Source organism: Tenrec ecaudatus, chromosome 8 (genome assembly GCF_050624435.1).
Source record: "Tenrec ecaudatus isolate mTenEca1 chromosome 8, mTenEca1.hap1, whole genome shotgun sequence".
In the NCBI taxonomy this organism is placed as follows: Eukaryota; Metazoa; Chordata; class Mammalia; order Afrosoricida; family Tenrecidae; genus Tenrec; species Tenrec ecaudatus.
Genome location: NC_134537.1, coordinates 66,925,464 through 67,213,821, shown reverse-complemented (window position 1 = coordinate 67,213,821; position 288,358 = coordinate 66,925,464). Strand labels below are relative to the sequence as shown.

General features: G+C 40.2%; 1 protein-coding gene and 1 pseudogene across 1 annotated transcript; one reads left to right on the top strand and one right to left on the bottom strand.

The window, feature by feature from the left end:
• Positions 1-100,903: 100,903 nt before the first annotated feature.
• Positions 100,904-101,080, bottom strand: LOC142454350 (ATP synthase F(0) complex subunit k, mitochondrial pseudogene; annotated as a pseudogene).
• A 36,786-nt stretch (positions 101,081-137,866) lies between these two features.
• Positions 137,867-262,282, top strand: ERICH1 (glutamate rich 1). Its single transcript, XM_075556410.1, has 6 exons — positions 137,867-137,993; positions 168,664-168,810; positions 196,591-196,725; positions 254,256-254,708; positions 256,728-256,922; positions 261,798-262,282. The coding sequence occupies exons 1-6, from the start codon at positions 137,972-137,974 to the stop codon at positions 261,869-261,871; spliced, it is 1,026 nt and encodes a 341-aa protein (XP_075412525.1). The 5' UTR covers positions 137,867-137,971; the 3' UTR covers positions 261,872-262,282.
• The last annotated feature ends 26,076 nt before the right edge of the window (positions 262,283-288,358 follow it).

Below are 288,358 nucleotides of genomic sequence, written 5' to 3'. Positions count from 1 at the left end.
AGGAATCATGTTTTTAAAAATTCCTATTACACATTGGTTTAACCTGTATAATTTCTTTAAAAACAATTTGTGGAAACTCTTGTGAGTTTATTTTCTTCATTTTTCTTTACTAGCCTTTATCTAATCCCCTCCCACCTTTGCTGGCCCTTCAAACAAATTTCTGGTTATAATTATATAATCACTATACACACCGCTGAAGAAAATGGACTTTTTTCTAATACTGGATTTGACATATAAGCATGTGCATATCAAGTATTTGGTATGGTTATAGTGTTCCCTAATATTTACAGGAGTATTTTGTTGTTCTTTTTCATTTCCTATAAAAACAAATAAAAAACAAACTCATTGACATCAAATCGATGCTGGTTCATAGCGTACATATCAGGCAGGATAGAACTGCCCCGGTGGGTTTTGAAAACTTGTAACTGTTTATGAGACTTAGAAAGCCCCATCTTTCCCCTGAAACATGGCCCGTGGCTTCGAATTGCTGACCTTAAGAATTGCAGGCCAATGCTTAACCATCAGGGCCTCTTAGGTCTTATTAATTTTCATTTATCTCAAAATATTTTATGGATTTTTTGTCTATGCCTTTTACTATATTGCACACAGTAGAACTAATGATTCTTATTTACTAATCTTGTATCTATTTCACATATTCAATATTACTACTTATCTAAAAGATTTTGCATGGACTGTTCCATTTTCTACTTGTACAATTATAACTACTATGTTCGTTATGTTTGGTTGTCTAGTAAAACAAAACCAGTAACACTCATAGACACAGAAGAAAGAGCTTTATATCAAGAAGTAATTTTAGATGAAGAAGGTGTCTCCGTCCAGTACAACTCAAGTGTATGGGTCCAGTGCTACCTGGAGCCCTCCAGGGTCACTAGCTTCAGGCCAATGAAATGGAAAGGTGAAAAGAGAAGCAGAGAGACCACAGGTCAATGAGTGCAGAGTTGTGTGGATCCAAGGCCTATGGGAATGTATCAGGGAACCTTGGCTCATGTTGGGCTGCCACTGGGGGCAGACACATAATTCAATAAAGTAGGAGGGCAAAGGGAGAGAGAAAGAGAGACGTTCTCTCGGTGACAATAAAAATGACATACCCCCAAAGAGGCATCACCAGATACCAACTGAAGGAGAAGATGGACTTCACCTCTACCTGCACATAGGTATCATCAAGTTAACATAAAATATAACCACACAACCACGGACAGTAAATCACTTGATTTTGAATATTTTATCATAAAGTTTCCTATTACGACATTAGTAGTTAAAAAACGCAATTATACAGACTGAAATAACAACCTTAACATTACTACTTTGTTATACTTAACAAGTTTTAGAGGCAGCCATAAAAAGGAGCCTGGCTTTTACTGCTCTGATACAGTTTCAAGGAAACCTGGTGGCACCATGGTTAAGCATCGGGCTGCTAACTGAAAGGTCACAATTGGAACCCCCAAGCCACTCCCTGAGAGCAAACTATGGCAACATGCTTCTGTAGAGACTTATAACCAAAATGATCCTATGGGGAAGTGCTCCTCTATCTGTAGAGAGACTATCATTTGTAATCTACTCAATGGCAACCTCTGCTTTGTTCACCACCATCAGTCAATGTCAAGTTGGTTCTTATGAATGGAAACCTCTAAAGTGTCACAGTAGTTTGCGTTTCATAGGTTTTTCCATGTTTGATTTCAGAAGTATGTCACCAAACATTTTTAAACAATGCTTCTGAGTGGAATCAAACCAGCCAATGAATTAGTAACCACCATGCGAGATATGTCTACCATCCAGTACAAAATAACTTCCTTCTATGTGTCTGAAAATCTATTTATTTTGTCTTCAGTATTAAATGATAGCTAAAATAGGTATAAAGTTCAATACACTAAATACATATTTTCAGGAGTCATTGTTACTGTTGAGACTTCTATTATCAACTTATACTAAGTCTTATATGTTTGTATTTCTCTCCACGGACTTTTAGGAATTTCTCATTACTCTACATTGTGCAGTTTCACAATGATGTGTCATTATGTGGCTTTGGCTTTGTTGCTATTCCTGTTTTGCAGATAGTTCAACTGAAAACATATTTCTTTAGTTTTGGGAAACTAATTCATTTTATCTCACATATTGATTCTATTAGATGCACTGTGTTGATTTGGGGGATTTAGTCATTAGATCTTATAACTTTTATGCTTACATCTATTTTCTATCTTTTAATGTTGGATACTAGGAAATTTTCTTCTGCTTCATTTTTGAGCTTAGTATTTTTCTTTCAGCTATGTTTAGAAATAGATAATATACTGACATGATTATATACAGTTCTTATGTCAAGAGCTATAATTTTTATAATCCCTCGAAGTATTCCTTTTGCAATTCTTGTTTTATGGAATCTGACCACAGGCTCCAACCTGTACAGTGTAACGAAGTCTCTGAAACTCAAGTGACATACAGAACTTCTTTGTTAACATGAAGCATGGAGATAATGGTACTTACCTCACATAGTATCTATGAACATGTTATGAATTCAGGTGCGTTCCTCTGAACAATGTTAAAAATACACTAACTAGTCAACAAATGTTATAAATGGGGTCTCTGGAGCCATAGACTTCTACCGAAATACCATGGACTGTGCATTCTTATAAATTCAATTGTACTTATTCAGGCTTCAGTTATGTCCATTCCGTTTTTTACTGTCTCTGTTGATTTTTTTTCTTTCTGCATTTTTTTAAAAATTTATTTTTAACAATTTATTGGGGCTCATACAATTAGTATCACAGTTCATACATATACATACATCAATTGTATAAAGCACATCCATACATTCCCTGCCCCAATCATTCTCAAGGCATTTGCTCTCCACTTAAGCCCCTCGCATCAGGTCCTCTTTTTTTTCCCCCTCCCTCCCCTTTCCCCACTCCCTCATGTGCCCTTGGTAATTTATACATCGTTATTTTGTCATATCTTGCCCTATCCGGAGTCTCCCTTCCCCCCTTCTCTGCTGTCCCTCTCCCAGGGAAGAGGTCACATGTGGATCCTTGTAATCAGTTCCCCCTTTCCAGCCCACTCACCCTCCACTCTCCCAGCATCGTCCCTCACACCCTTGGTCCTGAAGGTATCATCCACCCTGAATTCCCTGTACCTCCAGCCCTCATATGTACCAGTGTACAGCCTCTGTCCTATCCAGCCTTGCAAGGTAGAATTCGGATCATGGTAGTTGGGGGGAGGAAGCATCCAGGATCTGGGGGAAAGCTGTGTTCTTCATCGGTACTACCTCGCACCCTAATTAACCCATCTCCTCTCCTAAACCCCTCTATGAGGGGATCTCCATTGGCCGACACTTGGGCCTTGGGTCTCCACTCTGCACTTCCCCCTTCATTTAATATGGTATATATATATATATATATACATATACACATACATACACACACTTATATCGTGTGTGTGTGTTTTTTTTTTTTTGCATGATGCCTTATACCTGGTCCCTTGGCACCTCGTGATCGCACTGGCCGGTGTGCTTCTTCCATGTGGGCTTATTTGTTTCTGAGCGAGATGGCTACTTGTTCACCTTCCAGCCTTTAAGACCCCAGACACTATCTCTTTTGATAGCCGGGCACCATCAGATTTCTTCACCACATTTGCTTATACACCCATTTGTCTTCAGTGATCCTATCATGGAGGTGTGCAGTCAATGATATGATTTTTTGTTCTCTGTTGATTTTAAGGAAAGGTTTGTTTTGTTTTCTGTTCTTTTGTTTTATTTAATTAATAAAACTAAATTGTTTTCCTAAAATTATTCTTTGGCACCCTGGGATTGTTTTATAAGAGAATTTTGAAATTTTTAAGCACGAATTTTATTTTTTATGTTGCCTTCTAGCTTTTCCTTTACGTATTTTAATAGAAGGTTCATTTTTTATATGATTGTTCCTTATGTGTTTTCTTCTTCTAGGAGATTACTTCCTTTAAAGGACAGCAAATATTTTATAATTGTCTGATCATTCTTATCCCTGCATGCTCAAAGCAAACATAAGTTTTACTTATGGGACTGCCAGAAGTTGCTTTGTGAGTAGGATGGAAGCCCTCTCATCCTTAATCAGCTTGGAAAAGTAGACCATTTAAGAGTGTAAGGAGAAGGAATCCAAGACTCTCAGTTTCTTCTGTGTAATAGAGGTGGATGCCCATCTATTTCATAGAAAAATGATCACTAGGGAAGGCCCTTTAGAAAACTCCAAGTCAATATTTTCAATACGGTGCTTAGGTCAGCAATCTTCTTTAAAGCTAACCTGCGTACTATGTAATATAAATATTGTTTAATTTTCAAAAATAATAGATTTAATAAATCAACAAATATGCATATACACTGATTTAAGAATATAAATAAAACCATGAATCACATTTGCATCGTATATTGAGTATTTTCACCAATTAAAAAAATTACAGGACTCTATTTCCCAATTCTAAAAATATTATTTTTAATTGTATCATCTGTACATAGCATAGCAGCAATTGTGAGGATGGCACAGTACTGAGTAGTGTATATTCTGTGGTACATGAAACCATTATGTGTCAACACTGACTCAATTGACACCTGTGGTGGTCACATAATTTCATGTCACTTGGAAAATACAAAAGTGTAGGGGTGGAGTCTAGCCTGTAAATCAGGTCATACCTTGTGGGTATGGCTTCTCATAAGGAGGGCCATGGGACCCCACCCTACCCTCATCCCATCCCCACCTTCACCTTCCTGCTGGCAAGCCACTCTGAGACCTGCCAGAGCCCTGGAAATGTGAACACTGCCATTGACTCCACAAGACTTTGCACCCATGGCCTGTGATCTTCCTACATTCTGCATCAGTGTATGTGGCTGCACGAGTCTAAAGAGGGACTTATGGACTAGTATCAGACTGATGAACTTGAACTGGATGGGGCTCCGATATTTTATTGACGCTTAATTCCTTTGTGTCATAAAGCTCTTTCTTACACGTGTGAGTGTTACTGAATTTGTTTCTCTAGTCAACCCAGCCTAAAACTACCTAACAAAAAGAATAAATATAAATACCAAACCACCTATTTCTTAATATATTTAATAATATTTCTTAATATAGAGTAATACAATTAGAACATTTATATTACACCTAAGAAGCAGTTTTAGGAAAGCCATAACTGAGAATTACCCCCAAAAAACACACAGGCTTTTATTCCACTCACTGCTTCAAGGAAAAAAGACATGGCAGTCTATTTCCATGAAGATTCATATCTTTTAGAATCTTATGAGTAAGACTGACTTTGTCCTATAGGATCACTCTAAGTCAAGACTTAGTTTAACAGCAGTGGGGTTTTATTCTATCTAACACTTTACTTGTATGACAAACAATAATTAAGCATTGCTTACTGGGTCTTTATAGTTTATATCATCATTATCTTTAACAGCCCTTCCAAGACGGAAAAGAAAAATCAGAAACTATAGTGTAATCAGTCTACACCTCAAACACAAGTTGAAAGCCAGCACTAAGGAAGTATGAGCAAGGAAGAGAAAACTGAGACGGCAGCCAAGTGAGACACTCCACACCATCCCTCTACAGCACAAAGCTGACAAATCAAGTAAAACAGATATAGATGATCATCCTGGACAGCAAGTGAAAGGATAAACAATTAGATTAAGCACTGGAAGAAGAAACTGAACAAAAACTGGGAATAAGTGACACAGAGAGAAGAGCTGCTTTGCCAGCCACTCCAACATGGGGTGGCCATCTTGGGACATTGCAGGCCGAGTTCCTGAGTAAGAGGCACAAGAAGGAGCTTTATAAAATTCAAAACAGGATAGAGAAACTCTGTAGATAAGTTCTTAGTGAATATGAACAAAAGACGGGGGTAGTTCTAAGGAAGAAAAGTGCAGTAAGCAGACTATGACTAAAGACACTCAGTAATCCACAGAGCAGGGAGTGGCCGGTAAATAAGTGTATCAACCATCACATCAGTAGTGGTCCTTGTCGTATGTAGATTAGAGATGCACGAAGAGGGGAAGATTGGAAGCTGGAAATGCTGGATGAAGGAAGCACCCCTGTTTATGTTGAATGAGAGCAGGAATCAGAAAACTAGCTGAACTTGCCCACCGTAGAGTGAATTGCACTTGCCCCTTTCTAGCTTTAGTCTTACTCACAAGCAATAGTGTGGCCCCTTCCTTGCCTCCACATACCCAGCTTGTGTTCTTCCCTGCTGTCCCTCCCACAGGCAGTATTATACCCAGCATGCCTCCCTCCCATACCTCTGTGTCACCCAACTCTCTGCTCCTGCAGCCACCTTCAGCATGCTTCCCACAGATCACATCCCATGCACATGCTACCTCTACATCGCACCAATTCCTTAGCAACTTGGATGATGGGGTTGCTCTTACAGACCACACACAGCATGCTCATTGCCTCTGCAGCTGGAGACACATTCTCAGGCCTACTGCTAATCCACTTTCTTTTTTCTTTCTCTTCCTCTCCCTGTCCCATTTTCCTCCCCTCCCCTTTCCTCCTCTGCCTTCTTCTTCTTCTTCTTCTTCTTCTTCTTCTTCTTCTTCTTCTTCTTCTTCTTCTTCTTCTTCTTCTTCTTCTTCTTCTTCTTCTTTCTCTCTCTCTCTCTCTCTCTCTCTCTCTCTCTCTCTCTCTCTCTCTCTCTCTCTCTCTCTCCATTCATCCACAGAAAGTAGTGACTGTATCCTCACTAGCCAAGCACACTGATCACACTTGCCACTTGCTGTCTCACCAATGGATCAACAAGAAAGGTGCTGAACACCTGCTGAGACCACTCTTACCTGCTCTATATCACCAGAAAACAGAGGGGCCATGCCTGGACCCTCTGCTATTCCACCCACTTGAATACAGTTAGTAAGCATCCTAGAACAACCAAACTAATGACTAAAGTACCAGCCATTTGGAAACAAAATTAAACAAAAATCAGCAGAGAGAAAACCAACAGGAAATCAACAAATAAATATGACTTGTCTTTAATAGACTTAAAAGGAAAAAATTCACTATATTTGATGTTATTTTTTCCATTAATTTTTGAAGTCCCCTTGTATATGACCATTGTAATGTCTTGGAGACAACGGACAACATCAAATCACATGAAAAATAGGACAAGATGACACAAGCACATGATCAAAATAAAAATCCAGAAACTTATCTAAACAAGAAAAGGATATGTAGCTAGCAGATAAGAATTTCAAAAGGTTATATAAAGAACTCTCCAAGAGATCAAAGGAAATAAAACAAAGTCAAGGGAAATAAAGACAGAATTTTTGAAGGACTCTGGAAAAACACTGCAAGAACAAAGTGAATTGAAAATTAGAAATTTTAAAAACACAAGAACTAGTAGTCCAAGAGGATAGAACTAAAATTTTGGAATAAATAAAGCACTGGAAGAACAAATGGGCAGTTTTACATTAATGAAAGACAGAGTGAACACAATTATAGACTAGTCTCTAAATATTAACTTTTTCAGAGGAATAATCAGAGAAATAAAAAGGATACAAGGGAAGCCTAAGAATTATATGGAATCTCATCCAGAGCTATAATGTATATATAAGTGGAAATCTAGAAAAGGAACCGAGCAACCCCCCCCCCAAAGTTAAAGATTTACTGGGGGGAGGTGGAAACTTCTCTAGTATCATAGAAACAAGAAGATGCACATTCAAAATTCTTACTAAACCCCAAACAAGATGTACCGCATAATAGGAATAGACGGGAAGCTCCTCAACACAATCAGGAGTTGTTGTTACGTCCCATCAAGTCAACTCCAACCCACAGTGACTCAACATAGAGCCGAATGAAACACTGCCCAGCCCTCTGCCATCTTCACAATGTCCTTATTTTTGAGCCCATTATTGCAGCCTCTGGGTCAGTACATCACATCAATGGTCTTCCTCTTCCTCGGTGCCTCTGCACTTTCCTAGGCAGATGTCTTCTGCTTAGGATGGGTCTCGCCTGATTTACTGTCCAAAGTACTTGAGACCAAGTCTCGCATCCTTTCTCCCAAGGAGCAACATGACTGTACTTCATGCATAACAGATTTATTTATTCTTTTGATAGTTCATGGTACTTTCAATATTCTTTGCCAAAACCACAGTTAAAATGCATTGTATTTTTCTTTGGTCTTCTTTATTCAGCATCCAATTTTCACATGTATATGAGGCAATTGAAAAATCCATGACTTGTGTCAGGCATAGCTGAGTAATATCCTTACTTTTTCAACACTGTGTAGCAGACTTCCTCAACTCAATGTGTCACCTCTTGGCTATTTAGCTTCTATGAGCATTGATTGTGGATCCAAGCAAGAATTACGCGCCACAGAAAGAGGCTGAAACCATTCCTCTTATAAATGGGACTCAGACAATAATGCCCTTTATCACAATTCCTACTGAATATTGTATTGGGAGTTCTACCGAGAGCAAAAAGGCAAGAATGGGAAATAGAAAGCATCCAAGTTGCTAAAAAGGAAACAAAACTACATATACTTGCAAGTGATATAGACCTATACTTAGAAAAAACAATAGACTCAACAAGAAAGCTTCTGGAGCAAACAGATGGATGCAGCAAAGTAGCAGGGTAAAAAGTGGCCATAGGTACAATGTAATAAAGTACTGCAATGATAAGGAAGCTTCTGAGAAGAAAATCAGGCAAACAGTACCCTTCACAAAAGCTATCAAAAAGACGAAATATTTAAGAATATATAAAGCCAAACTTATACAAAGAAAACAAAGTAAAAGCCAGTGACTACTGCCAGAAACAAAAATAAATCCACATAAATAGGAAAACATAACATACTCAAGGAAAGGAAGATTTAACTATATAAAAATGTCAATACAAACCAAAGCAATACAGAAATAATCGTGCAATCCTGATACAGCTTCCACCAACATTTTTCAGATCAGTATTCCCAAAGTGGGCAATTCGACCCCTTGCAGGTACTGGAGCAATCCACAGGGGGCTATCAAAGCTTAAACCTACACTTAAACCACCTGGATGGTGGGCATTAGTACAGAAGTTTCACATTTCCAGAAGAGTGCTGGGTAAGTTCTTTTCTTAAAAGGGGATGATAATCTAAACACGTTTGTCAACCTATGCTTAGAAAGATGATAAAAAGTAATCACCAATTTTATATGCAAAGAAAATAGACCCAGGTAAGCACGCAGTAGATGAAGAACAAAATTACAATTTTACTTAAAATTACCAAACTCAAAAAGCACTACACAGCCAAGTAGTCAAACCACCCTCTCCTGGTACTACTACAGACCCACAGACCCATGGAGTGGAACTGAGAAGTCAGCCAGCCATTCATTCACAGATGGACAACTGCTCTTTGACAAAGAGCTAAACTCCTTTCGATGGGGATGAAGGAGCCTAGCAAGACTGAATGTGAATTTGCATAAAACTGAAGCAAGCAGCAAACCTCAAACCATATACAAAGGGGTTTCAAAGAACTCTTAGAAGTGCCCTCATAAAAGATCTAACTAAGAATGATCAAAGGCCTAAATTTAAAGCCTACAATTATAAAGATAAGAGAAAAATTGAAGCAAATGTAGGAGTCCTAGTCTATAATACTAGAAGATTATCAAACATAATTAAAATATACAAACAAAACAAGATATGTTAGAAAACTAGGCATTCCTAAAAATTTATCACTTATGCTCAAAAGACTTTACCAAAAGTTTCTAAATAGAATCTATAGATTGGAGGGAAACTTGATGAGACTCATCTCTAAAACTTACAGAAAGCACTTGAACAACACTTGAACAACAAAAAGACCAAAAAATAAATAAAAATGATCAGAGGACCTTAACAGACACTTCCCCAAAGAAGATATTAGGGTGGTCAGAAAACACATTTAAAAACACTCCTGATCATTAGCCTCTAGAAATATGCAAATTTTAAAAACCCAATGCAATATCACCCCAGCATTAACACCACAGTTCAAGAAGAAGAAGAAATAATAAAACAGAAAAGAACAAATGCTAGAAGCGATGTGGAGAAATTGGAACCTTTATACACTGCAAATTGGAACGTAAAGTGGCACAATGCCTGCAGAAAACAATATGGGGCTTCCCTAAAGAGCTGAAAGGAGACCTGGCATATGATCCAGCAATCCCCTCCCCTTGCCATCTAGTCCTTTCCCAAGCAGTGTGAGCCCATACCACTGTCTTTATGGGCGCAGATAGCTTTGTTTCTGCTGTGAATTAGCTCTCTGGGGTTGGAATTGCTGACCTTATGGCTAGTAGCCCAAAGCCTAACCCACAAGACCACTAGGGTTCCTTAGGGATTAAGGAGCTGTGGCATCAATAGATCAGTGCACACCCCTGCCCATCATATTATTCACAGTAGCAAAAAGATGAATATTATCTAAGTGTCCATTAAGAGATGGCTGATAAACAAACTGCAGTACACACAATGGAACAGTGTGCTATGCTGAAAAAGAATAGTAAATCCATGACACATCGCATAACTGACTTAATTTAGAAACCCACAAAAAGGCAAACATTATATAAGACCTCTATTATAAAAAAAAATCGAGAAAGGTTTACATGCAGAAAGGAAAACCTTTTGAAGACTACCACAGATAAAAGAAGTGACAGAAAATCACTACCAAGAGCAAACATTCCTAAACTGTGTAACAAAGAAAGAGTCGTGGTAAATCTGGCCACAGCAACAGGTTTCTGACTGCTCCATGGCCAAATCTCCTTCAGACACTAATGGCTAATGAATGTGAGGACTTTCTGGCAGTTTATGGCCATGCTGTAAGTTTCCTGGGTGAAAGGGGTCATGAGTGGAGAAAGTTGAAGAAGCTCTGATCTAGAGAATCAGGATGTGCTAACGTGGATGACAGGACAGGCAATCCGCAATAAAGGGGAAGTCAGAACAATAGAAGCACAGCACAGGCACACAGTGGGGGTTTGAACCAGAGTCAAAGGCACAAATGTAAGCACTACTACAAATACAATGCTACAATAACGATAACAACACACAACAATCTACAATGGATACATCATAGAGAGACCAACCGAAGAAGCATGGAAGTGTGAATGGGAACACACTCATGAGCAGCAAAAGGTTTTGCAAAAGATAGATGCTAAAAGTAAATCCAGTAATCCTGTCTTTCTAAGACCGCAAAGCAGACAAGAATGCTTATTCTTCTTCCTGTATGCCACCTTATACTGGAGGTCCTAGCCCAGACGAGACAAAACACTGGAGGTCCTAGCCAGTATAAGACCAATTATTGAAGTGATCATATGCTTCTCACTTTATACTATTAATATGGTAAAGTGTATTCATATCATTTCAGCTATTAAATGGACTTTATTTAAGACCAAAAAGTGAAATAAGTCAATCAAGAGTTAAAAGGAAATATATATTATATATTTATACAAGATATAGTTATATGTTTATATAATACACATGATACATTTGTAAATAGATCTCTATATCTCCAGTGGGTAAAGTTATGAAAACTTCTTAGCTATAATCAAACACTTTGAGGGCATGAGTCACTGAGCTTGGTGACTTAGAACTATTGTCTGGGGGAACATCTAGGCCAATTGACATAACACAAAAACACAAAGACAATGCTCTACATCTTATTTTGGTCAGTAGTAATTGGCATTTTGAAAGCTTGTAAGCTGCTATCGAAGATGCAACTACTGTTCTCTCCCCATATGGAGAAAAGAAAATGAAAGACTCAACTAAATAGTTCAAAGGACAATTGAAAACCATAAACCTCAGGCTCCAATACACTAAGATCAATAGAACTAGATGGTACCCAGATACCACAACCAACTGCTTTGATGGTGATCACCAAAGAAGTTTCCAGATAGTGAGAGAAAATGTGAGCTGAAATTCAAAATCGTTACACACAAACACACACACCAAAATCACCCTAGGTTTGCTAATCTGAAAGTAACTAGACTCACTAATCTGAAAGTGAGGAGGACTTGAAGCACTTGCTGATGAAGATCACGGCTTGCAGCCGGCAGTATGAATTACAACTCAATGTCAAGCAAACAAAAACCCTCACCATGAGACCAGCAGACAGGAGAAAAGGCTGCAGTTGTCAAGGATCCACAACCAACGCCAATGGAAGCAGCAGCCAAGAGATCCAAGGACACAGGACACCGAGTAAATCTGCTCCACAAGACCCCTTGGAAGTGTTGAAAACAAGAGCTTTACTTTGAGAACTAAGGTGCCCCTGACCCAGGCCATGCTATTTTCAATAGCCTCATTTGCATGTGAAAGTTGGAAATTGAATAGGAAGATTGACACATTTGAATTATAGTATTGGTTAAGAATATTGAAAGTATCAACAAAAAAATCTGTCTTGGAAGAACAGCTAGCATGCTCCTTAGAGGCAAAAGCGATGAGACTTTGTGTTGTGTACTTTGGACCTGTTGGCAGAAGAGACCAGTCCCTGTTGAAAGGCATCATGCCTTGTAAAGTGGAGGGGAGACCCTCAACAAGATGGACCGACGCCATGGCTACAACAATGGGCCCCAACGCAACAACAACTTGAGGCTGGGGCAGGGCAGGACGGGTTTTGTTCTGTTGCACACAGGGTCGCTGAGTGGGAGCGGATGCAGGGGCACCAAACAACAAGGCTAGTCTGAGAAAGACCGGTAGAAACCGCAGGACTCTGATGCTTGGGCACTCTTCAAGTGTGAGACGGACTGGACCCTCAAAAAGAAGCAGCTTTCAGGCAAATAATCGGCCTATCAAGTAACCAATAACACCCTTGAGGATCACACTCCTCAAAGAAATGGATCACAAGAGACCAACAAGTGAGCATTTAACCAATCACAAAGCCCAGAAAGCAAGAAAGAAGGGCAAATAAACGAGGAACCCAGAGAAGTTGGAAGAGTGCTGTTACTTTGAGGGAACTGCAATTATTTTGTCATGAAACAAAAAATATGATTGTTTAACAGAAAACTAACTTTCTCTGTAAACTTACATCCAAACCTTTACACACAAACAAAGAGACCATGTTCTGTGACTTCAGTCGCACCTTATACTACAAGCATACTAGGGATGCACATGCTTTAATTGGGGGCTAATGCTCTTGGAAGGGGTGTGAGACTGACTTGTGCAGTAACACTGACTTGGCCATTTACCATTAGTAAGATCTCGGACAGTATTTAACTGTCCTTCACCTGTAAACTGATTATACTACATTTCAACTAAGGTAAGATGCTGTTCCTTATAAGTAGCATTTGTGTTATGTACAATCACAAAGGAAAAAATACCACTTACTATGGTAATACCTGCCTATTGACTACTGCACTGCATGTAGAGGCAGCTCCTCTGTGAACCCGGGTCTCATATTTGTCCTTTTCCTTATGCTTCATTTTCTACAGTCCCCCTCACTCTCAGACACAAAGGGTATTCCTCTGTTTTTGATGCAGAAACACTGGCCATCTCTTTTGCTAGCTGGTACTTATGGATGCCCATGACCTGAAGGTCTCCTTTGCTGCTACAGGAAGCTAATTGATATGTTTTTCTAAGAGAAATTCTGGTAAGAATTAGGATAATACATTTCTCACCATGGCTTCACTAGCAGAAACAAATCATCAAGCCCCCGTTTCTGACCTCTTTCACAAATCTTCATCTCCCATTCTGTTAAAATTTTGGTATAAAAGATCCATTTTATTAGAAGAATTTTAACTGTCAGCAAACTAAAGACCTTGTTATAGTTAACATCAGTGTGAAATTTCATAATAAAAATATTTAAATTCAATGAAAATAAAATTATAATAAATTTAAAAGAAAGTATGAACAGAAACTATAGATAATTTGAAAATAATTTATCCAAAACATATCAGAGAGGCACTACTATTTTTTCTGTGAACAAGTCAACCACATTTAACATCAAGTTCTTATATTCTGAGACTTCAAGATTATCTAGTAAAGTTTTAAAATATATAAGCATATATTCCAAAGCAATCAAACTTATGTAATATACTTTAAATAGGAATTTCTACTGTAGGCATATTAGTAGAATCACTGCTATAACTAGAATTCAGGATTTTCTCATAGTACAAAGCCGAATGTCATAATTTAGATCTGATTCAGCCTGAGTGGCAGAATGGTTTAAGTGCTCATCTGCTAATCAAAATGTTGGTGATTCAAGCCCATCAGTGCTCACAAGAGAGAGATGCAGCAGCCTGCTTCTGTAAGGTTTTAAGCCTTGGCAACCTAAGGTGACAGTTCTGCTTTGTCCGGTAGTTGGTATGAAGAGGAATCAACTTGACAGCAATGGATTTGATTGGTTTAACCCTATTCTTAAAAAAGTTTGGAAGAAATCTCCATAGCACACAATACACAAATATACAGATTTAATGCCATCTGTTTTATCCAGTTTGTTCATATTACCCTCTAATTAGAACTTTAACAGAAATTCCAGGGTCATATCACTATTGACAAAAGAAAGTGAAAAATAAATAAAAGAAAATTAAATTTAAACTGTCTTCTCAAATGACTTCAGCCTCCTCCTACCACGAATGAATTTTTCCTTGTTTTTCATGCATCTCGTTGCATCTATCAGTTCAGTTACCTTTTCTGCAAATCGCTATTCCTCTGTGGGAACCATAACTGAGTGCCTAATACATGTGAGAGAGTGAAGCAGGTCGAGTTCAAGATAGGAAAGAGTCAGCATGAAAGAAACTAAGACAGTTGCTTTTCTGTGACTAAGTATAACCAAAAATCTCCCTCTATTCTCCACAGCCGATCACCAATTTGAAATGACAAAATATAGAACAAGTGTGCAGTTGCCATTTGACACAAAGTCATATACAAGAAGGTAATTCTTGAAACACTTTTTGTCCATTGAGAATCCTGCTTACCTTGTTCAATTATACTGTGTGTGGATGTAAGTAATGGAAATACCACTCAAAGTTGCTTAACAATGAAAATGATTTATTGAATCACATAAACACAAAGTCCAAAGCTTCAGAATTGGCTCGATTCCCTGGTTGATTCCTTGTTTCAATGAGTCACACCCTTATCGTATTGCTGCATTTCCATCCTATATTCTGTGACTTCAGCCTCATCTTAAAACTGGTGACCAATCATGATGGCAAAGGGACAATCAACTACTCCCAGGGATTCCTTGCACCTTTCCAGAGAAACCTTTCTAGAAGCTGTCTTAGAAGAAAGATAAAATTCCATCCCCATAAATCCCTTCTTCTCATTTTTTTTAACAAAAAAGGTTGAGTCAAATCACTTGCCTACACCAAACCATAAACCATGGCCAGATGAGGAAGCAATGTAGGCTTCTTCCAAAGTATCTGGGCTAAATAGGAGCAGGAACAGTGGCGGTGGTAGTGTAAATTGTAGAACAAAATTTAGGAGCAACTCCAAAGAAACAGAGATTAAAGTTTGAGAGAAAACCAAAAAGTCTTGGACACTGTTACTTCCCAAAGCTTATAGCTTCAAATTAACCTCTTCTATAAATGTCAATAGCCAAAAATACTAAACCAGAAGACCTCATCTATCTCTAGATGCCATCTAGAGATGTAAATATTAACAAAAGATTGCTTAATGATGCTCTGTTACATTATTGAAATATGTGCCCTCAAGTTACACAACTGGATTCCTTAACATTGGAAATGTTTCCAATGGGAATTGAGTTTTGACCATTGAGCTGGCATACTGAGAAAGCCTACTGCATGACATTCAGAAATTAATTCACAATTCAAAATAAAATAATTTTCTTTTCCCATATCCTAGATTAAAAAAAAATAGACAAGAAGATTCTATTATACTTTAGTAGAGTTGATTGTCATATTGAAAACAGCAATAGAATGTGTTTAGTAAATAAAGATTATGAAAAATTGCAAAATGGCATGTGTCATAAATAAGGATTAGAAGAAAACTATTTACAGCATAATGAGGTTTCATTTATAGAATGTACTTGGTTTATAAACAATAGGTGGCAAAGAGCTATGTGTAAAATCCAATTATGAGAGTATTAAGCACTTAAAACTTCATATTTGTAATTCTTTTATAATCATTGTATTGCCATTAGCATAAGATGTGTAATGGTGTGTACCAGATAAGTTGCTCTATATTTTGCTTAATGTTTTCATTAATGGATAAAAATATAATAAACAGCACTTCAGTAAAGACTGTATTTTCAACAATAGTCAATTACCAAGTGTTACATGCAGCTATAAAATTGGAGGAATTAGAAATCAGAGGATGGTTACAGATATTAGTAGCAGAGACACAAAACAACATTAAATTCATGACAGAAAATCTGCATATTGCATAGAAGAAATATAGAAAGAGCTTTATGGATACATAAAACATTCTATGGATGATAAATAGACACATTTAAAAGAACAGATCAAGCAAAAACTCCTATATGACTGGTCCCTAGTGAGGGGGAAAGTTTTAGTGCAAATTACAGAGCTGGTCACAAAATTAAAATCTCCTGATTCCCAGTCCAGTGCTTTTTTAGAATATTATACAAAAAAAATCAAGGAATAGCTGGTGGTTTTGAACTCCTCACCTGGCAATTAGCAGCCTAAAACATATAAACCACTACGTAACCATGGCTCCAACCAGTTATGGCTTAGAAAATTTCAATACAGAAGATGAACTATTGTTGACTTAAAGGGTTAAGGTATCTTTTGAAATCTATAAAAATGCACAGAGTGCATTGTCCCTTAGCTTTCTTTGAACATACATAAAAGTCTGAAAACTGGATACAATCTATTTTTAAAAGTAAACAGTTTCTTCTCAGATCCCAGAATCATAGAGCTAAAATACTTCAAGGAAGCACACCAGCCTGTACGATCACGAGATGTTGAAGGGATCAGGTATAAGGCATCATCAGGAAAAAAAAAAATCTTACCATAGTGAATGAAGGGGGAAGTGCAGACTGGAGACCCAAGGCCCATTTGTCGGCCACTGGAGATGCCCTTGCAGAGGGGTCTAGGGGAGGGGATGAGTCAGTCAAGGTGAGATGTCGCACCGATTAAGAATACAGCTTTCCTCCAGTTCCTAAATGCTTACTCCACATCCCAACTATCATGATCTGAATTCTACATTGCAAGTCTGGATAGAGCAGAGGATGTACACTGGTGCGGATAGGAGCTAGAGGCACAGGAATCCAGGGTGGATGATACCTTCAGGAGGGGCGTGAGGGGCGATACTGAGAGGGTAGAGGGTGAGTTGGTTGGAAAGAGGGAACCGATTACAAGGATCTACATGTGACCTCCTCCCTGGGGGACGGACAACAGAAAACGGGTGAAGGGAGATGTCGGACAGGACAAGATATGAAAAAATAATATTTATAAATTATCAAGGGCTCATAAGGGAGGGGGCAGCGGGGATGGAGGGAGAAAAAAGAGGACCTGATGCAAAGGGCTTAAGTGGAGAGCAAATGCTTTGAAAATGATGAGGGCAAAGAATGTACAGATGTGCTTTACACAATTGATGTATGTATGGATTATGATAAGAGTTGTATGAGTCTCTAATAAAATGTTTAAAATAAATAAATAAAATATTTCAAGGAACCATCTCAAATTGCTCTATTTCCCAGAAGCAAACATAATCTTTTTTTTTTTTAAGTAAGATTCCCTATCTTCGTGTTAAAGACGTCTGCAGTAAGTGCTCTATACAGTCATGTGTAGCATATCACCTGTAACACTGAGTTGCATTTTCTCAGTTTAAACCAATATTCCTCTTGCTGTCACTTAAGTTCACTGGATGTACCCATTTGTAACCTAATAAGATAAAGACAACTTGAAGTTTATATTAGAGCTTAAAGTGTTTAACAGATATATCCTTTTTTAAAAAAGTGACTTCAAATTTTGCTTGAAAGCCCGAAGTGCTTGAATTATACTTCCTTCTGAGTGTTAGCAAAATGTTTACTTTTAATCAATAGTATACTATAATGTGTTCATTCACTGTGCTCATAATTTTCAGCTTAAATATTATAAATTGTTAATATAAAACACAAGGAAATTATGTTTCTCTGACCGAAACAGAAAGAAAAAAAAAACCCTTTGTGTTCGTCTGGGGACTTTAGAGAAACAAATCCAAAGAAACTCATGCATAAGAGAGAGTTTTATATATAGGCTAAGTGCGCATCAGGAAAACACCCCAACCCAGTGCTGCCCAAGTCCACAAGTCCAACATCAACCCATATGTCTGACACCAATCCACAAAGTCCTCCTGCATCTCACAAAACAGATGCAATGATGCGACTGCAGGAGGAAAGCTGAGTCAGTGAATGTGTAAACATCTCAGTGCTGGCAGGGGTCTCCACATGACTGCTCCAGCACCCAGGCTGCATCGGGGTAGGTCCATGTGGCTTCTCCTCAGGGATGTCTTGCAGGAAGCCAGCCTTGCAAGCTGAAGCAGGGAACTGCTAAAGCAGCTGAACTCTGGTGCAACCATCAGAAAGCAAGAGACAAGAGAACTAGAAAGGCGAGGCTCACCAAGCCATTTATCCCTGTGCCCTTCAATTAATCCCCTCATGTGCTTATCAGCCAGCTTGGCACAATAAACTACCTACCTCACCCTTAAACCTAACTCTTTATATTTTATACCCTTAATGATAACTCTGTCTTGTGGTTTGAGTTTTATGAAAGGAAAGATTGACAACTAATTCAATAAAGTAGTTCTGAATGTACATACCAGGTAATCATTCAGGCATCCTACTTGCTATATTAGAATCAGCTCTCAGAGAACTTTCTTGGGCTTCTGTGCTTCTTGTTGATGATGAATTGACTGAAGAGAGGATGACCCCAGAGGGATCTTTCATTTTTAATCAATAAATAGTAAAATATCGTACCTATAAAAACACAATTTAGATACAAATGCTACCCTTACAGAGTTTACATTCTACAGAGCAGAAAGACTAAGTATATAAAAGTGAGTATGCTCTTGTTGTTCTTCCTTGTCTTTGAATAGCCTCTTGTGTACAGAATAGAGCTAACTACTCCAAAGAGTTTTCCAGGCTGTGGCCTGTCTATGTAACTTGCGAGGCTGGTCTCCCAAGGTGACTCTAGGTTAATTTGAACCCCCAACATTTCACTAGTAGTTAGGCACATAACCATGTACAAAACCCAGGAACTCCTAAAAATATCTACAATGTAATAAAATTTCTAGAATTCTGAAAAGAAAGGTAGAGGTAAAATATAATGTGAATTCTAAGTTGGAAAAAAGTATTCTCTGCTGGAGAAATAGAGAAAGGGCTTTTTAAGGAGGAGATGGTACCTGGGAGAAACCATGTAGGATTTGAACAAGTACTATGGGGGTGAGTGCTCCAGGAGGAGCAATAAAAGTGTGAGGTGGACGTGAGGAACAGCAAGTAATTGTTTGGCTACAGCATATGGTGCATGAAAATGAACACACACCAAAAAAAAGGAACAGATGATAGATTTGCCAAATTATCATAAAGCTACTTGAATTGTAGCCTAAGAAATTTGGACTTCATTTATAAAGCAATGGGAACCATTGAGGATTTTCTGAGTAGTGAAAGGAAAAATCAGACCTGTATTCTAGGAAAGTTATCTGAGGTTCTTTTATATAATATAGAGATTAAACAATTAAACCAGGAAATTGTGTGTGTGTGTGTGTGTATGTGTGTTTCCTGAATCTTCTGTCATTTAAACAGTGGCCTAGCAATGGACCACTATTCTGGCATGGCAATTGGAAAACAAGCAACTATACAAGTAAAGGCAGGCTCACAGAAGCTTTCACCTAATTCTTATTAAACCATCTTAGAAAGAACTTTTACCTGAGCTGTTCTAATTTCAACTTTGTCTTATTCCCTCTTATGTCTTCTCACATTAACTTAAACCCTAAAAATTACCGCAGGCCTCAACAAATCCCTACAGTTTCTTTGCTTGACCTAATAGGTTTCTGTTTAATCTGCACTGTCTGTACTTGAAATTATAGCCATACCTAGATATAACCCTTTAGTTATATTTTGTTTCCACACACTGATCGTGTTTGTTGTGCTCCCGTATCTCAATGGGGCAATATTAGTTCTGAATATGGTAAAACTTTATTCTTGGGTAATTAAAACCCTTTAGCTATTATAATGGTCTGTGATCTTCCAAAATGTCATAATCAACAGATACACAATATCTATTTAGGGAGGTATTTATTGGGGGGGGTCTCTAAAAGGACTCTTTAGCTAGGCAGAAATGAGAGAAACGTTGCATGTACTGAGTTCTGAGATGGCTGTCTGACCCTCCTACTATCGGTGGCGTGCTTAACGCAGACTTGCAAGTGTGACGTGTCAATCAACTTTTCTACATCAAGTACTATTACACAACCAAGAGAAAGAGATGAGGAAAATATAGTCCTGAAGTGGATATCCTAGCCAACACAATTCCAGAATATCAACAGAGAAACACAGCATCATTCATTTGGACACCAGATTCCTGACCTTTAACTGAAGGCTGTGTTCAGACCAAAAGAACAGATGTCTTGAGGGATGGAGAGAACTTGAAAGATATGGAGAAATCTGATTTCCAAGGGGCTTCTTATAAGAAGCCCTGAACAAAGAGGAGACCGTCCGCCAATGGTCACTGATTGTGTCTAAATACAGGTGTATTTTCATTCACATAAAATTGAATTTAAAAGAACTTGGCTCCCAGATGAATTTTAATCAAGCAAACCAGTATAGTCAAGGGACAAGAACAAAGAATCCTCACCAGTATAACATGGTGATGAGAAACCACAGAAAGAATATTATTTGTATTTGTACTCATGAAATATAAGGCTAATTACTTTCAATTTTATGTTGAATAAAAATCAATTCAGAATCACATACTTAGACAGTGGACGACACAGTGGGCTAACAACAGCTATCTAAGAAGACAAACCAGTTTTAGAATAGAGATAGATGTTTCAGAAACCCGCTAAAATAATGCCAGCACAGGCAGACCCCGGGTTAGGAGTGAAATCCTTTACAAAGTGTGTCTTTAGGTTTTATTTATAGGCGAGCCATCAGAACAGTGTATGAAAAGCCTGGACCCTTCCATGAGGGAAGGTGCATGTGCATCAAGTGACGGTGATTGCGATGAAGTTGCTGTGAGTGAGAGTTGGTTCCATCATTTAAAAATGAGGGCAAAGTTACATAACATTCAAGGTCAAGTACCAAACCAAACACAAACCCACTATCATCCAGTTGATTCTGACTCGTAGTGACCCTCTAGAGCAGTGGTTCTCAACCTTCCTAATGCTGCAACCCTTCACACAGTTCCTCATGTTGTGGTGACCATAACACGAAACCATAAAATTATTTTCGTTGCTACTTCATAACTGTAATTTGGCTACTGTTATGAATCAGGTGACCCCAGTGAAAGGGTCATTGAACACCCAAAGGGGTTGTGACCCACAGGTTGCGAACTATTGCTCTATAGGGTTTATAAGACTATACATCTTTCTGGAATCAGACAGCTTCATCATTCTGTGGAACCAATGATGAGTTGGAGCGGTTGACTTCATGATTAACAACCTAAAATCTAACCCCTACAATAAATAGAATCCATAAATCAGATACTCAACATGAGAAATTCTTTCCATTCACGACATCAAAATTCAAACCCACTGCCATGGGTTGACCTGACTCATAGCAACTGTAGAAGACAGAATAGAATCATTTCTTACAGCTTCTAAGGATACAAATCTTTAAATAAGTATGTAGCCACATCGAGCTCATCAGATGATTGGTTCATACTACTGATCCTGCAGTTAGTACGCCAACATGTAGCCCATTATGCCACCTCTCTAAACTATTCAATGCTATCCTTACATCCAAGAGGAACATATTCTACCAGCATCTTGGAATTTCTACTACTCGTATTCCTTCATCTAAGGTATGTAAATTTTCTGACATATAAATATTCTGAGATATAATTATGGAACTCTAACAGAAAAAGCAAATATTGCATGCTTTGAAATAAGGAAGGTGTGTGTCAGGGTTAGAACATTTCACCATATGGATTCAACCTGCATGTAGAACAAATAATTCTAGAAGCTAGAATATATGAAAAGAAACACATCAGGTTGGAGGAAGACTCATTAACAACCTGTGATATGCAGATAACACAACCTTATGTGCTTTAAGCCAAGAAGATTTGAAGCACTCATTGATAAAGATACAGGACGAAAGCCCTCAGGGTGGATTACAGCTCAATATAAAGAAGCAAAGTCTTCAAAAATGATCCTAAGCAATATTATAATAAACAAAGAAATGAATGAAATCGTCCAGAATTTCAGTTTACTTGTATTCATAGTCAATCAATGCTCATGAGAACAGTAGTCAAGAGAAGAAGTTAGAGGGAAAAATATTCAGAAGACATGGTATGCAAGTTCTTTCCATTTACCGGGCCATCCCCAACCTGCCAAGAAGGTAGACCCACCCCAATCTCTTAGCCAGGAAGAACCCACAATTAGTGTCCCCCTCATCCAGCTCCCACCCTCACTATAAAGAAGTCTATGGCCATCCCCAGGACCCAGAAGAAAAGTGGCTCTGGTTGTCCCACACCATCATCGAGGAAGGACCCAGCCATGCCCCAAAGGCCAAAACTTGACAAGGAAGTAAGTGACCATGACAGCAACCCTATATGGAAGACTCCAGCCATTCCCAAGACTGGGAAGAAAGATCCCCAGTTATTCCCACTCCCAGCAAGAAAGGCCCCAGCAATCCCAGCAACCCTGCAAATAAGTATGGCCCCAGCCTGAGAGCCAGCAAAGATCTTTGTCATCTCCAGAACTGAAAGGAGTAAGCTGTCCATACAAGACCCAGCAGCCCGCCTACGACGACTAGCTACACCATAATGCTACATAACAGTCAATCCCAATACACATAAATTATCAGGGTAAACATGGACAAACAACTGAGCAACAAAGAGACTCAAAGGATTCGTCTGAAGAAGAGGTCCTGGAATCACCAGAAATGGAATTCAAGAGAATGACATTTAGAAAAGATTTGGAAAACTAGGAACCCCACACCAAGCAGAATGCCATTAGGCAGTGGTTCCTAATGCCATGACCTTTTAATATAATTCTTCATGTTGTGGAGACCCCTAACCATAAAATTATTTTTGTTGCTACTTCATAACTGTAATTTTGCTACTGTATGAATTGGAAAACCCGTGTAAAAGGGTCATTTGACCCCCAAAGGGGTCAAGGCCCACAGGTTGAGAACCACTGCCATAAGGTAAATAATGAGATAACAGAATTATAAAATATAATAAAAGAGAATAGTGATAAAATTGAAGGAAAAAAAGACCACTTTAGCAACCCAAAAGACAGCTCTTTCAACTACAACCAATGACAGAATCAAGACTATCAGCAAGAGAAGCAACGGAACCTGAAGACAGTCTCAGAATGATGTGAAATACAATTTAAAGAAATAACCTACCCTACACACTCGCATATACGCCGAGTTTTTCAGTGCACTTTTAATTCAGTTTTTGTGGTAAAACTAGGTGCCTCAGCTGATATTCAGATCGGTTTATCCTGGAGTATATATGGTATGTTTCACTGAGATCCTGGAGCAAGAGAAAACAAACAAAATCTACAGAGAAAATCATACAAGAAACTAAGGAAAAGAACTTCCTCAACACCATAAATAAGGAGAAAATAACTGTTCCCAATGATGAGAGAATACTGATCAGGCTGAACCCAAACAGAAAAAGATTGCACCATTTCCTCATCAAATTCTCCTGGAAAGCAGCTAGGGAAACGAGCAGTGGCCAACAAAGGAAATCTAGAAGAGTAAGTTCAAACCACTCAGTGGAAACCAAGCAGCGAAGTCAGTGAGTGTAGTGGCAGATGTAAAATTGTGAAAGATAAAAAAGTTCTTGCCAACCAAGAATATTTTTGCAGCAAAACGAACCCTCAAATATAAGAAAGAAATAAGGGTATTTCCATACAAGGGCAAATTAAAAGAATTTGTAAAAAAATAAGATGAGCATTACAAAACACCCGAATGGGAACACCTTGGACAGAGCAGCAACATCTCCAGTTTACCTGGGTAGTATAGCACGTAGACAAGAAATTAAACGATGGAGTGCATTGGACAAGTCTGCTACCCAAGATCTACTTAAAATGCTAAAGAGCTAAAGTGTCGCTTTGAGGATTAAGTGGACGTGACCCAGTCGTGGTAGGTTCAGTCTCCTCAAATGTATGTAAAAGCTGGACAGTAATTAAGAAGACTATAGAAGAATTCGTGCATATGCGTTATGGTGCTGGTCAAGGATATTAAAAGTTCCATGAACTGCTAAAGAACAAACAAATCTGACGTGGAAGAAAATACATAAGAATGGTCTTTAGAGACAATGGGCAACTTTGCCTGACATAACATGGACATGTTATCCAGAGAGATCAGTCTCACGGACATCATGCTCGGCACAATAGAGCATCAGTGAGAACAAGAGGAAGACCCTCAACAAGATGGGCTGACCCAGCGGCTGATGCGGTGGTCTCAAACATAACAGCAAGTGTGTGGGTAATGTCACCCCAGGCACTGTGTTATTCCGCCATGCAGTAAGTCACTATGAGTCTGAGCTGACTCGACTGCACCCAGCAACAAAAACTTTAGGGAAAGAGTTGTGGCATGTGACAATCTTCCTCAGTCTCACATTGCAGAGTAATAATGCATACTTAGAAATCAGTGTTATAAAAATTTGTATTACATGCTTCGAAGTATTGCATATGGCAATGTCTTTTTCAATATTATTTCCTTAAACTGCTTCATTTATTCAATAAAATCAAAGTAATCATGATTACTATTGAATGGTTGCCGCTTACTGTGGGCCAAAACTACATGGTTAACAACTAAGCATTCTGTCCAGAATTCAGCGAAAAAAGAAAATATCCAGAAGACATGATGTGCACTTCTGTTCCGATTTATCTGGCTAGTATACCATACCATACAAGTATGCACAAAATTCAAATAAATGTTGGCAGAGGGGTTAAACTGGAAACGATTCATGAAAGTCATGATCTATCTTTGTTAGAAGATTATGCTTCAGAGGGGTGGTATGGATATGGGAGGGTGTGCCATGCAGCATAAACAAAGCAAGAATAGAGGGGAAGCAGTACACAAGCAGGTGGAAAGGGCAAGGATACAGCCTTTGTTAAGCAACAGAAGAAAAGAGCATCATGCAAGAAAGGCAAGGTCAATGGGTTTCACCTCCACTCTCAAAACATATACTAACACACACACACACACACATTTCTCTTTGTGACCATCAGACTACGATTTTGTCGAATCTATCTCCATCACCCTACGTACAAGAACTGTGTGCCATGTATATTCAGGCTGTTTATGATCTTGATCCTAGGCTTATGTAGGTTGCTCTACCAATGAGAGCTAGCACCACAGTCCTTCAGAGCAGTGAAAACGATTCCAAGATCTAGCCGATTCCCACTTCCTACTCAATATTAACCAAACATTATATACTTCTTTGCTAAACCTCTTAATTAAACAGTCTCTTTGTCTTAAAAAAAGACACACTTTTCCAGACATCTTTATAACAAGCGTGAACAAACCAGTAATTTTACCAAATTCTGCTACCCCAAAATCTTCACACAGGTCCATGTGTCTTTTTAATCTCTCAAGATGAGGACAACATAATTCATTTTTTAGGAGATCAATTTAGCAATGTTGTATAGATTAGATTAGAGGAAACAAACACAGAGTACAACGTGAGATAGTTTTCTTTTAAAAGTAAAAATATGTTATAAAAATTGCAAAACTGTAATCCAAAATGTTATTTTACTCATTGTGCTTCTCCTGTTTAAGTATCACAGCAGCTCTAATTAAGATAAGTAGAAATGTTTTTCCAATTACTGTAATTACATTATTCCAAAATATCTGTCCTTTTAATAATACAAAGTGAGTTCCAGTTAATATCAATTATTTGATGTGCATCATTAGCTAAATGTATTTTTGAAAATATGCTCTGTCATCCTGTGGGCTCTCTTATCTTGTATACAGCCAAGCTAAACAAAATGGGAAGTAACCTGCAATTGCCAATGTCCTTCCTACTTTCCAACTCCTTGCTCAGCCATTGTTAAGATATATCTAATACTATGGTGATGCCTCCAAGCCCAATGCCTAACATCTTGTTGTTCACCAACTATTCAAAATCCTTGATTTTCCATGCCACTTCCCTTTACCTGCTGCCCACCCCCAAGTCAAGCCCATGTATGAAATCAAATTTTCACCCACAAATACGTAATACATAAACAAGCATTCAGAAAACTCAGACTGAAAGCACTCATCTCACTTGCTTTGAGAAGAATAATCAGAAATGAGCCCAAGCTAAGGGTTAAACATTGAGAAAGGGTTCAATGTGTCAGCTGCCTAAAGGACAATTGAATTCTGAGAGAGGAAACTTGTTGTGAAGTATGATCGAGAGGGCCGACCCTCTGTAAAGCAGAACGACACCCTGCGCAGTCCTGTGTAGCCATGGAGTTGCTCCATCTTAGGAAGGCCCTTCTCTTTTCCTGCCTCATTGCATACCAAGCATGACATGCTTCTTCAGGGACGAGCTCTCCTGACAGCATGTCCAAGGACGGGAGATGATGTCTAGCCATACTGACTGGGTTTCTTCCAAGACAGATGGGCTTGTTCTTTGGGCGGTGCATGGCTCTTTCATTATGACAGTCCTTGGCCCACGGTCCTCTTCTGAATCTGGTCTGAATCTCTAGCAACTTCTTGTCATGGTACTCCTCAAACAGTTGTTGGGTGATCTTCTGCAATATTTTGCTTACATGGGAGATCGATGATACTGTTCTATAATTTGAGCATTTTATCGGGTCACCTTTCTTCAAATTGGGTGTAAATACAGATCTAATCCTGTCGGTTGGTCAAGTAGCCGTCTTCTGAATTTTCTGGCATAAATGAGTTAGTGCTTCTAGTACTTCATCGGTTTGTTGAAAAATTTCATTTGGTATCCATCAATTCCTGGAGCCTTATATTTGGCTAATGCTTTCAGTGCATCTTAAACTTCTTCCTTCAGTACCAATGGTTCTTGCTCGTATGTTACTTCTTGGAATGGCTGACTTTTGATTAGTTTTTTTTAATCATTTTATTAGGGGCTCATACAACTCTTATTGCAATCCATAAATACATTAATTGTGTAAAGCACATCTGTGCATTCATTGCCCTCATCATTTGCAAAACATTTGCTCTCTACTTAAGCCCCTAGCATTAGCTCCTTTTTTCCCCCCTCCCTTCCTGTGCCCACTCTCTCATGAACCCTGGATAATTTATAAATTATTATTTTTTCATATCTTTCCCTGTCTGATGTCTCCCTTTACCCACTTTTCTGCTGTCCATCCCCCAGGGAGGAGGTCACATGTAGATCCTTGTAATCAGTTCCCCCTTTCCACTCAACCCTTCCTATACATTCCCAGTATGGCCACTCACACCACTGGTTCTGAAGGGATCATCCGCCCTGGACTCCCTGTGTTTCTGGTTCCTATCTGTACCAGTGGACATCGTCTGGTGTAGCCAGACTTGCAAGGTAGAATTGGGATCATGATAGTGAGGATATATGAGGGGGAGGAAGTATTTAGGAACTAGAGGAAAGTTGTATGTTTCATCGTTGCTACATCACACCCTATCTGGTTCATCTCCTCCCTGAGACCCCACTTCAAGGGAATCTCCAGTGGCCAACAAATGGGCTTTGGGTCTCCACTCCGCACTCCCCCCTCATTCACTATGGTAAGATTTTTTTGTTCTGATGATGCCTGATTCCTGATCCCTTCAACACCTCGTGATCACACAGGCTGGTGTGCTTTTTCTGTGTGAGCTTTGTTGCTTTTGAGCTAGATGGCCACTTGTTTACCTTCAAGCCTTTAAGAATCCCGACGCTATATCTTATGATAGCCGGGCACCATCAGCTTTCTTTGCCACATTTGCTTATGCACCCATTTGTCTTCAGTGATTGTATCATGGAGGTGAGCAACAATGATATGATTTTTTTGTTCTTTGATGCCTGATAACTGATTCGGCACCTCGTGATCACACAGGTTGCTGTGCTTCTTTTAGTACAATGACTCTGGAGTATGTCTATCTTCATTGATGCCTTCTGCACTGCTCAATATTTTCCCATAGAATTTTTCAATATTGCACTAGAGGTTTTAATTTTTCTTGAGTGCTCTTAGTTGAAGATACGCTGAGTGTTCCTGTTTCATTCTCTAACTTTAGGTCTCCTCAAACTTCTTTATGCTATTTTATTTTGTCTTTTCAAACTTCCCTTTGAAAATTTTATTCTCAATTTTTTATTTCATCATTTCTTCCATGTGCCTTAGCTACTATCAAAATAAGAGCAACTTACAGAGTCTCTTCTGACACCCACTTTGATATTATCTTTCTTTTAAAAAAATCATTTTACTGGGGGCTCTTATAACTCTTATCACAATCCATCCATCCATGCATTGTGTCAAGAATATTTGTACATATGTTGCCATCATCATTCTCAAAAACATTTGCTTTCTATGTGAGCTTTCTACCTGAGCCCTTGGTATCAGTTACTCATTTTCCCCTCCCTCCCCGCTATCCCCTCTCCCATTAACCCTTGATAATTTATAAATTATTATTAGTTTGTCATATCTTACAACATCTGATATCTCCCTTCACCCACTTCTCCGCTCTCCGTTCCCCAGGGAGGATGTTATATGTAGATCCTTGTAATCTGTTTCCCCTTTCTCCCTCACATTCCCTCCACCTTTTTTTGCTTTCTTTTATGAATGATGTTCTTGATGTCCTCCCACAGCTCATCAGGTCTTCTGTCATTAGCTTCCAAGGTGTCAAATCTGTTCTTGAGATGTTCTCAAAATTGAGATGGGACAGACTCAAAACTGTATTTTTGCTCTCATGGCCTTGTTTTATTCAGCCTCAACCTGAGCTTACATACAAGAAACTGACGGTTTGTTGCACCCTGTGTTCAACCAGGTTGACTAGAGAAACAAATCCAGTGACACTCATATGTGTAAGAAAGAGCTTTATATCAAGTAGTTATGCATCAATAAAACATCCCGGCCCAGTTCAACTCAAGTCCATAAGTCTGAAACTAGTCCATAAGTCCTTCTTCTGACTCACGCAGCTATATACAAGGATGCAGAATGCAGAAAGGTTACAGGCCAGTGATACAGTCTGGAGATCCAATGGCAGTGGATGCATCTCCAGAGCTCCAGCATGTCTCAGAGTGGATCTCCAGCAGGCAAGTAAAGACAGAGAGAGAAAGAGGGAAGCTCCCAGAACCCTCCTTATGAGAAGGTCATGCCCACAAGGAGTCACTGTCAGGTTGTGACCTGAATGACACACTAGACTCCAGGTCTACAATTTTATATATCTTCAAGATGACATGAAATTATGTAACTACCACACACTATCAGCCTCTGGCCCAGTTTTGGCAGTTGATATTGAGCTTCTTGATGGCCCTTTGCCCACAGATGTAGACAATTTGATGTCTGTGTATTTCAGCTGGAGATGTACACCAATTGTGCTATTTCAAAAAGGTTTTTGCAATGAAGAAGTCCTTGGTCTTGCTAATTTCTATCATGTGATCTCCAGTTTTGTTTCTGTCAACAAGACCATAAGGCCATGTTTTCCAACTACTGTTCCTTCCTCTCTATTTGCAACTTTTGAAATTATCAATGCATCTTGATTACATTTTAATCAATTTCTGACTGAAATATGTAGAATTTATCAATTTCTTCATCACTAGCTTTGGTGGCTCATGCACAAAGTTGAATAATAGTTGTATTTATTGAATATCCTTGAATGCAGATAGATATGGTGCTATCACAGTTAACATGGTACTTCAAAATCAATCTTGAAATGTAGGTTTTTGACAATGAATGGCAAACCATTCCTCTTTTTTTCTATTCCTTGTGCTTCTTATTTTTTTAATCATTTTATTAGGGTCTCATACAACTCTTATCGCAATCCATACATACATCAATTGTGTAAAGCACATTTGTACATTCATTGCCCTCATCATTCGCAAAACATTTGCTCTCCACCTAAGCCCCTGGTATAAGCTCCTCATTTTTCACTCCCTCCTTCCTCCCCACTCCCTCATGAACCCTGGATAATTTATAAATTATTATTTTGTCCTATCTTGCCCTGTCCGATGTCTCCCTTCACCCACTTTTCTGTTGTCTGTCCCCCAGGGAGGAGGTCACATGTAGATCCTTGTAATCGGTTCCCCCTTTCCAACACACCCTCTCTCCACACTCCCACAAACCATTCCTCTTGATTATGTCATCCCCAACATACTAAACCATATGATTTTCAGATTCAAATTGGCCTATACCAGTCCAATTTTCTGAAATGATCTGGATTTTCATATGTTCTAGTTCAGTTTTTACAAAGTCCAATTTTCCTAGAATCAAACTTGATGAATTCCAAATTCGCACCATTAACTGATCTGTGCAGCTGTTTCTCTCATTTTGAGCTGTGCCACATCCGCAGATGAAGGTGTAGAGTGCGTTTGTCTCTTTATGCCATCCCTACCATCATGCTGACGCTACGTTGAGAAGGAAGCTCCCCTCAGTCCTATTTTGAGTAGCTTTCAGTATGAAGGGCTGAGCTTTTGGCACTATCGCCAACAAGTTCTGCTTCTTTCCATAAGGTTTGGAAGTAGATGAATATGTTTTAATTTTGGACAAAACAGTTTCCGTAGCTAATTCCTCAAAAGTAGACAAACGTTATCTTCTTCGTAGTTGGTTCATAGTTTGGAAGCTCCACTGAAATCTGTTCACCTGGGGTGACCCTTCTGGCATTTGAAGCACTGGTGACATACCTTCCAGAATCACATGAACAAGCAAGCCACCACAGTCTGACAAATAATTGTGGAGGAAACCAGTTAACTCAAAAGAAATGATTGGTGAGCATTAGGATTTGTGTTGGTAGGATGCCTAGAGTGAATGATTTTTCAAGAATTCCTTAATCTCAATATATATATCCAGCTAACCTCCAGTCACTAAAAATTCCAAATAGGAATTCATGAAAAATCTAAGAGTCTGGAAAATATCTGGAGAAAACAGTTAATAAATGCGGTCAGTGCCTAGAGAAACACAAAACCAAACTTACTACCGCTGAGTCAATTTCAACTCAGAGCAATCCTTTAGGACAGAGTCGAACTGCTTCTGTGGGTTTCCAAGACTGTAATTCTTTATAAGAGTAGAAAGCCTGTCTTTCTCCCTCAAAGCTGCTAATGTTTCAAACTGCTGACCTTGCACTTATCAGTCTAAATGGAATTAAATAAAAATGGATTTTTTCCTAAAAATTTCCAAAGCTGTCTTGTGTATGTCTACCATGTGTTCCAGCACATTTGATATATACTTTTGAAAATCTGGTAGGCTCGTGGGGGAAAGTTGTAGTAATTTCCTTCCATTCAGATTACAACACTGTAAGCCTCAGGGGTCAAATCTACTCTGTTCCACAGAATCACCAATTCAGAAATGACTCAGTGGCAAAGGGTTTGTCACCTGTTTTATTTTCTGGCTGAAGGCTAATAGGCAAGATATTGACATAAAAAGCAAAATTAAACCAAACCCACTGCTTTCAAGTTGGTTTTGAGCATAGTAACAATGCTGTAAAAGAAACCATGGTGACAATTCAAACAGACTCTGTGCAGAGTTTACAGGAGTCAATAACCAGACTGTCTCCCAAGGAGCAGCTGGTGCATTTGAACTGCTGACCTCATGGTTAGCAGTCCAACGTTTACCAGACAGTGGCACCAGGGCTCCTCATAGGGTTCCTTAGTGTGGCAAAAATAAGAAGGACTGAACTATTAAATGCTGGTGAAAAATCGATGCACTTAAACATTATTAGCAGTAATATAAAATAATATAGCTGCTTTAGAGGACGATATGGCAATTTCTGAAAATGTTAATTCTACATCTGTGGTGTAGCAATTTTAATCCTAGAGAAATGAAAACAATACATGGCCACAAAAAAAGAGACATACAAAAATGTTCATAGTACCTTTACTCATAATAGCAACTATATATATTTATATATAAACAACACAGAAGAATTGGTAAACAAATTGCCATGGTTATTTGTATAAAATGAATTGCTGATCATCAAAAAAAGGAAACAATATACTAATGCATGTGACAGCATTAATAAATATCAATAACATATAAATGAAAGAAGCCAAATTCAGAGAAATACTTACTATGAAAATGATTTTTCTTTTCAATAACAGGTGAAAACAATAGATGCTGACAGAAGTCAGTAAGAGGTTGCACTTGGGGATATGTGGAATGGGAACAAAGAAACTTCTGGAGTGACACAATTATTTTGTCTTATGTTGAATGATAATTACGTGGTTATAGACAATTTCCAAAACTCATTAAATTGAATACTTACTATCAATTTTAATGTATGTAAAATATTCCTTGCAAAAATGTGTAAAAGAAGAAAGTAATATTGGGTGCTTTGAATGAAGTATATGTAAACTGAAAGATACAATCTGCAGACAGAGCTCAGATGTGGGTGTTAAGGAAGCTTCCCAGAGTGATGTTCGATAAAAGTTTTGAAAAACAGGTAGATATTTGCCAGACAGAAGGGTGGGGAGTAGAATGAAAAGTCAGCCTTCATTACTGGGAAGCTTTTGAAAAACAGAAGGGAGTCCCACTTGCATATCAACAAGAGTGCAGAGAGTAAGTGATGGTTGGTGCTAGGAGCGGAGGATAGTTTTAGTGAGAGATAAAGCTGCAGCACTAGGCAGATGTCAGATTGTGGAGAGCTCAAGATAGCATGTAAAGGAGTCGGAACTACTCTATTGGCCACTGCAGCTGGTAAAGGATGCATGTTTTTCATCAGAGCATTCTGGTGGGAACACGAAGGATAAATTGGATGACCGGAAGTGGTGCAATGATTATACATTGGACTGCCGGCCACTTTGAAACCACCAGCTGTTCTCTGGGAGAAAGAGAAGGCTTTCTACACTTGAAGAGTTACAATCTCAGAAACCCACAGGGAAAAGTCTACCCTGGCCTACAGGGTCGCTATGAATTGCCACCGACTGGAAGGCAGTGAGTTCGGTTTGGTTGGGTGTGGGGAGGAAACTATACAGAGAGATGTCTGCTCTGTAGAGATTGACATTCACCAAAACCCTACATAGGGCTCCTGCGTGTCCGGGTGGACGGGACGACAGTGGGCTTTATGGCTTTCGAAAGGGAAACACTTATGCAGATTAAATAATCAAAGAAAAATAATGAGTATTTGAACTAAGGTTGTTGCTATGGAAACGAAGAAGCTGTGACAGAAATAGACAGCTCCCTCTACTTTTTCGCCCTTCCCAGATATCTGGAAATTACAATAATTTTTTTTTCAAAAGCAGCAGTACAAATTAATAAATCATACAAAAATTTTAGGAAACGTCTGCAAAGCCGAGCACAATGAGGACAAATGAGGCAGTCATGTTCTGAAAGGCTCGTTGGAGTGGGAAGATGAGGACATAAGAACGGTCCTGAGCAGACGCAATTTCACAAACCGTGAATCCAAGGACCAACAGAAGGTCTTCGGGAAATAGGCGGGTCAAGGAGAAAATACAATTTAAGGTTGCTACATAATTGAACCTTACATTTCTACCTTATTGGACCCTGTAATGTATATGCTAAGGTATAGGTAAAGTTGCTTTTCTTTAATAGACTAAGTCAGAGGAATTTGGTACAGAGAAACAGCAAGGTTGTCGCATTAGCTAATGTCACAGAAGCTGGGGGGGGGAAATCTATATCCATAAATAGGTTCCTGGCATAATATGCATGGCAAATCACTCAGACCCCACTGAAATCACTGGATACTAACTGTTGTCATCAAAAGGTTCCGCACCAAGCCAACAGGATTTCAAGAAACAAAAAGCTGGCAAATAATCAAGAATCATTTAGCACCTGAGGAAAGCTAACACCATGAAAGATGAGCAGCAAACCTAACAACCAATAAAGTGACCGAGAACACAGACCCAGTACACCACATTAAAATGAGATTATCTTCAACTCAGTGAAAAGAGTCCAATAGAGAGGTAGGAAATCTTCAACGTATTCATAAGGATCAAATAGAAAAAGCTGCCTACTCTTTAAAAAACAAACAACCAAACAAACGAAGCAAACTGTAGAACAAATTAGTGAGCCAAAACACCTAGCCAAGAGAACGCTATTAGAACACATACACACACAGTGCAAAAATGAAAAGTGCAAAGATACAACAAATATGAAAGCGAAAATGTATGAGGATAAATCTACAAAATATCTATGTTTACCTAATAGGAATTTCATAAAGAAAGTTTGATTTCAGAGAGAATAGAACAACAGGGGAAGAGCCAAGGAGGATGTAAGGAGAAAAACACAACGAAAATTCCCCAAACTGAATAGAGATATGAAGTTTAGCTCAAAAGAGGCCACTGAGTGCCAAGCAGCATAATGAGAAAAACAAAGCCAAAACCAAGCTGACTAACCTCACACCACGGCACATCTTGGTGGCATTTTTTTAAAGAACAGATGAGATTAGGGTGGGAGCAAGGGGAGTACTTAGAAAAAAAGGCAAGTAGATTGTAAGTAAACTTTCCAATGATGACACTGAATTGTAGCTGGCAATGGTTTTGAATAAAATTATTAGTGGATTTAGATAGATTCCTATTCCAAGTAAAAGTTGATTTTTGTGGGAATAAGTATATCATTAGACACAAAACAACTCTTAAGAGTTTTCTCCACCCACAGGTGATAACAAAGATACCCTTTAGAAGAAATACATCACTAAAAACTGGAAAGAAACCTTTAAAATGTGCAAAGAAAGAATAAGAGAAGAGCAGGAGAGTGAAGTAAAAGTTGAAGAAAGGAAAGCAAAATAATAATGTAAATCATTTTACCTGGAATATAAAATTAAACAATAATCTGGACCTGAAGACAATATTTTCTCTACATAAGAGGCAGTGGGGTGAGAAGACAGTGATAATACAGCTTTTGTTATTTTGATAAAATGGTAGAAATATATAAATTTAACACTGCACCCTACTATATCAATAAAAATTTTAAATCTATACAAAATATTAGCAAATTGTATCCTGCCATGTACTAAAATAATGCTGTATCATTTAACTATGAAATGAAAGGATATTTCAATATAGAGTATTTCATTCACAAATAATTAATTAAAGGGAAGTGGACCTATTCAATTACTGAATAATAAATGGGTAACATTATTAATCTTTCTGGTTTTTTACTTTGTTAACAAAATAATTTTCTCTAATCTGAGTAAAGGTGGCATAAAGAGTCATGATATGATGAAGCATTAGACTAAGTTATCTAGAGATTAAATGTCCAATTCCTGTGATCAATTTTGGAATTCAATACTGTAGTAGACATCCTACACCATGAAAGAAGAAAAACAAATATAGCACTCACTGGAAATTTTATTATATCCCCTTGAAAAAATCAAAGGTTCTCCACTAAGAATCAACTGGAACTATGAGAACTTTTTAAATAAAAAAAACATTGCAACACCACAATTGGAAAATGAGCAAAGAATATGAAAAGGTAATTTATGCAGTAATAGCCAATAATCATATAAAGTTATATATAACTAGTAAAATTATTTAAATATGGTAAGCTACACTAGTAATCTTACACATTTAAGACAAAATAACAGTACAGTCCTTCACCCATCAAGTGGAAAACAAAAAACTGGTAAAACATAAAAAGTTAAGTACCCATTTAGGGTCAGTGGGCCTGAATCAACTCTATATCTTAAACGTCAAAACATACACATGGCTCAGGGATTCTAAATATTCAACAGTTACTGTGTTCAAAAAAATAAACATGAAAGATTATTCATGGAAGGAAAAAAAACTCCAAACTTTTCCACATCTAGTAAAGAGTTTGAAAGACCCCCCCCTACAAAAATGTATCATAACTCACCAAATTTCTACAATGTGCCTATATAAATTTTGAAAACCCAAAAGAAATAAGTAAAATATTAGTATAACAAATATATATATAAATATTTATATATATTTAACAAATCCAATGTTAACCAAAATAAAAATGATTTCAAAAATATATAAAATGAAGGCTAAAAGTTATTGAAAGCAAGTGGGTTTTATTTCCACAAGGAAATAAAAAAGCATGGAAATGAAATGTCAGCATGAGCCAAATGCTAGTATGTTACAATAGATATTCACTCCAATTTTAAATTGGGAATCTATAAATCCATCATCCAAACCTACTAAACCATTCTTCTCCAAAATTAACAACACATCCTAATCATTTTGCTTCTGTATTTATACGGATTATACATGAAAACCCATAAAAGAGGATGAAAAACAATAAAGGGCCAAAAGTTGGAAACAAATTCAAGATATATAGACCTAACAAATTTCTTTTCCCTTCAGCTGCCTTATTACTAACCATCACATTTAGCTGAATCTGTTTTAGGTTCTGTCCTCGACAATTCTAGGAAAATCTTTTTATGTATTGTCCTCGAAATGCATCTTGCATTGTTCAACCTACACCATTTTGCCTACAAGAGTTCCTTTGCCTGAGGCATCCCTTCACTGTCCTCTTACTATTTATTCTTTAAGGTCCTGAGCAAATCCCAACTCTTTCCATCTTTGATGATCATTTCTTCTCCTTCAAATGTTTACATTTTTACTGACATCCCACCGTGAAGAAGAGAGAAAATGCATCATCTTCACAACTGTCCTGAAGTACAGAGAGATAGTAGAAAGTAAACACACCTTTGCAGGAGTGGGAAGAGACCTGGTGGCTCAGCAGGCTAAGCACCGGGCTGCTAACCACAAGGTCCGCCATTTAAAACCTCCAGCGACTCACAGTCTACCTTCATAAAGGTGTATCGTCTCGGAAACCCTACATAGGGGAGCTATGGGTCCGAATCATTGGATGGCAGTGGATTTGGTTTGGGGTTTTCAGGGGTGAAAGTAACATTCTTACTTTTTGACTAACCTTTTTATTCCAGAAACTATGATTCTGGATGATAAAACATTCATTTATAGCTATTAATTTGAGAAAGAGATACATGATCATACTCTGTGTGATAGGTCTCGAAAACTATATTGAAGTCTTCATCAAAGGAGATCTGTGTCAAACCCACGTTTATATGTAACAGAATACCTTCAAAGAATTTAGACATACAAGGGGAGCTCCCAAAAGTTGGTGGAAAAATAGAATTTTAAAATAATAGAAATTTTCCTTAAACTATTTTAAAACCCCTCATGCTATAAATAAAGTCTTTTAAAAATGAAATAGTTTTAATTTTGGAGACACGTAAAATATGGAATCGTATACTAACTAAAAAGAAAGAGTAATTGTTTAACCAAATATCTCAATGATTAATTTTAGTGTATCTTTTCACAAAAGGCCCATTAACAGAATGAAAAGACAAGAGTAGAGTGCAAGAAAACATTTGAAAATTTCATATCTAACAAAGATTTTGTATCACAATATTTTTTCATCACAAAAAAGGCAAATGTTTTGAGAATGATGATGACAACAAATGTACATATATTCTTGACACAATGGATGTATGTATTGATTGTGATAAGAATTGTAGGAGCCCCCAATAAAATGATTAAAAAAACAAAACAGGCAAGTTACTTTGAGGACTAAAGTGTGTTTGATCCAAGCCATGCTATTTTCATTTGCTTCATATACATATGAAACTTGGATAATGAATAACTAAAATCATTAATCAATGCATTTGAATAATGGTGTGTGATAAGAGTATTTGAAGTAACATGGACTATGAAAGAGCAAATTTACATGAACCATGGCCAGAATGTTCCTTACAAGACAGTGTGGGAAGATGTAGTCTCACACACTTTGGAAACCCAAGAGACAAATGCCTTCAGTTCAGCCAGAATGTAATAAATAAGTTTATAATATTTTCATTGTAAATATTATCTTCTCAAACTGCAAAAAAATAACACAAAAAGCCCTAAGGAAAAATGGGCAAAAGTATTAATAATCACATCACAAAAAAAAATACATGGATAGCAAATAAAGTCAATTTAATACTTTGGTCTGCTTTAGTAAAATCAAAGCTGCTCAGGGTTGATGCTGCGGACACTTCTAAGAAGTCAGGGAATATCCCCTGATATTCTGATTTATTCCTTATGTGTTCTGCACCATCATTGTTTTTTCTCAAGTTGAAACAGTTCACCGTAAGAAAGGGAGATGTATTTTATCAAAAGTCTGAGTTATTTCTTTAAAAAGCTCGATCTCCCCTATAAGATAAAAATGTCATCAAGACCTCTGGGACTGTCAAAGCACACCACCAAGGTTTCAAGCAATCCCCGAGAGGTCATGTGAAGCCACAGGGGTCCTCGAAGTGCCAATTCAGCTACAGAAGAACAGCAAGCTGCTGTGGGAAAAATATAAAATTTGATTCAAAGGTTGGGAAACATTTCTTAAAGTATGAAGTTTCACAAACGGCCATGTGTTAATTGGTCACCAAAGGGTGTGTTTCTAATAAATCAGTGCAACCATGAAAAGAACTTACATAGAAGTTGCTCTGGAAAGCCAGGCAGGCAGGAATGGGATGAAAGCATGACAGGACCAGGCCCACCTGGACGCCATCTCCCTGCGGTACCAAGTCATGCCTCTTCACTGTCTACACTGCTGACTCACCAAATGCCATTGTGGCTGCTTCCATAACAAAGCAAGACAAGAAAAAAAACGAAGAGAAAATTATACCCCAGCTATAAGATTAGTATAAGATTAGTAAATCTTACAGAGTACAAATTCTGTCTTCCTCCTTCACTTGAAAAATATCAAACAGCAAAAAGATCTTTTGGTTTATAACAAGGCATCTTATCCTGGCAATTAAATAGGTTCATTATTTATTATACCTAGCAATTCTTCTCCTGGAATCTATTTTAAATAAACCTCACTGAAATTGTATCTTAAAAAATCATATCATTGACTGCACACCTCCATGATAGGATCGCTGAAGAAAATTGGGTGCATAAGCAAATGTGGTGAAGAAAGCTTATGGTGCCCGGCTATCAAAAGAGATAGTGTCTGGGGTCTTAAAGGCTTGAAGGTGAACAAGCGGCCATCTAGCTCAGAAGCAAAAAAGCCCACATGGAAGAAGCACACCGGCCAGTGCGATCACGAGGTGCCAAGGGACCAGGTATAAGGCATCATGCAAAAAAACAACAATGATATAAGTGTGTGTATATATGTGTATATGTATATGTATATATATACCATATTGAATGAAGGGGGAAGTGCAGAGTGGAGACCCAAGGCCCAAGTGTCGGCCAATGGAGATCCCCTCATAGAGGCGTTTAGGAGAGGAGATGGGTTAATTAGGGTGCGAGGTAGTACCGATAAAGAACACAGCTTTCCCCCAGATCCTGGATGCTTCCTCCCCCCAACTACCATGATCCGAATTCTACCTTGCAGGGCTGGATAGGACAGAGGCTGTACACTGGTACATATGAGGGCTGGAGGTACAGGGAATCCAGGGTGGATGATACCTTCAGGACCAAGGGTGTGAGGGACAATGCTGGGAGAGTGGAGGGTGAGTGGGTTGGAAAGGGGGAACTGATTACAAGGATCCACATGTGACCTCTTCCCTGGGAGAGGGACAGCAGAGAAGGGGGGAAGGGAGACTCCGGATAGGGCAAGATATGACAAAATAACGAGGTATAAATTACCAAGGGCACATGAGGGAGGGGGGAAAGGGGAGGGAGGGGAAAAAAAAGAGGACCTGATGCAAGGGGCTTAAGTGGAGAGCAAATGCTTTGAGAATGATTGGGGTAGGGAATGTATGGATGTGCTTTATACAATTGATGTATGTATATGTATGGATGGTGATAAGAGTTGTATGGGTCCCTAATAAAATGTAAAAAAAGAAAAGAGGAGAAAAAAATGATTAGGGCAAAGACCGTACAGATGTGCTTTATACAATTGATGTATGTATATGTATGAACTGTGATAAGAATTGTATGAGCCCCTAATAAATTGTTAAAATTAAAAAAAAATGAAGAGAAGCTTAATATTTTTCATTGTATAATTTTAAGATATTTGAAGTGTATAATTGGAGATGAGTGATACTAAGGGCAATCTCTCTGTCCACAAAAATCTTCAGTGCCCTACCCCATTTTCTCTGCTCCTTCTACTTCACAGCATGTCACCTTCCCTTGAAATCCTTAGCGTTTACTGTATGTAACATTAATAAGAATATTTTTAATTGTTCTGTGTCTATTATCTCTTTGGGACCTCACACTAATATGTAAGTACAAGGTATGGATTCAACACCTATAACAAATGGGGCTGTTTATTATTTGACATTTAAGTGAGGACGGGAAGAAAACACCTTGGCAATATTATACAAGCTACCAAATCCTCCCTGCCCTCTCCTTCCATATCATTCTTCAACAGTCGGGTGAAAACAATGGCTCTCCTGAGGCAAATAAACCCGCGCGGGCACTTCAATTCACGAGAGGGGCGTGGCGCCCTGAGTTGTGGAATTTTCTGATTTCTGGAGTGTCGATACTTCCATGTTGGCCGATTTCATGCTTCCACAGTGAAATTACAGAACTGTGGAAGTGGGAAACATTCCCACGTGGATCTCCCCAGAGCTTTTATGAGGAGGCTCCAATACAGCAGCAAGCACTGAATTAACTGTGCGCTGTAAAGAGAACAGGAATCAAATATATGCAGGGTTGCAAACAACAACAACAACAACAACAACAACAACAACAACAACAACCATTGTCCCCTCGTGTGGTCATGGCTCTCAAACAGATTTTGATCGAAGTTTGGCAGTGGAAGCACATTCTGTTCACCTTTTGATGAAAAGCTCTTTCCAAAGGAGGATCGCAGGCTGTGGTGAATCCTCACAACTGCCATCAAGAGTGGTCCAGCCTCTGTATAACCCCACGGGAGGGGAACAACGAACAGAATTGTAGGCTAACAGATACACTGGATGGTGCAAGATATGACAAAAATAATAACAACAATAATAATATAAATGTAATAATAAGGGTCACTGGGGAGTAGGGTGGGGGAGGGAGGGTATAAAGGGGAGCTGATATTGAAGAGTTCAAGAACAAAGACAATGTCTTGAAAGTGATGGTGGCAGCAATTGTGCAATTATGCTTGATCTCACTGAATTATAGATTGCTATAATCTCTATAAGAGCTCCCAATAAAATAATTTTAAAAACTAAAACAATGGTGTAGCTTCCCATTCTTTCACTCTCTTATTAATGTATTCCCTCATTCAAGAGATACTTCCTGAACCAATGAAGAAGCATATTCCAGGGAGAGGTGCATGAGGAGACAAGTCTAGAGAATGGAAATACAGTAAGAAATTAGGTCATAGTGCTGAGGGAGTGGGGGGGTAGTGGTGGGGTGGGGTTGTAGGCAGAACACCATATTGAATACGTGACCCCTACTAGTCGGTATTAGGACTTTGACTTTTAGCCAGAGGAAAATGGGAGACCATCCTCCATTTTCTAAAAAGAGGTAAATGTCATGGATAAGTTCTACTTAATCACGCAAGGTGTTTGCAATCAAGCACTTCAGCTTCCTTTCTGTTTCATCTTTATGGCACATTTCCAAGCTCAAAGAAGTTCTATGGTTCCACGTTTTTTTGTATCTTTACCCACAGGAACAGTGCAAGGACCTGAGTTTGCACACCCATGTTTAAGATCAAGCAAGGAAACAAAGGACTTTCCGGCTAGAAATGTCAAGTCTAGATCTGTCGTTTGCATCAAGCTTTTAAAATTCAGAAAACATTCATAAATGATACCTCCCTAAGTAGACAAAATTTAGCATTACTTCAAAAATGTTACATAAAATAGACTAAACCAATGTAAATGAAAGAAGTGTTAGTGTGCATTTCAGTTTATATAATCTTGTTCTAAAACAAGTTCCCTAGAAAAACAGAGTAGAGGCCAACCATTTTCCAAAGGAGTTTTGAAGATCAAAAGCTTGTTTTTAACACTCTTACTTATCAACCCAGAGACATGTTTATTAATATTTCTGGTATTTCATTTGTTGACATAGTCTAATTATTATAAATCTCATGCTGTCTACTTTCTAAGATAAGTTACCATCAACTACAATTTCACCTATAATGTGCTTGGGGTGAGTAACTTACCTCTTCTCATATAATAACTGGCAACACAAAAGCTGGGGAACAAACAGGAGAAAGGAGCTCAAAGTATGTCCTTCAGAATACCAGGGGGAGTAGGAGAGGGGGTGGCGGGAACCTCACTGCCATTGAGTCATAGCAACAGGGTAGAAGTGCCCCGTGGGTGTCTGAGACAGTAACTCTTTATGGGAGTAGAGAGCCTTGTTTTCCTCCTGAGAAGCAGCTGGTGGTTTCAAAGAGCTGGTCTTGTGGTTAGCAGCCAGCCAATAACCAGCGCAAGGTCTAAATAGGTTTCCATCTTAAAATGTGCAATGGCAAATGAATGTTGGGCAATAAATTCTATGAATCAATACAGTGTAAATAAGACAAGTAACACAGAATTCATAAAACTTTAACAAAATTTAATAAATTAGTACTAAGTTGGTATCAAGTGCTCAATTACTTTAACATATAAAATGTAATTTTAATTCCAGCCATGTATGGGTGTGAATTTTCCTTAATAGTTTAACCCAAGTTTTTTTTTCAATTCTTATGTTATCAAGAATTAAAATATTCTGGGACTAAGAGGGAGCTGATATCAAGGAATTCAAGGAAGAACATGTTTTGAACCTGATCGTGCTAGTGATTGTATAACATTGAACTATGAATGTTGAACACTGAACTATGGAATGGTATGATGTCTGGATAAGCTCCTAATAAAATGGACTGAAAAAAAGCCTAATAGAAAGAGGAAAAAACTCTTAGATAGCAAAGGTACCAAGTACACTGAACATTTATTGTCAACCAAGAAGAAATGAAAGTTATTTATAGAGTAAAAATATTTAAATATCCTACAGTATTTAAGTTGAATGAAACATAGAAATATTAAGAGAGAAATTCTCAGTGACAACTAACAACAACCACATTAGAATAATGATTCTTATAAAATAACAGAAAACACTTTAATACTTATGTCTATATAGTATAATATTAATATTATAATAATATTTAGGTATTTATAAATAATTGACCATCTAATGAGATAGGGTATTCATTAATATAAAATGTCAGGCAGTTTTTAAAAGTTAGCATCAATTCCAGAATCTAAAGCTTTATGATTTCAAATAATTCAAATTAATATTTTACCAAGATACATAGAGTTGAAAAAATATATAAACACCAGTACCAGTTATGGAATTATTGGGAGGAGCATGGAAGTTATGGAATTAATGAAAGGAGTTAAAGCACTCTCCTGCATGGCAAATAGCTCCTGTACACACTATGGGGAGTGAGATGGGGCAGTCTGCTTTTGGAAAGATTCCAGCCTCAGAAACCCTATTGAGTAGTTGTACTTTCTCTTGTAATGTCACTAGGAGTCAGAATCAACTCAATGGCAGCAAGTTTACTAGTTACTGGAAATTACTGTGGCTATCTCAATAAGCAGGAAGAAGTACATCATCCATTCTTTTAAACAATGGAAGTATTTCCTTTCTTAAATAATTTTATGAGGGCCTAATATAACTCTTATCACAATCCATACATACATCAATTGTGTAATGTGCATTTGTACATTCATTCCCCTCATCATTCTCAAAGCATTTGCTCTTCACCTAAGTACCTGGCATCAGCTCCTCATTTTTCCTCTCCCTCGCTGCTCCCCCCTCCCTTATGAACCCTTGACAATTTATAAATTATTTTGTCATATCTTGCCCCATCTGACATCTCCCTTCATCCACTTTTCTGTTGTCCGTCCCCCAGGGAGGAGGTCACATGTAGATACTTATAATCAGTTCCCCCTTTCCAACCTACCCTCCCTCTACTCTCCCAGTATCTCCACTTCCCCACTGGTCCTGAAGGGATCATCCTCCCTGGATTCCCTGTGTTTCCAGTTCCTATCTGTACCACTGTACATCCTCTGGTCAAGCCATACTTTCAAGGTAGAATTGGGACCATGATAGGGGGGTGAGGGGGAAGGAAGTACTTAGGAACTAGAGGAAAGTTGTATTTTTCAATGTTGTTACATCGCACCCTGACTGTCTCATCTCCTCCCTGAGACCCTTCTGTAAGAGGGTGTCCAGTGACCTACAAATGGGCTTTGGGTCTCCACTCCACACCCCCCCTCCTCATTCACTATGGTCAGATTTTTCGTTCTGATAGTGCCTGATACCTGATCCCTTCGACACCTCGTGATCACACTTCACACTGGCTGGTGTGCTTCTTCCATGTGGGCTTTGTTGCTTCTGAACTAGATGGATGCTTTTTTCCTTTCAAGCCTTTAAGACCCCAGATGCTATATCTTTTGATAGCCGGCCACCATCAGCTTTCTTCACCACATTTGCTTATGCACTAATTTTTCTTCAGCGATCATATTTGGAAGGTGAGCACACAATGATATGATTTTGTGTTCTTTGATGGCTGATAACTGATCCCTTCAGCATCTCGTGATCACACAGGCTGGTGTGCTTCTTCCATGTGGGTTTTGTTGCTTCTGAGCTAGATGGCCACTTGTTTACCTTCATGCCTTTAAGACCCCAGATGTTATATCTTTTGATAGCCAGGCACCATCAGTTTTTTCAACACATTTGCTTATGCACTCTCTTTGTCTTCAGCGGTTGTGTCAGGAAGGTGAGCATCATAGAATGCCAGTTTAATAGAAGAAAGTATTCTTGCATTGAGGGAGCCCAATGTCCTTCTCCTGCTTTAATGCTAAACCTATAAATATATGCACAAGATCTATTTCCCCATTCTTGCGTATAAATATATTTGCATATGCACATGTATTTATCTAGACCTCTATAAATGCACTTTGCCTCCCAGCTCTTTCCTCTATTTCCTTTGACTTTCCTCCTGTCCCACTATCATGCTCAGTCCCCACCAGGGTTTCAGCAATTCCTCTTAATTACATTACCCTTGACCATGCCCTACCAGGCCTCCCACACGCTCCTCACCACTGATTTGTGTCATTGGTTTTCCCTTGCCCCTGAATTTTTTAACACCACTACCTTCCCCCTACCTTCCCCTTTCCCAATTAGCAGTATTTCCTAAATACATTCCACCTTTTGCAACCAAAGAAACAAAAATTATCACACAAAGAATAAGTTAAATAATTCTTTCAGTAGGAAATTTGAACAAACACAAGTGAAGTTGTAATTATAGCAACAATCATGAAACTTTACATGATTATGATTTTATGGCTCTAAATATGTATAAAGGGATATAAAATGATAGTTATAAGGGAAGTAACTTAATTTCTTATTGTAACTTAAATATGGAACCAAACATTGTGTCACCATTATTCCCCTTCATGTATTAATGGTCTTACACTTCCCCATTATTGTTGTAATTTTCACTCATTCATAGATTTAACGTAGTACTTTGGTAACACTTAATTTGTGTTTATTTTTTAAATCATTTTATTGGGGACTCGTACAACTCAGTAAAATCCATACATACATCCACTGTGTCAAGTCACTTTTGTACATTTGTTGCCCTCATCATTCTCAAAACATCTGCTTTCTACTTGAGCCATTGGTATCAGCTCATTTTTCCCCTCCCTCCCCGCTTCCTCCTCCCTCATGAACCCTTGGTAATTTATAAATTATTATTTTGTCATATCTTACACTCTCCAACATCTCCCTTCACCCACTTTTCTGTTATTTGTACCCTAGGGAGGAGGTTATATGTACATCCTTGTAATCGATTCCCCCTTTCTACATCACCTTCCCTCCACCCTCCAGGTATCACCACTCTCACAGCTGGTCCTGGAGGGATCACTGTCCTGGATTCCCTGTGTTTCCATTTCCTATCTGTGCCAGTGTACATCCTCCCTTCTAGCCAGATTTGTAAGGTAGAATTGGGATCATGATAGAGGGGGGAAGGAAGCATTTATGAACTAGAGGAAAGTTGTTTCATCGTTGCTACACTGCATCCTGACTGGCTTGTCTCCTCCCCATGACCCTTCTGTAAGAAGGTGTCTATTTGCCTACTGATGGACTTTGGGTCTCCACTCTGCACTCCCCCTCATTCACAATGATATGATTTGTTTTGGTCTTTGATGGTAACACTTAATTTTTAAGAGGGCTGTAAACAACAAAAAATTAATTACAGCATTTTATCAATATTTGTAGTGAGTCTCAAAATGCTTTCATATTTTCATACATTGCATTTTGTTACTAAATTTTAAAAAATATTTAATATCACTTAATTTCTTTGATGTTCTCTACCCCTCCTAAGTACCATTAGGAATCAAGCCTCTTTACCAATAAGTTTTAAGAAATAAAGAGAAAAATGTTTAACAGTATATAAGCAATAAAAACAATCCTTCAAACAATGCTTAACAACTAATCAACTTAGTACACTTATAAGCTTGTTATGATTCATGTACCAGGAATCTAAGAACCACTTACTAACAATAAATATGAAACATTAATATAAAAATGCTAGTTGAAATATTTAAACAGATGAGTTATTTTATTTGAATAAAGATGACTGAGTAATAAAAGTTGTTATATATACATATGTTCATACCTGGGCTAAGACAAAGCTACCCAATGCTTTCTGAAAAATCATAAAGCACTATGATATAATTTCTTATAAATTATTAGGCCTATAATTTCTTCCCAAATGCTAAGTTTGGTTTCCATTGTGAAAAATTCTAATACAAATGAATTTATCTTGGGGAGTTACAATATTGTAAACTCACGGGTGCAGTTCTCTCCCCTGCCCTAGAGGGTTGCTATAAGGTGAAGCTACTCTACGACAGTACACTGCACCAGTGGCTCAAGCATAACCACCGTGTAGACGGTACAGCACTGGGCAGTGTTTTGCTGCGTTGTACATACCATTGCTATGAGTAAAAACTGACTCAATGGCATCCAGCAACTTATTTGATGCCTCAAATAATTTCAATTCTAATACAAAGGAACTGACAGATTTCTTCTGATAATTAGAAAAGTTGAGAGATGGGGTTTAGGAATAAATAGAGAGTGTTGCAGTGAACTTTGCAAAAGATAAAAATGAAATACAAGTATCCTTGGGTAAGAGTCCCTGTGAATAAACAATGGAGGTTTGTGTGTACAAGGCAGTTGGTACATTGGTCGAGTGGAACAATGGAAAGCATTGAACAAAACAAAAGAGGTCCTAGAAACTAGGAAAAATAAAATCAAACATTATTTTTATTTTCTTAGGATGCTTTTTATTTTTAATTTTGTTTTTGAGAATGCATATAACAAAACACATCAATCCAAGTTGATACATGTACAATTCAGTGAAATCCAAAAATTTCATTTCTGAAATTTCTGTATTTGTGTGCAATTCTTAATCCATTTTCACGTAGATATGAGTAAAGCAAACAAACAAACAAAAAAACCCAAACAAAACGGATGATGAAATCTTTAGGGCTCATGGAATTGTAAGCCATCGCAAACACAATTAAACATTTTATGATTGCTGCTCAATTATGACAGCAGCCAAGAGAAGGTCATAGGCAGCAGCTCGGCGACAAAATGAGCGAAGAACTAGATCAAAGCCAGGGCAGAGGTAAAGAAGTAAAAGAACAGCACAATTAGCTTGCATATTCATATGCTCGGTACATCGTGTCCTTTCGTTTCTCCTCTAACAATACTTTTATTTACCTTTGTAATCTCGATATAAAAGATTTTCTAAAGGTCATACATCTTAAAAATGACCACATTCAGTCTAAGATCAGGTACACATAGCTTACAGAAAACTGACCGAATTGTAATTCGGGTGTGAGAGCTCTTACCTAAGCATTCATGAAATCTGTGCTTTTTTAATAAAAGTATACTTTCTAGTTCAAAATTAGGCCAGTGACTTAAATGTTATATTCTACCATGGACAAGAAAACTACAAACTGTTATATAATTGTATGCTACCCAACTCAGTAACTAAAAGCTATCCCGTTCTAGGAACAGATTTTACAGTGCATATGCTACAATGCATACAAATGCAATTAATTTGTCAAAAGTTTTGGTGTTCAACATAGCCAACTTAGTAATTAAATCTTGCAGCCAATATAAAAATGCCAATGTGAGGGGAAGGGGACATCATCGAGTCTTTATCATCAAAACGAACACAGAGCTGCACACTTGGAAAATTTTTTCAGCCAACAGAAATTGCTAAGGGAAACGCCAAGTGAATTACAGAAACCGACTGAGGAAGGGAAGATAATGTCAGGTTTTGGCAGCCATATGAAATTGAAGAACATATGGCTTTCTCCAGTGAACAACATACATCTTCAGTCTCAAAATCCAATTTCTCCAAGGGGAAAAACCACTTGGTCATCAGTCAAAAGGTCTTAAGTCATGGACAAATTGACATAATTTAAAATCATAATTAAATAAGTCAGAAGTGTGACCTACTCCCCAAGGGCATCGAGGCAAAAAAACACTGAAGAAAGAGTGATTCTAATGTACCCTACCTTTGCTTTATATGTGCACAAGGGTTCTCAGCATACACTATGCGAGTGTTAATTCAACTCAAGACAGGAATTGAATTAACCACCTTGAACTGTCTGACTGGAGAAGGCTTTTCAACAACCCTTCGTATTGGAAATTAATTCAAATAAGTAGGAAATTCATGCTTCTCTTCAAGAGCAAAGAAAATATGTAATGACATAAGTTAGATACAGTCTTGAAGGTTCCAGTAGGAAACTAATAAGCAATATTGCTATTATTCCACATACTAACAAACACCTCTCATTGTTTTACTATTTTAAGCACTGAGAAAAAGTTCCCTGTGCAGAACTGCATTAATGACTATGAGTGACAGGATATCTGCTGGTGATGAAGCAGCTGTCAGTGCAGCTGCCTAGCATTTATAAGGTGTTTGAATATGTCCACCGTATTTTTTGTAATGTAGGCAAGGAAGCTGCCAGTGAGACCTGTTGACACATTGGATATGGCTTCTCCTACCATTTAGTTGTCATTTTGGATGAGAAGAATCGAGCGATTATAACAAGTTTGGGTTCCTAGAAGGATATGGAGTGAAAGCAAAAGTAGTTTTGCTGTCCCCAATATGAACTGCTTTTCCAATGCACGATGGCTGTGCAAGTGTGGCTCGCAGAGCTGGAATGCAAAGCGTCATTTAAATCGTGTCAAGCATAACACATCCCCCCTTTTAAAAATATTGGAATTAGCAAGAACCCACATGTTTTCATCTGTTTTCTCCCAAGCTGCATGAAAAATTCAAGAAAGTTGCCTGGGTATGCTATTATTAAGGACTTACCATAATAATTGCCCCCCAAAGCCACATACTATCTGGTTTAAACTAAAAGTGGGGATCCTAGTAATTATGACTCAATGCTGCAGGGTCAAATTGCTGCTGCAAACATATACAGGGGTTATGTACTGTTTCATTTCATTAATAAATTATGCGTCATGTTTCCTCCACTTTAAGGTTAATGACGATATTTCCGGAGTCACCCAAAGTTTTCCTTGTGGTAAGCCATCTGATTAATGACTGATGACAGTAATGGTGGAAGCTAAACCAGCTCCTTTAGCATTTTTCTACTGAATATAAAAACATAAACTCAAGAAGCCAATATGTCTTCACATAGCCAACATAAGAAATCTTTGTTACTTTCTTAGCTTTCCATTTATTCGGGGTGAAATTTTTCTATTTGTCATTATTTATTAACCTTAAAATTGTTTTACTAAATTCTTTCTCCGGGGAATCTAGCTCCTAACAGTGGACATCACCACTACTATTTCCTGAACATTTTTCCCCTAGATGCCTCACCTACCCATCATGTATCACCACCTCACTAAGAATTCAAAACAATCCTTTTCTATTACCTGCATTTCACAAATGGGGATGCTGAAGCAGCGAGAAATTAAGCAGCCTCAATGTTACACTGCTCTAAGTGGAAGCATCGACATTAAAATCTGAGTCTATATCACTGGGACCTGGTGCCTTTATCGCCATAAAAACCATTTCCCTACCATTCTAAAGCTGTGATACAATTTACATTTAACTGAAGTTTACATTCTTAGATCACCCAATTTTATTTATTTTCTTATTTATTTTTAATCATTTTATTAGGGGTTCATACAACTGTTATCACAATCCATACATACATCAATTGTATAAAGCACATTTATACATTCATTGCCCTCATGATTCTCAAAACATTTGCTCTCCACATAAGCCCCTGGCATCAGCTCATTGTTTCTCCACCCTTCCTGCTCCCCCCTCCCCAATGAACCCTCGATAATTTACAAATTATTATTTTGTCATATCTTACACTGTCCAACATCCCCCTTCACCCCCTTTTCTGTTGTCTGTCCCTCAGGTAGGAGGCTACATGTAGATCCTTGTAATCAGTTCCCTCTTTCCACCCTACCCTCCCTTCACCCTCCCAGTATTGTCACACTTACCTGCTGGTCCTGAAGGGATCATCCGCCCTGGATTCCCTGTGTTTCCAGTTCCTATCTGTACCTGTGTACATCCTCTGGTCTAGCCAGATTAGTAAGGTAAAATTGAGATCATGATAGTGGGGGTAGAAGCAGCTTTTAAGAACTAGAGGAAAGTTGTATGTTTCATCATTGCTACAATGCACCCTGACTGGCTCGTCTCCTCCCTGTGACCCTTCCGTAAGGGCATGTCCAATTGCCTACAGATGGGCTTTGGGTCTCCATTCCACACTCCCCCTCATTCACAATGATTTTTTGTTCTTTGATGCCTGATACCTGATCCTTCGACACATTGTGACCACACAGGCTGCTGTGCTTCTTCCATGTGGACTGGGTTGCTTCTGAGCTAGATGGCCGCTTGTTTACCTTCAAGCCTTTAAGACCCCAGATGCTATATCTTTTGATAGCCAGACACCATCAGCATTCTTCACCACATTTGCTTATGCAACTGCTTTGTCTTCAGCGATTGTGTTGGAAAGGTGAACACCGTGAAATGCCAGTTTAATAGAACAAAGTATTCTTGCATGGAGGGAGTACTTGAGTGGAGGCCCAATGTCTATCTGCTACCGTAATACTAAACCTATACATATATGCATATAGATCTATTTCCATATCCTCATATATAAATATATTTACGTATGTACATGCCTTTATTTAGACCTCTATAAGTGCCCTTTGCCTCCTAGCTCTTTCCTCTCTTTCCTTTTACTTTCTTTTTGTCCCACTATCATGTTCAGCCTTCATTTGAGTTTCAGTAATTCATCTCAGTTACATTACTCTTGGTCACATCCTACTCAGGCATCCTACACCCTCCTCACCACCAATTTGGATCACTTGTTGTTTCCTTCTCCCTGGGTTTGTTAACCCCACTTCCTTTCCCCCCACCTCCCCTTCTCCCATGTCCCACCAGAACTGTCGCTCCCATGGTTTTCTCCTCCAGCCTATCTTATTTGGACAGACCTGCAAATAAAATAACATGCACAAAAACAAGACAGAGCAAGAGATCACCCAATTTTAAGTTGTAGGTTTCCAAACAGCTCCAGCTTTTCAGCATTTAGTGGTATTAGAATTTAGGATAATGTATTGGCTTAATACAAGATTACACCAAAATTATCTAAATATTTCCTTCCTTGCTTCATGGCTAAGTTTCTATAATTGAACAAGATAAGTATAAACATGAAAAAATAAGTGGTAACAAAGACATTCAAGCTCATTGGCTTATTTTAATTCAACTGGTCAGTAAGTGACAAGGTATTATATCTTCAATTCTTCCATTATGTTCCCAAAGCAGGAAAAAAAACCAACCTAGGAGGTGTGAATGGAGCTCTAAATGGGAGTTTGCATCCTTTTTTTTCATTTCTAGCAAATCAATTTTGGATCATTTTATTTATAAATCAGACAAGTGTGATTTTTCCAAATCAGTATTTCATTTTTCCTTAATTTGTAAAAAACTTATAGATAGATAGATCCTTATAAGGAGGTGACTTTTCATAGAGCACAAACAAAACATTCTACTATAATAAGTATCTTTCAGTTAATCCACAGTTTCTGGAATTTGATTAAAACAACAACTTATTAGTGGAAACTAATATAAAAGAACACCAACTTAAAAGAAGAACTACTCATCAAAAAGCCCACACTAAAATTATATTTTAGCTATAGCTATAGCTATTTGAAGTATTGCCACATATTAAATATATCCTTTGAAAATAGATGTAATGTGCCCCTTTCCTTTCAGGATTAATGTATAAACTCATCGTACACTGAGCATTAACTGACTTATGAGTTGTGTCTTTATATTTCATCAGTCCTTAAACTATGTTGCCTTATGTCCAAAACCATGCTGCAATATGCTGGCATTTCCCTCATATTCTTGCCAATAATAAAATGGCTTATAAAGAAGAACCATGAAGAATCGTGTCATATGTAGAGAGTAGAGAGATATCAGGAGTAGACGAGTGTACTAGTTGTTGACAGGAATAAAGAAGTCACATGTGAACATCAACAAAAGACAAAGACATGCAATTACCAATGACTGATTAAGCTACTTAAAAGTAAGTTCTCTGTCTTACAGGCTAAAATGTTGCAGATCTTTATGACTTAAAATCTCAGACCCAGAATTTCCCTTTTCATTGGCACATGATATACTGCTAGTCATGAAGAAGGAAGATGTGCATCAACTGACTCACTTACATCTGAGTGTTCCTTAGTTATTGTCTACCCCATTTGCACACTTAAAATGCCATGCCGTTTCCTTTACTTTGGGTACTAAATAATACCACTCTTTAATAAAAGGTTCTCTCTGCTTTAGGTGGAAAGGTATCTACTCTAGATTACACATTTTTTAAAAAAATCTGAAAGTTAGCACCAGTTTTTAGGATGACAAGCCTCTTTGTAATTTGACTTTGGGAGGACTGAATTTGGCCTTACAAAGAATGAAAGTGGATACTGTTCCCTGCAAGACTTCCAGGTCTCCCCCAGCCACTTGAAATGACTGCTCCCAAATGCCATTCAAGTTACTAACCCCTCATCCAAGGGGAATGTGCCTCTGAATAAGCGTCATCTCATTCCAACGACTAATACGCTTGAAATATACGGATAAAAGACTATGATACAAGGTGATAATGAATCCATTATCAAAGTATATTTGCTGCACTAATTCAGGTCACCCAAGAGTTTAATTCTGTGTATCTTTAAAAGATTGATTAGACTGATCTCAATAAATAGTACAGCTTAGCTAGAAAATGGTCTCCAGCAGAATCCTAACTTCCACATGACTGAGTGTTCATAAACGACAGGCGTCAAGCCCACACTGCAGCCCAATTAGTTAACTGGGAAAGGCGTTAGCAGATGATGTTAAATATCCTTAATCTCAGGTGTAGGAGGGAGTGTGTGTGTGTGTGTGTGTGTGTATGTGTGTGTGTGTGACATTCACACACGTGCCATAGCAGAGAAGCAAAACGTGTGGAATGTATCTTCTCTTATGTTTCCCTTCTAAGTTTCTTGGGAGACCCTGATGGCAAAGTGGTTATGTATTGGACTGAGAGCCACAAAGTCAGCAGTTCAAAACCACCAGCTGCTCCCCGAGGGAAAGTCGAGTATTTCTACTCCCGTGCACAATGGCAGTCTCAGAAATCCCTTAAGGGTCACCACGAGTCAGAATTGACTTGATGGCAGTGAGTTTGGTGTCATTTCTAAGTTTCTCAGATTCTTCAGCTGTCACTAATATGGCACAAGGTGTGAATAAAAACTAGCCAATAAACCCACTGCCATTTAGTCCATTCCAGCCCACAGTAACTGTAGGTCAGCACAGAACTGCTTCCTAGAATTTCTGAGACTGTGAGTCCTTATGGGAGCAGACTGCTTCATCTTTCTCCCTCAGAGTGGCCAGTGGGTTTGACCACCAATTTCTAGTTTGGAAAAGCATTAGACAACACCATCGGAGTTAAAACAAAAATTAATATTAAGACAACACCACCAGAGCTCAAAATTTCTTAATGTTCATTCAAAAATCCCAAGGTGCTTAAAATTATGTGTGCTACCAATGAATGCAAAAATGGATACTGGCTCTTCTGCCACTGTCAATGACAGGCAAACTGTGATTTATTTTGTTAAGAAATCATTTAATCTCTCTTTTGGTTCAACCTAATGTAAATATTCATGTTTCACTTGACAAATTCCCATGTGATTGATAAGAAGGTATCACTCGTTAGGTATAATACTATAGGACGTAAAGTAGGATATAGTATTAGACATAATGCACACAGTATGTCCATACTAGATATAATATACACATATTTTATAAACATAAAGACAAGTCACATTTGGGAGGATAATTTCAGGTTTTCTTAGCCAATATTTTAGAAATAGCAGCCAATGTACTCTTTTGAACTATTTTCCTGAGTCTTATTTCTTTGTAAGACCTACCCCTGGTAATATTATCCAATATATTAATTTGTTTATGTGCCTGAATCTTCCACCAGAATATAAACTCCACAGCAACAAAAAGTCTATTATGTTGTAGACTGAATTCTCAGTATTCATTGTCATGAACACAGCAACACTTAAGGAATATCTATTGGTTAAATTTAGGCGAGTGATGAAAAATTATAATCTTGTAACAATGGCTATCAAAAGAGAAGATAAGATAACTATAATATTCCCATAAAATGTATTATTTTGAGTAAGAAAAATTGCATTTGTGTTCTGATTCTAACAATTGCACCTGTGTGTCCCTGAGAATATCCCATGTTGTCCTTGATCCTTAGTTTATTTATGTGCAAAATGGAAGTAACAGTTTACATCACACAATTGGGAAAAACAAAGGAAACAAGACAACTAGATATTATTTTGAGCTCTAAAGCAACATTAGTGTAACCTAAAGCAATTTTACTCTAGTGTTTCATGTGTGTGAGAGTTGTAGTTTGACCATAACATCAGCTTCTCAGAGTCTAGGATGTTTACTTTTCAAAAAGAACTGAATCATTTCTAGCAGCTCTTCCTAATACTACAGCCCACAAGTTTATGAGTTCATGACAGTACAACCCATCATTGCTTAAGTGAAAGTCAACCACATGAATTGGGGAGAAGCTATGAGACAGAAACCTGAGATCCTGAGTAGGAGAAGATAGGCTCAGGGCTGCCTCACAATGGTGTGAGTGATAAAGGGAAGAAAGCAGGGCACACAAGGCTGACATGCTCAGGTATGCCTCTCAGCAAAACAAAGCTTGGTTCAGCAACAAGAGCATGTTACTCCAACACTCCACTCCTTTGCTCACACAGAAATTCCATTCCATTGTTTAGCAAAAACCCATGAGAAAATAGTATTTAATTTATATAATCTGCTTAATGCTCTCTCTGATAAAATATGCATATTCATATAAGAAAGGATAACTTTGAATATTTATAACTTTCCAAAAAAAGCAAAGGTATAAATCACTATGATAAAAATACACTTGTTCAAACAAACACACACACACACACAATCCATCAATCAAAACAAAAAAAATCTGAATTAGAGGCTTGTGTAAACCATTATTTACAGTCATTTCCCTACTGACTAATCAAATATGTAAAATAGCAAAAGAAATATAAAATCATTGAAAGGCTCTGGAATGTAAAATTGCGTCTTCTTACTAGCAAAGTCCTCAGTGAATATTAATCAACCATTCAGTAAAAAGCAAAGATAAAAGAACCAAGCAAAAAATTAGAAAAGGAGTACGGTGAACATCCTAGTGGGTTAATGCAATTGCCAGGCCAGTGAGTTACTTAATGTGGGTCTTCTAAGTAAAGGCTCTAACTTGCACCAAAGGACGTTTCCCTGCACGAGTCCGGCAAAAAGGTGGGGTACAGGAGTCCTGGAGTGCCATCTGAGAAGTCCTCTGAGAAGCAGGAAGAAGGGCCTCATTACCAGCAAGAGCCAGAAGTGGAACACACACTCTGACCTCGAGACCCCTGCACAGAAAGCCTTCTGCATCCAGAAGAGAGCTCCACCATCACAGGAGCAGCAGCTGAAGCAGGAGCCCAAACGTGAAAGGGTGATGGACTTCCCCGCCCACAGAACAAGTAAAGCTGAGTATCTTCATGCAGGAGGCTGGCTTGGGGAGTGGGGTGCCTCTGCGCCCTTAATTGGGAAAGCTTGATGACCCCGAGAGCTTGAGCTGAAAGCCTGCAGCTGAAATTGATGGCAGAGTCGTGTCCCTTTGGAGCATTAATAGCAGACCTGAAAACTTTAATATGTCCTGATAAAACAACTCAATTATGATCATTTCTCACTAGCATTAAAACTCCTTATCTTCCTTAATAAACCTTTTAATCATGAAGTGAGTATGTGAGTTCTGTGTAGCCATTGCAATGAATATTCGAACCCAGAGAGGTAAAACAGAGACCATTTATTAGGACAACGCAGCAATCACCTCAATAGTCATGACGTGACAGGAAGTTTAGTATAACTGGAGAGTCTGCATTAACCACCTAGAGAGTGTTCTCTCCTAAGTGTCTACTAAAGTAATAGGAAACACATACACGGATTTGTGTACCTGAAGTACTTAGCATATATGATAATAGTCTCATGGAAGTGTTGAACCTACCTGATTTTATAAAACTCTACAGACTACAAAACATAAATTACAGACTAAAGCTGTTCTTAAGATGCAGGTGAAAATACAAATTTTAGCCAGCATTCAATTGCGTGATGATATGAGTTTGGCAACAGTAGGTTAAACAAACTTTTAAAGGACTATTTAATCCAGGACTTTGCAGAGAGTTTAATTTACCAAAGTCTACTACACATTCCAAGAGGTGAATCCGTACAAGTCAGTTCCTAAATGTATTCAAGAACAACAGAGTAAAAAATGACAGAAAGAATTTTATTTTCAAACTGAGATCTTAACAGGCACTCACACGCACCAGGTCCCACGAAACAGCTCCCTGCAAAAACAACCCAAAATCTGCAAAGGGGCAGAAAAGAGTTTGATGTCAGCAACTCACCAATTCTTGTACTAAGAATTCCATGACACTGGAAAATAATTGTCCTCATACTTTTAGTAATTCTCCAGATAGTGATGAGATCTCTTGTACTCTTGAGAGAAGGGGTGTGTAAGTGATAACACAAGATACTCTTCAAACTTAGTCTTCTGCGGATGGATCAATATCTCCTCAAGTGGAGAAGGGGTTGAGGTAGGTGTAATGCGCAATTTCACATGAAAGCTATGTCTAGAGTTTTGGTAGTCAAAGAACAATACAAGGCTGATCTATTTGTGATAGAACTGCTTAAAGGTGCTACCTTTCATTTAGGGATGCGATGATTTTTTTTAAATTTTAAGTAAATAAAAGGGAGAGAGAAAAAATACACCAGCGCTCTTGAATCAATTTCTAGTCTTCTGAGGTAGAAGTAAATGAACACAGCGAAGCATTTTGCCTCAGCTTATGGAGAAAAATCAAGGATTGTCACCACAGCAATGTGAGAGTCAGGAAGTTCTATGAAAAATGAGAAAACATACAATTGGTGAGACTTCTTGAAATAAGAAAGAATGTCTTACAAAGATGTGTTTATGGCATCAAGAATGCCACTTGCTTTGGTTTGTTATATATTATTTGCTTTAGAAACTATATGAGAAAAGGTCAGAAGAATACCTACTGCCAATGAGCAAGGTCATCCAACACAGATGACGTGCTTTCTGGAGAAAACAGCCCCTTCTGCCTCTAATCCCGAAGAAAGGAAAAAGGAAGAGAGATAAGATAGGAAGTAAACCAGTCCTGTTGTTAGCTGCTGTCAAGTCAGCCTCCGCTCACAGGGATGCACATACAATGGCCGCAGGACTTTCTTTCTAGTCTGTCTTAATCAGGAAGCTGGACTTTGCCAAATACGACTTACCTTTTCAGGAGCTGGTCCATGTTGATAGCATGTCTAAAGTACACTTAAGACAAATTATCACCATCAAAGACAGATTTGTTCAGCGTCTGACAGTCTATGCTATATTCAGTATTTTTCCAAAACAGCCCAATTCAAACCAGTCAATTCAGTCTTCATCATTATATTGTGCATATGATCACATGTCCCATGTACACGAGGCAATGGAAAATATCATGACTTGTTAAGGCTCACATTAGTCTTCAAAGGAACATCTGTGTTTGTCAATGTTTTAAAGAGGTCTGAATCCCAGTGGTTTCATGGTTACTCATTTGGCTTCATTTCCCAAGGTACGCAGTTTGAAACCACAAGCCGCTCAGGGGAAGAAAGCAGGGCCCTTTCTACTCCTGTGAACAGTTACAGTCTCAGAAAATGACCAGGACAGTTAGGCCCTGTTCTAGAGAGTCGCTATGAGTCAGCATTGATTATACGGCAGTGAGTTTCACAGGAGATTTTCTCAATGCAATGTCTCATTTGATTGCTTATTCCACTTCCATGAACACTGATCAAGGAGCTAAGTACAATAAAATCCTTGACAATATAAATCTTTTCTCCATTTAGCATGACCTGGTCTGGCTCAAATATTTTACTTTCTTTACATTGAGGTATAATCCATACTTTCAATTTCAGCAGTAAATGCTTCAAGTCTTCCTAGCTTCCAGCAACCAGATTTTGTGTTACCTGAATATTACAGGTTGTTACTGAGTCTTCCTCTAATCCCTAAACCATTTCCTCTTCATATAGCCCACCTCAGATTATGTGCTCACAGTACAGGCTGAATAAATGTGCTAAAAGGCTGCAACAGTGAGACATGTCTTTCCTAATATTAAACCATTGCTATCACCTTGTTCTCTTAGAACAACTGCCCACTTGTCCTCATGAACACATTAGTCATTAATTATCATATTATTAATTATATTTTCATTATTAATTATATTGTTGATATTTTATGGGATGATATTTCCCTAGAATAGGAAAAAATAATGGCTCTCTTCCCATCACTGGTCTGGTAACTGGCTTTCAAATTTCTTGCCATGGATAAGTGTTTCCAGAATTGTATATCCCATTAGTTCCTGAAATGATGTTTTCCACCAGTGCCTTCACACAGCTTAGGTCTCATCTTTCAATACCGTAGACCCTTTATCAATTGCTGCATCCTGAAACATATGAACCTTGACCAATGCTTTTTGGTAAAAATAGATTCATGTCACCTATTTTTGCTGTCTTTTGCATCATTCAGTAGTTCTCCCATACAATATTTTGCTTGCGGAACCCTGCAATATTGCATCTGGAAGCCTTTTTTTCTTTAGTTCTTTTAGCTTGAGAAGTTCCAAGTGCGTTATTTCTTTTTGGTTTTCTAACTCAGTGATTACATACATCCAAAGAAACACCACCCTGTTGACATCATGGCTTTAGCCTATGGTAATCCATTTAACATGTGAAATGAATGGTAACGTGATAACATTTGATTTACTATAATACTGAGGTAATTTGTTAACACAGAAACATAAAATACAACTAGTAAAGATAAGCATGTAAATTATAAAAGCAGAATAAATATATATTATTATCTCTTTCTCCTCCTAACTGATTTAAATAGAAACATGTTTAATGTTACATAATTATGATGTGGGGCTATTATATATAGAAAAATAACATATTTCTGCTAACCACGGGGAAGACGGGTGGAACAAAGGTGTACTGGACTAAGGAAATGATATCAGCTGGTCGTGCAGTGGTTTACACATTGAGCTGCCAAACACAAGATCAGCAATTCAAACTCCTCAGTTGCCCCACAAGAGAAAGATGAGGCTGTCTACTCCTATAGCTTCAGAAACCCAAAAGGGCAGTTCTACTCTGTCTTATAGGATTGTTGTGAGTTGGAATTTTTTGATGGCAGTGAGTTTGAGTCTTGAGAGTTTGACAAATGGAATTACACTACCAAGTGAAGGTGAGAAAAAAGATTAAATAAGTTAATGTAAAAATTTCTCTCAAAATATACTCCAAGAATATAAAGTAGGTCTACCAGTGATATCATTAAAATGTAAAAAGAGAATAGAAATATGTAGAGATATGTAAGTTAACATAAATATGAAGTAGAAAATGATAAACTAAGATATATGTGGCAAACTAGAGCATTCATAAGAAAATTATTTTAAAATATGCAGTTCCAATATTACTTTAAAAATAAAATGCTATTCAAGAAAATAACCCATTTTGAAAACCAAAGCAATAAAAATATAAAAAATAAGAAACCACGAGTATATATAATAAAAAGCAAAAAGGTGTATGTAAATACAATCATATTAATATTATCAATAAATTTGACAGGACTAAATAACCCAATAAGAAATCAGATTTTTCAATGAGGCGCTGATGCCAGGGGCTTGTGTGGAGAGTAAATGTTCTGAGAATGATGTGGGCAATGAATGTACAAATTTTCTTTACACAATTGATGTATGGATGGATTGTGATAAGAGTTGTATGAGCTCCTAATAAAATGATTTAAAAAAGAAATCAGATTTTTCAGCGTATATTTACAAAGATTCAATGTATGTTTTTTAAGGCACACATTTTATATTAAAAGTCATAAATGATAGAAAGCAAAAGGAATGATGAAGATATAGCATGCACGGAAGAAAATATAGCATGCACAGAGCAACAGAAAGAAACCAGATATGACAAGGCTAATATGAAGGATTTTGTCTTGCTTGAATCCACAGTCAGTGCTCTTTGAAGAAACAATAAAGAGAGCAAAAGAAGCATTAAGCATTAAGTAAATCTGCTGCACAAGACCTCTTTAGAGTAGGAAAATCAAGGCTGTCACTTTGAGAAGTAAGATGGCCTGACACAAGCCCTGGTATTTTGTGTTGCTTTATGCACATGTGAAAGTTGAACACTGAATATTTTTATTGCTTCTCAGGCATGTGAAACTTGAAACTTTAATTAGAAAGGCCTGAGAAGAATCGATGCATTTGCGTTGTGGTGCTGGTGAGGAATATGGAAAGTACCTTGGACTGCCAAAGCATAAGAGGATCTGCCTTAGAAGGAAAAAAGGCCAGAGCACTCTTTAGAGGCAAGGATGGCAAAACTTTGTCTTACAGACTCAGTGCATGTTATCAGAAGAGACCAATCCCGGATCAGATATCATGCTTGCTAAAGTAGAGGTGCAGTTAAACAGGGAAAGGTCCTCAAGGCGGCGGATGGACACCACGGTGTATTCTATCAAATACTGAAAAAAGACTCAATAACAATTCTTCACAAATCATTCAAAAAATAAATCAGAAGAATCTACTTCCAAACTTATTCTATCAGACCAGTATTGTCCTGATACAAAACCCATGCAAAACTAATATAACTTTAATAGAAGTAAAATTCTTCAGCAACATAGTAGTAAACTAGTATATGATTCATGTACCCTATCAGTGAGATTATCATCGGAATACAAGAAAGGCTTAACATGAAAATCAAGTCAATACACAATGTAAATAGAAGACAAAAACCTCAGGAACATCGTAAGTAGTATGGGGAAAGAATTTGACAATACCCCTTCGTGATAAAAGCACTCAGAAAACTAAGAAGAGAAGAGAATGTCCTCAATATGTATTGGTCATCTCAGAAGTCAGAGGGGAAAAACATGGCAAAATGCTGTCCCTTGTCTCAGTTACCTAGTGTTACTATAACAGAAATGCCACAGGTGGATAATTTAGCAAACCCAAATCTAATCTCTAATAGTGAAGTTCAAGTTCAGAGGGCAGTTCTAGGAAAAATGATTTTTGATTTTGTGGCTATTTTTTCCTGTTGACTCTTAGCAAAAGTTCTTCCCTCCATGAAGCATCTGCAGGTCTATAATTCCTTAGAAATCTCCATGTTTTTGCCATCAGTCTTGCCCCAGAACCTAGGAGCCTCACAGTGCAGAGAAGACAGGTCAAAGGAATGTACTTCACTCTTGTTCTTTCTTGGTGGTAATAGGTCCCCTTGGCCTCTGCTCATTTCTTTCTCTATTTATTGCTCTTAAAATGAAAGGTGTTGCAGGTAGCAACCCAAGGAAACTCCTTTATATTAGACCAGGGATGTGCCAGGATGAAGAGTGTTGTATTCACCCTTAATCCTCTTATCATGTATCAAAACAGATCCTGTCATGGAGGAGCATCACATAGTTGCCATGTTACATAACTGCCAGCCCACTGAGCCTCATGAGTCAAACCATCTGAAACATACTTGAGGACACAATTCATTCCATGACACCCCTTCATTATAAAATATTCAACAAATGGAATAGAAAAGAATTTTCTCAGATAGTCTCTACAAAAACTTCAACAACTAATGCCAGACTTAATAGTGAAACAACAAAGGTTTTGAAGCAAGAATTGGGAACTGAATGAAAATGTCTACTATAACAACATCTATCTACCAACAGACTGGAGTGTCTAATCAGAGAAAATATGTAAGAAAAATAAATAAAGATCACCAAGTATAGAATATGAAAATGTTTTGAGATGGTATGATCTTTAGTGTAGAAAGCTCTACAGAATCCAATAAAAAAAGTTATTAGAAGTAACAAACAAGTAAAACAAGTAGAGTAAAATTGCAGACTACAAGATCAATATATAAAATAAATCAATTTTATTTCTGTATACTTTCAAGAACCAATTAAGAAAACAATTGAATCTACAATACTCACTAAGCTCATTTCGCTCAAATCAATTATGAACCATAATGACCTCGTAGGACAGGGTAGATTGGCCCCTGTGGGTTTCCAAACCTGTGAAAGGCCCATCCTTCTCCTGCAGAGTGGGTGGTGGTATTGGACCATAGCCCAGTGCATAACCATATACCACTGGGCACCATGCATTTACAATAGCATCAAAAACAGTCATTTAACAAAGTAAGGGACAACTTATACCATGGAGACCACAAAACATTGCTGAAAGAAGTTCTAATCATTTAGAAAGGCATGACAAATTTACGGATTGTAAGAATTACATTTTAAATTAATAATAATTCCAGAAATTGTTCTACAGATTTTAACATAATGCTTACTAAAATCCCATTTAAATTCTGTGCTGGCAAAAATTCAGAGATAAAGGCATCCAAAGAAGTATCTCAATATATAGATTAGAAATAGGAAGAAATAATTGTTGTTGTTGTCGTCATTGAAATACCTGTAGAGTTGGTCACATTGAACCAAATGTATGAAAAATGGCTTTTTTTTTTCAAAACAGGTTACCTACCCTGTATCACCCAACTCATACCTGTATAAAATTCTTTGTCTTACTCCTGAGCTTAAGATTTTCTTCCTTGGCATCTTTGGTGCCACAACTGAAATCCAAAGCCCCAAATCCACTGCTGTTGGGCCAATTCCTACTTCTAAGGACCCTTTATGAGGTTACCCATCACCTGTCTGTCAGTTTATCATACTTTGGTGGCCTGTGTGTTGCTGCGATGATGGAAGCTATGTAACCAGTATTCGAAATGACATTACGGTCACCAAAGTGAACAGGTCTCACCAGAGCTTCCAGACTAAGAGTAGACAATGATGAAAGACTCAGGTCCCCCCTTCAAAGGAAGGAGCCACTGAAAACTTATGTGTTGTTTGGAAGCATGGCCAGATACTGAACTCCTAATGAAGAGAAGTTGATCATTGTGAGAGACAGTGCTAGGCTGGGCCCCTCGGGTCAGATCCATCTCCAAATTCATTGCCATAAAGTCAATGCCAACTCATAGGACACTCGAAATGTGACCGTGAAGGAACTGGTTTCTTGGGTGGATTCGGCCATGGTGATGTGAGTTGGATGAAGCCTGTCGGAGGGGAGTCTTCAAGATCTTCATTTGCTGATGGGGCACAATTCAATATGAAGAGAAACCATTCAAAACTCTGCTAATCATAGGAAATTGGATTGTGTGAAATATGAATATAGGAAAAGTGGAAGTTAACAAAAATAAAATGGAATACATAAATATCAATGCCCTAGGGATTTGTGAGCTTAAAAGGGACTGGTATTGGCCATTTGGAATGAGAAAATCTTATGATTTTTCTATGCCAGGAATGATACAATCAAGAGAAATGGTATGGAATTCATTGTAAAAAAGGACATTCCAAAATCAATCATGAAACGCAATGCTGTCTGTGATAGGACTACATCTATCTGCCTTCAAGGAAATCCAAGCAACACACGTATTAGTCAAATTCATGCACCAACCACAAAATCTAGTGAAAAATTGAAGAATTTTACTAATGACTTAAGTCAACAATAGACCAAGCATTTGATCAGCAATTAATCAAGATGCATTAATTCTTTAGTGATTGGAATGTAATAGTTGGAAACAAAGAGGATTAAATAGTAATTGGAAAATATGGAGTTGGTAATAGAAACGAAGCTGGAGATCACATGATAGAATTTTGCATGACCAATGACTTGTTCATAGAAAATACCTTTTTGCAACTACACAAAAGGCCACATGGACTTGGACATACACATGGACTTATCCAGATGGAATAAACAGAAATCAAATGGACTACATCTGTGAGAAGAGATCATAGTGGAGTTCGATATCAGCAGCTAAAACAGACCAGGGGCGAGCTATGAAACAGCCCATCATTTGCTCTTGTGTAAGTTCACGTCAAAGCTAACAAAAATTAAAACAAGTCCACAATAGCCAAAATATGGCTTTAAGTGTATTGCACCTGAACTTCAGAAACATCTCAAGAACAGATTTGACATTGAACACGAATGACAGAACACTCGATGAGCTATAGGAGGACATTAAGAACATCATACTTGAATAAACAAAAGGTTATTAAAAAGAGAAAGGAAAAATCAGAGGATGTCATAAGACACTTTGAAACTTGTAGAGTAGCTAAACCAAATGGAAAAAATGAAGTGAACGGACTGAATAGAAAATTTCAAAGGTCAGCTCCAGAAGAGAAAGTCAAATATTAAAATGAAATGTGCAAAAACTGAAGACTTAGAAAACCAAAAAGGAAGAACATGTCAAGCATATGTTAAACTGAAAGAACTCAGGGAAAATAAATTGAAGCTTCAAGTTGCAATCTCGTAAGTTTCTATAAGCAAAGAATCTTTCTATAGCAAAGAATATTGAATGATGTAAGAAGCATTAAAAGAAGATTAAATAAATACACAGAGTCATCGTACCAAAAAGAGCTAGTCTACATTTCACCATTTCAGGAGGCAGCATGTGAGCAAGAATCCCTGGTACTGAGGGAAAAAGTTCAAGTCGCATAGAAAACAGAAGCTAAAAGCAAGGATCCAGGAATTCATAGAATAGCAATTGAAATGCCTCAACAAGCTCATGAAGCACCAGAAGAGTTCACTCCTCTACGCCACAAACTTTGGAAGACAGTTACTTGGCCAACCGACAAGAAGACAGCAGTATTTGTGCTGATTCCAAAGAAAGGTGACGCCACAACAGAATGCTCACACTATAGAACAATATCATTTACACTACATACATGCTGGATCATCCAACATTGATTGTTACATCATCGAACTGCCAGAGATTCACGCCAGCTTCAGAAGAGGTCTTGGAAAAAGGGATATCATTGCTGATGTCAGGCAGATCTGCCCGAGCAGAGAACACCAGAAAGATGTTTCCTTGTGTTTTCTTGTCCTTCAATTAATCCTGCCTGCGTTTATCAGCCAGGTTGGCACAATAAACTCACTACCTCAAAGACCAAAATCCTTAGAACTGAACCAGCAGCTAACATCATGATAAATGGAGATAAGGTTGAAGTTGTCAAGGATGTTATCCTGCTTGAATGACAATCAATGCTCATGGAAGTAGCAGTCAAGAGATAAAAAAGATGCACTGAATTAGATAAATATGCATCACAAGACCTCTTTGTAGTGTTGTAAAGCAAGGATGCTACCTTGAGGACTAAGCCATTGCATTTTCAATTACCTCATATGCATGTGACTGCTGAGATGTGGGAGATGGAAGAAGAATGGATTCATTGTCATCGTGGAGCTGGAGAAGGCTATTTAAAGCACCATGGACTTCTAAAAGGATGAATGAGTGCATCAGAAGAAACAAGACGAGAGTGTTCATGAGAGGCAAGGATGGCAACACTTGGTCTTACAAACTTTGGACATGTTATCAAGAGAAATCAGCCCCTGGAGAAAGACATCATGCCTGGTAAAGTAGACGGGCAGAGAACAAGAGGAAGGCCTTCAAGGAGATGGGTTGACACAGTGGCTGCAACAATGGGTTCAGACATGGGATGGTGATGTGTGATGGTGAAGGACCATGCGGTGTTTCGTTCTGTTGTGCACAGGGTCATTACAGGTTGGGCCAGACTCCATGGCATCTAGGAACAACAACAGCAACAACAATGGGGGTTTCAGAAAATGCAAATCTTAATGAGAGCAAGTAGCTTCACCTTTCTTCCTGGGGGATTTGAACAGCTGATGAATGCTTACTTAACAGTGCCATCAAGTCTGTACACATGAATGGCCTCTAATACCCTTACAGTGGGAAGGACTATAGTTGGGGTACCAGCCAAGCTGCTTGAACTCTCCCTTTCCATGAACTATCAGGAGTTACTTCAATTTAAATAAACACTGGAATCCCAGCTCTGCTTCTTTGCTTTGTGTACTTCAAATGTTTATTGACATATTCAACTTTTTACATGTTTACTATATTTCAGGAGAAAAAAGGGGAAATTGCCTTTTCTAGAATGAATCATAGGCATGCTACAAAACTCCAACCTATCACCCATGCAGGCATTTAGGTCCCTTAACATGCTCATTCTTGTCTCTTTGACAAAATCATACTAAAGATACTTTTGAGAGTTGGTGCCCATTTTGTTCTTTCTAAAGAGGTTCTTCTATACAATAAATTAAAATATAGGGTCCAGCCCAACCAAATGAAACAAGTCCAATTAATTCGAATTTTCATTGGAATTTAGAGACCTCCAAAATAGAGCATGATTTTTTCCCCTGCAGGATACTGTTTCCAAATTAAGAAGCTCCTAATCCATCTACTCCCTTGCTAGCAGTTTCTTCTTTATAACTTGCTTGGCCCTCCTGTTCTTCATATCACAACATTTCTGAACCTCTTGGCTGTTTTGCTTTGTTTACCCTGGGAGGTGGGCGGGGGAGGGGGCAACGAAGAGAGAGGGAGAGAGACTCTCAGGTCTATCTTACAGACATTTAGGAGTCTTTCCACATTATATTTACTCTTTGGGTGTGCTTCAAGTTACATCATATTCTGATGGTTTTACAAAGTTACATAAAAACCCTCTGCAAGTTTAATTAGAAATCTTAAATTTTTATTATTTCCCTTAATCTCTATAGTAACTGTGTCTAGAGATGCTCAGCTATGACTAGAACATGCTGAATGGAAACATCCAATCTAGAGTTTAGCTTTAATCCTAAAACAACCACTGAGCTGCTTGAGAATGCCTGAGCCATGGGTAAGAGACTGCTTGAGGCTAATCCCAGGCCCCTCCTCCAACAATCCATTAATCAAAAATGTGTTGTCATACTCACACACACAAAAATAATATTATCAAAGAAAGAGATTGAAGATGAATTCTCTATGAGTATTAATACAGAAAGTTACCAAAGCATTCCAAATACTCTGGTCTAGATTATTGAACTGTGTCTTCTGAAAGTGTGTGTCAATGTAGCTACTGTTGTGTGTCTTCTGAAAGTGTGTGTCAATGTAGCTACTGTTGTGTGTCTTCTGAAAGTGTGTGTCAATGTAGCTACTGCTGTGTAATTATCTTCCATTTTGTGATCTAATATAATTATCCTATGCATTGTAAATCCTATCATCTATGTGGTTTATGAATAAATATTACAAGCAGTTATACTAGTTAAGCCAGATACAATCTACAGGATTTGATTGTATTTTGAGTCCATCTGCTTTGAAATATAAAAGCAATTAAACATGTGAGCAAATACCAAAGGGAATTGATTAATAGCCAGAAAGAAGAATCAGGTAGAAGGCGTCCTCTGAGCCAGGTTGAGAACCTCTATAATTCAGGAGAAAATTCAGGCCAAGGCACATGTAGCTCTTCAACTGATGGTGGGCCTATAGATGCTGAAAGAATATAAGAACCTCCTCTCAGAGCCAGCAGAGAAAGAAATCCTTCATCTTGTGCTGGCACCCTGGATTTAGGGTTCCAGCTTTGTAAAATGTGAGGGAATATGTTTCTGTTTGTTAAAGACATCTAGTCTGCTACAGTAGCACAAGATTACTAAAGTACTTTACCTACACTGGATGCAACTAAAGTTTTACATGATTTCTTCAAACCTGGATTTAAAACTGAAATTTCAGTCTTGATTATTGGTATTGGTTGGGCTGAAAAATCACACCTGTTGTGGAAATTATGTGAATTATCTGGGCTTAAAATCTTTCCCAGATTCTTGAGGCTGGGAGACAAAAAAAATGAGCACGAATTTATGGGACTTTTGTTGCAGATTTTACAGACCCCAAATACAAAGAAAAGTATCAAGTTTCTGAAGACCTTGACGCTGCCACCTGCCACTGCCGAATGAAATCTAGCCACTAGAAAGAAAACTCCCCCCAAACATGACCTTCAACCTGACACAGAATGACGGGGCTCCAGGAACATAACACCATCTTTTCCTTTGGTGTATCACTTAACATCTGAGAGGAAACTGTGGTAGACATTAATAGAGACTCTTGATAACTATCGAGGGATATTAGAGCACCTGCCTGTTATTATCTCCACTTCTTTTACAAGATGCCCTGTGCCAGAGTACAAAACCCTCAAGGTAGTGAGGCTTATCCTAATTCACTGTTCCAATGGCCTTCTGAACCCTGCCTATTTAAAGTGGCGATTTATTTTTCAGTATTCCTGTAAATTCTGAAAGCCAGTCTTTGTTTACTTTCACTCAGGAAAATCAACAATTTTCTGGAATGCAATGCCATAAAAGCATCATAGAATCCTCTACCTCTTTTCCCCCAGGGCAGACTGGCAGCTATTGTAGTCTTTGAACAACCCCAAAGTGTTACAAGATGTCAATCATGTATTAGTCTGCCCAACTTCCCAGCAGGCTTATATTTAAAATAGTATAGTTTTTTTAAGTTGGGATGTAATATCAGTTCATATTTCAATCACATCAAGTGGAATTGTACATTTGCTATCACAATCATTGTTCAACCATTTGCTGGACAACAACATTTCCAAGGCAACCTATAAGTGATCCAATCTTCTCTCCTGTGTTTGGACCACATAATCTCAGCAGAAATTATCTTTATTGGCCCTGCACCAAATAGGCTGTTCTTTCCACATATATCCCTAGAACACATAACAAGGATGTTTAAGGCTTTGTGGTTATTGTGGAAATTTGATTCTCAATGTGCCTTCGTTGGACCAACCCTTATATAAGTACTGAACAGCCTTTGAAGTAAAATTCATTTTAAGTTATACAGAAGTCCCAGAGGCTATAGATAAGACGGGCCTTAAGAGAAGCATATGCCATAGGCTGTCGTCACTACCCCCTACATTCTGTCTTGTTTCGTACTTGAGGTGTCTGGAAATGCACTGAGCATTCTAAATCAGGAGCATGGAGGGCATCAGATCCCCATCAGCAAGTACAATCTAGTTTGGCCGTGTAATGACAGGGGTGTTACTCTTACATCCTAACTAGTGGAAACACCTCCGATTGGGTGCTGGAAACTGTTCAAGATGTTTACGTGTCTCATGCCATATTTGCTATACTTAATTTTTCTTCGACTCAACACCTTCCTTCGCCAGTCATCTCACTCCTTATGAAGAAGCTCTGGAACAGCTAATGGTAGACCACGTGCTATGGCTTGTTTCAACCCAACGACCCTATGCATAACTTCCGGGACTTGTGTTTTCATAACTTCCTGGATTTAAATTGTACAGTCTTTGACTACTCACTAAAGATTTGAGAAAGGCCCCTTTAACTAATCCTGATTGAGTTTTGCCTATGGACTTCTCCTACTTAAAACCAAATCCTACTCGCTGGATATGCCATTCTATACCTGGCTAGCTAGCCCCTCAAACTTGTATTGGACACTTTGGCCTCAAACTGTCATTGAAAGAACTTCCAAGTAAGGTGAATTTCATTGTCCTTACTAAAGTTTGTAATCTTGCTTCAGAAAAAAATGTATGCATATTGGTATTAATGCTATGTATTATTTTTGATAGTATATAATTTGTACATATTATGGAAACAAAGAGGATTCTTTATCCTCTTCGAGAACTACTATTAAAAAAGTTCTTTCAGTGGCATACATTTTTTAATTGTTTATTAGGCAAAAGATTATAGAGCAGATGATTAGTTTTGCATTCAACAAGCCATACACTGTTTGGTTCAACCCTTCCATTGCAATCTCCTCAATATGGCATCATTTAACAAAATTCCCTGTGTGTCTCATGTTTCCAGTCCTTCTTTCCGAACTTGATGATATCTGTTCTCAAAGCAAAGGTTGCCCTTATCATTTTCAATAGGTGATTATTCTAAGGTTATTATGAGGGTTATTAAGGGCCATGGTCTTGGGAGATCTCAACAGACTATTCAATCCATGAGAGCCTGCTCTATTTTATGATTCTGAGTGTTTCACATTTTTTTCCCACTCTGCTCTGTGTTTTTTACTGTGATCCCTTTCGGAGCAATTGGAAATGGTAGACAGGGGTCATGTACCTTCTTGGTACTCTTCTGGTCTCAGAGCTGTGGAGATTAATGTTAAAAGGCCCATGAGTCCACTGGGCTAATTGATTTCCTCTAATTTTACATTTTTATCACTTGTCTTGCTTCCATATGAGGAAAAACTAATAGTTGCACCTTAGGGGGCTGCTCACAAACTTTAATGATACCAGTCATTCCTCATCAAAGTCTGATTTATAACATTGCCTCTATAAACTATGTAATGAGTGGCAGACCTTCTAGATATTGTTGCTCCCCTCGAAAAAGGCTGTAATAAAAATACAAGGTTCCCAGACAAAAGGACTACTCCAAACCGAATGGATTAGAGCAGTGGTTCTCAACCTTCCTAATGCCGTGACCCTTTCATACACTTCCTCATGTTGTGCAGACCCCCAACCATAAGATTATTTCCGTTGCTACTTCAGAACTGTAATTTTGCTACTCTTACGAATCATCAGGTAAATATCTGATATGCAGGACATATTTTCATTGTTACAAATTGACCATAATTAAAGCATAGTGATTAATCACAAAACAATCTGTAATTATATATTGTGAAACATTAATTTCTAATTACAAATAAATGAAATTTTGTCTTGAAGCATGGTGTAGCTTGGGTAACAGTCTCAACATAACAACAGTAAACTACAGTGCTACATTTTGTGACAGTATTCATAAAAAGCCAGCCTCAGTGGGAAGGTTGATATAGCTTCTTTCTCACCAGATCAGAAATTCCCAGGGCAGTCTTTGCAAGAGCACAACAGAGATTATCTTCCACAACAAGTCTACTTCTGTGTTTCTACTTGATAACCAACAAGCTGGAAAACCCTATTTCACAAAGATATGTTGTTGGAAATGGCAGAAGAAGGCACAACACAGTCTCAGACAGAACTGGATGTGACTGCAAACACTTGATTCAGAATTTTGTAACTGGCATTGTGGAGAAATCAGTTCTCGCTGCCTCATTGTTAATAAGTTCAATGAACTCCTCTTGTGCTGTCTCAGGAACGTCTTCACCTTTACCGTGAATGGGCTTCTGGCAAGTGCAAATAGGGTATCAGATAGATTTAGAAAGAATGGGAATTTTGTCTACTAACCTGTGCAAGAGCTCTTTCACAGAAATCATCAACATAATCATTTTGTCTGGTTCAATGTCATGTTCCTCAAAGAAAGCGGATAAGGTAGGCAACATATAAATTTTATTTTCATCCAATTTTTTTTTTTGCCAAGGCGGAAGTTTCATTTGGAATGATCAGATCTTTTTAGACAAATTGAGGCATATTGCATTTGGTCCTTTCCAGTGATCAATTGAACTCATTCAAAATGACAAAGATGTCAACCAAGTAAACTGTGTTCTGAAGTTCACTTTTATTGCTTAAAAATGCTTTGAACAGTGGTCTTGCTTTCTGATTTTAAAAAATGTTTTGAGTTCATCACAAAACTCAAAAACACGTTTTAAATCTTTTCCTCTCAAAACCATCTCACTTCAGTGTGAAGTAGCAGAGCATTATTTAGTGCATCCAACCCTTGCACAGTTGCACAGTTGCAAAAACAGTCGACTGCTTAAATTGGCAGAACTGGCATCCTAGCACAGCTGGAGCATCATCTATGCAAATAAAACAAACCTTTCCCCAAGAGATCTTATGCTCTTTTAGAAATGAACCAACTGTGCCGAATGCATCATGTGCAGTATTTGTCATTCCAAGTGGTTTTCAAAAAAAGAAACTCATCTTTAAAGTTGCCATCATTAATATACTTCATGTAAACCAGTAACTGTGAACGATTTGCAATGTCTGTAGATTCATCAAGCTGGATGCTAAATATTGGAAGTGGAGCATATTTAATTTCCTGGATTACCTGATCAAGAATATCAGCAGACAGTCATTTATTCTCCTGCAGACTGTGTCATTAGATAAGGAAATTGCACTCAATTTCATAACAAATTCATCTCTGATCATAACTTGAACAATGCCTTTGGCTGCTGGCAACAGTAAATTCTTAGCAATGGTTTAAAGTTTCATAGTTCTGGCAATTATGAGTGCCACCAATATAAAGCTGCAATGGCTGCTACGTTTTGTTTGTGGTAATTACCACCAGGGTCAAGTCTGGCTTTCTTGAGTCCATCCGTTTTCCTTCTAAAATAGTTGGTATCCTTGCCAGCAAAGCTCAGATGCTTGCTATCAAAATGGCGTTTTAGTTTGTTCGGCTTCATAGATTTAGCTCATAGAACTTCACAACAAATAACACACGGGGGTTTCTCAATTCCTGCTGTAATTATTGAGGTAAAAGCATACTGTAAAAAATCCTCACTATATTTTCTTTTCTTTTTTTTTTAGGCAAAAGGGAAAAATTTATTGGAGCCCATACGGAAAACCCTAGAGGGGTTCAGCATACCCTACTGTGTAGGCATGCCCAGCAAAGGTCACACTGTTCACTGTGCCCCCATATCCCAGAGGGATTCTCCTTGAGCCGAGCCTCCAAGCCCCAGGACTGACTGGGGTGGGGATGTATATTTTCTTTTCTTAACATTCTTCTCTACATGATCCATTGTCATGGATAGTTTGCTAATGAAAATTATATATAGCAATAGATTAATAATACAAAAGATGACATGTTCAGTCAATACAGTTCATTAAAGTTTCCCATGATTTACCATTCTCTGTTGTTTTTTTTCACATACCTGTTACTATCACAAGGGGGCAGTATTTACATCAACCACAGCTGAATATAAAAAGATTAATCAGCATCCAGATTAAGTTCCCATGGTACAGATATATATATATATATATATATATTTGCACTAGTTGATGCTTTTACAGTACATGATTTTACATTGACCCACTAATTATAATTCACAAAGTGTCATTTTACCTCCAATACTGATGCTTTCAACACAATAGCTGCTTTCAACACAGCAGCTGTTTTCTAAACAGTAGCTACTCTCTACACATACGTGACTGGTCTGCATAAGTACATTATGGTGCCAACCCTGTCACACACACCTGTATTTGAATGGGGTGTATGTGATGGGGTTGGCATGATGATATCATCACACCAGGTACTTTTATGTGGGCATATCTGCATGTGGGCAGACCCACCTGTACATGGGTACACAAGAGGAGTCTCGGTTCCTAAGACCATTGGAAATATGTGTTTTCAGATGATCTTAGGGGACCCCTGTGAAAGGGTTGTTCGACCCCCAAAGGGGTCGTGACCCACAGGTTGTAACTTTCTAAAAGCATGACCCCTCAGACAAGTTCATTGGGAGTTCCAGTCTCCAGAACTGCGAGAACAAATTCCTGTTCCCCTTAGCCAAGCTCTTTCTGGTGTCTTGTTATGTATCCCTATGAAAGTAACAGACTATTATCTCAGTGGAGTAAGCAAATGTTCTACATTATCCTTTAAGAAACTACAAACATAAAGCCACAGTTGGATTTTAGATTCAGAGTCAATAATTGTCAAAAGGCCGTAAGTGGCTCAGCTCTTTTAGGATACTTACTATTTCTTTCATATAGTTCATTTTGTAAGGGCTCAGTCTGTCCTTGTTCTTTTGTTTCTCAGTTCTTCTGCTGCCAGCCTTCCTATTAATGGGGTGATTTCTGAATTCCCCTCTGAAGAATGCCTTCATTTGGTTGTTTCTTTCTTGATAGGGATCTAAGTAAATATAGCTACCTCCTGTTTTCCTGAAGCTTGTTCACATTCAAATATGTTCACTAGCTTCAGTTCCTAAGTTCTCAGGGGAACCTATGTTCTTAGACATCTTCCACCACAGGACATGAACATCACTGGCTGTGACCAGATGTTCTTTCTGAATGCATTTTAGGGCTCTGAAGTGAGACAGAACTTAGATTTTGCCTGACTGGTAGCTTAATTCTCTCTGGGTGTATTTACCCCCTAGATTCTTCTTTGAATAGGCAATAACAGCTTATTTCCACTGTTGTCTTATCAAAAACCAGTTGCTTCTTTTAATGAACCTCAAAACCCCACATTCCCCAGAGAATCCTCTAAGGAAGTAATATAATGTCTTCACATTACATAATTAATTTGGACCCTATGGTAACTTATCATCCTTAGATGATGCAAAAGATTTGTTCTCAAATGCTAGCTAAAAGATTAGCTATGCAAGGCTACCTACCTGTAAGTACTCCAGAAGAAAAGGCTTGATGAATTGTTTCAGTTAGATCACTTTAAAAAAAATAACCTATGCAGCAATTATATTCCAGATGAGTGATAAAATTAAGAGCAGGAGAATGAAGAATTTAGATAATAGGAGGCATGGCCATACCAAAGACATAAAGACAGAGGCACAATGCAAGTGGTGGAGGGAGGAGAGGGCCACTGGAGACCAATGCCTGGAAGATATGGAGCTAATAACAAGGGTCTTGCAAACTTCACTTGTTTAACTCATCAAATATCCTATTGGGAGTACACAAATAATAAATTTGATGATTTTAAATTTTGACGTAGTATTCATTTTTAATGTAAGACTTGAAAGGTATTGAGAGTTCACCTTTGGACTCAAACACCACTTTTATTAAGTATTAACCAAAACATTCCCTGATTAAAGCCTTGTCATACCAATGCACTGTTCTTTAGGTAGATGGATGATGCTCCTAGCCTCTCAGTGAGACATGCCCTTGGGTTGTTTTCTAGGAACACCACAAAATCTCCAGTCATATACATTCTCTTATCTAATGTCCTGGAAAACAATGACTTGGAGAATCTTCTGGAACACCACTAACGCCCCTTTCCTTGACACCCAGAAAGGAGGTACAAACAGAACAAATCTATACATAAAGGTATAGGGCAAGACATGACAAAATAAGGATGTATAAATTATCAAGGGCTCATGAGGGAGGGGGAAGCGGGGAGGGAGGGAGGGGGAAAAAAAAGAGGACCTGATGCAAAGGGCTTAAGTGGAGAGCAAATGCTTTGAAAATGATTAGGGCAGAGAATGTACAGATGAGCTTTATACAATTGATGTATGTATATGTATGGATTGTGATAAGAGTTGTATGAGCCCCTAATAAAATGTAAAAAAAAAAAAGGAAAATGGTGGGGTGGAACCAAGAAGCAGAGGGAGGAACTGGGCTAAGTGATGGTACTTTGGGGCTATTAAATGGATGCGCTGACACAAAATGTGTATAACTGCTGGAAATACACAGAGGGCTTGCTCTGTAAACCTTTGCCTAATTCTCAATAAAATGTTTTTAAATAATAAAAAATGGTTTTCCAATTAAAAAAAGGTATATACACAAAGGTAGCATATCATAAATACATTTACATAATTGTTATTAAGAATTCTCACATCTATAACAGCATTTGTACTACTAATTTCAGGGTCTTTAAATTGGGTCTTATGCCAAAAGCTTTTAAAACAGACCCAGTCTCAAATAAAGGAATCTCCTCTGTATGGTCTTAAATCTCTAAAATCAGGTTTTTCCTCTGTAAAACATGTTTTTTGGTTTATTTGCTTTTTATTAATAATTAAATCATTTTATTGGGGACTTGTAAAACTCTTATCACAATCCACACATACATCCATGGTGTCAAGCACTTTTGTACATTTGTTTCCCTCATCATTCCCAAAACATTTGCTTTCTACTTGAGCCCTTGCTATCAAGTCCTCAATCCCCCCACTTCCTGCTCCCCTCTCCCCCATGAACCCTTGATAATTTATAAATTATTATTATTTTGTCATGTCCAACATCTCCCTTCACCCACTTCTCCACTGTCTGTGACCCAGGAAGTAGGTTATATGTAGATCCTTGTAATCTGTTTCTCTTTTCTCTCTCATTTTCCCTCCACCCTCCAGGCATCACCACTCTCACCACTGGTCCTGAGGGGCTCATTTGTCCTGGATTCCCTGTGTTTCCAGTTCCCATCTGTGGCAGTGTACATTCTCCAGTCCAGCCGGAATTGTAAGGTAGAATTGGAATCATGATGGGGGGGAGCATTCAAGAACTAGAGGAAAATTGTATGTTTTATCATTGCTACACTGTGCCCTGACTGGCTCGTCTCCTTCCCATGGCCCTTCTACAAGGGGATGTCCAATTACCCACAGAGAGACCCTGGGTCCCCACTCTGCCCTCCTCCTCATTCACAATGCTATGATATTTTTGGTCTTTGATGTGTGATACCTGATCCCTCCGATGCCTCATGATCTCACAGGCTGATGTGCTTCTACCATGTGGGCTTTGCTGTTTCTCAGTTAGATGGCCCTTGTTTATCTTCAAGCCTATATGATCCTATACTGTATATTTTTTGATAGTTGGGCACCATCAACTTTCTTCACCACATTTGCTTATGTACCCACATTGTCTTCAGCAATTGTGTGGGGACAGGCTGGTGTGCTTCTTCCAAGTGGGTTTTGTTGTTTTCAGCTAAATGGCCGCTTGTTTATCTTTCGGCCTTTAAGACCCCAGATGCTACATCTTTTGATAGCCAGGCACCATCAGTTCTCTTCACCACCTTTGCTTGTGCACCCATTATCTTCAGCAATCATGCCAGGAAGGTGAGCACCTCAGACTGCCAAATTGTTAGAACAAAGTGTTCTTATTTTCAGGGAGTACTTGAGCAGGGGCCCACTATCCATCTGTTTCCTTAATACTAAACCTACAACAGATCGTTTTCATACACATCTTCTTTTCATGGTGTGTGGCATATTGTATCTACTCCATACATGTAGCTATTATTGAGATTTGACTGTGGGCTGTCACTTGATATTATAGTTGTGAACTGAGCATATGTCAAGGACTGCAGAGGCTGAATCTGTGGTTTTCCAACATATTTTCTCAGAGAAATTAACCTGTCTTTGGCAATGAAACTGCTGATATTTTAATCATTTGCATCACATTCAACACTCCTAGACTAATTTGTGTAAACAACACCTTTAAATAATTTTAATTCACTATTTCTTTTTAACTTGGTTATACTTTCATTAAAAAGAAGAAAGAAAAAAAGCCTTCAAACTTTTGTCACTGTTCCAAACATTGTTCAAAACAACATAATGCCAACATTAAAAACTGGGTATTAGCTTATATCTATACCAACAAAAGAAAGGAAAACAAAAATAACAATAACAAACAGATAGCTAATTACTGTTGCGGGCTTGGGACAAATGAAGACCCCTATAATGTCCAAGTCAAATTAGGTGAAGTCTTTATTATGTCAGGCTAGCCAGAGCGTCCACCATGCTGCAGCCCAATGTTTCCTTAGCCAAGTCTTTTATATCATTCTGGAAGCAAGCGGGATACAGAAAGCAGGAAAAAGCAAGTTAAAATTCATATGTCACTAAATAAGTAGTATTGACAGAAGCAGAAATAGAGCAGACTTAAGTAAAGTTCTCTGGTGCCTTGTTTTATGACTCTTCCCTGGATTTTGTCTTTAGCTAAGCCTCCCTGGTAAGGGAAGAATAAACACAACTGCCCTGGGGACAATGACTTACTGGTCCTTCCTGAGGAGATGGGGGTAAAACAAGATTTTTCCCTACGGACAGTTACCAGCCAGCATTCTATTTCAGTGATGATAAAACACAGATTGCCTTGGACAAGACCAAGGCCATCAGAACAAGATTCCTCCAGGAGGCTTTTGAAGAGAAGAAGAGGGGGTTGGGGAAGGGCTTCCTGAGGGAGAAGGAATTCTGTGGCAGTTTCAACTGATTCTGAGCTTGTCTGATTCATTACCACTCATCTTAAAAGAAAAATTGAATTTAGCAGAGCTTTGAAAGTGAATAACATGGCAACAATCAGCAGCACCTAAAAAGCAGTAGCTCCACCCCCTTAGAAAGAGGCTGAAGCCTCCAATCCTCAGGAGTCCCTCTAATGCTAGTGAAGTGAAATTACTTGCTATGCTCTTTTATCCATAGCCTTTGAACCTTCCATGCAAATAATGTGACGTTTGTTGTAGTTGTTGTTGTTGCTGTTGGGTGCCATGGAGTCCATTCTAACCCCTAACAATCCTATACATGCTTGACTTTTGCTTCACTGGGCTCATCATGGAAAAGATGTGGAATTGAATTCTCCTTCCCCTGTGTCTAGGCAGAGTTCAAACACGGCCCCCACAACTAAAAACTACAGCGATAGTGTTAGGTTTCTCTCTCCGGCCTAAATCTCAGCCTCGGTCCTTCGCTCCGCGCGAGAAAGATGTCATGCCGAAGCCGGGCTCGTGATTCAAGTGAATTTAATGAAAGTTCAAAGAAACATCAGGTTTTATGCGGCACCCATAGGATTCCTCTGACCATGCGGCCTGGCAGAGACTGCTCTGGGACACGCAAGGATCTCTCCCCTCCCACGAAGACGACCAGACCACCCAAGCAAGACAAGACCAAGAGACCAAGAGCTCAAGAGCTCCTCTCCCTTCAGGTCCCTGCCTTTTAAGGGTTCCCGGGGGAGGTGTGGTGAACGACCCCAGGTCGATCCCATTGGCTGAATTGCAATCACCCGGACCAGGTGAGCTGCTCCAGGTGTAACACATATCCAAGCCCACCGGCGGGAAAATCCAGCTTTTGTCTTTTGCTGGCTCTCCTGGGCATGCGTAAATGGACTTCCCAATTCCCTAGGCTAAGCTACCTAACAATAGTAATCACAAATTAAATGTATTTTAAGGCACAATAACACTTTAAAACCAGAGAAAATATTTTCATTATATGTGATATATATATATATATATATATATATATATAACCATGTTTGTTGGAGATCATGGAAATAACTCCACTGGGGGCACAAATAATTAAGTGCTCAAATCCACTCAGTGACACTGCAAAGAAAGACAATCTGCTTCTGTAAAGATGACAGCCATGAAAATTTTGTGGGATGGCTCTCCTCTCTCATATGGGGTTCCTATGAAGTCAAAATCAACTCAAAGATACCTAACAAATAGCACTAGTATTACAACTAAGGGCCAGCAGACAGGCAGGTAAGTCACCAACAGTCACTGAGCATCCATATTGGACTGCTACATTGATGAATGGCTAAGATATAAAAGATGAAAGAAATATTTTAGGCCACCGACTTCACTCCAAGAACCATGGCAAGCATTTATCACATTTATCATGCTTTCTGTTTATCTGCTCAGCAGCTTTGTGAGGTAGCTACAGCTGGCATCCCTTTTCATGAAAAAAAAAAAAGATTATAACTTACCCCAAACTCCTAAGATTGTAGGTGGTGAGATAAGAATTTGAATTCAATTTTATGTGGTCTCAAAACAATACCCATCCCTTCTTTTGTTAAAGATTAGTGCCACACAAATACACTTCAGTGTACATATGAACAGAAAAAAGGACTTACAAACAAAATTCAAAGGGGGGAAAATGAGAGTTGGTAAAATGTGTAGGAACACAAAGACAGTATGTTGGAAGAGGTCATTTTAGAACATGGATCCTTTATAAGATCTGTTTTACCTTTTAATGTAACAAGAAAACTCTACTATGAGGAAAACTAGTACCTTCTATGTGCTTCAAATGACATTCCATTTTTGTACTCCATGTTTATCATGTTATCCTCTGTTTGCCCTAGTGAACATACTTACTATTGCCACTGGTTGACATGGTGTTTTAAGGTTTACTATAGATTATTTTACTCTTAATAACTTTGGTGTTTTAAGGTGTATTACCCATTATTTTAGTCTTAATAAGTTAATCAATTTTTAATAAAAAAATAGATGTCTTGTGGGAATCAGAAAGATTTCTCCCAAATTGTCTCCCCCAAATATATTTCAAACTTAGCTGTTTGCTATATGTGGCAAATGACTATACACTTGGAGGTCAAGAAGTAGATCAGGGGTTATTCTTCCTAAGGTTTATGCGCCATCTAAAGCAAGCAGACACCACTGTTTATCCCACAAGTAGGGCCCACTCCCTTCTGATAAGGATAGTAGAAAATTGTTTCCCTGAAGGAGAGTCCAGGGAGGTCAAGGTCACACAAGGGTGACCAAGGTTAGGCCTCCATCATGAATCTAGGGGCCACCCTTCTTGTCACATGTACACCTCTAGTTCCACCCCTTCCTATCATGTGTTCACCCCTAGCTTATCCCCATCCTGTTACGCCTATGCCCATTATATATCCCCCTCCTATTGCTTATATGGCCTATTGTGCAGCCCCTTCCTGTGATGTGTGTGGTTACCTGTAATCACGCCCCCTAAGTAGATATAAGCCTTGGTTAGCAACAAATGGCCCACCTCTCTCCTGCTCTCTCCCCTGCACTCTCAGCCCACACTGTGCACGGACCTGGCTGGTAAGATCATGGCCATCCAGGAGGTGAGCATGCTACCATGAAAATGTGTTTGATGGGCGATGCTGGGAGAGTGGAGGGTGAGTGGGTTGGAAAGGGGGAACTGATTACAAGGATCCACATGTGACCTCCTCCCTGGGAGATGGACGACAGAGAAGGGGGAAAAGGGAGACTCCGGATAGGGAAAGATGTGACAAAATAACAATGTATAAATTACCAAGGGCACATGAGGGAGGGGAGAGCAGGGAGGGAGGGGGAAAAAAAAGAGGACCTGATCCAAGGGGCTTGGGTGGAGTGCAAATGCTTTGAGAATGATTGGGGCAGGGAATGTGCAGATGTGCTTTATACAATTGATGTATGTATATGTATGGATTGTGATTAGAGTTGTATGAGCCCCTAATAAAATGTTTTAAAAAAAAGGAAAAAGAAAATGTGTCTGACTTCTTTATCTTACTCTCTCTCCTATCTCTCTCATTCGCTCTGACTTTATTATAATCTTTATATATCTTAACCGTACAATTGCGCTTACTGAACCTGTGGTTAGTTGTGGGGGGCTGGCCTTTCCCCCACAATTTCTTGTCTTGAAAAATCCAGACAAGGAGTTATAATTTTTATTGTAAATTAGTTAGGTGTTTGCATTTCATATCATTAATTTTGTTTTCAATGATTTAAGCTACTTATCCAAGCCCTATTAGATTAATCTACCCTGCTCCTTTTATTTCTCTGCCCTCTCTTGTAGATTACTATCTTCTTCTTGGACCTAGTTAATAACTGTCAATTCTCTAGCCTTTGTTCCATCTTCCCTACCTTGCTTCTCCCACACCCACCTGCATTAATAATGGCCGGAGTCTGTTCCCTTTTATATGAAAATTCTTGTTTTGGTTTTTATCTTCTTTAGAACAGTGATCTCATACAATATTTGTCCCCTGTTGATGTTACTGGGCTCACTCAGCATATTGTACTCCAGATGAGCCCATGCCATTTAGTGCTTCATGTTTCATCATTGTTCTTAACGATGCATAGTATTCCATAGTGTGAAGCTACAAAAGTATCTTTATCCATTCTTCCACCGATGGGCATTTGTTTCCAACTTCGTGCTATTGGGAACAGTGCTGCAATGTATACCGGTGAACACGTGTCTGTCTGTTTTTGCTACAACTCTTACTTCATTAGGTGTGTACCCAGAGATGGTTGGATCTTAAGGAAGTTCTGTTCCCAAGGGTTTGAGGTAGTTCCAGATTGTTTTCCATAGTGCTGCACATATTAACGTCACACTAGCAATGTATGAGGTTTCCAATGCCTTTCCAGCATTTGTAATTTTATGTTTTTTAAGTACTTGGCTGTCATTGTCTGTGTAATGTGTCTTCCTGTAATTGTTTTGATTTGCATCTCCCAGTCATCATAAGCATTTCTTCCTGTTTGTTGGCCATTTGAATATCACCTTTGGTGGACTGTCTCTTTATGTACTTTGCCTACTTTTTGATCTGGTGATTCATCTTTGCCTTATTGAACCTGAAGTATTGCAGTTTTCTAAAGATTTTAGAAATTAATCCCTTGTCCATTTTTCATTATGAAAGTTTTCTTGTTTTTTTTCCCCTCCTCCCTGACTTCTTTGTTCTTCTGATTAAGGCTTTTGACACACTTAAGTGTTGCATTTTCAGGGGTCCCATCATCTACTTTGTCTTCTACTATGCGTTTCTTTTGTTATAACTTATAGTGTGTGTCTATGTCCTGTAATAAAATCCTGGTATCCCTCTTATCTCACTGATGATCTTTATCGCTCTGGGATTTACATTTAGGCTTTTGATCCATATTAAGTTCTTTTTTGCTTATGGAATGAGGTCTGTGTCTTGATTAATCCTACTGCAGAGGGACCTAGAGAACATAGAAGAAGGGATATCATTGCTGATGTCAAGCTGATCTTGGCTCAAAACAGAGAATACCAAAAAAAAAAGGTTTACTTGTGTCTTATTGACTAGCCGTCATTCAACTGAATGACTCATAAAAACGTATAGATAACCTTAAGACGAAGTGGAATTCCAGAACGCTTCATTGTTCTCAGGCAGAACATAGACATGGACCACGAGCAGTTGCAGATATAGAACACATGAATGCTCTATGGTTTAAAATCAGGAAAGAAGTGCAACAGAGGTGTATCCTGTACCATAATTATTCAATCTGTATGCTGAGAAAATTATTAGAGACACTGATTTATATGAAGAAGAATGAGGCTTCAGAATTAGAATTCTTATTAACAACCTGAGATATGCAAATGACCCAATCTTTCTAACTGAAAATGAGGAGGACTTGAAGCACTTGCTGAGGAACATCAAGGATTGCAACCATCAGTATGGTTTATAACTCAATAGTCTCACAACTAGATCAATAGGTAGCATTATGAAAAATGAATAAAAGATTAAAATTGTCAAGAATTTTGTCTTGCTTGGATCCACAAGCAATGCTCAATGAAGCAGCAGTGCAGAGATCAAAGGACAAGTTACATAGGAAAATCTGCTGCATAAGTCCTCTTAAGAATAATGACGAGCAAGAATGTTACTTTGAGGACAAGGTACACCTGACCCAAGCCATAGTATTTTCTTTACTTTTTATCATTTCTTTTTATTTTTATTTTATTTTATTAAGGGCTCTTGCAGTTCTTATCACAATCCATACATATATCCATTGGGTCAAACATATCTGTACATACATGAGCCCCACCCAGGGGCTAGGCCACTGGCCAAGGTCTCAGGCTGCAGGTCCAGGATGAGTCTGGCTCGAGACCCTGCCTCTCTCCTAGACTGCCCAATCCTAGGGATGCGCCTTGCTTCTCAGCCTGCCTCCAGGGAGTGTAGCCCCTCCCACTAGGCCTCTGATTGCCCAGTCTTGGCCCACACCCTGCTTCCTAGCACTACAAATGCCCTGTCCCTGGATCAGCAGCCCTACTACCTGAGGCCTCAGCAGCAGGAGGCTCTCACGGATTTCACCCCTGAAACAGTCACTGCCTTGCCAGAGACACTGGATACTGCAGTCCCCAGTCTTGTCCCTCATAGGTTTCTGGTGTCCCACCTGGACTTGAGTATGTCCCCTCGTCCCACAACCCTAGGCCCTATCCATGTGCAGACCAAACGTCTCTCATCCCCTGACTCCTGGGCATCTCTGCCATAGGACGCTCCCTCAGGCCCATCCCTAGGCCCCAGGTAAAGGGGACGTCCAGCTGCCAAGTCTCAATCTTACCATGGTATTTCCAATTGCCTCATATGCGAGTGAAAGTTGGACGCTGGATAAGAAAGATGTAAGAAGAATGAATGCATTTGAATTGCGGTGCTGGGAGAGAATTTTGAAAGTACCATGGGCCGCTAAAAGAAAAAAACAAATCTGTCTTGGACAAAGTGTGGCCAGAGTGTTCCTCAGAGGCAGCAATGGTTATATTTTGTCTTATATAATTTAGACACGTTGTCAGAAGAGACAAGACCTTGGAGGACATCATTCTAGGTAAAGTAGAGGGGGCGTGAAATAAAGGAAGGTCCTCCGAGAGATGGACTGGCCCAGTGGTGACAACAATGGGCTCAGGCACAGGGAGGCCTGTGAGGATGGTGCAGGATTGGGGCAGGATTTCATTCTGCTGCACAAAGGGCCAGTATGGTTTGGAATGGACTCTGGCGTCTGACAACAGCCGGGCAGTTTTAACACTATGGCTGTGTTTTCATGTCAGGAAGTGAGAAGCCTCCTATTTGTTCTTCATATTAAGAAGCATTTTGCTTATCCTAGATCCTGTCTCTCTCGATATAAAGTTAATAGTTTTTCCATTTCTTTAAGAAACGAAGTTGAGATATGAATTGGAATTTCTACTTATTTATATATTTCTTTGGCTAGTATTCACGTTTTAACAATATCAAGCCTTCCTATTCATGAACATGGAATATCCTTCCGTGTATGTAGGTTTTTCTAGGTTTCTTTTTTTTTTTAACTAGAGGTCTTCACATTTCTTTGCCCTTTAGGATAATACATTAAAAACTGTTAAAGTATTACAAATGTTATTCCCAGTATATTTTAATTACTGACATTTTAAATGCAACTTCTACCTCACTCTTATAAATTAATGGACACCACATCATCCTACCTATTTGGCAGTCACCATCATCAGGGTTGTGACAGTTAACTATGTGTATTGCTCCCTACAAAGTGAATGATGCCCTTTTACATTTACCAAAGCAGCATTCAAACAATTAAGTATATATATAAACTGGCTCCCTTTTAAGAAAAAAGATATATTTACACTTTCTTTTGTTCCTTGAACTTTTATTTCCACTCCATTTACCTTCAGAGATTTTAGTAATATATTCCTACAATAGTAAGATATTATATGCCTCCCATAGCAATATATTATATGCTTATAAGTCTTTTATGATTGGTTTCATACTTCTGTTCAAAAAAGATATGTATGTGAATTTAAATTTACATTTAAAAATACCCTATGTTCACAAGCTCCCAAGTGCTTAACATAAATGATAAAATTCTTTCTTAATAGTTTTAAGCATTATAAAGTAAATTTTTCTTGGAAATAATGCAAAGAATAAGGATTTCTTTTTGCAGAAAATTCATGAATTACTGCTAGGTTGAAAATTGGCTCCACATCAATTGTAGCATTTTGCTTAATTTTATTACCACGAGAAATCTTTTTCACATAGAGTCAAAAAATTTTCTTACAGTAATGTCACTTAAGTCTTTGATTCTATCAAAGTTATATGAGGAAAAAGGCAGAGTAAGTTATTGTCCAAAATTATTCTTAATGATACATCCATTGACAATTTGATTAGGTTCTCTCTCTGTCTTATTAAAAGAAAATAATTGAGAGTTGTCTGACTTGCACTAAGATCTATTATGTAGCCAATAGAGTCATTCATTTCTCAGTTCAACCCATGATATTTTGAATCCCCACCCCATATTATTGAGGTTTAAATAAATTGGAAATTCCCATGTATTCCTAGCAGTACATATAGCCCAGTTAGTAATCATGAACCTAATTAACGATGTCCTAAATAACACCAACTGCTCAATTTCTGAGACAAAAAAAAACCCAAAACATTTTGTTATTCCCTTGTCAAAAACACCTCCACTCTCAACAAGCTTTCTAGCCCACCTAGAGGGGACATAAATCAAATGCATGATTCAGAGTCCCCCCCCCAAGGAAAAGGGAGAACTTCTGTATTACTGTGTATTTAATTGCTGCCTATGGAGGACAATGTGGATTTCATGCACAGATATAATCACATATCGTTCATATGCATAGGAGTAGTTCTCTCCATACTTTGTTGTTAATATGTATGCTTGTCAATGTCAGTCAAATGCTGACAAAAAAAACACCCAAAAGATTTACTGTCTCCCAAATCAAAATCATAATGTGCTGCTTTTTCAATATCCCCATATCCACTAGTGAACTAATAAAATCCACAGGTTTTTTAAAACAATATTGAGTAGAATATAAACCTACAGAATTTCTTATCAGTATCATTTAATCAATGTTAAAGAACTATATCACATTTCAAAACAACTAAAAAGTCATGGCACAATACAATGCTAATTTACTTCCAAGCCCAGGTGGTGACTCGACATACGTATTTATGTCTTCAGTTTAGGACTCCATGAAATGATAAAGACATTTTTAAAAGGAACAAACAAAGATGAAAGGAATAGGTGCTGAGTTGACAACTTCAACAAATTCAAGGAAAAAGACAGGCTGAGGGAGCAGCAGCAGCAAGTGAAGAGAACCAGAGGCAACCTCAGCCTGGGGAATGTAAGGAAAGAGGATTTAACGCAGACACGACCCGTCTGCCACATGCTCCCTCCGGCCACTCGGAACATGGCTGCTCCACGGCACAAGAAGAAAGGAAAGGAGCCGAGGGCAGTGCATTAAAAACCAATACTGAAGAATTAGTATCAAGTATTCAGAACCGGGATTGGCACTTAGGAAACAACTCCAATTTCCAGTGACCTTCCCACCCCGACTCCCAGGGATCCGAGGTGATTCACAGTAGAACTGAGCTCCAAAGGGTTTTCCAGAAGTAAATCTAGATCTTTCTTCCCAAGTGCCTCTGCGTACTTAAACCTCCAACTTGCAGTTAGCAGCAGAGCATGTTAACGGTTTATAATACCCTATCACGGAGTGGGTCACTAAAAGTTCACTCATTCACTGCCATGAAGACAATTCCAATTCATAGTGACCATGGAGAAAGACAAAGCAGAACAGCCCACATGCGCTTCCGAGACTGAGCCCCTTGATGGAAGTAGAAACCCTCATCTTCTGAAGGAGTGAATGGCTTGTGATTTCGAGCTGCTGGCCTTATGGTTTACAGCCCAGTGCTTAAGGAAAGAAAGGATTAAGTTGCTTGAGTCTGTCCTAAAAACCCTACAAGCAAAATGCCAACAAGCACAGGGACGCTCATGCAGTCAAAACACGAGTAAGTTGTCCGATGACAAGAAAAAGAATGCGCCGAAGTTTAAGACATCTACTGTGCTGTGCACAGACTTGCCGGTCACATATTTAAGGACAGGAAGTACGCATTTGGATTGTAAGCAGAAATCGTGCACCGCTTTCCCCAAGATTGTGGACTTTGAGAGTCTTGGACTTTGTTTTTAAAAAAATGATGGCTTTTAAGGTTTCAGGAGAAAGATGAGGCTTTCTACTCCATAAAATTTTAAGTCTTGGCGAACCAAAGGGCAGCTCTACCCTATGCCATAGGGTCACTAAGAGTCAGAATCGACTCTATGGCAGCAAGTGTGAGTGTATATGTTTGTGTAAGTGTGTGAGTGTATTGATAATTTTGGCTTCATTGCTGGTAAAAAATTTCCATAGAGGCTATTTATATTCTTGCTATATTTTTCATAATCATTGCTTTCTTCTTACATACCTTTTGGTTCCATAGGTTAATAGTTTCTCTTTAGCAAATGGATAATATTAAAATTAGTGCTTTGTACCTACCCCACATTATTCTTGAAGTAGTTTTTGGTTTATCACTTAAGTCTTATTAATTTGTATGTGAACCTTTTCATGTACTTTAATGGAAATTTTTTTCTTTATATTTCTCAGTAGAATTTTAAATCTATTCTATTAGCTAAAATAATGATATTATTATTAGAATTAAAATTAGAAATAACAAATGTTGTATAGTGGTTTATTATGTAATTTCTCAGGAAGATACTATGCTGCCCATGCAGTGACTATGTATATAGAAACAAGACCTGTTCAAAGGATGAATTTGAGTTCCCACCTTAAGGCATATGGACTAATCAAAAGACAAGTAGTTCTTATAATATAGCTCGCTCGGTATTTACCACCGTAACTGGGTGTGATAGCAAAGTAGGGTGACGGTGGAATCAGATGATCCATGGCTATCAAAAAGGACAGCTTCAGTGGTTTTGCGACAGTGGTGAAGGGGTCACATCTCACTGCCTCAGGCTCCACTCGATGAAGAAAGAAACCAACTCCACATTAGTTCACAGCAGACTTCTATGAGGCATAGGTCAGACATGCCTTTATACTCGCTCCCAACCTTCTGTATCCTATTCTGACACCAACTGCCCTGCCCAGGGCACTCTGCTGCTTTCCCTGGTTCAATGATCTATCAGAATGGCCATACAGAACTCACCAACAATATGCTACAACTGTGGGGCTTATTAGTGATTACTATATAATATTAATATAGGCCTTCTAGCCAAAGTTCTTTATGTGATTTACTATAATTCTGGACTCCGTGTGTGGCTATGATCCCATATTTGAGAGAGTTCTCTGTTACAGAATTAAACTGGGGTTAAGTCTTGACCTTAGTAAAAAAAACTCAAAAAACCCCCAAACTCACTGTCATAGAGTTGTTTCTGGCTCATAGCCGCACTATAAACTAGGGTCGAACTGTCCCTGTGGCATCCCAAACTATAACTCTTTATGGCAGCGGGAAGCCTCATCTTTCTCCCTAGTTAAAAAGAAACAAGAACAAAGACAAAACCTCACTGCCATGGAGTTGATACCCACTCACAGTGAACCTATAGGAGAGGATAGGACTGAGACGGTGGGTTTCTGAGACTGTAACTCTTTACAAGGGGACAAAGCCAGTCTTTCTCCCATGGAGTGGCTCATAGTTTCAAACTGTTTACCTTGTAGTTAGCAGCCAAAAGCATAACCCACTAAACCAGCAGGGTTGCTTCTCCTTAGTGGAAGGTATGAAACACAACACACTTTTTGTTTCCTTGGGGGCATCTTTAAGACTATTGTACTAAAGCAGGGGTCCTCAAACTACCCCGCGGGCCACATACGGCCCACCAACGACATTTATCCATCCCACTGGGTGTTTTTGCACTGTTTTGTTTTTTTACTTCAAAATAAGACGTACAGTGTGCATAGGAATTTGTTCATAGTTTTTTTTTAAAAAAACTATAGTCTGGCCCTCTAACGGGTCTGAGGGACAGTGAATTGGCCCCCTGTTTTAAAGGTTTGAAGACCCTTATTTAACTAAAGAGTGTGACTGAAGACACCATTCTTCATTGTCCTTGGGGATATGGTCAACTAAGATACAAAACCCACGCCTCCATCAAAGCCATTCCTGTTTTCCTATGAGAGCTTTGGTAGAAGCAGGAAGACCTGCTGTGACTTTCAAACATGTTTGAATTCTGGCCCTGGCCCCTGCATTGGCTCACTTCTGCCTGACCTTCAGATGTGGGATTGAACAGCACCCACATGAGACATTTCCTTCTAATTTTGTGAGTTTCTGTGAGATGTTACAGGGAATTTCAGAACCCACGGATGTGAGGGAATATACTCAAAGAAGTGGAGGGGGCGGAAATGGAGAATAACACATTGGAAGAGTTGGACATTTGGAACATCTTTAATCTCCAATTCCTTGGGACTACTCTGCTATTAATACTTCTAAAAGAAATTACCACAATTAGGAAAGCTTACAGATGCAGAAGCAGTACATTATTTAATGTTGCTTTTCTAGCTAAAGTCTCCAACTTCCGTGAATGACCTTTCCCTGCATGGGTCTGGCAAGAAGGTGGAGGGAGATACTGATAGGATTCATCTGTGAGTCATTGCAAACAGGGTTCTCTGGAATGCCGCCCTGCTGTGTATAACATGAGCCCTTTGTCAAGCAGGAAGAGGGAATCCCAATACCAGCGAGAACCAGGATGTGAAGCACATCTGGACCCAAGATCCCTGTGCAGTGAACCTCCTGAATCCACCAGACAGCTATGACATCAGAAAAGCAGCAGCAGAACCAGGAGCCAAAGCATGGAACAGAGTGACAGACTTCCCAACACACAGAGCAAGTAGGCTGCTTGTGCAGAAGGCTGGTTTGCAAAGTAGAGAACCTCTGGGCACTTAATTGTGGAAGTTGCATTTGCTGGCCCACAAAAGTGGAGCTGAGTGCTTTGGGGTGTCTCTGGACACATAATTCAGGGAGTAGGCTTGCTAACAACGGGAGCTTGAATTGAATTCCTTTGGGTCGAGGCTTACGATGGGATGCCCTTTGGGCACTTACTAGCAGAGCTGAAAGAACTGTGTACCACGTCCTGACAAACAACTCAACCCTGAGCACTTCTCACTGGCATTACAAGTTGCTAACTTCCTGAAAAGCCCTCTAATTATGAATCTTGTCTGTATGTTTGGCATAGCCAATGCAATAGATAGAACCCAGGGGAATAACAGAGAGAATGTTAGTTTAGGGAACACAATTGCTATCAGAAGTAGGATTTGCTGCCGTGACTCCAGACTCGCGGAAGCACAGAGTTTATAAAGAGACAAAATTTAAAAAGAAATAAAAGGAATGAGTATTAAAATATTTAATTCCTAGAATGGCTGTTTTGGTGACTGTTACTTGTATTCGTTGTAAGGAATCCCCTATGCTGCAGCTGAGACGAGATCACAGCTTCACAAGTGGCCTGAGGGGAGTGCTGAAGACTAAGGTCAAGAGGAGACCAGTGCCTCCTCCAAGCATCTGTTAAGTCACCAGGTCATGTGTGCATAGGTACAGCCCAGGGGCTGAGAAGAGTACATTGCATTTTGGTGTTCTGTTAGCCCGGTTGACTACAGTAAAGTGACACACCTCCTGACGTGTTGATTCAGGGCAAGAGAAATCCAAAGTGGCCAGAGGGATTGCTCAGCTGCCAGTTCAGTGGAATCAGTGTTTCAAAGTGGGAGAGTTCCTTACTTCGGGACTGGGACCTCCAGGCCTGAAGCGCATATGGTTGCTGGGATAGAAAGCAAAGTGTGGCCAGTGGACCACTAAGAGTAATAGTGAGTGGTACCACTCAAGCTTCCACCCCTTGGTTCCTGGACCCATGAATTCTTGCTATTAGAGACACAGCACCATATATTGCCCACTGGTTTAGAGCATATACAGCCTCCTAGAGAACATTGCCCCAGCCCTGCACATTGTTGCCACCTAGCTGGCACCATAATTGTGTCTTTAGGAGCCCATTCCATCATTCTTTCAAACCAGCTGCTTCAGGGTGATGAGGAACATGATACGACCAGTGGATTCCATGGGAATGGGCCCATTGCCGCACTGTATTTTCTGTAAAGTGAGTTCCTTGATCTGAAGCAATGCTATGTGGGATGCCATGCCGGTGGATGAGGCATTCTCTAAGTCCGCAAATGGTAGTTTTGGCAGAAGCATTGCGTGCAGGGAAGGCAAAGCCATATCCAGAGTAGGCGTCTATTCCAATAAGAATAAAATGCTGCCCCTCCATGATGGAAGTGGTCCTATGTAATCAACTTGCCACCAAGTTGCTGGTTGATCTCCCCGAGGAATGGTCCCATATCTTTGACTTAATGTTGGCTTCTGCTGCTGGCAGATGAGACATTCAGCAGTGGCAATGGCCAAGTCAGCCTTGATGAGTGGAAATCCATGTTTCTGTGCCCATGCATAACCTCCACCCCTGCCCCCATGTCCTCATTGTTCCTGTGATGACAAGAGTGGCGGAGGAAAGGAGGAGGACCAGTCTCTACAGTGTGTGTCATCTTATCCACTTGATTATTATAGTTCTCTTCAGAGGTAACCCTTTCGTGAGTGTTCACATGAGACAGAATTATCTTTACTTCCTTGGCCCATTCAGAGAAGTCTATTCACATACCTCTTCCCTACACTTCCTTGTCACCAATTTTCCAATCAGGTTCCTTCCAATTCCCGGACCATCCAGCCAAGCCTTTAGCAACAGCACGTGAATCAGTATACAGTCTCAAGTCTGGGAACTAACTGAGTGATCATGACTGTCTATTTTGCTGTTCACCTGATCTACCATTCTTCGGCCTGTATAGGTCACGTAAATATTGAGTAGGTTTCCATGTATTTCACTCCTAGGGACACTTTGGCTAAGTGGCCAATGCCATAAGTCCAGACGAGACAGGTTGCTTTGATTACTTCGGAAAACTTGTTGTCTATTATAACCACACCCATCCTATCTCTGTTAATTCAGTGCTGATACCTGCTCTCTACCACCCCTGGGCCCAATCAGCCCCACTGTAGGCAAATGCCAGAGGTCAGTTAGGGAAGTTCCCACTTTTAATCCTGATGTACATAAAATAACAATCATAGGAGTCTTCAGAGATTCTGGGGCCCACTTCACAAACTTGTTCCTTATGGTTGTGGTAAAAGGTATATCCTCAGGGCACTCCATTTTGGGGTCTATGTGATTATTATGATAGATCCATTCCAACATACCAATTTCCCTAAGCTTTTGGATGCCTTCCTCTACAGTGTACCAAGGTAGGTCAGGGACCTCAAGTTGGCCGCTCTAGGCTATCTGGCAGCCTAAGCTTCAGTGAACGAACCAAATAAGCAATTAGACCCTCTCTTAACCTCTCTTGCTGAGACACTGAAGGAAGAAACTGTGCTTTGGAGCCCCATATCAAGAGACTCAGACTGGTCTAACATTATAGTCTTACTCCAGTATCCCATACCCTTAGTAACCATTCCCAGGGATATTTCCCAGGCCTCTGCATGTACATATTAGAAAACTCAAGCAGATCTTTATGAGTATAGCACACTTCCTCCTGAGTCATCATCTGAACCTCACCTTTAGGAACTTCTGAGACTTAATTTTAGTTACAGTTCTAGAGGAAATCATGGGTGGTGAGGTGTTTCCTGGGGGTTCCCAGCAATATCTTGTAAAGCACCTCCCGCAGGCAACCCTACAGATACCGCCCACCTAGCATTTCTGTTCAGGTGTGAGTTGTTTTGCTGATTGTGGATTAATTCTCTCAGGTGGGAGGAGTGGTTCTATTGACTGGGGTGGCTCAACAGACACAGGGCAGTTTTTCTCCACCTTCCTAAGGCTGTGACCCTTTAATACAGTTCCTCGTGTTGTGGCGACCCCCCAACCATACAATTTTTTCGGTGTTACTTCATAACTGTAATGCTGCTATTGTTAAGAATTGGTGACTCATGTGAAAGGGTCATGCGACCCCTAGAGGGGTCGAGACCCACAGGTTGAGAACCACTGCTCTAGGAGCTCAATATCCTCCTCTTCTGGACCATCAGCCCATATATTCCCTTCCCATGTTTCAGGGTCCCAATTATTGCCCTTACCTTAATATCAGACACTGTTCTAGACCTGCAATTCAGCTGACACTGTAATTCGGCTACTCGTATAATGAGACTCTGGATTTGTTTTTCAGCAATGTCAGCTCTATTAATAGAGGAGCGAAGACTCTCCTTTGTAGCACATGCAGAAGATTTGGGGTCTGTTATTCAGCCCTTTTGGTGTCCGTTTGAGGTTCTGAGATTATCCCTTTCCTTGATCTCATAATCTATTGTATGGAGGAACAGCCAACCAGCTTCCTTATACTTCTCCTCCTGACAAAACTGCTGGAAAATATCAAACACATGATCCACGAGAGCCTCTCCTCTCACCAGCACTCCATCTATTGGTGGTGATACTGTGTGTGGTAGTTGCATAATCTGGTGTTAATTTGAGGATTAAGAATGTAGGGGTGGAGTCTATCCTGTGCATAAGAATATAGCCAATGAGGCCTCTGTATGGGCATGGTCTTCTCCTGAAGATTCTGGGAACTCTGTATTCTCCTTAGAAGCAGAAGATACTCTCTCTCTAGGCTCATTCCCTGCAAGGCATCCCTGTGGAGACGATCCATGGAGAGAGGCTGATGGAGCCAGACCTCCGGAACAGGATCAGGCAGTGTTTCATTTTACTGTGCATGAGGCCGTAAGGGGTTGGAATTGACTCAATGGCACCTAACCACAGCAGCAGCATCTTTATATGATAACATGGGATGTTAAGTGATAGTATCCAGATTTTAAAGAGTAAGAAATAAAGTTGAAATGGATAACCTAAGTTTAATAAGTTGGAAAAGAGAAGGACAAAAAAAAAACAATTTAATTCTCAGGGAGAGAACTGAACCCTTAACATTTCCACAACCTAAGGGCTCCAAAGAATAAAAGAACTAAGGTTGAAATATTGCTGATGGCCAAGTTACCATCATTTCTTCTCCACCTTCCCATCTCTAAAGACCCTCACAATGCAAAGCACACAGGCTCAGTGGGAGGTTAGCTTCAGTCCTGGGGTAGTCACTACCGTGAGGTTTTAGACTTCTCGTCTATACAACCAGACTAGGAACGGTACTGCTATGACAGGTATACAATGGAGTTCAAGAAGATGTCAAATATAAAGCTTAACCCTGCCTCTGGTATGCTCAGTAAAAGTAACTAGAATGTTTATTGCATTTACAGGGTAGTTTGAACATAATTCATCACAGGATAAGTATATTAGCCACAGTTTTAAAAATCATTTTATTGGGGGCTCTTGCAGTTCATATAACACTCCATTCATCTATTGTATCAAGCATATTCATACATATGTTACCATCATCATTTCCAAAACATTTTCCACTTTAGCCCTTGGTATCAACTCCTCTTTCCCCCTCTGCCCCCATCCTCCCACCCTCATGAACCCTTGATCAATTATATATTGTTATTATTATATCATATTTAGACAAAATCTTTGCTAAATAATTAAATCCAAAGAAAAATGATTTAATATTAACTGTAGAAAATATCTAATCCAATTTCAACTGCTTGCAGATTAGGAATCCAGGCTCCAGAATTTAAACTGATGTGCACATAGTATGGTCGGGTAGTGCATGAGAACACTTAGCACACATGAAGTAGCTTCCAAAAAAGTTTGTGAAAAAGTTTGCTCCATTTTTCCATGAGCCTTTTGAAGCCCCCTTACATTAAAGGTATATCGGCAAAATAAAGCATGGACCCAGTTAGTAAATTAATCTCTACTTTAAAAAATACAAGTAAATGTAACTTGCAGGTAAAATGCTGAGCTACTTCTCAGTAGCTGGAAGAAACTCAGAGATTAAAGGAGAATTTAAAGTGGGAGAATGTGCACTGTCTTGTGGAATGTCATAGTGCCTGAAGGAACCTTCTGTGATAAGATTTGGGTTGGCGGCACCTGGGAAAAATAATATGCCAACACACAGACAAATGCACACTGCGATGAGGAGACGGTCAGCCATTCTGCTTAGCTTTTTGTGTGTCCCCTGAACTGGAATGGCAAAGTCATGGGGGGCTTCAAAAAAAATAATGAAACTTTCACCTGAGTCTTTAAAGCCCTCTCTCGTGTGAGGGTTTGCTAGGTACGTGGAGAGTGCAAACTGGCCAATGAAGACACGAGGGATTAACTGAAGAGCAGTTTGGAGGCAACATATTCCTGACTTGGGTGTTCTACTTAGACCTATTTATCAAGTGACATGAAAGGCCTCCAATTTTGAGTGGGGCCCAGAATAAGAAAAGGTTCTGCAATGGGTTCAGACTGCCGTACAAGCTGCTTTGCCACTGGGACCATATGATCCAGATGACCCAATGATGCAAGAGGTGTCAGTTGTAGATAAAGATGCAGTGTGCAGTCTTTGGCAGACCCCTATTGGTGAATCACAGTGTAGACCGTTGGGATTTTGGAGTACAGTCCAGCCATTCTCTGCAGACTACTCCCTCTTTGAAAAACAGCTGTTGGCCTGTTATTGGGCCTTGGTAGACACTGAACACCTCACCCTAGCCCACCACGTCACCATGAGGCCTGAACTACCCATCATGAATTGGGTATTGTCTGACACAGAGTCATAAAGTTGGACATGTACAGCAACACTACATTCTTAAATGGAAATGGTGTATAGGCGATCAGGTCAAAGCAGGACCTGAAGGGACAAGCAAATAGCATGAAGAAGGGGCCTAAATACCCACAGTCTCCACTCCTGTCACATTACCTTTTTTCTCCCAGTCTGCACCTACAGCCTCCTGGGGAGTTCCTTATGATAATTTAACTGAAGAACAGAAAAGTAATGCTTGGTTTACAGATGGCTCTGCACAATATGCAGGTGTGACTTGTAAGTGGACAGCAGCAGCACTACAGCCCCTTTCTGGTATCTCCCTGAAGGACAGTGGTGAAGGGAAATCTTCCTAAAGGGCAGAACTTCAAGCAGAGCACCTGCCCGTTCAGTTTGCATATAGGGAAAAATGGCCAGATGTGAGACTGTATACTGATTCATGTGCTGCTGCTAAAGGCTTGGCTGGATGGTAAGGGAATTGGAAGGAACATGATTGGAAGGTTGGTGACAAGGAGGTGTGGGGAAAAAGTATGTGGATAGACCTCTCTGAATGGGCCAAGGAAGTAAAGATAATGCTGTTTCATGTGAACACTCACCAAAGTGTTACCTCTGAAGAGGAGAACTTTAACAATCAAGTGGATAAGATGACACACACTGTAGAGACTGGTCCTCCTCTTTCCTCCGCTACTCTTGTCATCACCCAATGGGCACAGGAACAATGAGGACATGGTGGCAGGGGTAGAGGTTATGCATGGGCACAGAAACATGGACTTCCACTCATCAAGGCTGACTTGGCCATTGCCACTGCTGAGTGCCCCATCTGCCAGCAGCAGAAGCCAACATTAAGTCAAAGATATGGGACCATTCCTCGGGGAGATCAACCAGCAACTTGGTGGCAAGTTGATTACATAGGACCACTTCCATCATGGAGGGGCAGCATTTTATTCTTATTGGAATAGACGCCTACTCTGGATATGGCTTTGCCTTCCCTGCACGCAATGCTTCTGCCAAAACTACCATTTGCGGACTTAGAGAATGCCTCATCCACCGGCATGGCATCCCACATAGCATTGCTTCAGATCAAGGAACTCACTTCACAGCAAATGCAGTGCGGCAATGGGCCCATTCCCATGGAATCCACTGGTCGTATCATGTTCCTCATCACCCTGAAGCAGCTGGCTTGAAAGAATGATGGAATGGGCTCCTAAAGACACAATTATGGTGCCAGCTAGGCGGCAACCACTTGCAGGGTGGGGGCAATGTTCTCTAGGAAGCTGTATACGCTCTAAACCAGTGGGCAATATATGGTGCTGTGTCTCCAATAGACAGAATTCATGGGTCCAGGAACCAAGGGGTAGAAGCTGGAGTGGCACCACTCATGATTACGCCTACTGATCCACTTGCAGTATTTTTGCTTTCTGTCCCAGCTAGCCTATGCGCTTCAGCCCTGAGGTGCTGGATGAAGGAACTCTCCCACCCAGAAACACAGCATGGATTCCACTGAACTGGCAGCTGAGAATGCCCCCTGGCCACTATGGGCTTCTCATGCCTTTGGATCAGCAGGTCAGCAAGGGCATCACTGTACTAAGTGGTATGAATGATCCTGATTACCAAGGAGAAATTGGACTGGTGCTACATAATGGAGGTAAAAAAAAGTATGTCTGGATGTCTGGAATCCAGGAGATCTCCTAGGCCATCCATTAGTATTTCCATGCCCTGTGAGGAAAGTAAATGTTAAGTTACAGCAACCCAATCCTCAAAGGATGTCTAATGGCCCAGACCCCTCAGGAGTGAAGGTCTGGGTCACCCCACCAGGTAAAAAACCACGGCCAGAGGAGGTGCTTGCTGAGGACAAAGGGGTAATACAGAATGGTAGTAGTAGGAGGTAGTTCTACCTATCAGTTATGACCACATGATCAATTGCAAAAGCGATGGTTGTGATTGTCAGTTTATTTTCTTCATGTGTGCTTATTGAATATCTTTCCTTTGTTCATGTATGATATATCAGATACAATTGGACTCAGTGTGTTTTCATTTATATGTATGATAGATGTTTGATAAGTATAAGTGTGATTTCATTAAAGTCTGGAAATTATATATAGCTACAGAATTGTGTCAGGCACCTGCCAAGTTGGCAAGGAGTGAATTGTGATAGGTAGGTTTATTGTGCCAACCTGGCCAATGAACACATGTGAGATGAATTAAAGAACACTTTAATTGAAGGGCAGAGAGTTAAATGGCTTGGCGAGCCTCGCCTTTCTTGTCTCTTGCTCTTTGATGATCAGACCAGTGTGTGGCTGCCTTAGTTGATTGTCTGCCTCAACTTGAAAACCACACTACCTGTGAGGCACCCAATCCGTGGACTGTGTCACTGTAGTTTGAGGTTCCTTCAAGACCCACTTCACCACACTACTGGAGTATACATCACTTGAGCTGGGGACTGTTGGACTCTGTCATCTGGCTGACTGCTGATAACCTGCCTCGCTGTTTGCTGCCTATGGCCAGATTGCCTGAATTGCTCTGCAGATGACTCAGCTATCTGCTTCCTTTACTTTTACCCAGTGGCCCTTTGACTTGAGGGACTACTAGTGTGTTAGCTGTCTCATGGAAATGAGTTGCACTGAGCCATTTGTACTGCTCCATAGTTGTTTATTTCTCATGTTGTATCTATATATCTCTGTCTATATATATAAAATCATAAGTGTCCTGGACTTGTGTCTCTAGAGAAGCCTGTCTAACACAGAGGGCAAGTTAAAAAGCATTTCTACAAAAAATTCAAGTTTAATTAAACAAAATCCAAATGTGAAGCTATTGTTTCTCAACATTTCCTCCACCAAGGTCAATATACTGCTATAGGTGGTGGTTTTATCTCTCTAAATGTTTGCCCCCAAATTCTGTTTATACAATGTGGAGGTGTAACTCAAAATAGTTACTTTTAAATATTCTTTGAGAATGGGGAACAAAAAGACTGCAGAGGCAGGTTCAGGGAAGTAAGGTATATGGGGTACAGTTTCCCAAATAACTTCTTATAAGACAGTTCTTAGTACTTTCTTTCTTTTTTATCTTTTGAGTCATTTGTGAAATCTTTTTTTTAAAAGCATTTTATTAGGGGTTCATACAACTCTTATCACAATCCATATATACATCAATTGTGTAAAGCACATCTGCTTAGTACTTTCATGGAATGTGCAAGTGCATTGCCATGATGGGGAAAAGTTCCTCAGTACAACTTTCCTAACCTTTTTGTTATCAATGCAATTTTCCAATTTCTTAAAATCTCTTCCTAAAAAGTGACCATCCCATGGTGCAGTACAGTACAGATGGGACATACAAATTTCCTCTAACTCTTTAATGCTTTCTCTCCCCCACTATCATGATCCCAATTCTACCTTACAAATCCAGCTAGACCAGAGGATGTACAGGGGTACAGATAAGAGCTGGAAACACAGTGAATTCAGGACAGATAAACCCCTCAGGACCAACAATGAGAGTAGCAATACTAGGAGGGTAAGGGAAGAGTGGGAGGAAAAGGGGAACCAATCACAATGATCTATATATAACCCCTACCTGGGGGATGGATGAGTTAGTTAGTTTGTTGTGCCAACCTGGCTGATAAATACATGTGGGGTTAATTGAAGAATAGCGGGATAAAAGGCTCAGTGAGCCTCACCTTTCTAGCTCTCTGGTCTCTTGCTTTCTGATGGTTGCACCAGGGTGCAGCTGCCTTAGCAGTTCCCTGCTTCAGCTTGCAAGGCTGGCTTCCTGCAAGACATCCTTGAGGAGAAGCGTGGACCTACCCCGATGCAGCCCTGGATACTGGAGCACCGTGTGGAGACCCCTGCCAGCGCTGAGATGCTGACACTTTCACTGACTCAGCTTTCCTCCTACAGTAGGCATCATTGCGTCTGTTTTGTGAGATGGAGGAGGACTTTGTGGATTGGTGTTGGACATATGGGTTAATGTCGGACTTGTGGGTTTGGGTAGCGCTGGGTTGGGATGTTTTCTTGATACACAGTTAACCTTTATATAAAACTCTCTCTTATATATGAGTTTCTGTGTATTTGTTTCTTTAAACTACCAAGACTAACACAATGGGTAACAGAAAAGTGGATGAAGGGAGACATCAGTTGGTGTAAGACATGAAAAAAAAAACCCACTTGTAAATTATCAAGGGTTCCTAAGGGAAGGAGGGTTGGGGGAATAAGGTGCTGATACCAAGGGCTCACATTGAAAGAAAATGTTTTGAAAATGATGATGGCAACAAATGTTCAAAGGTGCTTGACACAATGGATGTATGTATGGATTGTGATAAGAGCTGTATGAACTCCCAATAAAATGATTTTTTTAAAATGACCATTCTATGTCATTCAAGAAAAATATCTAAAGATTACCTCCTGGGACTTACACAAAACGATATCCACAACTTCTGAGCAGACTCTTTACCTTGAACTTAACTTGAACTTGAACTTAAAATGATATCCATAACTTCTGACTCTTTACCTTGAACTTAACTCACCCAAAATATACCCTCGGAAGGCACAGTCGTGAATGGACCTGTTTCTTGGACTACACCATAATGAGATGGAGACAAGTGAATCTTTGAGACAACTTGTCTTGGGTTATCCACTGACTGCACAGACATGATTAATTACATTTCGTTTGTAGTAAATTTGTACATGCATGAACCAGAACCCCCAGTTGCATGAATGTTGGTTTACTTACCATCAGAATCATCACTTGGGCCCCCTTTGTAAGGTAAAAATATTCATATAAAAAACTTAAAAGCATCATGGTACCATATAATTTACCCCCAGGTTCATACTTTGTTGTACAAACTGAGTACCCCATGATGAGTTGACATTTGTTTCTCCTGGCATATGAACTTAGCAGCTGAGAATCCATTATGATGCTTTCACAGCTGGAAGGTTTTTAGGCCTTAACTTGAAGTATCGGATAAGCAAAGCAATGTCACCCATATGTGGCCAATACATAATTCACTATATCTGCAAGAGCAAAAGAGTTGGAACATTTTTTATACCAGTGAACTGGAATTGAGAATCAGTTTCTGGGTCTGTCATGTTTGCAATCTTGCCAAAGCCACAAATTTCATAGCCAGTGTCTTTCAATGACTGCTGCTTCCACACCATCCAGTCAGAAGTCACCTCCCCCATGCACCATCCATTCTCTATACCATAAAAAAATGTTTTAAGTGCTTAGAAAATCACATATAGTAAGACTTTGGATATGTTAAATGAAAAATTGCATGGATACTGCTAATTTAACAAAAATATTAGAGAATTTTTAAATCAAAAGATGTCTCCCCTAGACATTGTTAGACATTGCCAAAGAACAAAAGGAAAGTGATTTAGAATTGCTTTCTCATCAATATATCATTGCTCCAACTCATAGCAAGCCTGTGCACAGCAGTTGGAAACGCCATGCCATGTTGTAGTCCATTGTTGCAGCCACTCTGTCAGTCCATCTCAGTGAACAGCTGCCTCATTTTTGGTTACCCTTTACAAAGTATGATGTCCTTCCCCGGGGACTGCTCTCTCCTAGTAATAAGTCTGAAGTACCTGAGACAAAATCTCACCATCCTTAATTCCAAGGAGCATTCTGACTATATTTTTTTCAAGACAAGTTTGTTCATTCTTCTGGAAGAATGTGTCATAGTCAAAATTATTTGGCAACACCACAATTCAAATGCATCAATTCTTTTTTGGTCTTCAGTATTCATTGTGCATCTTTTGCATGCAAATGAGACCACTGAAAATACCATGGCTTGATCCAGACATACCTGTACTTTAATAGGTTACAGAGGTCTTTTGCAGCAGATTTGTCCAATGCATATGTCACCTGATTTCTTGACTGCTTGTTCACTAGGTGTTGAATGTGGATCCAAGTAAAAAGGAATCCTTGAAAACTTCAATATGGTTTCTTTTATTATGATGCTGCTTATTGCTGAGGTTGTGGGGTTTTTGTTTTATGTTAAGGTGTAACCCATATTGAAGACTATATTCCTCAATCTCCATTAGTAAGCACTTAAAGTCCTCTTTGTGTCCAACAAACTAGGTTGTATGACTTACAGATTGAAGGTTTCATGAGCCTGCCTCCAACGCTGATGACCTGTTCTTTTTTCATATAATCTAATTTCTCAGGACATATGTTCAGCATATAGACTGGATATATGAAAGGGTGCAACCCTGACACACCCCTTTCCTGATTGGCAAGAGCACAGTGCCTCCTTGTTCTGTTCAAATGACCGCCACTTGTTCACATGCTGCACGAACACAATGAAATGCTCTGGAATTTCCATTCCTCGCAATATTATACATACTTTACTGTGATCCATACTCATAAATGAAACACATTATCAAAAGCATAGGATATACAAAACTACCTTACAAATATAATTCTTAGAGTTAACAAAGCACTTTTACAATGTATATTGTTCTGAACTACATTCTCAAGAGAAGCAAAATAGTGAAGATTATATATGTGCTTTTAGCTAAAGAGTTTTATATCATGGCTCACAAAGTTGGAGAAGTGAGTGAGTGAGTTCCAAGTCTGAGGGTCAGATATCAGGCTGGTGGCTTCTCCTGACTCGAAGCTGCAGTAGTGATAACCCCAAGATTCGCAGGTCAGACACCAGACTTCCGGCTTAAGAAGTACGTGCAGGCGTGCAAGTAAGATGGTATATTGCTCCTAAGATTGGCAGGTAATGCATCAGGCCACTGAGTCAAGCCCGAAGAACTGGAGGTCATATAACAAGGCAGTTGCAGGATGCAGACCCAGCAAAAAGCAAGCAAGCTTTTCCGCAGTGTCCACCTATTTTGATAGCCGATCACACTCCCAGGGAAACTTACTTTCTGATGTTTTCTTGTTACGGATTTTGCCACAAAAGTGATTACATTATGTTAGACGCTGTCATGAGAGTTGATAAATCTTAACTGCTGAACATCTGAGAATCCTGGCCCAGACAAGTTGACACAGAATGTTAACTAGCACATATATATAAACAAAATTCATAGACAATGTACTAAGACAGAATCAATCTTTGTTAACAGTAAGCAAGGAAAGTAAGCAGACTCAAATTTTTGGCCTGGCTTTCCTGCTATCCTAGCTGTATAACTTCAGACCCTTTAGGCTTTTAACCTCAATTTCATTTTATCCTTACAATAACCCTGTGTGAGGTGATGAAATGATTATCATCCCCATTTCACAGATTCCGTAACAGAAGCTTAGAAAGACTAAATAACACAGCTCCATTCACAAAGCTACTAAGTCAAAAAGCCAGGGCTTGTCTGTACATTTGACGCTCTGCCGCTGCACTGTGCTGCTACTCCTACAGACAGGACAGCAATACACTAAATGGAGGACATGTTAAATTGTTGACTGAAAGATAGTCTAGTATAGAGCATACATATGCTTTGATTTTAATATACAAGGAGAAAACACTCACTCATTGACTTCATATTAAATTAGATGTAAAGCTTCCAGAGAATTGTATAGGGCGTGCTAACTTCAAAATGACATAAACTTTGAAAAACATGAACCTAAAAGTTATTCAAAACAAACATGTCTGATTTTATATATGGTACCTTTCAAGTCTAAACTCTATCTGAGCCTGTTGACGCTTCAATTTAATCCATCCACCGTATGTATTGATTGCTGTGTACAGTACATGACGCCAAAGGATAATATGCATGGGTCCAAAGAGTTTCCAAACTAGTCAAGGATGTCAGAATAGCATTCCTCCAAACACAGTCTTAAAAAACCCAATTTTACTTACATGAATTAGTTTTAAAGGACCTTATAGTGATGCAGTTTCTAGCATTAAAAAAATAGCTCATAGCACAATGACAGATTAAAATTTGTAATGACAGATTTTATAACTCACATGAGATACCTTACGAATATTAAAAACTAAATAATTGTTTTAAAGAACTGGCCTGAGTGAGGTAAATGGAAATGTTGTAGCAACAGCTTTCAAGGAAGAAAGATGTTGGATATGAAAGAGAAAGCAACAGAGCACTGTAAATAAAGCCCAAAGATATGAGTTGATAAAGACTATTATAGGTGGGTAATAAGGTATGTGCAAAGATCCAGTGGCAAGACCCTGTAAAGCATGAACAGAGAATTACACACACGGCAATTCTGGGGCCAAAACTCAGATCAAAGTTCATAATGTGAACCCTAGGAAAGAGGGTATCTTGCAGAAAACCTGGAGAGCCAGAAAGGCACAGCCTGGATTTGCCTAAAGGCAGCAGAAAACAGCCTGCAGAGAAGTGACATGATAAAAATGGCTTTAGAAAGATTACCCAGCAGCTGTGTGTAGGATGGCTTCAAGCCGAGAGAGATCGGGGGCGGAGAGACCTGCTAAGCGAATGTTCTACTAATTCAGGCGCCGTTGGATGAGGGTGTGGTCGGTGCAGAACTTGGTGGGGCGGAAGGAGCACTCTTACAGAATGTGGAATTCTGGCCTCCATTCCTTGCTGGGCAAGGTCTGAACCTCAGTTTCCCCATCTGTGAAATGTGAGGCTTTCGCTCTATTTTAATAAACTTTTATTGTATGTGACTCACGAGACCGGATAAAATCTCTTCAGGAACGGATAGACTGGATATAAATACACATTCACAGAGAAGGGAAAACAAGTCATGCCTAAAGAATAAACCCTTGCCGGCCAGGTTGGATTTTTCTGACTGCATGTGAAAATCCCCTCTGGTATGTAAGACTGCATCCATACTAACTATAAACAGATTTGTAAAGCTTGTCAAATAGTAGGCTCATGATTACCAACCCTCTCAGGCTCTCAGCAATCCCTAGCTCAGGCCAGAAATCTGGGACTATCCTCTCCCTGTGCTCTTCCCTTAAGCATCAGGAGGTCTCGTTCATGTCCTATTTACCTAAACACATCACCCCGCACCACCTCCTGTGACACCAGGTTCATTCACCACAAACCTCTGTCTTATCCCAGTCACTCTCCTTGCCCCTTAATCTATTCATTTTTTATGCTCCACCCATTACCATATTCCAGCCACATCTTCCATGATCCCATCACCACATCATCCATGATCCCTGTGACTATCGGTTTACAGAAGCTACTGTAAGTTCAAATGCTCTCCATGACTTAGCTCCTGTCTACCTGGCAGTCGCATAGCGGTTATAACAATAGCCCCAATGTTCCTTGGAAAGGAGCTCTGGGTGATACAGTGGGTTAAAGGTTGGAATGTGACATGGTCAGTCATTTGAGCCCACTCGCCATGATCTGGGAGAGAGGTAAAGCTGTAAAGATTACAGGCTTGGCAACCCTATGGAGGAATTCTTCTCTGTCTTCTTGGGTCACTATGAGTTAGCATTAACTCTAAATGGTGGAATGTTGCTTAATATTGTTGTGGCGGTTTATAATATTTGGGGGGTACTGACCACCATTCTAGTCCCTCTGAGCACCATTCTCACCACCACATATATTTATAAGTTACTGAGTCCGCCCTGGCAGGCACGTACGAGGCAGACACTGCTATTTTATCATACCACCCCTCCTCTGTCCCTTTCTATCCTTACTGGAGAAAGTGGTTTGCATGATACAATGTCAAATACACCCCTAAAACTCACAAACATGGTCAGATGCATATTCATCGTCACAACTTTCCAGCAAACAGTAGTGTCCTGACCTTACTACATCAGTAATGTATGTCACTGCTCCAACAGATGGCAGTAAAGTGACCTACCCAGGAGTGCTCTGACTAAGCGTTGGTTTTGCTTCAGATTCTTCCTTCTGGCCTTAGGCCTCAAAGATACCCTTCTTCTCATCCCAGAACTTAAAATTACGTTGTCTTTCGGATTCCTTTATATTCTTTAAATCTTACTTTAAGTGGCACTTCCGCTCACACGCACTCCCAGTACTTTACCTTCAGAGCTGTTATCCAATTACTGGAGTTGTAAAAATATTTTTACTAATTTCATTATTTGTATCTACTTAATATTTGCCACCCAACAAAGCCTCTGATCTCAGGAAATGGTGTCTTCTTACCATGTACCCACTGCCAAGCACAATGGAAGTTAGAAAGAAACACAACAAATGAATGAATTATTCATTAGCAATCTAAACTAAATTGCTGTACCCTTGTTTCCACCAAATAGGCACCAAAAGTTTTTCTAAAGCTCTGTATAATTAACACATGTGTAGAAATTGAGCCAAAGTAATTTCAAACAATATTATATTTCATAACTATAAATTGCTATGATCTCCTACTTGGTGTCATTCTTATCTAAATTTAAAAATGGATTAATAGTATATTTGGCACACCCATTTTTAAAAATCTTATTTGGTGGTTGTGAACATCTGGCTTAAAGATATTCCTTCTTAAGGGAAGAGAGAACATTACTAGTTTATGACCCAAATCCATTCAACCTTTCATAGAATAAGACAGATACACAAAATTCCACGCTTATAGTTTCTCTGGCCTATGAATTCAGATGGATGACCACATTAAATTGGTGATGCAGACGTGTAAGGAAGAGAGGTGTCATTTGAGGTTTAATGAAATCTGTGAAGTCTAATGGAATTTTACTGAAATCCAGAGATATGTTAAGGGTCAATCTGGCAAGTAAATAAGGTAAACATTGTACAACTATATAAATCTAAGCAAAATCCACAAAATTCACTTCAGGAAAACATTGTAAGGTATAGCAAGCCATTCTTTTCAGAGATCAGAGTGATGAACCAGAAATTTCCAGCAAGACAAGCTATCTGTTTAGACAACTTTCATCCCCTCTCCCTTCTAACATAAAATAATAATAATTATTATAACAATACTAGTTCCTCACTCAGATCCACTCAGGAAGTCAGATGTTCACATCCACAGAAACGCTGAGAGAAATGTAGGTGATGACTAAGATAACTGTTGGTTAGAGAGTGTTAGGACGTGCACTTTATGTGGCCTCTATAGTTCTCTGCCATGGAAACCCCTACCTAATATACAATCGCATGCGCACTGTGACGCAGCAAGGCAGTTAGCCCCTATCCTGGGAAGACTGTAAAACATGTCCTGCAGTCTCTGTACATGTTTAGAAAAGTCGTGGAAAACAATGAGTGCTTGTCTCATTTTATTACCTTAGATCTTCTTAGAAAAGGACACACAGGTGTCCAAAATATAAAGCTCCATCTGGAGAGCTGGTAAATTTTTTATACCTATATTTGAGCAGATGAATTTAAAAGGACATACACAAAAAAGTTTAGACTCTTAAGGTGACTGATTATGTCATCACGCTTTCTCCTCTACTGTGATTCCTTTTCGTAGCCCTGTTGGCACGGGTGAAAGCACTCTGTTGCTGACCAAAAGGTTAGCATTTCAAACCCACCCACTTCTCCACAGGAGAAAGATGTGGCTGTCAGCCTGTGTAAAGATTCACAGCCTTAGAAACTGTTTGGGGCAGTTCTCTGTTCAAAGCATCACTGTGAGTTAGAATCAACTTACCAGCAATGGGTGGGCGATACTTTTCATTTCCCCGCTATTGTGTGCCTTAGTAGCCTTTCCTTGACCGTCTTATTCCTTAACACATACTGACTGACATCAAGTCATTTCTGATTCATAACAACTCTAGAGGGCAGGTCAGAACAGTTGCATTAAGTTTCCAAGACTATTCATCTTCACAATGGCAGACACTTAACTTTCTCTCACAAAAACAGCTGGCGGCTTGAACCACCAACCTTGCAGTTAGCAGTTAGAAGTCTAAGGATCTACCCAGAATTCAAATAATCTTTACCAGTACTTTCTAACACATAAAAGCTCTTTCAATTTTTCATTTCTAGAAGTAAATGTTTACCCAGCATAATTATGATTTAAATAGCTTTTATTCTATTGACTGAATACCCCAATTTCCCTACAGACAAAATTTAAGTGTAATAAATAAATAAGGGACATAAAAGCCAGAGATAAAACTAAAGAAAACTGGAACTTCCTAACTTTCCATAGTATTATATCTAAAGAAAAAGATGCATTCTTCAAATCTGTGGTCTCAAGTACAGAGTCGCAATTGCACACAAAGCTGTGCAGTGTCCTGTGAGGGAAATCACACGGTTCAACGACTAACGCATTACAGGCTGGACCTAATTTGTTAAGTTTTGTGTCCAAATCTACAAAGGCTTCTTAACTTTAGGTATCTCTGTTTTCATGTTTACAGAAAAAAGATGTAACATCAGACCTAAATAAGTCAAGCTAAAAAGATACTCTCTTTGCTTGTAATCAATTGGGGTATTTTTGTTTTTTGGTTTGTTTTTTTCCCAGATCTTTTTAGAGAAAACAGTAATAGTATAGTGATCACATTTTATCATATTTCTAAAAATAATAACTGGAAAACATGATAAGCCTGAGTCTACTTACACAACAAAAAATATATTTGAAATTAAGAATTTCGTGAGAAATTAGATATGTTCTCTTTACGAAGCAGTAGCTGGAGGATAATCCAGTGACGCCCTATGGTTCAAAACAGAACACTGCTCAATATTGTACTGAAAGAAGAGCCCCCTTGATGGAAGGCAATCAATATCTGTCCACATACGTGGTGGCCACAGCAATGAACTTGAATGAACCAACAATAATGAGGATGGTGTAGGATGAGGCACAGTTTAGTCGTGTTATACGTGAGGTTGCTATGAATTGAGCCCTACTTAACAGCAAATAAGAACTGCTTGGGAATGGCTGAGCCATTTAGTAAGAGGACTCTTGTCAACCTGCGCATACATTTCCAATAACGTCTTTAGCCAAGAAAGTTCCCAGTCGTCAGACTCAACATCTGCCCAATCTTGCAGAGTCTCACTGTGGTGCTGGCCTTCACAGACACAAATCTAAGCTCCCAGGAGCCTAATGAGCTTCAACAATAGCCTTTCCCCAATATTTCTGACCAATCACATAATTTCCCTTTCTCTGTGTCCCTCATTTCTCCAACTTTAAAATTTCAAAAGGAGTTGGTGAGAATCCCACCCTCATTTACTTTAGTAGCACTTGTGTTAGCTGGGTAGACTAGAGAAACAAATCCATAGACACTGAAATATGTATAAGAAAGAGCTTTATCTACAAGAGCAATTGAATAGTGAGGAAAACATCCTAACCCAGTCCAGATCAAGTCCATAAGCCCAATATTAGCCCATATGTCTGATACCAAGCTATAAAGTCCTCTTCAGACTCACAAAACACATGCAATGATGCCGAATGCAGAACGATCACAGGCCAGTGGGTGGGAAGTCTTGTGGATCCAGTGGTGTTGTAACCCTCTCAGAGTTGGTAGGGGTCTCCACGTGGCTTCTTTGGCTCCAGAGTTCTGGGTTGACCAGTCTCTCTCCATGTGTCTCCTCCACAGGGATGTCTCACAGGGAGTCATCCGAGAAAGGGAGGGTCTCTGGCCTCCCACGAGGAATACAGGAGTTCCATAATCCTCAGGATAAGGCCATGCCCACCCACTCCACCCCTTTACTCTTAATCCTTGACACCAGATTATGGAACTACCACAGCGCTCGACGCAGAAGAGGTCCTAGAGCATGCAATAAGAAAGATAAGACACAAAAGAATGCTGATCTAATTTCCTATATTTCTGAACCATCTCTTTTTACACATAACACACAGGTGTCAAAACAAAAGCTGGATCACAACTGAGGCCTCTGAATTCAAAGGATACCCTGTACTCCATCTTTCTGCTTGTCAAGCATCACTATAACCGTCTGTTTGATGTTAATCTCCAGACTATGAGCCTCTGCAGGGCACAATGGGGTCTTAGTTACCTTTTTAAAAACTAGCACATGAGCTGACACGAAAACTTATTCCCTGATCAAAGGGTCAGTGAATGAAACCAAGGGAGAAGTTACTTCTTTCATCCTTCTCATGGTCTTCAACTAGCCTTTTGGGAATTGTCTGAGTGCCGTCTCTCCTTTCTGTAATATAGTAGGGCAACAAGATAGAATACTCTGTCCCTGCTGATCTCCAACCATGTGACAAAGGAGGAACATGATGAAGCGCTAAAGGCGCCCATGTAAGCAGTGAATGGAGTGGCTCACTTTGGCTTCCGAGTTACAGAATTAAAGCAAATACCTACCCACGCTATTATCATGAGAATTAAGGGGGAAACCCTGCCTAAGAGTTATCCTGTGACTCTTTGAAGGAAAATTAAAGAAGACATTGTTTATATATCTCAGATAAAACAACACTTCTAAATGTACTGTAGGAGTTGGGAAAGGGAGAAAGAACTCAGAAAGGTGATTCCCCACCCCCACCCCCACCTTCCTATTTTAAAGCTGTGGCTCATCTTTTTGAATACTTTCAAAAGAGAAAATAATAAAACTAAAGAACTGGTGGGTGATGCATACGTCACTGAAATGAGCAATGAAGTAGGAGGGAATATCTCTTGACAACGATGATGCAAATACACCAATGTTGTGCAACCACAACATCAAGTCAGTACCAACTCACGACAGCCCGATGAACAACCGAGGAAATGCCGCCTTGCAGCGTCCTCACGATCGTTCTAATGCTGGAGCCCTTCGTGGCAGCCACTGCGCCAATCCACTGTGGACAGGAACGCTCTTCCTCTTTTTCACTGCCCTCCCACTCTGCAAAACAGCTTGTCCTTCTCCGGGCATGGCGTCTCCTGACAACAGGTCCGAAGTGCACAAGCTGAAGTCTGTCTGTCCATCCTTGCCACGAATGAGGGTTCTGGCTGCACCTCTTCCAAGGCAAATGTGTTTGTTATTCTGGAAGTCCTGGGCACTTCTCATATTCTTACAGCGCCATAATCCAAGTGCATCAATTCTTCTTCAGTCTTCCTTAGTCAATGTCCTACTCACATATGCATAGGGATCGACGGAAAATACCAGAATGTACAGAGGTGCTTTATACAATTGATGTATGTATATGTATGGATTGTGATAAGAGTTGTATGAGCCCCTAATAAAATGTGTTTTTTTTAAAAAAAGAAAATACCATGGCTTGAATGGGGCACACTTTAGTCCTCAAAGTAACACCCTTGTTTTTCAACACCTTAAAGAGGTCTTGTGCAGCAGAGTCACCCAAGGCAATGAGTCCTTTGATCTCTTGATGGCCGTTTCTGTAAGCATTGAGTGTGGATGCAAACAAACCCCCCACAGCTTCAATCTTTTCTGTTTATTATGATGTCACTAATTGGTTCAGTTGTAAGGATGTCGGGTTTCTATACACGACATGTCAAAACTTGCAATATTTCTAGCTAAATATTATCATTCAGTTGACACAGTTAAAGATACCTGTTGGCTTCTAGGGAAAAAAAAAGGAAAGAACTTCAACCTTCAAAAATTTAGCCAATCCATCTTCTCAAATCATAATAGCATTAGCCCATGAATAGTTATTTCAGAATATATCTATGTGGGATGGGACATTTTTTAGAAGTTAAATTTAGCCAGATTGAATTATTTTTAAAGTGCTATCCCATTAAACCTTTTGAAATAGAAAAAAGCTACATTTTACTAGGAAGATAGAACACAATGTTCTCAGATCAGTTGTGAGACAATATCAAGCAGGCCCCTTTAGATACTGCATAGTTGGCCAATAAAAATGCCATAGAACCTATATTTGGGGAAGAGTTAAGACATAGAAACAATTGGACCCATATTCTAGATGCCTTAAAAATTAGATATCGTAAATGTGTGCATTGTAAAAAATGTTTTGATTTCTTTTTCTTTAAATATATATTAGTGATTCTGGTCATTCTCAAATACCTATTGATCAAAACACATAATGACTCCTTCCTTAATTTCCTTTATATGTACTTTATTACTTCTTATGGACTCATAAAATGTCTTTCTATATCAATAACATGAACACAATTTTCTCTCTAAGAAAGAATGCCAAGTTCACTACATGTGCCTTTGAGGTTTTGTTCACACAGGCAGAGAAAAGTTTCTAAATATTTTTTGTTAAACCTTTTTAACCTTTACCGGTTCCTTTGTATTTTAGTGCCTTTTACTTTTTTTACATTAAAAGACCTTTTTCCTTTATGGTATTCACCTTATGCTTGCTTGACTTTACTTTCTCCTAGAATTGGTAAGGGTGCAATGAGCTGAGCATTCAGTCAATACCTGTAAGGATATATTAGATTAAAAGCAATTTCACAAGAAATTTAAGATCCTTAAAAATGTTCGGACCTTGTGATAGGCAGAAAAGATGGTCCCCCAAAGGATACCTATGTGAAATCTCTAGAACTTGTGAATGCTCCTTGTGAGGAAAAGGGGTGTTTGCGGGTGTGATTAAGTGAAATGCCTTGAGAAAAGGACTGCTCAAATGGACCCTAAATGCCACCACCAGGGTCCTTAAAGAATGGTGTGGAAGGAGATTTGATACGTACATGACAGAAGATAGTCATACACAGAGAGGATGAGGTCATGGCATAGGCTGAGATGGAGGGATGGGCCCCCAAGCACCAGACACTCCACAGAAGAAAGATGAGGTGTTCTATTCCCATTAAGAACCAAAAGGAAAGTTCTATCCTACACGATAGCGTCACTGTGAAATGGGATCAACCTGATGACAGTGATTTTGGTTTTGAGAATTCACTTTCAGCAAGCCAGGTTGTATTATCTGCACTTAATGATTATTAAGGCACCTGCTGCCAATCGTGATGCCATGATTTTTTCATATAGTCAGCTTCTTAGAATATTTGCTCAGCACCCAGATTGAGTAAGTATAATGAAAGGATACAATCTCGACATGTATCTTTTGACTTTAAATCACACCTTATCCCTTTGTTCTTCCAGCTGGGCAGTTCGAAACCACTAGCCACTCCATGGGAAACAGATGAAGCTTTCTACTGCCATAAAGAGTTACAGTCTCAGAAACCCACAGGGGCAGTTCTCCTGTGTCCTATAAGGTAGTTATGTGTCAGAATTGATTTGATCGCAGTGAGTTTGGTTTATTCTAAATACTAGTTCTGCATGAGCACAATCACATTTGCTGTCTCATGTGAAATCACCAATGACGTTTCCTCCTTTTCACTGATCGTCTACTTCACCATTGAATTCTACAGGCAACTGGTCAACTCAAAATAGAACATGGTCGGCATGGTGGAAGGCCAGCCATTTGACTTCCTGGTTTCTATCAGAAGTACGTACATTGTTTGTTTTGTTCTGTTTTTGACGCTAGTACTCGCTCTCCTACAGAGTAAGCAAGCACAGCTCCAGCCCACCTCTGAATTAAGAACATCAAGGTAGGTAAAAAAATGTTTCTACAAAATCATGGAACCCTTTATTGAACAAAATTATCTCAGTGTGACACTCTAGTTTCTCAACACATCCTCCACTAGCTCCATACATCTGAACGCAGAGTTTCCCTGACTAATGGCATAGTGAGGTACTCACTGGGCTGCTCACCACAAAGTCAGCAGTTTGAAACTCAAGCAGCTCTGTGGGTGAAAAAAGACATCATTTACTCCCATTAAGATTTATGCTCAGAAACCCACTGAATTACTTCTACTCTGACTTAACGGGTTATGTGTCAGAATCAACTCAATGACAGTGAGTTCGTATTTTAATTTAATCCTTCCCCCAAACATTCTCCACTCTTCAATTTACACATCAAAATGTCAGTTTACTCTCCTTTGATGGACTCAAATTGTAAACTTCTGCTGAAATATGTCAAAATTTTTAGAACAAAAACATGTCCGAAGGGCCCAGGTTTGGCTAGCGAGTGGACAGAGTAGAGCGGTCACAGTGACACTCCCTTACCACAGCCCTTGCCACCCTCAGCGAGCAGGTACATCATCAGGATGAGGAAAAACTCCACAGCATGACTTTCTTGGCCTTTTTTTCACAGCTTAATTCACAATTTTCATAAAATTTCTTCATCATAATCCCCACGCTAATCCTGTGTCCTTTGAGAAAAATCTCTCCGTATTATCCTTTTAGAATTCCGCGAACCAGTAGCCATTGCCTCTTCAGCCAGCCTCTGTCTTGAATTTAGTTGGTGCAGATCTCCACAGAAACCACAGTTTTGATTGGATCATTTATTTTTAAGGAAACTTAATAAAGACAAATTTATTACTGAGTCATCCTATGTGTAAACATCCATGGCTTACAGAGAACTTATTTGCAGCCGTCATCTGATGTTGAGAATAAATTCATACACGTATGAACCAGGAGTAATATTTTTGTCTTATGTTCATATAGCTCAATGATAGTCCTATTCCTCTTGCAAGTCACTGGTTTAGGCATTAGCTAAAGCACAATTTAGCCAATGAAATGTGAGGTAGAGTCTGCTGAATAATTTTTAGAGAGGTTACTCTAAATTGAAAATGGAATAAGAAAGATTTAGCAGAAACCATTAGCTGATCACAAAGCTCTTTGCTTGAACTCACATTCCCATCATGTCCCTTCCAGGTAAGTATGACTTTGTGAAGAAGGCTCGTTGACTCTTTTCTGCCAGTGGACTCCAAGGAGGAAGCAGCATTAGGGTCCTCCCACCCCCACCCTGTCTAAGTCAGAGTCTCTTAAAGAGCCTGGACAGCTGTGGAAACTCTTCATCACAGGACTGAGCTCTGAAACAACAGATGCGAGTCTGCAGAGCCCTCTTGAGCAGTGGGGGATGCACATGGCCTGTGTGGGAATGAGAGATCCAAACATGTGCCCCAGAGGTTTGGGTTTGGTGCATACTCTCCTGTGAAGGAGGTAGATGCAGCCATGAAAGCAAGGCCACACAGGTAGAGGAGTTGTGGAAGCAAAGAGGGATGTCTCAAGAGAAGGCTCAAAGACCAGGTGCCCCCACTTAACTGAACAAAAGATCATGGCTGATGGCATCACAGAAGACACTGAATAGCACCACCTAAGAGATTATTTTGGGCAATAAGGAACATTTGAAGTAATTGAAATCATGACTGATTGAGGCAGCGACAAGAAGAGGGGTTTTGCTTTTCTGACTTTAGATGACCATGATTCCATAGGCTAGAATATGGTCATTCAGAAATACCATACTGTTAATGGTCACAACTCTGAAGTAAGGAAAGCCCTGTCAAAGTTCTTCTAGCAGCAAGGTCAGCAGTTTGAAACCACCATCTGCTCCGTGGGAGAAATACGGGATTTTCTCTTCCCATTAAAGGGGTACAGTCTCCAAAACTCACAGTGGCAGTTCTGTATCCTATAAGGTCACTTTGAGTCAGATCAGTCGATGGCAGTGAGTTTGCAGAGGGTATGAACCAAGTCACAACCTATGTTTCCATGGGCATCTTTAAGACACTTTATTGGGCATGTAACTTGAGACCCTAGCCTTTGGGTTCCTTGGACTGAGTAAAAATGTTGCTGCCATGATAGAATTTTCACTGCATCACCTAAAAAGCCATACTTTTTTTCTCCTGAGTGAACTTCACTAGAAGCAAGAAGACCTGCTGTCACTTGTGGCAATGTGGCTTCTGTCTTTGGACACTGCATTTGGCTCGCCTCTGCCTGACCTTCAGATTTGGAATGGAACAACACCCACCGCATGAAACATTTCCTTAAAGTTACCTACGTTTCTGTGGGATGCTACAGTGAATCACAGAACTCAGGAATGTGAGGGAATATTCTGAAGGGAGGAGTAGGTGGGGAAATGGAGCAGAATAGCTTCATGGAAGAGTTGTACAGTTGGGACATCTTTAATCTCTAATTCCTTGAGACTAGTCTGGTATTAATTATTTTAAGATATATTGTTGCCCTGGTGATAATTCATTGCATTGGTCACATAGAATTCACAGACAATGCTCACAATTACAGGGCTTGTTAAGGAAACTGACAAGATCAGGAAAGGTCCTGGAGACCCAGTTCTTCAGTCAGGCAGCTTCTTCCGAGCCATGCCCACAGGCCCCTGTCTGGTCCTTTGCCCGTGGCCTCTGTCCTGCTCAAGAAATGTTATAAGGATCTTTTAAAGCTGACAATATTGTACAAAGGGCATACCACTCCATCATCAACCTCAGCCCACAGCTGCTCACCTTCATCTTGGGTCAGCAAACCGAATTCCCCCCATTAAGTGCTTGGACCTACCCTGCTCCACAAGTGAGCACAAGCCTGAAATCACTGTGCTCTGTTCACTCCGTGGGCTGGGAAGCCCACTACAGTCCCAGGCTCTGCTACTTAGCTCGGCTGCTCCCCTAGTATCTCAGTGTTCTGTCCCTGGATCAAGGGAGTTCAATGCATGGGCATCTCAGGGTCCAAAGGCCATGCTCCACTCCTGGCTCTTTCTTCTTGAATGTACAATATCCCCCCCCCCCCACTTCTGAAATGGTGCATTTTAAGCCAAGTGGAATGGACAAGAAACAAATGTCCTCTTCGAGTTCCAAGTTTTATAAGCACAAGCCTGTTAACAATCACTCACACTGAATCATGTACTCTCTCAGCATCTTCTCTTCTAGACCCATCAGAAAAAACTCAATTGGAATGACACAGACTATGGCTAGAAAGGCCTTATCAAGTAAATCACTGTTCTACAGTGACAGTCAATGGGCAACTGTAAGGGGAATCAGGTCAACACAATGAAGATGGCAGAAAGGTAGTCCCTAAGAATATTCTGCTTATGATTTCACTGTGCAAGTTAACAAGTCATTTTGTGTGGAACTTTATGTTACAATAAATCAATGCCATTCTGACACAAATAAATGAGAAAATAAGAAAATCAAAACCACCGTCAATCTCAGCCTTTGTAGTTGAGAATTGGTAGTGTTTTGATCTATACTCATTCACTTAGCATACATTTATTTATGGAGTACTTGTGTTTGTTGTGTGCTATGTAACTCATCTTTCACAACAAAAATAAATCTCTTTATAATTGAATCTCATTATAGCCATAATTAAGAACACTCTTTCAGACCCAAATTTCAGAAAATTTGGAATTATTACATTCTTTGCTTGTGATAATATCAAAATCATTTATAGTTAAATTCAATAGTTCACACAGCCGAATGCTTTTGCATAACAAATAAAATACAAGTAATATCTTTCTTGGATTCTCTGCCTTCAGCCAAGATCCATCTGACATGATATCAGGAAATGATAGCCATTGCTCCACATCCACTTCTGAATCCAGCCTGAATTTCTGGCAGCTCCCTATCAATGTACTGCTCAAACTATTGTTGGATGATGGTCAGGAAAAAAATTTTGCAGGATACTCTAAAACTTTCACATTCTGTTGGATCTTCTTTCTTTGAGAGTAAATCTGCTGCATAAGACCTCTTTAAGGTGTTGAAAAATTAGATTGTTATTTTCAAGACTAAAGTTCACCTGACCTGAGTCATAGTATTTTCAATTGCCTCATATGCATGTGAAATCTAGACATTGAACAAAGAGGACCAAAGAAAAATGAATGGATGCTTTTGAATTATGGGGCTGGCAAACATTATCGAAAGTAATATGGACGCAAAACTAACAAACACATCTATTTTAGGAAAAGTACAGCGTGTTCTTTAGAAGAAAGGATGGTAACACTTGGGCTTACATACTTTGGACAACTTATCAGGAGAGACCAGTCCCTGGAAAAGGACATTTTGCTTGGTAAAGTAGAAGATCAGCAAAAAAGAGGAAGAGCCTCAAAATGGATTCACACTGTGACTGCGACATGGACTCAAACATAGGAACAATTGTGAGGACGGCTCGGCACCGGGCAATGTTTCATTCTGTTGTTCATAGGCTTGCTATGGGTTGGAAACAAGTTGATGATCCCTAACAACAACAACAATAGAGTACCTATAAGGTTCTTACCAGAAAACAGATGTTCATGAAATTGTTTAGAAGTTTCCATAATATTACAAAAAATGTGAGGTGAATGGAAATTATTTTGGAATATCCAAAGGATTTATACCACAAGGAAATTTAAATATATATACCAGATACATCCATGTGCTTATAAAGTTTCACATCACAGTCACACATACACACAACCTAGAGAAGCAATGGGTAAAAACATTTCACTCAAGAAACCTCTTATTATAAAGTAATGAATGAAGTGGTTATGTGTTTGCTTAGTCATTAAAGTATTATTGAGTAATAAGACCCAAAACCCTTCAACAAATTCATAGAACTTCAAATTCTATCCCCAGAATCGAGGACAGCACTTGGCATCTGGTCTCGAGGAGAAGGTCAGGATCACATATAACCAGCTTCTATGGAACCTGCCCTAAGAGAAATACAAACAAAGGTCTACAAGGATGATTTAATTCTGGGAAACATGCCACAGAGGAAGTAGCACGTAAACTATATCTGAAAGAACAAATATGAGGAAAAGCCCAAAAAGCCAAAAAAATTTGGGTATGGTAAAAACATGGAATCGTGCTAGCCTATAGCTAGTCAGGAAAATAATGCAGAGTCACAGGAAGACACGTCAAATAAACCGTTTGGGATCTGAATAGAGAGAGCAATGAATACTTTTTAAGGAATGATACTGATAAAAGGAGAGAAAGGTAAATAGGGTCAGATGTGGAAAAATCATTAAGGTAGTGGTGAAAGGTTTGTAGTTCATTTACTCATTCATTCATTCCAAGAGATAGTTTACATATATAGGATCTTTTGATTCAGGAATTGTGGGTGAATATCACAAGGCACGATTTCTTCAAGAGTTAACATTCTAAAATGGAAATCCAGCAGGCAAGTTAAAGGCCAATTACAATGTGGTGTGGTGGTTACCAAAGTTCAATCTCATCACATAAGGGAGATTTACTGGAAGAAATTCCTTCTAACATCTAATTGGAAGCATGCGTAGTTCTAGTCAGACCAAGCACAAGATGGAATAGAGAAGAGAGTAAGTTTCAACGAATTGGAGACACGAGTTACAGTGACCACAGTTACCTGGTATCACATTCAGGACAAAACAATCACTTATCTTTAGTCCACATAGGTTTCTTGGATATCTGCGTGCAAAACTTAACAAGACTTGGGAAATTTGAGCTTACCAGGAGAAATGGATTGTGTGATTTAGCACTAGGGAAATGATTTTCTTTATTGCAAAATGAGCAAAAGTTTCTACTCTGATCGGGTGATTATGATTGCCAGAGAACCCAGAGGCAAATCCAATGCCTAAAGAAGCATATTAACTCTCAAGGTTACCATACATAATTGCTCTAATTTTATATTTTATGAAAATTTCTGCGCCTGTACTTCTATGGTTGAGTCAAAACTTTTGGAAAGTCATAGCAAAACGGATATATACATAGATTTCAAATAATAACCCATTTGTCTTGGTGGAAGTACAGCCAGAGTGCTCCTTAGAAGCAAAGATGACAAGACATTGAACATGTTCTCAAGGACACCAGTCCCTTGAGAAGGACATCATGATGGCCAAAATAGGTGGGTCAATGGAGAAGAGGAGATGGACTGGCACAGTGGCGTTACAATGCTCTCTAACAGAGCACTGATTGGTGGATGGTCCAAAGCCAGGCAGTGTTTCACTCCATTGTAGATCAGAGAAAATGAAAAGGGATGGACCCAACAGCACAAAAAACAAAAAATATATAAATAAAAATATCAAAATCTATGGGATATCAGAGGCTGACCTGATTACTTCAAATTTAAGATGGTTCAAACTGTATCCTAACTTCATTTCCGTATCCCTTCATGATAAAAAGGTCATTTGATACACACACTCTTCTACATGCTTTACAGTTATGCATTTAATTTTCATGACAATTCTTTCAAGTTAAAAACACATTGTCCCTCTTTTAGTGATAAGTAGATACAGCAATGTCAAATTACTAAATGTCACTCAGCTGCTTATGGAATTTAACTTTTAGAGAGACCTCACTTTTAATTAGTACCCTGTGTCACCAATATAAAACACTGCATGTCAGTGTTGCACAAACATAGCAGGAAAAATCTTCATCAAACATATTTCTTGGACTAAGATATAGACTCTGTGTTGTATATAATTTAATGATCCTGGTGGTGCTATGGGTTAAACATTGGGTGCTCAATGAGAGGTCCCTAATTCAAATGAAACAGCCAAACAAATCATTCAGGAGAAAGATTTACAGTCTTTTTTTCTCCATAAAACAACAGGACCGACAGTTCTAGGGGAACACGGGAGAGGGGAAGGCATAGGAAAGGAGGTGGGTGTTAAACCCAGGGACAAGGGAACAATAAGTGATCCAAATTGGTGGTGAGAAGGGTGTGGAAGGACTGGTAGGGCTTGATCACAGGCAATGTAACAAGAGGAATTACTGAAACCTAAATGAAGGCTGAGAATGATAGTGGGACAAGAGGAAAGTAAAAGGAACCAGAGGGAAGACCTAGGAGGCAAAGGGCATTTACAGAGGTCTAAATACAGGCATGTACATATGTAAATATATTTATATATGATGAGGAGGACATAGATCTATGTGCATATATGTATAGGATTAGTATTAAGGTAGCAACAAATGGACATTGAGCCTCCACTCAAGTACTTCCTCAATGCAAGAACACTTTGTTCTATTAAACTGGTATTCTATGATGCTCGCCTTCCTGACAAGATCATGTAAGACAAAGCGGGTACATAAGCAAATGTATTGAAGAAAGCTGATGGAGCCCGGCTATCAAAAATATATAGTGTTGGGTCTTAAAGACTTGAAGATAAACAAGCGACCATCTAGCTCAAAAGCAACAAAGCCCACATGGAAGAAGCGCACCAGCCTGTGTGATCCTAAGGTGTGGGTTGGTATCAGGTATCAGGCATTAAAGAACAAAAAAATCATATCATCATGAATGAGGGGGAGTGCAGAGTGGGGACCCAAAGCCTATCTGTAGGCCACTGGACATCCCCTTAAAGAAGGGTCGCAGGGAGGAGACGAGCCAGTCAGAGTGCAGTGCAGCAACGATGAAACATACAACTTTCCTCTAGTTCTTTAAGACATGATGAAATAATAATTTATAAATTATCAAGGGTGAGAAGGGAGGGTACAGAAGGGAGGGGAAAAATGAGGAGCTGATAACAAAAGCTCAAGTAGGAAGAAAATATTTTGAGAATGATGATGGCAACAAGTGTACAAATGTGCTTGACACAATGGATGTATGATGGATTGTGATAAGAGTTGTATGAGCCCTCAGTAACATGATTTTTTTTTAAAAATACCATCTTGGAAGCCCTACCTAAAGTAACTATGAATTGGGACTCTGTTAGTCTGGCTACTTTAGAGAAAAAAATCCACAGAAACTCATGCATAAGAGGGAGCTTTATATAAAGGTTAAGAGCTCTTCAAGAAAAAATCCCAATCCAGTGCTGCCCAAGCCCACAAGTCCGACATTAGCCCATTAACCCATATGTCCAATACCAATCCACAAAGCCCTCCTCCATCTCACAAAACAAATGCAATGATAAAGACTGCAGGAGGAAAGCAGAGTCAGTGAGCATGTAAGCATCTCAGCACTGTCAGGGGTCTCCACACTACTGCTCCAGCTCAGGTTTGCATCAGGGTAGGTCCATGTGGCTTCTCCTCAGGGATGTCTTGCAGGAAGTGAGCCTTGCGGGCTAAAGCAGGAACTGGCTAAGGCAGCTGCACTCTGGTCCGACCATCAGAAAGCAAGAGACAAGAGAACTAGAAAGGCGAGGCTTACTGAGCTATTTATCCCTCCGTCCTTCAATTAACCCCACATGTGTTTATCGGCCAGGTTGGCACAATAAACTACCTCGGGGACTGATTCAGGACAGTGAGGCTTTGTTGGTTTTGAGGAAATCATTTTATTTATTTTTCTTTTGTGCAGAGTGTGATTATTTTGAAGATAGCTAAGAAAAGCACCCATTAGATCCATGTTTTCCACTGTGGTCAGTATTAGCCCTGCAGGGCTCTGGCATGATCCGGAGCAGGGGGTGCAAAACTAGATACGTACCTATACCTTATACTTGATTATGCACATAGGAAGTACGACCAAACAAAAAATGAACCTTAAGATAAACAAATGTTGGTTCTGCAACAGGGATTTTAGAATGAAAATTGTTAGAGAAATGTGTAAACAGCATATCATATTTTGTTGTCAAGGACAGAGAGATCTATTTGAAAGAGAACTTTGTTTACATTGCTGAAAATGTAGGGAAAATGATGATTCCAGGAATAATTTGATAGCACAATTCAAATAATATTTTTCAAGTCCAAGTTGTTTCCATCTCTAAATGTTTCCCTGCTCTTTCACATGTTGGCATTGGCTTCATTTCACTCAGGTGTTTTCCTTGGAGTTAGAAGTAGATGGCAACAACGTCAGACATTATATTTAACTTTACTTTCAAAGAATTTCACTTACTCACAAGGCAAATGAAAATTGTGAGTGTAACTTTCATCAGTCCAGCTCAAATTAAGTGTCATATTCTCCACTGATCCAATTATTTTTCAGGGATGGTAGGGATTCTTGACTTACTTTAGTCAATCAGGAGTCCACTTCAGAAGTGAACAGTAGGCCCACCGAACCAAGCCCTAAAAATGGTAAAAGTTGATTCAAAAAGAAAATCAGCAGTCAATTATAGTAGAAATGGGAATTCATCTGAGACAAACTGGCGTTGAGTATAATAGGCCAAATAAGTTTAATGTCTAGAGGGCCCATCGAGAAAGACAAAGTAGTCAGGTAGTTCAAGAACACATGCAATTGACATCCAGCAAGAATATATATATTATTCTCTTTAGAGCAACTGCAACTGATGCCCATCACAAGAAATGTCAAAACAGCTAAAGAAATAGGCAACTGTTACTCCCGGGGCTAAAATGAAGCTACAGTATAAGGAAACCCTGCACTGATGATTGGGAAATGCAAGCACTTATAAACATTCAGGAAAATGAAACCAACGTATCTAACATTGGCATGAAAAGGAGAAAAAGACCCTGGCATGTGAACCTAAATGTATACTGCCCAAGGAGATTACTGTTATGTGTCGTCGCCATTAAGGCCTGGAAAGAAAGCTGAGCTTAAAAGTTACAACTCCTCTACTCTCAGATCCAGAATTTAAAGTAGAGTCTTTGCCGACTCTCTACCCTACCATCTCTACACTTGGATGATGTCAAAGTCCATATTTTGGCTTCCCTAAACATTAGAATATTGTCATGAATTCACATGAAATTACGATGCTAAGCCTTTGTACACACACATATCTAGACAATAATATGAAACACTGACTGAATGCTTAATCTAACAAAACATAGACAAGTTGGCAATTGGTAGGAATGTGCTTATATAATGAAAAATAACTACTAGAGAAAAATATGGTTGGTTAAGAATAACTTTTAACTGCATAGAACATTTCAGCCCTATCTTCCTGTAGGGTAGCCTACACTTATTTTTAAGACATCCTGGCAGTACTCTAAATATGAATCTCATTTGGCCAAAAGGATGAATCATAGTTATTTTTATTATAGTCAATTAATGATCTTGGCTTATTCATTCCAACAGTCAATAAACAATACATCTAATTTATGTCCTTTCAAAACCCATAATCAAAGTATACATCAATCAATTCCTTGGGAAGGTGAGATATCAAGGTTTTCCCCCAATATAGTTATAGAACAGTAACAGCACTACTTCATTTCGATCATGTAGTATATTAAGGAAAATAATATGTTAAAATAGAAAAATTTAAATCTTCCAACAAATAAAAAAACACTAGGCTCTAGAATATTGGTTGGTTTCTGGGTAAATGAAATCAAATGTGATTTAAATTCTGTGAAGTACTTTTGCTTTTAATATTTAATTTGTAATTTCTACCAATTGCAAAAACAAAGTGGGGAACATAAGATAAGCAATAGACTGCTATAGGAAAACATGTTATTAGGGGAAAAGAGTGTAACAAAATCTGAATTCTACAAAAATGAAAGAAATATTGTTAATGAACTAGATCATAAGAAATCAAAGGCATGTGCAAATATTAGTAAATAATGTTTATTTCTGTCTCCAGTACCACTTGGGTTAAATATACTGTAAGTGCAAAGTGTTTTAAAAGAAAAATAAATATTTGACAGTGTGGTAGTTATATAATTGTAAGTTTGAGAACGAAGAGTGTAGAGGTGGAAGCTAACTTGTCAATCAGATCATAGCCAGTGAGGCCTCTGTGTGGGCATAGCCTTCTCCTGAGAAATCTGGGAAATCTGGGACTTCCTCCTTGAAGACGGGAGAAATTTCTCTCCCTGACACTCCCTGGAGAACATTGCCGTTGAGAAGACACATGGAACGACAGTAGTGCCCTGAGCTGGAGAAGCCACATAGATGCAATCAGACCTCTGAAGCTGGAGAAGCCACAGAGAGACCCCTGCCAGCATTGAGATGCTTACAACGCCACTGGACCCAAAGACTTTCTACCCACTCGCTTGTGATTGTCCTGCATTTGGCTTCATTGCATGTGTTTCATGAGTCTGAAGAGGACTTGATAGATTGGTATTGGATATACGGACTAATATCAGACTTATGGCCTTAGACTGGACTGAGTTGGGATGCTTTCTTAATGTACAGTTGCCCTTTACATAAACTCTCTTTTATGCACATATGGGTTTCTACGGATTTGTTTCTCTAGTCTACCTGGTCTTACACAGAGAGTATAAACAACTGACTTTGAATGCTTATCTGGGAAACCATCTCTGTGACAAGGGTACTCTAATTAGTGCTTTACTTTGGACTATCTCATGTACAACACATTTTGCTTACTGAGCTTACCCTTTAAGCTAAAATGCAATATAAAAATTTGAGATGATAGACTAATAGTCATTCAAACCTTATTGACTTAACCACGAACAGAGGAAAATCTGAGGGAGTGCTCATGAGGAAGCAGGAATGGTTTGCACATACAAAACAGGGCACCCTCGCGCGGCTATCATTGAGGAATGGATCCCACATTCATTGAACTCATGCCATTGGATATCATTTCTGAAGCAATGGCAGGAAAGAGTACTGCAATTTTGATAGGACGATATTTTAACCATTTCCTTTCATTGTAGGTCCTTAATTCTCACAGCCCAGATGTGCTTGAGCAGATAGTTCTCCCTATAGTCTGCTAGTTATATTGCCAGATATGGAGTATAAAATATTCTAATTTGTTCTCTTCCAAGCAATGGAAAAAATACCATCTAAAAGGAAATGGTATGCATACTCTACAATTACTATTAGAGCCAAAACTCTGAGTCACCCAGCCGCCTGCACAAGACAATTTGGCTACTGGAAAATCCTGATTAATGACATTTTTTTTAAAAACATCAGAGTAACAACCTGACCTGCCAAAATTATCATTTTTTTTCAGTCTTTCACTATTTCTGCCTTGGTTACTAAATATCTTTTTTTTAGAGAAAAATAAAGGAAATAAAATGAAAATTGTGTTAATATATATGAACCTCAAATATAAGTGATGTTTCTTCCAAAGGGGACTAGCAGATCCTGTTATGTCACCTTTGAGACATACAAAAAAAGAATCCTTTTGAATATGGTATCTTGAATCCTTCAGGCTATGCTGAGATGTCAAATTATTTTCTAATTACAAATACAACTAATATATGCCATCTACAAACAAGTTATTATTTGCTGCTGTGGGGGTGTGCTTCCCAGTCAGTTCTGACTCCTACTGACTATATGGCTGAGTAAGATATTTCAGTCTGAAGTCTTTGAGGGTAGCAAAGGGCCAGGTGGTTTCTTCCTCACTGTGGCCAGAGTCTTTTAACCATTTTCCTTCCTGTTAGCAGCCTAGCGCCACTCAGGCTTATCAAGAAATAATAATCTCCTTGAAATCATAGATTGCTAGAGTCCATATAATTCCACTCAAATGCATTGTTCCACGATGATGCAGAGGGAGCTGGTTACTGTTGGTAAAAATCCAAGGCCAAGGATACATTTCCTCAAGGAAGTCTATTTCTTAAATCGCTAACCTGTGGTCTCTCCTGCCTTTCAGTCCCGAGATGACAGGGGGGGAAAACAGTGGTGCTTTATATTTCGAGCTCTAAAAGCACCCACAGCCCGTGCTGGCAGAGTTAATAAACACAGGATGAATGCACTCCCAATAGCTTTGTTTTTAATCAATACAAGACAGCTACCACTGATAAGTCACGAATTCTGAATTTGAAGCCCTTGCTGCCAGAATCGCCATTCATTTGAGAAAAGCACCATTCAAGCAGCTGGGATAAAATTACTTAAGAAGTGTGGAAGAGCCAAAAGGAAGGGGAGATGTCTTTTAGTTCCTGAAGGCAAATAAACAGCCAACACGTTTTCCAGTGCTTGCTTACCCTGCATTCTTTTTCTAGTACTCCATCAACACACCTTTCATCACTGAACTCTTTCTCCCAAAGTCCCCCCACCTGCACCCCAGAACCCCAAGTCCGGTTTTGCTCCAAAGCCTCTCAGTAGTACAGATCATCCCGTGCAATAAAAGGGAGGGACAGAGGTGAGGAGGGGTTCCCCTACCGCTGGCCACACGCACCTGGCCCACGAAAGGCAAAGAGACTGGCTGTCCCTTCCGCCCCCCACCTCTTGACAGCGCCAGGGCTGTAATAATTACATCCTCATTATTTCTCCTGCAATCCGTAGCGCACCAGCCCAGCGAACAGCAACAGCCGCTGCCGGGGGAGGCTTAGTTACAAAATCCGGCGCTGGGTAGCGCCTTGCATAGCAACCACCCTTAAAAAAGCCCCAGTGCTCTGCGCTCACACTTGCAGAGCGGGCGGCTGCCACCCCCTCCAGGCGCGCACACCACGCCGCACCCCCGCGCGCACCCCTTCTGGTCCCCCAGCCACCTCCTCCAGACCACCATTGCCACCAGGGCAGAAACTGCCTCCTTCCACCCCCTGCCCCTTCTGCCCCACCAAGACCACAGGTGCAACTGGGCTCCCCAGCGGGAGCTTTCATTCATTCCCAGGCCCCGTCGGCGTTTTCCCACCTCGGCACTGTTTATGGAGCGGGGGAGGGGAGGGACTGGGAAGGGCTCGGGTTTTTCTTTGGGAAATGCAGTTTGCTAACCCCAGGACCCCCTTCCCTCTGGACTACCCACAGAGGTGCCAGGGTTGAAGACCCTTGGCTCGCCAGTTGCCCAGCGACTGCGCTTGCTTACTGCCATCTCTCCTCCAGCCCCCTTCTAACCGCCCGGCCACCGCTGGGAATTTCACACCCCTGGCAGCGCCCGGCTCCCCTTCGTCCTCTGTGGAGCCTAATGTCCTGGAGACCCTCTGACCACCGCCAGCCAGGGCGCAAGCCCATCAAGTCGCCCGGCTCTGGGCTCGCTGCGGGGGAGGAATCTCCCCAGGCCCTGGTGCCTGGATCCCCCCACCCTCTGGAGCTCCCTCGGCTCTTTGCGGCCACCCAGCTGAATCTCGGTCCCACTAATCACGGGCACCCGCAGCGTTCCCGCCTGCAGCTCGCGGCTCCTGGGAGCCAGGGAGACGCTCCCGGATGGCGCACCTGGACCTGGGCTATGGGGCGCTCTGGAGTCTCCCTGCCCGACTCCAGCCCCACAGCGAGGGAGCAAGTGGGAGCGGACCACTCGTCCGCGATGCCGCCAGGGCGCCCTATGCCGACGCCCCCAGAAGTGGCTGAAGACGCCCACCGCCTCCCTCTCTCACCTCCTCACACCGCCACCACCTCTCCGCGCCCAAGCCGCCCCTCCAGGGATTTCCAGCGTGTCCTTCAGACTTTCCTGCCCCGAAGCCACGCCAAACGGTGCTCGTCCCCTCTACAAACTCCCCAACATGCCCAAGACAGTGCCCCGTCACGGCAGACAGCTGCACCAGCGACCCCTCGCTGCCAGCAAAGCCTGCCCTGCGCCCCACCTCGACGGCACTCGCCGGCCTCGGGACTTTCTCCCGCTCCTGCTCCAGGTGCCCAAGAGCCCTCCGGGCGCGTGCAGCGCTTACCTTTCTCAGGGCTGACATTCTCAAGCATTACTATGTCAGCAGGTCCTGGGTGACATGCTGAGGTGGCGACCCCCTTAAGGCAGGTAAGCGAGAAGCGGTGCGCCGCGTGCCGGAACGCCGCGGGCTCCAGGCGGAGGCTCGGCACCGCAGGCGTTGAGCGGTAGTCGGATCCGCCGCCGCCGCCGCCGCCGCCGCGCTCGCAGAGCCGCACTCGGAGCCTCGCGCACGGGTTCTCACGGTCGGCGCCTGCGCACGCCCGCGCCCCGGGAGGCACCGGCGCACTGGGGGGGCTGGTCCTCGCCCGGCTCCATCTAGAGAAGGTCCAGAGCCGTTCCCTCTTGGTGCTCGGAAACTGTAGCGCAAAAGCTGCGGCTTCGCTATCCCAACCTGCTTTGGCTACTGAGCATGCCCGGTTCTAGTGCGGAAACCCCTGGAGGAGCGCTCAAAGAGAAGCTCATTGCAGGAGCTGCCTTGTGGAAAGCGGCAGCGCTTCCAATGTGACCAACTGTTGCACAGAGAAGCAGGACAGGTCACCCGGGGACAGAAAGAGAAGAGATGGCTTCCCAAGGAGATGCCAACTATCCTGAGTCCGGACGCCTCAACTGCTACAGATTTCAAAGGCTTCTTGAAAGTTAGCACTAGAATACTATATGCACACACTGCCACATTTGGGACGGTCCAGCCCCCACTGGACTGGTGCTATCATTCATGTGTGGGATTAATGCACAGTTTAAAGTCGGCTCCATAACCAAGATGCTCCATTGGCAGAGAGATAAGAGGAACACTGTAGACATGGGAGAAGGTATTTATTTGCAAGAGAATTTCACTGCAAAGGCATTGCTGCGGATATAAAACGTGTTCTGATGACGTGACTTGTAAAACGGAGTCTCTCACTGTTGCCACGTGCATACTTTCCAGTATGCACGTGACACCTGTGCTACCTGCCATGGAAGGACTCCCCGATGGCCAGCGTAATTCCCATGGACAACATTACCCTATAAAATCATATTTTTATAATTTTGTTTATACTCGAGCCCATTAAATAGATAAGCCCTGCCACTTTGGTGGGTTGCCTACATGAAAGACAGAAGTCAAAGAAAAATTCAGTTGTGTTGACAACCTGCAGCTTTATGAGAAATGTAGCAACAATGGCCATTATTTTCATAGATCCTAATTTTAAAAGATCTGACTGAAGGAAGAAGCAGAGCTCTTAGGGACTACAGGGTAATCAGAGACACCACCTGCACACAAACACCCCACCGCTCTTTTGAGTATTAATTTCTGGTTCCATAGCCTGAAAGCAATTAGAAAAAGTAAAACTGGGTAGTAGTTTGAATCGGAGTGAATCTAGTGATTAAAAATATGTATTTGAAGCAATTGAATGGGCCATGTAACAGACACCAAGGAACAAAAACAATCATTGGGTGATCACCTTCCTCACATAATCGCTGAAGATGAAAGTGTGCATAAGCAAGTGTGGTGAAAAAGGCTGATGGTGCCCGGCTACTGAGAGATATAGTGTCTGGGGACTTAAAGGCTTGAAAGCAAACAAGCGGCCATCTAGCCCAGAAGCAACAAAGCCCACACAGAAGCAGCACACCAACATAGGTGATCTTGGAAGGGCAGAGGAGACCAGGTCTCAAACAACAATGGTGGGGTGGTGGTGAGAATCACATCACCATGAATGAGGGGGAGTGCATGATGGAGACCCAATGCCCATCTGTAGACAGCTGGACATCCCTTCCAGAGGGATAGTGGGGGGGAGATGAGTCACTCAGGGTTCAGTGTAGCAACAATGAAACTCAAAACCTCCCTCTAGTTCCTGAACGCTTCCTCCCCTCCCAATTATCATGACCCCAATTCTACCTTGCAGACCTGGTTATACCAGAGGATGTACAGCGGTGCAGTAGGGATCTGGAAACACAGGGAATCTAGACCAGACGAACCCCTCAACACCCGCGATAGGAGTGGCGACACCAGGATGGAAGGGGGTGTAGAAAGGGAGAACCGATCTTGGAGATCTATGTGTAACCTCCTCCCTGGGAGATGGGCAATGGGGAGGTGGGTGAGGGGAGACGCCGGGGGAGTGTAAGATAAAATATAATAATTATTTATAAACTATCAAGGGACCAGGGGGAAGGGGGGAGCGGGGAGGGAGGGGGAGGGGGAAAAATAGGGAAACCGAGCTGATTCCAGGAACCCAAGTAGAAGGTGAATTATGAGAATGACAAGTGCAACGAATGTATAAGGGTGCTTTGCCCAATTGATGTATGTACGGATTGTGATAAGAGCTTTATGAGCCCCAATAAAAAGATTCATTAATTTTAAAAAATATGTATTTGAAATAGGACAAACCACCACTCTGTTCCAGGATTTCCTAAGCAATCTTTAAACAAAAGCACTCTCTCCATATTTCTTCATATAATTTATCACTCAAATATTAATTAATTCCACTTTATTTTCAAGCAAACTTAAAAGTGCAGAGCGTTATACAAAGATGAATCTAAGAATTTGTACCACAATCTAATTTCTCCTCAGTGATTTTCTTTAAAATCATCTTCCAATTTGCCTCAGCTATGAATGTGTATACCAAAGCATAACCAAAACATCAACATTTTATTTTATTTTTCAGGTTTATTTATTTTCTTCTTTTCCATAATTTCCCCCATGCTTTCACATATTTTACCCCTATTTTGTACATTCATTCATACAACAACAGCAATCGTGTGCTTTAAATATGGAAGCTGAATAGAAACAGGGAAAGAAAGAATAATGACCCCATAGGACTCTCCACCTAGGGAGGGAGTCATTCTTTTTCTTTTTGATGTACACATAATGCTACAAATCTCATTCACACCCACTCCTGGCAATGAAAAAGACAGGGTGCTGTTTAAGATGTAAACAATTCAACTATTATACTTTGCGATCTCGGGAAGAATTCTTAGAGGCAGTCATATCCAAGTGAAATCTTATTTTTCTGTAGGCCTTCCTGCAGGCAGAACCTGCAACCTATCTTGGGTGTAATTTATTTATATAGGAAACTGATGCCAGGAAACTGGAGAGATGGAGTAGGCAGAGGGAGACAAAGAAGGAAGAGAATTTATGGAAGAAAAGAATGGAAGATGAGGAAAGAGAGTTGCAGGCAGAAAGAAGCACAGATTTGAGTCCAAGACCCTGAAAGATGACTTGATCCTTGGATATTAAAAAAAATTTAAGTGAGAACAAAATAAAATTAGTAAAAGAGAGAATAACTTAAATAAGGCTAGAGAGCATCTTAGGAGCATTTCAGGACATTGAAAAGAGTTTGAAAGGTATCCAAATGCAGGATGGAATAAAAAACAGGACCCCTTATCAAACAAAAAACATTGCAATGTGAAGTTACTTTTCCTCAGAATCTCCACCATTTGGGTCTGTCTGCTTTTGAAGGGATGCTTCCCTCTTTCTAACCTGTCTCCAAGAACTCTGCCTGCTTTGATTTCCACTCCATTAAATCAGTCTGGAATCCTCAAGGAGCTAAAATAATTCCTTTTCAATATTCTTTGATTTTGGGAACAAAAAGAAGTCTGAAGAGGCAGGACCAGAGCTGAAGGTTGGGTGATAGGCATTTCCCATGGAAAGACCTTCAAAGAATGAGCAGATGCATTGTCATGACGGGGGGAGGGGTGGTGGGGGTGCAAGTCAGTGCAACTTTTCTGCCCTTATTGCTGTTTTCCACTTTCTTTAGACGTCTTCCTAATCCACGATTGCACTGTCTTGTGAGAAAATCTGCCCACAATACCCCTTTGGGGTCAAAACTCATTTGCTAACCTTCTGGGATGACCTTTCTGTCTTGAATGTAACTGGTCCAGCAGATCGCTTCATGGAAATAAAGCTAACACAATATGAGTATATTGCTGCCATCCACTGATTGCAGAGACACGTTTAAGCAGATTTTGTTTGGAATAGACTCATGTATGTATAAAATGGATAGCTATAGATAGTGCAAACATGCTCTGCTACTAAGCAAAAGATTAGAGGTTCAAACCCACCCCGAGGCATGACAATCTATATCTGAAAACTAGCAGGCATTGAAAACTCTATGGTATCCAGTTCTACCCTGGCCGATATTTAATTGCCATGAGTTGTACTCTAATCCACTGAAAGTGGTATTCCTTTGAGGAGAAGAGAGAATGAGAATGGTCTAGTGGAAGTGAGAAGTAAGAGTGGAAAACAAGAGTCATATTGGGGAGACCAATTACAAAATGCCTGAAGAAACACAAATGAGAAATGAAGACATGAGCTAGGTAGAAGTAAGGCATTTTGCAAGTAGAATACATTAGATGTCATTTACTGAATGAAATCTACAAAAAGAGAAAAGGATATAAATCAATAATGACTCCCAAGTCTGTTTTGGGGATTAGGTGGATTAAGCTACTGGAAGAATCATTTAAAGACTGGTAATAGTGTACTGCAATTGGTGACACGAGGGTCTCTGGTAAATGTAGTAAAAGCAGTTAGTTACAATGGAGGAGTAAAAATAGAAGCCAGAGGGACTGTGCAACAGAGTCAATCAAGGTGTCAAAGCTGAAAGTTTGCAGGGAATTCTTTCCAGAAACTTGGATGGTAAGGATGTTAGGGAGATTAGTGGAAGAGGACTGGAGGAGAATATGATGTTTCTGGAGAATTTTCTTTTAAGGCGAGAAATTGCAGGGAATGTGTAAATACTGCTTGGAATATTGAAGTAGAGAACAAATTGAAAATTCAACCTAATCGTGGACATCATTCCAACATGCATCCCATTTCTCTCCTGCATTAATAATATTTAATTCTCAACTTGTTCAGTTCTTTCAATATACAAATAAGCTGTGGGTGGCCTCAATGACTGCGAGCTTTGGGTTTGTTTGATTTTTGTTTGTTTGCTTGTTTAGTTATCTTCAAACACCCTCATTGGACCTTGTGTCTTCTACAGCTACTATTCTACATCACTGGTCCACAAACACACACAAAACTGATCTACATTCAATACCTCCAATTTCGCTTCCTCAATTCCATTTAATTACAGTCGCGCCTCTACTACCATACTCTCAAAATTACGTTAATCAAGGTCACTAATGCCTCAATATCACAAATGCAGTTGTCAAAGATCAGTTATCTGTCCTCATCTTGAGACAAATGACCTTCCCTCCTCTAATCCTTGACCTGTGTTCACAACAGTTCCCTGTTCTTGTCTTCCATTAACGACCACTCTTTCCCAATTCTGTAGCGAAGTCTCTCTCAGCTCTCCACTTTTAGAAAGTTACAATGCTTCAAGTCTGAGTCCTTAGGCCACTTTGCGTCTCTGTCCATGCTTATTGTTTTCATAATCTCCTATAGTTCAGTTTAAATTACACACACACACAGCCTTTCTCCTGAGCTGTCAAATCACTTAACAGTTTAACTGAAACCAAAATATGCATGTCTAATGAGCATCTTGAACATTGCATTTCTAAACTGTACAACACTGCCCAAAGATGACTTCCCAAGGTTGTCTCCATCTCATTAATATAACTCGAACCTCCCAGTTGCCAAACCCAAACTCAGAATTATAGTAGACTTCCTTTCTCTCACAGCTCAAAGTATCTAACTACAAAATCTTTTGGGCTTTATTTTCAAAAATATCCAAAATCTCAAAAAAAAATCCAAAATCTCATTGCATCTCTCCAAACCATTAATGGTACCACATTGACCCTATTTAGTGTCTTTCTGCATCATATATATAAATATGTAATTTATATAGATATAAATCATTTTATTGGGAGCTCTTATAGCTCTTACAACAATCTGTAATCAATAGTCTTGAGCACACTTATACATATGTTGCCATCATCATATTCAAATTTTTTTCTAATTGAACCCTTGATATCAGCTCCTCTTTTTTCCCTTCCTCCTCCACCCTCCCACCCTCTTGAAAACCTTGATAAATTATAAATTATTATTATTTTCATATCTTACACTGTCTGCTTTCTCCCTTCACCCGTGTTTCTGTTGTTCGGTTGTTTGTCTCCCTTGAGGAAGAGGAGTGTGTTTAAATGCCTTTCGTTGTGATCGGTTCCTCCTTTCTCTCCCTTCTCTAGTCACCTACCTCCTACCCTCATGGTATCCCTATTCCCTTTATTGTTCCTGAGGAGTTTATCTGTCCCGACAGTCTTTCTTTTTAAAAAACACTGTATCTTTTAACTTTTATTGTAATTAGATGAAAATCCATTTTTCATTCAATAATTCATAGACATTTGTTTCATATCATTGAGCACAATCCTCACGATGTAATACCACTTATCCCACTCTCCTCCTTTTCCAACCTTTCCTACCTTCTGAACTTTGTGCTTGAGTAAATGCTCTCTTGCTGATATCAAATTGTTGATTATTCTAAATGTGCTCGTTTTCCTAGTGTGCTTGTTAACCGTATAGACCTGTCTATTATGTAGCTGAAGATGGATTCATGGAGGCGAGTTCCATTCCAGACCTGAAAAGTGACTCCGGGCCACAGTCTAAGCGTTCTACTAGTCTCTGATGAGTAAGCCTGTTCTTTTTTAGGGCTTTGAGGTTTGGTTTCTTTTCCTTCGCATTTCTCTCCAAGACCTACTAATAGTGACCCTTACAGAGCCTTTGGCAGTGGTGGCGGGGCACCATTTAATTCTTCTGGCCTCAGAGTCATGGGGGCTGATGTTGGCGTTGTCTAATAGTCCATTGGAACAAATTGTTTCCTTTTTTAAAACAGATTTATTGGAACTTCATACACATGTCATACAATTCACTAATTCAATCACATCCAGATTTGTACAATCATCATCATGAGAACAAATTATTTCTATGATTACTCTTATTTAATTATTTCTATGATTACTCTATTTAATTATTTTTCCCCCATTTCAGATGAGGAGAACTCAATAATTATACCTTATATGACCACTCTTGACACCATTCTCTACTCACCAAAGTAGAATATAGAACACTCTATTTGTGTACCGCATTATTCTAATTGTCCTTGGTCACATTGTTTCTTATTGAAATCGATTTAAGGTAACTTTCCTGATTCTTCCCATTAAAATCTATCCTAAATATATGCTTAAGGTAAGTTCTTTAGATGTAATCTATTCTGCTCTGAATTCTCAAATGATTTTCCATCACTTTTCTTGGAGAAGCCAAATTGTATGTAATAACCCACATATTCTTTCCCCACACCTGGCTATTTCCTTTCCAACGTATTCTGCTACACTTCCTCTTGGTCACGGTGCTTCCATCATACTGGCATTATTGCTTACTTCCCAAAACCATTTCAAGAGGTAGAATATGTTGGAGAGAAGGAGCAGTCCAAGATGAAATGAAGGGACTAATAAAAAAAACAAAACAGAACAAGACTTCAAGAATTAGTGGGTTATTAACTGAAATGTTTATACAATCTGATGTATTATTGCTAGAAGTACTCACTCTTCAATGCAAAAGAGAATTGGAAGACAGCTAACAGGGCAGCACACTGGAAGAGATCCATATTTGTGCCCATTCCAAAGAGAGGTGACTCAAAATAATATAGAATTTATTGAATAATATCATATGCTAATACAATTATGCTGAAGATAATTAAAAAACAATAGCAGCAGGAATCAGCAGAGAGTTAACAGAAATCCAAGACAGATTCAGGTGAGGATACAGAATGAAATCATTGCTTATGTCAGTTGGATTTTGGTTAAAAACAGAGAATACCAGAAATATGTTAAGTATTAGTGGCTTTGCAAAGGATTATAATAAATTGTGCAGATTATAATAAACTATGAATAACAGAAAATAGCAATTTTAGAGCACTCAATTGTGCTCATGAGGAAACTATACATAACCAACTCCAAACCAAGCTCACTGCCATCCAGTAAATTTGGACCCATAGCAGTGGTATGGGCAGAAAAGCACTGCCCCGTGGATTCCCCAGGCTGTCAATCATTATGGGAGCAGAAAGCCTCGCCTTGTTCCTGGAGTACCTGGTAAATTCAAACTGCAATCTGTGGTTAGCAACCCAATACAAACCCTCGACCCGAGAGCTCTGTGTGCGAGAGAAGGAAACACTGCTTGATCTGGCCCGTTCTCACAATTGTTCAATTTGTGCCTATGGTTGTGTCCACGGTGCCAATCCCTCTCATTGAGGATCTTCCTCTTTTCCATGGACCCTGCACTTTACCAAGAACAAAGCTCTTTTCCAAGAACTGGTCTTTCCAGATATCATTTCCAAAGCACATGAGATGAAGTCCCAGCAGCCTGGTTTCTAGGGAGCATTCTGGCTGTGCGTCCTTCAGACTTGTGTGTTTGTCTGGCGGTCCACAGTACTTTCAATATTCTTTCCCAATATCGTTATTCACATGCATCAATTCCTCTATATTCTTACTTATTCACTGTCCAGCTTTCACACACATATGGAGTAAATAAATTCACATGGATAGATGCACTCATTTCCATGATTATAATCAGAGGAGTAAAAGAGACGAGTCCAGACACATGTGGATTAGAGGGAGCTTTGTCCAGTGTTACTCCCTGATGACGTGTTTCAACTAAATATCAGAAATTGTAAGGTGAAAATTAGAAGAGAGTGGGCAGCCCCATCCAATGCCGTTGACCAAATCTGACTCAAAGAGACATTACTAGTGAAACTGCCCCATGAAGATTTCTGAGGCTGTAAGTATTTGTGGTTAGCAGAAGGCCCTCAGCCGTCTTCCGGAGCGTGTTGACCTTGGGGTTAGCCGTTCAACGTGTATTGCCACCAGGTCTCTTTAGGGCAGATAGCCAAATCTAAAAATCCACTGCCATCGAGTTGATCTTGCCTCACAGTGAGCATACATCACAGAGCAGAACTGCCCCCTTGGAGTTTACAGAAGCAGACAGCCTCTTCTTTCCCCCACAGAGCTGCTGGAGGATTCCAACAGCCTTGCAGTTAGTAGCTCAAAGAGAAGCCCACAAGGCCTGGAGCACTGCCCCAAACACAACTCTAAACTGCAGGCAATTTCCGTTCATAGCGACCGCCGAGGGACTAGAACTGTCCCCGAGGGTCTCTTCAAGTGCTGCTGGGAAGTGTAAATTAAGAGCTGAAGAGAGAAACCCTATGTCTTTTCCATTCTCTCATCATATTTCCAAATTTCTTCTCCATAATTGTCTTTTCACTCTACATCCTAAATTCGTCTAATGGTTTAGAATACATGGTTTTTGAGTACACACTAAAAAGCTTCTCCTTCTAACGCACCTGCTTCTTTTAATTTCTTACGTTCAATTTATACCAACATTTTCCAAATAGTAGGTTGCTTTGAACTGCTAACTGCAAGGTCAGCAGTTCGAAACCACCAGACCAGCCACTTTTGGGGAGAAAGATGAAACGATAAGGTTCTGTGAGAGGTTTGGTGGCACTTTGGGGTAAGCGTTGGACTGATAACCACTTGAGCAGTTGTTCTAAAACACCAGGAGAAAGTTGAGGCTTTCTAATTCTGTAAAGGTTTATTGTGTCTGAAACCCCCAAGCACAAATATACTGTCATATAGGGTTGCTACGAATTGGAATCCACTCGAGCGCGGGCAGTGTTTGAGTTTGGTCTGTCCTGGAGAGATTTACAGCCTCGGAAACTCACAAGAGACAGTCTTACTCCATCCACCGAGGTCGTTGGCAGTGAGTTTAGAGTCGCGGGAAAGAGTCGCGGGAACATTAGAGAACAGATCTTAGTCTACTGGCAGCCTACTATCACTGATAGCATTGTTATTTCAGATGCGACAAATGCTTTCACAAACGTTTGAAAGTCACCTGTTCTATACCGCCAGGCATTTACCCCTCTCTCCCGTTTTACTTGTTTGTTTAATCTGAAACGTTTAGTGCTTAATCTCACTAGGTTTTCTCCACTTCACTGTAGCAAATAATTGAGCATGCTCAGTAGCAAGCTACAAGAAGGTGGGGTTTTAGAGACAATGCTCAACAGCCTCAGATAAAAGCCAATCTGCAGCCGTTTTGCGGATGATTGATAGTCGACCGGCAGAAAACTCGGGTCTGGATTGGACAATCTTGGTGATGTGGGCGGGACTAGAGAAGTGGAAGCCCGGAAGCGACTGGGTCTAAGAACTTGCCCTCGGGATGGTGTACCAGGAGCTAAAAAGCGGGCAGAGTAAGGCGTCGGCTTGGAGCCATGTCCGACTTGAAGAAGCAAGGTAGGAAGAGCTCTCTCACGAGTCAGCGAGGCCTCGGTGTGTCTGGGGCCGCGGCCACCGGAGCGCCGCCGTGGCTCAGCTGCTGCTGGAGCCTCCGCCCGCGGTGACTCCGGCCCAGGTCCCAGCAGGCTCGGTGTGCTTTGGCCGTCTGGGCTCCGGGAGCTGCTGGGAGGACCACCGCCTGGCGGGGCGGGGGACCCAGCCCAGGCGTGCTTTCAGAGCCCAGAGATCTGTGGCTCAACCTAGGCTTTCCAAGCAAGTCTAGGGTGACAGCACCCCAAACCCATTCATAGTGACACTACAGGGCTCTGTAAAAGGAGAACTCTTCAGATTTGCTCAGACTGTACCTTTATGGGCGCGGCAACCTCATCTGTCTCCTGGGGAGCAACTGGTGGGTTTGACCTGCTGGTCTCGCAGCTAGCAGCTGGTGCAAGCCTCGTAAAATAATCCGGGACAGACCGTGAACTCTTGTATGCTTTAGTTTTGCTGAGATGTATTCAATGTGTAAAGTGCGTTTGGCCATAATTCCTATGGAATGTATAATTCTGGCCTCTCTGTGGTTTGGATGCCATTTTGGAGCCCTGGTGGCACAATGGTTGAGTTGGGCTACTACTCGCTGCGAGGTCAGCAGTTCAAAACCACCAGGAACTCTGTGTGAGAAAGGTGAAACTTTCTACTACCACCACTACTGTCACAGAGACCCACGGGGCAATTCTGCCCTTCCATAGAGGAGGGTTATGAGTTGGAATTGAGTGGATGGTAGCGAGTTTGGCTTTGGCTTTTGGTTTTGTTTGCTATGCAAGTGGACAGGATTAGTCTTAATGTTAGTACAAAGTGTGAATTAAGTCAAAACCTTTAGGGATAATGGCCTCCGAAGGACAAAGCCCCCAACATCATCAAAGCCATTATGTGTGCAGGAGCCACTTTGAAACAGGAATCCAGCACCGCTGGAAGAAGAGCATACTGGATATCTGTCTGCAGTGACGGAATCCAAGACCAGAGCCGTCACAGACTGTGGCAGGAGACGATGGAACAGAGCAAAAGGTTCAGGATGTAGCAGAGGCTGAGACAGAACAGAGAAGCAGGTCTAGCCTAATGAGACTGACACAGAGCCGCAAATGGGCTTCCTGGTCCCGGAAGCAGAGGCTAAACTACCATGTGTTTTAGAGGCTGAGGGCTAGACAGAAACTTAGCTGTTGGCTGTGGACAAGTATGGTTCATACCAGTGACTGTATCCTTACTGTTTACTGATCTTCATTTGAGGCAATCTTTCAATTCTTCCAATAAACCCTCTTAATCATGAGTTTGTCTGTGAGTTCTGTATGATCTTCAGAGTGGATTATCAAGACCGACATAGCAGCGGGAGGGCCAGCTGGTGTCCGAAAGGTAAAGAAAGATGGAGGGTGAATGCCTGTCTGAGCCCTGCCTCATGGCAAGAGGGAAGCCAGAGGAGGTCAGATAGGGCCTTACCACTGCTTTCGTAGGAAGGTACACGGCTTCTTCAGAGAGTGTCTTTTGATTAGGTAAGCTTTGTAGTGCCCCTGGCTTAACGAGTTTCAAGACTGGTGGATAGCGACCTGCAGGAATTTACAACTTAAAATGTGATGGTGAATACATTTTAACTTTGTTTTCTTCACTCACAATCAGTGCAAATGTATGGAAATAATGTAACCTTTATGAGAATATGTTTTTATCTGAAAAATGGATATAATTCTATGTTGGTAATACAGTGTTGGTAAATTGCCTCGCTCACTCATCATGTTGCTTATTGAAAGTTGTAGTTTTTTAATTAGAATAAAAGGTAGAATACATTTAATTGGTTATCTTGGTAGTGCTTTAGAACTGATATGGTAGAACAGAAGCTGCCCTCCTCTTTTCATGTAAACTCATTCATACTATCTTTATCCCCATTATTATTCCTCTCCAGTCATTACCGTGTTAGTCTGGGTTGATCAGAGAAACAAATTCGTAGACACTCGTGTATAAGAAAGCGCTTTATGTACAAGAGCAATTGAATATTGAGAAAACACCCCAGCCCAGTCCAGATCAAGTCAAGTCCGATATTAGCCCATATGTCTGATATTAGCCCATATGTCTCATACCAATCTATTAAGGTCCTCTTCAGATGTACAAAACATGTGCAATGGCGCTGAATGCAGAAAGATCACAGGCCTGTGGGTTGGAAGTCTTCTTGATCCAGTGACGTTGTAAGCATCTCAGTGCTGGCAGGGGTCTCCCTGTGGCTTCTCTGATTCCAGAGGTCTGGTTGCATCAGGGTAGGTCCCTGTGGCTTCTCAGGCTCCCAGAGCACAGCGCCACGTGTCTTGTCAGTAGAACTTCTCCAAAGGAGTGAGCTGGGAGATGTCTCCCTACCTCCAAGGAGGAAATACCGGAATTCTCAGGAAAAGGCCATACCCACACAGAGGACTCATTTGCTATGATCCGATTAACAGACTAGACTCCACTCCTTTACTCGTAATCCTCTCAAATTGACACCAGCTTATGTAACTACCACAATTATGATTATGAATAAGTGCACATCTGGGTAGTACCCTTTTACCATACCTACCTATACTTATAAGTATGCTGAGCAAGTGATTTGAGCAGCTGGACTCTGTGATGAAGAATGCAACATCAAGGTTGGAGAATGATTCATGAACCGCCTGCAATATACAGATAACATAGAAGTAGGTAGCACTTACTGTGAAGATCGAAGACTACAGCCTTCAATGTGGACTATACCTCCACAGAAAGAAACAAGAGTCCTCACACTGGAGCCCATGGAAACATCATGACAAAGGTAGAAAAGATTGAAGTTGCCAGTGGCTTCATTGTTCTTGGATCCACTATGAACAGCCCTGTGAACAGCAGTGAAGAAATGAAATGGGTTGAAACTGATTGTGGTAGCAATTGTAAAATGCTACTTGTTGTGATTGAACAATGGAATGATATGATATCTGAATTAGCACTCAATGCAATGGTCTTTAGAATGAAATGGTATATTACATTGGATACATCTGCTGCAAATGACTTCTTTATTTCAGCTGTCTCCTATGCATGTAAAAACTGGATAATGCCTACGAATGACCATGGAAGAATTGCTGCATTCGAATTACAGTATTGGGAAAGAGTATTGGAAGTACTGTGCAAATCTGTTTTGGAGGAACCACAGCTAGAGATGGCTTCTCATGTAGTCTTTGGACAGGTTTTCCGGAGCGACCAGCTCTGGAGAAGGTATGACGTTTGACCAAGTTGAGGGTCATTGGAAAAGAGGATGACCCTCAGTGAGATGTTTTGATAAAGTGACTGGAACAATGGGCTCACACATAACACAACTGTGAGGAAGACACAGGACCAGATAGTGTTCCGTTCTGCTGTACAAAGGTTGCTATGAGCCAGAATAGACATAGGTCAATATGAGTTGGAACTGACTACCACAGTGCATTGAATGCCAGCAAGTTATGGTTTTAATAACTTCAAAATGAAATAACTTAACAGATTTAAAATAATATAATTTCTAAACAATCTGTTGTTAGGCTCCAAAAAGAACATAGAAATTATTTTAGTGAGGGCCCGGACTTCTTTTTAAAAAAATATTTTATTGGGAGCTCTTACATATATCATAACATTCCATCAATCACATAAAACAGATTTGTACAATTGCTACCACAGTCGGTTTCAAAACATTTTCTTTCTTTTTATTTTTTTACATAGATGACATATAATATTTAAAAAATACCATTAAACAATGTATTATTTAAGGTTAAGTATAATATGAGGGGATTTTTTAAAGTGTAGAAAAAATGAATTAAAATATAATGGCATCTTCCCACTATCCCCCACTTCTTTTTTTAAAAAATCTTTTCATTATAGTCTCATACACCACCCATCTTGATCCATTCATACATCAATTGTCTATTCATTGCCCTCATCATTCTCAAAACTTTTGCTCTCCACCCAAGCCCCTGGAATCAGGTCCTCATTTTTCCCTTCCTTCTCCATTCCCCCTCCTTCATGAACCCCTGATAATTTATAAATATTATTTTGTCATATCTGGCTCTGTCCCACGTGGGCCTGGACTTCTTTTGAAAATTATCTTCCATAAGAAATAGGATTTACTTTCTCTGTTAATTAAGTATTAAAGTTCTTGAGAACAGACTTATCACAGTAACTATCACAGTAATAAGCTTCTGCTCTCCTATATTTTTATCTGAGGAAACTCTAGCTATTTCATACCATATTTTCTCCTTGTTTTATACCATACCCAACTGGTTTTCCCAATTTGCTTTTCTCGACTTTTCTCACATCTCTTTGACTATTAAACCCTAGAATCAAATCTTCTTTCAAGTGCAATAGATTATACTAATATGCCTATTCAACTATTCAATTCTAAACTACCGTTTTCAACTCACAGAAATAAGATATCTTCCCTTGAAATACACTTCTGTTTCATCTTAGACATGCAACAGAGTTGTCATATAAAATTTCAGTCATTTAAAACCATTGTGGCTGGAGGAATGGATTAATTCTGAAAGTATAAAAGGTTAAATGGGAGACAAAATATTGGTTTTATGTCTCCCTTTCTAATAAGACTACTTGAAGGGTACTTCTAACATACTCTGTGTGCACTCGATTTTAGGTTGAAAAGATGCATGTACAGTAATAAGTGATAACTCCTGGGTCACATTCAAAAGACTGAGCTTAACTTGCAGCTTTGGGAAAAAGATACTCTGTAATTTAAGCGAATCACATGAAGGATACCATAATTTAAGTTGTCATTCAAGAAGCTTCCATTCTTCTAGGAGACTGGATTAATAGACGAGGGGGTACCCCTCCTCCCCAGAAAACCCCCCAGATTTTCCCCCCAAAGCAATTTATTTAAATGTCCTCCCAAAACAACCTTATCACCTTCAAAGTACTCTCCATTGCACTTAATACATTTGTCAAACCTGCGATTCCATTCTTGGAAGCATTTTTCAAACTCATCCATTTGGATGCTTGACCGCACCGCCCATGTTTTTATAGTCACCTCTTCTCCACCGTCCAATTGCTGTTCTTTCGTGTCCTTCTGCATTCTTGTAAACAAAAAGAGTTGCGTGGAGTGAAGTGAGGTGAGTAGGGTGCACGGAGCAAGTGAGGCATGTTGTTATTTCCAAAGACTGGCACACCGAGCTGGCTGCATGAGCAGGTGTGTTGTCGTGGTGGCAAAAGCACTCCCCTCTCTGCCACCAATCAGGATTTTTTTGTCACACACTGTACCCCCTCCTATAAATGCCAAATCAAATATTGTGGCATTCACAGGCAAAGTCAGCACTTTGAACCAGGAAGCATATTATGGACTGCATTAGATTTTATCTGCTTTGCAGTCCAAACTTTCTCAAAAGAACATGTGCTCTTTGAAGACACAGCTATATTGCATTTGTCTTTCTGACTCCCCGGGATCTTCATAGTGCTGACCCATGTTAACTACTTAATTAAATGGCGGAATGTGTGACTTGAATCATGTCTGCCAACGCAGCAATTCCGCAACCTCTCTAACTGTTGGTTCTCTGGCTCCGGTCTGAACACCTGCGCTGGTTGTTAAGCTTGCGTGTCAGCTTGGCTAGGCCTTGATTCTTAGTAGTAGTATGTAATAACACTTTCCACTAGTCATCTAATAGGAGTAGCCAATCAATTGAAAGGGATGTTTCCTTGGGGGAGTATGGCTTGCATTCAATATACATGCATGTGGCAATACTCATTCTCTCGATCCTGCGTCCACCTCATCATTCTCTGACTTCTGAGTCGCTGAGCCAGGCTATCACTACCAAACCTGTCGACTGGGATTCGCCACTGCCTGCAACCACATTAGTCAACAGACTTTGCCTCAACCTGCTGAATTGTGGTTAATCAGTCCTAGCAACCACAGGAATTCCGGTGAAGCCGATAGCAAGAGGCTTGACCCATGGAGTTGGGGCTTGTCAGCTTCATGCATGGTTCTAGGCTGGGTACCCCAAGAGCTCGTGAAACAGGGGTAGACTGGGGAGGTATGTATGTGTTTCCTCAATCATGCCTTGCTACTAACATATACTGTCAGCAGCAGTTCCGGACCTATAGGAACTGATTAGTAAATACCTTTTTTGGGAGTTTTTGTTTTCCTTTTTCTTTGTTTTACACTCTTTGGAACTCATTCAAAAGAGTTAATTCCCCATATTCTAAACAAACGGCTGATGTACCACTTAGCGAATAATTACTATAGCGATTGCTTTCTGAAGTGGTTAAAAATCATTTATGGGGGCTGGTACAGCTCTTGTCACCATCTACACGTCCATCCAGTGGGTCAAGCACACTTGTACATAGCCCCTCTCTAGGCGTATTCCTGTGTGCACTGGGCGGGGCCGTCTTCGCCCTGGTCCTTTTTAAGAGTTTCTGGAACAGTTAGAAATGCAGTCATTTACTGGTCAAGAGGAAAAGCCCAACTTTATAAATCAACACACAAGTATGACATTGATGTTTATTCCATACTTAATTTTATGTAATTCATCCTTTTTTCCTTGAACAGTAGTTGCATGACACTTTTCGTTTTCAGAAACATTTAACTGAAAATGTCCATGTTCCACATGGTTTGCAACGAGAAGTAGCTCAGGTAGGAGGAAGCCACAGGCTGGTGGACGTGTCTTTACTGAATGCCTTAGACACAAACTCGGGGCCAGGCTCAACACTTAACCTGTTGCCAGTTGATACTCCTCATGGCCCTTCCTCTCCCAAATCCAGCTTGGATTTCTGGTAGTTCCTTGTTGATGTTCTGCTTCTATTATATGTTAATTGTCTTTGGGGCAGTTTTGCTTGTGTTTGGCATTAATGATTGTTTGTTGAATTCTGCATCCTATGGGATCACTTTCTTTGGACTAGACACACATATGAGTCTCTTCCAGGTGCCATGTAACTCTCTTCCAAGTGTCGCTGCCTAGATCAGTGAGCAAATGCAACCCTGCATCTGCGTGTGAAATATTTCAATTAGGATTCTGTCTATCCTGGAGCCTTTTGTTCCGCACTGCCTTCAGTTCAGCGGGGACCCTTTTCTTACAATACCATCAGTTCTCATGGTCATATACTATATGTTACCTTCTGAAATCGTTCAACATTAATCAGCTATTTTAGGTAGAGTGATTCCTTTTGAGGCTTCCTGAATCATTGAATATTTTGAATCCTTCCATATTATAACTTGAAATTTGATTGTTTTCTTCAGTTCTTCGTCTGAGACATGCCAAGCATGTCTTTCCCTGTTAGATTTTTGATCCCAGGTCTTTGCACATTTCATTTTAATACTTTATCTTCTTAAGCTGCCCTTTCAAATCTTCCGCGTCGCTCTTTTGCCTCATTCGTTACACTTTCCTTGAGCGACTTTCAGAATCGTTTCTACTTTGGTCCTTCGTGCCATCTCACAAATCATCTTGTCCTCAGTGTCACATTGTCAGTAGTGTTCAATGTGTCACACCTGTTACTGAGGTGGTCTCAATTCAGCTTGCATATACTTATACTCACACTTAGATTTTTGAAGGCTTGTTTTATTTTTTTCTACAGCTTCAACTTAAACATGCTTGTGAACAATTAATAGTGTGTCTTACCGTCAAACACTGACTCAGTCCTGACTGATTGTAATAGGTATCCCTCTCTAGCTTCTCTTCCCACAGGTGTAGGCAATTTTATTCCTCTTTATTCCATTTGGCAAGATCCACGTGTATAATCATTCTTTATATTGTTCAAAAAAAGGTATTTCCAGTATTACCAGGGCCATATTTTCTAATTAATGATGCTTCTTTGGTTCCCAGTTTTGAATTACACTCATCAGTGATTATCAGTGCACCTTGATTGCATGCTTATTCAATTGCACACTGCACAACTGAATTTCCCCTTTGGCCCTGGTGGTTGATGTATATAAGTGAATATAAGTTACATTAACTGATGTTCCTTATAGGCTTGTGGCTATTACCCCATCACTCACAACATCACACTTTAGGATGGATCACAGACTATCAAATGTATTGGGCATACTGCCCCCTTTTCAGAATAAAAAAATATATTCAGTGCCCCCCTGGCAATTAAAAATTTTATATGATAGTTCATAATTCAGGATAAAGTGTAGGTATCTGCTTTTGCAGCTCACTAGGTCATCCCAGCATCCCAAGAAGGCAGTATTGTTCACTTTGGGCTAGATCCTGAAGTGTTCTTTTTGGCACTAATGTGAAACTAGCTGTCCCTCTCCAGTCTGCCATTGCTGGCATAATAGACTTTTTAATGGAAAATGACCAATTGAAGGCTATTTAAGCTCACTATTTCCTAGATAACATATCTTCAAAAGTCCCACCTGTGATCCTGGAAGAACATGAAGATATACTATGTATGTACTACTGAGATGAATGTTCTACATCACATGATATTAATTGGTCATGGCATAAGAGTCTAACAATGTTCCATTTGTGTATCAGTTTTGGTCTTAACTTTACTATTTTTCTTTTAATTAATATTTCAAAAAGCTTGCCAACTCTTATTTAAATATTTAATTATTTTCCCATTTATAATGTTATTATGAAAGCCATTAAGTAACTATCATTTACTGAATTAATATACTGTACTCAGATTTTCTCTCTGTGGAGTGATGCAGTGTTATTAACAGTGTTATTAGTTTATTCCCAGATTTTAAGCAAGTAGTAAATATGTTGTCTCACTGTAGAAATAAACTGTAAAAAATATAAACAATGTATATAATATTAGAAGACACTATTGCAGATGTTCAGCTAAGTATTTACATATTGAGAAAAAAAATCAAAATATGAGATTTCAAGAAATAAAATAATACAAAAATATTCAAAGTGGTTGTTAAAATGAATGGAAAAAGGAATAACTTGAGCTAGTATATGTTAGGTATAAGAATTTTTCATGATAAAAAATGAAATGCTCTTTTAAAATTTACTTTTAGTGGTAATGTTTACCACCAATATATTAACAAGTCAAATGTGTTAAACTTGGTTCTCTAGAGAAAGCAAAAACACTGTACATAGAGAAATAAATTTATATCAAGAAATTCACTCACATAGGTAATTTGAGTCTGGTTCCAGGCTGTGTGTCACATGGTAAGCTGTATGCTTTTCCTGGCCCACACAGTTCCTGGGGCTGTTGAATCCAAGGTCGACAGGTCAGACTTATGGCTTCAGTTGAATGAATCCAAAGATGGCAGGCAAAACTGCAGGCTCCCAGGGTCAGCAGGCAATAGATCTCACACTCCAAGAGCTGGATATCAATGAGACAGATGGCAGGTTACAGACCAGCAAGAAGAAACAATCTTTCCCACAGAGTCTACATAAACAGGAGTGTATTACACCCCCAAGGAAACTTCCTTTCAATTGCATCAAGGCTGTGACCGGGGCAACTAGCACTCTTAATCTGGCTTTGCTGCCCATGACAGATCTTGTCCTGGAGTTGATTGCGCTATTAGGCCACAGCATCAGGGATTCCCAGGTCCTCACTGCTAAAACCACTAAGAACTCACCTATTAGAATATGGTAAGGAGGATAACCCATTTATAGGCTGGTCACAGTGAATATTTCTATTGATGCCATTCTTCATAATTTTGAGTAGAAATTTTTATTTAAGTAAGATTTCAAACAATTTACCAGTCCTTGTTTCCAGTTCTAGATAATTATTTTTCTACTTACAAGTCCATTAATTGAAAATTCCCAAAAAGTGTAGCATAAATTGACTTGTTCTGCATATTGTATCTTATAATGAAATACCAAGATGCCACATTTTAAAATGGTTTATTAATATTTGTGGTCTCTCTTATTTAATGTAATTCCTATAAACATGCAGCCCCATCTGTTTTACTACTTGCACTTAACATCCACTTTTTGAAATAAGGTGGTCTTTTTGTACTGCTTCTATGCCTTATATTCCTAAATTAGCTGTGGACTTATTTTTACCCTTTATGGTCACACTTTTCTAAGACATGCTGGTTTACAAAAATGATAGCAAGGTTTTACAATACTTAGAGAATCACAAATGAACGAACATCACTTACAATATTTTTGAATACCAAAAAGTTTCTAGATGTCCAAAATACATTTAACAAAAAGAAATGTGTAGTTTGACCCCATTTTCAAAATAAAGAATATATACATAAATCAATGGGAAAATGTACTGCTTTGATAGTAAAAGTAAAATGTTTAAAGAAAATAAAATAGGTGAGACATTGTTGCAGTAACTTCTTGGATAGTCTCAAAGATCATGAGTTTTAAAGTTCTCTATATACATATATTTTTTTCATTTCTATGAACTTTTTTTTCAGGAAGTTTATGGATAAAATTTACCTTTAAAAATAATTTTAAAAATCAAATCGTTTCTGAGTGAAATGTACACCATCAGTCCTATGATCAAGACACTTTCTCTAGGCTAGGCCGTGTTCTGGAAGGTTTGTGACACTTTCTTATTTATTTAGCCTTCTTTACCTGGAGGAGTTTGCTAAACACTTCATTCACAACTTTTTTAGGCTTCTGCTCTAACACCATTGCAGAGGAAAATTCCTTGAAATACTGCTATTAACACCTCTGGTAAAAATGTGACAAAATCTTCCTTTTTTATATCTAGCTGTTAGATTTAAATCAAATCACTGCATTGAAGAAGAATTCAAAATTGAATGACTTTTCCACCCGGATTAAACATTCACCTCCATGGAGTCGATGCTGACTCACAGCAACCAGATAGGACATGGTAGAACTGCCCCCTGTAGTGTTCTGAGACTGTAACTGTTTATAGGAGGAGAAAACCTCCTCTTTCTCCTCTGGAGCTGCTGGTGGTTTTGAACTAGTCACATTGCGTTTAGCGTCCCAATGCATAACCACCAAGATGCCTCCAGCAGCAATAGATGTTCTGTTATTTATTTATTTGAGGTTTAATTGAGAGCCAGTCAGCCCCTAATAAAATGGTTTAAAAAAACCAAGAAAGGGGTTACCGATTACAAGGATCTACATATAACCTCCTCCCTGGGTGATAGCAGAAAAGTGGGTGAAGGGAGGGAGACATTGGACAGGATAAGATATGACAAAATAATAATTTATAAATTATCAAGGATTCATGCGGGAGGGGGAGTGGGGAAGGAAGGGAAAAATGAGGAGCTGATACCAAGGGCTTAAGTGGAGAGCAAATATTTTGAGAATGAGGGCAACAAATGTACAAATGTCCTTGATACGATCTATTTATGTATGGATTGTGATGAGTTGTATGAAATCCCAATAAAATAGAAAAATATAATAAAAAAGAAATTGAGAGCCAGTCAGAAAAGTGCATTGCTACAAAATCAGAGAAAACTTTATTAAATAAACAAACCAAAAACTTTGTAATAGGAAGCTATCTTTTTTATTCATATTTTCTCCATAGGTCAACACACTTCTGCGGACCGTGTTTCTGTTTCTTTAATCCTCCCCAGAAGAATTCTGTACTCTTCTATGTGAACCCTGTCAAAATGGCAATGCAGGCATCGATGGGGGGCTCAAATCAGTGTTCTTTGAGTTTGGGGGACAAAGAGGAGTCTGAAGGGCAAAATCAAGGATGTAGGCTACATGGGCTTTCATGACCTTTTTCTTAACAACACTGATTCATTTTTGTAGAAAAACTTCTTCAGAATAAGTTCCCATGATTGTCATGGGTCCTTGGAGAAATCTATGAAGATCGCTACTTAAGAATTCCCCCCCAAATCATCATAACTATTTTCTGAGGTGACCTCTCTGCCTTGAATTTAACTGGTCCAGCTGATCCCCTCCAAAACCACTGTTTTGATTTGACTTCTTTAAAAGGAAACCTAAGGAGAATGAGACAGGTGTATCACTGAGAGAACGTGTCTGCAGTTAGCACAGAAATATGTGTTAGCACACACTGAGTAAAGCTATGCCTGTGCCAGGCAGTGATTGGTTTAATATGGCTCTTTTAGCCCTGTTCCTCCCACCAGATGCCCTTCATTTTACTGACAAGTCTGGGTAAGATTCAGCTGTGAATGATTCTTAACTGCATTAATTGTCCTTTTCATCCTGCTAGTTACAAAATGAACTGTCTGAGAACCCGGAAGCCGGCAAGAAGGAAGAGCCAGTGGCGGAGGGTTTCCTTGGGCTCTGAAATCTCTTCTCATCGAACCTATGCAGAAAGCAGTGTGGACATCACATGTGGCCCCTCCAGCTCCCAGGGCTTACTGCCACAGGCAGAGGTCAGACATGCATGCCTCCACCACTCATGCTTTTGACCCCGTACTCTTGCCAACTGTGCTTCCCATGGCACTCTGGCTGGCACCAATGATTCACTGCAATGACCACAAAGAACTCAGGTGATGCTCACTTGTATGGGGTTTATTAGGGAAGCAAACAGGTTACACTACGTGTAAGAAATGGTTGGGATATAGTAGTTCACTCAGAATAGATTCTTCCCTTCCATGCCTAGAGGCAGGCCTCTTTGTGCCTCTCAACCATGTGGCCTGCTCTCTGTTCTGCTTGGCTAATCTTACAAAGCTCACTTAGGTCTGCTACTAAATGCCCAGAGAGCATGCTACTCCACTGTAAGGCTCAACGCTGAGGCATTCAGCTCCAGTGCTATGGGTCAGCAACTGTGTTTCCAATTAAGTGCCCAGACGTGTACTGCTCCACAAACCAGTCACATGATTCCAAGCTCTCAGCTTTACTTGCTCTTCGGGCAGGGAAACACACTGTGCTAATTCATACTCTGACTGCTAGTATCAGAGTTGTCTCCTGGATCAACAAGGTTCAATATGCAGAGTACGCTACATGCAAGGGATGTTCCCCACTCCTGACTCTACCTTGTTACAGGAACTGAGACATCCCTTATTCCTGCTTCTGAAATGACTCATTTTAGACCCAGCAGGCTGGAAATCACAATTAACATTTTTAATCACCACTCACAGCTAAATTATATAATCTAATCAGAACCATCCTGAATCTGAAGGTGGTTTGATGGAGTAACAAAGGCTATGACGAGAAGAGCAGTACTGATGAATTCACTACCTCACTTCCGCATTGATCTAGGAAACAGCTTGGACACATGAATGGCAGAGGAGCAGCAGCAGCAGAACCAGGAGCTGGAGTGTGAAACAGGGCGTTGGACTTCACAGCACATGGAACAAGTGAAACTGAGTGGTTTGAGGCAGGAGACTAGCTTGTGGAGAGGGTGCCCCTGTGCACTTAATTGGGGGAGCTATGTTTGCTGACCTATGAAGCTGAAATTGAATACTTTAAGTTTGAGCCTTATAGCAGAATAGCATGCCCTTTGGGGCATTTATTGGCAGCTCTAAAAGAGCTTTTTAACATTGCCTGAGCAAGACGAAGGTCATACCTAATGACAAAGGGCCAGAAAGAGATCTAACTTTGGACATGGCAGAGAAGAAATTGTCCTGACTGAACAACTAAATCCTGAGCATTTCTCACCTGAATTGCCCCCATAAACATAAGTATATTTACATATGTACATGTCTGTATTTAGGCTTCTCTGTATGCACTTTGCCTCCTACTCCTTTCCTCTATTTCCTTTCGCTTTCCTCCCGACCCATTACCATGTTTGGCCTTCATTCTGGATTCAGTAGTTCCTCTCAGTTACCTTGCTCTTGGTCACTCCCTTCCAGTCCTCCCCTCCCCTCCCTCCTCTGGTTTAGAACCATTCGCTGTTCCCTTGTTTCTGTGTTGGGCGACACCTCCTCCCTTCCCCTACCTCCCACGCTCTCATGTCCCTCCAGGACCGTTGGTCCTGTTGTTTTCTTCTCTCATTATTTGTCCAGCCTATCTTGTCTAGGTGGACCTGCTGACATAGTAATATGTGCATACAAATGCCCATAAGTGGCCCATAAGAACATGGCTTTGACAGAAGCAACATCGACACGCTTAAGTCTGGTCTGTGAGTTTGGTGTGGCCATTGCAGTGAATTACTGAACCGAGCTGAAGGGAGGGACAGCTGATGGAAATAGAGTAAAAGAGGATGGAGGATAGAAGTGTGTTTGGCCTCTGCCATTGTGACATTCAACCTTGGGAGCCCGACGAAGCCACAGGCGATCTCCACCCTTTCTTCAGCAGGGACTGGAGCCCCAGTAGCAATACTTTTTCACTTGTGTATTTATAGTTTATTCTAAGTGTCCACTTTCTTAACACTTTACAGAAATATTTTTGTTTGGTTTATGTGTTTAAATTGAAATAGCAAGTTTAGGTAGCAGGCCTTTCCGAAAATTATGTCAAAATTGTTAAATTCCCCCATGAAAAGGAGACTTGTATTTTCTTTGGCATTTCAACACATTAATTTTAGATGGGTTGTTTTCTTCCTGTTGACCTTTTACTGCGTCTATTATTTCCCAGTCCCGATTGCCTGGTCTACTTAGCAATTGGATTTGTTTTTCCACAGGCTCGTCTTCATATTGTTGTGCTTCCCGACTCTGCTTTTTTATTTTCTAGTAATTGCTTTTTGATGGACATCAGCATTTCAAGTTAAAACGTGTTGCTGCTGCCGGTAAAGGAGAGGTGTGTGAGAAAAATGAGAGCGCGAAGCAGCCGGCCTCCAGGGTCGGCGGAAGGAGTTTGAATTTCTTTTACGACCAATGAGCATTTCTTATTTGATGTACAGGCTAACTTGGAGCTCTTGGGAATGCTGGGGTGTGTGACCCTGAGCCTGCCTTCAAGGACCTTACCACCCAGGCTTTGCCCTTGTGGTGCCCTGATCCGAGACTCCAAGCCTATGCAAAACTTAGGAAACTCCCCTCTTGAGCCACCTTCAAAATCGGTCTGTTTGAACCCACATTTGCACCCACTGTGTCCATCCATCTTCCTGAGAGTCTGCCTCTTTTTCACGGCCCCTCTGCTCCACCAAGAATGATGTACTTTTCCAGAGATTAGTCTCTCCTGAGGACATGTACAAAGTACAAGCCTCGTCGTTTATCCTCACTTCCAAAGGGCATTCCGGTTTTCTTCTTCTAAGACAGATTTGTTTGCTTTATAAGGTAAAATTTCATTTATTGCACAGGTCAGGCTGATAGAGCCCTGGACATTGAAAGCCCAGAGAGCTTCCTACTCCAAATGAACATGTGTTCTCAAGAGAGAAGTGTGCGTGGCATGTGCAATCTTCACATTGGGAGGCTTACCAGGCCTCACCTTAGGCATCTTTTCATTTGTATTCAATCTGTTGCTGTAAGTGTAGCTTACTCTTAAAAGTTTGCCAGTCATGGCAGAAGGTTGAGATGTCAGTGGACCCTCCAATCCAGTAGCTAGCACCTGCTTATTTATGAAGGATGGTGTCTAGCTTGTGGGATATTATCTAGCTCTGAATGGATAGTGTCAGAGAGAGAGTGCGGCAGGGTTGGCTTGTGATGAGGATGGCGGAATGGAAATATGAAGACTGATCAATCTCCACATTTGGGGCATTCAATTTGTGCTGACCCCTAATGTGTCAGGTAGGCTAGGTAGGTAGGATGGATAGATATATAGATACTTGTTCTATTTCTCTAGGAAATCCTAAGATATGTAAATAGTCTTCCCTACATGAGAGGATGCATAGCTCCATAGTTCCATGTGGGCTGTGCATGGTGACTTTCTTCAGTGTGACCAGGTAGAGCAGGCAGGAGTGCAACTTATCGGTGGAGAAACCTGGTGGGCACAACTTTAGCTAGATGGTCAAGGCCAACATCAATAGTCATAAATAATGTTAATACTGTAACCTGTTGATAAAATATAAGAAGATAAGTATAACACAGGTGGCACTCTGTGTTGGGTGTTGGGGTACTATTAATGGAAATGTTGGTAGATCAAACCCAACAGTCTCACTACAGGAAAAAGATGAGGGTGCTCTGCTCTTGTGAAGATTGATATCCTCAAAACCTAACATACGGTCACTAGGAGTTGTGTGTTACATGATGCCATTGGGTTGGTTGGTTGGTTAGTTAGTTGGTTGATATACCATATATACTTGAATATCAGCCAAGGCACTTAATTTTACCACAAAAACTGCATTAAAAATGTGCTGAAAACTCGGCTTATACAGGAGTATATATGGTACTATAAAGAAAAAGACATTTTACCTTTGTGATCTTCCTCTTAAAAAATGATAGCTCTAATCCTGAGAAAAAAACATCAAATACTTGAGGGGCAACCTAAAATATACCTAGCCCAACTCCCCCCAAAAAAACCACTGCCATCAAGTTGATTCCTACTCATAGTGACCTAACAGAACGATGTAGAACTGCCACAGGCAGACTGTCACAGGTTTGAACCAATGACCTTTCAGTTAGCAACTGAGCACTGTAACCACTGTGCCACCAGAATCCTCAGCCAGTTCTGCTCAAGACTGTCAGTCACCCAAAACAAAAGTGTCTGTAGACCTGCCACAGCAAAGAGGAGTCTAAAGAGACATGAAAACGAAATATAATATGGTGTTCTGGATTGGCTCATGGAACAGGAAAGGAAGCACTAAGGCAAAAGAAAATCTAAATAAACTATGAGATGTAGATCCTAATGATGTATCAATATTAGTTCATTATTATAATAAACACCCTTTGTCATCATGTCAGTTCTAACTCAATGCTATATGGGATTCCTGAAATGATAAATCCTTATGGGAATAGACAACCTCACTTTTTCTTAATCTTGGCGTTACCAGCCCAGTGCCTACAGTTATAACAAATGTAACTACTTAATCATGATTAATTAAAGATAGCAATAATGGGATATTCTAAGGGTTATGTATGGGGACTCTGTACCATCTTATTTTTTCCATAAATATAAAACTGCTTCCAAAAATAAAATTTACTAAAATAAGGTTATGGATGTTTTAACTTTTTGAGTTTTGATCTTTTTTTCCCCTTTTAAAAATCATTTTATTGGGGAATCCTACAACTCTTACCACAATCCATACATACATCCATTGTGTCAAGCACATTTGTACATTTGTAGCCATCATCATTCTCAAAACATTTGATTTCTGCTTGAGCCCTTGGTATCAGCTCCTCATTTTTCCCCCTCCCTCCCTGCTCCCCCCTCCCTCATGAACCCTAGATAATTTACAAATTATTGTTATTATTTTAAATCATTTTATTGGGGGCTCATACAACTCATCAACATACATACATACATCAATTGTGTAAAGCACATTTGTACATTCGTTGCCCTCATCATTCTAAAAACATTTGTTCTCCACTTAAGCCCTTGGTATCAGCTCCTCATTTTCCCCCTCCCTCCCTGCTATCCCCTCCCTCATGAACCCTTGATAATTTATAGATTATTATTTTGTCATACCTTACACTGTCCGATGTCTCCCTTCACCCACTTCTATTGTCCATCCCCTAGGAAGGAGGTTATATGTAGATTCTTCTAATCAGTCCCCCTTTCCACCTCACCCTCTGTCCACCCTCCCAGTCTTGCCACTCTCAGCACTGGTCCTGAAGGAATCATCTGTCCTGGATTCCCTGTGTTTCCAGTTCCTATCTGTACCAGATTGGTAATATAGAACTGTTCTAACCAGATTGGTAATATAGAACTGGGATCATGATAGTGGGCAAGAAGGGCTTCGGGTCCCCACTCTGCACTCCCTCTCATTCACAGTGATTTGATTTTTTTTTTTTTTTGATGCCTGATCCCTTTCACAGCTTGTGATCAGACAGGCTGGTGTGCTTCTTCCATGTGGGCTTTGTTGCTTCTGAGCTAGATGGCCACTTGTTTACCTTCAAGCCCTTAAGACCCTAGATGCTATATCTTTTAATAGACGGGCACCATCAGCTTCCGTCATCACATTAGCTTTTGCACTCATTTGTCTCCAGCAATCTTATCAGGAGGTGAGCACACAATGATATGATTTTTTTGTTCTTTGATGTCTGATTACTGATCCCTTAGGCATCTCTTAATCACACAGGCTGGTGTGCTTCTTCCATGTGGACTTTGTTGCTTCTGAGCTAGATGGCCGCTTGTTTACATTCAAGTGTTTAAGACCCTAAACCATGGGTCCTCACACTAATGTCCATGAGCCACATGTGGCCAGCCAAGGACATTTATCCAGCCCGCCACGTGTTTTTGCCCCATTTTTTTTAACTTCAAAATAAGTTATTTGCAGTGCGCATAGGAATTTGTTCATAGTTGTTTTGTTTTTTTTTTAACTATAGTCCGGCCCTCCAATGGGTCTGAGCAACAGTGAACTGGCCCCTTGTTTAAAAAGTTTGAGGACCCCTGCCCTAGACGCTGTCTTTTGATAGCCGGACTCCATCAGCTTTCTTCACCACATTTTCTTATGCACCATTTCTCTTCAGTGAGCATGTCAGGAAGGTGAGCATCATGGAATGCCAGCTTAATAGAACAAAGTATTCTTGCTTTGAGGCAGTACTTGCGTGGAGGCCCAATGTTCACCTGCTACCTTAATACTAAACCTATAAATATATGCACATAGATCTATTTCCCTATCCTCATATATAAATAGATTTACATATACACATGCCTTTATTTAGACCTCAATAAATGCCCTTTGCCTCCTAATTCTTTTCTCTATTTCTTTTTACTTTCCTCTTGTCCCACTATCATGCTCAGCCTTAATTTGGATTTCAGTAATTCCTTTCGGTTACATTACCCTTGATCACACCTTACCTGGCCTCCCACACCCTCCTCACCACCGATTTGGATCACTTGTTGTTCCCTTGTCCCAGGGTTTGTTAACACCACTTCCTTTCCTCCCACCTTCCCCTTTCCCATGACCCCCTGGAACCATCGGTCCCATTGTTTTCTTCTCTAGATTATTCATCCAGCCTTTCTTATTTAGACAGATTTGCAGAGAAAATAACATGCACAACAATAAGAGAGAGCAAAACAAAGCAACAAAAGAAAACAAAACAACAACCATACCAAAAAGCCAATGACAAAACAATAACAACGAAATGCCTGTGGTTAGTTCAAAGACTGTTTGTTGGTTTTTAAGAGTGTTTTCCGGTCGAGTCTGATGGGGTGCCAAGCCCTGGCCCCAAAGTTTATTTTTTGTTTTCCCTGGGGACTTTGTCGATCTGTTCCCCTTGCTGTTCTGTTGCATGTCCTTAGTGTTTATCCTCGATGTGGTGGGATCAGATTGGGCGCAATTCTGTCTCCAGTGTTGTCCCCTGTAGGGCTATGGGGAGTTTTGATCTTATAAAGTTTATTTTACCCTATTATTTTATAAAACTTTATACTTTAAGTTATGGTAGCTGAAAGTATTAGACACATATATGTAAGCCAATAAATTTATTTTTTATATCTAGATATAGAGTTTAAATAGGGGTAAGATTTATTTTCAACTTTTCATTGAAGACAGAAGTTCCCACTTTATAACAGAACATTATCCATTATGACATCTCTTCAGGATCATCTGTTCTTGTCCCTTCTTATAATATACTTTATAAATAATTCATGGATCCTGGATAATATAAAATAAAATGAACATTTGCTAATATTTCATATCAAAGTCAATCCTTATCTCCTGTTAAAAGAGTAATTGTGTATCAAATGCTCATTTTTGTGTAATGATATTTATAACACACTTATGACCCAAGTAGAGATGAACTTTTGAACTCATTTTTTGGGGGGTAATAAATATTTATGGAACAAAACTGAAAACTTTTGAATCTATTCCAATACATAGTGTCCCTATATGTAGGGCTTTTGAGACCATAAGTCTTCATGGGAGAAGATAGACAGCCTCATTTTTCTCCTTGGGAGAGGCTGGTAAGTTAGAACTGCTAACTTGCTACTTGCAACTCAACACATAAGTCAGAGTTTCACAAAAGCTCTTGATTTGGAAATTGAAATCCCAGATGTCAGAGGTAGGCTTAAGAAGTGTCTTGTAGTCTGGCTAGACCAGAGGGTGTACACTGGTACAGATAGGAACTGGAAACGCAGGAAATCCAGGGCAGATGATTCTTTTAGGACCAGTGGTGAGAGTGATGATACTAGGAGGGCAGAGGGAAGGTGGGTTGGAAAGGGGGAACTGATTACAAGGATCTACATGCGACCTTATCCCTGGAGGATGGATGATGGAAAAGTGGGTGAAGGGGGATGTTGGACAAGGCAAGATATGACAAAATAATAATTTATAAATTATCAAGGGTTTACAAAGGAGGGGGAAGTGGGGAGGGAGGGGGAAAATGAGGAGCTGATGCCAGGGGCTTAGGTGGAGACCAAATATTTTGAGAAGGATGAGGGCAATGAATGTACAAATGTGCTTTACACAATTGGTATATGCATGGATTGTGATAAGAGTTGTATGAGCCCCTAATAAAAACGATTAAAAACTTAAGCCACCCCACCCCCCAAAAAAGAAATGTCGTGTAGGGAAAAGATGTATGTTCAACTACTAGCCAGCAGGCTAGTGGTTCAAATCTAACCCAGAGGTGCCTTAGAAGGCAAATTTGGCTGGCAGTCTACTTTTGAAAGTCGCACAGGAGATTTCCTTGAGTCCAATAGACAGCTGATAACAACCATGATATAAATCAGAGGGTGGGGAGCAAAGGGAGGTTCAAATATGGAAATCTTGCCTGCCATGAGGGAAAACCAGGTCTTTCTTTCTGGAACGAATGCACTCATATGCAGCCACCATCTGTCAGTCAGAAAGACATGCATGCTGCTACAATGCTGAACTTCCAGACTTTTATATTTGAATTGCATTCTTGGTTACCTTTATATTAAAAATTTGGATGAATAATCAGCTTTCCTATTTTCTTCGGTTGTTTGAATACTGTTTGTAGCACCTCAGTGATTTTAGTTGAGTATGATGTTTATAAGCTGTGTATGGCTATCAGGAGATCTGGTGGTGCTGTGGGTTTGTCAGTGGGTTGATAAGCATAAAGTCAGCAGTTGAAACCCACAAACACCTCCATGACAGAAAGATGGAATAGAAAAATGGCATCAGTGGAAAAAACTGGTGAAATGTTAATAAAAAGCAGGAATTTATATTATAGTATGGTAACCAATGTTAACTTGCTGAGTTTTAACAATTATGCCATTAGTGTGTGAGATGTGAACAGTAGGGGAAGCTGGGTGGAAGGTATAGAAGAACTCTACTGTATCTGTACCTCTTCTGTTAACTACAAAGTAATTTCAAAATAGAAAGTTAAACAAAAAGCAAGGCTATTGACTATGTGGATGGCAGTTTATACATAGAGTGACGGAGAGGTAGTCCACTTAGGTTTTGGGACTAAGGTAGCAAAAATGCAGCCTGAACCTAAACAGTATGGTGAGACTAGTAATGCAAAGAACTCAGTAGCCACTGATATCATAACCAGAAGTGGGCATGAGGTGTGAGAATGTTGGTTCATTGTTTAAATTGTTAAAACACAAAGTTCTGCATCCACCTGCATGCACCTTAGAAGACCTGCTTTATCCTTCTTTTAAATCACCCATTGAAATCTCATGGAAGCATAAGGCTACCATGCGTCAGAATCCCATTGAAAGCCACTTGTTTGTTTTGTTCTACTGGTAAAGGAACACCAAAGCAAACGTGTCTGTTAAGTTGTTGGAGGTACATGACTAGAGCTCAAGCAAGCTTTGGTGCCCGGCTATCAAAAGATATAGCGTCTGGGGTCTTAAAGGCTTGAAGGTAAACAAGTGGCCATCTAGCTGAGAAACAATAAAGCCCACATGGAAGAAGCACACCAAACTGTGTGATCATGAGGTGTCAAAGGGATCCGGTACCAGGCATCAAAGAACAAAAAAATCATATCATTGTGAATGAGGGGGAGTGCAGAGTGGGAACCCAAAGCCCATCTGTAGTCAAGAGAACACCCCCTTACTGAAGGGTCTGGGGGAGGAGATGAGCCGGTCAGTGTGCAGTGTAGCAACGATGAAACATACAACTTTCCTCTAGTTCCTAAAAGCTTCCTCCCCCCCACTGTCATGATCCCAATTCTACCTTACCAATCTGGCTAGACCAGAGGATGTACACTGGTACAGATAGGAACTGGAAACAGGGAATCCAGGACAGATGATTCCTTCAGAACCAGTGGTGAGAGTGGATACTGGGAGGGTAAAGAGAGAGGGTTGGGGAGAAATGAAGAACAGATTACAAGGATCTACATATAACCTCTTCCCTGGGGGACAGACAAAAGACTAGTGGGTGAAGGGCGATGTCAGACGTTGTAAGATATGACAATAATAATTTATAAATTATAAAGGGTTCATGAGTGAGGGAGGAGCGGGGAGGGAGGGCAAAAATGAGGAGTTGATACCAAGGGCTCAAGTAGAAAGCAAATGTTTTGAGAATGATGAGGGAAACAAATGTACAACTGTGCTTGGCACAATGGATTGTGATAAGAGTTATACAATCCCCCAATAAAATCATTTTTTTAAAAAGGTTACACCCCTTCAGCTGACTGTTGAAATTGTGTGAGAAAATGAAGACCAGCCTAATGGAATGTCTAGAATGAAGGGGGAAACCCAAAAGCCTCCTCCAAGAAGACCCCAGTGCTTATGGGGTGAGATGGCAAAGAAAAGGAGCAAAAAAAGGGATGTCAATGAGTGAAATGGGTGACTCAGAAGCCAAGAGGTGACCACTGTGTTGTGTGGGCGGCCAAACACGTCATTGTCGAGTGCTGTTGAGCCAGTTCCAACGTCTAGTGACCCAGTGGACAGCAGAGGAAACCCTGACTGGTCCTGCACCATCCTCAGCAGTGCTGTGTTTGAACCCACTGCTGCAGCCCCTGTCAATCATCTCCTTGAGGGTCTGTCTCTTTTTTGCTGCCTTCATGTTTTACCAAGCACGATCTTCTTTTCCAAGGTCAAGTCTCCTTTGATAACATGTCCAAAGTACATGAAACAAAGGTTGCATACATGTATTACTTAGTCTTGTAATGCCACTGGCACGGGTGATTTCTGCCCATTTCCTGGATGAGAAATCTTAGGAAGGTAATATACCTTAAACTTCATGGACAGAACTATATTTTCACACAGTTCAATCTACATTTGGGCTCAGTCCCTTCCTGCTATTAAGCAGGATTTCTTAAAAAAAGTGTTAGACTTTTTCAACTTGAGAAAAGGGAAAAAACTTTTGAGAGTTGGTTTGTACTATTTTAAGTCATGAAAGATGTAAGACGGTGTACTCACCGAGTAACATTTTTGTCTTCGTGTTACAAACTGCTTCACAAAGCAAAAGAAAGCAGTGGGAACAATCAGCCTTTGCATGTAATGCATTAGATTTAGTTAAAATAAAGCAAGCCAGTAGGAGACAGGTCTTTGGCTACAGCAACCTTGACACAGATGACACTTCCTAGGATGAACCTAGTGAGCCTTGGGAACTGGCAAGAGGCTCCAGCTGAGTGTTTTTGTTCAGCGGTTGATTGGAGCCTCAACTGTTCACAGCTGCCCCGTAAACAGGAATCTCAGCTCACAGCAAGAGGCTATGATTTACCCCATAACAGTCTGAGAGGACCTTCTTATATGTCAACTGCCCCATGGAACAATGCTTGTACAATGAATGGAGTCCACTCTTGGACCACAGGGATTCCTTTTAACCCTGTCTCTACCAAGGAGATCTTTGCTTTAAGAACTAGAGTGTTGGGCTTTTTGACTTGCACTGTCTATGCAGAGAGACCATCACTTGTCGTGCTGTGGTAGTCTGCTTGTTTCCGTGATGCTTGAAGTTATGCCACTGGTATTTACAAATACCAGCACGGTCACCCATATTGAACAGGTTTCAGCAGAGCTTCCAGTCTAAAAACAGAATACAAAGAAGAAACAGGCTGTCTACTTAACAGGAATTAGCTACTGAAAACTTTATTATGGATTGCATCAAAACATTGTCAGTTTCTAAAAATTTCATGAATAGCAGCAGAATATAGTCAGATATAGTGACAGAAGATGAGCCTGTCAGGTCAAAGGCACTCAAAATACGACTGAGGAAAAACTGCATGCTCAAACTAGAGCTGCCCGTAATAACATGGATGGAGTTAAGCCTTTGTGACCTTCATTTGCTAATGGGAGTGTGAAGCAAACTGAGCAGAAACAGCTGCAAACATCAATTAGTAAGGAAAATATAGAACATACAAAGTATGGATATAGGAAAATTGGATGTCAACACAAATGAAATGGAAAGCATACAGATCGATACCCTAGGCAGTAATGTGCTGAAATGGACTATTGTTTGTCATGTTGAATCAGAAACAGATATGGCTTACTATGCTGAGCATGAAATGACCAACAAGAATGGGATCATATTCATCATCAAAAAGGATATTTCAAGATCTGTCTTGAAGTACAATGCTGTCTGTGACAGATAATATCTATACACAGGCAAGGAAACCCAGTCAATACAAATTATTATTCAAGTTTAGACCAACCACTCGGGTTATTGATGAAGAAACTGAAGATCCCTATCAATGTCTGCAGTCTGAAATTGATCAAACATGCAAATTATTGGAGACTGGAATGCAAAAATTTGAAAACAAGGAAGGAGCAGTAGTTGGAAAAATGGCATTCATGATAGAAATGAAGCTGGAGAGAAGATGATAGAATTTTTGCAAAACCAATGACTCTGTCACTAATACATTTTTCCCAACAACGTAAAGGATGACTGTAAATGCAGACTTCTCCAGGTGGAATGCACAGAAATCAAATTGATGATATGTATGGGAAGAGATGATGGAGAAGCTCAATATCAGCAGCTAAACTCAGGTCAGGGACACATTGCGGAATAGAATATCAATTGCACATATGGAAATTCAGGTGGAAGCTGATGAAAATGAAAGCAAATCCATCAGAGTCAAATACAATTTTGAGTCTATCCCAACCTGATCTTGGAGTTTATCTCAAGAACAGGTTTAGCACATTGAACACAGAAGATTGATGAGCTGTGAGGTAACACTGAGAACATCAAACCTGAAGAAAGCAAATAGTGACATGGGATGTCATTAAATGTCATTAAAAGACAAGAAAGAAAGAAAAGATAAAAATGAATGCCAGAAGAGAGTCTAAAACTTTCTCTTAGTCACAGTGTAGCTAAAGCAAGTGGGAGAAATGAGGAAGTCAAAGAGCTGAACAGAAAACCACAAAGGGAAATTTGAGGAGGCAAAGTAAAATATTATAATGAAATGTGCGATGACCTGGATTTAGAAAACCAAAAGAGAAGAACTTGCTGAGCATACCTTAAACTTAAAGAAGTCAAGAAAAGACATCAAGCCTCAAGGTGCAATATTGAAAGATTCTAGGGGCAAAAATCTATGTGATACAGCAAGCAACAAAAGAAGATGGAAAGAACACACAGAGAAAGTCACTGTATCCAAAAGAACTTGTTGACATTCAATCATTTCAAGAGGTAGCATATGAGCAAGAACCAAAGGTACTGACGGAAGAAGTCCGGGCTGCACTGAAGGCAATAGCCCCAAACAAGCCTCTAGGAATTGATGTGATATCAACTGAAATGTTTCAACAAGCTGGTGGAGCACTGGAAATATTCACGGTTGTATGCCAAGACATTTGGAAGACAGCTTATCCAACTGACTTGAAGACATCCATATTTGTGCTCCCTCCAAAAAAGGTGACCCAACGGAATGCTCAACTGATGGAAAAATATTAATATTACATGCAAGTACCACCACTCCCCAGAGGATCATCCAACAATGGTTGCGGCAGTACATTGACAGGAAGCTTCCAGAAATTCATGCTGGATTCAGAAGAGGACATGGAACAAGGACTATTATTTCTGTTGTCAGATCGATGTTGACTGAAGGCGGAGAATATCAGAAAGTATAACCATGAAAGGAACAGGAATTCCAGAAAACTTCATTGTGCAAATGTACAAGAGATCAAAGGAAATGGTGTGTGGATCAAGAGGCATTTATACAAACAGGACAAGGGAATAATTCATGGCTTAAAACCAAGAAAAATATTTGTCAGTGTTGTGTCCTCTCACTATATGTATTTAATCTGTATGCTGAGGTAATAATCAGAGAATCTGGATTATATGAAGAATGTGAGACCAGGATTAGAAACAGGCTTATTAACAACCTGTGATATACAGATGACACAATCTTACCTGTTAAAAGTAAAGGGGACTTGGAGCCCTAACTGCTGAAGATCAAAGATTGCAGCATTCAATGTGGATTACAACTCAATATAAAGACCCAAATCCTCACAACTGGACCAATAAGTAGCATCATGATAAATGGAGAGAAGATAAATGGAGATCAAAGGTTGCATCACGTTGAGTAAATCTGCATAAGACCTCTTAAAGATGTTGGAAAGCAAGGATGTTAATTTGAGGACTAAGATGCACTTGACACAAGCCATGGTATTTTCAGTCACCTCATATGAATGAGAAAATTGGATATTGAATGAGGAAGATTAAAGAAGAATTGATGCATTTGTAATATGGTGCTGGTGAAGAATATTGGAAGTACCAAAGACTGAAAAAAGAACCGTTCTGTTTTGGAAGAAGAACAGCCACAATGCTCCGTAAAGGCAAGGATGGTGGGACTTCATCTCATGAACTGTGGACATGTTGTCAGGAGAGACGAGTCCTGGAGGAGGACATTATGCTTGGTAATGTAGATGCTCTAGATCTAAAAGGAGGAAGACTCTCAACAAGATGGACAGACACAGTGACTGCAACAAGGAGGTCCAGCCTGAAAACAATCGTGAGCATGGCTCAGGAGCTGGCATGCCTCATTCTGTTGACATAGTCAAACATAGAGCCACTATTTGTGAGACCAGCTTGACTGTAGCAAGCGACAGCAACAAATCTAGAGAGACAGGCAGCATTAGAATTGGAAGAAAACATTAACAACCTGTGGATTGCAACTCAATGTAAAGAAAACAAAATTCCTAACAACCGGACCAATAGACACTAGCATAATAAACAGGGGAAAAATTGAAGTTGTCAAGGATTTCCGTGTACTTGAATGCACAGTGAACACCCGTGGAAGCAGCAGTCAAGAAATCAAAGACAGCAATACATGGAGCTAATCTCCTACAGACAACCTCTTTATAGGGTTTTAAAGAGCAAAGGTGCCACTTTGAGGACCAAGACATGGCTGACCCACAACACTGTAATTTCCTTTGCCTCGTGTACATATGAAAGTTGGACAGTGGATAAGGAATAAAGCAGGACTGATGCATTTGAATTATGATATTGGTGAAGAACACGAAAGTACCATGGACTGCCAAAAGAACAAACAGACCTGTGTTAGAAACTTATAGCCAGAATGCTTATTAGAATCGAAGATGGCAGGACTGTGTCTCACATATTTTGGATGTGTTGTCATGAGAGATAGTACCCGACTGAGGCCATCATGCTTGCGACAGCAGAGAGAGTGAGAAATCAGAAGGTTCTCAAGGCGACAGATTGACCCAGAGGCTGCAACAATGGGCTCGAATATAACCTTTCTGAGGATGATGCAGGCCTGGGTAGGGTTCCTTTTGTTGTGCATAGACTTGATATGAGTCAGAATTGACTCAATGGCACCCAACAACTACAATAACAACACAAGGGAGACAAAGACTGGGAGTGCAATGGGTGTTTTCCTATTAAGCAGTACTTTCCATGAGTTCGGTGGCTGGACTTAGGACTGTGGTAATGCCTTCTGGAGGTCAAGTTCACCGTATCTGGAGCCTAATTAGAGTTAATAACCCGAGTGGGCTCTAGGGATCTCGGAGACACTAATGTCAGAGAAAAGTTCAGTATCTGACTTGGGACCAAATCTCAGAAAAAGAATCCTGCAGAGAAATTTCCTAAAAGCCCTTTTACACTTGTTTGTGATCACATGGCATTTGGCCTTGACCACCCAGACACCCCGATCTTGAATGACTCCTCTCCCCAGGAAGGAACTGTTTATCTTAAACCTCTAGACCAGGGGGACCACTTAGCACAATCGTGCTGATGTCTCTAAGAAAGAAGATTGTTCCTGTGGTACAAAGCTAGAGATGGAAAAGTTTTCGCATTCTCTGTCTTTGGGATGTGCTGGTGGATTGACTCCTAAGTTTTAAATGTAGGATGTGTAGGATGCAGAATTGAATGTCAGTACTCGCTGCCATTGAGGTGATTCTGGCATGTAGACACCCAGGAAAGTACAGGCTGCTTCTTTGGGCTTCCCGGACTTTCAATCTTTAAGGGAGCAGATAACATTCTCCCCACACCCCCCGGACCAACTGGTGGATTTGAACCACTGACCTTGCAGTTAACAGCTCATTCTGTCAGCCACTGTGCCATCGGGGCTGTTTGAAATGGCAATGGTGTCTTTCATAAGTGATTTTTGATTTTTTAAAGTAGTTAAGCTTGTCAACAATATGTCACCATCAAATCCTTTGATTTGCCACATTAATTTTAACAGTATCAGTGAAAAGCAGCTATTACTTCAGCTATAAATATAATTTGTTTAGGGTAGGAAATTGAATACACTGGAAATGTTACCATAATCTTTGTTCTTCAACATAGTCTTATTAGCTCACTTATATCTCAGTCCTGTTTTCTTAATGGGAACATACTTTATTTGTTTGAAGAAGCTTAGTTAAATTGTCGATGATTAATTCGGTTAAGTCTTTTTCCAGTGATAATTGTTTTCCTAGTGCAGGTATGAGTGTTGGGATTGTTTTCCATTTTTATCGTATGGAAAATGTTGAAGTTAAAAATGAGTTCAACTAGACGTTTGATTTAAAATACACTCTCCTCCCACTGAGTTGATTCTGACTCCTAGTAGTCTGAGGACAGAGTGGAACTGCTCTACCGGGTTTCTGAGGCCATAAATCCTTATGGCAACAAACCACCTTTTCTTTCTGTCATGTGGCAGTGGGTGGGTTTGAAACACTGATTTTTCTGTCGACATCCCAATGCTTAACCTGTGCATCACCAGAGCTGCTCTTATTTACAGGGCCTTGTCAGCCATGTGGCCCTATATCACACTAGTTCAGTCAGTGTTACCTTTTTTTCTTGCATTAGGTATTATTTTATCTGTTGGAAGTTACTGGGTTGCAGAGATTCATAATAATTGTCATTCTATTAATAATGTAGTCTCCTGCTAACCACTGTTTAGCTTTTATTAAATTATCTGAAGTTTTGTTTCAAAAATTTCTCAAAATTAATAGAAATTTTGTTTTACTCCAGGAGCCTTTTTCTTTAAAGAAACAAAAAACACAGATTTTATTCTTTACAGTTAGAACACGCTAAGAGCAAGTTATTTTAAATCTATATGCTTTAAAATATATTCTGAAATTAAGAAGTCTGTCCTTTTGCAATTAACATTCCCATGCAGAACTAACTGTTCTTCCCGACTTAACTTTACATCCATCGCAGTTTGTCTCCTCAGACTTGACCAGCTATTGCCTAGCTTGACTCGCATCGGAATCTAGGTTAGAGCCTGTCGCCTAGAACTACTGTGTCGCTGTGGTGTGTCTTCGCGTCAGTCCCCGCAGTGACCGCAGTGTCAGTGTGCACCGAGAAGAAAAGCTGCGTGGTCTGGCACCATCATCTCGGCTATTGTTATTGTTGCGCTCTGTCACAGCCGCTGCTGGAATCTGGCTCCTTGTGGGCCCTCCTCTTCTCTAAGCTGCCATCAGCTTTACCAGCAGGATGTCCTTCTGCAGGGACTGGTCTCCTCTAACAACATGAACTGAGTCGGTGAGACGAAGTCTCGCCACCCTCACTTTTAAGGAGCGTTCCGGCTGTACTTCCTGGAGGGCAAATGTGTTTGTTCTTCTGGCAGTCCGTGGTAATGTCAGCATTCTTGGCCAATACCGAAATTCAAATGCATTAATTTTTGTCTCTTTTCTGTAGGCATTTTTGTTACCAACTCAGAACTTCCCATTACTCCCAAACCACTCCCTAGTTCTACCTTCCTATGTATACTGCGGTTAAACAAATTAATTTCATTAACCTTTTATCCTCACCTTTTCTCATCTGCTATTTTGAGATTAGTGCCTGCTCATTAACTACACTTAAATCAGGATGGAAATATTTATTCATTATGGCAACTGTTTTTACCCCTATTTTTAAGCAGAATGGAAACTAAAATAAGTAGGGTGAAAAATCTTCCACATTCCTGTTGAAACCATCTTCGGTATGCCGGAATTGTTTCCTTAATTAGAGTTGTTAGCATGTTCAGCTTCTACTGGAAAGAGCCAGTGCTGGGACTCTCCCCGTGAGTTGTTGGAAACAGAGCGCATTGTACTTGCCTTGCTGGCCCTCTCACCTCGAGCCTGTCCTTCCCAGACAACTGCTTTTTGGAGCCTGCGCTTGGGATGCTCACTGTCAATTGCAGCTTGGACCTATCTTTCTTAGGGGCATACTTGGCAACAGAAATTTCAAACCACCAAATTCTGAGATGGTTCAAAGTCTTTATTTGACATAGAAATTCAACAGGGGATTAGAACATTTGGAAGGAAAATGGCTTTACCATGAAACAGTCGTACTCTCTCCTGTCCCACCGCGGTCTCCCTGTTTCTTGTGTACAGTACACACACGGAAGTCCTGGATTGCTTGTGCCATGGAAAGAGTTCCGGTTGGAAGTAGGTCCGCATAGGGGCCTCTGAGATACAGTACTTGGCAGGGCCCCAGCTCCATGGTCTAAGGGTGGTAATATTAGGATATGTTGGTGTCTTTTTTTTTAGGCCATGCGTTCTTTGTATAAAACTGCTACAAGTCATTCTTTTCTTCTGCTGGTTGCTTTCCTTTTTAGTGTTTGTTGGAAAGGTGCTGAAGAAACTTTTCCCTAATGTTGCAAGTGACCAAGGAAAGATCCCCCCAGTGACGCTGGCCTCAGAAAAACCACCAGAAAAGGCGACACCAGATGATGTAAAATGCAAGCGGAGTCAACCATTGGCAGGTAATGTGGCTTGTGCGGGAAACTTGGATTAAAGATAATGGTTTTTACTGTACGAATCTCTATTTACAATGGAGAATATGTGCTTTGAGTCTCTAGGCTCCTACCTGGTGACTCCATTTTGAAAAGTTATTGACAGCAGAATCGCTGCTTGGCAGGAAGGCAGTGGTAGAGCAGGTGATTGAAAATTTTAACTTGGGGCAGGAAGAAACTAGTGCAGTTATGTGTTTCCCAAGCAGAGTCCATGGGAATATTACTTTCTGCTTTAAGTTCACTCTTAAGTTATTGTTTTACTTAAATTTTATTTTTTGCATTTGGGCTGTCCAGTGGGGGTGTGGGCTCAGCCAGGTGTTGGTGTTCCTCTGATGAGAACATAAGATCTCTTTCTGCCCTACTCCTCTCTCCTGATACTCGATGACCTCCTGCCTTCAGTGAGCGAGCTGTGTCCAGGAAGGGACAGTCCCCTGACGTCCTTCCTCTGTTTTGCTCTCAATTCTTGTAAGCGTTTGGCAGACAGCCATGCCAGTGACAGCCTTCGTCAAGATCACTCGACCAGCATAATTACCTAGAGGGAAAGCTGCATGCGCCCTTGCTATCTAGCAGCGTAGCCGTGTTGACAAGTGGTGGGACATAGACGTAAGTGGGTGGGGTTGTCAGCATCCAAATAAGAAAGTACGTCTCTGTCTGTGTGTCCTCGCTGCAATTCTGTTTCTGAAAGAGCTGTTCTTTCTCCTGCTGGTCCATCTGAATAACCTTGTTTGAGAGACAATTTAATTCCCCATTTATTCACGTGTCTCAGAACACTTCCTTGATTGGGTCTTGGCAAGGACACCTAGCTGTCCCACAAACCTGTTTCCTGCTTCGTAGGTCAGATTTCCATTTCTGTGAAACATATTTTATAACAGAAATAATTTTATGCATGGTGATTGAGTTTCCAGGCAAGCCCATAAAAACCTATCGAAGCTGAGGGGCACTGTTCTAGCTCCTGGCAACAATAGCAATAGCACACATGCAGAAAGCGTTTCCTTTGCCTGTGCTACATGCAGGGTTACACTGGCATGTGGGACAAGCCACTGGTACCCACATTCCTGTTCTGTATATTTCTCAGAAGCCCTTACATTTGCAAGAAGCTTTGAGCTACCAGTGTGCCCTCCCACCTCAAGGCCGCCCAGTGCAATGCACCTCAATCTTAGCTGTCTCACTTCTGATACAGATTCCAGCACAAAACGAGGAATAATTAGGATGGCTTGGATTGAGACTATACAGATCAATAACTGGTGTGAAATGAAGTTTTACTTTTCACAGATTCTACCTGCTTTGCCTATTGGAAATGTACTATGAGTCCATGAGTGTAAGAGAGTGTGAGACGGCAGGCAGTGGAAAGAGGAGGTTTCCTGTTGGAGTGCCATGATCTTTTAGAGTCCCTGCTTTTCTTTCTAGATCTTATTGATAAAACATCTTTATTTTTAAAGAAAATTAGAATCTATTTGCATTTAGTTCCCTCTTCTGACTTCAAAAACAGTTTTAATAAAAATTACTGAACAATGATGTTTTTAGGGCGAGGAAGATGAGCTCAGGTACGGCATGTTAGGCTTTATGCATAGTTGTGTCATTTCTAACACGTACAAATTTTAGGGTAGTAAATCTATCAAATGGAGTTTTATCTTAGAAGATAAATAATGCACTGACCCTTTTACATGATACATAAAGTCTGAGGAAAAGGGTACTAGGGCCATGTCTTGTCTCTCCCAGATACACAAAGGGCAAGGAGAATCCAACTCCACACTAGCCAGAGGCTGATTCCCACAAGGCAGAAGTCCACCCTCCAAGTCCACTGACTGTGTTTTGAGACTAACTCTCCCTCCCATGGGAAAGTATTTCTCTGTTCAATTTGATAGTCCCTTGCAATAGCCACACAAAACTCACAGAGAATGTTTATGATTATGGGTGTTTATCAGGGAAGCTAACAGATTGCAAGTCAGGATCAGAAAAATTAAGAATACAGTTCCTCGTGTACACTGCTACAGATAAGAGCTGCAACACAGGGAATCCAGGATAGATTAAACCCCTCAGGACAGAATAGAGATACCAGGAGAATAAAGGGGAGGTGGGGGGAGAAAGGGAAAATCGATCACAAGGATCAAAGTATAACCCCCTCCCAGGGTGTTGAGCAACAGAAAAGTGAGTGGAGAGGGACAGAGGACAATATAAGATATGAAAATAATAATCTATAACTTATCAAGGGTTCATGAGGGAGGGAGGGCGGGGAAGGGGGGAAATGAACTGATATCAAGGGCTCAAGTAGAAAGAAAGTCTTTGAAAATTACGATGGCAACATATGTACAAAGGTGCTCGACACAATGGATGAATGTGTGGATTGTGATAAGAGATATATGAGCCCTCAATAAAAGTATTTAATAAAAAAGAAAAAAATTACCACCTTAAAATACAAGCATGCCGTTCCTTTAGCTGCAGCACCTCTTCCCCACCATGCCAGCAGGCACCTCTCCCTGCTCCTTGGCTTCACAGCCACGTGACCTCTTGACTTCTGCCTTGCACAGACCAGTGTTACCAAGCTCCTTTAGCCCAGATACATGCCCCAGGGGCACTTCCCCTTGCTGGCCAGCCTCCTGTTCCAGGACACGGCTGCTCTTGTCTTGGGGGCCGAAAGCCTCTGCCTCGCAGCCTCAGCCCTGCGCTATTGCCCTCTCCCCGCAGTGACTCGGTGCGGTTTTCTCTGGGTTCGTCTTTCTTGGTAATGGTGGAATTCTTTGTTCCCACTTCGGAACTGTCTCATTTCCCACACAGTGGAATGGTAAGACTAGCCAACCCCACCCTGAGAGTCCTCTGGGTCTTATTGGCAGGCGCTCCCCCACTCAGTTTTGCCAGAGATAGAAAGACTGTCGATGGAAGAGAGCCATACGAGGTAATGTCACTTCTGCGCATAGACGCTCTGTGACACGTGGGCTTTCCAAGGCTGTCATCTTTTGGGAAACATATTGTTCAGGCTTTCTTCTGTGGAGTGGCTGGTCAGTTTGAAGCGCCCCACCTTACAGTCAACAGCCAAGCGCTTTAACCTCTGCTACCACCGGGGCTCCCTTCCTGCTCCCTGGAAACATCATCCCGCCTAGCTGTCACCAACGATGACTGGCCTGCATAAGTACAGTCATGCCCTGTGCACTCTTTGCTATATTCTCTTGCTTAAATAATGTTGGAAATATATTTCTTTTGTTACCTGTCAGTAGTTTGTTCCATTTAATTGAGGAGGAGGGTTGCATTGCAGTGGTGAACCACGGTTTATGTGGCTCACTGTGAGTGGACGTTTGGTTATTTCCAGGTCAGGCACGAGGAATAAGAGTGTCATCAATAATCTTGATGGTATTTTGTGCATTTTGAGGGTTTTTGGTGTGTGGATATGTTTACACACACACACACACACGAGTAATTACTTGACCACAGAGTTTGCGGGAGATGCAAATGGTTTGGGGTTTTCTACTAACCAGAATTCTGTTGGTTCTAACGATGGAAATAACCCCAGCAATAAGAAAGGTCACAGCCAAGGAAATCCAGTGGAGTTCAGCTCGTCTATATAACTTCTGGTGTTTCAATGCGTGAGAATCAAACCCCATGCTAAAGGGCTTTAGATTGATTTTTCAAGAGTAGATGTATGCTTAACTTTTAAGAGACTGCCACATACTTCCCTGAAGTGATTGGACTGTTTTATTCTTTCACCAGCAAAGTAAAGGTTTGCTCCAAGCTCTTGCCAATATTTGATGTTTCGATTCTCTTTTTTTAATTATAGTCATTCCACTGTATATGTGAAACAATATTTTGTTGTGATTCTTATTTGCATTTCATTATTGACTAATTATTTGATCACCTTTTCATTTATGCTTATTGGTCATTAGTATATCTTCCTTTAGTAAATACCTATTTAAAACCTTTTCATATTTAAGAAAAATTGGATTTGTCCTTTTATTGTTGACTCATACTAATCACTTATATATTCTGGACATAAATCCTTTCTATTATACAATTAGCATGAATATTTCCCTTAGTCTGCTATTGTTACCATTTTTCTAATGTTGTATTTTAAAGAGTAGAAATTTTAACTTTAATCAAGTTCAATTTGTTGATTTTTTTTCTTTATGGCTTGTTATTCTTTGGTCCTGTCTAAGAAATCTGTATCTACCCCACAGTCATAATAATCTTTAATATTTTTTCTATAACTTAGCATGTTTTGGGTGTTATTTCTTGAATTTGAGTATCAACTTAGGAACAAGAGATACTTGAACAATAGTGAATCTTCCATTCCATAAGCATGGCATAGCATTATTTAACTGAGATCTTCCTCAGTTTCTTTCAGCACTGTTTTATGTGCCAAGTGTAGACATTCCTTCTTAGCTTTCATTAGCTATACAGCTGTTTCTATTATGTGGTTTTACAATTTTTCAATTGTTTTTACTGCATTTAGATATAGAACTGATTTTGGGATATTGCATCACACGTTGCTAGCCTTACTGATTGTATAAGTTTGTATAAGGCTCTGTGTGTATAGTTGCTATACTGATTGTACAGTTTGGACAAGTCTTTGTGTACAGTTGGCTGTATGTTTGTTTCCAAGGACTCTAACAAAGTACCACAAAGTGAGTGGTTTTCAAGAACAAAAACATCCTTTCTAGCAGTTTTGGAAGCTACATGATCTAATTCAGCACATCAGCTGCTTGTCCTAGGGAAAGAGCCTCCCAATCTTCCAGCTGCTTGTAGCCTCATACGTCTTGGAGATGCTTGGCTTGTAGATGCATCTTTACATGGTGTTTTCAACCCTGCATGTCTCTATCCTTCATTTCCTCCTTGACAGGACACCATTCAGAAAGGGATTAAGGACTACCTTTAACAGGGAAGACAAAGATGCATATTCAGTGATGTTCAAGACCATTAGTCATTAGTAAAATGGAAAATTAAAGCCATATTGGCATATTATTGTATATTAGCTAAAGTGATAAAAATAAAAAATACACCAACCAATATGAAACGCTGACTGTGATCAGAGCTGCTAGAGCTTAATGAATACCTTTTTCAAAGAGAGGCCCTATATCCACGCCGGGCACACTCACAGGCTCAGGGTAGCATATCCTTTGGAGGATGACACTCCAATCCATACCGTGTATAAATAACAACAGCTTTGGTTTCCTTTAAAATTGTTGTCATTAAATAGCTGGGAAAGACCAGAATCCTCTAAAAGGAGCAGATAAGGCCTGGGAGATCGAAAACAGCAAGAGTACGTAGTTTGCATTCTGACAGTGAGGTAAAGGTGAATAACTGACACAACATTAAGTTTTCTTGGACTTATCAAAGTGCCAAGATCACAAAGCAACTGAGTGAACTGAATTTAAAAAAAAAAAGACAAAGCTTCACTAAGCAGAGATGGAATACATGGACTGTTCAGTGGGATTTGGGAAGAAGATGGTGCTGTCTGAGAAGCTGGGAAAAGAGATCAGCTAGCATTGTAATGAGTTCACGAGGACGGAGTGTGGGGTCTCCTGTGAGACTCTCAGTAAAGAATTCTCCCATGAGCTCGTTTGGACACATCTCTACCAGGTCATCTCCAAAAGGAGGGAGCCGGGGCAGGAGACCCGAGCAGAGCTCCGTGGGTTATGTCGGTGAGCATCAGGAGAGATAGTCAACGGGAGGAACACTTGCCTCGTGGCCCTGCTGCTCATAGGCTCCTAAGCTCCTAAGGGAAACTGGAAACTATCTTGTTTCCAGGTCCCAAAGACCTACTGTTCCTAAGAGAGAGACAGAAGTAGAAGCTGTCTGCCTCTGGGAGAGAGGTAGGGAACGTGACACTTCCAGAATCCTCCACCAACAAAAGCAAGAATCTTCAAGGCTTAGAAACTCTCCTACCCAACAATAACTAGATGGCAGTTTGGTTGGCCTGTGGGAAGGGACAGGAAATACAAGGGGACCTCAAAGCCTAGGCCTGACATGCAGGCCTTGCCAAGACTGAGGCTGCACCAGGATAACCAAGAACACTGGTTCTGATCAGACATCCATCTCTGGGGGAGGGCAAAGACAGTCAAGAGTGAGGCAGGGTAGCCAGTGATGTAAAATGCTAGCAATTGGGGACTTTGGGAAATAAGGATTTTTATATTATTTTTAGTTTTATAACCTTGTAAATTTGAAATGGTATACAAATAGAAAAGATTTTTAAAAAGCAAATATGAACTCATATCTGATGAAAAATTTTTACTTAGAATGTATAAAGAAATTTTATAGCTAAAAAATAAGAATCAAATTCAATTACATAAAAGAGATGTAAGTAAACATTTTCCTGGGGGCGGGGAGGGGGAAGAAAAAACATACAGGTGGCATAGAAGCTTATGAAAAGATGCTTAAGACCATTAGTCATTAAGAAATGGAAAATTAAAGCCACATTGGCATATTATTGTACATTGAATAAAAATTTGAAAAAATTTAAAAAGAGTATGAAGTGCTGACAGTGAGCAGAGCTGCTAGAATTTTCCTAAACTGCTAATGGAAATGCAAAATGATATATTCGTTAAGATGTTGGGAATGCTGTATAGAATTATGATCCGGCAATGTCACTCCTGGGTGTTTATTATGATAAATGAAAGTGTGTCCATATGAAGATTTATATAGAGAATAAATGACCATTAAGTAACAAATGGGTAAACAAATGGTATTAAACTGCCCCACCGGCTTGCCATGCCTGTAAATCTTTACCACAGCAGAGCACCGCACATCTTGTGGTCAGCATCCACGCACTTCACCTCCAGGTTCTTCATACAGGGAATGCTAGTCAGCAATAAAGACAACAAATTATTATATTCAGTAACATTGCTGACTCCCCAGTGCACTTTGCTGGGTGAAAGAAGCAAGACGCAAAAGGCTATCTGTTGATTCTAGTACCCTGACATTCTTGAAAATACTAAACTATAAGGGTAGAAATCAGATTAGTGGCTGCCCTGGGTTAGGCTAGAGAAGGGCATCAACGACATGGGTATATGAGAGACTGGGAAATCGTTGATGTGTTTCATGCCTTCTTTGTGGAGATGGTCACATGACTATACATGCTTATTAAACAGCATCAAACCTGAAATGAGTGAATTTTCCTGCATGTATACCATTATCATCGATTAGACTCCAACCCACAGCAAGTCTGTGCGACAGAGCAAAACTTCCCACAGCATTGCCGTGGCTGTAAGCATTGTGGAATCAACTGCAACATCCTTGTCCAGTGGAGAACCTGGTGGCCTTGAATTGCTAACTTTTCAGATAGCCAAGCATTTTAACCACTGTGCTGTCAGAATTCCTTACATGTAGTATATGTTAAATAAACCTGACATCTCCTCCTTCTCATGATAAAAGGAACAGAAGATAACAAAAGAGTTCTTGAAAATTTTAAAGTGATAACAGAAATGAAAAAAATAAAAGCATTTGGAATCTGCAGTCAAGGAAACCTACCTGAGAGGAGAGGTATAAGATTTGCAAAGATAGGAGAAAAAAAAACAAGACATGAAGCTGCACTATCTGAATAGAAGAAGTTCTAGTTCCAGAAATGAGAAAATGGAGAAGAGTTCATAAACCAAATTATTCATGAAAGCTCCTACGCGCAAAAGGATCTGGATTTACAAATAGACAGGAATCACGTTTAGCCTAGTGCAACGAGTGAAAATATACCAACATCGTTGTTTGCTGCTGTGGACTCAAACTAACTCACGGGGACCCCGTGTACACAAAATGGGACCATTCTGATCCACAGGCTGGGCCTCTTGCCTAGTCTGCCTTTGCATTCAGCACCGCAGCAGCGCATCAGCGCCACCAACAGGGAAGTGGTGCTGCCCTTAAGGACTATTCGCCAGACCCCGAGCCCCTTCTCTTTCACGGGTGGCAAGACTTCTACCACGGAGAGACCGCTACCCTCCAGACTGAGGGTAAAGCTGCGAGTTTTGGATTAAGGGACAAAGGTGATTAGTAACATCTCAAGAGGAATAAAGATAATAAATTTAGGATTATATAGCATCACATCACCAATTGGTGTGTTGCTGGGATGCTGGAAACTATCTCACTGGCATTTCAAATGCCAGCAGGGTCCTTCAACATGAACTGGTTTCAGTGGAGCTTCCAGACAAAGAACGGGCAATTGAGAAAGACTCAGCTCTTCACTTCAGAGAGAGGAGCCACTGAAAGCTTTATGCATAGTTCTCAACGCTGTCCGATCCTGAAGGCCTAATGAACGGAGACAGTGCTGGACAGGGCAGCGGGTGTGGGGGATGTAACAGGAGGAGCTGATTTCTCTGAGTGGAGTAGAACATTGATAGGAGTCAGGCAAAACCTAAGCGTGGAGAGCCGTCTGAGTCTTCATCTGCTGTTGGGGCACAACTTGAGAGAAGGAGAACTGGTTGCAATAATCTGCTAATGATTGGGATTGGAATGTGCAAAGGGAAGAGAGGAAAATTTGAAGTTGTCAAACGTGAAGTAGAATGCATAAAGATCAATATCCTAGGCACTAGTGAGCCAAAATGAACTGGTGCTGGCCATTTTGAATCCGAAAAAAAAATCATATAATTTATTATGGCAGAAGTAACCCAAGAGGACTGGTGTGGCATTCATTGTCAAAAAGGATAATGAAAAATTGATTATGAAGTACATTGCTATGAGAGGATTATATCTATCCACCTTCAAGGAAATCCAAACAACTCAACTATTATTCAAATTTAAGGAGCCCTGGGGTTACGAATTGGGCTGCAATCCTTAAGGTCTGCACTTCAAAACTCCCAGCTGCTCCGAGGGAGAAAGGCAGAAGGCTTTTTACTCCTGTAAACCGTTACATCTCAGAAAGTCACAGGAGCCATTCTCCCCTGTCCAATAGAGTAGCTATGAGCCTGTATTCACTCGCCGTCAGTGAGAACTACTGTATTGTTCAAATTTATGTACCAACCACAAAGGCTAGTGATGAAGACACAGAAGAATTCTAATGACTTCAGTGGGATATTGGTCAAACATGCGATCAAGATGCATTGGTAATTATTGGTGATTAGAATGCAAAAGTTGGAAACAAAGAAGGAATAGTAGTTGAAAAATATGGACTTGGTGATAGAAGTGAAATAGAGATCTCATGATAGAATATTGTAAAACCAATGACTTATTCATAGCAAATACCGTTCTTCAACCACCCAAAAAGGGACTATACACATGGACTACTCTAGGTGTATAGTAGGTGGGATCCACAGAAGTTGAATTGATGACATCGGTGGGAAAAGCCAATGGAGAAGTTAAGTATCAGCAGCTAAAACTAGTCCTGGTGCTGACTGTGAGGCAGACCATCATTTATCATATGTAAACTCAGAATGAAGTGAAGCAAATTAAAACAGGTCAATGAGAGCCAAAACATGACCTTGAACCTATCTTACCTGAGTTTTGAGACTATCTCAAGAAGAGATTTGATACATTCAACACTAATGACAGAAGACTGATGAACTGTGGGAAAGATTAAAGTGGATGTCAAAAAAGACTTTGAAACTTGTTCTTAATTATAGTACAGCCAAAGCAAATGGAAAAAATTATGAAGTCCAATAATTGAATAGAAAATTTCAAAGGAAAATTCTAAAAGACAAAGCCAAATATATTGTAATGAAATATGCAAAGACCTATAATAAGAAATCCAAAAGGAAAGAACATGATCAGCATACTTTGAACTAAAAAAACAAAAATCCAAGAAAAAGATTCAAGCCTCAAGATGCAATCTTGAAGGATTCTATGTGGAAAATATTGAACAACACAGGAAGCATCAATAGAAGATGGAAACAACACACGGGTTACTGTACCAAAAAGAACTACTCAACATGCCACCATTTCATGATGTACCATGTAAGCAACAACTAGTGGTTCTGAAGGAAGAAGTTTGGGCTGCACTGAGCGCACTATCTAAAGCACGAGGCGCCAGGAGTTGATGGGAAGCGAATAGAAAAGTTTCAACAAGCTGCTGAAGCACTGGAAGCATTCACTGGTCTATGCCAGGGAATTTGGAAGACAGCTACTTGGCCAACTGACTGGAAGAAATCCATATCTGTACCCATTCCAAGGAAAGGTAACCCATCAGAATGTTCAAATTATAGAACAATATCATTGATATCACATGGAAGTAATATTATGCTGAAGATGACCCAACAATGGTTTTAGCAGTACACTGACAGGGACCTGCCAGAGGCTCAGGCCAGATTCCAAAGATGATTTAAAACAAGATATATCATTGCTGATATCAGATGAGTCTTGGCTGAAAGCAGAGGATACAAAAAAGATGTTTACTTGTGTTTTATTAACTATTCCAAGGCATCCCACTGTGTGGATCACAACAAAGCCTGGACAACCTTGAGCAGAATGAGAATTCCATAACACTTAAATGTGCTCCTGCAGAACTTGTGCACGGTTCAAGAGGCGGTGGTGGGGATAGAACAAGGGAAAACTGCCTGGTTTAACATCAGGACAGGTGGGGTTGCATCTTCACACCATATTTATTCAATCTGTATGCTGAATAAAGTATCAGAGGAACCTGATTATATGCAGAAGAATGTGGCATCAGTATTGAAAGAAGGCTTACCAACATCCTGCAACAAGCAGATGATACAACCTTGCTTGCTGAAGTAAGGCGGTCTTGAAGCACTTGCTGACGAAGATCAAAGATTTCCACCTTCAATATGGATAATAACTCAATAAAAAGATAAAAACCTTACAACTGGACCAATAGGTAACATCATGATACATGGGGAAAAGGTTAAAGTTATTTAGGATTTTTATCTCACTTGGATCCACAATCAATGCTCATGGAAGCAACAGTCCAGAGACCAAAATAGGAGTTGCATTCGGTAAAGCTTTTACAGTTTTAAAAAGCAAGGATGTTATTTTGAGGACTAAGGTGCACCTGACCTAAACCATGCTATTTTTCAATTGCCTCATATGCATGTGAAGTTTGAACATTGAATAAAGAAAACTGAAGATGAATCGAAGCATTTAAATTGTGGTGCTGGTGAGAGTATTGAAACAACGACGGTGTACTAAAAAGACAAACCAATCTGTCTTGGAAGAAGTACGGCAAGTACTTTGAAACTTGTCTTACCTGCTTTTGCCAGAATGTCAGGGGAGGCCAGCGTTGTGAGAAGGACCTCCTGTTTGGTAAAGTAGAGGGGCGGCAAAAAGGAGGGAGGCCCTCCAGGTGATGGATGGCATGCCGGGGTTGCCACATGAACTCAAGTATCGGAACAGTAGTGACGGTGGCACAGGACCGAGCCGGGGTTCATTGCTGTCAATAAGGTCACTGTGGGTCAGGAGGGACTTGATGGCAGTAGTGTTTCCATGATTCAGTAATGTGCTGCAAACTGGATGGACATCTAGATCTTCAGTTTCCTAATGTATTTTTACAGGAGGTATAGCTCGGGTTTTATGGTTTTGAATCTTCATATAATTCTGAGGACTTCTGTTAAGGACAAGGAAAAATTCATGAATATAAATCTAAGTGAGGGACTTAGAGCTCTAAGCTCACAGCATCACCTCTCTTCTGACTCACAGGAAACCCTATGTGATAGAATAACTGCTCTGGGGGTGTCTGAAGCTATAAATCTTTAAGGAAGCAGAAAGCCTCATCATTCTCCCAGGAAGCGGCTTATGGGTTCGAACAGCTGAACTTGAGACTTGTAGGAAGTCCATGCAAAGAGGCCTCACATATCATGTTAAACCAGCCTCTATTGTGCTTTCCAAACTTTGATTTTCCTCAGAAACTGTATAGGGGTCTTTTTGAGTTTCTGTTAGCATCTCCCCACTTTGTAACTCTTGATTCTCCCTGTTACCCAAGAAGAAAAACCTCTAAGTTATTGAAGTCCTGATGGGCCGCAGTGCTCCCTGATGCGGAAGCCACTTGGGGATTCTGTGAACACTGGGCTCATGGAGGGAAAGTAAACTGTTCTGATGGCAGAGCAGCACATCTCTTTGCACATCAAGTGGTTTGCATTTCTTTCAGCAAACTGAAGGAGCTCATTGAATTATCGACTGATGGATCATTGAAAATAATTTTGGTGATAGAATTCTCTCTAATTTTTTGACATGCAACTCATAAGGAATTCAATGAATCAAGTGACATTGCAATTTTAAAATTAAAAAACCTTTTATGCTGTCATCTACTTATTTATGTGATCAAAATTTCTCAGCAATTACCTCTGTGAAAATGAAAATCAGGGATAGAATTCATGCAGAACCTTGTCTTAATATAGAAATAATAGTCTTCCTGCATTCCCAATACAAGTGTACTCTTCATTGAATACTTATCAAAAGTTATCATTGTTCGTTTATTGATTGCACACTACTAATTGTAACAGTCTGGTGGGGGTGGGGATAAACCCACTGTACTAACAGGTGGATGAGCAGAGTTTCCAAAGCCATCTGCTGGTGGTGGGCAGAGCTGGGTTGGCTTTGCAATGTTGCGTGCATGACTTTTTCTAGATCTATGAACACTCCTAAGTGGAGGAGTGTCTATGAATAAAATGGAGGTTTCTGTGAAAATGTTGCAATGTTTTTTTTGATTAAAAAAAGAGAATTTTCTATTAAAATCGGAATACTTTCAAATGAAATTTTGATAGTACAGCATGTCTCTTAGCATTCCTCCACCAATCATTTGGAATCATAACCTTTTTTTACATGCTTCCTTAAAATCTTCTACTTAAGAAATATGTTACCAATTTAAGTGAAGTCTTTATAGCCCTTTCCAGTCCCACTTGCTCTTTTCTCTCCTGTTAGGGGTTGAATTGGTCTTTCCGCTCAAAATGCTGTATTGAAGTGTGAACCCTTGGAACTTGAGGATGTGACCTTGTGAGAAATGGCAGTTGGCAGATGTGATTAGCACGCAGATGTTATGGACTACCAGAAGCTAGAGGAGACAAGGCAGGAATCCTCCTTTAGCCATACTCATATATGAAAAGCAGTGTGAAAGGAACAGCAAGGGAAATGCTATTCTGCATCAAGACTCATCAATAGGACTAGTGTTTTCCTGTAAATATACATGAGCCCAAAGGGAAGATGCCCTTACGAGATGGGGGTAGAGATTACAAACCAGGGAGGGCTTTGGGCTCCAAGAAACGAGAAGAGACAAGGCAGGATTCCTCCTTTAGTACCTTGAGAGAGGACATGGCTCTGTCAACATCTAGTTTAGACTTCTTGCCCCCAGATTGTATGAGAATAAATTACTGGTTTGTTTTTTTTTCAAATAGTCACCCACATTTTGACACATTATAGAAATTAATATGTAGTTCTTCAGAATTTGGCAGTTAATGAAATTATATATTTGTATTCCTCATGTGTGTGTCTGTGTACATATGTATCTTTTATTGTCCCAAATTATTTTTAATGATTATATTTTGTGGCTTTTAAGTTTTTGTCTGTATATTTGAGGGGGTACACAAAAAAACAGAATTTTTCCCCCCAAAGCTATGTTTTAAATTTCTTTTTACAAAACAACTCTATCACCTTCAAAGTACTCACATTATACTTAATACATTTGTCAAATCTACAATTCTATTCCCGGAAATATTTTTCAAACTCATCTGTTTGGATGGCTGGCAGCACCTCACTTTTTTTTTTCTTCATCCCTTCTATGGTCCTCAAATGGCTGTCCTTTCATGATTCTTTTCATTGGCAGAAGCAAAAAGAAGTTGCATAGGGCAAGATCAGGTGAGTCAGGTGCATGGGGTAAGAGAGGCATCCTATTTTAGCCCAAAGCTAGTGCACTGGGTGGCTGCGTGAGCAGGTGCATTGTCATGGTGGCAAAACCAGTCCCCATCTGCCACAAATCAGGCCTTTTTGTTGCACACTGTTATGCTATTTTCCCCCAAAACTTCTAAATAGAAAGTTTGATTAATAGTCTGATCTGGTGGAATGAACTCCAAATGCACTACGAGTTGACATTTTTGTCCTTTCAGTAAGTTGATTGACATCTTGAACAAGGCTTATCATTAATTGACATTTCACCTTTTTTGAAACAAGAAAACCACTCATACACTTGAGTTTTTCCCATAGCGCTGTCCTTGTAAGCTGTGTTCAACTTCACAACAGTTTCTGGGGCATTTTTCCTAAGCAGGAAACAGAATTTCATAGTCACATCCTGTTCTCTTAAATTGGCCATCATAAAAAAATGAGCTTTGAACGAAAATGCTTTTAGGAAAAAATTCACTCTGACCAGAGAGAACCTTCCCAGGCAATGCCACTGGGTGCACTAACTCAGAGCAAATTGCTTGACGCTGGCCTACCAGGAAAAATAAGTTCAATGAAAGCTCCACCCAGTGAAGTTTTTCTAGTTTTGGGGGGTACCCCTTGTATTTCATGTCTTGTTTAAAGCGCCTTTCTGTACCTTAATAGTAACGATGTGCTTTTCATGTGTAGACATTTTTTCCCTTCAGATCTTTGTGTACAATATGGAGGTAATGTTAATATCGGATTAGTTAATATTAGATATCTGGTTTTCTCAGCACCAATTATTTAATACCATTTGATAGATTTGTAAACATATATATGTTTCTATTTTCACATTTGATCCATTGGTTTCTGGCTGTCCCTGTGTCACATTACCCTGGTTTGTAAAGTGTTTTAATATCTGGTAGGACAAACACATTCAATTGATTCTTGAAAGTTTTCTCCACTTTTCTTGGCCCATTTCCTTTACATATGTATCTCAAAATTAGGTACATGAATATGAAAATAAAAATAATTTATAAATTATCAGGAATTCATGAGGATAAGAAGATGGAGGGGGGAGGGGGAGCAAAGGAAATGATGATGGCAACATATATACAAATTTGCTTGATACAATTGATGTATGGATTGTTATAAGGTCTGTGTGTTAATCCAGGTAGACTAGAGAAACAAATCCATAAGCGCTCATATGTGAATTAGAAAGAGGTTTATATACAAAAGCAATTGAATATTGAGAAGACAGCCCAGCCCAGTCGAGATCAAGCCCATAAGTCTGATACTAGCCCTTATGTCTGATAACAATATATAAAGTCCTCTTCAGACTCACAAAATACATGCAATAATGCCTTGTGCAGGATGGTCACAGGCCAGTAGGTAGAACGTCTTTGGATCCAGTGGTATTGTAACATCTCAGCGCTGCCAGGGGGCTCCATGTAGCTTCTCCAGCTTCCAGGGCTGCATCAGGCTATGTTCATGTGGCTTCTCCTCAGGGATGTCTTGCAGGGCGTCAGCAGAGAGAGAGGCTCCAAGGAAAGTGAGTCAAGAGAGAGTTTCCAGGGAGGAAATCCTGGATTACCCAGAATTCTCAGAAGGCCATGCCCACACAGAGGCCTCATTGGCTATGACCCGATTGACAGACTAGACTCCACCCCTTCACTCTTAATCCTCTCAAGTCTCAAATTGACACCAGATTATGTAACTACTACAGGCTGTAAGAGCCCCCAATAAAATAATTTATTAAAACTTTTAAAAAGGAAAAAAATATTATATAAGTTGCACACACAAAATTCTTTTGAAAATATGTTTACACTTGTAGCATATTTATTTAATTGGGTGGGACTTGACATTGTATATTGCCTTCATGCTAACTTAGATTTCTTTTCTTCAATCATGGCCTTCAAGGATTATTAGCTTGTTCTTATGAGAGCTAGCTAGGGATTTAAAGAATGTTTGTTGTATTTTTCCCCACTTCTAGGTGCTTTGCACAGGAAGTTTTCAGGTTAGCTTATTGTCAAGTAACCAAAAATGGAAGTCTGGTAAAATGTACTAATGTTTTATCAAAAGTATTACTGATTTAGCTAAATGTTCATGGATGAAGTCAGTGTTACAAGGAAAAGCAAAGGTTATGATAGTTTGCATTAAGGCTCAGAAATAATCCATTCTTGATGTCTGGCCCCCAATATGTACATTTTCTTATGAATGTTTAGTGGAGAAGCAGAATTTTTTCAATAATATTCTGCATGTTTGAATATTTGTGCTTCTAGGAAATAATGTAATGAAAAAGGAAGTGCCTGTAAAAGCTCACTCATTTAAATATGTTGAAAATCAGATGGAAAATAAAGCAATTATTCCTGTATACTTAAAGAACCCTTTGATGAGTAGATTCAGGGGAAGGTCAAGAGACTGATCAACAATAGGAATACAGATTCCTTCTGATGGCCAAGGGCATCAACGTCTTCTGCTTAGCCATTCTCACCAGAAGGAGCCTGGCACCATCGTCTCATGCCATCTTAATGCATGGCAGTTTCCTCAGAGATTTGTACTCTGATATAGCTCCGAAAGCACCACTAAAGAAACTGCTACAATTTGTGTCCAAACATTCATGTATATCTAGTTTCTTGACATATGATGATGCCAGGACAGAAAGACAATTGTCATGGCATGTAATCTGTTACCCATGCGGTCCACTCGCTTCAATTCAGCCATGCCTTGAGGGAGTGATATGCATTGCCGTGGCCCTTTGCTAGGGAGCATTTATTCTGCTTTGCACCTGAGAATAATTAAACTAAAATATTTAACATTATTATATTACATAATGGAATAGAATATCCAGGGACATTTTTAGCTGAAATTTAGGACTGTATAGATCAATTGTGCTTAAACCTTGTGCCTCATATTAGATGGTTACTGAGAATTTCCCTAGCATTGATGAGTGTGATACTGAATTTTGCCTGCCAAATTGGCAAAGGCTTTTTTTTTTAAGTATATATTCCACCTTGTCATTGAGAGTTCAGGAAAATGAACACACAGATTGCAAGTAAGAATGTTACAAGGCACAGGCTTTCTGGCAAAAAATTTTATAGCATGTACTAAAATATTACATTTTTATATCCTTTGACCAAATGATTCTCCTCTTCACACTTAAGATGCCTCACACCTGTATCCCTACAAGGCTCAAGTGCTCTGTAACTCACTCAGTTGTCTTTCCTTACTCATGCCCACTTCCTATGTAAATGTGAACCAGTCCCATGGCTTACAATTTCAGATAGATGCTCAAGCATACATATATGTATGCATATATATTATGGCTCCCAAATTTATTTTTCAGACTTAGACCTAGTTCCCAATTTAGAGATTTTCACCCTGATGTAACGCATAAAGCTCTGTGTATACAACTGCCTACCAGCTGGCCCTGCTTAGACGTATAATACTTAGATGTATAATAGACATCTTAAACCCTAACTCTCTAAAATTAAGTTTCACAGTGACTTCTACTTGCACAAACTCCGCCTCCTTCTTTACTTATGTTAGACAGAATTCTCTAGAGAAAAAAAACCCAGGACACTAATGATTTATATATGTATACATATATATTTCATTAATCTATAAAACAATCCAAAGGCAACTCATTTCAATGAGACAGCTAATACACTGGCAGTCCTTCAAGTCTTGAGGGCCATCGGGTAGTCCTCTAAAGAGCAATTCAGGTTATTCGGGCATGGGCAGCAACTGCAAGGCAGGTCACCAATAGCCAAACAGATGACAGGGTTGGACAGTGCCCCGCTCAAGCTATGTGTACTCCAATAGTGTGGCCAAGTAAGTCTTGAAGGAACCTCAACCTGCAGAGACACCGTCCTCGGGTTGGGTGTTCCACAGGTAGTGTAGCTCACAAATTGAGGTGGAGAACAAACTAAGGCAGCTGCACACTGGTCTGATGATCAAAGAGCAAGAGACAAAAAAGGTGAGACTCTCAGAGCCATTTATTTCACCGCCTTTCAATTAATCCCACATGTGTTCATTGGTCATTTTGCCATAATAAACCTACCTATCACACTGCTCTTTCTCTCATACCCCGTACACCAGAGGTTGGGCATGTCAGGTCCCCAGGGCATATAAAGCCTATGAAATCAACAATCCGAGCTAACATCACATGCCTCACCAAAGAGAAGTGGCGCTAGCCATCACATTAAGAATGAGTTGTTAAATGTTTGTCCAATTATAGCAGGCTAATTTTTAAGTTGATAATCTTGTATGGCCCATGAATTGTTATAAATATTCAAATATCCAAAAGATTACCCACTCTTGCAATAAACAGTGCATTAGCATATTCTGAATCTAGTTCTTTTTCAAAGACAATTTTATTTTCTTTACCACTGTAATGATAAGAACCCATTTTTGTTGAGCTGAGGGCATGGATGTGGACAGGCTCCCAGATTTTTCTAAGGTAGCAAAACAACTGTGCATGAGACACAAGAGCATGCTTTCAGGGAATATAAAAATGGCAAAGGTGGTGCAGAATGTGGTTTAGTCATCTGCAGTAAAATTATTGAGCTCTTGACATGTTTCGAGTGAGTGGGTCATTAGTAGAGAAGAGGCTTGGTTTTGTGTTTGGATTGACAAGGAATAAAAGACAGGCAGCATGCACAGACACAGGCTCCAGGGAGAGAGCAGACGATGAAAAAGAACCATCGCAAGGATTCAGGAAAAATGCAGAGGTCTGTGGACTGTTGCAGGTCATGTAATTGAGAGTTGGAGCCAGGTTTCTCTCATTCTTAAGGAAGTAGGAGGCCGTAGCTGACATGTGGTTATTTCATAATAGCTGGAAGTTAGAAAGCTGAATAGCTAACAGTTGGCTGAACGAATAGTGCTGCATTTAAAAGATGGAATGCTAGTCAGCTATTCAGATCATGGTATTACAGAATGAATAAGTTTGCAGATGCATCTGGATGTTGCCCTTGATAATGAGAAAAATGTTTTGAAATCATATAAGCAGTTTAGTTAACCACGTTTAAATGCACCAGGAAAAAAAATTCCCTTAGGAAATTGTTTCCTCTTCCTTAAGTATTTCTGTCTTGATTTTAGAAGTACTTTCAGTCACTATATTTACTTTAACTTCTTTTTTTTTCATTATGGTTGTTATTGTCTTTTTGAAGATATTAAATTGGAATATCAGACCTGTTTTTGGTAAAATTGGTTGGAATAATCCCTGTGATGGTTGTTAAGGAAGTAAACAAAGTAAGGATTGCTAAGTAAAATGTGGTTTATTCATTTAGTAATAGGATACTATAAACTGCTTAAAGCAATTATTTAGTTCTGTTGAGCACATGTCTCATCACTAATGATAAGCCAAGTGAAAAGAGTAATTTGCTGAAGTGTGCATGACTGATAACATCTGTGTATTCCCATCTATGTTTTTACTCTTTCTTTCACTGATATGTATGTGTCTATAAATATAATGCATATCCTTTAGGAACTTTAGTTGGAATTACATTTAATTGCTTGCTAAATTTAGGAAGCACTGGCATCTTAAGATAAAGTCTTGCTCTCATTTAGTTTTGTATCCCCTACTAGTGATAGTCTGTTGTACTACAGTAATTATTTAGTTCATAAATCTTTGCCTGAGTTTCCAGAATCACATCATTGATTTTCTATCTATTCTTTTACAACATAAGGTCTCTGACACTAGGAGTTTCTCTGTTTCGTTTATTATAATTTCTAGTATCTTGTACAGTGATCGAACCAAACAAACTCATAACATTTGATCACCTCTTGCTGAATTTAGTAAACTGTATCTTGGGCCTATCCAAGATCTGAGGAAAGACTTAAATGATATGCACAATCAAATGTTGGAGATTACCATTCTGAACTGGCTTCACACAGTTTTAGCAGAGTTTCTTCTAAAATGTTATTAGATGCTTGGGATGTATCTTTATTATCAATACTAATATTAAATGAGTGAATGCATACTCGTTTTATGTTTTGTGCCTATTGTCTAATTTGTATTGTTCATTCAATCTTTGAAACAATATGTGATAGTTAGGTTTGTGTCAACTTGACTGTGCCAGGATTATCAGTGGCTTAGCACTTAAAACCTAATAATCCTTCATGCTGTGACCGAATCTAACATAATTAACTGCAATGGGATCTGTCATGAGAAGCCAGCCAGTTGGAAGAAGACAAGGGTGTAATGCAACACCGTTATACAGGTCAGAGCCTTAATGCAATTAAAAGGAAATTTCCATGGGGAGTGGCCTACTTCCTATATAAGTGGATACTGTGGAAAACTTGCTCACTTTTTTTGATGGGTTTGGATCCTGTATCTGGCTCATTGTACTCTGGTTCTTTGTACTTGATCCACAATCTGCCATATTACCTGTCAATTCTTGGAGTCATCTGACATGCCAACCTTGGATTCATTTGCATCTCTAGTTACAAGTGTAAGCAGTTAACCTTGAAATCATTCTCCTCTCTAGTTACAAGCCTAAGTTGTTGACTTGGGAGTCATCTGCCTTTACACTCACCAGCCTCTGTAGCCTTCCTAATAATCTTAGATTTTTCTGCCACTGAAGCTACTCAACAAGGAGAATCCTCCAGTTCAACATCTAATCCATGGATGTAGAATCTGCCTGGACTCAAACCAGTCCACTTCTACTAGTGTGTGATCCATGTTCTTAATATAACCTTCTCTAGATTTATATACATATCTAAGCACCATTTGTTTTGCTTCTCTAGGGAAGCTAGTCTAACACACAATGTACGAAAGATACTTATTTCTATAGATTAGTACTCTGAAGCTTAGGGCACTGGGGTAATTAGTAGGAGGAGCTGAGATGTGAACTCAGATGTAATTCTATATTTCAGTACCAGGATGGGTAGTTACCACAGAGAAGAGAAAAGAAGACTGTGTAATAAAATCTTCCTAACAATTGATCTAGAACTGTGCCACCCAGTAAGGTAGCAATTACCCATATGTGTCTATATAAATTTTTATTAAAATTGAAAATTTAGGTCTCTGTTTGCAGTAGCTGTCTATTACATGAAGTTAGTGGCGAGTGTTTGGACAAGCTATTAAGCATTTTCATCACAGCAGTGAGCTCTGTTAGACTTCACTAATCTGGAATTTTATATGTGCTCAAGCTGACACTGAAGAGTGGCGAGGGGCAAATCAATGAACAGAGTACAGAAGGAAGCTGGTGAGTTGTATCTAGGAGAGCTGCATAGCTATCTGGAAAGAAAATAAATTCAGACTGAAATTTTAAAATTGGAAAATTTGGCTAAATTCCAATTGGCACCATTATTTAAATCTTAAAAAAATGAAACCAGAGAGCTACCCAAAGAAACCATGGTAGATCTTTTTCCTTACAAAATTTTATATGCTTTCAGGGGCATAAAAGAAAATTCAAAATTCTACTTGGCCAAGGACATATGTAAATCAAGTTAAAAGGCAAGTAATAAAATGGAACAAACTTGCAGCTCCTAGTGTTGTTGAAGGCGTCCATTCCTTCGCACAGAAAGAGCTTCTGCATTAATAAGAAACTGATGAATAGCTCAAAACAGACATGAGCAGAGGAAAGTAAGAGACAGTTTGTAGAAAGTGTATACAAGTGTCTCAGCATTAAAGAACAAACTGATGCTTAACTCGTTGATAATAAGGGAAAGATAAATGAAAATATAGATTGAGATACCCTTTCATCTGTCAAATGGACAAAGATAAAACAATTGTCAATAACCTGTGCCAAAAACAGGGAGCAGTCATGCATACCTTATTTGAAGTATGAATTGCCACATTCTTCAGGAAAGACAGTTGGACGATGTATATCAAGGTTATAAATGCATGTATCTTGGATCTAGCGATTATATTTCTAGCAATTTTACCAATAGCTTAGCATATATTTATCGAAATGGCATGTTTAAGGTTAATCGTTATAGCATTGTTCAGAATAATGGGAGTCTGGGGTGAGGGGAACTACATTCCATTAATAAATTGGTTAAATAAATTGCGGTATGTTTACCAATTGGCATTGTGGGCACCGATTTAAAAGAGTGAGAGGAACACTCTTTGTGTTTTCCTGGAGTGAGGACCAAGACATATCCTTAAGTGAAGAAAGCAAGAGGCACTGGGTTCATTCATAAGTAAAAGGTAAAAAAAGAAATACTATATCTATGTTTGCTTATGCACAAATAGTTCTGGAAGAATACACAGACGAAAATGGTAACAGTGACCTCCTGGAAGGGAAACTGAGTGACTGGAGAACAGAGATGGGAGGAAGATTTTTCACTAGATACACATTTGTACCCCTTGAGTTATGCAACTGTAGTACCTATTAAGTAAATGGGAGGGGGCAATCTTTAACAAGAAGCCAAGTAAATACATTTAATATCTATAAAGCATAAGAGATTTTACCATCCACAAGTTCTCACTGGTTGGGGTATCATCTATTTTAACAGAAACAATAGTAAACTTGGAAGGAAGGTATGGAATATTGGAAACAACAGAGGGCTCAGAAATAGATAGAAAAATGGGTAATTAATTCTTGACTATAGTAAACCAATAATAATTTTTGTGTGTTTAATAAAATGTGGAAGTCATTGTGGCCTTACCAAGAGAGAGTTCTTTACTTGGTTCCAAAGCGGAGGAGTGGGAACAGTATGGATAGTATAGGCAGAATTGGCTGTGTTTGCTTGTAGATTAGGTGGTAGATGAGGGAAAGTGGGGGAAACCTTTTTTTTTTAAGTTTGGAGAAATAAGAGTGTGTTTGAATGTTAAGGATAATATAGAGATGAAAATAAATATTAATAAAAGATAATGCAAGTATGAGAGGGAAAAATTGCCCAACCCTATCGTTGACTAGGTATAAGATAGGGTCTTGTCTAAGAGTGAGGGAATGGCCTTAGACAGTCTCTAGATTTTGTTGTAGGTGTTGGTGCCATCAAGTCAGTCTGACTCATTGTGACCTTGTGTACAACTATGATATACGACTATGGAAGACCAGCCATCCATGTTCTGCTCCATCCTCAAACCTGCTACGTTTGAGCTCACTGTTGCGACCACCGTGTCAATCCATCTCATCAAGTGTCTTCCTTTTTCCTGCAGCCTTTCTTCTTTAGCAAACATGATGTCCTTTTTCACGGACTGATCTCTCCTGATAACATGTCCAAAGTATGTGAAATGAAGTCTTTCCATCCTACCTTCTAAGGAGCATTATTGCTGTACTTCTTCTGAGACAGATTTGTCAGATTTGTTTTTTTCTTTTAGTAGTTCTTAGCCCTTTCAATATTCCCAACTGATATATGTGTGCATGGGTGTCTGTCTATCTTTGTGTATGTATGTGTATGTGTTTGTAGATGTGTGTATGTTGACTAGAGCAACAAGTCCAGTGATGTTCATATATGGGAAAGACAGAGCTTTCCATAAAGAAGACATCCCATCCCAGTCCAACTCAGATCCTTGATTCTGGTACTGGTTCTTACATCCCTCTTTAGTCTCACGCAGTCACATGCAGTGATGCAGAATGCAGGAAGACCACTCACTCCTGAGGAGCCAATGGCAGTGGTAACATTGCAGGGCTCTGCCAGCTCTCAGAATGGCCTGCAAGCAGGAAGGTGAAGAGAGAGAAAGGGAGGGAGGCTGCCCTCCAGAGAGCTATATATCTTGGTCACACTTCCAAGTGAGGTTATCAGTGTGACCTGAATGACAGGCTAAACTCGACTCCTACGCTTTTATATATCTTCAAGTTGACATGAAAATATGTATGTATATGCTTATACATGTGTATGTGTATATATATACAAAATCATTTGGGAAGATTGAAATATTGATGTCTATGTATATGTCAGCTGGGATTTTGCCAGATGAATAAAAAAGGGGGAGAAAAGATCAAGGAAGCTATAAGCACATGTAGATGAATGATTATAATGAAGAACTAGACATTTAGAGCTGAGAAAGAAGGAAAAGGGGACTTTCAAGATTAAGAACAATTAAAAGATAGTAGACTCAATGAGTTGTAGTTCCAAACGAATTTGAAGAATAAAGTCAGCCTTGAATGATAACATCCTATAAAATGAGTACTAGTACCAGACCCATGCAATTTTACAACTCAGTCAACTGAAAACTCACAGCCGTCATGTCAATTCTGACTCACAGAGACACTGTAGGAGAGAATGCTCGTGCTGGCTTCTGAGACTGCAGGAAGCCTCATTTTCCGCCTGCTGAGCGTGTGGTAGGCCTGAATTACTGACCCTGGGTTTAACAGTCCAACTAAAACTGATTGAATCATGAAGTTTCTCAGCGATTTCAAACATGGTTTTCGTCTGTGTTTTTCTAGGAACACCAATGCTTATGAGTTTAATCAGCAAGGAAGGTAGATTTCTGAAGTGTATTCTGTAGATCTCAAAGTCTTACACTACGAGACAAAATGTCGCATGGGAACTCTGCTCTAATTTAGCTTCTGGGACTAATAAATGCCATGCTCTCTATGCGTCAAGTTGAAAAGAAAAACATACGGAGTATCATGTGGCTACTGGCTGTTCAATGAAATAAAGTTGATCGTCTCTGTGCTCACCATCTGAGCAGTGAATCCAAGGTGTGACATGTAAAAAGGGTACATGTCATCACACTGAGCTGTATTTTACCCAGAAGAATAAAACATTAGAGCTAGAAGCTTTTATAGGTTAGTTGGTCACCTGAATTTATAGCTAGTGAATTAAGGCCCAAAGGAATATTCTAATATCTTGCACAAAATCTTTTATTATAACATTAGTGTCATTGATAGTTTAAAGACCCAACCTTAAAGGTGAGTGTATGTTTTTTGATATATGAGGATTATTTCTATGGCATATTAAAAGTTTAATTCTTTTTCTTTTAGTTGTGCTTTTATTTTGCATTATATGACTCATCTCATATTTCACTTCCATGGTATCCTTTGTATTCCTCCTAATAATTAAATGAACAATGACATTTCTAAGTTGTATTTAACTTTCTTATTAAGAAAGATTTGGCTGATTAAAAGCTTCCAAAAATTATTCTGTGAAAAATGACCAAATGTTGATGTTCCCCAGTAGGGGATATATACTTAGAAGGATGTCTCCATTCTGCCCTTGACTCTAGAAGAGAATGACATAGTAATTAATCAACTATGGTGAATCAAATTAACTTAAGAGCTAGAATTTTTATATTTAGCTTCAAGAAATTGAAATGCACTGAAGACAGAGGAATTTGAAATTATCTCAAGGTTTTTGCATTTAAGTATCTTGAAACAAACATTCTATTACATGTGTTTTGTGCAGTGTTTATCACTGTCATTGTTTTTAAAATCAAATATGTATTTTATCTCGGGGTGAATTGGGCTATTCATTTGTGGTTTTTTTACATACAGAGTTACTTTCTCATATTTTATATGAAAATCTAGAGGCTTCAAAGATTATTATTACCTACATTGTAAAGTAGATGCCAGAAATCAGCTGTCTTACAGTTGTCTTTTTAGACAATAGTGTGGTATATAGAAAGGCAGAAAGGGGCACAATTTTGAACCACAAATTCTGTTTCTATGAATTTGTGTTAAGGAAAAAAAGTGGGCATGTGTTTAAAAGCATATCCACCAAGGATGATCATAACAAATGCTCGAAAAGGCGAAACTGTAGAAACCACCTCCATGTGCAATATTTACTACAATGATTATATTATAATTTACCTATAACACGAAATAGTATACATTAAAATAGTGTGAGAATTATAGAAATGTATACTATGTACATAAAAACGTGCTCCCCCTGAAGTATGTGTGGATAGTATGTTTGTGAGTGCACACATGTATGCCCGTTGTTAGCCTGCTCATATATGGAAAAATTCTAGAAGACTCTGCTGCAAATATTAAGAAGTTTCTGTTGCGATGATGAGGAGTATGTTGCTGTTTTTAAGTGCTAGCGAGCCGATTCTGACTCGTAGCGACTCTATGGACAGCAGAGGAAACACTGCCCAGTCCTGGCCATCCTCCCAATTGCTCTTCTGTGAGAGCCCACTGTGTAGCCACTGTGTTACTCCGGGATCTCTTCAGAATATTGAAAAGTAGGGACGTTACTTTGAGGACTAAGGTGTGCCTGACATAAACCTTAGTATTTTCAGTTGCCTCATGTGCACATGAAAGATGGACTTTGAATAAGTAAGACTGAAGAATGGATGCATTTGAATTGTGACGCTCCAGAAGAAACGGAAAGTACCATGGACTGACTAAAAGGACAAACCAACCTGTCTCGGAAGAAGTACAGCCAGAGTGCTTTTTAGAGGCAAAGATGATGAGACTTTGTGCCATGCACTTTGGGACACGTTGTCGAGAGAATCAGTCCCTGGGGAAGAACATCCTGCTTGGGAAGTGGAGGGCCACTGACAAAGGGAAGCCACGGGCGTGGGCGGACACCGTGGCTGCAGCGGTGGCTCCGGCCCAGGAACAATGGTGAGGATGCCACGGGACCTGCAGGATTTCATTCTGTTGTGCATAAGTCACTGTGGGTCGGAACCGATGTGACAGCACCTAAGCAAACAGTTCCATTACTAAGCATGATGTCCTTCTCAGGGCCTGGTCTCTCCTGACAACATGTCCAACAGTATGAAGTTTCATCATCCGCGCTTCTGAGGAGTGTATTATACGCTGGACTTTTCACTGTCTGCTTCCTAATCATAAATTACATATGGCAATTCACTTGTATGCTAAACTCAGAAGTTTACATAGAAATTAATTTAATGTGAATTTTAAAAACTATGTGTGTCAGAGGAAACCGGCCTCCGACAACGAAAGGGCCATGAGGTGCAAATGCACAGCGATAATATATAAAGATTATAGTAAAGTCATAGAGGATAAGACAGCTAGGAAAGAGAATAAAAGAAAGAAGCTAGACTCATTGTAGGGTAGCATGCTCACCTCAGGTCCGCTTGCTGGACCACGCAGAACAGGGAGAAGTGAGAACAGCCCTTCCTATCTTGGGACATTTCTAGGTAGCCTTCAGACATGCACATTCACTAGTGACATGCGTCACAAGGCGGGTGGTATCTACATTAAGGTCCCTGAGCTCACAGGTGAGGAAAGTTAATACCTGCATTGGGAGAAGGTAGAGGGGGGTTGGGTGTTCCAGCGGGAAGAGAGAAAGGGTTAGTGTCTTCCACAGGGAGACAGAATCAACCATGTGCTCACTTTAAGGCAGCATAGGGAGACTTGTGGGAATGATTTTTAAAGCAGGGTAGTGTAGCTGGACTTTACCTTTAACTTACCAAAGTGGAGGCTTTCTTGCCGTGGAACACCAGCTCTCCAGATTCCCTCTGTAATGAGTAAGGGATGTAGACCCGTCAGAGTTTCTTCAGTGTTAGTTTCCCACACATGTCGTCTGTTTTGTTTTTCCTGAGTCAGTTCTGGCTCATAGTGACCCTGTGTGCGACAGAAAGAAACAGCCCAGGCCTGTACCGCCCTCCCAATTGCCTGATGTTCCAGCGCATTGCAACACTGTCTCCATTCACCTCTTGGAAGGGCTTCCTATTTTTCTCTGATGCGCCACCAAGCATAATGCCCTCTTCAGGGCTGGACATGTCCAAGGTATGGGAGGCAAAGTCTCGTCTTCCTCACTTCTGAGGAGTTCTGGCTGGACTTCTTCCAAGAGAGATTTGTTCGTTGATCTGATAATCCATGGTATTTTCAATATTCTTCCATAACATCATAATTCAAATGCAGCAGTTCTTCTGCCTTCTTCCTTATTCATGGTCTAAACTTCCTATGCATGTGAGGCAATTGACAATACCTTGGCTTGAACCAGGCTCACCTTGGTCCTCAAAGTAATATCTTTATCCTTGAACACTTTTGAGACCTTGTATAGCAGAGTGGGTTCATAGATAAAATACTTCACTTCTTAAAATTGGATAATAGTGGTTTGGTTTCACTGAACTATTTGATTTCATATCTTCACTCAATTCAGGTGGAGATATGTGTGATTGCTTAAGGTAATGCTTACAAGTTCATATTATTTTTTGTCTTCCGTTTCCAGATGATGACACTAACATCCAGCCCAAAAGACGACTGTATACAGTAAGCCGGCCTCCTGCTGGGTACATGCCATGTCTGTCAGAGCTGAACGTTGGGGTGACATCTGAGACTCCCTCCAGCAGTGATGACATCGGAGGTAACGATGATCCTTTGTGGGTGGAGAAGCTAACATCTTGGCCGATAAACCTTTTGTTAATATTCTCATTCTTTAAACATTGCAGTAGTATAAATTAATGTTGTCTAAATTTATAATTAGAAGGAAGTGGTAGGCTTATTAATGTATAACCCACCCAATATACTATCACACACTTTATAGTTGGAAAAAAATGATTGTAAAAAAAATTGCAGTTACATCAGAAGTATTTTGAATGGGGATATACAGTTGATACATGGTTGCAGCCATATTGTTAATGAGTTAGAAGAAATCTGGAATTATCAACATGTGAACTGTGCTTGCTTTGGTGCATTGGAACTCCCACCACCTCCACAGTTTTCAATTTTTTTAGATTAAATACCTTTTTATAATTGTGGAAGTAAGTTATTCTCTGTCTATGAGGGGGATGAATTATTGGAAATGGTGTTTTGCTATTGAATCTCAAATATCTTATGGATGAAGAAAATAAGACAAAAGAAAGACTAGGTAGTTGGTACAATTACCTATTACTTTTTTCTCTTCAGAGTGATCTTGAAAAACTATTAACAGAATTTTGAATTTTTAAACAAAAACTAAACTCGATGTTTTTTAGCAAGTAGAACAGTGCTGTAAACTTTGATCAGTTTGAATATCTAGAGAATGTGGCTTTCTAGTCCATTGACCTTTCTAGCTTTTGAATTAAAGGATCAATAATCATCGGACCAAAAATAAAGTAATTAAGGAATAATGCATTTGTGTTTTCAAGCCCCATTGAAATCTTTGACATGTAATTATTATGTGAATCAATTATTTAACCAGAAACATTAATTATGTTCTGGTGAAGATAAATTATCTTGGTGACTGTGCTTCATCAGATACTTGGTATGTTCAATAGCAAAGCATGCTGGACTCACGTGCAATTTCATGCAGTTGATGATGTCAATGGGCACATGTCTGTTTGCGAGAGCTTCTCTGTGTCCTTCCCATGACCAAATGCCACATCTAAAAGTGACTATGTGAGACATTGTCATTGTAGAAAATGGGAAGATATTTGTACCAAAAAGGCAAATATTCCTCTAAAGAATGGAAGTCTCTGGAAGATGATGTGTATTGAAATCCTGGTTTACTGCCACTGAGTGGATTTCATTTCATAGAAACCCTCTGTGTAGCCGCCGCTGCTGCTGCTGCTGCTGCTGCTAGTCTCAGTGCCCTGGAGACACCAGGAGGGGCCCTGGCACCATCTACTAATTCACTAGTTGTAGATTCGTTAGAGCCAAGCCTGATTTCTCTACAGGACAAGCACGCACAATCAGCCCAGGTCTACATAGATAAAGGAAAAGGGAATTAAGATTAGGATTCAGTGTACTTAAATTGCATTGGTAGCAGAGCTTGGATAATTTATGTCATAAGTTTGATCACAAATTGTCTTTCACGTTATGTATTTAGAAGTTACTTCCTAGGGAAAACACTTCCTTTTAATTTGTTTCCTCTATTACTTTGTAGCACTAAATGTTGAGAACCTTAACTGTCTTATTCCCCCACCCACCTCTCACCCTTAGAGGCAGGTATTTAGGGAAGAAGGTGATAGAACCGCTCTGTGATGGTAACTGCAAGTGAGAAGATAAAATAAGGCAATTGCCTTGGGACCAACTGGTAAACTTAGAAATTGTGCCACTAGGAGGTGGAGCTTTCTCTGCTAGTTAATACCCTGGGATTCGAATACTTATTGTATCTATTCTGAATTCTTATACCTGGTTCAATCAACTATGACTCCTGACTTGTCCTTAACCTTGCATCTGAATTCTAGCACCTCGCGTTCTGACTTCCAGTTATGAACTCTGTTTGTTTGTCTGTGATCATTCTGGGACTGCTCCTAGACTATCTTTCTGCACTAGGCTTAATTTTAAATATTCTCACCTGTCTTCCCATTGCACATCAGTTGGTGACGACATCAGTGGCTCATCTCTGCTTCTCAAGAGCAGCTCCTTCAAGAGGCTCCTTTAATTCAGCTTAGTAAGTTAATAATGATTTAAAGCACTAGGCCACTTTCCAGAAGAGCAATGGATAACTTATTAATCAAATTCAGGATGGCAGAATGTTTAAACATTATATACTTCTAGCTTCATCTCCAAACATCTCAATTTTTTTAAAGCTTGTTAGTTTTCTTTTTGTTTTTACTATCAGTCTTTTTGTTCTTAATATGAACCTAATGGAGTCAACCGCGTCAGAACATTTGAATTGGTGAAGTTGGGGGAGGGGGGTGTAGTGTGTTACTTATACATTTTTTCACATGGGCTTCCTACTTTCATTCGCTGACTATTCTGCTAAAGTAGCGTTGCTTGTTGGCTGGTAGTGATGTTGGCATTTGTTCCATCAAACCTCTTATGTTCCTATGAAACCACTTTACTTTATTTCCCCGTGACTGCTCTCTAAATCCCTGCATTCTTATTGTATGAACAAGGAAGAAAATCTGTCACAGTGTTGAAGAAATGATCATTCAAGGGTGGGTATGAAAACAGGCACACGAAGTAAAGTTATGAGATGACAAGGTATTTAAGTTATTCCAAATGCAACTTTAAGTAAAGAGAACAGCGTACTTAAAGTTGGGGAGAGAAAAAGGTTGCATTGCTGCTGCTTTTAATTAGAGTGCCCAGGAAGGTAAATCAATTAAATAGCACAGAAAGTTACAGAAAGATGTTTACTTGTGTCTTATTGACTGTGCCAAGTCATTCCGCCTTGTGAATGATAACATCCTCTAGATAACATTAGGAGAATGGAAATTCCATAGCACCTCCTTGTGCTCATGCAGAATCTGTGCATAGAGCAAGTGCTAGGCATTTGAACAGAACAGGGGATACTGCATGATTTAAAATCCAGAAAGGGATGTCTCAGGATTGTATCCTTTCACCATACTTATTCTATCGATATGCTGATAAAATAATCAGAAGCTAGATTTTATGCAGAACACAGCATCAAGATGAGGGGGAGGCTTATTAACAATCTATAATTTGGAGGTACACAGGGATTGAAGCACTTACTGGAAGAGGTAAAGACCTGCAGCCTTCAGCATGGATTACAACTCCTTTTACAGAAAACAAACTCTTCACAACTAGGCCAGTAGGTGACAACATGATACAGGGAGAAAAGATTGAAGTTGCCAAGGATTGCCGTTTTCTTGCATCCACAGTCAGCGGTCAGGGAAGCAAACAGGCAAGAGACGAGGTGAAGTAGTGCACTGGCAAAGCTGCTCACAAGACCTCTTTTAAAGTGCTGAAGACAAAGGGTTTCATTGTGAAGACTGAGGGGTGCCTGCCCAAGTCATGCTATTTTCAGTCAACTCATATGCCTGTGAAAGTTGGAAAATGAATAAGGCCGACTACAACGGAGCCGATGCACTTCAGTTGAGGTGGTAGGAAGGGATACTAAAGTACCATGAACAAACAGATCTGTCTGGGAAGAAGTTGTTTAAAAATGCTACTTAGAAGCAGGGATGGCAATTTTCATCTCTTGTGCTTTGGCCATGCAATGAGGAGACACTAGTCCCTAGAAAAGGATAGCGTGCTTGGTAAAGCAAAAGCTCAGTGTAAAACAGCAGGACCGTCCAAGAGCTGGACTGGCAAAAGCGGCTCCAACAATGGGCTCAAGTATCGATAACCATGAGTTTGCCGATGGCATAGGACCGGGCCAGGTTTCATTCTGTTTTGCATGGGATCTCTCTGAGTCAAACCTGACTGGAGTAGCTACCTAACAAGGAAACCATAGGAAGGGGGGGGGGGGGGGGGTTGGACAGGAGAAAAATGCTCCTTCCACTTTTGCATTTACTACCATTGAGTATTAGTCACTCTACAAAGTTAAGTAAAAAATTATTGCCACAAAACCATAGAACTCTTTGTTAAATGAAAATATTAAAATGGGAAGCTATTCTTTCTCAACCTCCAGCTATAACTTCTGAAGGCAGTGTTTCTCTTTCTCTGGCCTCCCCCCAAAATGCTGAGCTCTTTGATACCACATGAAAATGGAACTGACTTCAATTGGGTTCCGTGTAAATACCCTTTGTGTTTGGGGAACAAAAAGAAATCCAAAGAGCAGACTGAAGAGTAGATGGGTGGGGGTGGGGAGAGGTGGGGTTAAGATCTCCCAACAAATTCTCACAGTACAGCCTTTGCTAACCTCAAAGAAGAATCAGCAAGTATACTATTGTGCTGGGGGATGGGGGCAAATTCCTTGGCATACTTTCCTGTCCTTTTCCTCATCAATGCAGTTTTCAATTTTCTTAACATTTCTTAGTAATAAATCCTTGTGAGTATCCCATGTAATTTGAAAAAAATTTATCAAGACCACCCCCTTGGAGACCCCCCCAAAACAGTCACCATAGCCTTCTGAATGGACCTCTCTGTCTTGAATTACCACAAACTGGTCTGGCTGATCTCCTCAGAAACCTCTGCTTTGATGGAACCTTTTTTTTTTAAATGGGATCTGAGCAAGACTAAGTCAAGTGTATTACTGAGAGACCTTGTCTACAGCCATCCGCTGAGCCCAGATTAAACACATTTTGTTTGGAATCCATGCATATATAAACTGGCACCCTAGTTATAATACATTTTGTTATAAGGTCCTACCAGCTGCTTTATATACATTTTCATTTAAGCTTCAGCACAGGCCTATCCTGTTATCAATTAGTACCATGTATGAATAGGGAAGCTAAGAGAGTCACTAGTAACTTGTTTAAATCATCCAAGTAGCAGGTGGCAGAGCTAGTACCTAAACCAGCCTGTGTTCCAAATGTTAATTGAGTGTCCTCTGAGACTCAGCTTCTGTTATGTCCAGGGACCCTTGCTTATGGTCAAGGGAACCTACTGTGTGCATTCCAGTAAAAAGCTCTTACTGTAGGTACCTGCTTGCTTTCTTTTTTAAATAGGGAAGAGCTTTACATACAAGAGCAGTTGGTATCGGGAAACTATCCCAGTCCAGTTCAGATCAAGTCCGTAAATGCAATATTAGGCCATATGTCCAATACCAATCCTTAAAGTCCTCTTCAGACTCGTGAAACACATGCAACGACGCCAAATGCAGGATGATCACAGGCCAGTGGTTTCAAAGTCCTGTGGCAGTAGAAGCATCTCAGTGCTGAGAGGGGTCTCCACGTGGCTGCTCCAGTTCAGGGCACTAGTGTAGTTCCATACATCCTGTCAGTAGAGAGTCTCCAAGGAGAGGGAGAGGGTTTCTCACCTCAAATTCTCAGAAGACGGCCATGCCCCCACAGAGGCCTCATTGGTTATGTCCTCATTGACAGACTGACTCCATCCCTTCACCTCTTAATCTTCCCAGTTGACACCAGATTATGGAACTACCACATTTAGTCTCCAGAATTTCAAGAAAAAACAATTCTGTTCTTTAAACATCCCACTTCTAGTAGCACCAGAACACAAAGAGGTCCCTGGGTGATGCAAAGTTTCTTGCTCAATTTCAAATCTAAATATTGGAAGTTCAGATCCAACTAGTAGCACCACAAAGGAAAGATCTGGCAATCCATTTTCTTTAAGATTAAAGCAAGAAAATATTATAGAGGTTTCCCTCTGTAACATATAAGGTTGCTAGTATAAATTAAATATGTCTCCTCCTTCTCTTTAAATAGATGTTGTAAATGCTCTATACTTATGGTTATGTTTCTACTATGGATTATAATGAACTGTTAATGAGGCAGGATACAATGTACAATATATCTTGAGTCAATCTCTTATGTGATATAAAGGGAACAAAGGAGCAAATAGAAATAGGGGAAGATAAATAAATTAATGATAGATAGATAGATATACTCCTTATCTAGATTTCCCCATGCATGCTAAGGAGGATAGGAAACAATTCAGTGAAGGTTAATGAAGTCTAATCATTCTTGTCTGTCTTCTTGCTGAAGGCTTGGGCTTCGGAGACTTTGTGGAACAGTTAATATACTGAAAGTCCTTAGACTCAAGTGGGCTGCTTGGGCCATGGTCCAGGAAGCAGACAGCAGAGTCTTCCTTCTGGTCATGCAGTCTGCCCTCGGGCAGCAGACAGCAGGGTGGGTCAGCAATAGTCATGAGCTCGGGAGCTTAGTGAAACAGGCCCTCTGGTATATGAAAGCTGAACAAAGGCAGGATCCAGGACAATCACCCATATGTCATGTGAAAAGTTGCCGGGTTTTTCCTCCTCAGAGAACATATTGTTCTGATGAAGTGTTCAAAGTTCTAGAATTTGACAAACAAACAGGAAGAATACATTCAACATATCTTAAAACAACACATGCAATGACGCTGAATGCAGGAAGATCACCGGCCAGTGGGTAGAAAGTCTTGTGGATCCAGTGGTGGTGGACGCTTCTCAGTGCTGGCAGGGGTCTCCATGTGGCTCCTTCAGCTCCAGGGCTCTGGCTCCATCAGCGTAGCTTCATGTGCCTTGTCAACAGGAATGTCTTGTGGGGAGACAAGCAGAGCTTGTTTCTGGCCTCCAGTGAGCTATTTCAACACCTGCTTTCTTATCTCTGGGACTAAGCTTCCTTGGGTCCACATAGCCTTACCATTTTCCCTCTGTCTTCTGATGGCATAAGAATAGATTGTATTTTTATTCTACATTCCTCCCCCCCCCCCGCCCTCCCCTTATGCTTGGCTGACTTAAATAACTTTCCAGAGCTTTAAATAATAATATATCCTCCTTCTCGCCTTAGAAATTGCAAGTATTTCTCTTTGTGGTTTTGATATGGTGTTGCATATTTTTTTCAAGACCGTAAACCTATGACTTGTTAGTGATAGAACAGCTGGGTGCATTTGGGGCAGATATCCATTGGAAAAGGCTAAGCAACCATATTTAGCATGCTAGCTCATTTATCTGGCAGGAATCATATTTTGCTCACTCACTGTCTTGGCACATCTATGGGGATGCTTCCCCACACGAAGTTGTTGCATAATCTATTATAGTAATATGATTAATTTTCTTCTCTGCGGGGGAAATAAATCATGTATGTCCTCAAAATATATTTGACATCTTTTGAATGAATTATGTTATTATGCCACAAAATTCTGTGGTTTCAGTTGACTACAGGTTGTAATACTTGTAACAGATACCAAACCATTGTTCATACAATGTTATATTCTTGCAACATATAATAATGCTTGTTACTGAGAAGCTATAGATAAGCAAGGAATTGACCCATTTAATTTTTGGAAGAAAATATGAAAGGGCTTTAAAAAGTCTATGAATGTCCAGGAAATTTTTGAAACCCCTTGATATGTGTAGAGTTTCCAACATATCTGTTTCCCTTGGCTTTAAACTATTATATACAAGAACTTATTATTAAAATACTAGTCAAGGACTTTTATGTTAGTTTACTGTCAACCTATTTTATTTATGAGTATGAATAAGCCATGTACAGAGAGAGAGTCAATATTTGAGAGTTATTTTAAATTCCTAGGAATATAGTAACAAAATACCACATTGGCTAATTTATAAGAACTGAAATGTGAAGACAAAGTGGATGCATAAGCAAATGTGGTGAAGAAAGCTGATGGTGCCTGGCTATCAAAAGATATAGCTTGTGAGGCAGGGGTCCTCAAACTTTTTAACAGGGGGCCAGTTCACTATCCCTCAGACCTGTTGGAGGACCAGACTGTAGTTAAAAAAAAAACAAAACAACAAAACCTGTGAACAAATACCTATGCACACTTCACTTATCTTATTATGAAGTTTGAAAACAAACAGGGAAAAAACACCCAGTGGGCTGAATAAATGTCCTCTGTGGGCAGCATGTGGCCCACGGGCCCATAGTTTGAGAATTCTTGGTTCTGGGGTCTTAAAAGGATTGAAGGTAAACAAGAGGCCATCTAGCTCAGAACTAACAAAGCCCACATGGAAGAAGTACATCAACCTGTGCGATTATGAGCTGTCAAAGCGATCAGGTATCAGGCATCATCAGAATAAAAAATCTTATCATTGTGATTGAGGGGGAGTGCAGAGTGGAGACCCAAAGCCCATCTGTAGGCAATTGAATGTCTCCTTATGGAAGGGTTGAGGGGAGGCGACCAGCCAGTCAAGGTGCAGTGTAGCAATGATGAAACATACAACTTTCCTCTAGTCCTAAATGCTTCCTCCCCCCTCCTCCCCCACCACAACTTTCATGATCTCAATTCTGCCTTACAAATCTGGCTAGACCAGAGGATGTACACTGGTACAGATAGGAACTGGAAACACAGGGAATCCAGGGCGGATGATCCCTTCAGGACCAGTGGTGAGAGTGGCAATACTGGGAGGGTGGAAGGAGGGTGGGCTGGAAAGGGGGAACTGATTACAAGGGTCTACATATAACCTCTTCACTTGGGGATGAGCAACAGAAAAGTGGGTGAAGAGAGACGTCAGACACTGTAAGATATAATGAAATAATTTATAAATTATTAAGGGTTCATGAGGGAGGGGGGAGCAGGGAGGTAGGGGGGAAAATGAGGAGCTGATGCTAGGGGCTTAAGTGAAGAGCAAATGTTTTGAGAATGATGAGGGCAATGAATGTACAAATGTGCTTTACACAATTGATGTATGTATGGATTATGATAAGAGTTGTATGAGCCCCTAATAAAATGATTAAAAAGAATAAGAAGAACTGAAATGTATTGACTTACCCTTGTGGAAGTCAGGAGTCTGAATTCCAGGTATCACCCATGTTAATTCTTTCCCAGAGTACTCTGAAACACTGTTCCATCTCTCTCCTAGCTTCTGTTGACACCCATAAATCCTAGTATTCTTTGACTTGATACATTCATTGATAAATACATTGATAGAAACATTGTATCTGTCTACTTGATAGGTGCATTGATAGGAAGTGGTACCCCAAAATACCTGAATTGAGCTGGGCAGAGGGGAGCTTTCTGTAGTATGCATTTTTCCCAGTAGGCAAACATTGAGCCACTCACTCTGAATTAGTACACCCAGTGGTGTCACCAGGGAAGTTTCTCTCTGGTTACAGTGAATTTTTTCATAAGAACACTTTCACTGGAACCTCAATTTTTGTGATGGCCAATTGAAGAGAACAGTGTGCAGCTATGAAATTTTGTTTCCTGCTTGGGAAAAATGCTTCAGAAACTATTGTGATGTTGAACACAGCTTACAAAGACAGCACTATGGGAAAATTTCAAGTGTATGAATGATTTTCTTGTTTCAAAAAAGGATAAATGTTGATTGATGACAAACCTTGTTCTGGATGTCTGTCAACTTCCTGAACAGACAAAAATGCCCACAAAATCCGTGCACTTGTGCTCAAAGACCAACAGACCATTGAAGAGATGGGGAAGTTATCTGGACTATCTTTTAGCTTGGTTCAGCACATTTTAATGGAAGATTTGGGAATGAGAAGGGTCGCTGTGAAATAGGTGCCTCAGGTATGACCAACCAGGACAAAAGGAGCATCAAGTGGAAATATGGCATGCTTTGAAAGCATAGCTCTGAACAAACCAGACTTTCCCCAAGGTCATCACTGGAGAGGTGACACGGTGCTATGCTCATGACCCCAAAACCAAACATCAATCAAGCCATCATCACCTCGTCCCAAAACCCTTGTCCAGTGAAATCACAGATCACGATGATACTCATTTGTTTTTCTGATGTGAGGAGGACATGCATTTGAAGTTTGTTCCACTAAAACCAGATTATTAATCATGCTTTCTATTTAGAGATTCTGAAAACAACAGTGTGTGACCCAAAACAAGGCCTTTTTGTTTCCACTGAATGAAGAGGTACATGAAAGGACAGCGATTTGATTTCTGTAGAAGAGGTAAAGAACAAAAATGAGGGAGGTGCTGTCAGCCATCCAAACAGATTGGAACTGCAGATTTGACGAATGTATTAGGTGTATGGAACATACTTTGAAGGTGAGAAGGTTGTTTTGTAAAAAACAAAAATTTAAATACATAGGTTTGAAAACTCCTTGTATGTGCAATGTATCTGTGCGATGCATTCTGTGAGAGATGCCATCAAATCGGTTTCAGCCCATGGCTACTGAATGTCTGGCAAGCAAAGCACTGCCCAACCCTGCGCCATCCTCACAATGGTTGTTGTTTCAGACTTTGTTGTGCTACTGTGTCAACCCATCCACTAGCCTGTGTTTCTCTTTTCTGCTGATCTTGCACTTTTCCAAGTATGATGTCATTTTCTGAGGATAGTTCGTTCTCTCCTAATAACATGTCAAGGTACATAAAATGAAGGATTGCACTACAGAGCACTCAACCCTTACTTCTTCCAAGACAGATTTGTTTGTTATTCTGGCAGTACATGGTACTTTTAGTGTTCTTCCCTAATGCCATAATTAAAAGGAACCAACTCTCTGTAGTCTTCCTTATTCATGGTCCAACTTCCACTTGTTTATGAGACTGTTGAAAAATACCATGATTAGGTCACGGATGCCTCAGTCGACAAAGTGACATCCTTGCTTTTCAACACTTTAAAGAGTTACAATGGGTTTGTTCAGTGGAAATTTCACTCTTTCTCCTGATGCTATTTCCTAGAGCAACACTGCGGAACCAAGCAACATGAAATAATAGGCAACATCGTTTTCTCCATTTATCATGATGCTACCTCTTGGTCTAGTTATGAAGGTTTTGGGTTTTGTTTTGTTTTATTTACAATTAATTGTAATCCATACTGAAGGCTGCAGTCCTTGATCTTTATTAGTAAGTACTTGAGTCCTTTTGGTTTTCAGCCAACCAGGCTGTATCATCTGCATGTCTTTCTGTAATCTTGATGCTATCTTCTTCTTCCTCTTGTCTAGTTTCTTGGATTATTTGCCCAGCATAGATTGAATAAATCCGCCTAAAGTATACAAACCTATTGCGCATCTTTCTTGATGTCACACCCTGCAGCATCCCCTTGTTCCGTTCAAACCACTACCTCTTGGTCTGCTTGCAGATTCTTCAAGAGCGCGTTAAAGTGTCCTGGAATTCCCATCCTTTTCAATGTTAACTGTGGTTTGTTATGATCAACACAGTCAAATCCCTTGCATAGTCAACAAAACACAAGTAAATCTATTTCTGGAATTCTGTGCTTTCTGCCAAGCTCCATCTGACGTCAGCAATGATATTTCTTGCTTGACTGTTTACCACCATCTATTTTCAAAACATGTTTTATCACTATAAACAAAACCTCTGACCCATTGAGCAATAACTCTCTCTCCTTCCCTCTCCTTGACTTCTGATAACCACTAATCTCCTATCTGTATGAATTTGCATATACTAGATGTCTCATTTTTCCACTACCTTTAAATTTATTCCAACTCATAGCAATGCGATTGGACAGAGAACTGTTCCTGAGAGTTTCCCAAACTGTCAATCTTTATGGAGTAGACAACCTTATCAATGAAAGGACTGGTGGGTTTGAACCACTACCCTTGTGTTTCGCAGCCCAGTGGTTAACTCACTGTACTACCAAGGCCTCTTATATTTATAGTAGATTTCTTGTTTTATGACTGACTCACTTCACTTAGCATAATGTATACAAAGTTCATCCCTATTGAATTATATGTATTATAATTATAGTTGGTTTTTGGCTGAATAATATTATTTTGTATGTTTGATGAACCTAAATATGTTTTCTTTCTTCATTTATTGATGACTCCTCATGTGTTACTCCTCCCTTTTTGACATTGTGAATAATGTTGTAATTGAGTGAACTTAATCTTGAGGAATAATGCAACTCTTCTTGATATGATTGAATTATTGAATTGTATGATATGTGGATTAAGTTCCAATAAAACTGTTAAAAAGAAAAGAATAGAGTAGGTTAGTATCTGGGATCATTTTTATAGAGAAGCAAAACCAGTTAAAAATACACACACACACACACACACACAGAGAGAATATTATCAAAGAAATGACTCACAGTTAGTAAGGCAAGCAAGTTCCAAGTCCATGGCTCAGATGGCAGTCTGCAGGCTTCTCCTGACTCGTGTACCTCCAGGGGCTGAAGACTCCAAGAGAGCAGGTCAGATGGCAAGCTCTGGGCTGCAGATACAGTAAGCTACTGGTTCAAGGCCAGAGAACCAGGGTCAAGTGATGAGCCAAATGTGGTATCCAGACCCAGCCAAAAACCAAGCAGGCTTTTCTACAGCATTCAAGTATGTAAACTGGAAGCATACCACTTCCCTGAAGAAACTTCTTTCAATTGATTAGCTGCTCATAGCACATGGAAATGATTACATTATATTATATCTTAACACTTTACTGATTGACTATTCCAAGCCCAAACTATCTCATGCAGCCAGTTCCTATAAAGTTTGTTTTTAGGCCTACAAATCACAACATAAATAAATATAAGTGCAAACACACATTAACTTGTGAACAGTCAGAAACATTCAGGGATGAAACCAGGCAAAAGTATACTTGTGACTGGTCAGCATGGTGTTAACTGTCACACTGCTGAGAATCCCACCCAAATTGGCACAGCACCTTACAATTCACAGTCAGCAAGTGGAAGAGTTTAACAAAACTGGTTCAAAGTAGGATTTTTAAGACACAGAGCTGTAAAAGTAAAAACATGGCGTGCCCTATGCTATTTCATGCTTAGCATGGTGGAGTAGATTACTGGTAAGGGGTAAACTGCTGGTGAGAAATGGGTTTGAAGGGCCTCGGGCAAAGAAGCTTGGATTTGGGCATGTAGCCATTACAGAGCTTTTCTGAATTGTGACTCCAAGGAGTGGCATTGGTGGTCTGTGGGCAGTGACTCTAGAGGGACCTTATGGGACCTAGTAAGTGATCTGAATCACCATACATGATGGAGAGGAATAAATTGGTTTGAACATGTTTTTAAACACAAATAATCAGATATGGTGATTTTTTTTGCCAATGTACAGTAAGGGAAAAGAGAGTTGAGTGTAATGCCAAGGTTTCTGACTCTCTTCATTACACAAATTGGTGATACCAGAAGGTGAGGCTGGAAATATAAAGAAAGATTATACTTGTTTTGCTCTCTTCCCCAAGTAACTATATCTAATTTTGAATGTTCTTTCTACTTCAATTGAATACCATTTCAGTCCCACCAAAGGTGATCATTTTTACCCTCTCTGCCCCACATTTATCTGTCTATGCCTTGAGTGGAATCAGAGTAATTGTAAGTGCTCACATCCTATGCAGAATCCCTTCTGTGCTCCACTCCTTTTGTACACTCTATACCTATTCCTCACGGAGCCACTGTCTCCTTATCTCAAATGGTTGGGGCCAGATAGGGGGCAGGGTTTGGGGCCACCATGGTGCTGGAAGACCAGTACCATGACCTGCTCTCTCCTGCATTGGTGGTGGGAGCCAAGCTCCCTTGGTGTGAAATGGAGGGGAGCGGAGGGGGTGGGGGTGGGGATGATGGGACAGCATAGTGAGAGTTTGAGGTGATGCAGTTATCCTCCGTTGTCGAGTAATGCTGATTTTCACGTATTGACCTATTCTTTGGAATCTGACTTTGCCACCTGTGAGCAGTGGGTGTACTCCCAACTGACAAGCGTAGCTAATGTAGCAAATGCCTGAGAACATACTAGATCTAATGCTAACATCAGCCCTCTAGACATAGTCACTCCTATAAACCTTCTGTGAGCTCCTTTACCAAGAATGATGGAATTTGTAGTTTTTAATACTTAAAAAACCACGGTGACTCAGGAAAGGGAGATCAGCATTGGGAGCTAAATTTTGCTGCATTTCCACATACAATGGATAGAACATGCTGTACTTTATAATTTTTTTTCTTTTTTTACATTTTATTAGGGACTCATACAACTCTTATCACAATCCATACATATACATACATCAATTGTATAAAGCACATCCATACATTCCCTGCCCCAATCATTCTCAAGGCATTTGCTCTCCACTTAAGCCCCTTGCATCAGGTCCTCTTTTTTTTCCCCCTCCCTCCCCTTTTCCCCCTCCCTCATGTGCCCTTGGTAATCTATACATCGTTATTTTGTCATATCTTGCCCTATCCGGAGTCTCCCTTCCCCCCTTCTCTGCTGTCCCTCTCCCAGGGAAGAGGTCACATGTGGATCCTTGTAATCAGTTCCCCCTTTCCAACCCACTCACCCTCCACTCTCCCAGCATCGTCCCTCACACCCTTGGTCCTGAAGGTATCATCCACCCTGGATTCCCTGTACCTCCAGCCCTCATATGTACCAGTGTACAGCCTCTGCCCTATCCAGCCCTGCAAGGTAGAATTCGGATCATGGTAGTTGGGTGGAGGAAGCATCCAGGATCTGGGGGAAAGCTGTGTTCTTCATCGGTACTACCTCGCACCCTAATTAACCCATCTCCTCTCCTAAACCCCTCTATGAGGGGATCTCCATTGGCCGACACTTGGGCCTTGGGTCTCCACTCTGCACTTCCCCCTTCATTTAATATGGTATATATATACATATACACACATATACACATACATACACACACTTATATCTTTTTTTTTGCATGATGCCTTATACCTGGTACCTTGGCACCTCGTGATCGCACTGGCCGGTGTGCTTCTTCCATGTGCTGTACTTACTTTATAATTATTAATGCTTTTTGCTTGAAACTGTTATATGTTATTCAAATAAATAATTTAGGTTCTAAATAATTTTTATTCTTGATCATCTCTATTACACCTTTATATTAAGGTCTTTGGCCCCTCATTGTTTCACCATCCTTCTCAATATGGATGATTTATGTCAGCAACATATTGTGTTAATTTTATGACAAAGTTGGACTTTCACATTTATAACTTTATAGCTCATTACCGGTCTTCATCTTGCTTCTTTTCGACCCACATTTTAAAACACATTTGAATAGCTGAACCAAGAGTTCAGCTTCACAACAAATAGCAACAAACTTAAAAGCCACCTCCTCCCTCTCCCCATCTCCTTAGAAACAGAAGCGTAACTATGGTCTTATCATTTCAATTTTAGCTCTACCATCAACCCTCAAACAACTATTAGACCAATAGCTTGTATGTGTGTATTAAAAACAGGTTATCTTGATATGCGCTGACTAGTTCACAATTCACTTTTTACCCACTTTTCTACACTTTAATCTCCTATTTTCCCCTCTCATTAAAGTAAATGTTCTTATTAGCCACCCTCTTCCATTTCCTCCCTTTTGCTTTATAAGTGTTCTTCCCTTCCGTTATTAACAGCACTTGTCCATGTTTTCCAGAGCCCCCAATGCCGACTTGAGTGTAGCCAGAGGCAAGCTTGCTCATTCATTAATGACATTTCAGCATGCCCATCCATAGCAATGGCTTCAGCGGCTTTGAAAAGGATCCCTTTCTCATAATGAAAAGGGCACACGTACCTACCGAGCAGTGGCATCAGATTAAATATGTAACCTCTACAGAGACATTTTATAGAGGGAAACACTAACTTTCATGAACTAGAAAATAGGCGAGTCTTTAGAAAAAAGGGCTCTTTGTCTATCTTCCTATCTTTGATGTTTTCCCCCAAAATGTAAATTATTTTGTGTCTGAAAGAATGCTTATTATAGAAATGTTAAACCTTTTTATAGACATAAAAGAAGTGAACCATCACCTAAAACTATTAACAAGCCAGAAACCCCTTGGTAAACATTAAACATCTCTTATGAATTTTTCTGTGTACCTTGAATGTATACATACAAGTTTTATATAAGTCATACTATACTACATTTACTGTATTACAAATTACTTTTTGCCCTTAGTGATTTTTCTTTTTCACTTTATGTAGATAGACTGATAAATATTTTTTTAAATAGGGATAACTATTTTATGACAGTACCTTGGTTTATATAACTAATCTTCCCTTCAGCCTTTTGCTATATTCAGATTTTCATAATTCTGGAATTAATATTTTATCATATCTACTGGTACCTTTGTAATAGTTTTAAAAGTGGGAATATCAAGTTAAAATTATAGATATATGCACACATATTCATGGTTATATATAATGTACATATGTGTGTATACACAAGTATATTATAAATTTTGAGACATATTACCTCACTGTCTTTGAAAAAGACTGTCTCAATTTACTTTCTCACTGGTGACATGAGAAAATCCCTTGTTGCTCATTACTGTTGCTGTTGTTAGGTACAGTCAAGTCGACTCTGTCACCTAGTGGCCCGTGTACAGCCGAAGGGAGCACTACTCAGCCCGGCCGTCCTCGGAGTTGTTATGTGTGCGCCAGTCTTGCTGCCACTGAGCCAAACCAGTTGCTGAAGCTCTTCTTCTTTTTCACTGCCCTTCTGCCAGGTGCCATGTCCTTCCCCGGGACCAGTTGTTCCTGACAACACGCCCAAAGCGTGTGAGATGAAGTCTCACCAGCCTTGCTTCTAAGGAGCATTCTGGCTGTACTTCTTCCAAGACAGATTTATTTGGTTGTTCTTTTGGCAGTCCACGGTGCTTTCAATATCCTTTTCCACCACCGTGTTTCATATGCATTGCTTTTTGGTATCAAGCCATAGTATTTTCAGTAATTTCATATACATGTGAAAATTGGACATTGACTAGTAAGACCAAAGAAGAACTGATGCATTCAAAGTATTGTCTACAGTCTGGGCATTTTCAGTCCTTTTAATTTTCAATCTTTTAACTCACTTTAAAGAGAAAGGAACAAACTAGAAAATGAAATTTGTACATTACATGGTAGATAAAAATTCATTTTCCTGAAGTATAACCAACTATTAAAATTCAATATTAAGAATCTATCACCCAATAGAATGAGAAAAACCGAAATGGCTTTTCCTGAAAGGAGAAATAAAAATGACCATATCAATCAATATATGAAAGTAGCTTTTTATGGTTCATTACTTACATATATTTTATATGAAATATATGACCCATTTTAAATACATCTTATTAAAACAACATGTTTAAATCCATCTCTTTTTCTGTTTGTGTTTCATTGATCTGGCCTTTAAAATTCAACATCTTCAGGGGGCTTCAAAAAGTTCATTGAAAATTCTATTAGATTTTGCTTTTATTTCCATGAACGTTTTGAAGTTTCCTCATTTCTGGTAATCTCACTGAATTTAAAAAAAAACACTTTTTAAATAGAATACCTCTAAATAAAGAAATTCTAAATAAATTTAATAGAATAAATCTCATTTATGCGTGTATCTTTGTGTCAATGCTCCTCTTCATTAATCTCTCTAGCCCGGCATGTTTTAACAACTGCTCTACTGGCATTTGCAGCAGGCTGATGAGCCTTCACTCTGCAGCACCTTCTACTAGAGCATGCAGTAAAAGCAGTAGGAACAGGATAAGAGGGAGCCCTTCACCTATTGTAAACCCCCTCTAGGACCATTCCGGCACCGCAGAATCATTCACAGAATGAGAACCTGATCCAATTGGCACAAGTGTTAGCTGGTATGATAACCTGCAAGGTGAAGATTGCCTGAGTTTTACATATCTAAGCTGTGTCAAGTTTTTAATCTTTTTTTAGATGAATTCTATCATCTTGAATAATTTCTAGGCACTACTCTATAAATCCATCCGTTTTAACATCTTAAATAACTATTTACATTTCTCGACCTTTTCCATTATTGATTTCTCAGTACTTCATGCTGGCACCTACCTTTAAAAGTTATTAAAACATATTTCATTTACTTTTTGAGGACACGGAAATTTGATGAAAGCTGATGCTTTGGAATTACGTAGCTTTTGTATTTGCAATATCACTAACTAAAAAACAAAACAGCAAAGCACTCCACATTGCTATACATTTACAATACGAATAAGTTATTTATGCATTTCCTTGCTGTTCATCATCTGGATTATTTTCAGTTTCCTCCATTAAAATACATTCTTGAACAGAAGTGTTTGAACTCATAATTGTCTTTATTCTTGACTGAGTGCTATTGGTGTAATGGTTCATTCAGGGTCCAAATCCCCAAAGCTTTCTGAAACGATGTGCTAGTTCCACTTTTATTTGCAGCATTACACAGTAGTGTGCTTGGCATAGGGATGATGCAAAAACATACTCCTCACAATCTTGGTGACGTAGTGGGTGGGTACACGGTGGGCTGCCAACTGCAAGGTATCCACAGTTTGAAACCACCAGCACCTCCAAGGGAGAAAGATGAGGCTCTGTCCTCCTGCACTGAGTCTCAGAAACCCAACCAGGCAGTTCTAATCTTGCCTATATGTCACTGTGAGTCAGATTTGACACGGTAGCATTGAGGTTTCCTCCGGATATGAGTCCCTGATTCAGGGTGCCGTTACTCAGCACAATTTCCCTAGCGTGAGCTGACCACCGATAGCATCTCTTTCGGAATATTATCAGGTTAATATATTGATCTCTCTCTTTACGCTGATATAGTCACAGTTTCTAGAGGATTGTGAGAGCTGTACATATATTTAATCTATTCCCATTAAAAAATATTATCCCCCTCATAAACATAGTATGGGAAACTGTGAGATTCCCTGCTGAAACCCAGGAACGCCTGTGGCAGATCCTCCATTGTCCATCAAGCTATTGTTACCCTTTCTTTGCCTCCCTTTGGTACAGATGCCCCTTATTCCAGCTTATGTTGTATACTTCCTATTCTAAGTCATCAAATATCTTTCATATTTAAATAATTTAGCAACAGAATATGCATGTGTTTCTATTTATATTCCTTATGACCGTTCCAGGGTTTGTTTCTGTTGATTTCATGAGGGTACCTGCTTTCTTTTTCTTACTAACAACAGTGTTGCTGTTTTGCGAGTATTAGCTATCCGGAATCTGTTGTCAAATTCATGACTTCAGTGACTAAAGCGTGTCCCATGCGTTACTTTTAGGCCTTTGACTGTTGGCTCCTCTTGCTCACTCTGCAGCTTGTCCCACTCGAGTCATATGCACTGGCAGTGGTAGAATCGAGTTTGCTTTGATTTTTCAGATTTTGTCTAGGAATACTGACTCAACATTTTTCTTTCTAATTATCTTTCTGGCCTATGAGAAGTTGTCCTGTCTAGATAAAATTGTCTTCTCTTTCCCTAGGTTCTAGTAGCTTCTCTTTCTCCAGTCATTTTTACCTTCATAGTCAAAAGGAGGCTTCAATGGAAAATTTTCCTTATTGTTTCTCAATCAATTCTGCTTTCTATAGAATACATGCACCTTTTTGATTGGAGCAAAAGGAGAAGGGTTGGGGAACCCTAACCCTGTGGGAGTGTGTGCTTTAAGAGACTGAGGGTGAATTACCTTTTCTGGTCTGTAGAGGTTTCTTGGGGCTGCCGTAGTAGTGAAACACAAACTGTGTGGGTAGAACAACAGAAATGTCCTCCTTGCACAGTTCTTGAGGCTAGAAGTTCAAAATCAAGGTGTAAGCAAAGTCAATTTTTTTTTTCTGTTTTTCAATAAACTCTCTTTCTGGAGGAAACAGCTGGAGAGTCTGTTTCATGTGCGTTGCCTAGTTCTAATGGTTTTCCACAATCTTTCAGTTTGAGCTTCTGCTGGCACATGGCAGGTTCTCCTGTGTCTCTGCCTCTTTTTTTGTCAGGACAGTACCCCTGTTGGATTAGGGCTGATCCTACTCTACTCTGACCTCATTAACTAAATATATCTGCAAAGATACTATTTCCTAGAAAGATCACATTCACAAGTTCCAGGGATTGAACTTGGCTGTATCTTCCTGGGGAACACAAACCAATGCCTCCCCTTTACCTCTCTTTTGTATTGTCTGTTTGTGATGCTGTCAACCCTCCCAGTGTCATTTTTGCTTTGGTTAGAATTCATTCTCTGAATTTCTCTTATCACCCTAAATTCCCTTTAGTACCATCATTTGCTCTACTTCCACCAGCATATTGAAATAACCACTTGAACACTTCCTGTGCCTCCAGTCACTCAGTGCCAATACCTGCCGTTCAGACATGTTGCCAAATTAGTGCTTCACACACATGACACTGCATCACTCAGTAAATGGTCACCAACAAGTCTTAAGATCTTCAGCCCTTTCTCTTTACTGACTCAAGATTTTTTTAAGAAAACTTCTGTTTTCATATTATGCTTCAGCCTACATTTGCAGGTCTACCCCTCTCTTCCAGCCAACAGAATATAGATTACACTGTGCACCTGTTCATCTGTATTCCTTGACTCCAGTTGTTTCTACTATGAACCCTTTCTCCTCCACCTCTATGTTGCTCATCTGTTGAAATCTCAACTTTCATAAAGTGACTCCTGACTTTTGCCCATCTCATTGAGAACAGGGTGTTTTGTTTTGGTTAAGACATAGAAGCAACTCTGGGGAGACTTATTAGGGGTCCTGGAGGAAAGTCATGACCCGAAAGCTGGGGAGGATGGAAGGATGACTTCCTGGAACACATGGTTTGTTATTGTTAGGCGCCATCTGGTCAGTTCAAATTCATAGCAACCCTATGTACCGTATGAACAAACACGTCCCAGCCCGGCACCATCCTCACAACTGTTCTGTTTGAGCCATTGCTGTAACCACTGCGTCCATCCATCCTGTCAAGGGCCTTCTTCTTCACTGCCTCTCCGCTTTACCAAGCATGAAGTGCTTTTCCAAGTTTGGTGTCTCCTGACTATATGACCCAAGTCTGTAACAGTCTTGCTATCCTTGCCCCACGCAACACAAGAGTTCCTGAGAGCATGAGAGAATCTGGGCATTTCCTTTAGAGACTGTTCTGCTTCCACAAGGTAGTGTAGGCTGCAAGGGATTCTGGGAAATATTGTCCCACTCACAGGGTTTTTTTGTTTTGTTTTGATTTGCTTTTAATCATTTTATTAGAGGCTCTTACAGCTCTTATAACATTCCATACATCAATTGTATCAAGCATATTTGTACGTATGTTGTCATCATCATTTCCAAAACATTTTCTAGTTGAACCCTTGTTATAAGCTCCTCCTTTTTCCCCTCTTTCTCCCACCCTCCCACCCTCGTGAATCCTTGATCAATTATATATTGTTATTATTATTTCGTATCTTGCGCTGTCCATTGTCTAATTGGATATCCCCCACAGAAGGGCTATAAGGAAGGAATGATTCAACCAAGGTGCAGTCTAGTACCAATGAAACGCACATCATTCCTCTAGTTCCTGAATGCTTCCCCCCAACCACCACCATTACCCAGTTATACCACAAAAAACTGGTTAGACCAGAGAACACAAAATGGTACAGATAAGAGCTTTCAACACATGGAATTCAGGACAGATAAACCTGTCAGGAACAGTAGTGGGAGTAGTGATATCATGAGGGTAGGAGGATGGGCTGGGGAGGCGGTGAGGGGAAGGGGGAGAAAGGGGGATCCATCACAAGGTTGGATATATAGCCCCCTCCCCCAAAGGGGATGAATAACAGAAATGTGGGTGAAGGGAAGCAATCACAGTGGAAAACACTCACAGTTAATCACAGTTAATCATAGAAGAGAATTACTTTCGCCTCAGTCTTGGGTCAAGCAACCTCCATTTGTGCTCCCCTGCCCGAACTCAGTTTCTCTTAATTTCTTTGAAGCTCAGTTTCTTTTTGTTGTTGTTTTAACATTTTATTAGGGACTCATACAACTCTTATCACGATCCATACATATACATACATCAATTGTATAAAGCACATCTGTACATTCTTTGCCCTAATCATTTTCAAAGCATTTGCTCTCCACTTAAGCCCTTTGCATCAGGTCCTCTTTTTCCCCTCCCTCCCCGCTCCCCCCTCCCTCATGAGCCCTTGATAATTTATAGATTATTATTTTGTCATATCTTGCCCTATCCGGCGTCTCCTTTCACCCCCTTTTCTGTTGTCCGTCCCCCAGGGAGGAGGTCACATGTAGATCCTTGTAATCAGTTCCCCCTTTCCAACCCATTCTTTTTGGGGTTTTTTTGTTTGTTTTTAAATTTTTTATTTAAATCATTTTATTGAGGGCTCATACAACTCTTATCATAATCCATACATACATCCATTGTGTCAAGCACATTTTTACATTTGTTGCCATCTTCATTCTCAAAACATTTGCTCTCCACTTGAGCCCTTGGTATCTGCTCCTCATTTTTCCCCTCGCTCGCGAACCCTTGATAATTTATAAATTATTATTTTGTCATATCTTACACTGTCTGACGTTTTCCTTCACCCACTTCTACACTGTCCTGCCCCCAGAGATGAGGTTATATGTAGATCCTTGTAATAGGTCCCCCCTTTCTACCCCACCTTCCCTCCACCCTCCGTGTATTGCCACTGCCACTGCTGGTCCTGAGGAATTCATCTGTCCTAGATTCCCTGTGTTTCCAGTTGAAGCTCAGTTTCTTTATCCACCTAATGGGGATGTTGATTCTGGTCTAAGAAGCTTGCATGTTTGCTGTGCTGATCAAAGTGGCTTTATTGCATAGCTTATACAAATGGAAGGCATGGCCAAATTTTTATTCCCTGAGGCTCCTTTCCCAGTGTCTGATTAGTTAACATTTAAAGAATTGACTCAAATGATTATTTATAAAAACAGCCTATAAAGCTAGTGTCAGTCCTCTTCCCTACTACAGACTGTATTTGTATGGGTTTTATGCTGAGATCAGGCTGCAAAGTCATTAAAATCAAGTCATTTTATGGAAAGCTATTATAATTATTATTCTCTAGTAGCAAGCACAAATTGAAATAGTTATTACTTTCACGGCTTTTGGAAGCGTGAACTAAATGCACAATTTTAACGTGGATTCCGTGTGAGTTAAATACCCATTCTTTAAATGTGCTTTGACAGATTTAGGCCTTAGATCGAATGCGGGTCGTTTTCCAATCTCGTTGGCACCTTCTTGGCCACTCTTCAGCTCTTCACTGAAGACTTTCTGATCCCTGACTTCTTGGAGCCATTCTGGGGTACTTTTCATGAACCCTCTAGCATGGCATTTCAGCTCACTTTACCCAGAAAGCACACTCATCGCAAAATGCAGACAGAGGCGAGACGGAGCATACAGGTTCTCTCTTCCACCTTTAGTGAACCATGGTTCGTGTTTGCTCAGGTCTCTGACCCCGCATTTGTGTTAGGGTGTTACACTTAGGAACATTTGTGATGTCCGTGCAGTAGAAACTAAGCTAGTTTTATCAGAGTGAGCAGATGTCCATTCTTGTTATGACTGACTTATTGTAATGAGACTTAAAACATTTAATGATATTTAAATGATTTAAAGCCTTTCCTGTGGGTTAAATGAGTGCGGTTGTGAGTGCTACTGGAAATCATTGTGAACTGTCATTTATCTTGATGTCTTCTAAGAATTCTCATTTAGACTACTTACTTCAGCTGCCATGCACCTATGAGCAAGTTCAAATCCAAGGCTAAATGTAGTGAAGATATCCTGCGTTGATAATCGTCTAAAGGGGCCTCTAATTACTTTTGAAAGGCTGGAACTATTTGATATGGTCATGATTTTATTCCATTTATAGCTGGCATTAGTGATTTCCTGGAAGAAGGACGGAAAGATGTGGCAGTCAGTTTCCATACAACGGAGTGTTTATTAAAAGATGAATATCTCCTTTGTGCAAAACACTGCTCCTAAAGGCTCTGCGAAGTGTTTCTAGGAAGTCCGATTGCTGTTGTCAGTTTGATCCTGTGGTGATGGATCTTGAGAGAAGACAATGCTCAGGAAGGCTGTTCTTTATTTTTTCAGTTAAACCATTACTGGGTTTCAAGAACAATTCAGAAACTTTAAGAAAAGGGACTGTTTTCGGTTTTAGGATTTAGGTTTATCTCTTGTACCTCGTGGGAGGCTTATCCAGGCTCCATGGTCCCGGAAGTCTAGGTTTCACTATTTCTTGGTATCATTTTACTTTTCTAAAAACTCAGCATGTAACTCAGCTATGTTCTGCACTTACCAAGAGACATTGTGTTCATATGTGTAGCCATGCGTAGGAGACCCAGTCTACAGGCGATCCAATGGTGTGGAACTAGTTCCCAAGGCCGATTGCCACAAACAGAGGTCAGACACATCCCCACCTTCCATTCTTAACCCTGTTCTGACATCAAGCCTTCCTCCCAAGAAACTCTATTATCCTACTGGGTTTGCTAACTCATTGCAGTGGCCACACAGAATCATAGATGTTGCTCTCGATTAAGGGGGTTGTTGAAGTTAGCAGGCTACAGTTCAGGTGAGACATGCTCCAGATGCAGTTGGTCAGTCCAGGATAGTTTCTTCGTAGTTGGTAGCTGTGGGCGGGTTTCTCTCTCGTCCTCAGCCTCTTGACCGGGCCTCTCCCCTGGCTCATGAAATGTTACATAGCTATTTCGGTGCTGCTAATAAATGTCGAATGGACATGCCCTTCCACTGTAAGCCTCAGCCTCTAAGGTACTCAGCTCTAGCTCCATGGGTTAGCAAACCTAGCTCCCTTAATTAAGTGCCCAGAGGCATCCCACTCCACAAGCCAGCTTCCTGCCCAAAGCACTCAACTTTGCTTGCTCTGAAGGCTAGGAAGCCCACTGCCGGGCCTCATGCTCTGGCTCCTGGTTCTGCTTTGCTGCTCCTCTGCCCCTTCTCTGGTGTCAAAGCTGCCTGCTGGATCAAAGAGGTGGAAAGAGCAGGAATCTCAGAGTTCACAGGGCACACACTCTACTTGTAGCTCGTTGAGAACCCCAAATCCTGCTTCTCAGATAGTTCATTTTTTACCCAGCGGTGTAGCAATTACAATGAAGCCTGTTAGCAGTCACTCACAGCTGAATCATGTAATTCAAGCAGGATCTCCCCCCACCTTCTTGCCCAGCCCCACCAGGGAACTTTGGTGGGAGTAACAAAGGCTGTTAAATAACTCACTGCATCACAACAGGATTTTCAAGAAATGTTATTACTTCACATAAAAGAAGAAAACAAATATATTTTATATTGATGATATTCAGAAACCAAACTCACTGCCATCGAGTCGATGCTGCCTCGTAGCATCTCTTACAGGACAGGGGAGACATGCCCTCGTGAGTTTCCTAGACTGTAATGGTTTACAGGAATAGAAACTCACCTTTCTCCTTAGGAGCAGCTGGTGATTTCAAACAGCTGACCCTCAGGATCATAGCAGAAAGTGTAACCACAACACCACCAGGGCGCCTCTAATTAGATTGGTATGTGTAATATTACTTTTTTTCCCTTATAAATTTTATTTCGTTATTGTGAATATATACCGCAAAACATGCACAAGTTCAACAGTTTCTACAAGTACAATTCAGGGACATTGACTACAGTTTTTGAACTGTGCAACACTTCTCACCAGCTTTTTCTTTTTTATCATTTTATTGGGCCTCATACAACTCTGATCACCATGCACACTTACATCAATTGAGTAAAGCACATCTGTACATTCACTGCCCTGGCATGTGTCATATTGCATTATTAACAAACATTATTTTTCAAGATAAATTTTGAGCCAGTCAACATATAAGTAAAGTTCTTCAATCTGATTTTTTTTTGCATTAGAGAAACAATTTCTAAACACCTGCAAGTCATGGTAGAGAGATGGAAGATAGCTCACAGAAATTTAGGATCATAAAATGTTCCTGCAGTTACAAACATCAATAACAAAAGTAAAAATATGACTAGAGAGTCAAGAACAAATATGTAGTCTTAAAATGGTTGTGGGTAATGAGTATTTCTGTTTTTTTAAATCATTTTATTGGGGGCTCATACAACTCTTATCACAATCCACACATACATCCATTGTGTCAAGCACATGTGTACATATGTTGCCCTCATCATTCTCAAGAAATTTGCTTTCCACTTAAGCCCCTGGCATCAGCTCCTCATTTTTCCCTTCCCTCCCTGTCCCCCCCTCCCTCATGAGCCCTTGATAATTTATAAATTATTATTTTGTCATATCTTACAATGTCCAGCGTTTACCCACTTTTCTGTTGCCTGTCCCCAAGGGAGGAGGTTATATGTATTTCTTTAAATTAATTGATTTCTCTCAATTTCCATGAAACTGAGACTCCAAAAAAAGCAATTTGACAATTTAGCATCTAATACTGGGAGCATTCAGATTAGCGTTATTATGCCTAACTATTTATCAAGCAGACTAACAAAATTTATAAAATCTAGAGATATTTTCATGAAAGTATAGTTCCATAAATATAAAAGTACTACATCATGTAATTCCCCTGCAGTGTGAGGACAGAGACCTGAGTACCTGTTGGGAAAGCGGCTTTAGAAAGGGATGACTGCAGTGTGAGGACAGAGACCTGAGTACCTGTTGGGAAAGCGGCTTTAGAAAGGGATGACTGCAGTGTGAGGACAGAGACCTGAGTACCTGTTGGGAAAGCGGCTTTAGAAAGGGATGACTGCAGTGTGAGGACAGAGACCTGAGTACCTGTTGGGAGAGCGGCTTTAGAAAGGACTGACTGCAATGTGAGGACAGAGACCTGAGTACCTGTTGGGAAAGCGGCTTTAGAAAGGGATGACTGCAGTGTGAGGACAGAGACCTGAGCACCTGTTGGGAAAGCGGCTTTAGAAAGGGATGACTGCAGTGTGAGGACAGAGGCCTGAGTACCTGTTGGGAAAGTGGCTTTAGAAAGGGATGACTGCAGTGTGAGGACAGAGGCCTGAGTACCTGTTGGGAGAGCGGCTTTAGAAAGGGATGACTGCATTGTGAGGACAGAGACCTGAGTACCTGTTGGGAAAGCGGCTTTAGAAAGGATGACTGCAGTGTGAGGACAGAGACCTGAGTACCTGTTGGGAAAGCGGCTTTAGAAAGGGATGACTGCAGTGTGAGGACAGAGACCTGAGTACCTGTTGGGAAAGCGGCTTTAGAAAGGGATGACTGCAGTGTGAGGACAGAGACCTGAGCACCTGTTGGGAAAGCGGCTTTAGAAAGGGATGACTGCAGTGTGAGGACAGAGGCCTGAGTACCTGTTGGGAGAGCGGCTTTAGAAAGGGATGACTGCAGTGTGAGGACAGAGGCCTGAGTACCTGTTGGGAGAGCGGCTTTAGAAAGGGATGACTGCAGTGTGAGGACAGAGACCTGAGTACCTGTTGGGAAAGCGGCTTTAGAAAGGATGACTGCAGTGTGAGGACAGAGACCTGAGTACCTGTTGGGAAAGCGGCTTTAGAAAGGGATGACTGCAGTGTGAGGACAGAGACCTGAGTACCTGTTGGGAAAGCGGCTTTAGAAAGGACTGACTGCAGTGTGAGGACAGAGTCCTGAGTACCTGTTGGGAGAGCGGCTTTAGAAAGGACTGACTGCAGTGTGAGGACAGAGACCTGAGTACCTGTTGGGAAAGCGGCTTTAGAAAGGGATGACTGCAGTGTGAGGACAGAGACCTGAGCACCTGTTGGGAAAGCGGCTTTAGAAAGGACTGACTGCAGTGTGAGGACAGAGACCTGAGTACCTGTTGGGAGAGCGGCTTTAGAAAGGACTGACTGCAGTGTGAGGACAGAGACCTGAGTACCTGTTGGGAAAGCGGCTTTAGAAAGGGATGACTGCAGTGTGAGGACAGAGACCTGAGCACCTGTTGGGAAAGCGGCTTTAGAAAGGGATGACTGCAGTGTGAGGACAGAGGCCTGAGTACCTGTTGGGAAAGTGGCTTTAGAAAGGGATGACTGCAGTGTGAGGACAGAGGCCTGAGTACCTGTTGGGAGAGCGGCTTTAGAAAGGGATGACTGCAGTGTGAGGACAGAGACCTGAGTACCTGTTTGGAAAGCGGCTTTAGAAAGGGATGACTGCAGTGTGAGGACAGAGACCTGAGTACCTGTTGGGAAAGCGGCTTTAGAAAGGGATGACTGCAGTGTGAGGGACAGAGGCCTGAGTACCTGTTGGGAAAGCGGCTTTAGAAAGGGATGACTGCAGTGTGATGACAGAGACCTGGGCACCTGTTGGGAAAGCGGCTTTAGAAAGGAATGACTGCAGTGTGAGGACAGAGGCCTGAGTACCTGTTGGGAGAGCGGCTTTAGAAAGGGATGACTGCAGATGCCTTTGTGATCTTGGCCTTTGGCCCTTCACTCTTCAGGGGTCTGTTTTGCACAAAAGCTTGAAGAGAAGGAAAAAGTTATTCTAGGACGTTCACGGAGTCCTCATTGTCTGTAGAATAAAGTCAACTTGCTGACACCTATAAATAAATAGATAGATAAATAAATAAGTGAAAACCTATCAGTATTCTTGGTCTCAAAACTGCAAGTGTCCTACAGCAATAGTGCCTACAGGAGCTGAGTTGTAGAAAGTATCTGTAGAACGGATAAAAGCAGTTTTCAGTTTGGAATTTTAAACATATTTGCACTGGCTCTGCCACCTTCTTTCACTGCTGCCTGAAAGTACTGAGGTGGTTTAGTGCCCTATTCTCAGCATATTGACCTTGTTTGAACCTGCTGACTCTTAATTGAACATCAATCATATCATACTCACCTTATAAGGGGTAAGAGACAAGGTGCCTTGGATTATCCTGCTTCATTCATTAACTCAGAAAAGGACTCATGAAATAAAAAATAAAATGAAGAAGCTTATCTGACCCACATGCAGACCACCTGCATACTTTTCACTATAGCTTTTTCCTTTTTATGGAGGATATATTTACTGTATATGAACCATTAGGTTTATATGTATTGAATAACTTTAACATGTCTTTTCTTGATTTATACTGTTTTACTTACTTTCTTAACTGTACCACAGTTTTAATTAGAATTTTTTCTTCCTCCAGTTTTAATTTTAATTTCATGACTTGCTTTGGGTTTTAAGATTTTATTTAAGGAGGGTTAGCATTTTATTGCCTTATTTTACGCTACTGATTTTATTACTTATAAAAAATTCTGGTTTTGTAGATAATTTTATTGAAAGTTAACATAGAATATTAATGCATATATTTGTGAATTGCTTTTAATAATATGCATCAAGTATGTTTATGGGAGAGAGGTCTGCGGGACAGCCCCAATCCCAGCTACATGGACCCCCTCCACAGAAGAATGAACTACAGGGGACAGCACTGAAGAGGGGCATGTCTGATCAGAACACAGAGGAGAAAACTAAGAGGAAAGAAGAGAGAAAGAGAGAATAGAACACAACCTGGCCCAGCAAACCCCGAGGATGATATTCCTGCTCGGCGAAACTAATGCAGAGAGGACTACAGGGCCAGCCCACCATGAGACATGGCATCCCATCACTGACCCATAGCACTGTTGGGGGACAACACTGAAGACACAGTGAAGTAATTGTGCCTGATCTGACCCCACCACACTGGGCAAAACACAAAGGGAATGCAACAGAGCAGCAAGGGGAGCAAAGCAATGAAGTCCCTGAGGAAGCCCCAAAATAGACATCAGACACCGGACATGACACCTTATCAGACTTGACCGGAAAACACTCATAAAGGTCAACAGACAGATTGGGAACTATTTATAGGCTTTTCTTTGTTGTTTCTGTTTTTTGTTTGGTTTTTGTCATGTCTATCTAGATAAGACAGGCAGGATAGACAATGGGGAGAAAGCAATGAAACCATAAGGGGGGAGCCAACAATCTCAGTCACCAGGGAAAAAGTAATCTAAAATCGATGGTGCGGAGGGTATAGGATGACTGGTGAGGCTTGATCAAGTACAATGTAGCCTAGAAGAATTACTGGGAGCTGAATGAAGGTTGAACATGATAGTGGGACAGAAGGAAAGTAAAAGGAAATAGAGGAAAGAACTAGGAGGCAAAACACATTTATAGAAGTATAAATACAGGCATGTGCATATGTAAATATGTTTATATATTAATGATAAGGACAGAATTCTATGTACATATATTATATATTAAATAATAAAGTGGCAGATGGACATCGGGCCTCTACTTAAGTACTCCCTCAATGCAAGAACACTTTGTTCTAATAACCCGGCATTCTGTGAGGCTCACCTTTCCTGACAGGATTGCTGTAGACAAAATGGGTGCATAAGCTAATGTTGTTAAGAAAGCTGATATGGCCCGGCTATCAAAAGATATAGCATCTGGAGTCTTAAAAACGTAAAGATAAACAAGCAGCATTCTAGCTGAGAAGCAACAAAGTCCACATGGAAGAAGCACACCAGCCTGTATGATCATGAAGTGTCCATGGGATCAGGCATCAGAAGACCCAGAACAAATAATCATATGAATGTGAAGGAGGGGGGAGGGGACATAGTAGAGACTCAAAGCCCATCTGTAGACAATTGGACATCCCCTCACAGAAGGGTCACAAGGAAGGGACGAGGCAGTAGGGTGCAGTGTAGTACCGATTAAACATACAACTGTCCTGTTAATACTGCCCCCCCCACCCCGCTATCATGACCCCAGTTCAACCTTACAAATCCAGCTAGTCCAGAGCAAGTGCACTGGTACAGATGAGATCTTGACACAATAATGGGAGTAGCGATATGATGAGGGGAGGGAGAATGGGGAGGGAGAAAGGGGAATCAATCGCAATGATAGATGTATAACCCCCCTCTCCCAACCTACCCCTGGGTGACGAGCCACAGAATTGGAGTGAAGGGAGACAGCAGACGGTGTCAGCTATGAAAAAAAAAAAATTACCGTATATACTCGTGTGTAAACCGAGTTTTTCAGCACAAAAAATGTGCTGAAAAACTGGGGTTTGGCTTATACACAGGTTATTGGTACCCCAGCAAGGTTTAACATCTCGCAGGTGATTACCTTTCCTTAGCTGTCCATTCAAAGGCCCACTGACACTGCAGGGCTTTGAATGTATGTTTACTCACGTCTAACCAATCAGAGCCGTCCTATGACGTGGACAGCTCCAATTTGCAGAAGCACCCGTAGTGATTCACTTACGCCAGCAGTTGAACTGGTAAGGATGTGTCTGTGACTGCGCTCCGTCTCTCCCCTCTGGTCTCTGTGTTAATTCACATCCTGCATTTCCCACCCTGGGCTTATACTCGAGTCAATCAGTTTTTCTGGTTTCCCAGGTAATAATTAGGTACCTCGGCTTATCCTCGAGTCGGCTTATATTCAAGTGTATACGGTATACATTATCAAGGGTTTATGAGAGAGGGAGAAAGGGTGGGGGCGGCGGGAAAAAATGATGAGCTGAGACCAAGGGTTCAAGGAGAAAGAAAATGTTTTGAAAAGGATGATGGCAGCATATGTACAAATGTGCTTGACACAGTGGATGTATGGATTGTTTTTACAATGGATGTGTGGGTTGCTATAAGAGCTGTAAGAACCCCCAATACAATGATTTTTTTAAAGTATTTTTATGGGTCAGACACTGCCCAATTACTCCCCATGAAGTCAGTTTTTAAGACACAAAATAGCAATGAAAACTAAAATTATTTATCAAATTAATCTAGTTGATTATGAAATGATATGTATATTCACTATAAATGTATTATATACTTATACAATAGACATTTAATAATAGATGAGAAAACATTTGCTAATTAGAACAAAATCAATCTTTCTTTAAATTATATCTGATTATTGTCAGGCATCCAAATTTAGAATCATCATAATTGTGTATGTATGTATATATATATATATAATGTTTTTAACAACTCCCCTTTTATTAACATTTGAGTCCCTTATATTTGTTTATTTTTTTAATAATTAAAATTAACCTTGTAACTAAAGTAGAATAGTGGGGCAAAACTACTATGTTTTTCTTTAACACAGCCTCTTCTTGTGCTCTCTTTGATCATCACTGTTCTAGAGCTTAAGAAATGTGCAACTAAATAAAAGCAGAGATGGTGGTGGATACTGTAGTTTGGGGTAACTTTGAAAGTCCTATTTGTTCAGATGAAATCTGATATCTTTGCTCAGTATTCACTAGCGCCTCTGATTAAAGGAAGTTCTGTCTCCAGAAGCAGCTCCTTTCATATTGGAATCACTCTGTCAGAAAATTCTGCCCTAAGAAGTAGTATAGCTAAATATTTCTTCCTACATGTAAAACTTGCTCCAAGCTTTATTTTCAAAGACCAACTCAGAGAAAATAATCCCCCTTCCATGTGGTGGCTCTTCTGCTATTGGGGACAGCTGCCATGTTCTTTCACCACCTACCCAGTGCCTCCAGCACCTCCTCCACGCCTATCGCAAACCTCCCAGGGCAGTGATTTCAGTGCCTTTCTGTAGCCCAGATGAGTTACTCTCAACAGGCCTCTGTTTGCCTATGTCTGTGAGGCCCAAATACTTAATTCAATGAGTATAAGCACACCATGTTATTATAAAGAAGAGCCCTGTTGGCCCAGTATTACAGCACTCAACTAACCATAAGAACTGAGGATCCAATTCACCAGTCGCTCCTCAATAGAAAGAGGTAGCTTTCTGCTTCCGTAAAGCTTGATCACCTCAGAAAGCCTATGGGGCAGTTCTACTGTGTGCCACAGGGTTGCAATGGGTTAAAATAGCTCCGTGACAGTTATTTTATGGTTCAGGTTATTGCCAAATACTGCCCTGAATTTAGGCAAACGGTATATTATTAAAGTAATTAATGTACCATTATATTTTTATGATTTATGCCCTTACAGTTTAGATCAGAACTGAAAGCTAAGCTTACCATTTTTTAATTGACCATCAAGAAGATCTTGATAGTATAAGGATAATTATTAGGTGTAGTTAGTATATAGCCTTAGTGATAAATCTTGAAAAAGCTCATTTTTCTTCAAAACACTTAGTTTGTTCTACTTTAATGTACCATGGGGCAGCCCGGAAGAATCGGAAGAATCTAAACACTATGGCTATTTTTAGAATCTCCAGTAGTTCATCAGAATGTAGGTGCCAAATAGTAGCTGAGAGAATTTTGACAAATTGTGATTATTTTTAAAATTAGCATGTCTGAAAGGTATGTTTTAGAGATGGCAGCTTTTCAAAATTGGTGTGCTTCTCAGATTATAAATAGTCAAGGTTCTAGTTCCTTAATATAAATTTCCCTATAGCTTCTATTGTGCTTGGGGTAAAAAATAAGATTATGGGCTTTTCAATTTACTGTTGAAGACTTGAAGATTCAAGAGTGTGTAGAGATGCTGATATATTTTTTAAATTACTTCCAGGAAGTGAACTTCAAATTCTTCTAAGATGAGTAAAAAGGTCACAGGAAATTAGTATTTAAGGTACTTTCCATTGAAAAAATTGGTAGTTATGTAATTATGTGATTATTCTGCATTTTGTGATGTGCCTCCCATTCAGAAGTGAGTTGCCCATTCGTTATGTTACTGTGACAGCATATGAGTAGTATGTATTCTGAGTGACCCCCCTTACTAAAGGGTAAGACTCAACTCACCTTCCATACACCAATCACCAGCCTTTACTCTCTTGCACCACCTTGCTCAAATAGGGGATTTCCCATGACCGTAGGGTCTGTATCCAATATTTAGGTTTATATATATTGGATATACCCATATCTATCTATACATATCTAATCTCAATTTTACTCTTTTTCTCTCTTACTCTGTTCTCTCTCTTACGTTGTTTCCTGCAACTGATTTGTCATCATCTAATCTTCAAGTGAGAAGTCCTGATGGCGTAGTGGATTCTGCATGGATTGGCCTAGTAGCCACAAGGTCAGCAATTAGAAACCACCAGCGGCTCCTGGGGCGAAAGGCGAGGCGCTCTGCTCCTGCAAAGATTTGCGGTCACAGAAGCCACAGGGGCAGCTGAACAGAATTAGCCTGATGGCTCTGAGTCTTGCGTTTCTTCGTTTGAACCCTCAGGTCTGGGTACTTGAGCCACCCACCGACCTGATTTCCGTTTTGTAGTTTTCGGAACGAGAACTTGTAAGCTGAGTTACTGAGTTGGGTTTGTCAGCGCCCATAGCCACATGAGATAGGAGTAGCCCTGAGTGTTTTGCATCAAAGTCTAGAACTCAGAAGTAGGAGAGGGAGCACTGAGGGAAGGAGGAGTAGTTGATATTAGAGAAGGTGGAATTGCACGGCCTTGTGAAGCCATGAGGTATTTGGGAGATATTTATCCAATTTCATCCTGATCCTGAACAAGGGTAATTATTCATCCAGCTGGTAGCTAGAGTTTTTTTTATCACAGAACATTCAATTATTCCCAGATCAAGGCAGTCTAAAGTGGTAGAGGAGAATGTAACAAGTAGAGCTAAGTGACTAGTTTTCATTGCCTTTGTGTCCAATTCTGTGTGTCGGAAACTTGCTCCTTGAGCTAAGACATATATCAATGATGCTGCATCCACTAGAGCACATGTTATGGAACCTGATTTTTACAGAAAGTAGTGAGGTAGGAAATGCATATTTTGTTTCCATTTCAAAGGTGATAAAAATCAAGATTACATGTAATTATTTCACACTAATAATCATTCCTTCATTAATTAGAAGGCTGACTACTCACTCCAGTTATACATCCATAAGCACCATCTCTGACAGAACCTTTCACTCAGGAAAGTATTCATTACAATGTGATATTCCCAAGTCTGAACAATAAATTATATGGTCACTTTAATCATGTGCCAGGTACGTGTGTTAAGTAGCATGAGTACAAGGAGGAATAACACATAGCACTTACGTCCTACTGAGTTCAACATGCTTATTCTTTCATGGAAGAAATTCCATGATCAAAACTGTAGAAGTTTGGATGTAGAGGTAAAGGAAAGGTACCTTTGAAAGTGGTAGAAGAGAAAAAGTAGCTTTTAAGGGGAAAGGTGAAAAGGGATAATGGTTACATTAAATCCTACTGCTTAAAAGAAAGCCATATAAAAGTATAAGAAAAGATAAAGTTATGGAATTGAGGTCATGTGGGGAAAAATTGTTAGGAGGGGCGCATCTGTACCAAAGACAAAGCAATAACATGTTTCTGAAAGATGAAAAGTATATGAAACTTGGCCAACCAAGTGAAGAGACAGCTTACAGACTGGGAGCAAATCACCAGGAACTCTGTACTTGATAGGATTTGACAATTTTTATATGCAGATTATTATATTGAAGAAACTTTAAACCTAACAGGAAGACAAAAAGACCCAATGTTTTAAAAACAAGCAATGGACTGGAATCTGTTTCACCAACGAGATATGCAAGTGCCCGACAAGCAAATGAAAATATGATTAACATAAATTTATCCGTGGAGAGATGAAAATGAAAACCACCAGTAGGTGTCAGCTCCCCTTCACTAGACTTTGTTGGTGTTGTTGTTATCAAATCAGTGTCATCTCATACAGGCCTGCTGTACAACAAGACTAAACACATCTCAATCCCGTGACATCCACAAAACTGTTGTTATGTTTGTAGCAGCCACTGTGTCAATCCTTCTCTTGAAGGGTCTTTGCCCTCTCACTGCCCTCCACTTTACCAAGCATAGTGCCCTGCTCTGGGGAGTGGTCTCTTCTTGTAGCATGGCCGAAGTGCTCGACAAGCTATGAGAAAATTTAAGAAAACAAAAACTGGTATTGGCCAGGATATGGAGGACCTGGAGCCTTTGTCCGTTGCTGATATCAGAACAAAATGGTGCAGCTGCTGTGTAAAACAGTTTGGCCGTTCTTCATAGCGCTGAATGTAGAACTACAGTAAGGTACAGCAATCTCAATCCTATGTCTGTAAGGAAAAGATTCAAACGCAGGAATTTAAACAGAAATAGGTAGAAGAGGGAAATAACGGAAATATCCATCAGTAGTTGGATAAGTAAAACTTGCTCCATCCATACAATGGGAAATCACTCAACCCTGAAGAGAAAAGAAGTTCTAGTAAATGCCATGCTATGGATAAACCTTGAAAACAGAATCCTGAGTGATATGTCTGTCAAAAGGATAAATACTGTGTGATCTTAATTATATGAAATAGACAGATATTTAGAAGCGCATGTATAATGGTTCTTCTCGTGGGTTAGAGAGAGGAAAGTGGAGTTACTGTTTGGGAAGCATAGAGTTTATGTTAACAGTGGTAGGAAAATTCTGAAGACGATACTGACAGTGATTATACAACGTGAGGAATGTAATTAAGGTAGTTGAATTTACATGTGTGAAAATTATTTAATTGGCATTATGTGTAACGTATAGAATAAATTATGTCTACTCAAAATATGTGTCAACTTAGCTGGGCCGTAATTCTCAGTGGTTGAGTGGTTACGTTGCTGTTATTGTTTGATTCCATTGAGTTGACTCTAATCCTTGAGCGTGGTCTATAGAATGGGACACCAAATGCTGTCCAGTCCTGCTCCATTCTCACAATTGCCTTCAAGTTTGATGTCATTGTTGCAGCCACTGTTTCTATCCATCCTGTGTAGGCCTTCCTCTTTTTCCTTGCCCACTTCTCCTTTACCAAGCACGATGTCTGCCACGGACTGGTCTCTCCTAACAACATGTCCAATGTATGTAAGATGAAGTCTCACCATCCTTGCCTCTCAGGAGCATTCTGGATATACCTATTCCAAGACAAATCTGTTTATTCTTTGGGAAATCCACGGGTCTTTTAATATTCTTTGCCAACAACATGGTTCAAATGCATTGACTTTTCTTCTGTCTTCCTTTATCAAAGTCCAACTTTTACATGCATATGATGCTGTTGAAAATTCAATGACTTGGGTCAAGCTTTCCTTACTCTACAAAGTACATACTTGATTTTTAACACTATAAAGAGGTCTTGTGCAGAGTGTGTACCTAATGCAATGTGTCATATAATCTCCTGACTGCTGTGTCCATGAGTTCCAAGCAAGATGAATCCTTAACAACTTCATTCTTTTTTCCATTTAACATGGTGCTACCTATGAATCCAAGTGTGAGGGTTTTGATTTTCTGTACATTGAGTTGTAACTCATAATGAAATATGCACTCCTTAACTTCATCAAATGCTTTAATTCCTTCTCACTAAGGAAGGTTGTGTCATTTACATATCACAGGTTGTTTATAAGCCTTCCTCCAATTCTGATACTACATTTCTTCTTCATATAATCCAACTTCTCTTATGATTTGTTCAACATACAAATGAGTAAGTGTGGTGAGATAATACAGCACTGTTGCACACCTTGCATTACTCCCTTGTTGTTCACATACCTGCCTCTCGATTCATGCATACGTTCTACATGACTACGAGGTAGTATTCTAGAATTACCATTCTTCTCAAGGCTATCCATAATTTATTATGATTGAGACAGTCACATGACTTGACATGAGTCAATAAAACACAATTAAACATTTTTCTAGTATTCTCTGCTCTCTCAGTATTCTCTGCTGTCAAGATCCATATGACATCAGAAATGTTATACCCTGTTACACGTCCTAGTATTGTTGCAACCGTTGTTGGGTGATCATCAGCAAAATTGTACTCACATGTGATATTAATGATATCGTTCTATATTTAGCATTCTGTTTGGTCACCTATCTTTGGAATGGGCACAAATATGAATCTCTTCCGGTCAGTTGGCAATGTAACTGTCTTCTAAATGCCCTGACTTAGAAGAATGAGAGCTTCCAGTGCTTTGCCAGCTTATTGAAACATTTTGACTGCGATTGCACCAATTCCTGGAGTCTCGTGTTTGGGCCAATGCTTTCAGAGTAGCTTGAAATTGTTCCTTCAGTCAGAGGTGGGAGGGGGAAGAAATGGGGAGCTGATATCAGGGGCTCCCCATTTCTTCCCCCTCCCACCTCCGACTGCTTTCCCTCCCAAATCCTTGATAAGTTAGAGATTATTTTTTTCCATGCCTTACATTGTCCTCCATTGACCCTCACCCATTTTTCCATTATTTGTCTCCCTGGGAGGGGGTTCTTGATTGATCCTTGTGATCGATTCCCCCTTTTCTCCCCCACCCTGCCTTAATCCTCCTGTTATATCTACTCTTCTTGTTGTCCCTAAGGGGTTTATCTATCCTGGATTCCCTGTGTTTCGGGCTCTTGTCTGTAGCAGTGTGCATGTTCTGGTCTAATCCGGTTTGTAGGAAGAATTGAGGTTATGATAGTGGAGTGAAGGAAGCACCAAAGAGCTAAAGGAAAGTTGTGTGTTTCATCAGTGCTATACTGCACCCTGATTGCCTCATCTCTTTCTTGTGACTCCTCTGTGAGGGAATGTACAATTTTCTACAAATGGGCATGGGGTCTCCACTCCATGACCCTCACACACACACACCCCTATTCACCTTGGGTATGGTTTACTCTGGATCTTAGATGCCTGATACCTGATCCCATAGACACCTCATGATCACAGAGGCTGATGTGCTTCTTCCATGTGGACTTTGTTGCTTATCAGCTAGATGGCCGCTTGTTTATCTTCAAGCTTTTAAGACCCCAGATGATAGCATCTTTTGATAGCTGGGCACCATCAGCTTTCTTCACCATTTTTGCTTATGCACCCATTTTGTCTTAAGCGATCATGTCAGGAAGGTGAACATCACAAATGCCGGATTGTTGGAACAAAGTGTTCTTGTGTTAAGGGAGTACTTGGGTTGAGGCACAATGTCCATCTGCAATCTTAATTCTAAACATATAGATATGAGTACATAGTTCTATTCACTTCTCATTATACACACACACACTCACACACATATATGCATGCCTGTATTTAGGCCTCTATAAATGTTCTTTGCCCCCTGGTTCTTTCCTCTATTTCCTTTTTATTTCCCTCTTGTCCCACCATCATGTTAGGCCTTCATTCAGGTTTAGTAATTCCTCACTGCTACATTACCCTTGATTGACCCCCACCAGGCATCCTATGACTTTCCTTCTATTGATTTTATTTCACTTGTTGTTCCCTTGTCCCTTGGTTGGTTCACCACCTTCCTTTCTCCCAGCTCCCCTTCTGTCGTTCCCCCACCCCCCAGAAACGTCGGTCCCGTGCTTTTCATCTCCAAATTATTTATCCCGCCTATCTTACCTAGATAGACATGTAGATATATTAATAAGTGCAAAATCCAGGCAAAGCCAAATAAAACAAAGGGAGTCAAAAACCAACAAAACAATAACAACAGCAGAAGGCAAGAACAAAATAGCAATAACACAAAGAAAAGCACCAATAAAAATGGAAGAGCCTATAATTAGTTCAAGGTCTGTTTTTTTGGCCTTTACAAGTGTTTTCCAGTTGACTGACGGGATTCCACACTCTGTCTCCCAAATCTATTTTTGGTATTCCTGGGGGATAATGAGCTGATATGAAGGGCTCAATTAGAAAGAAACTTTTAAAATGATGATGACAGCATATGTACAAATGTGCTTGACACAATGGATCTTTGCATGGATTGTGATAAGAGCTGTACAAGTCCCACATAAAATGATTTTTTTAAAGTTATAGTCTCAACAACAAGTACAAAAAGAAAAAGTTCTAAAATTGATTCTGGTTGTATAGGTTGCATAACTCTTCTTATGATTGAATGACTAAATTTTATGATATGTGATATGCCAATAAAATTATTTAAAACAAAAGTAATAGTCTCAGAAACCCAAAAGTCCAGTCCCTACTATCTGGGGTCACTATGAGTTAGAATTGACTCGATAGCAGTAAGTTTGGAGTTTGGCGAGGTAGATCTGAGAAATGGAGAATTATGTGAAAGTTTTAGAGTGTAGATTCTAGACATGGCAAGGAATTCATTGAAGAGATGACTCTGAGAAGCAGGCTTGGGCCAGAGAGAGGCAGCCTGAGTGCCGTGGTATGCCACCTCTGTTTTATCTCTAGGTCACTGGTTACCTTTTCCTCTGTTTTCTCTCCTCCAATCATCCCTTTGTTCTTCTCCCTTTGCTCTCTCCCTAGACCTGATTCTCTCTACCATCCATCTCTCTCCATCCTTTCTGCGTTCCTTCCTTTCCTTCTTCCCTCTTTCCATCCAGCCATCCACCCATTCATGTATCCGCCCCCGACCAACTGAAAAATTACTGTTTACTAATAGAAAAAAAAAGTTCAAAATGAGAGAGAGAGAGAGAGAGATGATTTTTCTATTGATTTAAAGGAGTCATTCCAAGCATCCTGTGTGGAGGATGTTTGTGGATAAGACTGAAGATACAAAAGGGATGAATGATCATGTTATACTTCTAAGCAAAGTAACACTTTAGTAAGGCCTCTGGGTTTAGGTTATATTCACGAAGTAATCAAAATTAATATCGGGATGCCTTTGGCCACAGGCATCAGGAAACCATGAAAACATATGTACCTTATTTAAGAAGTCGTAAAGAATTGTTCAATGAGTAAGCACCTCTAACATTCTCTTAGCCTTCCTTTCATGATTGCAAGATGCTACAATAGCTGGTGCTAGGAGATTAGGTTCCAAGTGGGGAGGTAGGTGGTATACCATTACCAGTAAAAGGCCTTTCTCCTTGTGTGTTTTCTCTTTTAGTGTGGTTACTCATGAGAGAGATTGGGAGAACAAGCACTTCCCTGGGATTTTTCCATCTCCATAGTGCCAGCCCACAGGAAAGGAGGTTGGGAATGGTTGTTGGGTTAAAGGAATGACTGTGTCTGCCACAGAGAGTGACAAAGATAAAGGGGAATGAAACCAAACCCCTCTGTCCTAGGCAAGTCTTCCAGGGAGGAGATATCAGGACAGTCCAAAATGGACTCCACGGTGCGGGTGAGTATCTCGTAGCCGAATGTTACGAGGGAGCGACTTTAAAGTTTAAAGACGAGACTGCGGGCTCTGTGTGAAAATAGAAATTGCTTGTTGTCTTCTTCAGTCTAATCCAGGTTTGAAAAGGTGGATAACAAATCTCAAGATGGCATAATAATATATCCCATTTATTTAACTGGGTAAATAATATTTTCCATCTTATTCAAAACTCCCAAGCAGTCACTGCCAAATAGCTTAACATTAATAAATACTTATATAAAATATACCAAGAGTTTCTGCATCATATAAGGCATTTACAGCACCAGTTCAATTAATTAACCCTTAGTGGTTCACAAGGATATTGGTCCAGAATGTAATTTTCTTTATACGCAGCAGTGAACATCTACGTTAGCATACATACATAATGAAATGATATTAAAGATAATGTCCACATAGGATCCCGAGTTAGTAAATGTCCCTCCAGGCAAAAGGAAATCCTGGGACCCTTGCAGGGACAATGCCTCATGGAAAAGGTGAGGAAGATGATATTGGTAATGTGCAGTCCAGGGAACGGCAAGGCTCCAACACCATGAATTCAACATCAGACTCTAGCACAAGACCAGTACTCTTACAAAGTCATGTTCATGGACGTGTGCTGGGGTGGAGGATTGACTTAGACAATGAATTAGATGTAAAAATGCATAGAAATCACTATGGGGACTATTAAACCCAAATGTACTGCCTTCATGTCCATTCTGACTCATAATGAACAGAATAAGGACAGATGGAACTGTTCCCTGGGGTTTTTGAGCCTATAAATTTTGACAGAAGCAGACTGCCTCATCTTTCTTGCACAGAGCTGCTGGTGTGTTAAACTAACAGCCTTTTGGTTAGCATCCAGTACTTACCCACACTTCAGTGCCAGCGCTTCTTAGGGTGACTATCACTCACTGCTGTCAACTCATACGGACCTACGGGATGAAGTAGAATTGGACTTCTGAAGTTGTAGACCTTTGTACAAGCAGCGCCTCATCTTTCTCCTTTGGAGTGGCTACCGAGTTCGAACCAATGACCTATGGTTAGCAGCTCAACGCTTTACCTACTCCACCACCAAGACTACTGGATCATGCAAATTATGACAGCACAAATCATGCTTCACACATTTCTCTTTATGTTTGCAAATCAAGCTTTCTCTACTGTCACCGCTGTTCTCTTCTGAGGCATCCTGACTAACTAAAGGTCTCTGCACTGAGCACTCTACATTCAGAAGGCTGCCTATGTTGTGGTAGTGGGACTGTGGTTTCAGATATATCCTATGCCCATGGGAGGGTTGTCAGAGGCACAGAACTAAAGGGTGTTAGAAGCAAAGCCATTAAAAGGTGAAGAGAACACTTGTGTATTTGCTGTTGTTCAGAGCTGACTCCTGGCTACCTTACGTGCAACAGAACAAGACATCATCCTGTCCTGAGCCAGCCTCACAGTTGTTCTTGTTTGAGCCCACTGTTGCAACCCCTGGGTCAGTCCATCCTGCCCGGGGGCTTCTCTTTCACGGACCCTCGACTTTGCCAAGCATGATGTCCTTTTCCAGGGACTTGTCTTTCCTGATAACATGTCCTAAATTCTTACTTCATACAGTCAAAGGGTCAGTTACTATGATGTATAACTGTTGCTTCTCATTTTGAGTTGTGCCACATTTTCAAAGGACCTTTACTCGCACAGCCTTTACTACGCCATACGGGCAAGTCTGCTTCAAGAAGATAGCATTTGTTCAGTCATTATTTCATTCCCTCTGGCCTGAGGGGTTGGTCTTCTGGCATTGTCTTTCTGACAAGGTTCTGCTGCTGTTGATGAAGGTTTCCGTTTCTGACGATGTATCTGTGCTGGCCGTAGTGTTTCCCGTGGCTAACTCCAGCCTTTTCCTTCTTTGTGGTCAGTTCTTAATCTGGAAGCTCTGCTGAAACCTGTCACTTTCGGTGACCCTGATGTCATTTGAAAATTCTAGTGATATAGTATCACATCAACACACAATCCAGCCCTGTTGCAACAAACTGACCGACAAAGGGTAGAAAACGTGTGTCTAGAGTGTGCTATTCCTCCCAAACATCATCTCATCTGATCATTTCAACCAGGTTATGCAGGGGACACCAGCAACCTTGTTCTCATTTCAAAACAAAAAGGCTGAGACTCATATGACTTGTTCAAGGTCACAGAGTAACTTTTGCAACTAGTACTTAAATCAAGATCCTCTAATTGTTCTTCTTCTTCTTTTTTTTAACTTTACTACATTGCTCCCTCAGGCCACAAATCCATCAGCAAGTGGATAGGAGCCAGACAGTTGACAGAATCCCTGTGTAGCCAGGAGGGGCCAACAGCTCTCTGGAGGTGCTGACCTAGAGGAGGTTGTATGACTTGTCGTAGCTGTAAAGGAGTGACTACACCTGTCTTCAAGTTCAACATCTGTTCAGTCAGAGTGCCCAGAGCTACGCTCGTTTCTCGTAGCACAAATAATTAAGATCAGTCATGCCAGCTCATAAGCTTTTTAAGTAGACCGTGACTTTGTCAGTGTGCTTTGATGATCCTTTTAAGTGGAAGGGAAGACTACAGTGTTGTTGTTAATAGACACCAATTCATAGTCACCCTGTGGACAACAGAATGAACACTTCTTTGCCATCTTTATAATCATTGTCATGTTCAAGCTCATTGTGTAGCCACCATGTCTATCCATCTTGTCCATGGGTTCACTCTTTCCTCTTTCTCTCATTTACCAAGCATGATGTCTTTTTCCAAGGACCGGTCTCCCCTAATAACATGTCTAAAATATATGAGGCAGAGTGTCACTATCCTCACCTCGAATATGCTCAGAGCATCTAGACTATATGAAAGAGGTCTCAGGACTGGAGAAAGGCTTACATGCAGATGACACAGCCTTGTTTGCTGAAAGGGAGGAGGGCTTGGAGCACTTGCTGGTGAAGATCAGGTTCTACAACCTCCAATACAGATTACAATTCAATGTTAAGACCCATAGGCAACATAAGTGTAGAAAAGATCGAAGTTGCAAGGATCCCATCTCAGTTGGGTCTGTGATCCGTGCTCACAGGGGCAGCAGTCACAGATCAAACGGGGCAGGACGTTGGGTTAATTGCAGCACAAGATCTCTCTAGGGTGTTGAACAGGAAGGTTGCTACTTTGAAGACTAAATTGTGCCTGCCCCAACCTATGGTATTTTTCGTTGCCTTATGTGCATGTGGAAGTTCAACAGTGAAGAAGAAGACCAAGGAAAACCTATGCATTTGTCTTATGGTGATGCCGAAGAATATTGAAGTACCATGGACTGTCCAGAGAACACTTACGTCTCTATTGGAAGACTTACAGACAGAATGTATTTAGAAAGATTAGGGCAGTACCCTCAAAACCAGACCTAGGGTTATCAAGTTGATCCTGCCTCGCAGGAATCCTATTTAGGGTTTCAGAAGCTACACATCTTTACAGAATCAGACAACTTCATCTCTGTCCTTCGGAGCAGCGAGTTTGAACCAACCTTGCATTAGCGGTCTGATGTGTACTTGACAGTGCCACCAGGGCTTCTTTGCATAATTAACTTTAAAATTCTCTGTGAAATGAATTCATCTGGGAACCTAGAAGCCTCGTCAGATAGCCTCCTTGAAGTACATTGTTATTTGTAGCTCTGGGAAATATGCAGGAAGGAAAGGCAGTTGTCCATGTAGACTCTGTAATAAAGTCAAGATTGAGTTTATATTGCCTCTTCCAGCACTAGAGGCCCATAACTTCATCTTCTGTTCTATGATTCCTATAATTTGTTGTGAATCTGAGTGTGTTGGGTTTTGATTTACATGCAAGGACCATAGTAAAAAAGTCACAAGATAAAGATTGATGGTAAATTTCTTTATTTATAATCAAAAATACCAAAAACCCCTTAAAAGTACTAAAAAGCCAAAATGTCACTGATGACGAAGCCAAAATGTGCCTGACCCTGACCTTGGTTTTTCAGTTGCCTCATATGTGTGTGAAAATGGACGATGGAAAAGGAAGAATTGACGCATTTGAATTGCAGTGTTGCCAAAAAATATTAAGTAGACCAGGGGCTGCCACAAGAATGAACAAAACTTCGAAGAATTACAACCAGAATGTTCCTTAGAAAGGAGACTGGTGAGACTTCATCTCACTTGCTTTGAACATGTCACGAAGAAAGAACAATTGCTAGAAAAAAGGACTAATTATTTGGTCAGAATGAGGGTCAGCATAGCCTAAGATGTGTTAGCGAGACACAGGACCAAAGTGGAAGAAGAACATTCCAGGCAGTGGGATGGTACAGCCTGTGTAAACATCCGAAGACAGCGGCGCTCAGGACCATGTTTGAACAAAGAAGTTGCACAACTCAGGTCCAGATGGATGTGCTGAGCTGTGGGGAGATCATTGATGTATTGTAAGCAGGGCAGTGCCTTTATGTCTACTACCAAGTTGGACATAATAGGAGAATGTTTAAGGCTGTTACATTCACCTGGGCTAGCGCAAATGGTCTGGGCTACCATGGTGTCTGTACTTAAAAGGCATCAAGCAAATATCAACCATTATTTTCTTTTTTAGAAGTTCTGTTTTTATTTTATTCTTTTTTTATTATTTTATTGGGGGCTCATCCAACTCTTATCATAATCCATACATACATCCATTGTGTCAAGCACATTTGTACACATATTGCCATTAAGCAACTATTATTTTCAAAGGACCTGTATGACTCTCTTTGTAAACTCTATCTTCATGTCTTAATGCTGTCTTCACCCAAACGAGATATCTGCCCAAGCTTCATTTTTCTTGCCTGCTTCATCTGTGGTCAGTGGTATATATTTTTGAGATAGCCTTTTGGACCATGAGTACAGCCTTCTGTTGTGAATAAAACATTTCCCTTCTTGGAGAAAAATGCCTTTCTCAACACAAGAATCAATCCTGAGAATTTTGCCTCTTTCTGGGGCTACTGGAAGAAAATGGCCTAGTCAAAGTTTATACTTACTCCTCACTTACCAATGATCTCAGCTGACGTTTCACAAAAAAAATCTACATAAGTTACCTTAAAATCAAATAATGTGTTTTACATGAGAGGATACCTTTCTCCTGAACCCTAAATCCTTGATCCTACTCATCCCATCCCTCTTTGAAGTCATCAATTCAAACAAAGTTAAAAGAGAACATTAGTGTGTTAGGGTTGACTAAAGCAGTGGTTCTCAATCTGTGGGTCGCAACCCCTTTGGGGATCAAACGACCATTTCTCAGGTGTTGCCCAATTCATTAGTAGTATCAAAATTACAGTTCTGAAGTAGCAACAGAAATAATCTTATGTTTGGGGGTCACCACACATGAGGAACTATAATAAAGGGCCACGAACGGCATTAGGACAGTTGAGAACCAGTGGTATGAAGTCTTGTGGATCCAATGGTGGTGGACACATCTCTAGGACTTGCCTGCAGTTGTCAGTGTGGCTTGTCAACAGGGAGATGAAGGCAGAGAAGGGGTTGAGGAGAGGTTCCCAGTACCCTCCTTATGAGAATGTCACACTTATGAGGAGGCACCATCAGGCTGTGACCTGATTGACAGGCTAGACTCCACCCATACACTTTTATATCTTCATGTTGACATGAAAAGATGTAACTACACAATTAGGGGAAAAAATTAAAGCTCAGTTATTAGGGCCTTGAGCATTCACCTACTTATGTGCTTTGTGACCTTAAATCCTGGCTATGCTCCAGAGCTGCAGTTTAGGGCTTTGAGTCTTCGAAAAGATGGCAGAGCAAAGCAGGCAGACAGGATGCATGGCAGTCACTTTGCTGTCTCAAAAGACCCTGGAAGTCACTGACCTGGGAGTCACTGGGAGTCACTGACCTCTGAGGGCAGCGGGCTATGGGGTGAACTTCTCCAGGGAGAGCAAGAACTCGTGTCGGTCTGGTCAGGGTGGAGCCCCTTCCTGGCCCAGTCGCTTTGCCTGTGATTGGAAATGGCACTGGGCAGCTGGTCTGAAGTCCTGAAGTTCAGCTTAGACCTGAGAGCACTGGGACAGCAGTTACAAGGGAGGGAGCAGCCCCAGGGCGCTGCTTCCAAAAGAACTCCAGGAGCCTGAGAGCCTGGTTCACATAGTGCTGAGTTTTGCATAATGACCTAGTCTTTGGAACCTAACCATGTTTCAAAGAGAGGAGGTGAGTACATAATGAAACATTTAAAACATATAAAATCATGAAAGGTAAAGCGTATTTAACTGGGAAATAGGAAGAAAAAACAAGCAGATCTTTGCATCAGAAATATCAATCCAAAACAAAGGTTTATGAGGGTTATGAGTGGTTATGAGGGTTATGAGGGTTATGAGTGGTTAGTAGTTGTATCTTTCTCCATGAAACCAGTTGGGAAGAGAAAATGGCTGTCACAGCTTACCAGGAAAATATTGAATTTCACCACAATTTTTCGCAAGCAGTTCTTTATGGTCCTCATTTCTTTAAACAATTTGAGCACATCTTAATGGTCAGCTCAGCAAAGAGCAGCGTCCCTTTGGATATGGGAAGCCATTGGGTGTGTATTTGTTCTCTCATGGATATTTTGTGCCACCTCGATTTAATGCGGCTTCTGTTTAGTAAACATTTTCTAGTTTGGCAAGCACTGTAATGAAAAACGCCATAAAGAAACTAGAATGTCTAAGTAAACAGAAGCTCAGTGATTGCAAAACAGAAGTTCAGTAATTGTAAAACAGATGAGTTTTGTGGCCTGTGATAGAATTCACCAGCAAAAGTTTAGTCTCATGATCAAAGTTAAATTTTGAAACACAACTTTGGAATTGTGTTTAAATTTTCTTTTTCCAAGATATGATCCTTGCATTTGTTGACTCGAATCCACATGAAAACACTTTCCTTTGTGCTCAATTATTCCTTCATACTTAAATGATTTATATATTCCATTTATTCCTCAATGATTGAGTATGTGGATCCTGCAGCACTATGTTTCACTATGACTTTGGGTACATTGTTTTCTATGTGAGGTGGTACTTAAGATATGTAACAATAGTTGATTTTCTAGAGGCATTAGAAAAGCTTGTACTCCGTGTACCTTTCTGATCCAGGAAAGGGAATAATGGCATGTGCTTAAAATGAAATGGGAATAAAAAGCAGCAGGAAACCCCCCTACCGCTGCACATTGTGCTGGGTCAGCTCCCTTATGCAGGGGCAGGCAGGGTGCTGAGTGCTTTATGTAGCTATTCGCCTTATGAAGAGGGTATTACTATGGCTGGCGCAGTGAATTATTTAATACGGCTTTCTAGCTAAAGTCTCTAGCTTCTGTCTAATGACCTTATCCTGCCTGGGTATGGGAAGAAAGTTGGGGAAGATACTTATAGGATTCACCTGTGAGTCATTGTGAACAGGATTCCCTGCAGTGCGGTCCTGCTGGGTATAAAATGAGCTGTCCATCAGAGAAGGAGAAAGGATCCCATTATCAGCAAGAGCTAGGAGTGCATCTCTTCCTCTGGATTGAGATCCTGGCAGAGTGAACGTCCTGGATCCAGAACACAGCCGTAACATAGCAGAGCAGCAGCAGAACCAGAGACCAGAGCATGGAACAGAGTGGTGGACTTCCCAACCCACCGAACAAATAAAGCTGAGTGTTTTTGTGCAGGAGCCTGGCTTGTGGAGTGGGTGCCTCTGGGCACTTAATTCATGACCGTGGGTTTGCTGACCCACAGAGCCTGAGCTGATTGCCTTCGGGTCCTGAGAAATAACTCTATCCAAGCATTTCTCAATGGCATTACAACCTGTTAACTTCTTTAATGAGCTCTTTCATCGAGGTTTGTCTGAGTTCTGTGTAGACATTGTAGTGGATGTTAGCGCCTAGAGAAGTAAAATAGAGAACATTAATTAAGACAACACAACTAGTACGCCCATTCTACAATTGGCAAAATTGGTCAGCGAAGCTAGTCAAAGTAAATCCAGCTAGACTGACTCTAGAAGACATGCATTTTTAGAAAGAAAAACCTTTGCCGGATCTAATTGACATACAACAAAATGTATGTGCTTAAAGTGTAAGTCTCGTAGCTCGTGACATGTTGCTGCTATGCGCCATTGAGGTGATTCCAACTCACCAGCCTATGGAACAGGGTGGAAGTGCCGCAAGCCTGGAATCTTTTTTTTTCTTTTTTTTTAATCATTTCATTGGAGGCTCTTATAACATTCTGTACATCAATTGTATCAAGCATATTTGTACATTCGTTAACATCATCATTTCCAAAACATTTTCTACTTGAGCCCTTGGGATAAGCTCTTCTTTTTTACCCTCCCTCCCTGACCTTCCCACCCTCATGAATCCTTGATCAATTATATATTGTTATTAATACTTGGTACCTTACACTGTCCGTTGTCTCCTTTAACCCCACACTTCTGTTATTCATCCCCTTTGTGGTGGGTGGTGCTATCTATCCAACCTTGTGATCTAGAGAGTTCCCCCCTTGCTCCCCTTTCGCACTCCCCAGCCATCCCCTTACTCTCATGATCTTGTTACTCCTGCTACTGTTCCTGAGGGGTTTATCTGCTCTGAATCCCATGTGTTGAGAGCTCTTATCTATCAATCTAGCCAGATTGATAAGTTAGAACTGGGTCATGGTAGTGGGGGGAAGCATTCAGGAACTAGAGGTATGATGTGTGTTTCGTCAGTGCTACACTGCACCTTGATTGAATCAGCCCTCCTTATAACCCTTCTGTTGGGGGTTATCCAATAGTTTAGAGATGGGCTTTGGGTCTCCACTCCAAACCAGCTCGTTCGCATCAACATAGTTGTTTGTTTTGAATTTTTTGATACTTAATACCTGATCCCTTTGACCCCTCATGATCTCGCAGTCTGGTATGCTTCTTCCATGTGGATTTGTTACTTCTCTGCTAGATAGTTGCATGTTTAACTTCAAGTCTTTAAGACCCCAGATACTATATCTTTTGATAGCCAGGCACCATCTGCTTTCTTTACCACATTTGCTTATGCACCCATTTGTCTTCAGTGATCGTGTTGGGAGGTGAGTATCAAAGAATGCCAGGTTATTAGAACAAAGCGTTCTTGTGCTAATATGGAGATCTTGAGTAGAGGTCCAATGTCTGCCTGCTATCTTCATACTTAACATATAAATACATGTACATTGGTCTCTTTACAGGACTTGATGGCAGATCTTTTCTCTTAGGGACCGTTTGGTGGGTTCCAGATACAGACCTTTGGTTAGCAGCCAAGCACTTTACATTGTACCAGCTGGACTCCTTTGTGACATAAGTATACACCTATGAAACAATCATCACAATCAAATAAGATATATTCATCACCCAAAGTCTCCTTATAACCCTGGGTATAGTCCTTCTCACTCTTTGCACCCCTCCCTCACCTTGCTGACTGCTGGTTTGCTGTCAGTCCTGTAAATTAGCCTGCATTCCTAGAATTTTATAAAGACACGATATTCCTGGCACTTCTTCAGAGGGAGTTCGGTCTGCTTTCACTCTTTTCACTACTGAATTACAGTTTGTATATAGATTCTTTTAGGGCTTTCTATATGACTGTGATGTCATGTACATATATTCCTTTTCAATTCTTAAAGATTTATCTCTCACATTATACTTCTAGAACATCAGTGCAGTCATGACTAGACGTGACCAGAGAGGAAGACTCTCGATGAGATAGATAACACAGTACCTGCGACACTGGGTTAAATCATAGGAGCGGTAATGAGGATGGCGCAGGCCAGGCAGTGTGTCACACGCAGGGCTGCTGTGAATGGGAACTGACATGACAGCACCTAACTTTGTTTGTTTTTTTTAGAATTCTTATATCATTGTTTATGTCTACGTTATGGGATTGACCTATAACTCTCCTTTCTTGTCGAGTTCTGTGATGAAGGTTATGTTGGCTTCACAAAATGAACTGTAACTCGTAACTGCCTCTTCTGTTCTCTGTCCGCATGTACGTAAGAGGGGTGTTAGTTTATTCCGTAAAAGTCTAGTACAAGTCACAGGGAACTCCACCTAGGGCTGACGTTCATTTATGGAATTTTTTTTCTAATCATTTTATTGGGGGCTTTATGAGATTATTTTAAGTATCAGTGTCTCAAGTTAGATTTAGAATATGTGTGTGTCTGTTTTGATAAGTGTGCTTTCCCCAGGATTCTCCATTTCATGTAAACTATTAATTTTATCTTAATGATATCCTTTTTATTAGCTTTTAATATCTACATGATGTATTATTAATATGTCTCTTTTCAGTCTTGATACTGGTTATTCTGTGTTGTTTTAATTAGTATTTCTCTATGTGCTTTCTAGGTTCTAATATCTATTGCAATGACTACATAAATGTTAGACAGAATTCATAATGAAAATTACGTTATTAAGGAAGTTAACAGGTTGCAATGCCAGTGAGAAATGCTCAAGACAGAGTTGTTTATCAGAGAATGTTACAAAGTTCTTTAGGTTTACTAATATATGCTGAAAGGAGTATATCACTTCACTGGAAACCTCAACCCAAAGATTCAGCTCAGGCTCTGTGGGTTAGCAAACCCAGCCCCCTGGCACTCTGGGGAATTCTGTTCACAATTGCTCACAGATGAATCCTATCAGTATCATCCCCTCATCTTCTTACCAGACCCATGTAAGAAAAGGTTGTTTGGTGGAAGTAAGAGTTCTCGGCTAGAAGAGTCACAGTAAATAATTCACTGCCCCAGAGTATTCCTTCTTTTTATTTCTTGATTGGTTTTGTTAGCAGTTTATTCATTTTATGCCAGTTTTCTTTTTTAAACATTTTATTAGGGGCTCACACAACTCTTATCACAACCCATATATACATCAATTGTGTAAAGCACATTTGTACATTCACTGCCCTCATCATTCTCAACATTCTCAAAACATTTGCCTTCCACTTAAGACCCTGGCATCAGCTCCTCATTTTTTCTATTTAATTTTTTGGGTTCTGTTTTCACACAAACAACAGCAAACTCCACAGCCAATTATTATTCCTACTCAGAGTACCCCCTCTATGGCAGGGCTTCTCAACCTGTGGGTTGTAACCCTTTTTGGAGTCGAACGAGCCTTTCACAGGGGTCACCCAATTCATGAGAATAGCAAAATTACAGTTATGAAGTAGCAACAAAAATAATTTTATGGTTGCGGTGGTGGGGGGAGGTGTAGCCACAACATGAGGAACTGTATGAAAGGGTCGCGGCATTAGGAAGGTTGAGAACCACGGCTTTATGAGATTAAGTAGAAATGCCCCTTTGGGACTTCCAAACCTGTGTATTCTCACAGAGGCAGACAGACTCCTTTTCTCCTGCAGAGTGGCTGGTGGGTTAGAAGCACTGACTTTGTAGTTTGCAGCCAAATTTGTTACCCAAGCTTAATGTCCTGGGTTGTTTGTTGTTGTTTTTCCTCACATTTTAAGAGCATTTTTTTATATTTACCATTTGTTTTTCCCTGATATATTTAAGACTGAGGACCCCTGGTAGCATAGTTGTTACACATTGAATTAGGAGCCCCAAAGTTGTCCATTCAAAACCCCTAGTCACTCCGAGCAAGAGAGATAGGGCTTTCCACTCCTGTAAACAATTATAGCCCCGGAAACCAACAGAGGCTATAGCAGTGGTTCTCAACCATCCAAATGCCACGACCCTTTCATATAGTTCCTGTGGTGACCCCCCAACCATAAAATTATTTTCATTGCTACTTTATAACAGTAATTTTGCTACTGTTATGAATCGAGCGACCCCTGTGAAAGGGTCAATCAGCCCCCAAAGGGGTCACAATCCACAGGTTGAAAACCACTGTTCTAGAGGGTCGCTATGAGTTGGCATCAATTCAACAGCAAGGCAATGAGTTTTACATTTAAGATTATATTGTTCTTTCATCAGGGTTTAGTGGCATTTCTATGAGTTTTGAGTTGTTCTAATGACATCGGCAAGTTTAAAACAATAAGCGTTCCTTATGATAAAAGCATGATGACAAGGTGGATTGACACGGTGGCTGCATCAGTGGGTTCAGGCGCACAGGTTCGGGCAGGGTTCTCTCTGCTGTGCATGGGGTCGCTATGGGTTGGAGCTGACTCGAAGGCATCCAACAGCAGCATCTGTTTGATACCCTGGACATCAGAAGAGTACAGCAGATCAAGCCAAGTCCTGTTACTTATTATTGTTAGTTGGTATTGTCTCCATTCCAACATGTAGCGACCCTATGGATGCAGGAGTGAATTACTTCACAGATTTTTTTTAGAAAATAAAAACTATATATTTCAAGTTATAAGAAAGCCCCTTTACATATAACATCATGGTCAAAGACTATACACAACAAATGTCCATTGTCACAGAACTATATCCAATCCAGTCGATGCTTTTTTCTGCTAAAGGGGGGATATGAAGTCTTGAGGGAGTCACAATGTGAGTACAGTTCATCATCATCAATTCAGTAGGTGGCTCCTGTCCGTGCATTATTGTTAGGTGGTTCCCACTGGGTTCTGACCCATAGGGAACCTACAGACAACAGAAATGAAACACTCCTTTGTTGTCCTATGCTATACTCAAAATTGCTCTTACGTTTGAGCCATTGTTACAGCCTGTCTCAGTATGCCTTGGCAATGGTCTCCCTCTTTTTCACCACCGCTCTACTGAGTATGATGTTCTCACGCATGATGCCCTTCCATGCATTAGGGACTGGCTAAGCTAAGGAGCCTTGCTTGAACCATTTGACTCAAGAGAGGAAAGGCACAGAGAAGTCTGTGGATCAAGGTTGGGACAGAACTAGATTGTCGTGGTTTCAGATAGTTCTTAGTCTCAGAATTTGTATTTACCTTCTACATTTCAGATAAGAGGAAATTGATTTAATAGGCTAAGTAGGATAAGTAACAGAAGCATGTTCGAGAGGCTCTGTCTTACCCTGTTCCTGGAGGAGTGATATCAACTTGACTAACTTCTTCCTTTCCACCTACATCATTGTCCTCCAAGGAGGAGGGAAATTGTAGCTCCAACTAATACTTCGCTGGAGTTTGCCAGTCAGCTACTACTAAGTGCTTTCAAGCCGAGTGTGTGCAGCTTATAAGCAAGCTGTGGCACAAGGCTCCTGGGATGCCAGCTTTGCCCCTAAAATGGGGAGCAGAATCCGATCACCCCCCCAACCAAACCAAAGCTCAAATAAGCATGTGATTCTCAAAGAGGCACTTGTTCTCCTGGACGCCACAAACTGCCCCAGGAGTAATGGAGGGGTACTGGGCAGACATCCCGGTTTACACTCAAAAGTCAAACCATAACCCCAGGAAACCCCTAGCAACTGCAGATCCCCTAGTATAGACAGCCTTAACCACAACACATGTAGACTCATCCTATAGAACCCACAGTGTTCTGCTGGGGAAGAGGTCGTTATTTGGCTAACTTGATAGAGAATGTTTCCTTTTTAAAATTTCTTTATTAGGGACTCATACAACTCTTGTCACAGTCCATATATACATCAATTGTGTCAAGCACATTTGTACATTCATTGCCCTCATCATTCTCAAAACATTTGCTCTACACTTAAGCCCCTGGCATCAGCTCCTCATTTTCCCTTCCCTCTCCCTTCCCCCCTCCCTCATGAACCCTTGATAATTTAGAAAATTATTGTTTTGTTATATCTTGCCCTGTCCAAAGTCTCCCTTCACCCACTTTTCTGTTGTCTGTTCCCCAGGGAGGAGGTCACATGCTACCCTCTCAGTATCACCACTCATCCGCTCTGGATTCCCTGTGTTTCCAGTTTCTATCAGTACCAGTGTACATCCTCTGGTCTAGCCAGATTTGCAAGGTAGAATTCAGATCATGATAGTGGGGGTGGGTGGAGGTCTGGGAAGCATTTAGGAACTAGAGGAAAGTTGTATTTTTCATCGGTGCTACATTGCACCCTGACTGGCTCATCTCCTCCCCGAAACCCTTCTGTAAGGGGGTGTCCAGTGACCTATAAATGGGCTTTGGGTCTCCACTCCACACTCCCACCCTCATTCACTATGGTAAGATTTTTTGTTCTGATGATGCCTGATACTGATCCCTTCGACACCTCGTGATCGCACCAGCTGATGTGCTTCTTCCAGGTGGGCTTTGTTGCTTCAAAGTTATATGACCACTTGTTTCCCTTCAAGCCTTTAAGACCCCAGATGCTATATCTTTTAATAGCCGGCCACCATCAGCTTTCTTCACCATATTTGCTTAAGCACCCATTTGTCTTCAGCGATCATATTTGGGAGGTAAGCACACAATGACATGATTTTTTTTTGTTCTTTGATGCATGATAACCGATCCCTTTAGCACCTCGTGATCACACAGGCTGGTGTGCTTCTTCCATGTGGGCTTTGTTGCTTCTGAGCTAGAAGGCCGCTTGTTTACCTTCAAGCCTTTAAGACCACAGACGCTATCTCTTTTGATAACCAGGCACCATTAGCTTTCTTCACCACATTTACTTATTCATTTGCTTTGTCTTCAGTGGTTGTGTCGGGAAGGTGAGCATCATAGAATGCCAATTTAATAGAAGAAAGTATTCTTGCATGGGGGGAGTACTTGAGTGGAGGCCCATTGTCCTTCTGCTACCTTAATACTAAACCTATAAATATATGCACATAGATCTATTTCCCCAGACTAATATATAAATATATTTACATATTTATATGCCTTTATCTAGATGATAGAGAATATTTCTAATACAAGGAGCCCTGAAGCAATTTTCTGATAAGCATTGGGTTGCTAACTACAAGACCAGTGGTTCGAACCCAGCAGGCTCTCTGTGGGAGAAAGATGAGACTGTGTGTTCCCATAATGATTTCCAGTGCTAGAAACCCCAAGGAACAGTTCAGTTGTAGGCAATCACTATGAGTTGGAATTAACTTGATGGCAGGGATATCTTTAATACAAAGGGCTCCGACCTTGCTAGAAGGCCCACAGCAGTCCGGTTCCAGCAGCTCTCGGTGCTGCCCACTTGTTTTCCTTTCCAGATCTTTGTGCTAGGAAAGGGCTTCAGGTGTGACACCGGGGAGATAGTAAGAGGGCACTGTGTTCCCTAGACAGATCATTTTTTAGAAAGGAACTAGAAGCTCCTGCCTGCCCTCTGAATGCGGCTAGCAATATTGGAGGAAAAAAACTGACTCCACTCTGCTTAGAGAACCATTTTTTCTTTCTTGAACCAGCTCAACCCTCTTTTGGAAAGAGCTAAGATGTTAAGGGGAGAAAGGCATTAAAAAGGGGTCTGAAGTCATATCCTGGGAGTGAAGAGGAGCTCTGGAAAGGAAGCTTGTGTGGGGGGTGAGTGCATGACAGTTGTGCCCATAGCCACACACACTTAGTGCATAGCCGCCCGCCATAGGGTGACAGGCATGCAGAGCAAGTACAGGGATGGTCTAGGGTCTGAATAAAAATCTATCTGAGAGGTTTCTAATACCAACCATCAAGAAGGCAGATCATCCTCTAAGCAACGGTGCTGAGTGTATCACCAGGGAAGGTCTGCCTCAGAATACATCTTGTTCCCCACGCCTACATGGAAACAAGGTTAGAGAGGCAGTGAGGTAATGGGCTTTGACTTCAGTGCCTTTCCAAAAAAAACGCTTCCTCAAACTGTGAGTCATGAAGCATTTCCTGTCAGTTCAGAAGGAATGTATAGCTCAGTCTTTGCTGTTGTCTGGATGCCCTGGCCTTGGAAGGAGTCTGGCCTCGTTATGCTACCCCAGCTTTGGAAGTGCTTATGCAGAATCTCTGGGGACCAAGAGCTTTAGCTAAGCTCTGTGCCCTGAAGGCACAGACTGCAGCAATCTGAGGTGTAATAGAGTCACCTCTCAGTGCAGCATGGGAGAGGCAGCGCTTCTTCAACTCTAGGGAAGTTTATCCTGCCTGAGGAGATAGCCAGAAGGTTGGTTTTAAGGGGTGAAGCATCCAAAACCTACAACTGGGGTGAAAACTAGAACCAGGGCCTGAGCACTCACCATTCCTTCCCAAAGGGCAGGCTGAGGTGCCACAGGATTTTCAAAGCTGTGACCTTTGGAAGCAGGTCACCAAATCTGTCTTCTGAGTCACTCTTCCCTAAGAATTAAGTGCTTAACTGTTTGTCCTTCACTGCCTGAAGATAACTGCAGTCAACCACCTGGAATATGGACTTCCAGGACGTATTAATGTAATGCCTTAATTTTCCTTTAAAATGTCATGTACACACGTGTATAAAAGTATGTTGTTTTTTAATTGTTCCTACCCTCATCTTTTTAAATTACTATGTTATAGTCTCTTCAAAAAGTTTTTATGTTGTGTAAGGATTCTTTAGAGAGGAACATTTTATAATGTAGCCTTACTGCTGACAAAGAGAAGAAAACGACAAAGTATAAAATTGTTAGTGAGCTAATAGACTGGAAAAACATGCGAAGAAGAAAGATATTCATAAACAAGCCCGAGATAAAGAAGAGGAGCACTTTGCATATTATTCATGTGGAGGAATAAGGAGGCATTGCATCTCCTTCCACCCATGCCCGCCCCCAGGATTGGTAGTGTCAGTTTCCAAATGGGTGTACTTTGGATTATGAAGTACTTTCTCGTCTGCTTTGCTCCGGACCATTGAAGTCAAACATAGATTCTTGGAATGGATTCCAATAGGAGATAACTATTTTTTTTTACCTGAGCCCAGGAAATAAAGCAAGCTTCCTAAACAGTGGTTTGGGGATTTCTTTGCTTCTTTTTCTTTTCTTTTTAAGTGACTCAGACCACTATTTGGATTTGAGGGAATATTTGTTACTGATATATTTGTTTTCGCTGACAATATTTTCAGGTAAAGTGACTATTTAAATTCATGTGAGTTCAGCTGCATGAATAGACTCGGTATCCATAACAAGAACAGAAGTAGTAGCTTTTCTGAACAGAGAACATAGACACTTTGCACAGGAGCTGTCCTTCATGTGCCTGCATGTGTGATTCTGTTGCCTGCCTGGAGCTCTGCAGTGGGGAACCTGCTGAGGCCATTGAGCTAACAGCTACAACAGGAACATTCTTGAAGAATCTTTTTCTGCCAGAAGCACAAGCTTCTTTTCATAAGTAATTAATTTTATTATTATTTTGGAATTAAACATTTATCACAGCATTCCATAGCTCAATCACAGAAACACAAGCTTCTAATGGAAATTTTACTTATCGTAACATGATTGTTAAGGGTTCATTTTACTTAAACTGAGTTTTTGTCTTCTTTTACAGAAGAGGAGCCTCACAATCCACCAAAGAGAAAAAGAATTAGAAAACATAAATCCCAGAAAAAATTTAAGGATTCCAATAGCGTCCATGTAGAACAAGCAGAAATAGAGAAACAGCAGAATCTTTCACAAGAAAAATTACCACCACAGCACACAGATGGCCCCACAATAAGCAAAAATAAAAAAAGGAAACTGAAAAAGAAGCAGCAAATTAAAAAGAAGAAAGCAGCTGGCTTACTAACAAAAGCCTCTGGCATCAGTTTCCTGTACCAGCCCGAGGACAGTAGCGGTGAACAAGAAGAATTAAGAAACGTGGAGGAGGACCATGGTGGAGACACCACTGAGGAAGACCTCATGGAGGAAGACGTCAATGAGGAGGATGCTCAAAGTATCAATGAAAAGGCAGATGGTATCCTCAATTTTTTGAAATCGACCCAAGAAATGTATTTTTATGATGGTATGTTTTTTCCTTCATTTTTACTTTGAATATTCTTTTAGAAACTTTGAAAAATTGAAATGTTTCTTGTGTAAGCTAAAATAGATACAAACACATTCAAAATAAATAATTAGAAACAGAAATCAGAACATTTGAATTCTTTCTACCAAAGGTTAGGACTGGCACATTACTCAAGTTATAGCAAAAGAAATAAAGTACAGCCAATCCCAGAAAAAAATGTACTTTTAGATATGTATTGGCCTCATGATCAGTTTTTCTAAAATCAGATGTCGGAATATGCTGTTATTCCAGGTTATATTTCCACATGAACAATAAATACAGATATGGGACTTGAACTCATGTTCATGTTTATAACTAAGTTAATAAAGCACAATGATATAATTTAGTATGTGTTTTATCTCACACGTGTGTAACATACTGATTTAGCAACTATTGTGCTGCTCTAGTCAATGAAAAGTAAAAGGACTTTTATGCTTGTGCAGGATAGTTTATTAGAATTGTGATGAGCCTTATTAAAGCCATCCCTACAGAGTAGAATGAAGAAAGTGCCACGTGTGGTTAAACAAAGAGCAAAGACACTCAAAATAAGCTTTTTCTACTTTAATGGCAATCACTGGCAAATTCAGATTTTGTATTCCCAGATTTGACGAAGTAATTTGGCCACCTTGTGTGAATGAGATGCACAAATATGGGTTGTATAATACTTTGGTAGGTCTTTAAACAATGCTGTGAAAATATCATTGTGAATAGATCAGTTTTACTCAGAAGATAGTCACAGTGATTTTAATTCTTTCCTCTTCTACAGACCTATCAGCACTCGGCATTAGTGCATTGAAAACATACGTAACAAATATTCAAGTGACACACATAGGGAAGGCAAAGGTAATCAGTTATCTTTCTGATGGTATCTCAGTGTTGAGGACACAAGGATTCACCCCGACTCTCGAGTGCACTACCTATTGAGCCTCACGCTGGAATCTAGGATAAACCTGAGAGAGGTTATGCTTTGCCAAACGTGCAACCCAACCTCTTGTCAGCTCAGAACTCAAATGGATCAAACTGATTAGCTTCCACTCGATTTGCCTGCCCGCGTGAACATCTCTAGAGGAAATTATTATTATCCAAGATTTATATAATTTTTCATACACAGTCATTAAACATTTACCAGGCATGCCATGAGACAAGACCATATAGCCAAACCCATGAGGGAAAAGAAGCAATAGAAATACACCACCACAGGTAAGGAGCCCTGTTGACTCTGTGGTTTGTGGGCTCAGCTCGGAACCCCAAAGCTGGTGGTTTGAGTCACCAGCCACTGTCGTGGAGAGCAGTGTAGCAGTCTGCTCTCAGAAACCTAGAAACCTTTACAGGCCAGTACTACTCTGTCCTGAAATGCCATCGTGAGTAGGAGTGGGTTCAGTGGCAACACGTTCCGGTTTGTTTTTATTGTTTAGAGACAGTAATGAGGTCATCATACAAAACATTTTTAAAAAGCGATGACTAACATGTTCAAGAAGAAAAATTTAAACCTGTAATAAAGAAAAAATCGTTTTAAAAGTAGAAAAGAAATAAAGATATTTAAAGGAGCAACAAAAGACTCATGGTTGATCTTTTCCTAGAAGCAACTTAAGCTAGTGTCTTCTTTTTAAATTTTTCCTGTTTTGTCCTAAATGACAAGCACTATTCTTTTTTATGTTATTTTTTTATGTAACGTGGCCTAAATGTGGCCAGCTGCTCTTCCTACATTTTTGCTTCATGCTGTAGATGTCGGAATGTGTATCCTGACATAGAAAGCTGTTCAGGCTTCCATTGTCATTCAACAAGTATTAATTTGTTGTCCTCTTGTCAACTTTCCAAAGTTCTTTTCTGCTTATCTCCATGGTTCCTTTTAGTAAGCCAAATACCTTGTCCTCAGTAGAAACATATGTCTGGGGCTTTCCCTGATAGGTACATGTTTATCTCTAGTTTATTAAAAGAAATCTCACATTTATATTTCTACATCTTACTGACTTTGTTTAGGTGCCTCCAAAGATTCAGATTCAAGTCTCTTCACGGAAACCACTGAAGAGCTCTTTAGACATCTTGAATCTCACAGCATGTCTCCTTCAGATGTGTTCATTCTGGATCACATGAAAACGCTGTTACTTTTAGAAGATACAGAGAAACTGAAGAGTGCTCTGGAAATGTTCCCAGCACATTGCTTGATGCCTCTCGGTATGTACTGTACTGCTTAAGATGCACTTGTCAAGGTTTGCCCCTGAAAAACTTACACTGGATTAAAACAGTAATGAGTCAGAAAATAGAGCCATGCACATATGGTTTAGAAGACCAGCGTCCCACCGAGGAATATGTTTCTCATGCCTCTGCCTGATATAAAAATATACCACATAACATATGCAGAAATATATGTTTGATCTAATTTTCCAGTCTGGTGAGCGATCAACTCCCAGGACCAAATTTTTATAAGTATAAATTGAAATGTTTCTTCTTTTGTGTTTCTTCTCCTTTGCTGGAGTGATAACACACATGTATTTTTTTCTGCCTTCTGGTTGCTTTGGTATGCCTTTTGGAATTCCTACAATTTGAGTTGAATGATAATGGTGATTTTTGTTCTGTTTACTTATGCAGCCTTTATTAGGTACCAGCCTACTGTGCTCACCTATTTCCAGTTCAATATTCAGTGGTAGCACATTGATGGTTGAAAATATGGGGCAGAGCATTTAGACCAGGCATCCTCAAACTACAGCCCACGGGCCATATGCGGCCCGTCAAGGACATTTATGCAGCCCGCCGGGTGTTTTTGCCCCATTTTTTTACTTCAAAATAAGATATATGCAGTGTGCATAGGAATTTGTTCATAGTTTTTGTGTTTGTTTGTTTGCAATGGGTCTGAGGTACAGTGAATCCTGTTTTAAAAGTTTGAGGACCCTTGATTTAGACCAAGGAAATCTGAACACAAAAGATCAATGTTTATTCATTGATTGACTGATTGATTCATTCATTCATTCATTTTTAGAACTAACTTCCTTTTACACCACTGTGTATAGAACATTGTGCTGTCTAAGAATAAGCACTTGAGAAGCTTTTAATTAGACAAATGAATGAAAGATAATCTGCAGAGTGCTTTGAGAGCATTTCAAAATAAACGTGCAGCTCTTGAAACCCACAGAGGCAATTCAGCTCTGTCCTGTAAGGTCACTAAGAGTTAGAATTGGCTTGATGACAGTGAGTTTAGAGTTTGGTTTATTATCAAATGAAATACAGGGATAATAAGTACTTTGACTCCCAAGTTAAATAGATCATGTAGGCTAGGGTAGCCAGGAGGACCTGCCTCACACGTATGTTAATTATTTATTGTTCATCTACCTGATGACAGGCATTATTATGGTTCATATGGGTGATGGGGCCAAGGGGAAATTATCAGTGAAAAAAGCAAACAAAATCTTGCTTTTGGGGGCTTACATTCTAGTAAGTGAGACCAAATACAAACAACATATATAAACAAAATATTTAATATGTAATATATTTGATATATTAAGGCTTAGGCTATGGAGAAGAAAACTAAGTAAAAAAGAATGCGAATATTCTTGTAGCCAAGTACAAATGTATCTAGTCTGTGTGTAAGGAGTTGAAAGATGTCTACTGTGAGGCATATTGAAAAGAGGAGTTGGGTTGGAATTGAGTGAATGGGAAAAGAGTAGCCGAAGGTGAAGTAAGAGAAGTAACACGAAAGCCCATTATGGCAGGCCCTGCAGGGCATGGTGAGTTTGTTGGCTCTGAGAGAATGAGGTCACTGGGAGACTTTAAGCCAAAGAACAACATAGTCTGACTACACTGAGCAGAATCTCTTTGGCTGTTGGTCTGAGGCTTTGAAGGCTTCAAGAGCCAAAGCAGAGACCAGTACAGGACTCTCATAATCATGCCGAGCAATTATAGTCACTCAGCCCAGCATGGTGGCAGTGAAAGGAGTGTGCAGTTCTGCATACCTTTGTGGTTTCAATAGGGTGTTACCACAGACCAAATGTGGGAGCTAAGAGGAGGAGGCATGTTTGTGGCCTGGGCCATTAAAAGAAGCAAACATCCATATATGAGGTAGGTAAGAGTGCTAGAGGTGGTAGGTTTCAGGGAGAAGAGACAGTGTCTGGGGTTCAGTTTTGAAGCAGTTAAGTGTGAAATACGTGTTAAATAGATATCTATCTATTAGGAAGATTTAGAACCATGCATGTCTTTGTAAGCTAGCTGAGCAGTGTTCGGGGGTGGGAACTGGGGAAGAGCAGACACTTATTAGGGTGGATGCAAGTGAGAGAATACGACAAGAGAAATTGGACACTACGAATAAAGAAAATACTTTCAAGATTGCTTCCTGTGAGGATAGAAGCAAATTACTGCTGGAGGAAAACAATAATGTGGGCTCAAGAGGCCTTACTTTAAGGTGGGAGAAATAAGCAGCATATTTGGTTGTTGGTGGCATGGAAACTGTAAGAAAGGAAAACTGATGATGGGAAGGATTAATAATCTGTTGAAAAATACAAAGTTGAACTTTTAGTGCTTACATGAGTATGAATAAGTTATTGTAATAAATCATTTAGCTCTCACCTAGTGCTTGTTTTACTTTTAGTTGGTTGAAAAGCCTACTGTATTAAACATTGAACAAATTTAGACTTTTAAATTGAATTTTATCTCAAACCATGGAAATTCTGATGAATTAAACTAATAAGAGATTTTTATGAAAGATGTAAATAAATCATTTAAAATTCAAAATTAATTTTTTTCTCTTCAGACTCAAAACTTCTTACACTAGTGTTTCAGCAAGCATCAGGATGATATTGGGCAGCTCTTGGGAATTTAGCAAAAATGTGCTGTATTTCATAGGTTAAAAACTATTACACTAATTTTGACCACTCTTACTTTAAGTCAATAGAACTAAAACTTACATATGAAACAAATTTTTTGTAAAGATGAATTCCCTTTTTAGTGCATGTGGGATACATATATATAAGGCTTTCTTCTGTCAGGTGGTTTGTAAAATAAAATTGAATATGGTGAAGCTCTATTTCCAAATATTGAATATATTTTATGCCAAGTTCACTTATATAGTTTTTTTGGGGGAAAAACAATTTTCATACAGCTAGTTTACAAAATTTAATTACTAGATTTAGCTTTCATCTCTATGGAATAATCATGAAAATAATAGCATTTTTAAAAGGTGAAGATGTTTGGGTACTGGTCCCCAACAGTCCAGTGGGTTCCTAGGAGTGAGTTGTGATTGTGGAAAATAAGATAGACAGACAAAACGGATCCTGGAGACTACTTGACCCAATCCCAGAAACAAGAGAGCAATTATGTTTTTCAATTGGTATATGTATTCATGGTACTTACAAATCTTTCCAACAGGCACGGATATAATAGAGTGAACATATACTAGAGGGAATGAGTCATATAATAAGTGAGTAATGAAATGAGTTAGAGATCTCCCCTCGTGTGTCCTTGAGCCCTCCTCAGGAGAACAATCTATGGTCAGTTTCAGAAGGAGATGACAGAAGGGTGGGATGGGCAATAGAATCCAATTGCTCTTACCTGCAGATAACCTCCAGATGGTTAACGAACAGCCAAGCACATCTTTTATGACCACTCCTTTATGGAGGGCCATAGGAGGACTATTTTCAGCAGTATCATGGGAAAGATTCCTGCCACCTGCTCCTTCTGTAAGACATGTCGCTCTTGATAGATGATAGATAGATAGATAGATAGATAGATAGATAGATAGATAGATAGATAGATAGATAGATAATAGAAATATTGATAGATAGGAGCTAATATCAAAGAGCTCAAGGGAAAATGTTTTGAAACTGGTTGTAGTAGCAATTGTACAATTATGCTTGATCTATTTGAAATCATTTAATGTTATGACATCTATAAGAGCTCCCAATAAAATGATGAATAAAAAAAGAGAGGATAGATATAGAAAGGGGGGGGGAAGATTACAGCTAAGAGTACCCCATGAAGCAGCTCTACCCTGCAACCCATGATATCACCATCAGTAGGAATTGACTGAAAAGCAATAGATTTGATTTTGATTTAGTATGTAAAATACGTTTTTATTAGTTATGTGTTGAGGAAACAGAGGTTAGGTAACTTGCCTTTGGACAGAATCTAGTCCACAGTGATTCACATCTCTTTGGACTTTACCAAGCCCCTGACTGGTAGCTTAGAGCTTGGGAGTTGGCCTCCAGTCAGGCTTTCCCACCGTTACCCAGGTCCGTGGGTCTGGTCTGGCTTGGAAGGGAAACTGTAGACTCAGTGGCAGGAGCTGAATTCCCCGGCGGCAATCCTGGAACTTAAAGTAGACGTGGGAAAATTGCGTATTGGTTTTGTCCCCTTTTCCTTTTGTACTTAGTGTAGTTTCTTTATGATTAATAACTGTAGTAGTAGAAGTCCATAATACACTGAATTATAGGTGACAGGATTTGAATTGTGTCTTTACAAAGTATATAAAACCTGACATATAAAGCCTGACATTTCATATGAGTCTTTATTCACAGCTTTATTTATCCCATGAAACAATAAAAGGATTGGCAGATGATGGTAAAGCTAAACTGTCTACTTGATAGCTTGCATTTAGTTTCTTCTGTAATCACATTGGCTTTCATCAGATTTGAATGCTATACAAGGAGGCTTCAAAAAGTTCATGGGAAGATGGAATTGAAAGATAATGGAATTTTTCTGCAAATGTTGAAACTCCCTCATACTATTACTTCATTTTATCATTTACGACTTTTCAAACTATTTCTTCTAGCTCATCTTTGAGGCAACCTATTTACATTAAACTTTATTTTGCATGTCACTGTCTTTAAACCAGATTATAAACTTGCAATATTGTACAATGGCCTTATACAGTCCAGGTGTAAAGGGACATAAAAATATAAGTAATCAGAATTTTTATCCTTCTACTTTCCTATATGGGAGTGTGTGCATGTTAAGATGCACTAGTCATCCTAAAGTTGTGTTTTATTAAATGGTTATTTCAAAATTTATTTTAAAATCCTAGTATCTGAAAGTAGCAGAATAATTTTTTTTTTTGCTTTTCAGATCATATCAGAGTAATCTCGACATTCTTTAATTACTGGATTACGCATATTCTTCCTGAGAGAAAGAGAGAATAAAATCTTTGACTCTATTTAAGAAGAGTTAAAATGAAACAAGAAAATACAAAGGATATTACGATCCTGGGCAGCAACTTAATTCCAAATATACAGCTGATGGCATTTCCTGTTTCTCCTTCATGAACTGTCATAGCATCGTACCCTTGAACATGTGTCCCATATTATTGTTTCATGTATTTTTACATAGTGGGTCAGGGTTAATTTGATATGTAAATGAAAAAAAAGTGGGTGAAGTCGTACATTTTTACTTATTTACAATGGTCTGTCCTTAATTACTACAAAAAGATTTTGTTGATTTCACGCCCATAAAAACAGAAAATGAACATTCTCTTAAGTTGAATAAGCTATAGTCAGAGACCGATATTTTTGTAAAGTGTTTAAATCACCTTGTACTTGAAAGTCTGTATTTTAGAATGATTTGTAGAAATTAAAATATTCTGGTTTAAGCACTTTGATTATAGTTGAATTTCTTTTATCTTTCCTTACTTTGAGAATAATACTGGTTTTTCCTGCTTGATCTTTCTTTTTGTCATGAAAACAGCCACCAATCCCAACCCATACTGTGTGTTAAAAGCGTCTCACAGCACTGGTCCCACCCTTCAGTGCAGCATTGACTCTATCCATGCAAAGTTTGAAGTCCGCATCCTCTTCAGCTCCTCACACAGCGGTTTTCCTTGCAGCCTTCTCAGTGTGGGGGGAAAAGAAAACCACCTAAATGTTTAACATAGGAGAGTCAACCAATTATGGATTTGTCAAAAATACAATGAAGTGCTGCTTTGGGGGCGGAAATGAGCGATGGCTATGGTACAATGCTTGTGGCAAATTATATAGTGAAAAAAGTCATGTGTTAGACAGGGTTCTCTAGAGAGACAAAACCAGATTGCTAGTAATTATATATCTATTTATAAAAATAGATATATAACAAGAAATGAACTGTTAAATTATACACAAATTGATAGATATATAAGACAATAAATGAACAGTTAAATTGTAAAGCAGTACAAATGGCTCAGTGTAACTCACTCCCCTGAGAGAGTTGTGAGACACTAGGAGTCCTTTAAATCTTCAGGGCTGCCAGTTCCTTCTCTGTAGAGAGAGCTGGGCTATATATACACAGGCAGAAAACAGCAAGGCAGGTCACCAACTGTCACCAACTGTTGTTCCCCAGCTCCAGAGATGTACATTCCAATTGTGTGGGCTTAAAGGAACCTCAACTTACAGTGACACAGTCCACAGGCTAGGCGTCCCACAGGTAGTGTACCCGTTAAATTGAGGCACAGAACAAGTAAGGCAGCCGCAGGCAGGTCCGATGATTAAAGAGCAAGAGACAAGAAAGGGGAGACTCACCGAGCCAGTTATCTGTCCACCCTTCAATGAATCCCAACTTGTGTTTATTGGTCAGGCTAGCAAAGTAACTATCGTAATCCACCCTTGCCAACCTGACACCTGTACACAATTCTTTAGCCATATATACTTATATAATTTCTGGACATTGATGAAATCACACTTATACTTATCATCAATAATCTATCATACATATAAATGAAAACACACTGAGTCCAATTGTATCTGCTATATCATACCTGAACAAAAGAAAGATATGCAATAAGCACATAAAAAGAAAATACATTGACAATTACAAACCTCACTTTTGCAATTAATCACATGGTCATAATTGATAGGTATAACTACCTTCTACTAATACCCATTCTGTATTACCTTTGCCCTCAGCAAGCACCTCAGCTGGTTGTGGTTTGTTGCCAATTTAAGAAACCCATATTTATGGTTTTATTTATCTAGAAGCACTCCTGGTACCAAAATGTAGTAGCAGTCTAGTTTTAATAAAAGTGAGAAATAGTATTAATGTGCACAGATATGTACACCATTTCCTTTAAAAGACTATCTCAACACAGCAGCTAGAGTGGTCACATAAATGTAGCCTGGGGCTTCGGGGAAGATGGCGACTGAGTAACACATACAAGAAGGACTCCACCGAAATCAGCCCAGGAGAATTACTAAGAGGGAAATTCAACACTGCTGGATCCCAAGAGTAGCATCATAAAGATAAGTAGGCACAGATCCACAAGGTTTTGAGGGGCTGGAGGCTTTGGGCTTACCATAGTGGAGGCTGACTAGGGTTTCCCCTTAGCCCCACCACTGTCTCAGCCAGAGCCGGGACCTTTTGGAGCCAGCGCAGAGGCTTAATCTGACAAAAACACAGATTGTCGTTGCCTCGGGGAAAGGATTAAACCCTTGCAGGCCCACGGGCAGGGATTGGGACTCAACTATATTGTTACTTTTGTTTCTTCTCTTTTCTCTATCCCCCCCATAGTCTCAGTGGGGTTAGGTGTTTTTTTTATCCTCTTTGTCTCTTCCCTGTTCTTTCACACACCACTGCTGACCTCCAGGCCACTCCCCTTAGCCTAGGGCACTTATACCTGCCCCACACCCAGTTAGTTTAGCTCTACCATGTGCCTGAGCATGGCCCGAGGCTGGGGAAAGCTCAGCAAACCTTCACCAGGCGATACTCCCTCCAATTTCTTACCAGGGAATTCCTGCCTGTGTAACTGGGGGATCTCCTATTTTTCCTCTGTTATTCCACATGACTTAGGGAACTTCTTCCCACCTACCTTTGTGCTGCACACGGCCTAAGGCAGCTCGGCCAACACTTGCCAAAGTTCCAAACTACTTCAGGAACCTCTGCCCAACCTCCGCAGTAATCTACCTGGCCTGGGCAATTCCGCCCATCATTCACTGTGTTCTACACAAAAGCAGACAACCCATCAACCTTCTGGGGCACTCCCCTTGAGAGTGAAGCCACAGGAGGATAAAGTGGTAGGCTAAATCCATAGTGAAATTAGCTGTAGACAGTTCAAAGAAGCATTTCTACTTGTCTCCCAGAGAGATCCAGCGCTCTTCGACTCCCTGGAAAATGGCACCTGGCTCATCAAAAACAATGCAACACAAATAGCAATCAGCCCCAATGACCTCACCAAGAAAAACAGGAGAAACAAAAGGCAATGGCAGAAGATGTCCTGAACCTAATGACATGCATAGAAGAAGCAGACATTGAGCTGCCACAGAAAGAAATTTTCAGAATGCTGCTTGGAGTCATACAGTATATGAGGGAAACAATACAGAAAAAGGATGAAATGATAGAGGAGATAAAATCCATACAACAAAGGGATCTACAAGAGCCTAAGGAGATAACAAAAACAAGTAGCAGACTCACGGACCTCAAGAATCGCCTGGAGGAAGTAGAGAACCGCACCAATAACTCGGAGGACAGCCAAGCAGATTTTAACAAACGGAAACAAAAATCTAATATCATCAGACAAACTGAAGAAAACCTAAGAGCTATGTCTCATGCTATGAAGAGGAACAACATCAGAATAATTGGATTACTGGTGGAAGACACAACAAAGAAGTCATCTGCAATAATTTTGAGGGAATTCTTGGAGGCAAACTTCCCGGATTAATGAATGAGAACCAGGCAACCATTCAGAAGACTGAAAGAACACCAGCTTGATTGAATCCCAAGAAAAATTCACCAAGGCACATAATAGTTAAACTATCCAACATTGGGGGAAAGGAGAAAAATCATGAGAGCCGCTAGGAGAAAAAAAGAATCACATATAAATGATCCCAAATAAGAATGTGCTCAGATCTATCCACAGAAACTATGAAGGAGAGAGTAGAGTACCATATTCCAAAAATTTAAGGAAAACAACACAATCCCAAGAATACTCTACACAGCCAAATTATTGATCAAGATAGATGGAAAAGTAAGAGTCTTCCCAGACAAGGAAAAACTCAAAGGATACTTTAGAAGAAACCCAGCCCTACCAAAAGATTCTTGCCGACCTAGTATGAGCAGAAGAACAACACACACCAAGTATAAATAAAAGACCACCATATAGAACAAATTCAACCAGAGGGTAACACAGAAAACAGAACCCAAGATAGCACTGGCTTAGAGATGGAAAGAAGACAAGACTGATACACACACATATACAACACACTAATAATAAAGGAAGGTAGGAAAACACCCAACACAAAAGGTAGAAAATGATATCACAGAGTCCACAGATGGAGATAATAACCCTGAATATCAAGGGCCTGAACTCAGGCATTGAAAGTCTGAGACTAGCTGACTGGCATAGGAAACACAACCCATCAATCTCCTGCCTACAGAAGACACATCTCAAGACTACAGACAAATAGGCCGATAATCAAAGGCTGCAGAAAGGCATACCATGCAAACAGCAATACAGCAAAATCAGGGTTGCAATCTTATCAGGAAAAATTGACCTGAAAGTGCAAACCATAAAAAGAGATAAGGAGGAACATTTATAAGATTCAAGGGAACAAGATTCAACGGTAGACAAAGAACTTCTAAGCATTGTAAGCATATATTCCCCAAATGAGAGACCCGCTGAATACATCAACTAAACACTCCAAAAGATGAAAAAAGAAATCACAGCCGCAACAATTATAGTGAATGACTTCAATATATTGCTCTCTGAGAAAGATAGATCACAGGTAAAGAAACTCAACAAGGAGGCTAGAGATCTTAAACACTACAATTAGATGATTTGACCTGATAGATATTTACAGAGCTTTTCATCCAAATACACAAAAATTCACATTCTTCTCAAATCCACATGGCACATACTCGAAGATAGACCACATGCTGGGGCATAAGGTGAATCTACATAAATTTAAGCACATTGATATCATACAGACCCCTCTCTCTGAACACTGCCATAAGGCTGGAAAGCAACAAAAGGAAGACAAAGAAAATAAGAGCAAACAAGTGGAGGATTAATAGTGTCTATTGCAAAAGGAGCACTTACTGGCACAGATCAGAGATGAAATTAGGAAATTTCTAGAAACAACAAGAATGAGAACAAGACGTGCCAAAATTTATGGGACACAGAAAAGGCAGTTATCAGAGGAAGTTTCATAGCAATATATGCACACATTAAAAGGAAGAGAGACTCATGATTGATATACTGGCACAAAATTTACAAGTAAAGCAGAGTCAGCAGAACAATCCTACTAATAGTAAAAGAAAAATATAAATAAAAATCAGAACTGAGATTCAGCAGAGGGAAAATAAGAAAATTATGGGAAAAATTACTGCTGCTAAAAGTTGGATCTTTGAAAGGATAAACAGGATTGACAGACTGCTGGCAAACAACCAAAGAGAGGAGGTAAAAAATTTCAATAACAAGAATGAGGGATGAAAGACCCTAATGAAATCAAAATGATAATTACACAGTACTACGTAGGATTGTACTGCACTGAATTCAACAACTTGGAAGACATGGACAAATTCTTGGGAAAACAATCCCTCCCTAGACTATCCCTGAAGTCAAGAATTGCAACAGACCACAGCAATAGAAAAAAAACAAACACAGTTATCAAGGGATTTCCATAAAAAAAAAAAAAATTTCCTGGACCAGATGGCTTCACTGGAGAATTTGACCAACATTTAGGAAACAAGTAATACCAATCCTACACAAAATCTTCTAGAACATGTAAGAAGATGGTAAACTCCTGAACTCCTTCTATAAAACGAGTGTAACTCTGATACCGAAACCGGGCATGGACCCTACAGGAATTGAGAACTACAGACCAATATCCCTAATGAACATCGATGCAAAAATCCTTAACAAAATACTGGCCAATAGAATACAAAAGTATATAAAACAAATAATTCACATGACCAAGTGGGATTCATACCAGGGATGCAGGGATGGATGATTCAACATACGAAAGACCATTCATATCATTTGCCACATTAACATGACAAACTATAAGAACCACATGATAATATCAATAGATGCAGAAGAAGCATTCAACAACATCCAACACCAATTCCTGTTTAAGAAACTGGAGAAGATAGGAATGGAAGAGAAAATCCTCAAGACAATACAAGCTATGTATTAAAAACCAACAGCCAACTTGGTAGTCAATGGAGAAAAGACAAACATAATCCCACTGAAAAGGGGGACTAGACAAGGATGCCACTTCTCCCCACTCTTGTTTAACATAGTACTGGAGGTTTTAGCTAACAGCATAAGGCAAAGAAAAGACATCAAAGTATTTGTCTGGGGAAGGAAGAGGTGAAACTCTCATTATTTGCAGATGATATGATTTTATATATGGAAAATCCCAAAAGTTCGACAAGGGGAGCACTGGAAGCAATAGAGGAGTTTGGCAGAGTGGCAGGATACAAGATCAACAAACAGAAGTCCATCAGACTGTTATACACATTGGATAAGACCACAGAAGAAGAGATCAGAAAGGTGGTACGCTTAACAATAGCCAAGCACAAATTGAAATATCTAGGGATATACCTGACTAAAAGAACAAAAGATCTATATGAGGAAAACTACAGAACACTATTATAAGAAACCAAAAGTGACTTCAGCAAATGGAATAATATCCCATGTTTGTGGATTGGAAGGTTCAATATAGTAAAGATATCAGTTCTGCCCAAGGCACTATATACTTCTAATGCAAACCAGATACAATTACCCTTATCTTTCTTCAAAGAAATGGAAAAACTGATTACCAACTTCATATGGAGAGGGAAGAAGCCCAGAATTAGCAGAGAACTCCTCAAGAAGAAGGACACAGTGGACGGGCTTTATTTACCTGACTTTAGCATATATTGTACAGCCACCATTGTCAAATCTGCATGGTATTAGTATAATGACAGATACTCAGACCAATGGAAAAGAACTGAAAATCCAGAAATAAAATCATCAGCATACAGACAACTGATCTTTGATAAGGGCCCAAAAATTATCCAATGGGAAGCAGATGCCCTCTTCAACAAGTGGGGCTGGAAAAAAATTGATATCTACTGCGATTGTTTATTGTGCCAGCCTGGCCGATAAACACAAGTAGGAGTAACTGAAGGGCAGTTAACACAAGGGCCGATGAACACAAGTAGGATTAAGTGATAAATGACTCAGTGAGCCTCACCTTGCTTGTTCTATGCCTCAGTTTAAAGGGGTACACTACCTGTGGGATGCCTAGCCTGTGGACTGTGTCGCTGTAAGTTGAGGTCCCTTTAAGCCCACACGATTGGAATGTTCATCTCTGGATTTGGGGACCGACAGTTGATGACAGTTGGGGACCTGCCTTGCTGTTTGCTGCCTGGATAGATATAGCCCAGCTCTCTCTACAGAAGGGGACTGGCAACTGGCGGCTCTCAAGCCTTAAAGGACTGCTAGTGTCTCACTGCTTTATAACTTAACTGTTAATTTCTTGTATTATCTATCTGTATATAATTTAATGGTTCATTTCTTGTATGATATATCTCTCTTTATAAATATACTTATATATAATTACTAGCAATCTGGTTTCTCTCTAGAGAACCCTGTCCAACACATTTTGGTACCTGGAGTGCTTCTAGAGAAATAAACCATAAATATGGATTTCTTAAATTGGCTTTCCAACCTATTTCGTCTTGACGTGGATACGTCTGCTACCCTTACTAATCCATGGTGTGAAACAGCAAAGATAATACCTAAAGTAGCACCTAAAGTAGATGCCATGCTGGATAAAGGAGATGCTCTAGGTAATCGTATATTTGATATTTTCCAGGAGTTTTGTGATAATGACAAGTATAGGGAAGCTGGTTGGCTGGCCCTTCGTACAATGGAAAGTGTGATTAAGGAGAGGGATGATCTCAGCACCTCAAAAGCACGCCTCAAGTGCAGACTAACAGATTTGAAAACTTCCCTCTGTGCTACAAAAGAGAGCCTTCTCTCCTCTAGTAAAAGAGCTGACATTGCTGAGAACCAGGTCCAGAGTCTCATTATACGAGTGGCTGAATTACAACGGCAGCTGTTGCAGATCTAAAGTAGTGTCTGAAGCCAAAGTAAGGGCATTAATTGGGAAAAGATGGGACCCTGAAACATGGGATGGGAACATATGGGCTGATGATGCAGAAGAAGAGGATATTGAGCCCTTAGAAACACCTGAGCAGATTAGCCAAACTATTAAAGTTGATATGCCAGGTGGGGCTGCATCAGTAGCATTACCTGAGGAAGATGCCTCGCAAGACATTGCTGAGAGCACCCAGGAAACACCCTCACCACCCATTATTTCCACTAGACCTGTCACTAAAGTTAAGTCTCAGAAACCTCCTAAAGGTGAGGTTGAGATGATTATCCAAGAAGAAGGGCGCTACACACATAAAGACCTGCTCGAGTTCTCAAATACGTACAAGCAAAAGCCTGGAGAATATGCCTGGGAAAGGGTGTGGGATACTGGTGCACGAAATGTAATATTAGACCTGTTTGAGTTTCTGGATATGGGACCCCTAAGCACAGACTCTTCTTTCAATTTCTCTGCGAGAAAGGCTAAAAAAGGATCTAAATCTTTATTTGGTTGGTTCAATGAAGCATGGACTGCCAGATGGCCTAGATTAGACCAACTTGAAGTACCTGACCTACCTTGGTACACTGTAGAGGAAGGCATCCAAAAGCTAAGAGAAATTGGTATGTTAGAATGGATCTATCAAGATATTCCCAGAGACCCAAATGGGGGTGTCCTGAAGACATACCCTTTACCACAACCATAAGGAACAAGTTTGTGAAGTGGGCCCCAGCATCTCTTAAGACTCCTGTAATTGCTATTCTATGTGCACCAGGATTAACAGTGGGCACTGCCCTAAGCGAACTCCGACATTTGCCCACAATGGGGCTGATTGGTCCCCGTGATGGTAGAGGGCAGGTGTCAGCAGCACTGAATCAACAGAGACGAGGGGAGGGGGGGGCGTGGTTATAATAGACAACAAGTTTTCAATAATAATCAAAGCAACCTGTCTCGTGTGGAATTATGGCATTGGCTACTTAGCCACGGTGTCCCTAGGAATGAAATAGATGGAAAGCCTACTAAATATTTACGTGATCTGTACAGGCGAAAGAATGGTAAATCAGGTGAATAGCAGAATAGACAGTCAGGATCGCTCAATCAATTCCCAGACCTGAGCCAGTTTACAGACTCACAACCTCTTGAATGAAGGGGAGGCCGGGTCCCTTGTAAGGAGAACGCTGCTACATCACTGAAGGTTTATACTGTAAATCTTTCTTCTAGCCTTCCTCAAAGGGAGGTCCCTTTCACAAGAGTGACTGTTCATTGGGGGAAAGGAAATAATCAAACTTTTCGGGGATTACTAGACACCGGCTCAGAACTGACACTAATTCCAGGAGACCCAAAATGTTTTGAAGGCCCACCAATCAGGGTGGGGGCTTATGGAGGTCAAGTTATCAATGGAGTTTTAGCTCAAGTACGCCTCACTGTGGGTCCAGTGGGCCCCCGGACCCATCCTGTGGTTATTTCACCAGTTCCAGAATGCATCATTGGAATAGACATACTTAGTACCTGGCAGAACCCCCATATCGGATCCCTAAAATGCTGAATAAGGGCTATCATGGTAGGAAAGACCAAGTGGACACCATTAGAATTGCCATTACCTAGGAAAATAGTAAACCAAAAGCAGTACCGCATTCCTGGAGGGATTGCAGAGATCAGTGACACCATCAAAGACTTGAAAGATGCAGAGATGGTGATTCCTACTACATCCCCATTTAATTCACCGATTTGGCCTGTAAAGAAGACAGATGGATCCTGGAGAATGACAGTGGATTATCTTAAACTTAACCAGGTGGTGATTCCAATTGCAGCTGCTGTCCCTGATGTGATTGCATGGCTTGAGCAAATTAATACTTCTGGTACATGGTATGCAGCTATTCATCTGGCTAATGCCTTCTTCTCAATACCAGTCTCAAAGGACCACCAGAAGCAGTTTGCCTTCACCTGGCAGGGGCAACAATATACTTTCACAACTCTCCCCCAGGGGTACATCAACTCTTCTTCCCTGTGCCATAATTTAGTCTAAAGGGACCTTGACCACCTGTCTTTTCCACAAAATGTCACACTGGTCCATTATATTGATGACATCATGCTGATTGGACCCACTAAGGAGGATGTATCAAAGACTCTAGATCCATTGGTACAATATCTGCGTACAAGGGGTTGGGAAATTAACCCTCAACATCAGTAAAATTCCTAGGGGTCCAGTGGTGTGGGGCATGTCGAGATATTCCTACTAAAGTGAAGGATAAGCTATTGCATTTAGCTCCCCCAATGACTAAAAAAGAGGCACAACGCCTAGTGGGCCTCTTCGGATTTTGGAGGCAACATATGCTCACTTGGGTGTTCTACTTCGACCTATTTATTAAGTGACATGAAAAGCCTCCATTTTTGAGTGGGGCCCAGAATAAGAAAAGGTTCTACAACAAGTTCAGGCTGCCGTGAAAGCTGCTTTGCCACTGGGACCATATGATCCAGCTGACCCAATGGTGCTAGAGGTGTCAGTTGTAGATAAAGATGTAGTGTGGAGTCTTTGGCAGACCCCTACTGGTGAATCACAGCGTAGACCATTGGGATTGGAGTAAAGTCTTCCCATCCTCTGCAAACAACTACTCCCCCTTTGAAAAACAGTTGTTGGCCTGTTACTGGGCCTTGGTGGAGATTGAACGCCTCACCATGGGCCACCAAGTCACCATGAGGCCTGAATTACCTATCATGAACTGGGTATTGTCTGACCCACGTAATCATAAAGTTGGACATGCGCAACAACACTCCATTGTTAAATGGAAGTGGTATATACGAGATCGGGCCAAAGCAGGACCTGAAGGAACAAGTAAGCTGCATGAAGAAGTGGCCCAAATGCCCACAGTCTCCACTCCTGTCGCATTGCCTCCTTTCTCCCTGTCTGCACCTATGGCCTCCTGGGGAATTCCTTACCATACTTTAAGTGAAGACCAAAAAAGTCATGCTTGGTTTACGGATGGTTCAGCATGATATGCAGGTGCCACTCGTAAGTGGACAGCAGCAGCACTACAGTCCCTTTCTGGGATCTCCCTAAAGGACAGTGGTGAAGGGAAATCTTCCCAATGGGCAGAACTTTGAGCAGTGCACCTGGGCATTCAGTTTGCATATAAGGAAAAATGACCAGATGTGAGACTATATGCTGATTCATGGGCTGTGGCTAATGGCTTGGCTGGATGGTCAGGGAATTGGAAGGACCATGATTGGAAAATTGGTGACAAGGAGGTATGGGGAAGAGGTATGTGGATAGACCTCTCTGAATGGGCCAAGAAAGTAAAGTTAATTGTATCTCACGTAAACGCTCACCAAAGGATTAGCTCTGAAGAGGAGGACTTTAACAATCAAGTGGATAAGATGACACACGCTGTGGAGACTGGTACTCCTCTCTCCTCTGCCACCCCTGTCCTCGCCCAATGGGCACATGTACAAAGTGGACTTGGTGGCAGGGGTGGAGGCTATGCTTGGGCACAGCAACATGGACTTCCACTCACCAAGGCTGACTTGGCCACTGCCACTGCTGAGTGTCCCATGTGCCAGCAACAGAAACCAACATTAAGTCCAAGATATGGGACAATTAATCAGGAGATCAACCAGCAACTTGGTGGCAGGTTGATTACATAGGACCACTTCCATCATGGAGGGGACAGCATTTTGTTCTTACTGGAAAAGACACCTACTCTGGATATGGATTTGCCTTCCCTGCACGTGATGCTTCTGCCAAAACTAATATTCGTGGACTTACAGAATGCCTCATCCACCGGCATGGCATCCCACATAGCATTGCTTCAGATCAAGGAACTCACTTTACAGCAAATACAGTGCGGCAATGGGCCCATTCCCATGGAATACACTGGTTGTATCATGTTCCTCATCATCCTGAAGCTGCTGGCTTGATAGAACGATGGAATGGGCTCCTAAAGACACAATTACAGTGCCAACTAGGTGGCAACAACTTGCGGGGCTGGGGCAATGTTCTCCAGGAAGCTGTATACGCTCTAAACCAGCAGCCAATATATGGTGCTGTGTCTCCAATAGCCAGAATTCACGGGTCCAGGAACCAACGGGTGGAAGCTGGAGTGGCACCACTCACTATTACTCCTAGTGATCTCCTTGAGGCATTTTTGCTTCCTGTCCCAGGAACCCTGTGTTCCTCAGGCCTGGAGGTCCTGGTCTCGAAGAAAGGAACTCTCCCACCTGGAAACACAGGATGGATTCCACTGAACTGGCAGCTGAGAATGCCCCCTGGGCACTTTGGACTTCTCATGCTTTTGGATCAACAGGTCAGGAAGAGTGTCACCAGGTGATTGATCCTGACTACCAAGGAGAAATTGGACTGGTACTACATAATGGAAGTAAAGAAGAATATGTCTGGAATCCAGAAGATCCCATAGGCCGACTCTTAGTGTTACCATGCCCTGTTATTAAAGTAAATGGTACGTTACAGCAACCCAATCATAACAGGACTTATAATGTCCCAGACACCTCAGGAATGAAGGTCTGGGTCACCCCACCAGGCCAAAAACCACAGCCAGCTGAGGTGCTTGCTGAGGGCAAAGGTAATACAGAATGGGTAGCAGTAGAAGGTAGTTCTACCTATCAATTATGACCACGTGATCAATTGCAAAAGCAAGGCTTGTAATTGTCAATGTCTTTTCTTTGTATGTGATTATTACATATATTTCCTTTGTTCAAGTATGATAATCAGATATATTTTGACTCAGTGTATTTTCATTTACATGTATGATAGATGATTGATAATAAGTATAAGTGTGATTTCATTAATATCTGGAAATTATATAAGTATGTATGGGTAAAGAATTGTATACAGGTGCCAGGTTGGCAAGGGGTGGATTGCGATAGTTTATTGTGCCAGCCTGGCCGATAAACACAAGTAGGATTAACTGAAGGGCAGAGGGATAAATGGCCCGGTGAGCCTCGCCTTGCTTGTTCTGTGCCTCAGTTTAAAGGGGTACACTACCTGTGGGATGCCTAGCCTGTGGACTGTGTCGCTGTAAGTTGAGTTCTCTTTAAGCCCACACGATTGGAATGTTCATCTCTGGATCTGGGGACTGACAGTTGATGACAGTTGGGGACCTGCCTTGCTGTTTGCTGCCTGGATAGATATAGCCCAGCTCTCTCTACAGAAGGGGACTGGCAACTGGCGGCTCTCAAACCTTAAAGGACTGCTAGTGTCTCACTGCTTTATAACTTAACTGTTAATTTCTTGTATTATCTATCTGTATATAATTTAATGGTTCATTTCTTGTATGATATATCTCTCTTTATAAATATACTTATATATAATTACTAGCAATCTGGTTTCTCTCTAGAGAACCCTGTCCAACACATCTACTGAGATAGTTTATTTATTTGTTTATGCAGAAAAATGAAGCAAGACCCTTATCTCACTCCATGCACAAGAATAAACTCAAGGTGGATCACAGACCTTGAAGTAAAACCCCAAATTTTAGGGCCATCAATGAGGGAATTGGGACCAACTTGATTACTTTGGCACAGGGTATATATAGACTATCAGAAATAAGGAAGGACACAAACACACAGGAGGCACAACTGACAAGTGGAATATGCTGCAGATAAAACTCTTGTGTACATCCAAAGAATTCACCAAGAAAGTAGTAAGAGAGGCCATGTACTGGGAAAACATCTTTAGCAATGACACATAGACAAGCCATAATTACTAAAATCTACAATACTCTGTTAGTTTCCAAAAAGAAAAAAACTAACTGCCCACTGTGCATGTTATTATATCTGCTAGTCTGTCTAAATAGATAGGCTGAATGAACAATCTGGATGAGAAAACAATGGGACTGACAGTTCTGGGGGACATGGGGAAGGGTAAGGTAGGGGGAAAGGAAGTGGTGTTAACAAACCCAGGGACAAGGGAACAACAAGTGATCCAAATCAGTGGTGAGGAGGGTATAGGAGGCCAGGTAGGGCATGACCACAGGTAAAGTAACCGAGAGGAATTACTGAAATCCTAATAAAGGCTGAACATGATAGTGGGACAAGAGGGAAGTAAAAGTAAATAGAGGAAAGAGCTAGGAGGCAAAGAACGCTTATAGAAGTCTAAATACAGGCATGTACATATGTAAATATATATATCAGCATAGGGAAATAGATCTATGTGCATACATGTATAGATTAATATTAAGGTCACATATGGACATTGGGACTCCACTGAAGTACTCCCTCAATGCAAGAATACTTTGTTCTATTAAACTGGCATTCCATGATGCTCACCTTCCCAACAAAATAGCTGAAGACAAAGAAGGTGCATCAACAAATGTGGTGAAGAAAGTTGGTGGTGCCCAGCTATCAAAAGATATAGTGTCTGGGGTCTTAAAGGCTTGAAGGTAAACAAGCGGCCATCTGGCTCGGAAGTAACAAAGCCCACATGGAAGTATCACACCAGCCTTTGTGATTATGAGATGTTGAAGAGATCAGTTATCAGTCATCAAAGAACAAAAAATAATATCATTGTGTGCTCACTCCCCAGATAAGATCGCTGAAGACAAATGGGTGCATAAACAAATGCAGTAAAGAAAGCTGATGAAGTGTGGCTTTCAAAGGATATAGTGTCTGGCTTCAACTCAGTGCTCCAAGATGTGAATGCAACAGCCAGCATAGCATAGAGAACCAGTGGTGAGGTCTGAGGGGCCGGCCCCAATCCCAACTATGTGGACACCTGTCCCTCCCCACAGAAGACTTTATTTCAGCTGAATCTGCAGCTACAGGAGAGGGACATGTCTGATCAGAGCACACAGGAGCAAATGTGGAAGGGGGTGGAAGAGGGTGGAGCACATCCTTGCCCACCAAGCTTTGAAGACATTATTCTTGCTCATTGCAGCCAATCAGAGAAGACCACATGGCTGACCCCACTATGAGACACAACATCCCTCACTGACCCATATACCTACAGGGGACAACACTGAAGACACAGTGTGGGAATTGCGCCTGATCTGATCCTACCACACCCAGGCAAAACATTAAGGGCATGGAACAGAACAGCAAGGGGAACAGAGCAACGAAGCCCCCAGGCAATACCAAATACACACTTTGGGACCAGGGCTTGTGACCCCAACAGACTCAACTGGAAAATATTCCTAAAGGCCAACAACCAGTCCTTGAACTAACTACAAGCCTTTCTTTCTTGTTGTTTTATTTTGTCATTGGCTTGTTGTTGTTTTGTTTTATTTTGTTGCTTGGTTTTGCTCTGTCTTGTTTTTGTACATGTTATTATCTCCACAGGTCTGTCTAAATAAGAGTCTGGATGAATAATCGGGACCGACTGTTCTGAGGGGACATGGGAGAGGGGATGGGGTTGGGGGAAAGGTAGGGTGTGACCAAGGGTAATGTAACAGAGAGGAATTACTGAAACCCTAATGAAAGCTGAACATGATAGTGGGACAAGAGGAAAGTAAAAGGAAATAGAGGAGAGAGCTAGCAGGCAAAGGACACTTATAGAGGTCTACATAAAGACATGTGCATATGTAAATATATATCAGGATATGGAAATGTGCATACATGTACAGATGAATATTAAGGTCGCAGATGGACATTAGGCCTCCACTGAAGTACTCCCTCTATCCAACAATTCTTTGTTCTATTAAACTAGCATTCCATGATGCTCACCTTCCAGACACAATTGCTGAAGAGAAAGTAGGTGCATAATCAAATGTGGTGAAGAAAGCTGATGGCGCCTGGCTTTCAAAAGAAATAGCATCTGGGGTCTTAATGGCTTGAAGGTAAACAAGTGGCCATCTAGCTCAGAAGCAACAAAGCCCACATGGAATAAGCACACCAGCCTGCATGCTGACCTCCCTGATGACTACCGTCACTGAAGACAAATGGGTGCATAGGCAAATGTGGTAATGAGAGCTGATGGTGCCAGCTATCAAAAGATATAGTGTCTGGGGTCTTAAATGCTTGAAGATAAACAAGCAGCTATCTAGCTGAGAAGCAACAAAGGCCACATGGAAAAAGCACACCAGCCTGTGAGATCACGAGATGTCAAAGAGATCAGGTATCACGCATCATCAGAACAAAAAATCATATCATTGTCAATGAGAGGGTATGCGGAGTGGAGATCCAAAGCCCATCTGTAGGCAATTGGACATACCTGTATGGAAGGATCGTGGGGAGCAGACAAGCCAGTCATGGTGCAGAGTAGCAACAATGAAACATGCAACTCTCCTCTAGTTCCTACTTGCTTCCTTCCCTCACACACAAACACACATACAGACACACGCATGCGTGCACACACACACACACACTCGCTCTCTCTCACACACACACTATCATGATCCCAATTATTTTAGAAATCTGGCTAGACCAGGAAATGTACACTGGTACAGATAGGAACTGTAAACACGGGGAATCCAGGGCGGATGATCTCTTCAGGACCAGTGATGAAAGTGGTGATACTGGGATGGTGGAAGGAGGGTGAGGTGGGAAGGGGGAACTGATTACAAGGATCTACATATAACCTCCTCCCTGGGGGACAGACAACAGAAAAGTGGGCGAAGAGAGACATCGAACAGTGTAAGATATGACAAAATAAATAATAAATTATAAAGCATTCATGAGGGAGTGGGGAGCAGGGAATGAGGCGGGGGAAATGAGCAGCTGATGCCAGGGGCTTACGTGGAGAGCAAATGTTTTTAAAATGATGAGGGTAATGAATGTACAAGTGTGCTTTATACAATTGATGTATGTGTGGATTGTGATAAGAGTTGTATGAGCCACTAATAAAATGATTTTTAAATTTTTTTAAATGAATGTAGCCTGATATGAGGTACCTCAAAACTCTTCTTGTCCTCCTGCTATAGGGGCCTCAGTCTAAAGTTTGTGTACAACCAAAGCAGAAAGAGTGATGCAATGGTTTACATTGAATACAATGCCTTTCAGATAGAAAGCAATCTATTGCTAATAACCACAGGTATTCTTGGCACCAAGGTCAAATAGAGATTCTCCAAGCAGATGGCCATTGATTCAGCAACAGCCTTCTATGACAAGAGCGGTCTGTGAGGCCCTTTTTCGTGACAGTGGTCCTCAGGACTCAAGGGCTGGCGTGAATGTAGAGAAAGTCAATAAACATACTGCTGCAAAGCCAGGGAGGGCCCAGCTCCATCCAGCCTGAACTGATCTGCATATGTGTGTCTTCAACCACATTCCCTTGCATTCTGTTTATTCAAGACACATTTTTAGTTACTATTTATCTGCATAACCTTTACTATGGAACCCTCTTTATTTTTAGCCAAGTATTTCAAGATGATACAAGTAAATTGGTTTGGGGTTTTTTTGTTTGTTTTTTTTTTAGTATGTGGATACTGAAAAAATGTCCTACCCTATTCCCAGATTCTACATAGAAAACCCACATTTGAGAATTACTGCTTTTTACTCTCTAACAGAGACTTCCATGGCTGAATAATCTTTTACTCTCTGAATTCCTTCTTACAAGGGGGAGGCTTTAATTATAACTACTAGCCATCCTCCAGTAGATTAAAGTTAGATTATATTAGTTCATGTTGTATGCTGTCAAGTCTCTTCTTGTAAGATAGTATAAAATTAGCTCTTATCTTAGAAATAGAAGGGGTTTGAGAGGGTATGATCTGCAAGGAGAAAATATATCTAAATGGGATAGCCAAAAGTTGAGGCACAGGGGTCCCTGGAGTATAGCATTTTCTTAGAAGCAGGCTGAAATACTGCACCTTTCCTGTACATAGCCTGAAACTTGTGACAGAATTATTCCAATCCTTTGAAGGTTTAACAAAGAAGCAATAACATCAGCTGAGTTATTTATAGATGGGAGCGGAGGATACGGTTGGGAACATGAAGTATGTGATAAGTTTGCAGACTGCTGCCTTCTGCAGCTTTAGTCAGGGACCAGGAGGCAAGTGTCTGTTTATCTCAGGCTGAGAGACAGGCCAACGCTTGGTTTAACAGCTCCCATGGCTGAGCCATCAGCATTCTCCCACAGGCCATGAACTGTGGAAGGTGGTGGTCCTGTCCCGTTTGCCTAAGAAGCAAACAACTTTACCTTCACCTCCTCTGACTCAGCTATCCCATAGGACAGAAGACAACTGTCCCATAGGGTCACCTTGGCAGTACATTTTTATGAGAACAGATGACCAGTTCTTTGCTTCCATGGAGCAGCTGATAGGTTCAACCCACAGGAAAGAATTTCACCAGCGCAAGCTTCTTAGTTTAGTTCTACTCTTGTTATATTAAATGCTATTCTGTTAGGTACCACCAAGTCAGCTCTGAACCATCGCAACCTGTATACAACAGAACACTGCCAAGTCCTGTCCCACCTTCAATTTTTGCTAAATTTATGCCCATTTTTGTAGCCACTCTGTCCATTCAACCTGAACCGTCTTCATTTTTTTTATCATAGTATGTGACAATTTCTCTTTTATGGCAATTAATACCAGATTAGTCCCCGGAAGATAGAAATTAATAATCTCTAACTTCCATTTTATCCAGCTACATTCCTCACCTCACCCCCACCCCCTTGACACCCCCTCCCGTACTCACACACCCACTCCTCCATTTAGTACACTCCATCATGTTTCTGGGTTCTAGGAATTCCTGCAACAACCCACAAAATAAAATCACAAAAGTTTGAGGAAATGTTTCACTTGGTGGTGGATAATGTGCAGTCCAAAATCTGAAAGTCAAGTCCAAAGGACACACTTCACTCCTGGTACTTGCTAGTGATGAGATCACACCCCCTGCTTCTTGGAGGACTTATTTTATGTGCAGCAGAATTAACATTGCCGGAATCCTGTTCACAATTACTCATAGGTGAATTTTATTAATATCTTTTCTCACCTTCTTCCCAGATCCAAGCAGGGAAAGGTCATTTGGTGGGAATTACTGTATCAATAGTGCAATCAAATTAACATATAACTCTTCACCATTTTAATGATATCCAATATAGCAATCTTCTCCATCTTAATGGAGCCCTTTAGCTGGTTACATGTTGGGCTGCTAATTGCAAGGTCAGCAGTTTGAAACCACCAGCCACTCTTTAGGAGCCAGGCAAGGTTTTCTACTCCCATAAAGAGTTACAGTCTCAAAACCCCACAGAGAGTTCTATCATGTTCTATAGGGTTGCTCTGATCAGAATAGACTCAATGGATATTGGTTTGGTTGGCTTTGCTTTGTTCTCCTCCCTTGGATGTGTCTTATTGATGTATCTGTGACCGGGGACATCTAGCAGGATGTTTCCAGCAGGCATTGGCCCCTATTAAACTTCACCAGCCAGACCTTTCCTCAGGTCATGCCACACGCAGCGTTTCTCCTCTCAGATATAGAATATCATTCCTTAGGTCCATCATAAGTGATGGTCACCTTCAAGCAAAGAGTGTGGCCCAATTCGCAACCTCTAAGGTCAGAGCAGATCTTAATCCCATTTTATTCCTGTTCACTAGCAGACGATGTCTACCAAAATGCGACTAGAGCCACAGGTGTATGAAGTTCAGAATTATAATAATGACAGAGGGGATTATGGCTAGAAATTGTTGTTAGGTGCCAACTAACAAGAACAAGGAAAGGGGCTTTGCTTTATTCGCTATACTTGTTTGCTTTCCAAGGCATTCTGATTTGCAGAGTATCAAATGTGTTGTTGTTTTCTGGTTAGGTGCCATCGAGTTGACTCCAATCCATATCAATCCTATGCACCACAGAGCTGCGCCATCCGGACAATTGTTCCTATGTGTGAACCCACTGAGGCAGTCACTGTGTTAATCAGCCTCCTCGAGGGCCTTCCTTGTTTCCACAACCCTTCCGCTTTACTGAACATGATGTCCTTTCCAGGGACTGGGCTTTCCTGAAAAATTTCCAAAGTCTATAAGACGGCCCTGCCATCCTTTCCTCTCCTTACTTCTTTCAATACAGATCCATGCTTCCACTTAGCAGTCCATAGTACTGTCAATATTTTCCTCCAGGATCACAATTCAAACGCATTCATTCTTCGACGGTCTTCTTTAGTCGATGTCCGACTTTCACATGAATATGTTGAAAAGGAGACTAGCACAGCCGGGGCCAGGCAACGTTAGTCCTCAAAGTAACATCCTTGTACTTCAATACTTTAAAGAGGTCTTGTGCAGCAAATTGACCTAATGGAACAAGTCTTTTGATCTCTTGATTGCTGCCTTCATGAACACCGGTTGTATATCCCCATGAGACAAAATCTTTGACAATTTTAGCCTCTTCTCCATTTATCATGATGTTACCTATTGGCCCAATTGTGAGGATTTCGGTCTCCCATGTATTGAGTCATAATCCATTCTGAAGCCTCCGATCCTTACCTTCAAGAGAAAGTACCTCAGTTCCTCCTCACTTTCAGCAAGCACAGCTGTGTCATCTGCATACTGCAGGTTGCTACTAAGCCTTCCTCCAATCCTGATGTCTCACTCTTTGTTATATAAACCAGCTTCTCTGATGGCTGGAAGAGCCATGTTAATGGATGTATAATTTAAACATGTTCAAAGCACATGGAACAAAGTCATGATATCTTACTTCTGAGGAACAATCCAGCTACACTTCTTCCAGGAAAGATTGGTGGTGGTCCAAGGGATTTTAATATTCTTCACTAACGGCATTATTCACATGCATAAATTCTTCTTGTGTCATCTTATTCATTGTCCAACTTTCGAAAGCCTATGAGGCAATTGAAAATGCCTTGGCTTGCATCAGGTACACTTTAATTCTTGAAGTGATATTTTGGCTCTTAACATGTAAAACGTTCTTTTGCAGCTAATTTGCCCAGTGCAATACATTGCTTGAAATTAAATCCTTGACAGCTTTGTGACTTTCTCCATTTATTATGATGCAATCTATTGGTCCATTTGTATGTGTTTTCATTTACTTTGCATTGAATTTTAATCCATACTGAAGAGTGTAGTCCTTGATACTCATCACTAGGGTTTGAAGTCCTCTTTGCTTTCAGAAAGCAGTGTTGTTAATGAGGTAGTTAATGAGGCTTCCTCCCACCTTGATGCCACAGTCTTCTTCATGAAGGTCAGCTTCTCCAATCATTTGCTCAGCATAGAGATTGACAAGTATGGAGAAAGGATGCACGCTTCTTCTGATTCCAGACCATGCAGTATCACCTTGTTCTATTTGTTAAGCCATCTTTTGATCTCCATAAAGGCGTTTGGGGTTTTTTTTTTTTTTTTTGGTCTCCTTTTTATTTTTAGATCATTTTATTGGGGCTCATACAACTCTTATCACAATCCATACATACATCAATTGTATAAAGCACATTTGTATATTCGTTACCCTCACTATTCTCAAAACATTTGTTCTCCATGTAAGCCCTGGCATCAGGTCTTCATTTTCCCCCTCCCTCCCCATTCCCCTCTCCCTCATGAACCCTTGATAGTTTATAAATTGTGATTTTGTCATATCTTACACTCCCAACATCTCCCTTCACCCCCTTTTCTGCTGTCCATCCCCCAGGGAGGAGGTAGCATGTGATTGGTCCCCCCTCGCTACTATATGTGGGTTTCCTATGAGCATGCTGACATTTTCTGGAGTGCCCGTCCTTTGCAACATTGGAGCTGACTTTCTGTGCAGTGGTTAGAGACTTTCCTCTTATTGTGGCTCATCTCCTTCCTTTATTCCCCTTGGTTGCAACCACACGCAGTGAAATCAATCACCGGGGCGGCCTTATTTACTCCCTTACTTTCCCAGTTACCTAGTTCTGTCCTAACAAAATATGCCACCAATGGGTGGCTAGAAAGAACATTTTTCACCGTTCTGGAGGTGAAAATTCCAAATCAGGGCCCTGGCCATGTAGATTCTTTCAGAAGCCTCTCTCTCAGCTGCTCTTGACTGTTGGCAACCACTGGCATGCGTGGATCTGTAGATTCATTGGCCTCTTTCTCCACATGGCAACATCTGCTGGTGGGTCTGTGTTTATTCTATTTGTTTGTTTTTTAGGTAATTCTCAGAAGAGCTTAGTTTAGGACCCAACCTACTTCAGTATGGTCTCATTAACCAAAGAAAATCTCTTTCCAAACAGGATCATATTTTCAGGGACAGACTTTAAGACTGCAACATAACTTTGGAGAAAACAATCAGTCCAAAGCACAGAAAGTAGCTGTCTGGTAGTGCAAGTAAAAAGCCTCACACAAGCACTAAAGTTTATCTGCAATCCTCTGCAAGACTATAGGTTCTTACAGTGTCTAGATAGTTCTCAAGCCAGGGAATTTAATATCAATTCCCTTTGTAAAAACTCCAACCACTGCATATTTGATGAAACACCACCCCAAATTTACATGGAGCTGTTCTAATTCCTTGCACAGTGGTGATGACCATGACCATGTGTGTAGTCCAGCATCATAAGGATCTTATGGATCTTTTGTCCAGTACACTCTTACTCCTTTCATTATAGTGAACAGCAACATCAGCACTCAGATCACACATGTTCTCTATTCTATTGTGTCTTCTTGTGCTATCTTTTTTTTTTTAACTGAGCCCATCCTGTTTTCTCTGGCCAATAAAAAAGAGTAATTTTTGGATCACAACTTACAAACACTGTTGCTTCTCTTGATTTTCTCTCATGGTTGATGTGCCTCCTTGATTTTTCCAAATTTCCCAACCTGAGACTATGGAGTCTACTTTCCTCCCAGTGAACTACACAGTTGAGGTCCATCATTTCTTTTTAGTAATGGAATAAATAGAATCTTTATTTAATATATTTTTATTGTGCTGACCCCAGAACCACTTTATTGGGAGCTAATACAGATATTGCATTGTTCCATAGTTCAATCACATCAAGCTGTATTGTACAATTGATACCACAATCAGGTTCTTAACATTGTCTTCCTTTTTGAAATCAGTTCCCTTTTGCCCACACCCCCACTATACCCACCAAACCCGATTATACTACTTGTTGATGCCGTAGGTTCTTCAATCCTGGGTTTCATATACTGAAAAATTAAAAAAGAAAACATTTGACAAAAATTCAGCCCTCTGCACAAGTTCACCGTAAACTTTCTTTCTCTTTACTACTAGTACTTTCCCTGGTAGAAGAAGCCTACATAGTTTGGGGTTCCCACCACCTACCTGCTTCATTGGTTTGACCCCTTGCTTTTAGAGTTTGCACGAGTGTCACAGAAATGGAATATGCTGTTAGATGCCATGGTGTCAGTTCCTACCCACAGCTGCCCTGTGAGAGCAAGATGAAACACTGCAGAGGACCAGCCTCGCTTCACTGCCCTGCCCTTTACCAAGCATCTCCTCTCCAGGGACTGGTCTCTCCTTACAACATGGCCAAAATATGTGAGGCAAAGTCTTGCCATCCTGGCCACTAAGGAGGACTCTGGCCATAATTTTTCCAAGACAGAAAGCATGGACATGGATGTCCTTAAATGTCTCCAAAGGCATTTACTCCTTTACAGACTTGATCATTTGAATGTACATAACATGTTAGATTAAATTTATTTTTCTCAGAATTTTTAAAATAGTTAACTATGATCAATTTTAAGTATAAATAGTTGAAAAGAAGTATGACAATCTAATTTCCACCCCGTCTAGATGGCCTGTTACTTCTATCTGACGACTGTTAGAATAGTCTTTAGTGTTTGTTTGTTAGATGCCATCAAGTTAGCTCCAAATGTCGGTGATTCCATGAACAGAAAAATGAAACATTGCCCAGTTCTAAGCTATTTACATGTACATTGATATTAATATCTAAAATATAATGTTTAAATTTTTAGTTTATTGACATTTTGTGTGTTACCGTTCACTTTCTACTGTGCAATCCGGAGATCCTTATGTCCTGAAAGCTTGCCTCTTTTTCTTAGCACAGTGAAAGGGTTTTAATTTATTTGTTATCTCCTATCCATCACAACCATCACCATAATTTTCCATCATTTGTAACTTTGCACTAAAAGAGGACGTCACAAAATTTGTGGGGAAAAGTACATTATCTTTCTATTTCATTTTCCACGAACTTTTTGAAATCCTCTCATGATATTTTTCTGACTTTATCTTCTAGCATATTTCTGCCACTTCATAGCTTTGCTCTGACCTCTGACTTCCTCTGCTGGGTGGTCCACCAGTACCCGCCTACAGCTTCCCTTCTTCAAAGAGGAGGCTAATCTCATTCATTGCTGAAACCACCACTTCACTATCTTTTCCATTCTCTTGGCTGGTTTGGCCTTATTTGCTTTTTCACATTGTTTAAGTCAATTCAATGAGAAGTGACTTGAATGAGGGAGCAAATGATGGTAATTGGATATGTGGATTCTACCATTTTAAAACAAAACCTTTTAAAATAATGCAAAATAAGTGTATTTGAGATAGTATTACCTGGAAAATACCCCCAAAAAAGATGTTTATTATTCCGTAGGGGGCTGGATTAACATTCTGTGTGAAACTGGAAGAACTCATTCTGAAGAGATGACTGACCTACCTCTTCTTAGAAACAATGTGGGGTACTGTTTTAGAAAAGTGTTGCCTGTCTAGTTTATAATACAGTTGAAAGAAGTGATTCAAGTCCTAGACCCTGACTTGTATGTTTCAGCAAACAAGGGATGTGGAAAGAGTGTCTCAGAATAGATTGTGCCCTTTAGATCTACCAACCCATCTATAATGCTGTGCATCTTATGTTTGGTATTTTAGGTATGACACATTCATTAGAACGGCCAGTGGAACTGAAGATGTGACCTGGTCCATCTTTCTCCACCGGTGGCAGTGCTCCACACTGGAAGCTTCAAAGGAGAAGAAAGGAAACTCTAAAGATGCTTCCCCATTGCTTCCTGTTCCTGGTTCCTCTCAGCATTTCCTTCCTACTTACTCAGAAGACATCTTTTCCATTAAGGAGACCCCTTTGAAAGCAGGTTGAAACAGAAAAGGGTCATTCTGGAGATCAATTAGCTTGTTACTAGCTGATATGTAATGCTCCAAGCTTAATAAGGCTTGATAAGCCAAAGATCAAATCAGGCCTTGATATTAAAATATTACCTATGAACTCCCTGTGCTGTCTCCTGGAGAATAAAATTATCAGGGGAAACATCGGCATCATTTTTAAATAATGAAGGGAACAATTTTGTACAGCTCAAATAATAAGAAGGAGATACTCAAGTGAGGCATTGTGGGGAAAGGCCACATTTTGAAGTTGCACCTAGAAGACAGCTGTTCCATGTTCTGGAGAGCCCTGGTCTCATTCCCTCGCTTGGAAGTGAGAGAGGAAGGGCGCAGTCACGTAGGAAATGCTATAGCAGACAAGCGAGAGCAGGGTCGTTGCAGATCTTTTCTACTTGTCTGCGACTGCATACCCCATGTGACTGCTTTCCTCCTCTGAGTTCTTACATCTAAAAATCATGAACTGTCAGGTTGTCAGACCTAGGAAATCTTAGGTCTCCTCTTATTTTCCCAGGGCTGCCATAACAGAAAAGCCATGAGTGTGTCTTTAAAGAGCAGAACTGTATTTTTTCCCACAGTTCTAAGTTAGGGTTTGAGTGATGTCAGATACTACTTTATCAGTAGCTCCAGGTGTTCCTTGAGTCTTTGATAATCCTTAGCTTATAGAAGATACTCACATAGCCCGTGTCTTCCCTCATGTGTGTGTCTCTATTTATAACTCAGAGTAAATTAGATTTAGGATCCAACCTATACTTTGATATTATCTCGTTAACATAAAAGTGAAACTCCCTATTTCCACAGATTCAAGGACCAGGAATTCAACACAATTTAGGGTAAGGGTCAGCACAGTTCAATCCATAACATTCCTCATCCTGCAGATTGTTTTATTACCATCTAGCACCAGGTGACAGATCAGTTTCTTGATTCCTGGATTCCAATGAAGAGGCTCCTGGATGTGCCTCAAAAGGACTTGGATTTACAATATACCAGATTTTCATCTCCAATATACAGCATCATTTCATTAATAATACATTTTCAATATAAAAATTAAATAGTGTCAAATGTATAATTTGTGTATTAATTCTGAATATTGAGTTTTTATTTCCTAATTTTGAATCACTTACCTATTTTAATTCTCTGTAAATGTAAACACTATTGATGGCATCAAAAAATAACTTTGAATTTGTAAATCAGATGCGGCTCTTTACTTGATTTATTTCTCTTCTCAGCAGAGTTCCTATAAGCTCCATCCTCTCTTCTATACCCTTGCTTTGTTTTGCTTTGTCACTTCTCCATCCACTCCCGACCACCCTGAAATGGTAGAAGAGTAAGGGCGCAATCAGAAGCCACGGAGCAATTAGTCACAGGCTTAGCTTGCTCTGTGTGCCATCCTTGTTCCCAAAAGAAAGATGCCATCTCTAAAAAACAAATAAATCTTACTCTAATGTGTCAGCATGAATATAATCATCTTGTGTATCCCCTTGTGATTGAAGTGGGAAAATAATTAGATCAATCTGTCTTCTACAATAGTGCAAAATGCTCATTCAGCTCATGTAATTTGTTTTCTATAAACCATATCAATTAGGACAAAGAGAAGGAATCACTCAAGAAATGTGTGGAATTGTTATTAGGTTGATAATAGAGAGATTATTGTGCTAGAAGAAA

Bases quoted from the DNA above. Each gene is read 5' to 3' on its own strand.
- ERICH1 (XM_075556410.1), top strand. From the start codon at position 137,972: ATGTCCGACTTGAAGAAGCAAG. The intron at 168,811-196,590 runs GTAATGTGGCTT...TTCCGTTTCCAG, and splicing joins GCGGAGTCAACCATTGGCAG to ATGATGACACTAACATCCAG. The intron at 196,726-254,255 runs GTAACGATGATC...CTTCTTTTACAG, and splicing joins CAGCAGTGATGACATCGGAG to AAGAGGAGCCTCACAATCCA.